This window comes from Manacus vitellinus, unplaced genomic scaffold (genome assembly GCF_001715985.3).
Source record: "Manacus vitellinus isolate BGI_N305 unplaced genomic scaffold, ASM171598v3 scaffold_95_pilon, whole genome shotgun sequence".
In the NCBI taxonomy this organism is placed as follows: Eukaryota; Metazoa; Chordata; class Aves; order Passeriformes; family Pipridae; genus Manacus; species Manacus vitellinus.
The window spans coordinates 441091-671528 of record NW_021940896.1 but is presented as its reverse complement, the minus strand read 5'-3'; the positions used below and the strand labels follow the sequence as shown (position 1 = coordinate 671528).

The window sequence follows — 230438 nt, the reverse complement described above, 5'->3', positions numbered from 1 at the left end:
TCTGCAATCCATACAAATGTGTCCAAGGGGTGCCAGGAGGATGGTGCCAGGCTCTTGCCAGTGGTACCCAGTGACAGGGTGAGAGCAGCTATAAACTAAAACACAACAAGTTCCACCTCAACATGAGGAAGAACACCCATGATGGTGGCAGAACACTGGAACAGAGAAGATGTGGAGTCTCCCTCTATGGAGACATCCCAAGCACACCTGGAGACATTCCTGTGTCACCTGCTCCAGGTGACCCTGCCTTGGCAGGGGCTTGGACTGGGTGATCTCCAACCCCAGCCATCCCAGGACTTAGTGAATGGCTGGCTGTGTGACTGCACCGGGCTGTGCAGCCTGGGCACACAAGGAGGTGTGCCTGGGGATACCCAAAAAACTCCTGGAAGGACCAAGGTTTCAGTTGCATGAACGTTACAGCGCTTAAGAAATAAATTTTTTATTGCTCGAGGTGGATATGTTTGGTGTGGGAAGGGAGGAAATGCCAGTCTATCCAGGGGGGCAGCACAAGGCAAGGACACAACCTCAGTGCCGTGGTTGGAGCTGGTTATGGTATGAACACAAGACAAACCACACACACTCACCGTGTCCTTATGGGGGTCCAGGACAACCAGGTACATCAGTGCCAGCCCTCCTTATGGCTCTGTTTCCTTTCCAAAAGGAAACCTCAACAAATGAGTGTGAAGGCCGATACTGCTCACCCATCCTGATGGACTGTGCGATAGAAATCATGTAAAATCATCATTTATTGGCTCATAACTGAGCGAGAAGGCCAACACTGCTCACCCTCCTGACGGATTGTGTGGTAGAAATCATGTAAAATCACCATTTATTGCTTTGGCTTTAGGAGCACCGAGAAGTCTCATTCAGATTTGAGATCTCATTGTGTTAATTATAAAGCCTCTAGATACCCCTATACCCCTATTCCAGATAGTGTCCTCTGCAAGTCACAATGTTAAAATATTAAGGCAGTTTAATACTGTGCAATGCTTTAATCAGAACCCTTGGTAAATATTTCTGCAGGACTGAAATAAAAGAATTGCTGCTGGTTCTTTGTGGGCAGGGAGGAGAAAACAGCTCAGTGCCTATGTTTATTTTAAAATTACAGCAAGTTATTTACATTGTTTAACAATTTTAACACTGACTTCTGAACTAGTGGGTGGCATCCCCCAGCTGGGTTGGATTAGACACAGTATGAAATACCTGAATTTAGTAATAGGATCTTAGGGATAGTCCAGGTACTTAAACCCTGAATCTTCTATTGTGTTGCTTCATTTCCTTGCTATATCCTCTTCCTCTGTGTGCCATCAACACTCTGCCTGTAAAAATTACACAGAGCAACCATAAAACCTCTAGACCACCACTTTGGAATCAGCTGTGGGATGATTCCTGAGAAATTTGGTGTGTTTTCTTCTCACTCCCATTCTGGGGCTTGGGAAACAGAACAGGTGAGACAGTCTCTCTAAAATCCATTGAAAAAGATACAGTGGGGTTTGATAAAATACAGCTTGTTAAACTCCTTTAAAATGTTGAATATTAGAAAGTAATATTTTAAGGGCTCTAATTTGATTAACAGTGGCCTCACAGGTGCTTTTTCTATAGTTTTTATCAAAAAACTCATAGAATTATTCATAAAGGAGACACGAGCTGTGTATTTAAGTTGTCAAAGAAACCAGCATGCAGACTTGGTGCCACAAAAAAGAGTTATAGATCACTATATGGTACTTTACAATATAAAAGTGTAAACTCAACATACAGGTTAAAAAAGCTGCTGCTGTTTGCAGCAGAGGAGTGCCCAGCTCCAGAAAGAACTTCATGTTATTTATTTCCCTCCTTGGTGTCACCTCTCAATGAGACAAACCTTCAGAAAAAAACTATGGCAGGATGAAATAAACCAAATATTCTTCTTATTGCCACCAGCTCCACATGCTACCTCCTTCATTAATAACAGATGTAAATGAACAGGGGCTGGCAAATTGGTGCAGTGGTTTAAACAGTAGCCCGGGACATGAAAGGAGTCCTTCCACGGGGGAATTGGCATCAAAGAGAGACTCTCTGATGGAGCTGCTTTGTATGAGCTCATTAAACTCATTAGCTCAGCTTACTCTTGGTTACTTGGCTGGGTCTGGGTTCCTGTCTCTGCGTGTCTGAGCTGTGTGCGTGGCTTCCCGAGCGCTGGGTGTGGGTATTCCCTGCTGGAACAGGGGCAGGGAGGAGGGCAGAAGCTCTAATTTGTATTCCACAGTCAGGAACCCAACTGTAAAATCACACAATTCTTTTCAGCCCTCCATCCACCTTTCCCTTTTCCAGCAGTTCATACAGTTTCGGACTTTTAACAGATCATGCAGGTAAGAGAAGTCTCTGTAAGGATTCCCCAGAATTCCCAGAGGTGGATTGGAAGCTGGTGTGTGACCCTTGGGCCATGAACCTGAACAGCTTTGGCCACACAGTTTGGAGCACTGGCTGCTATTTCCATTTCTTGGCTTTCTGCTGAGTCTAGAAAACACTGCAGGGAGCCCACGAGACAAACCCAACCCACCTCACCGAACCCTTGCTCAGGACAGCGTTACTCAGCTCGTGATCCCATTATTTGGGTGATGCTTTAAAGGATGTAGCTCTAAACCAGCCCTGGGAGTGATCTGACAGAGCCAGTGACCTTTCAAGAAGGGGTGAAAACAGGGTGGAAAGGAGCCTGATAATGTTCCACCTGCAATTTTGTATTTTGAATTCTGGATCTCTAATGAGTAATTTGCCTATTAAACTGCTCCAGGGCATTAAATCTTGTAGCTACACAGCATCAACCACAAAGGGACCTGAACTGAATCTGTCCCCTTGTCCCCAAAGTGTCGAACTTGCACTTGGGAAAATGTGTGGAGAATCCAGTGTAGAAAAGCCTGAAGTTAATCAGGTGCTCGACCATCCTCCCTTTGGGGAATTTTGCTGTCATTCATCCTGAATCTTTGACAAACCCTCAGAAGAGATTTATTAAACTTCAGACTCAGGACTGACCACAGGAAAATCCCACAGGTCCTTTCATTTTGTTGCAAAACTGTGATACCAGTTTTGTGAGAAGCTCCTCAGCCAGTGCTGAGCTTTGTCTCCTCAGTTTCACCACAAGAACACTGTGTCTGCCCGTTCCAAAAGCCTTGCTGAAGTCAAGATTTGTAACATTTCCTGCTTTGTGTCTCTACAAGGCTTGCTATTCCACCACAGGGGAAAGTTAGATTGGTTTGACATGATTTATTCTTGTAAAATCCCAGTTTTTTCCATCAAAATGTGTATTTCCTTCTTTTTGTATTGACGCTATTGACTTTGCAGGGGTAGAATTTACCTCCAAAAAGCCCTTTGTTTAAGTACCTGCTGTTTCACAGGTTTCCTGCTCACTGAACACCCAAAATGGCAACAGTGATATTCATTTTACAGAAATATTGTGAGGACACACTAAAGGCTGGGAGGCCCAAGGGTGTAGTTAAAGATCCACTGAATCCAGAGGTTCTGTGTGAAACAGTGATGGAGAAAGGATCAGTGTGTAAACCTCAGGAAAAATGTTAATATGGCAAATTCCGTGCAGCACATTTTCTGCATCTAAAAGCACAGCCAGACTTAGTGCTCTTACAAGATTTACAAACTTTCTGTCTTCTTTGAACTTGGTTTTGCCCCATTAATTAAAATTAGTGGTTAATCCTCACCCAGTGCATAAACAAAGCTCCCATAAACTGAATCTGCAAATATGTCCCTTCTGCTGGTATGCAAAAAACAGCTGGTGCTGGTGGGAAAAAATGCAAAAGAGTCTGGCTGGCCAGATATTTTAAGAATTTGTTCCACTTTTTTATTTATTGAGATATTTTTATGAAAATCAAAAAGTGCTGTTTCCTTTTATTTTTATTGCCTTTGATAATTTTTCATACAGTGAGCAGGGAAAATTATGGACTTGAGGAACATATAAAAATGCAATACACTAGCAGTAAACCCAAAAAAAAAAAAGGAGGGAGATAATTTTTGCATATTTTTTCCCACCCATTAATATTCCTAGTATAGAGTGTTTTGTAGTACAAAGAAAAAGTTAAATTATTTTTAAAATAAGAATAAAACCAGTAAAGATAGGAGGAAGCAAAGAACCAGGGAGGGGACCCATTATTTTTTCCCTAAAAAATCTATATATCCCCTCTTTTGGTAATTTGTTGTCCCCTGTAAGCCCCAGTTCCATTGGTAAAGTGATTCACCTAAAGGTAATGCACCAGCAGTTCTTATTTCCCATGTTTTTTTGGAAATGCAACCGAGAAAATGTTGAGTTGGACTTTTCAAAGCATTTATGAGATTGGTCAGTACTTTCCTTCTCTTTGACTTATCTTTCTCCGGAGTTAAGAAGGTTTTCCCATCTGCTCAGGTGTCCCACAAGCACACATCCCTCTGCTCCTTCATTTCTAACTGGGGCCACACTTTATTCCATGTCCACCAAAGCTCATCCCCCTTCTTAGCAGCTCCTCACCTTTTTCCAGTACCCCTGACTGGCCTGAAAGGATCTGAAAAGTGGGGTTTTTTAATCTTTAAAAGCAGGATAAGCACAATGGCTGTCCCAAGTCCTTGGGAGTAAAGGAAATAGCCATCATCCACCAGTTTGTTCTAGTGTTTCTCAGTTTCTTTTATCTTTGATTTAGGCAAGGTAATTTTTCTCCCCAGTCACAGCAAGCCAAAGTAAGGGAAATGAAGATAGTGTAGGTTTAATTCTAAACAATGCAGCATCATTAAAACAAAGATGAATATAAAAACTGTGAGATCAAGAATACAAATAAAATAGAGGTACAGAGCACCTGGTGTTCCTCAATAGCTCCACATTCACCTTGAAGAAGAAGGGGGAAAATCTGAAGGATTCAGAGGATATTCATTGATGTGGAAGAGCTAAAATTATCCATGAGCAGTTCCTGAAAGGAAAACATGGAACTGCCAAAACAATGTAAAGCCCACTATGAGCCCTGTGGACCTCTTACTAAAACCATGGCCTTCATATGACATTCATGTGTTTCTAAAAGTACAGGATCAGCTAAAATTGCCAGTTCTGGCACTACCAAATCTAAGCAGGGAAGGAAATCCATGAGATGGCAGCAAGGATTTGGGGATTTTATTGTTTCGTGTTGGTGTTTTTCATGCTGGTCTGTAGTAAAAGACATTTTCATCTTTAACTATTTCACAAAAATAAATTTCTTGTGACTTTTTCTAAAAGCACAGCATGATTCCCGAGGTTTGGGGAGACCAAGTGCATCAAGTGAAGTGTCCTCCTTGGGAAAGAGCCATTGTGTTTTGTAGATAAAATACCACATTTATTTTACAGTGAGACTTCGTAAACTTAAATCTTATCACGAACTGCTGTCACTCATTAGAAAATTATCCTATTAAAAACTATGTTTACAAAGTAATCTTCCATCTTTGACTTTGAGATAACAATAAAAGTGAAGTATTGATGTTTTGCTGCCAAATGTTTTTCCTTTTATAGTACCCCTGTCATTTTATTTCATCTGCCTACAGAAGAATTTGTTTAAATGCAAATGACTTCTTTCATGGGAGAAGACAGCTTTTGTATTAATCCCTATTTGTTTAAGCAATTTCTTTAAATTAGATTTTGGTTATGGTAGGACTACGTTATTGTTTCCAGGTTGTTTTATTCCTCCATAAACGTAATCTTGTTTAATCTCAGCCCAGATTAAGAGGAATGATGTAACATTAGAGGGAAGATTTTGTGAGAGGAGGGGGAGGTTGTACAGTTTTTCCAATCTCTGCATCTGCTGTTGTACTGTTGGGTTCCTGATGGAAGCTTCTTCTCCAACAACCCTATCTAGGAAATGCCTTTTATCTGCTCTGAGCTAAGACAAGGATGCCAAGTCCAGTTTAGATACAGATCCAGCCACTGTCACCCAGCCTGTTATCAGGAGGCAGAGCTGCTGGGGTGAGGCCCTGAGAGCAGCTTTTGGTGCAGAAATACAGTTGTCTTCTTTTTAATGCAAGATAAGAGCACAGGAACTCAGGACTAATGGGTTGGGTCGTATTAAAAGCCTTTTTAGTCCTGGCTGACAGGGGCTGATGATGGTTTGTGGTGAAGAGCTGGAGTAACTCACACACAGACTGACCCACACAGTTGGGTTCCAGTTTTAGACTACAGAAATGCTGCATTTATCCTGTTTTAGTACACCAATGTGGGAATTTGAGCTTCCTCACAGTATCAATGTATTGGTGACCAGGGAATTTCCACTTATGAATCCTTAATTAACTTTACTCATCAGCATTCATCAGTATCAATAACTAATTTTGATCTCTTTATCTTCCAAAGAAAATATACATTTCATACATTTCATTATAAAATAATAATATATTTTACACTCGCCTGGACATTTTGATTAATTTTATCCCCACATTCTTCTGTCTTAGGAACACTGTTGCTTCATCCAATACAATTTTTCATCAGTCCTTCTCATTCCACTTTATTTTTTTTTTCCTTCTAGGAAACAGAATTGAAGATCAGAAAAGCACTGGTGAACTTTAAACCATGTCCCCATTGAAGGGTTCACATTTCAATAATCTCATTAATATTTACTTTCTAATTATCAGGTATGTTTTAGTAGAATATTTTGTGTTGTTAAGTAAAAGTGAGCACCATAACATTAGTGGGTATGTCAGTGTCAGCAACAGTGTGAGTTGTGCTTTAATTCCACAGTGAGTAAAATCAGGACAGCTCTGCACTGCTTTAAAGGGAGGCATATTTACCACATTCTTTGTTATGAAAAGCCACTTTTCCCAAATAAATGCCAAACTGCAAAAAGCACAGTAGCACATACAGATGGTGATATGCAGAGGATGGTGTGTAATTGGTGTACACTGTGACACAGAGGGTCAGACCACTATTTAAATTCAGCTGAGACCTGCATTTTGGAGTGTGTTGCCTTTCCAGCATATGTTCAAATGCACCAGTTCTGTGTCACAGTAAGGTCTGCACCACCAACATTCAGGATCTCCTGCTGGTTCATCAGCTTGTCACTTGGCTCCCTCTAAAAATACCAATAAAACACTCCAAACAAAAGTGTATTTGTAATTAAACACCCAACAAGTTGGTTAGTTGAGTCCAGATCTGGATAGCACCGATTTATCAGTGTCTCAGCTCACGTGGAATGACTCAAAAATCATTTAAATCAACAATTTGAATTGGAAAAGGTGCAGAGGCATCTGGAAAGAGCAGACACTCACATACTCTTGGCTTTCTGATGTCTTTCTTCTGCAGCCCCATAGCCCAGGACCCCCTGCCAGCCCCCTGGGCCACCTCAGCCCTGGCTCTGACCCTGCCCCGTGGGAAGCACCCACTGCTCCTGGCTCCCTGGAAGGACCTGGCCCACTGTGCTCTCACACATCACATTAAAAAAGCTTTTTGACATAATATGGGGGACAACCTGGTAGCTGTCAGCAGTCTGTTCCAGTAAAACTCCAAAAGCAGCAGCAGCCTGTCACGTAGGGAGCTGCTGGGTTGGCTTGGCAGCCCTAAATCACTGTGTTTATCTTGGATCCACAGCTAATGAAAGGGTGCATGTGCTGCAAGCCATGGAGCTTAAGCTCCATTAACTAATCAATGGCTAACTCTGGGAATTAAAAAAATGGAGAGCAGAGCTGTGGTCAACACAACATCCCACTCATACAGTTCCAGAGGAGCAGGGTTTTAACAGCAGCCCAAAAACTGGGCGACAAAGGAGATGCCAGAGATCCCTTTGTTTGCTGAGGGGGATGAGGGTCTTGGAGAACTAACGTGCTTTGGAAGTATAAGGCATGGAAAGAAATAAATTAGTAATTATCAATCAGTTGTGGTAGGTACAGGCCAGCAAGCAGAGTGTCTCTGATGCTTTGCAGCAGGAGTAACATCCTTTGTAGGGCTTCAAAAAGGGGAGAAAAAGGTGGCTTTGGGCCATTCCACAAATATGTTTTTCCCTGAGCTGCTCGGGGCATCTTCAGACACGGGGTTGTTATGCAGGTGTGTCACAGGAGTTTGCAAAGCAGCAGCACAGCCCCTGTGCCCTTCAGCGAGGATTAGGGAAGATTTGAAAGCATCTAAAGCCAGGGAGGATTCAAGAAAAGCAAATAGCCCGACTCCAGGGCACAGTCTATTGCCAGGGATTCCACTTAATCGGGATCTCTGTCAGCTGCCTTGATAGGCCCCCGTGCAAGTCATTTTATTTTAGGTAAACATTTGCAAATGAACTTTTTGTATGTTGTGAAAAGGGAGGGGGGAAAGGAACATCTCACCAGCAGTGTTGGTATCTGAACTCTACAGAAACATTTAGACCTTTCAAACTAAATGTCAAGTTGCTCCCATTGAGTCAAATTCTTGCAAATTTAAGCTAATTAACATAACTACTTTCCAAGTCAAAGCAGGTCCTTATGCTGTGCTTAAGTGCTTTAGTACATGAATACATTCTGATTGCCACAGCTCTCACTTTTATGGCTGGAGGAAGAAAGAGGGAAGTTATGAGTCCAAAGAGTTTTTTTACTCCAAGCAACAAAATTCTTCCTGGACGTAAATGTGACTTTACTATGAATGGTATTATTTTCCTGAGCCAACTTGGAAACGTGATCCAGCTGAAATTTCTGGGACCCAGAAGGGACACAACTGACAGGGAAGGAAAACTCCAAGCATCACAATTGGTTTTTAACCATAAGACTGACCCAACAGGACCATAAAGGGTGATGAGCTGAGCTGCAGAAAATAGGAATTCAGTTCTGTATTGCTTTCTAATATCAATCCTCTCCCTGTCACATCCAGGTGCTGGTGCAAGGCCATGAAATCTCACCCTGATTCTGTAGCACTTTCCAGGTGCTGCACTGGCAAAGCAGTGCAGAGAAATGGAGATTAAAATCAAGTCATATTTTAAAGCTATTAATGCGATACAGCTAAAATTGTACAAAGGGGAACGCTTATTTTCAGCATAAAAAATTTATTTGCCTGGGGGACGTTTTAGTGCCCAAGACATACATTTGTGATAAGTGTAAACATTTGAAAATGCTCTTTCAACCAACAGGGTCACAGCCTGCAAGCAGCAACCTAAAACTGGAAAGACAGGAAAAATGGGAGTCACAATTCCTGAAAAATTTTGGTACCAGTGGTACCTTAACACCAAAAGAATTAACTTTTGCATGCTACTATGTATACTAGAATTCTAACCAGGACAGTGTTCTACCAGAAAAGTTCATCTAAGATATGTTAGCAAACAGTGTACAAGGCTCTTTGCAAGAAATTAATATATTTCAAAATTAATCCTTTTTTTCTGGTACTTTTTCACAGCTAATGATGCATATTTTTGTTTAAGTGTGAAATCATGTGATTTATAATTCTAGGGGAAAAAGCTTTCAACAAAGTTTTCAGCCTAAGCTATTTTTAATCCTAACATTTTCTGTGAATAAGTAGAAATAAGAAAATGAATTGTGCTGTGAAAAAAAGCACTAAAACAGTTTTTCCACCAGGAGATTATAAATATCTGTATATATGGGCAGAACGTTCAATTAATCTGAGGAATGTTCTGCTGAGTTTCATGATGATGTACTGTGAGAAAGCAGCAATACAACAAAACTGGTGAGCTGTACAAAGGGAGTCCGAACTTTCCTAGCAAGATACATGATGGTAGAAATTAGACATTTATTAAAATGATGTGATGCAGAAATGCAGCAAACGTGGCACTTCATCAGGAAAATGGGCAGGCAGCATTAAACATAAGTGACGGTGTGGGGTTCACTTTGGAATGCAAAATGAATTTATAAATAATAGATGGAGATAATTGAATAGTTTTACAGAGAGATGAATGAAATCCGTGTCTTTTCTAACTCTCTCAAATTAATTTAAGGAGCTGCACAGTTACACCCCCTTCCCCAAAGAGTTAGGAAGATGTTAAATGGGCAACTCATATGATAGAAAGTTATTATCCTGAGATTAGCCCTGGAGGAATTATGAGGAAGAGGGAGATAATATTGGAATATATGACTTGGATTTTTATTTTAACATTATGACTTGAAACAGTGATTAAAATCACTGAGCTCTTCCAGGCAGGAGACACAGGGCCTTCTCTCCAGGGGACTGGGAAATAAAGAGTCAAGTTCTTAACAGGTTTCTCACCTGTCTCACCTTTTCACAGCACTGGCTCACAGTGGGACCACCTGCTGAGGGGCTTCGTAGCCAAAAATTGCTGCTGCTGCTCCTGCACTGAACCGAAAAATTAAACCACAGCAGCTCGAACTGCAGGAGGGGTTTTCCTGGAGAGAAAACCTCTGTCCTGGAGCTGGTGGGAAACCAACTGCAGCTTGAAGAACAAAACTAGGAAAATGTGGGGAATTGCTGGTGGACATGCAGGGGGACTCCAAGGGCAAGGCTCGGTCATGGCCACAGTTGCGTTAAAAGCCTGGGCTCCTTTTTTTAGGGTTGGGTATTTTGATCCTGATCATTCTCACAGGCAAAACAAGCCCCAGTATGAGAAGAGCTAAAAATGCAGGTTTGTCTCACTGTGAAGAGACTGAAAAAGAGAAGGTGGACTCTTCATGGAGACCTGAGAAGAAAACAGCTGCTGTAAGGCTTGGAGGGCACCGGCCCTGAGGAAACCACCCGTGGGTTGGACATATCAGAAATTAGGGAGCATTTATGGAATTGCAATAGGTGAAGATCCCTGAAACAAGAAAAGATGAAAGGATATTCTCGGATTTTAATGGCAGGGCTGTTCTCTGGTGGCTGAAGAACAGACTGTCCTGCTCTCAGAGGGGACAGAAGGACCATGTGTGGCTGCAGAGCTGGGGGCACACCCGGCAGAAGGAAGGAAATGCTGTGGGTTGGGAGGAGGAAGGAGAGCAGGAGCTGCAGATGGCTCAGGGTTCTGACAGCTCCTGCTATAAACAAGGCTTCTGGATGGCAGACCTTTATTTTGGAGCTGAGCTTGTGCAATTTGTGACTACAAGGGAGGAAGAGAGAAATGAAAGCTGGCTCTGAAAACAGCTACAGAGCTTGCCAGCTCGGGGTAATTAGTTTATACCTACCTTGGCTTGATCAGAGCACGTCTTGTCACCATCTAACACGGGTACAGGTTGTCCAAAAGGAAAACATGATGTTATTTGCTTCCCAAGCTCCTTAAAAATAAAGCTACCATTGCATGTGAAGAGAGAGCAGAGCTGTGTGGAAGGGAAAGAGCAAAGGAAGAGTCCTGAGCAATTAATTCCATGAGGGAAGCTGGATGCTGCTGCAAAGGCTCCTGGTTAAGAGCAAAGGCCACGCTGCTGGGATGCAGAGGAGAACACGACAGGACACATCACCATCATCTTCCTGGTCTCTAAACAGCAAATCAAGTTAATTTGGGGAGACAGGCTGAAGGGAAGAGACCTTTCTATTCTGCATCTTTTGTATCTGTGTTTAACTTGTGCCAGTGTGTTACTACAGAGAGGATCAGAAACTCCCAGCTCTGCATTAAAACCCAATTTCACCATTCACAGACACATCAGGGGCAGGATGGGGAGCTCCAGATATTAAATTCTCTGAAGTGAACATGGAGAAGGCTGCAGTGGATGTTTTGATGTCAGGTGAGTCTGGCAGGGATTCACAGCCTACATGAATTTTCTCTTTCTAGCTTTCAGGTTATTATCTCTCTTTCTGCTCCCAGTTTTAAGGCAACACAAACTTTGGCTCCAGTCACACACCAGGAATCTCTCTGTAGTCACTGCAGAGCCAGTTCCCCAAGCAAATATTGAGTCTAACTAAACATGGGGAATGAAGAGGCTACTGGACTATAAAGTAGGAGCATAATCTCTGAGGTTTTAACCAAGGCATTAGAAAGACCTAATAATAGCAGGGCTTTGCAGAGATGCTAAGATAAAGAAAAAGCCATCTTGAGAATGCCTTGAAGAAAAGCTTTGCCTGTCACCAGTCACTTGGCAACATGAAAGACAAGCTTGGACTGAAAATCCCATGGAAAAATGAAGAAGGCATAATAATAATTGTCATAATTTTATGGATCTGACATTCTACTTGTCAGGACATCCTGGGTGACCCCATCAGACATCTCTGCAAGGCAAAATGACTCTTTTAATATTTAAGCCCGTGTTCAAATATTTCCATAGGGCAGATTTTGCCACAGGATGATGGAGAAGAAAATAATGACGGGACACAAAAGAATAAAGTATTTTTTCTCAGTGGAATAGTTCTCCCCACCATTGCCTGGATTGCACCCCATGCTCTCCTGAACACTTGAATATGAGCTTGTCCCTTCTCTCCCACCAGACAGAGGGTCCCTTGAGGGCAAAACAAGTCCCTTTGCAACATTGCTGGATGTTTCCTTCAGATTGTCAATGTTACGCAGAATATCCAGACCAGGTTCCCTGAACACATTAGGAAAATCAATGGGCGGTTTTGCTTCAAAGCCAACTTTCCAGCCAGCAAATAATGAATAACAAGGGAATCTGGTATCAATAGTTTGGAAGTTTTATTACTCTTGTCAAGTTTTCCATTATTACTGTTTTTTTTTCCCAAAGTAATATGGTTTACCTAATGTAGTGAGAAGCAGATGGTTTATTGCTTATAAGCTGTTCTGTGATTCTTGCAGAGGAAGTGTATTGAACATTTCTTGTGTTTCTGTCAAATAAATATTTTCAATTTATTTACTAGAAGAAGGAGAAATGTAAATATAAATGATATGATATATAAATGAATATGGAGATATTGACAGGAAAGTGAACATATTGTAGTAATAAATATTCAAATATTTTGTTTCCTGTAAAGAAGAGAAACTGGAGTTAGTAGCACTTGAATTTTAAAATTCAGTAATGTAAAGATTTTAGGGCCAGAAAGAAGAGTTCTGACAATGTAATTTGATCTACATAACACCTACATTGGTCCATGTGTGATACACTGATGATTTTGGTTGAGCTGGAGCATATTTTGGGAAGAGATTGTCTGGTTTTGCCCTCAGAAATTCTCATGTTGGCCCTATGACTGTCAATACTTTAAACTCTGTGTTATGGAAAATTGAGTGAAGGGAGTGAATCCATTCTGAGCCTGGAATTGCCTGCCCAGTGCTCCAGGATCCCCTCTGAAGTTGCATGTGAGACTCAAACAGACTTGCTGCAAAATATTTTCCTGTTCCTCTCCAGTCAATTCTGAATTTAGCAGAACTTTATAGTTATTCCCTGGGGAGTTCTGAGCAGAGAAATGATCACAAAAGACCTTTCTGCAGTTTGTACCAAACTAATGATGGCAAACTGAAGAGATAAATTCAGCAGATGAGGCCCCTGCATTACCAATCCCGTGTTTCCCAGCAGCTCAAAGTTCAGATTTTCCCAAATGTCTGTGACCTCATGAAGTTTATTCAGGGAGGAAGCTGGGACTGGTTGTGGTGGCACAAATCTCCATATGAAAACATCCCTTTCCTTGGCAAGATGGGAGCCTATTTCCCTGGCACTTCTTCAAGAGTCTTTCTTCTTGTATTTCAGCTTTGAAGATTCACAGATTGGAGCTCTCCCTCTTATTTGGAGCTGTTGGGAGCTTGTAAACATGTTGGTGATGTTGGCAAGCAGACTAAAAGCAATGACCTGTTTCCCTTAATTTTAAAATATTTCAGTATTCTCTGCTCAGAAAAACGTTTGTTTTCTGAGTCAAAGAACTCAGAGTTCGTCGTCTCTGGGAAGAATTTATCCCAGTTGTAACTTCACAGTCTCTTCACTGAAGTCAATGCATTTATATTAGAAAAGAATTAAATTATTCAGGTTAATTTTTTGACAATAACACACATAAGTTGCATTTAAAACTCTGAATGTGGCTGCAAAAAGTGTTCTTTTCTTCCCAGAGATATGTAACCTAGAGAATTTGTTTTATATAAATTTCTATTGATTGCAAGATACCTGGAGGGCAACTTCTGAAATAATAGATGATATCAGGAAGAGAGTGATGCAGGACAGGATAAAATTTGCAGTATCTGTCCATGGTATACATGTTTTGTGGCTTCATAAAGGACTTCAGTCTCAAGAGATGGCAGAGTAGGACCTTATATGAACACTAAAATATACTAAGAAAAAAGCACAAAAAACATCTCAGTGATGTGAAGACATATTTTTTAGCAAGTAATTATGATACAATTTCTCTACAGTTCTGAAAAAACTGAGCATTTCTTGCATTGTTGTAATGTTAGCCCAGATTTCCAAACCATTTGTCAAGGGTGTTTTAATACCAAATTAATGTAAAGTATCATGAATTATGACTAACACACATTAATAAAACAGTTATATCACCTAATGGAGCGTGAAAAATATAAATTTCTAATGAGGCTCCATGTAAAACAACCTGGAATATTAATACCTGTGACTGAAGAGCAGAGACTGCAGTCCTGGGGAAGAAATACTGTGAGTCGTCGTGACAATAAACACGATTTTCAGCAGTGAAAATCAGATTTATTTATTTAATTGATTAATTAATTGCTGTTTATTAAGAAGGAGGCTCCTGAGTGCCCACGGAGAGCGTCTCGGGGCTCGGTGGAGGCTGAGCACGGGTGCGGTGCCAGTAGATGGCACTCCAGAATGTGGAACTCCATCCTCATCCTCTCCCGGCCCCGCGGGCTGGGGGTGCTGCCCGCGGCATCGGGAGCCCCTCGCCGAGGGGTCACAGCCCGGGGACTTCCAGAGAGGACAACAAGGGCTGATACCTCCACTGGGCAAAAATCTCCGGCAGCAGAATCAGGGAGTTATGGAATGGTTTGGGTTGGAGGGGATCGTAAAGCCCATCCCATTCCTTGGCAGAGACACCTTCCACCAGAGCAGGCTGCTCCAAGCCCTGCCCAGCCTGGCCTGGAACACTTCAGGGATGGGGCAGCCACAGCTGCTCTGGACACAGCAATGGAATATCCACCTGAAGGACTGATGGATCATGTAGAGGACTGATGGATCACGTAGCACCTTCTCGTTGATCCTTTTTGGAAGCTGGGAGTGATCCTACCTTCCCATTCCTTCCAGCCCCTGTACAGGATGCTCCAAGCACAGGATCATCCTCCAGCTCTTCTGACAGTCAAACCCCAGCCACTAAACCCGGGGTTAAGTAAGGCAAAGGTTTATCATTAAATAGGAAGATCTGTTGATCCCTATCACAGCCTAAGCTGGGGGTTTGTTCCTCCCAGCACAGGCTTTATTTCTCTCATACAGATCCACCAAAGGCTATTTTCTTGCCCTCCATCTTTGAAACAAGGGTTTCAGGGTTATGAGGAAAAGAAGAGGGTAGGTGGAGGCAGCACCTGGCAGAACCTGGCTTAGAACAGAACTCAGCAAAACTAGTAATTTAACTTCGTCCTTTTTTTAAAATTCTTCCACAAAAAGCAGCTGTATAATATATGAATGTTACATGATAAAAAACTTTAAAGATAACCAAGAGTCCAACAGTCATTTCCTTAGAGATTTTGCTTACATTTCCATTAATAATATAAATTATAGATGTCCTAAGTTACAACATTACATACCACTTTCCCAGGGCATTCATGACTTATTTAATCTGGAACTGCATGCTCCTGTTTTTCCATAATGGACATCAAATGCCATGTCAAGATTTTATTGAACTAACTTGCTGATAAAGGACTTATTTCACAACATATGGGCTATTTCTTCATCAAAGAATATGAGAATAATTGTCAGCAAATGAAAACTGCCAGAAATATATGATTGTTCTAAGTGTTGGACTGACTTTGTTACCAGATTTGAGCTTAATCCTTAATTGGAAAGTTATCACTGGCTATGAAACACACAAGAACATTTAAGTGCCTCCCACAGTGACCATGAAAATCCAGAGAATGATGGTTTAATTAGCAATCCCAGAGATACCAGGCAGTGCTCAAAACCTAAAGCACTACCAGCGTTATTGCTGGGAAGAAGGAGGGACTCAAACATTTCCACCAGCCTGTTGGGCCTCAGGCCTTTGCTGTCAAGGAGGATAGTGATGATTATGGCCTGCAATCACCAGATTATTTTACAGAGGCCTTTGACAACAAGGTTGCAGGGTTTGGTGAAGGCTCCGTTTCCTTTCTCTGTCGCAAACCTGACTTCTCTCTGATGCTTATGCAGACTTCAGTCAGAAAGTACTGCTCATTTACATGACCTAGATAGAATAATAGTGAGAAAGATGTTCCTTGATCTTTTTTCTCTTGATTTGCTACATTCAGCCTGGAAGAAAAACACAGTCATGGGAATGCATTGTTGCTTTTATGTCGGCATTAGGAAGCGGTGCTGGGGAGACTGGGGGATAGATCTGAGCAGAAGCCTTGCAATAAACGGGCAGAAAAACACATGGAATAGCTTCAGGGATTACAGATTACAGAGCTTTGCTTATTTTTTTTAAAAAAGTTCCCTGTTTGGTGACTTTTGAAACCTGATTTCACTACAGTGGCCCATGGCTGACAAGAACTGTGAGGGAGGTGGTTTCACTCCAGCACGGCTTTGTTTGGAACCTGTCAGGAATGAGGGCAGTGTCTCAGTGCAATTGGTGGCACATTCCATGGTTACTCATTTCAAAGTCCTTACCTCAGCTGGCACAATGTATTAAAAAGGGCTCTGAACTGCCTTGAACCGTGGTTCAGGAATAGTCTGAACACATCTCGCCTCTGTTTGGCCTCAGCTCTTGCACAGGTGGATCCATTCCTGAGTCCCGTGGTCCATCACAGGCTCCTTTTCTGATCCAGACAAGGCTTCTCATGTTCTGTGGCATTCTCGTGGGTGGGAGGAATAAATCTTTCTTGAAACAACAAAACAAGAAGCAGAGGAAATGCCCAGGTACAACCATCCATGGGCTGCCACGGTTACAATGCCATGGGAGGAGTTGAAGGAACATTTCTCTGGGGTTGGAGGAACATTTCTCTGGGGTTGGGGTTGGTGACAAAGCAGGGCCATGTGCACTGATCTCTGCAATGGAGAATGAAGCTGAATTAATCATCTGCTCAGGAAAGAGAGAAACAGAGTTACTGTTTTTAACAGCTGTAAATATTTTATTCCATTTAGAACAAAAAATAGACAGTTGTCCTGAAGGTTGCAGAAACCCCAAATACAGACAAACCATGACTAGTACTACTAATAAAGAAATCACAGATTATCTGATAGCCAAGTTCTTTCAGATAAATTATAGTTACTACCTGAACTAAAACCATAGCAGCCTGAATAAAGGAAGATGCAAACCATCCTTGTCAGGAGGAGCTTCAGTAACAGGACACAAAAGACTTAGAAAGTTCTCATCCTGGAAAGAGAAGTCCTGATTCCAAAATAATAATTTTGGACCTCTTTTGTCATCCAAGGACAATTCAAATGAGTGGAAGTATGCTCACTGACACTGATGGGCTTTAAATTCAGGCTCCATCCTCTTTCAAAAATATGTCAGAATATATAAAAAAGTCTGCCTAGTCCAGCCCGGGTAGGAAATGTGAGACAAAAGGGCATTGACATAATGTCTGTCAAATGACAGGAATCAGGGAAATAGTCCAAACAATCATGAATGAAGATTTTTTCGTGTCATGGCTAGGCTTTGTGAACAAAGATTTGGGATTTTTTTTTCATGTAATTGTGTCTAAATACCAAGCTCACAGCCAGCATAGCTTCTCTCAAATTCTTCCATGCTTGTATTGAACTTAAATTAAGAATTTTAAGAAAGGATAGCCCCAAAACAACTTGTACAATTTCCAGTAGCTAATAGAAATATTTATTCTCAATTCTGGCCCACTATTACCTAAAAAGAGAAATATTGTGCCTTTGAAAGCTTTGTCATTATTATGTCCATTGTAAACAGCTATTTGGACAGAACTAAAGCTACTGAAAGTGGTCTCCCAAAACTCAGAGAGGAAGCTGACATGCTGTTCAGTCTTCTTGGAGAATTGATGTGAATCCTTTTGTAAAGGAGATCTGTGCTCTGAGCACTCCAACTGCATCACAGAATACTAATCACACTATTTCCCAAAGCAAAAGAAAAATAAAAAAGGTTAGAGTGCATCAGTGAGCTGAGAATTGTACAGCTCTTTTGAGACATTATGGAGCGGGGAAGAGGAGGCCTGTCTGCATCCTTAACTGTATAAACAAGAATCCTGAAGGGCAGAGCATACACTGCCAGAGGGCAGGGTTAGATGGGATACTGGGAAGGAATTCTTGGCTGTGAGGGTGATGAAGCCCTGGCACAGGCTGCCCAGAGAAGCTGTGGCTGTCCCTGGATCCCTGGAAGTGTCCAAGGCCAGGTAGGACAGGGTTTGGAGCAACCTGGGATAGTGGAAGATGCCCCTGCCCATGGCAGGGGGATGGAACTGGATGATTTTAAGGTCCCTCCCAACCCAAACCATCCTGTGAATATCTGTTAAATATTCATTTGTATTTCATGTTCTCCCATATGGATGGGAAACAGAGGACAGATCTCAACCTGTGTACTTTGACCCAGCCCCAGTGGAGGGGAGCAGACATAGGAACAGCATCATCCTCTTCCCCTGATGTGCTGGGGGAACTGGGAGCAGCGTGGGAAGAAAAGGGCACAGAGGAAAGATCACTGAAGAGAAAGGTGGAACTGCTTTGTTCTACCTTTTTTTTCTGGAATCCGAGTTTTCTCCCCTGACATAAAAGGGTAGGGCTGCAGATCTCAGACAATGGTTCAGAGTCAGAATGCACCTCCTGAACCACAGGATGCAAAACTTGTGCTGCAGGAGGTGCAGAGAGTCACAAATGGGGCCGAAAAAACGCTGCTTGGCACATCTCAGTAAAAGGTTTCACCTTCATCTGTCAGAAAGGTACTAAACTTCAGGATTAGGAATATTTAAAACATTTCTTCCTTCATAACAAAAGGGAGAGATTGGCTAGTGGTCCCAGTGCTAAGAGTCAAAATACATGCTCTACTTGTCTATCTAAAGTGCTGTAGGAGTACAAATTGACTCCTCAGTGCTGTCATTCTTTCACTACACAATGAGCAGCTCATAGGAGGAAATATCCTGGCTCTGAATGTGGCCAGAAAAAAAGAGTTTTTTTCTTGGGTAAGACTTTTCATACTGTGTTTGACATTCTGAATTGCCTGATTATATAGTGCAAGACTCCAGCAACATTTCGCATTGTGAGGATGGAGCTACTCAGCATTTTGCCAGATGCCAAGCGATATTCTGATGTTTCTGTCTTCACTTTGAGCTGAGTGACAGTCAGCATATCCACAATGAAGCCAAGACAATCTGCTATCAAGTTACAGTAGTGACATTTTCCCTGATGAAGATCCCAGAGCTCGTTGGAATAAAGCTCCTTAAAACTCGGTGTCTGGAGTGGCTCCAGCGTGGCTCGCGCTCGGTGTAATATGCTGATATATTTGTGCCAGAGCAATAAGTGGATCAGTGGGTAGAGCTTTGGTAAGTGAGTCCATTCGTACTGCACCATTTCCTGGCTCGCAGCTCCGGGTGTTGCAGGCTGTGTGCAGTGGGGGAGGTGCCAGAGCTGATCAAGCGGTGTAATTTTATACATTACTGAATCAGTGCAGGAGAAACCTGGAGGGACAAAGCATCATCTTCTCTTTGAACTGCACTGTAAAATCCGACAGCCCTCTTAGCCCAGCCATGCTCTGATACGTTTTTCCTCTCCTTTTTTCCCTGATTTTGGTGTGAATGATAAAGTGATCTGATGATGGCTCTCGTTATGGAACCTATTAGCAAGTGGACGCCCAAGCAAGTAGTGGATTGGATGAAAGGTAGGATCATTTATTACCGTGTATTGTCTCTACTTTGGATCCTTGCAATTTCCATATCTGCTCTGGCATTCTTTGTTTTGGGAAGAGTTTATTCAGTTGTGATAATCCGTGTGCTGCCTTGCTCAGTAGTTGTTACAGACAGGCTGAGCAAGGCTGGTTAAGCTGTGCAGCACGTTGTTGGAATCGCTGCCGAGAGCGGAGTGGGATCAGATGCGTTTGTTGGGGAATGCAGACAGAAAGTGTTTGTGTCTCAGGGCTCCATCACTGCCTCTCACAGAGGAACGTCGTGATGTTTGGCTGCTTTAAATTTGCCCTGATTAGGTCTGGTTTGCTCATATCAGGTGATCTGATGCAGTGGCTGTGCAGCACTCGGCTGTAGTTTCGGGTACCACAAGGAGCGTGAGGTGCCCGTGGCTGGACCGAGGGGTCCTGCTCCTTTAGTGACACGTCCTGATGTGTCCAGCCTTCCCAGCCGGGTACCCAAGGCTCCCGTGTGCCCCTGTGCCGCGGGCACCGTGGGCAGAGCAGGGCTGAGCTCGGGGAAACTCGTCGGGATAAGTTGGCAGGAAGGATGATTTCCCTGCACATTCGCAGTTTCCCAACACAGCCGTCAGCTCTGACATGTTGTGCCTGACAATGCTCGGCTGTGCTGCAAACACACCGGGATGGATGGGAGGGGGAAGGGGGGATTGCTCCTGATGATGAGTGGTTTGAATTTCTCCGGCGTGGGGGGGGATGTATTCCCACGGTGGGATGCATTAGTGTTGTCTTACAGAGCTTCTGATGAGCTGTCTGTCTTGGAGACAATTCCTGCCACGGGGGATCTCTGTTACATAAGGACAAGAGGTGCAAATTTGGGGGGCGTGTTACCCGTGCAAATGATTTCTGTAATGTGATTACTAACTTATCGGGGGGCTGAATTGGATGCCCACTGTAATGTCCTTAAAGCTTTCAGAGTGCTGTCATGAATAAGGGAAGGGTTCTGATCTCATTTTGCTGAGCTACATTCCCATACTTCCCTGAAATTGGGCTGTTTGGGTGCTCATCAGACACGTTACCAGTATGAGCTAATTATTTTTTTACAGGCACAGAGTATTGGGAAGCAAATGGGATCGAGGGGAATGTATGTACTTTGTTTCTCAGGTGTTTGGGAACTCAGGGTAATTGGGAGGGCTTAAGCAGGTCATTGGGATGGATCCTGAAACCTTTAGATGCAGGATTGATTCCCAGGCTCCGGGGTCATTACCTGATAGCAGATCCTAATGTATGCACAGAGGAGAGCTTTCTGATCCACACCTTTATTTTCAGCACATAAAAGAGTTAAAAAGTTGACAGATCCTTCTGCTTTTTAACTCATTACTTGAATTGTAATGTAAATTAAATGTCAAAGTGTGTAGAATACTTGTTGCTACGTTTAAAAATACTTCCTGCTACTTTTTTATCCTTTTTATTGCCAACTGGTTACATCCTGGGCAACACTAATCCATGATGTGCAGTGCATGCCATGGGAAGCAAGAAGGTCACACAAACACAAGGTTTGAAGTGTCTGGAGGTGCCTGACAGTAGGATTTCTCTACCAGACTGCATCTCACATCCATAGGGACGTCTGGAGTAGGCAGGATTGCCAGTGCTCTGCCTCTGGGCTTAGGCATAAATAAGGATAATGCAACGAACATTGGAGTATTTAAAACATCAATATTTTCCTTGGTGACATGAGCTGCAGACCCACAAACAGGGCAGCTGCCCTTTAGTCCATTTTCCCCACATTACTATTACAAGCCCCTTTTTTATCCCACTATTTGCCTTTTCCAGTGCATAGTTCAGTTGCAGCCAAAGAAAAGACCCGACCCACACAAATGGCAGTGGACCAGAATTAGTTTAAAACTACTTGTAAACACCTTGCATGGCAAAAAATTTGCCCAATTGTGGCCCATTTTCCTGTATTTCCCCATGTTCTGTAGCTCAGCTCCATCGGGTACAGTCATCCTGCTCAATCCATGTGTCAGAGAGGTCCAAATTTCAGTGATAAGGTAATTTTTTCTTCTATTCTGAAAGGTACAATTCTTTGACAGCAATAAAGAATACATTGAAGACATTTTAAAAAAAATCACCACTTTATGAATGAGCAATATTATCTTTACTATTGATAGCAACATGTTAATAATCAATATAAAAAATATTGCAAGTGTAATATGCCTTTTGGGGGGCTTAAAATACATATTCAATATTTTTTTATCTGTACAGACTGTAAATTATAATCTATTTCAGAGGGAAATGAGAGCAAGGCGCTTTTTAAACTTGTACTTGGCATAATTATTTAAGCTACTGTAACTTACTTCTAAAATCTCCCAGCAAAGTACACGTTTGAAAGTAGCTAGCAGTGAGTACCAGCAACATCAAATAATTATAGAGAAGATGGAAGAAAGCCACAAAAATGATGTTAATGGTTTGAGACCTGGGGACCCAGAATGTGTCCTGGTTACAGTTTGAAATCAGAGCCCGAGCTCCCCCCACAAGAGGAGACACCCTTCTGTTCTTTTCCTTAAGGAAATGTTACTTGCCAAAAAAGTAAAAATGGGTAGGCTTAAAGGAACATTATTATGACAAGTTGGCATCTTGTATTTATCCACAGTTGCTCTCTGGGGAGAGCATTCAACTGGAATTCAATTAGGGAACTGCAGCTGATGGTGTGGACAACCTGAAAAGGCCATGCAAGTCTTGAGCAATTGATTCCTGAGGCTCACAGAGGATCTAGAAGTTAAAGCTCTGGGTGCTTTTGTGTTAAAGATATTGCCCTTGCACAAAAACACGTTGTCAAGTTTAGCAGTTACACAGCAGAAGGCACTGTGGTCAAAAAGAATATTTTTGAAGGAGCTGAAAACGTTAATTTTGAAGGGATTTTTAACAGTAGTTTTCAGTCACTATTCTTTTCTCCCCCAAATTTTCCAAAGTTTTACTTCAGAAAATGAACAAGCATTTCCCCTGGTACACATTCATTTCTTACATAACTTACATGTTTTCCTAGGGTTATGTACTAAGGACCCAAAAGGTACTTTAAGAAAAACCTTTGCCTTGCTCAAATTCCATTGTGGCCCTGTTGGAAAACAAATATTGACCACAGAACTTGCAAGTGCAGTGAGGATCAGAGTAGTTTCTAATTTGGCCAGTTTTAACTTTAACATATTAATGTGAGTAAATGACAAACTAGACTTTAATGTGTACGTTTGGAATGTTTTATCTGGAGACTTTGGTTGCTTTTTGGCCCAGGAACTCAGTGTGAGACTCAGTGACACTTTGCAGGTTTTCAGTGACCCTCAAAAACCAAAGCCCATCTCTTTTACCAGGCACTGGGAGTCCTGCACAGAATTTGGGGGCTTGGGGCACAGAGAGGAGGTCTGATGTGCTGCTGAATTAATAAAAACATGTTAGATTGTGTCTCCATTGTAGCTAGAGTCTAAAAGGTACTCTCTGTACTTTTACAACTGAGAGTATTGAAGATGCTGTGCTTCCTAAGGGAAGCAGTTTACAAGTAGGTCATTTAAAATGTGAACTCATTTATGGGGAAGTGACACCTCTGTTTAAATAAATACTCACTTTTCAGAGCAGCCCAATGTAATGAAATGAAACACAATGCAGTGAAATACAGCTGTGACTTTCAGAGAATGGAATCTTATTGAACAGCTGAAAATTAAAATAGGAAACCAGCTATTTCTTAAGTACCTGTAAGTAATAACTCCACATGGAGTCTGGGATTCAAAGTCTTGGGGACTGACAGGTTTGTCTGCCCCAAACAGCCTTCAGTGGAGGTTTCTCATCATGAATGCTCTGCTTTAGACACTCATTTCACAACTGCAAGCCATTTTTTCATCTTTATGTCTAGAATTTCTCCGCTCCCAACAGGAGATGCAGACATGAAAAAATAAAAATTAATTCAGTTGGTAAACTGATTAACTGTGCTGCACTGATCCTGTGCAGAATAATTATATGTTTAGCTGAAGGGTTTTCCTTAGCATGTAATTCCCTGATTTCAGGCTGGCTCATAAAAGAGAAAGGAAGGGAGGGAGGGGGAGCAGGGAAGCTGATGACGTGAGTGGACTTGTTAACATTCCCATCACGCAGGGCTCCGGCAAAGCCCTCTCAGTCTTCCTTTGCTTTTCATTAGATCACTACCTGTTCTGGAGCAATGTGTCATAGCCAGGGAGTCTCCTCTGCTTGCAGGACATAATATTGGTAAAAGCTCAGAATGTACTGGAAACACAGCTAAATATTATGATCTGCTGCAAAAGCAGCCCTGTGGGTGCTGAGCCGGGTGACACCTGGCTGCCCTGACCCCCTTGCTGACCTCAGAATCCCATAATGCAAAAACACAATTCCACAAGATACAATTTGGAACTGGAGTGGATAAGCGAGGTCATACCTTATTTAGAAAAATGCAGGGTTTATAACATCTTTTCAGCTCTTCCCAAAGACAAATGGGTTTGGAAGAGACCTGAGCCACCAACGCAGGCGCCCTCAGAATTACCGTTGAATTTCCAAGCAGTTCTAAAGTGAAGGTTTCGTCGTTTTCCTTCTGCTCTCACCAGTTTTACAACTGAAACAAACAATTTACTGTTGTGGCTCCCCCCTGGATTCCTGTGTTCCACTGGCACCACGTTTCCAGTTGTCACTAGGAAGTCACTGAAGCAGAACTGGCTGCAATTCCCCTCCGATTCCTCTTACAAGTTTTGGACTTTTATACTTTTTAGTAATTAATTTGGGGAACAACTGTTGAGTGTTGTAAACTATTCACTTTAAAAGGGTCAGCAGAGCACAGCTCAGAGTTGACTACTTTGCAATGTCAGTGGTTAAGATCAGGTTTCAGGGAACAGGTTTTTAATGTTCAGGACATTTAAGGGTTGGAATGAACTGTCTGGGCAGGTTTGGCCATTCTGTGTAGGCGGTTTTGAGTACAATTAAGAAGAGCTCCAACATCCCTCTGGAAGAGCTTCTGTACCCAGCCTGTCCACAGCAGAGTGTCCTAAGGTCTTCTCAGGGCTTCTACCACCTCAGCAAGATTTTGAGATGGTTTCTCGCATGGGAATGACCCTTGTCTTTGACACGTGAAAACATTCCCGAAGAGATTCCAGCTCTGCCTTCCTCCTGGATATTTCATGGCTTATATCTCCCAGAATACCTGTGGGACAATATGTCTAAAGCTCAAAAATCTTAGTGCTGTGTTTTATGAGGAGCAAACAGCACAGCCTCCTGAGAGCAGACTTTCAGAGTGTTCATCAGGGTTTCAGCCCCAGCAGCAAACACAGACCTGTCCTACTTTTACTGACACTTTACAAACAGCCCATTCCTTTCAGCCTGAGAGGTTAAAATATCATACAGAGCTCAGAGGCCTGGCAGGATAACTAAGAGCCAGTGCCCCCAAGGCTTTGGCTGTTATCAGTTTGAATTCAACCTGTGCACCACTGGCAGCCTGGAGGGACAAGGAAACCCTTTGCTGAGTCTGTGACTCCAATTTGTGCCTTCCCAGTAGCTGTGCAGTCATGGCTGGGGTCGTGGCCTGCACACTGGGTGTTGTACAAAGACCTCCCCAGTACTTGTCATACTGCATGGGAATTATTTGGCTGAGGTCTTTCTGCATCCCTATCACTGTTACCTCATTTTTACTACCATCTTTTTGAGGACCAATTAAAGACTGGTCTATATATCTTCTAAGAACCAACTGGATTAGCACTATCTCCATAAAAGATTTCAGCAACATTTAGCAGTTTAATGGTCTGTATTTGTTATCAGGTTATTTAGGAATATATTCTGAAATTTCCCTATCTATAAAGCAGATATATTCAGACCTTTTAAGAAAGGTAATTCTGCTCACAGGGAGAAGTCTGAGCTGAATGAAAGTCTCTCAAGTCACGTTTATCAAGCGTAACTAATCTTCCAGGTCATTATGTAAAGAAATTTGCTTTATTGTCTTGCAGCTTAATATCAGCAGTCAGACACCATTGTCATGCACTGCTGTGTCTTGTAACCTTTACCATGTGTTAAGACACATTATGCAAAATCCCAACTTTCTCCCAGTTCTGACCATTGCAGGGAGGACAGAGTGGACCAGAGGGGATCAAACTTCTCCAGCTCTCCATTATTTCACAATGTCTCATATCATGAAGCAAAATTCAGAATAAACTGGCTCCTGTGGATGACAATTTCAGACCACCTTAATGAGGTGCTGTGTGTCAAGACACTGCAAAGCACTGGATCCTGCTGAGCAATAGGAGACTTTCATGGTCTCTCCCCAGACTTTCTTGCCCTGCTAAACCCAATTTCTAAATTTTTCCTTGCTTTGGCAGGAATGACACCACCCCATGTACCATACCATTGAGAACTCTGTGTGGAACACTTTTACCAGTTTGTGAAACATGTATTTCCTATAAAAAGAACAGAACATCTCAGTGTTACAGGATTCCTGTAGGAAAGCAGTTTGAGAAACATTAAACTTTGCAGAAAAATACATTCCAACTACCATTTTAGTGCATGCTGGAAAAACACTGCCTAGATGGTGGAGTGTCAGGCAAAGTTCTGTTCCAGCTCCTGTCTCTTGGAAGGCAGCTCCAGGACTCTTGGGACTGTCCTCAAGGTAATCTTCTAACTGGACACTGGACTTGAGTAAAGAAATGTTCCTCCCTAATGACATTTCCATACATCTCATTCCAATGGGTTGAATTCCTGCATTCCTGTTTGCAGTGAAGAAAAGGATGCAAGAGGCACAGCAAATATTACAACCCTTGCACATGTCAGGAAAGCAAAAATTTGCTACATTTTGTCTTTTGCACAGTTCTTTTAACACCTACAAGGGTTTAAAAGCTAAAAAAGAGAATTTATCTGCAAACATGTCCTGCCATGCTGACAGAAATGGAGGTTATGGTTCTGCTGGTGGAATTAGTGACATTGTTGATATTAAATGAAGCGTTTTACTTAATAAACTACAAGAGCATCAAATATTACTGGGCAATAAAATACATTCATCCCCCCCACCCAGAATAATTTTGTAGATATCTTCTAAATGCTACTTTTGTAGTTCAGGTATTTTAGCAAACATGACCTTCTCTTCCCTAATGCCATAGTAGTGATGGCAGGAGCTGCAAAGTGGAGGTTCAGGAGTTATATTACAGGATTTAGAGGGAGGAAAAAATTATGAGGTTGTATTTGTGAAGAGCTCTAGTGAGGAATCAAAGTGAAATTATTTCTGATTAACTAACACTCCAACAGCTCCAACAGGTGCCCTCGTTGACCCCCTGGAGCAACAAGCTCAGGAGAATTCAAGGCCAATGCAGTGTTTGGGTTTTCCTACTCAAATCCTCTGCCAACTGCTTTCCAGAAAAGATGATTGTAAAAGACTGTGGTGCCTTTTTAGTTCTAACGTAGGTGGTATGTTTAAAATAAAAATGTAGCAGCCTGTAATTTTCTGAAATACGTTCAGCTTTATTCCCTACAAACGTGTCCACCTCTTTCACTCTAAAAATCGTACAAAGCCAAGAAAAACTCCACGGGTTTCAGGAGTTCTTAAGGCAGGAACTGTGTTTTCTGTGAGTGTACTGAAACTGCTACAGCTGTAGAAAGGATTCATTGGGTTCCTCTGCTCTCCAGTTTACATGGAAATCTCTGAGTTCAGGCAGGCAGTGGTGTCATCTGACAGCTCAGACTGTCAGTGATCCAATGATCCCTGGAATTAAGGTCTGACTCCTCCAGCTTCCCCTGTTCCCTTTTTGTCTCTCTCCTGTTTATTCCTATTCCCCTCTAGCAGCATTTTCTGGCCTGTTTTCACAAGGAGGTGGGGAGTAACCATCAGGTTGCGAGGGAATTCATTAATTTAACATTAAAAATTTCTAGCCTTGCATACCTTGGAGAGATCTCCATGATTTGGAATTGAACTGCATCCAAAATCCGGGAGAAGGTGGGAAACCACCTGCCTCAAGAAGCCAGGCAGAGCTTCTGGGAGCTTTGAGGTGCAAATGCTGATGTTCCACTGGTTCTCCATGAAAACCTCCTGTGAATATCCAGGGTGCTTCTCATTGCTCTTTCAGGCTGGGAACTGTTGCTTCCCTGGGGGTGTGGGGGGGTAGTTCAACATCTATTTATGAAATCTTTTCCAGTGGATAGGAACACATCTTACAGTAGCCAGCAATGTGCTGCAGTGGGCACATTCCTAAATCCAGGAAAGACAGATGGAGGAATCTGTTATTGATCACTCAGCATCAAAAATGAGCTCCTAATGAAAATGCCCTAAATTACAGAGCACTGAGGAGAGGTTTTAATTGCCCATTGCCAAGAGATTTGGATTGTTCATTGCCAAGTCACACTGAGAATTTTCCTTAGCTGTACAAAACACGACTTTATGGTTTCCAGAGGAAAAAGACATTTAAAGCAGAGAAAAATCACCTTGAAATTTGCATTTGTGTCATGCAGTTAGAGGGAACAGGCAGAGTAATGTAAGAGAAGTTCAGAACTAATAGAGTTTGAATGTCATATAAAAAAATGGATCCACTGTGGGCAGTAGCTCAGCAATGCTGTTCTTCCAGAAATAAATTTTGGAGGATGAAGAGAGTTAGTGAATAACCCATTTAGAACAACAAATAATTATCTAAGTAATAAAACAGATAAATTATAATAATAAATAGACAGGAAATTTTCACACAGGAAATAAAATACAAAGACAGATAAAGTTAAAAAAATTGTAATTTTCTTAGAAAAATGGAGGCAAACCTTTCTCAAGACTTTCATAAGTGGACTGAAAAACATTAGGAAATGTGGTAAGGAAACCATCACCTGCTGAAAGAAAGCTGCACTGGGGCATCATGTGAGCTGTTTCTTGTTTCTCTGACAATTCTCAGGACAAGTTATCAATGACTTTTGTGGCAGCACAGAAATCATTATTTGCATCTCAGCAATGAGAAGATGCTTTAACCAGGAGCCAAATTGCTCAAATGATCGTTCAATGGAAGTGTTTTAGTTCAACCTCTGCATCATTCCCAAAGCCATCAATATCATGGAGAATGTGGAAAGAAGCTTTTCTGTTCCCTGTTTTCTGGGGGCTGCTCTTTGACTCTTAAGTTCCACACATTTTATGTCTCTAAAGGTGGTTCTGTAGTTACTTCATCAGTAAGGTCTCTTTTCTGGTGTCAAAATAACACCATTTATTCTTGAAACATTTTGGATATTCCCATTTTCTTTTCTAAACAACTTTTTCAATAGTAGGATGTTGATATTTGAGGAATCCTGGCATTTGGAACGAGTTAATGCCACATAACCCCTGTGCTTTTATCCAAGGCCTTGTTTTTCAAAGGTGTTTAAATATCCAATTAATGTGTTTGATGGATCTCCAGCTTCCATGTCATAGATCCAGGCAGAAATTCCAAATGAAGCCAAGCTGTCTGACTCTTCTGTGTGATGTCAGACTGCCTTGATTCACCCCAGAGCTCTTTGCTTTTCTCTCACCATCTGATGTCACACTTGATTTGAATTGCTGAAAGTCTCATGAAATTATTCTTTCAAATCTCATTAATATCCCATCTTTTGAGGGGTTAATGATAGACAATATTTCAATTTTTGCTTGCAAACTGGCAAGCTATCACATAAAAGGACAAGATTAAACCTTACAGCAAACTGTGAAGCCGTGTTAGTGCCACCCTGGAACAGTCTCTACTTGTTCTCATAATGAAGTAACCAACAACAGTGAAAGGGCAGAAGAAAATAAATTGCATCTCTGATTAACCCTAGTAGGCATCCATGCCTGCTAACATAATTATTATAATTTTATAGCAGTTCAAGATATACCAGAATAAATTATATGTGTCTCTCAGATCTTCACTAATTCTTCTGGAACCAGTGGCTTTCTTTACTCCACAGCTACGAGCCCCAAAACATGGTAATGAAGCTCCATGACTAAGCATTCCTTAAATGAAAACAGAATTGGCATATTTTGGGTTTGGGGTAGAGAAAAACCACAAATTTCTCAGGGAAAAAAAAAAAAGGACCATATGGTGAATATGTTAAAACATTGGCCAGCTTACTCTAAGAAAATACATTTTGAAACAGGAACTGCTTCAAAATTCTTCAGAGAGTTAAAAATAAACAAGGTTTCTAAATTGCATCCGAGAGGACAAGGGGGAATGGTCATAAGATGTAGGAAGGCAGGTTTAAATGGGATATTAGAATGGAATTTTTCTCTGTGAGGGTGGTGAGGCCCTGGCACAGGTTGCCCAGAGAAGCTGTGACTGCCTCTGGATCCCTGGAAGTGTCCAAGGCCAGGTTGGACAGGGCTTGGAGCAACCTGGGCTAGTGGAAGGTGTCCCTGCCCATGGCAGGGGGTGGAACTGAATGGTCTTTAAGGTCCCTTCCCACCCAAACCATTCTGGGACTCTGTGATTCCATGACACAAAAAGCAATGTTTATAAACAGATGCACTGGCACCGGTTTGCAGAACATCAGACTGGGAGTGCATACACTGAGGGGAAGGTAAATATGGTATTTGTGGTTTTTCTAGATTTTTCTAGATCTGTATTAAACCAAGTCATCATGGTGGCATTTGCATTTTTACCCTGGTGACAGGGTAAAATGTAAACAGGGTACATGTTCACGTGATCTAAACAGAGCCCAACAGACTGAGGTGATAGAAAGCAGTCAAAAGGCTTTGAAAGGCGATGTTAAAACCTGTTCCTCCTCCCCTCCTGCAGACAGGGGCAGGTGGATGGCACTGCCTGTTCTCCCTGCACTGAGTGCTTCATTTCTGTTCTAATGGACAATCACATTTCAGTCCTTGCTGGCATTTCAGTGCAGGATGACATTGTCCCTGTGCAGCTTTTACAAGGCAGTTCAGAGCTGCTGAGATCAGAGGCCCTGGGGAAAGGCAGGATCATTATCAGCATCCTGCTGCTGGGAGGTTCTGCTCTTTATCAGATCAGGTAACCTGGGACAAAGCAATATTTGCTATCAAAGGCTAGTGACAACCTTATCTACCTTGTGGACTATTAACTCTTTTTGTGGCTCTGGTGTCTCCCATATAGCAATATTTAAACATAAAGCTCCAGTGTTCCGTGGTTCAGGGCATTTTTGGACTGCTAAAGTGGCAGGCAGAGTTGGTAGGGACTGCAAGAGATACAAGAACTTCAAGTACAACACAGATAAAGGCTCTGAGTTTTACAGGTGATAAGTATTTCAAGAGCAACGACTCTTAATAATGACAGAGAGACACGGTGAAATGCAGAGAGATGGTAATTAATACCATTAGCATCTGTAGCAAAAAGTTTCATTGTGGCTGTTTGCATTTTAGAATTCCAGTCATTGTTCCACAGCACAGGGAAACTGCTCCAGGAAAGATCTGGCTTCACTGGGGAAATCACATCTTCAAGGCTGAAGTGGTTTTGTGCACACATATAGCCCATTAATCAAGGGGGAAAATCGAGGCATGTTATTCATCATATTTGCTGTGTTTGGATTTGAAGTGATGAGAATTATAATAATGATCCTGAGCATTATTATTAAGTAATATGAAGTGGTTCGTCTGCAGGAATAAAAACGATTTGGCCTGCGAAGGTTCAGACATCTGGTGCAAGCATATGGGTTGGGAATCATTAGATAATTGTTACAAAAATACAAGAAAAATGTCTTTTTGATGAGAGAATCAAGGCCTTCCGGACGGCTCCATGTGCTTCCCTCTTGAGTGGGAGCTCCTTCCTGCCTGTTGTGCCTCACAGCATTCCCAGAGCACATGTGATGCCTGTCAGGTTACTGGGGTTGCTTGGTTTGAAACATGCTCAGAGTAGCAAACAGCTTTCAGGACTCATTTTCGGAAAATGTTTTATGTTGCACTGATTTTAGGGTGGTAAATTGTCCTGTCTCCTAAACGTGTGTTGCTGGGGGTTCCCGTTGCCCTGCGGTGACTTGGTGTGGGTTCCCTGAGTGTGGATGTTCTGAGCACAGAATCACAACATGGTTTGGGTTGGAAGGGACAATAAAACTCATCCCATCCCATCCCCTCCATGGGCAGGGACACCTTCCACTAGCCCAGGTTGCTCCAAGCCCCGTCCAACCTGGCCTTGGACACTTCCAGGGATGGGGCAGCCACAGCTTCTCTGGGCAACCTGTGCCAGGGCCTCCCCACCCTCACAGCCAAGACTTTCAGGTCATGTTGGAGAACCTTCTCCTTGTCTAAATCCAAGCCACTCTTACAGATATCTTTGCTAGTTCACATCCTAACTCGTGCCCAAGTATTAACCAGGAATCACTTATGGATCTGGTCATCATAAGCCAACTACTTCCCCACAGGAAAATATCGTATTAACTCTCCATTCCTTTCTGTGTGTATTTTGATTTCATCTCTGATTCCGTTAAGCTAAAATATCTTCACAATTTATTCAACAAATATGACTTGCTGCAATCTTCTTTATGCTAAGAATTTAAGAAAAAAGGCCTTGGGCTGCCTGCCATTATTAACATTGAGAATTCCTGCTGTTTCTCAGGTAGCTGTCAGTCCAGCATAAGGAAAAAAGCTAATTATTTTAAGCAGGTCAGTCAGGAAGAAAACTGAAATTCTACATAAAGTCATGTGCCCATTGACTTTAGCTGAAATTTGCTGTTGCAGAAATATGTGGCTGAAAAGGAATCCACTGGTAAAAATACACAGTGCAAATATTTAACAATGTAATCTTATCAGGCTTGAAATTAAAGTGTTGCATGCAAATTAGCTCCTTGATTTGCATCAGGATGAGGCTGAGAAGGATGATGAGGAAAACAAGAAGATGTGAATAAGAGAAAATGAATCAACAGTAAGAGGGTAGGCGTCCTTTTTTTTTGATATAACAACATTTTTCTACAGAAAAAGTGGATAAGAATTATAGAAAACTTCTCAGACACCGGGCAAGACATCCTGAGTATTTTTACTGTGATGTATTCTGTATTTTTATAAAATATTTATTACTTTTAAGAGGCTGAAATTACACTTGGGAGTGTCAAATCCCTTGGAATTTAAAGGCATTTAAATACTACAGTGTATTTACTTATGTTGAAGAAACACTGCTGGATTAAAAACTCAGTAAATTCTATAAAAACATTAATTTCCTGTATCATGTGGTGCCAAAAAAATTGTATTAAAGGAAAATATTTTACTACCCAGACTACTCTTTCTAGTGTTGAATGTTTTGATATTTCATTTATTTTGAAGGATGCAACAGGTTAGAAAATTTGACTTTGCTACAGTAACAATGGAATTTTTAGTTAGGATGTGCCATCCCTGGAAGTGTCCAAGGCCAGGTGGGAGGGGGTTTGGAGCAACCTGGGATAGTGAAAGGTGTCCCTGCCCGTGGCAGAGGGTGGGACTGGATGAGTTTTAAGGTGGGACTGGATGGGCTTTGAGGTCCCTTCCAACCCAAACCATTCTATAATTCTATAATATATTGGAAAAATATATTATAGAATATCCCCACATTCAGGAATATGATGCCTCAAACTGCTACAAATCCAAACTGGTTTAGAAAGGAAAGGAGTACGGTGTTATTTCATAAATTGTTGTGTCTGTGAACAAACAAACTCAACAAATCCGTGGTGCTTGGTGGAACTGATGTGCCCCAATGGCAAAGGCCCTTTTGTACCTTCCTGAACAGAATTAATGTCAAATTTGTTGACTTGCTGAGCCAAACCCAGCGCTGGCTCAGTGAACCTAAAGAGCTCTTGCAGTGATCATTTGTCTGTTCCTGTGTCTCTCCAGACACCTGTGGGCTGAGCTTGGCTCTAATCCCATCACTGAGCTGAGCAGAAATTCCTCCAGCAAACTCTGTATAAGAGAAGTTTTACCATTTTTTCAGTAAATTTTGCTTTCGGTGGTGTTAGTTTACATTTTCACTGCTTCAAGAGCCAGGTCCTCAAAGCTAAACCCACGTGGTAAACTATACATTAGACATGGTTTTGTTATTTAAATATGTGCTACCCGTATGTTCTTCTTAGAAAAAAATCACCTCATTTTTTCTTTTGAGAGTATAAAAGGAGTTTTCCCAAAGTTTTCTGAACATCACATGGGCTCCAGCCTCAAAACAGATGCAGATACCCAAAAAAAAAAAAAAAAAAAAAAAAAAAAAAAAAAAAAAAAAAAGAAAAGAAAAAAGAAAAGCTAATTCAGTTAATAAAGATGATGAACTGTGCTGCATTGATTGCGGCCAGACTGATTGCAGACTCGGTTTAAGGTTTTCCTGAGCACGCAGTTCCCTGAGTTCCAGTTGGCTTGGAAAAGGAGGGAGAAGAGAAAGTACAGCTGGGAAGCTGCTGACAGGAACGGGCTCCTCGGAATTCCCGGACACGGGGCTCCGGCAAAGCCCTTTCGGTCGCGGTGCTTTTCCTTAAATCACTCCCTGCTTTGGCGCTGCCTCTCTCGGGCAGAGATTCTCTGCCATTTACATAACACAGACCCCGGCGGTGTTCGAAGTGGGACGGGCACAGCCTGCTTTGATGTTATCCCTGAAAACAACTCCACTCCAAATCGAGAACGGAGGAGCAGCAGGCTGAGGAAGGCATCAAATAAGACAGACGGACAATTCTGGAACACCGTGTTTGAAGAGCCAGCTCTTTTGGAAAGAGATAGCTGGGTCTTTGCAATATTCTTTGCAGGAAGTGTTGGCCTAGAATGTTGATCATTTGTGAAAAGACCAAACAAACATCAAAACAAACAAAAATATTTCTTCGTGTACTCTAAGCCAATAAATGTAGGCACAGCCAAGGAGAATTGCAGCAAAATGGAGAATCTTCTGCCACAGAACTCCCTGGAAAAGCTCTGACTGTCATCTGTGTCAAAACTCTTTAGTCTTCCTTTTTGATGTTCCTTTTTTGCAAGAAAATACTGAATTTTAGGCAGAAAATTATTCTACTAGAACAGCACATCTCAGCTGAACTTCCAGCACCCCTTTGCACGCTGAGCATCTGACACCTCATGGCAAATTCCAACCTTGAACTCTGAAACCTGAGCAGGTATTTAATGACAGGCTTTCCTGGGCTTTGCCTGGGTGCCACTCTGGGGTCTCAGCAGCAGCTGGAACCCCTGGGCCACGTGTGTGTGGGAGAGGAGCCATGTGAGGTCTGTGTGCCCTTTTTGGAGAGACACAGTGACTCTGGAGGTAAAACAGAGCCAGGAGACACCGTTCTCAGGGCAAGGAGAGCAGGGTATTTTCATATTTCCTCTGAGCTGATGAAAATTAGGGTTTCTTTGTGCATTAATTCCAGGTGTGGAACTCCCAGAACTAAAGCCGTGGGTAATGTCCAAAACCATAATGATTTCAGGAGGGCATTGCTTCATAGTACCAAGAACCTTGGCAATTTTCCCATTCTCCTATTTCCTCTCTTAAAACTCTCTCTTCATGCCCAGTCCTACACTCAGAAAATTTGCTTTAGCAACCTAATGGAGTAAAACTCCTGTGCTTAATTTCCTTTCACTACACAGACTTTAAGATGAAAAATTACACTCAGTGTTTGACATTAACAGAATATGTAAAATGTGCTCATTTCTCTCTTGGTACTCCCTGCATTATAGATTTTAATTAGTTCATGAATCTGGAGAAGGCACTGGTTTTGTGTCTCAGTTCAAAACAGGCTATCAGCCTATCTCTTTTTAACTTGGAGACATGCATATAGTATTTTTTCCCTTTCCTTGTAATAAATATACCAGATAAGATTGTCACTTCACAGACTCCAGCTGTCTGCCCTGCCATGTGCTGATGCCTCTTTGTCAAAAGAAAACTCCAGGCAATCCCCTGTGTTTCTTCATACACTTTATGATACCTCTAATCAGAGAATAGATTTTATAGGAATTTCCATCACATCTCTCCCTCTTGATTCTATTTTTTCCTGGCTGATGTAATCTCACAGGCTCCCTTTTCTCTTTGTAGGTAGCAGGGAAAAAGAAAAGAGAGGAGCGAGAAATTATTCTGACACCTTTTTTAGGGTTTCTACCATTTGTCAGCCCTGCCACTAATGGTTGTTACAAAATTAAAAGGCATAGTTAGAATGCGGAAAACTAACACGTACATCTGAGTTACACAATTTTCACTTCAAGTTTCGAATTTCTAACCAACCTCTCCATTTTAAGTGTTCCAGCAGGAGAAAATGGAAGTAAGCAATTAAAGGGGGGGTGGGAGGGGGAAGAAGGAATAAAGTTGTGTCAAATCTGATTCCATAAGACATTTTTTTTTTGTTTATTTTACATAGATAGAGTTGCAAGGGCTCGTTCCTCAGTACATTTTGTCTCAGAAGACTGAGCGCTTCAAGCACAGGAAACAGCATCCCAGAATACTCCTAAACACAGACTGATGTGCATGTTCTTTTCCTAAAATGCCTGATCTTGCTCATCCTGAGTTCAGCAGCTGAATTCAGGCTTCCTCAGGGTGTAGCTGAAGCTGAATCAACTCCTGCCATCCCCAGTTCACGAAGGTCTTCAGAAACACTCCAAAGTCCAGTCAAAGTTGATTTGCTTGGACCAAGAACTGCCTCAAAGGCAAAGCTGGCACGAGAACCCTGTGAAAACACGTGGTTGTTCTGATAGGCAAATACACATCAATTATAGATGGGACCTCCACTTTGCAGGAGAGCATTGCTGTTATGAGCATCACAAAAGTGGTAACACAAAGCTCTGGGGAGAGGCTCCAGCACGGATCGATACGAGCAGCAAGTGGGCTTTTATGAGGGAAGAAGAAACGACAGAAGGATCTTGAGGGGAGCCAGGGATAAACAATTGATGTACAAAATAACTTACCTGTGCTGAGAATCAGGAAAAAGTGGATTTCAAATAGCAGAGGACACTGCTCAGAAATAGGACAGGCACTGGCATATTGGGGTTGGATTTCTCTGGCAGTCCCCTCGGACACTCGTGGTTGTCCCTCGTGATAGATGACAACTACAGGGAAGGTCAGCTCAGAAAAAACAGGATGAAATGTACTTTTCTCTGTAGGTTTTAGAGACAAGTCTTTTCCTGTATCTTAAATGCATATAATTTATCAATTCCAGAAGAAAAAAAAAACAACAGATTTAAAGGCAACCTTCAGTACAGTTATAATCTGGTTGGATGCTTTTCTGGGAAGCACTGGCTGGGAAAACAGTATTGTTTACTTCAGATACATCTGGTGCACTGTTGTGGTCAGCAGCTCTCACTGTGTGCCTACAACATCTTCACTGTGGTGCTTTCTTGAATTAATTGGGCTCAATTAGGAACGTTTACCATTCACATTTAATTTCACAAGTATGATTTAGTCAATTTTCAGGATATGGGCTGTATCTCTTTGCATCAGAAATTACCTTTCTCACCAAAAGGACTTTGCTCCAAAGAAATACCTCTGATTTAATACTCTCCTGTAACATTTGGCTCATCTGCCTGAAAAATTAAGATTGGTTTTGCTTACAACTTAAATTCCCAATCATCACGTTACCACTTTGGCAGTTATGATAATTTTTACTGAATTAATTTCCATCTCAAAAAAAGGCCTTTTTTTTCCCCTGACTTTTTAAGTTCTTTTTGGCTGCTGGCAAGAATTCAGTAATGCTTCAGATATTAATGTTTATTTTTTAAATAAGTTTGTCCTTTAGGAAAAAAATGGAAGGTACATCTGACTCCTTAAACACTGTAGGTCTAAATGTTAAGTATGACAGCTGAGAGACCTCTCTTTTTAGTTTTACCCAGTTTAAATTTGAGTTTGTTCAGATGGGTTTTGACCAGTTAATTTGTCTTGACAGCTCTCAGGGTCACATTTAGTTTATCCCCATAGGTGCCTTGTTCTGTAGGAGAATAAAATGCATTTGTCTCATCCACTTGCCTTTGATTTTCATATTTGTGTGAATGACTTTGAAATCACAAGAATCAAAAGAATTAAATTGAATAAAATGGAAAACAGATTAAATAAAATGTTTTTAGCTCCCCGAAGTGTTGCCTGAAAGATCCCTGGATGGACAAAATGACCACAGAATATACCAAGTGCTGAAAACTTCTGATGTGATTGCACCCATAAAGAAGGAGCATTTCTTCCTTTACTTCATAACCAGTCTCAAATATTTTCATAGGAGTATTTGCATTATGGTTATTGGAACTTCTGTGTGTGGGAGGAGGCTCAGTTTGCCTGAAATGATGATATTCCAGCATTGAGGACATCAAGTTACTATAAAGGAAGCAAATCAGGAAAAGCACATGAACTAATAGCAGCTCATTTTAAATTTGTGTGGGCAGAAAGTGTTGTGCTTGCTCTCTAAAAATATACTGAAACCCAAACTAAGCTCTGAGGGCAGAGAAGATCTTTGAGAAAGAGGTGCATGAAGAGAATGCCTTCCAATGTCACAGCTGTTTTTAAAACAAAGCAAATAATAAGTTGTTTCCTGAACCCGGGCGTCTCATGAAGGTTGTGACAACAGAATGGACTGGGCCACACATTAACTTTGTAGAAGTAAATCCAGGTATTGATTAAAATCAAACCAAAGCAAACAGAAGCTGATTGACCTTTCCAAATGTCAGGGGATTTTTCACGCCGTGTGTGTGGGAGTCATTCAGCCACTGCAGCCTTGGCTGGTACTTTCAGCTGTGTTCTTCCACACACAAAGGAGCCTCATTTCCCATGACAGCAAAGTGCACATCAGCACATGCCATGCAAATCACAGCCTCTTCAAACCCTCTCTCTATACAGAGGAATATTCAGCAAATCATCTCTCCTAATAACAGGAGACTCCAGCTGCTGAGGGGTCTGTTATTGTACCACACTTAAAGAATTCACGGTGTCTGCACGTGAGTGTCGGTGACACTGGGAAATACAGTCAGGCTGGAACATAAATTTGAAATACATGACAAAACCCAGCCTTTATCTCATAGCCTTTCCAACAGTTTTCTTTAAAACACTTCTACTCCAAGAGCCCGGACACTTAGAGGGTGTTTCCATCAGGAGGTAAGTGAAGATATAAATGGGTTTATGATGTACAAGTCCCCTGGAACTTAGTGGAGTTCAGGGTCTTGCTCACACAGAAAACATGAACTTCAAGTCAGGTTCCCACTGGCCTGAATCCCACACAAAGTGAACACCTTTCACTTTGAAGCTGGAAGCAAGAGTCAGTGTACTTAATGAAGGACAATCAGTTCAGATCAAGATCACCACAGCAAGCAAACCTTGCAGACTGTGTGTCTGCATGTTTTAAAGGGCAAAAAAAGACCATACAGAGGATAGAAATGACTGGCATTTTTCCAGAATAAATAAGATAGTAAACCCAGTTATATTTGAAAAAAAATAAATAAATAAAAAAGAGAGCATAAGTATTAAGAATATTAAAAGAGAAGCAGATGCATAATGCATGACTGTGAAAGGTGGTAGGCTCCAACAGTGGCACAGTAATCAATAAGATACTGAAAGAGTTGGCTGGGAAGGACAGAAAAAGCAAGATTACATCATGAGGACGAGATCTTGGCAGTACCTGTGGGGGATTCAACAGGATCATGTTTGCAACTGGAAAAGAACAGACATAAGGTTATGCCTAAATTTATACTTTTGCATTCAGTCCTCAGCCTCTGAATTGGGAAAAGAATGATTTACCTAATACTGAGGGCAATCAGAGACAACTGCATCAAACAAAGCAATAATAACAGCTGACCACATCGGCCTGCAGAGATCAGGAACTTCTGTCAAGACAGAATTTACAGAAACAACTTTCCGGAATTCAGTCCACTGGTTCTAAGAATGATCCCAGGACAAGCTTTCCTAACTCAGAAACTCCCAGGGATGAACTGAAGAACTGAAGCTCACTCACTAAAAATGGTCTTGATGTATTTATTTCCAGCAGGCACAGTGATTAACATCACAACTTTAAAATGAGAGGCAGCCTGTTAAAACCCACATGAACCCTTCAGGGATCTACGTGCCTCCAGCTGTAAAAACCTGCTGGTTTCCACCAGCTGAAGAGGACCCAATGATCTTGGAGGTCTTTTCCAACCTCAGTGATTCTGTGATTCTGTGACTACAGTTTTGGTAAGCAGCTGCATCTCTGGAACATCAGTTCTGAAAATTCTCTGTATGGGTTTGAACTTTTAATGGTAGGGCTTCTACCCTGGAGGTTTTTGACAGCCTAGTAATAAAACAGCATGTGTATGCTTCTACCCAGAGATGTGGTGGGGGAAGGATGAATAACCTCTGGAAGAGGACAAAGACACACGATGGAAACCTGATGATCCACCTGTTGGTGCCTCCTAACGTGCCACTGAAATGCCAGGAATTCCACATCCATTTCTGGACTCAGATCCTAACTCATTTAGATGATCCTGGATTTTTGCTTTGCTCTTCTAATGAAGGCCATTCCCAAGCTTTCCAGTATCCACACGAACACCGAGAGTACCCGAATTGGTGATGGAAGCTTGGAATCTGACAGGGGTGGTCCCTTTTGGTTGGTTTGTCTGAGACAGGGAATTATGGCAAGCACTGACACAAGAGAGAGCTTTTACACCCAACTGTAATATTTACATAAAATACCAAAGGGAGGAGTGGAAACCCACAGAGGGAGGAAGAGAGGAGGGGGAGCTGAGGGAGGCTGTGCTGATGCTTTTGTTGGCATTCCAGGTAGAGGCAGTGAATGAATCCTGAGCAGTCTCAGGCTCAGCAATGACTCACTGTTCTGCCTTCTCTTCAGGAAGAGCAGTGTGCAGGCTGCCTTTCCAGATGTATTTCCCTGGGAGAGGCTCTGCAGGAATCCTGTGAAGACATACCCACTAAACTTCACTGGGATCCTCCAGTCTGACAGATAAAGTGCATGTTTAGATGGCTTTCACAGCTGATTTCAGTCCAGTCCAGTGGGTTACACAGGAAAATTGCTTTCAGCAGCCCTGTCACATCCCGTGGCTCAGCAGCCACTCTCCCAGGGAGGTGATGCCATGCAATCAGTGCCTTGATCAGGGCTGGAACCCTGGAAAGTGTCCCACAGGTTGTGCTGCCATTCTCATGCAGCTCTACCAACAGATCCACATGATTTATCCAATTAGCAGGTTACTCAAATTAACTTTTTAAAATTAAGTCTGCTGAAAATAAATGGGTCAGTTCTTTCCTTTCACACCTTGTTGGCTTCAACCATGTCCCTCTTGGTTTTTGAGGCAGTGAATGAAGAGAGTAATGTGGGTGCTATGAAATGCAAATTCATGGGCATATGTGGATAATTTGCACCAACTCTTTTTGCAAAGCTGAGGTGTAAAACCAAAAGAACAATTTGGTTTCATCAAGATGTCACAAAAGTATGGGAAAACTATTTATTTAATAATTTAAAAGTCCATTGTCTTCTCTACCTATGAAATCCAGAAATATAGACAAGCAGCCTGTAAAATAAACTCTCATTGACAAAACAGAGTTTTCAAAATAAACAGTTTGTTCCTTTCCTTTTGTAGCAACAAAACTACCTACATGTTTATATTAGTTTTGGGCCTAAATCCCCAATATTGCCTTTGAACAGATCTTTTTACCTAACAGAGCTTAAAGTGGCAGCATTTGTAGGATCTTAATTATTACAGGCTATTGCAACAGTGTTATTTCCCATATCCTAATGAGTTATCCTAAAAAGTTAGGAATAAATGATGATCAACATGTGCAAAAAAGACAGGGGGCTCGATGTAAAAGGAGACCTTGAGGTAAGAAGAGAAAAGCAAAATAAAATACTGAATGGCAATTTTTCAGTAATTGTTTATAAGCACTTTAATACTGAATCTCATAAAAAAACCCCAATGCTGTAACTTGATAATAAGGCCAATATCCTTTAGTGAACAATTTCTTAAATTTACAGCTATATATCAGCAACTCCCTTGAATAATGCTGAAGTTAGAAGACCTTCTCTGAGTTAAATCATCTTTATGGAATAGGGTAGAGAAAACAATGAAAATTATGTCTATAACTCGTTATTCCGAGTCAAATAATGTTTGCTTCTGCTAAATGCAGACAAAGTAGTATTTTTGCTTTGATATGCATTCAAATAATGAACTAGATCACATTGACATAAAAAAGAAGTTAAAGTTTTGTGGGTTTAACATGAGGCTAAAAGTATACAGCAATGGAAGCATAAATTATGTGAGGTCAGTTTTCAGACAGTAGACTTACTTTCTTCAGTTGCAATATATATATTTACATGTGAAATTGTCTTGCTCCTTGGCAGATACAATTATCCTGAACTCCAGTGCTTTCTGCAAAGTTCTTGGCCATGGAAAAACTACCAAAATTATTTAGCAGACGGTGTCTTTTTTTTCCTCATAAACCTAGAAAAGAAAGATTAAGTGTGTCTTTACTATTTTTGATAATGTCAGTTCCTATTCCATCTTGTTACTCCTGACAGCATGTAAATATTTAATAGCACTCAAAAGGTAACTTGTCTGGAAAGAAGGAACAACATAAATATGTAAGTGAGAGTTGAGTACTGAGCTACTCAGCCTTTGGAAAAAGTCTTACAGTGAACCTCAGTCAGTCCAATACTGTGGCCCTTCCTTATTGAAAACTGCACAGTCACATCCATATCAGAAAGTGAATTAATGCCCTTGGAGTTGCACACAAAAGGACTGTTCCTTGGATTCCTGCAAAGATACATACATACAGACATATATATACATATATTATATATAGAGAGAGATATATGTGCATCCTTATTTCTCTATATTGCCATACATATTTTTGTTGGCAGAGATTAATACACGTGTTCCTGTGATTTGATAAGGTCAAAACTTTTATCTGCTCGCTTTTAAATGAGGCAGATTCAATTATAGACATGCCAGCACGACCTGACTGATCCTCAGGCAAATACATTTGGGTTTGTCTAAGTTTCCCACCATTTTAGCATGAGGATTTGCAGTTTTTACCTCTCTCCAGTGCAGTTCTTCCACATGAGATGGGATCTTCCTGTCTTTTCCCATTCTATTTGATCAATTCCTTTCTCCTGAGCTTCTTTCTCCCAAAATAATCTGAAAGCAAAGGAAAGCAGAGCAAGTGAAATGTGAAAACAGCGTGTAGTCTCTGTCTTATTTGCCTAGCACTGGTTTCTATCGTGTTCATTTTTAAGTTTTTAGGCAGTATTTAAAAAATCCAAGGGAAAGAAAGCCCATTACAAGAGTCTGACAGTGTTTCTGCACCAGGCTGAAGTAGACTGATGAATGGTACTCATCTATTAACCATTAAATGTCCATAAATCTGCCCATAGTATCTAACCAGTATATTGTAAATGTTGACACTGGACAAATTGTAATTAAAAAGACTTGCTTATTTATTTGGTGTTTGTTATCTTCTTAATTATAGTTTAGTAGGCTTTTGAAAAAGGTATGTCTATTTTAAATATACTACCAAAATTGCTTGGCTCCAAGAAACCAATATTTTAATGATTATGTTGCACAATAGGTCCCAGACTAACACTGAGCTGCACTCAGAAAATACAATCAGTCAGCTCAGAGGTGTTCATGCCTTAAACATCCAATATCCTGAGCATATAGAAACATTTCAGAGCAGAAAAGAGCAAAAGATTGTGATCCAGCTCTCCCTGCAGCCTCCAGAAAGCTGCTCTGAAAAAGACTCAAGAGTCTCTTTGATCTCCAACACACGGAGTAAGGTGTGAGAGGTTCTGTAAAACTTGCATTTTTCATTACCACCTCCAGCTATTTTAGCAAAAGCTGCAGCACTTGTCACTGATTAAATAACACACTTGGACATTTAGTTAATTGCCTGAGTCTCCAAGATAAACAAAATTGCTCAAGTAAAACTTGCTCCTGATTTTTATATGGGTGTCAGGTATACGATATGGATTTTTTGGTGTGAATTTAAAACATAATTTTCATTAAATAATTTACATTTCAAAAATTATCACAGTGCACACTAAATAACGCATGTTATGCTTACAGCACCAAGATGATGTCAAGAAAAGACACTTTGAGTAGATAAATCTAATATGAACACTTCTTAAATAACCAATAAATGTGAACAACCTCTCTGCATTTTGCTGTGCTAAAATATATTGCATAGGATATGGAAAATACAATAGAGACTGCACTTCCAAAACATGATGCTGTTCAGAAACTGGATCACTCTGTCAGCATTTCCTGCCTTCTGGATTTTGTGTTCCTATTTAGATGGGATATTGGGAAGGAATTGTTCCCTGTGAGGGTGGGGAGGCCCTGGCACAGGTTGCCCAGAGAAGCTGTGGCTGCCCCATCCCTGGAAGTGTCCAAGGCCAGGTTGGACGGGGCTTGGAGCAACCTGGGCTAGTGGAAGGTGTCCCTGCCCATAGCAGGGGGTGGGACTGGATGAGTTTTAATGTTCCTTCAACCCAAACCATTCCATGATTCCAATAAACACAGTGATATTCCTGTGCCATGTCCATCCCATGGCATGGGAGTGGAGCCCATTGCAGGGCGAGCCCAGGGCTCCATCAGCTCCAAGCCTTCCTCAAGGGAGCCTCCCAGGAGCAATACAGATGGTCCCAGTCACTGAGGTGTCAGAGGGACGTGGAGAGGAGCATCCCTGTCTGAGAGGGCATGTTTTGGGCAGCAGCTCTGCTCTCCGTGAGGAAGAGGGAGGATGAGGAGGGGATTCCCCTCTGGGCAGCCTGCAGGACCCTCACCCCAGGGACCACCACCCGCTCCTCAGAAAATGGTGCTGTGATGAGGGGTCACAGCTGCTGTGAGGTGGGCTCGGGGGGCCAGGAATGCCCAGAGGGTGAGGTGGGAACGTGAGGGGGCAGGACTGGGGAAGCATGGCTGTGACTCTGGAGGGAAGGCTGTGGGACGGGCACAGGGTGCTGAGGGGGCAGTGGACATCATGTGGTGCTCCAGGGGCTGGAATGTTTCTGGAGGGGCGTCCAGGAGAATGGGAATGTGAGAAAAAACGGGATGTCAGGACCTGGGGCCAGTGAGCCGGGGGGGCTCCTGCTGCCTTCGCGAGTGCTTCCTCCTCAGGGTCTGGGGTGAGGGCTGAGGGGGAAAGTTCCAGTTTGTGTCTGAGGACAATGATGTGTATACTTATCTATACATATGCACATATCTACCTACCTATCTATCTATACATTAGCAGAAAGAATGCCAACAAAGTGCGAGGGCCCAAACCGTGCCCGAAATGAGCGGGAAGAGCGTCGTCATGAAGGGTTGTGTGGAGGGGACCTGGATGTGGCCCTGGAGCAGAGGGACAAGCCACTGCTGCAGCCATGCGTACATCAGTGCCTGTCTCTCTGCGTGCTCTCTGTGTGCCCTCTGTACACTGTGTGTATCCACAGCTATATGATGGATATAGCTGTGGATATGATGGATATAGGTGTGATTTCACTCGGGATGCACTGATTGCAGTGAGTGTTCCTGTGGGATGAACACTCGCTGGCATGCGTGGGAGCGAGCAGGACAAACAGATGCCATGTGGGGAGACAGAGCAAATATGTGTGAAGGAGATGCTGCTGTTGTTTTCCAAATATTGATGAGGAGCTGTTAAAATCAGAGTAGTCAGTCACACGGCTTTGTCTGTTTAGTTTCTTAAACTGAGCACGGGTTGAGTAAGCACTGGCTGTTAAACAAAAACACCAACCCCACACTCACTTCTAACCTCATCCACACCTTTATTTCCTGCTCTGATCTTCTTCCCAACAGTTTTATGTGCCTTCTGCCAAAAGGAACAGCTCACTGAAGTACTTGCAATTTCTCCCTAGGACATTATTGACTAAAAAAATACCTGTATTCAGCCTCAGTGTGTTTGGCGTGTGCCTTTTTGTTAATACATCAAATACAAATAACTATCATTATCTAATGCCCTTAGAGAATGTGATGGAATAAAATTCCAAATCACATTTGAAATTCCACATTTGCTGCAAGTTTTTTGTGTGTATAATTTTCTAGGAAGTGGTGAGGTATATTCCAGTTGAAATCACATTACTTTAAGCTGTTGAGGGAAGCACTGGTCCATTATTTCCCGCTCCTTCCCTAGTCCATTACAACCCATATGCACCGCAGTCAGGCTTTTGTGATAAATAGCTCTGCAGAAGGTAAAAGCTGCTCATTTTCTTTGATTCCATCTGCAATCACCTCTCAGTTATTGAGGCTGCAGGTGCAGCTCCATGGAGCTGCTTCCCTTGGAGCTGCGTGGGTGTGGAAGCGGAGGAGCCGCGATCCGGGACTGCTGGGACCAGGGTCAGTGCTCCCTGTGGGATCTCTGCTCTCCCAGCCCTCAACCTGCCTGGTGCTTCCCTGCTCTCTGCAGTTTATTGTGCCTGTGTTTGTGTAACCACTGGTTTCTTCCTTAATTTGTGTTACCAGAACTCTCAATTACTTCAGGTAATTGAAAGGCGGTTGTGTTTGGGGTTCTGGCAACTTGGTGCGATTTCAGAACAGATTTTACAGTCATTTTCCACTGGAAAACTAATGACAGTTCTTGCAAATACAGCAGCTGTTGGAGAAGGTGTGGGGGAATTGAGCTAAAACCTCTGTCAGAAACAGGTTGGCAGCTTAGTTTGAGCCAATATTTCAATTTTACTGTTTAGCTCAGATAAATCTGAATCGGGTTCAGTCAGCGCATGTCGCTGTTTTTGCTTCACAAATAGGCTCTTGCTTCCAAGACGGTACCTTTTCCTTAAAAAGAAATTAAATATACTTTAAACATCAGAATTTAAGAAACGGTCATGCAGAAAACCAATTTTTAAAAGTGAGTTGGGTATTAATAGTCAGACCTGAATCTCTTTTTAACTGTAAGCAGTAGTATAAATGTTCCAGGACTGACTCATACTTTGAGTGCTTGCCAAGAATGACGTGAGTAAATATCTCCCAAAGCCAGCTCTTTTGTAGCAGACTATTGTTAACTGGCATTTGATATATTATAGCAGCATTCATCACAGCTCTTCAGATAAGGTTCACTCAGGAGAACAGTTGCATTTGTTATTTTCCTTTTTCCTCCCCTTTTCTTTTCAGACAGTCTCATTCAGCTTTGTTTACAAACCGGAGCACTTGACCCAAAATGAAATAGTGCCACAAAAATTTCAGGAAAATGGTGTTGTTATAGATACCCACTTTAAGTGTAGATGTTTTAGCATTTTTCAGCCTGTATCTCTCAATGGTAGGGAGTGTTTGACGCTGTGGATGCCACAGAGATTGAAAACAAGTTTCCGTCACATTTAATCTGGAAGGTAATTCAGGAGCACTTGTACTACCATTTCCAGGAGCTACTCTTGGGTTAGGATTTAAACACAGTCTGAGTATCAACTTAGGCTACTCCTTCACAGTGGCTTTTGGAGCAAAATGGCAGAAGTTGCCTATTTTGAGTTTTATTCATTATGTGGCAGTGAAACCAAAGGCATGTACCTGAAAACCTTTATTGTTGGAGAATTTCTCAAAGATTTTCTAAATTCAGAATTTCAGTTACATCTTCAATACTCCTTGAATATTGTAGGCAATATAGTCCTCTATTAATTTTTTTAGGTATTGTTACAATATCACCACAATGAAAGCAATGTCACAAAATGAAAGCAAGAATTTAGGTTCATAATCATAACATGTAATATAGTGGTTGAAAACAAGGTGTTTTTTAATTTCAAGCAATTAATAAACTGGCAGCAGAAAGCCAATATGTGAAAATAGAGTGTTTAAATCTTCTAGGTGATTCTTGTAAAATTCTGTTGCTTTTTCATAAGAGAATGAGGGTATATCCTGCCAAGTGCTGCAAACCATGATGTCAAGTTTCTGAATCCTCCAGTTACTACAGCAGGTTTTCAGATCTTTGGGCACCAGACAAGGAGCTCTTCTTTGAATCTCCAGAGAGATAACTTTACAGCAGAGATGTGCCTTCAAGCTGGAACATTTATTCATGGATCAATGGGTGGCATTGCTTGAGAGGAGCTCAGCAGCCTTGCAGTCTTATTCCTGTCAGTATGTTTTGATGTTAGACTGGAGGAGATTTGTCTAACACTTGAAAGGAGGATTGGGATGGAGAAAAAAAAAAAAATGAGATCAAACAAAGGCCTGATTATATAGTGTTTAAAGAGGAGCTTCCGGGGCATATTCAGCAGGTTTTAAATATTAATCTTATGCCCCTTAATTTTACATGTCAGTAAAAAGACTACACTTCTAAACAAAAAAGTCATGGTCAAAATGTGTAAGGTGGAGACCTTATAGGTGAGATATTAATTACATATTCATGGGAGGAAAAAAGGGTTATTTTACCCTATGCCTTGGAATGTCAAAGGAACCTGTTACGCTGGCCCAGTTTGCATCCTGGATAAAGCTCCAATTATCCCTTTTTATAGGGAGAACATTATCTGGATGCAATGTTTTGTTATTCTACCATAGTGTGAGCACTCCTACAAGGAAATAACCTGCTCAGGAGTTTGTAGCAGCAGAAATGTTTCCAGGACAAAATCCTGCTTATTTGCTCAGATTGGTCCATCAGCACCAAAGCTGTTCCTGTGTGGGAACACGTGCCGGGAATCCTGCCAGGAATTTCGAGTGGGATATTTGTCATTGGACAAAGGGCATAACAAATAGCTGGGCAGCTTTTGTCTGCAAACACTCACTGATAACAGAGGGAGGGTTATAAAGGATTGAAATGTTGCTCCCAAAGTGTTTCCAGATTTTGCTGTGGAGAAAATCTTCCAAATGCAACCTAAGGCCGAACTCTTTTACTGCCCCTCTAACTGTGCTGCTCAGAGAAACACTCCTACAAATCAATCTTGAATCCAGGAGAAACTGTAAAGATAAAATAGACAAATTTAACACTTTAAACCACTATAAATAGTGTTGTTGACAGCATCTCCTTTTGATCATGCACATCTTGTTTTTCTGAGACCAGTCTTGGCATTAGGGATTGCTTCGGTCTGTTTTTTTTAGTTAATTTAAAAATGTTCTTGTTTTGGTTTGAGCATTCAGGAAGGAATCAGGATAATGTAAATAAATGGAGTGTCTGCAGTGAGAACATGCCCTCAAATCCAACTCCAGATAAATCCACAGCCAGCAAAAGTGAACCAACCCACAACAACCAGGTTGGATCTCTGGTCCCAGACAGCTTTTGAGCTCACTCACTTTATTTCAAGAATCTATTGCAGACACTAGAGCAACAATTTCCAGAAATACATTACTCATGAACCTACAGATGCAGGGAATTGAGTGCAGCCTTCATTTCTTTAGTCCTGAAGTTCTCTATCACTTAAAGTAGAGGAAAGTTTTATTTGCTTATGGTGTAATTTTAGTAATTTTACATCTTCCCTACAAATTGATCTCTTGGGAATAATTCCACTTTTTATGATCAGAAAGCCCCTGCATTCCTCCCAGGCAACTTCTCCCCTCAATCCTAAGGAATGATTACCAGACCAGAGTCCTGGTAGTAGAGTTGTTCCAGTCTTGCTGGTGTGAAACAAGAAGGTATCTCATGTGGAATGAAAAACTAATTTGAACAGCATGATTGTAACAAGTTTCTCTTTATTTGCTTGGCATCTCATTCTTATGTTTTTGCAGTCATATCTCACAATCCAAAAATATTTTAGTTATTCAAGAGGTTCAGTGAACATTGAGAGACTCAATCAAAACTACAATTGAAAGCCTCTTTTTTTTTGTTATTAATAACTGAATTTATCCAACTGTTGACATTCAGTGAAACTTCCTAGTTTTACACCAGAAGCAGTTGTGTCCAATTTATTCACAGTAAATAAGGATCACCACATTGGCCCAGGAATTAAATACATAAAACTGAGCAAACCTCAGTCCCAACCAGCGCTCTGTATTCCTGCTGATTTTTGCATGAGGGATTTTTTGGGGGGGAAAGGAAGAAGGGGAATAATCTGCAATGTGTTTAGTGAGTCGAGTGTAAACATTTTGTGCTGTTTGGTCCCCCAGCACCAGGCCCTGCTGACAAACCTGGCTTCCAACATTCCCTGGGAGAAGCTGTGTCAAGTGGGGCTCTGAGTGACAGATGCTGACCTATATATTTGCTGAAAGATCTCTAAAACTTGCTCCCAGTTAGGAGATGGTGGTGATGCCTTAATGGCTTTGTGATTCAGGAGTTATTCATGCTCCAGTTTTTCCCTCTGTGTTGATGCCAGCACGAGTGTGCTCTGAAGGGGGTTGGAACAACAAAATTGGTAGAAATGTAGGTGTGTTTGTGGCACAGCCCTGCTACAAGACTTTCAACAAGAAGAAATATATATATATTTTATATCTAATTTTTTTTTTCATTTCTGAATCAGGAATTCAAAATTCAGCTTCTGATTTCATGGATTACAGTATTTTCTCTGTAAATGTATCAAACCAACAAGGGAAAGGGTGGAGTTTTCATTAGTTATGCAATTGGTCCCACTGGTATTTTAATAGACTTAATTGCAGAGAAATTCTAAATGAAACATAACTTTTCCCTGTTACCTTTTTAACTTTTAGCTGCTTATTTGGGTAAATTTTTGGTTTACCTTTAAAGTGGCTTGAAACCAGACAACAAAATGTAGATTTTAAAGCAGTTGCAGATAAGTGTTGGCTTCAGTCTGAAGGGCTGCAAAGAGGAATGAGCAGATATTTGCTCATTTTAATGCATTTTCTGAATGCAGACTTATCCAGAACATAAAATATGACTTAAAAATTTGCTAAGATATGCACAGTATCAGCTAGAATAGTTCTACTCCTCTATATTTGTTTAATTCAAGCCATTTCTGGCAAAGCTGAGTTTTATTAAGGAAAGCAAATTACTTGGCCAGTTGTCGAAGGAAAAACAAACAGCGATTAATGCTGTTTATAAGCAGTTTTTATGGTGTTAAAATTCAAAAATCAGTCTTGCTGAAAATATTACTGGCTGAATAAAACTCTTATTTTGTTAGATAAGAGGGATTCATATATTTTCATTACTATCTGAGTTCTTGAACAGCATGTGGAATCAGAAGAAAGGAAAATAAACATGGCCCCCATTCTATGTTTTATAGAAGTTGGGATAAAAACCTTCTCAATCTATAAATAGAAGAGTTTTTGAGCTGCATGTGGATTTATTTACTACATGTCTTCATTTTAAAATGATATTCTAGGATATAAAATACAGTTTTATGATTGGCCTGGTAAATGGAAATTATTAAGTACCCTGTGAAAATAGAAACATTAAACGTTTACATTTTTGGTGTGAATCATCTGCTTTGACCTAAAAGCAGAATAGAATGGTTCTAAAAATGGATTCCCTTAAGGAAAACTCCTTTCAGTTTTTTGTAATGTGCCAGTGACACAATGCTATATTTGCACATAACAAAATACTTTAATTATTTAATTATTAATTAATAAAGACCAGTGTTTGGCATTTACAGTCCATACATTCCCTTGGGTTTGATCAAGGTGTGAGAATTGGAACGGTGAATATTCTTAAAAAATGCCAATCCTAAGATGATGTATGCATTTATATTTAATTCTATATAAATGCAGCAAATTTTAATCATTACTAGAATAATTGCCAACTTATTGGGCTCCTTTTGAAGGGGTCTGTGGACAGGCTGACTCCAGCATCTCCTTTTTAAAGCATATTGTTTTCAATACACTTAAATTTGTCCTGGCTTTGGAATTTATTAGAGTGTAGAAAAGAGATTCAAATTGTTGCCATGATGTGAAGATTCTGATTATTCCAGAGGCTTCGTGGGATCCACACACATGAAGGCAGAAGTAAGGATTTGGAGTCAGATATAATAAAAACTTTCAGGAATAAATAGCTTTTTGCAAGGCTAATGGGAATTTATGAGTGAAAATAACACCAGTACAGGAAGCTTTGGCATCTTTTCAGGAGCAGAGGAGGACAGGGATCCTGTGTAATTGATTTTTCAGGGCTGCATTAAATCCCATTTTGGCTGTGCCTGATTGCATGGCCAGCAAACATCTGCAGACAATTTGGGCAAATTCGACTGACATTTTGTTCCATAGCTGCAGGATTCTGCTGGACATTATTTCTAATGCACAAGCTGTGCAACGTCATCCTTTGGAGAATTCCATGTTTCTGTTTATGCCACATTTCCCTCCAAAATAAGGAGCACTCTGTGTAATTTGCCAAGTGCCTCATTAGATGTTATATTGCTCTTTGCTGGGCTTATTCAGACACGGGGCTGAGCCTTGATTTGTTTTGAACACAGCAAGTGTTTTCCTTTCCCTGCCCAGTTATTGGCTGTGGATTTGGGGGTTATTGGCTCTGTATTTGGGGGGCTTTGGGGGTTTTTTTGATGTGTTTTAGAGGTGGTATGAACTCAGCTTTAGGGATGTGGCTCCAAGTATTTCAGCTGAATGCAAAAAGCCACTTTTAGATCTCTGCTAACAAGGAAATGTATTCAGGAAGTGTAAATAATGAGCTTGCTAATGATAGAAAGAGGCTGATTCTCAGGGTGATGAACCCACTTCTATGCAAAGTTTGCCTATGATTGTTGAATTCCTGTTTAATTATGAAAGATGATGTGCTAATGATAAACCCCTCCTATCAGATCAGCTGGAGAAATCATCTGAGAAGTGAAGGCTTGACCTTTCTCAGGTGCAGACTTTTGTCTCCATTATGGGATTGCCTGATTTCCTTTTGGGAGGGGATAAATTCAGGCAGCCTTTCCTTAGAGCTGTGCTCAGCTTTTGGTAGTTGCTGGGATTACTCCCACAGAACTAGACCAGAGTTTTTATGGCTTTGCAGTACTGTGCCCTAAACATTTATGTTAAAGAAATTTTCATTTTTAAGCCCAAAGCTACTTCTGGTTTTAAAAAGGATACTGGGAAAGCAGTTCTAGAATATATATTTTTTAAGTAATGCTTTTTAAAAAGCCCAGTTTCATTCCCAGTAGAGCACTACATGTGTGTGACCATAACAATTGGGCCAGTGAGTTTGAGACCCCTGAGGAGTGAATTTTGTTTGCTGTGGTTGCTCAGATGGGTTCAAAACCAGAAGACCTTTGCTACATGTTCTCTCAAGAGAAGCATATTTGGTTTCCATGGTGTTTAAAGAAGAAAGCAGGTATGTCATGTTAAATTTTTCCCTTTCAAATGCTTTCAGGTATGTTTGATAGCCCCAGCTATTCCAGGTATAGGGTAAAGTAACCCTTAGAAATATTTGGGAAAAACTGAAAATATCAGTTTATTTTTTGGTTACAACATGATGGTTGACTTCTATAAAGCCTGGATGGATTTCAGTCATTTTAATGCATACAAACGATACATAATTTGTTCTTCATCTTTACAATTTTTTTTTATATCTCTTCAGTGTAGAAAGTCTTTTTTTACTGTACCTAATTTTGCATATCTCTGCCATAGGATATGCTGCTGTAGATGATTCTGTGCCTAATTTTGCATATCTCTGCCATAAGATATGCTGCTGTAGATGATTCTGTGCCTAATTTTGCATATCTCTGCCATAGGATATGCTGCTGTAGATGATTCTGTGCCATGATTTTTGAGGTGTGAAATGGATAAATGCTCCTGATCACTGTGGTTTAGGCATGTGCATGTTAGTTATCCTCAAGTAAGAAACAAACCTTAACTTAAATAGATAAAATCATCCAGTATTGCAACTCAAAAAGCTCCTAAACTTTCAGTTCTGTGTCTAAAGAAAGTTCTCTGGTGCTTTGTCAGTGCCAGGGTGATGCATTGATGAGCTTTCACTCCTCAGTGCTGAGTGTGGGTTCGTGAGCTCTCTTGATCACACACAACAACTCTTTGATGCTCCTAAGGTGGTTTTAGGGAAGATATTTTAAATAACAACTTAGAAACACGAGTTGCATTGAAAATGCCACTTTTCTGACAGAGTGACTGCTGATTTAATGAGAAATAGAGGGTTTTTACCCTGGGCTCTGTCACTGCTCCAGAACACCCTTCCCAGCCCAGTAACCTGTTCAGCCCCCAATTCTGGGGTAGGGCATGTGTTTGGTTTGGGGTTTGGTTTTCCTTTGAGTCACTTCCTGGGGAAGTTTTCTGGTTCATATCAGGGTTAGTAATAAGAAAAGGGTTAGTAAATCTTAGTTGAAATATAAAATACTTGGCTATTGCCCTTCTCAGATGTTTGCCTTTATCGGTTTAGATTCCATGACAGAAGTTTCATTGCAACTCTCTTTTAATATTTTGGATTAATCTTGGGTGTTGTGTGTGCGTGGGTGAAAGGGGATTAAAGCTGTGATTTATTGCTGTGCTTGATGGTGCTTGTGAAAGGTCAGTCCTAAATATCCCAGTAATCTATTGCAGTCTTCTGGCTGGTGGAGGGTCCCTCTGGAAAACCACAGCTCTTTCATGCATTTCATTATTTGGGGAAAGCCCTTCTGAAGATCTGGATCTCAATATTGGTGTCACTGTAGCATGTGCTGAATATCTTTGTCCAAAATGACCTTCTGCTGATTCCTGAGGCATCTGACTGTGTTAGTGTGCAGCTGGTCTGACTGGTTCTGCTGGTATTCCATGAAAACTTAGTCTTTACCTATGATTATCCTGAGTAAGATATCTGAAATTCTCAGCTACTTTAGAGCTTGTTTTAGTGGGGAAATTTTCCTTCTATACTCAGTGGGGCCAAATACAGCAAGTGGAGATGTTAGATGCTGTATTTTTGTGGTTTTCCTGTTCACTTTTGTGTTTTTATCTTGTTGGTAAATATGAACATTTGATGCTTTTAGCACCAAGACCCTGCATTTGAAATTAGGGTACAAAGAAGGTGTAGCAATGAGACCTTGAGACTGGAGTTATAACTGGGGATGGCCAAGAATTCATTGAAAGAGAATAAAAAAAGCACTTTTTCCAGTTTTTTATCTCTTATCTAGAGAATATGGGTTTATTTCAAGTAATTTCTGCCTGTGAAATTTGGATTTGGGTTGGTTTTATCTTCTTTTTTTTTCTTTTGTATTACAGCCTAAATAATGCCAGAGCTGCTTGATTTTATGCTTTTCTGCATCTTAGTTGTGACATAGGGGTGACTTTTAGAGATGACAAGATTTCAGGTGGAGATTATGATTATTGATGCTTTAATTAAGGAGCTTGGGCAGCAACTGATTTTCTCACACACAGAACCTTAGTGGCTTTCACACGATAGTGAACTTAATAGGTGTTACTTAATTCCACTGAATAATTAACTCCATAATTCAAACTCAAACTGTAGCTGTTGGACAGAAGTGCAGCTATATTCCATTTCTGTCAGTTTAGTACTTACTGTAATACAGAGATTTTTAGCACCTACATGAAGGAATCTCTGCCGAGGAGCAAAGATTATCATTTTACTGCTCAACGAACACAGTTTAATATAGGTTTAGATAAATCTAATCTAAGTGAGATTAATCAAATTCAGCCTAATCCAATTCAATGGGTCCCCATCTCCTGCCTGTGCAAGTACCAGCCATATGTAGGGTTGGCTGGGAAATAAATCACTGGGCTAAAAATGCCTCTTTCCCCTCCTTTTCTTGCTCCAGGGTCAATTTTAAGCGAGATCATGTAATTAATCCTGTTTATAACATGGTTCTGTGCAGCCTCTCAGCAGCTCAGCAGATGGGTCAGGGATCCTGCAAAGAGGGCAGAGACCTTTCCCAGTGGTTTTGCTGATGGAGGGGAGAAAGTTGTGCAGAATCTCTTCTGGCAGTGATGTGACTTGCCTTGCACAGCTCTGCTTGATTTCTGCAGAATACCTGCAGCCCTAATTACAGCACAGCCAAAATGCTCTTAAGGACTCTGAATTCTGTAACGTTTTGTGCTGTGTCAGCAAATGGCAATTCAAGTTACAGTCTGGTTTTAAAAGTCAAGCTCCAGTCGTCAGCTGGGAGAAAAATCTTTTCAGAGGGCTCTAAAACTGTGTAACTCTAAGCAAATACTGAGTGTATAGTGAAAGAGAAAATATCAACAAAGCAAACCCAGAAACATAACAAACAAAAGTAAAGACACAACAAAAGCAAACAAAAGCTTAAACAAAAGCCAACTCCTTCCCCCCAGAAAAACTTGTTTCCCCATTCTGGATTCTTGAAACAGCTGTTAATCATACCTATCTCAAGGGATTCTTGTTTAGGTGGAGAAAAATATGTCCCAAGGATCTTAGAATAAATCCAGATCACACTGGAAAGCAAGGAAGAGCGTTACTGCTGTAAATCTAAGAGAATCTTAACTCCACACACACACTTTGGCACTATGATGATTTCTGAAATCTTGTTCTGTTGTTATTTTTCCATCCCTCCCTCTTCCATTTGTTTCCTCAAAAATAAGCCCCAGAGAGATACCGAAGAGCTTGTTCATCTCTTTATCCACATAATCTTTTAAAATATTTAAGTGGGAGCACATCTACGCCAAACCCCCCAGTCTGGCTGAATGGAGACAGCCCGAACACATTGCTCAGAGCCCAAATTCCTGCTCTGGGATTTGGCAAACTGTCTGAATGGGTAGTGATAAATAAATATGATGCACTAATACAGTCCCTCTAATGTTCCCCTTTTCAGCCAGAAAGCTGCTTTTTGACATTCAAGGCTCCTGCAAGGTTTCTCTAACGACCTTCGAGTGCTGTTTTTTCACTCTTCAGAACCTGCTGCCCAGGGCAAGACTTTATTTACATGGAAGAGCATTCCTGGAAGTGTAGATTAGGATCAATAAAAAGATTGAATCCAAGTCAAGGTGGGGGGAAAAATGAGGATTCTTGACTGAGCCAGGTGATGTTCATAAAAATAAAACAGAACCCCACAGAACCCATAGAGCAGCAGTGAGAACTCTTTGGCTCTTTTCTTATGTGCCTGATATATTCTCCATCTTGCCTTAGTTTTTTCTCATTTTTGGTTTCCCAAAGTTTTTTCCTAAGGCTTCCAGCTGTTGATTTGAGCTTCTTGAAGGTCTGCAATGAGAGGAACTGAAACTGGCAGCTACACATAGTATTTAAATATAGTAATTTGGCAATTAATTAACAGTTATGTGAGCAGTAAGTTATGACAAGTAGAGCTGATGGAATAACAACTCTAAGAGAATCAGGAAGGTTTGTGTGCTACCATTTGCAAAGCACTGCTAACTTGTTACTAGAGCAGAATTTTCCAGAGAGGTACACTTTCAAATGTTAAAACCCAGAATTCCCACCCCTTCTCCAGGGTGCTTGTTCTTCTGCTTAATAACATTCACTGACCCTTTTTCAGCGTTCTGTTGTTTGTTTGTTTGTTTTTTGAAGCAGCTCGTTCCCATCTCTTTGTCTACCTTTAATCTCCAGCCAGTCTTTCACTGCTGAAATTAAAGTGCTTCAGTTCCTGGTATCTCCTTTCTTTGAACAGATACAAATAAATTGGGGCTGTATCACTCAGGTCTTAGTTTCTATAAATTAAATAAATTGAGGAGATGAACTGAGGATGTTCTTCTAAATCCTGCACCACTTTTATGAGTCCTCTCTGGGTTTTATTTTATTAACATCCTAAAACTCTAGGTATCAGACTGGGTGCAGTATTTAAGTACCACTTCAGCTGTGGTAAAATCCCTCCCCTATTTCTCTCAGTACATTCTTACATATTTATCTAAGCTCAAGTCGTGTCTTTCACCGTGGAATTATACCCTGGGGCTCAGATTAACTTACTGGACCATCTCAAGTCTTTCCCAGAGTATCTGATTTCCCTGATGTGCCCCATTCTGAGAGTGTGTCCTTCCTGAACATGTAAAATGGACTTGGCCAGCTAAAAAATTTACTTTAAGGGGATCAAACTCGTTGAATGATCCACATTGTGTTGTACAATTGCCCCAATGTCATAATTCTTTACGTTTTTATCCATCTCTCTGAGATCTGTCCATTTTATTTGCAGTGGTCTAATATTTAATACCAGCAGAAACTTTTAATGAAGGGCAGAAGGAAATTGTGGTAATTGCATGTCAAAAATGAATCACCTGCCAATGGATGGGAATAATGAAGAGACATTAAAAACTTGGTTCAAAGGAAGGAATGGAAAAAAAAGATTGGCATGATTATAATTATGCACAAAAGGAATTAAATGAGGTTAAAGAATGACTTGCAATGTGAAAATGAGGATTTTTACTGTGATGGAGAAGCAGACAAGGTGCAAATACTGTAAATTTGCTATCCAGTTCCAACATCCTGTTGGAATTGGATAGGAAGGGTAGAAAGGACTACAGTGTCTTATATAATTAAGAGAGCAAAAAAATATAAGACAAATAACTGAAATTAGACATCTTTTTGCCCCTCTCTCTCTTTTCAAGTGTCCCATTAGGATGTTTTTTCAAATAAATTTAAAGTACATTGGAAAAAAAAAACAACCCAAAGCATTCTCCATGGATCAAAATTTGGGGATTTCTCAGTTGCTTTTTTCAGTCCTGCCATTTCCATGATGTGTTGTAAGTTATGTAAGATTTTTTGGTTCTTTTCCCCTCTGTCCAAGGAGGAAGCTGTTGGTGATGGGCAACCTCAGCAATGCTGAGTGTGAAACCACTGACTTCTTATTTTGATCCCTGAATATTGTATAGATTCTGAACTTGTAGGATCCAGTTTTAACTATCATTTTTTTGGGTGTGCTTTCACTTCAAAAGCAAAAAAAGCCACCGACTCTTCCCTTACTCTGCTCAGAGATTGATTTCATTCTCTTCCTGACCAAATTAGAAAGCTTTCTGCTTGGCTGCTGCAATCAGGGTAGACAGGATCGTTTCCTAGAGGTGAAGTTTTGCATAATGTCTCCACAGCGTTATTACTCCAACAGGAATCCCCTGGCTTTCCTTGGGAAGTTAATTAGAGTCTGTGCAGGGAGTGAGTCAGACGGAGTTGTGTGGCTGGGAGTGTGTGTTGATTACAGAACTGAAATCATCCTAATGGCTTCTCCCAGTCTGTTGGTAAAAGCAATTACTGGCTGGTAAATTTTAAAGCTGTGAAATGCAATTTTAAGAAATCCTTTGCTTAAAATAAATTTGTGAAAATAACACACCCAAAGGAAGTGGCCTCCATGCTCTGCCGTGTTTTCGACCGTGCGTTTTATGGGGACGGGGACTTTAGGACCTGTGTTTGGGAGAGACTTTTTGTGAAAATATAAAAATAATGTCAGTGCATTGAAAAAGCTGTGAAGCTGTAAATGCTTCCTAATACTACAGATGACAGAAATCGGTTCAAAATATTTGTAAAAATTAAGGATATGCCTTTTAAAGATCTGCACATGAAGGTGGTCGCTCCCTCTCCTGCTGAGTCAAGCACTGCCTTTTGTCTCATGTATTTTGCCTTTCAGGAAAATGAGAAAATTCAGGGTTGAAGTGAACCAGGCATAAAAAGATCGTGTTTTTTTGGTTTTTTTTGGTTTTTTTTTGCTATACCCTTTGTTGCCATCTAAAAAACCCCAAGCCAAAGCCTTTTCCACCTCCTGGGTGGCTGGCTTGCAGAAGTTATCAGTAGGAGATTGTGATGGAAAGCTGAGCATGGAAAAATTTTGGTGCTTTTCTCCCAAAGCACCATGGATTTCACAGGCAGATAAGGATAATCTTCCTAGGAAGATTTCCCTCACATTAATAATACTTTGAATAATGGTGTGATGACTCCAGAGCTTTCCCAGATGCTGTCAGAGGGATTATTATCCCATTGATACCTGTATATTTTACTTTCCACTGTGTGGTGATTACCTTTCAACTTTTCAGTTCCCTCCTTTCACATATCAGCTGTGGTTCAACAAAGTGCTGTTTGTATCTATTAGTATATCATCAGAAATATGATTTCATGATCACTGTTGATGGACTCTGCTACCTGCAGCCAGTTCTGCCCATTGCATTTGGGTGCTGGGCTCACACCCTGTCTGTGCTGGTGTCACCCTTGGCTCCCAGCTCACCTTTCCTTAGGGAGAAATCAGCTCTCCCTGATGCCAGGAAAGGGAAGAGCCCCACTGGAGTACAGATGTGAGGCAGGAGGGAGCTGCAGTCTCACAGCACTCCTGTAGCTCCAGTTCAAAACCCAAAGATTACAGAATGACTGATGGTTCAGATGAGCCATTTTAGAGTCATCACAACAGAGCAGAAAAGTAATGAATGTAACAGACAAATCCATGTTTTCTTCACAGTGCTGTGATTCATATAAATGCCAGTCAAGAAGTAAGAGGTGCTTTCTCATTTTTAGAAAAGCATTTTTTTTTAACCCAGCGTTTTAAGGCTTATCCCAGTTCCTGTCAGCAGCAGATTGTTCCCTCAGGAGTTTCCCTTTGCTTTGCTGTGTGATGCTGCTTCTATCTAATGTCCTTTATTTCTCAAGTGTTAACTGGGCTAGCAGCAAAGTTCCAAAACTCTGAGGCCTCTTTGCTGTGATTGTGTCCCACCTTCACCCTTGGACTTTATATGATATATTACAGAATATCACTTGTAAAACCTCTGAGAGCCACTGAGCAAGAAACCTCAGCACTCTGGTTTGCAAAATTCCTATTCAAAAGTAGGATTCTCTCCTTGCTTGCTGGAGAACTCCAATTCCAAGAGAGTGCTGCAAGGCAGGACCCTGTTAGTGCAGCACTGCTGTCTGTGTTCCCTGGCCTGCTCTCTCAGGGATTGCTGTGACATGAACAGGTCTCTTGGTATTTAAAGCAAAACTTGGGCACCTTTGCACAGCTGAGATTGGTGACATGGAGACCCTGTGTGCTGTTGTTTCAGTCCCTCTGTCTCCTTCCTCTCTCTCGTCCTGTCTTTGGAACAAATTATTTCAGAATAAGCTCAGCGTAGAGGTGGGAGGGTCATGACTGAATTGTAGACTCTTCTGCCCATCATTTCATGATCAAACACTGAAGGACTTTTCTTACTGCTTTCCAAGAAGGTTCCCAACTTCCCTCTTTCCCTCTCTTCTTTTCCTTCAGCTTATTACTCTGCTGTCCCATTCCCTGGAAACCACTAATTCAGGAATTAAGTTGCATAGCTGAACCCTGAAATGACTCTAGAGAGAGAAAAACAAATGCAGGCACAAAATAATTGGCGAGAGTGTGTTCCTATGAATTAAGAGCTGTGGCAGGAGATGCCGGGTGGCAGATGAGCTGTTATTAGATTTTCATTTGATCCACTCATTTTTCAACTGTTAACAATGGAGTTGCATTTGGATAACAAGTTTAATTTGTCTGCTAATGACTCATTTCTGTGCTTGCATATCTACATCTATTAGGAAGCTGTGGCCTGTACACAGTAGAGGAAAAATATCGAAAAAAGAACATGATTTAGTTTAAGTGCAATATTCATCACGACTGTTTTACAAGTAATTGCCTAATTTGAGCATTATATGCTCCTCTTAAACTTTATTACACATAACACCATTTCTCTTTTGTCTGTTGACTTGAAGATATAATGTTAAATAAATAACTCTTTGCTAGAGAAGGTCAGGAGGATGTTTTTTACAGGAAATGTGTCTGGAGCTTTGTCTCAAATGGAGGTGTTAGCAGCCAGTTTATGTAATAAACTGGTGGACAACAAGGAGTTGGTACATGCTGTCCTACTAAAGTGATTCTAAAAGTTCTACCAAAACAAACTGCAACAAACCTTCAAATTGTGGGATAATGGATATATAACCTTTTGTTCAAATCAGTCCTAGTACCAGTGGGGCAGAAGGTTGCAAATGAAACATAAATCTTGAAAAGGAATTATCACGTGACCATGGTATAGTGGAGAAATAAATCTGATTTCCCTGCTAGGCAAGTTTGGTAGGAATTGCTGTTAAGAATTAAGATTTACATGAAAAAATACAATACACTGAGAAGAATCAATAAGGGTTTTAGAAATGAACTTGTGCCTTTATATCTGCCAGAGTTCTTGGTGGGAGCTGGTGAACATGCAGATGGAGACATCCTTGATCTAGTTGATGGTATCTCACATCTGTGTATGATGTAACAGGCAATTCTTGTCTTCTTAGCATTTAAGATCCCCTTAATTTTATAGACCAAGTTTAATTGCAGCTGAATGCTGTTAGAATTCACTAAATAAGGGCATATTTCTTCCCCTGCCTTATTCATGAGAAGAGCAAAAGGAGGCTCTTTCCCTTGAAAACAGTGTTTTAATATTTAAAATATTAATTTTGTGTTTCCCATTTTTTACTGCTCGCAGGGGGAGGAGTTGTAAGCCTTCCATTAAACATTTCAAACATGCATATACTTCAAGGAGTGAAGTTTGAATATAAGTTTTAATGTGCAACCTCCTGGCTGCAAATTGTGTGCATTGAGGGCAGACATACAGAGTAGTGCCAATGTTGAATTTGACAACATTGACTCCTGCAGCTGCAGTGACCGTGCTGGGAAGCCATTTCTGGGGCTTGATTTGGTTTTAAAAATATTTAAAATCAAAATCTGCTTGCTTCTGGGACACCTCCTTGCTCAGATCTGCCACTTGATTTACTGTTGATACCATGAATGACTTTGGGAGATTTTAGAAGAAAGTTAAAGAATTTGGATGTGTTTAGAAAAAGAACATTTTGGCATCTCTGACACCTCTGATGGGAGGTTGCTCTGAAGGTGTTGTAAGGAATGCCATAATAACAGATCAGCATTAATCAATATTTCCTCTGCAACAGTAGAACATATTTCCTGTATAATGGTTGGGTCTCTACAAGTAGAACTTTATAATCTCCTCAGCATAGTCCTTTGATTCACTGTTTCCAAAACTCCTCTGGGCATTGTGCCTTAATATGAGTTATTAATATCAACTATGACTTTAACTCATCACTAAAGGGGGCAAAAAACACTGCAAGCATCCAAGATGGAATAATACTGCAGCCAATTCCTACAAGTGTTTGTGTACTGATTATTTTTTAATGTGTAAGACCAGAGGATCAAACGGTTTTTGAAGAAAAAAAAAAATTCAAACTAAATTTTAAAATAACTTTAAAATAGCTTTTTTTTTTTTTTTTTTTTTTTTTTTTTTTTTTTTTAGACAACAGCAAACCCCAACCCCTTCTAATTAATGGTTATTTCCTCCAGTTCTGGTTCTTTACACTGGGAAACCTTGCTGTGTTTATCCCTCCATGGCAAGACTTGCACACCTGAGCAGATGAATTTTACATTCAGGTCTACTCTTGTTAATGCATTTGTGATATATTTATAGTCTTGATAGTTGTGCACAAAGTTTCACAGGCCTGAAAAAAATGACATGGAAGTTAAATAAAGTCTGGGGGAGCAGCAGGTCGTTTGGTGTCATGTAACAAGCACTGCAAAGGTGCTAGAAAAATGTGATAACTCTGGTAATCTGATAAATTGATAAATGTGACAATACCCAATTTTACACTGTATTAATGTAATGTGATGTGAAAAAGTGCCTGGTTAACCCAGAAATTATGCTGGCAACTTACACTGGTGGTTGCATACATGCTGAATTCAGTGGCAGTGAATTAAATATCTCCTAAGGCACTCGAAACCTGACAAGGCAAAGGATAATTCTTGTGAAAGCTTGTAGGAGCAGATGTAGCAGGAAAAGAGAACTGTCCCTATGGGATCCCTCTCTTGCTCTGTACAACTCCACTTTATTATTTTTCTTGTGTATGGGTCTGTCATAAAGGAAACTCTGTTGATCAGTCACACTCGGGGTTCTGTCACCACGTGGGTGCTGCTGTTCCTCCTCCTTGGTTTTTTTCCAGGGAAGTTTCTTAGACATAAACCAGGCGACTTATGATAAATCTGGAAATCAGAATTACACCGAGTAGAGCAGAAAATAAGAACACCCTAAATGTGATGATCTAAATTTTGTGATTTACCTTTTTTTTTTTTTTTTCCCCCCCTGGAAAATGAGGGTTTGAAAAATGCTGATGGAGCAGGATGCATGGCAGAGAACACCTGGAAGCGAGAACTAATTTTTCTGAGTGGTGCTGTGAGAAAGCTGCTCTGCTGATTTGATTGTGACCTTTTCAATCTTGTTTGAAATTTTGCGTCCTCTTCTAAAAATTAATTAAGCAAGATGATTCTTCAGCTAAGTCTTGTGTCAGTGGGTGGGAGAGGAAGATGCATCTCTCTGTCTCCCTGTTTTGGCCACGCTGGATGATAGTGGCTTTTAGGGAAAGAAGAGCTAGAATATGGAAAAGAAATGTGGACAGGTAACACACCTTGTAGGCTCTGCATTTGAAGAGAATCCAGTATGGCTTTCCTGACTTAATTATTTTATATTTGCTCTTTTTAATAAGACAGCCTTTAGAATGTGCTTCAAGTCATTTCTATTTGTGGCAAAATCTGAGCAGCATGTTTTTGCTTCGCAGCAATAAAGCTGATTATTAAGGAAACTTTGACAGATTTACAATAGAAAAGGAGGAAATCTCCACAGAACTTCGATTAATTTTATTATGAGCAAATTAAAACACTAAAAATCTATCTCAAAGCTCAAGGGAATTGGATTTCCCTTCCTCACAGCTCCATCTTAGTGCTGTTGGTCACTGGAAGGCTCAGGTTCTTTCCTTTTTTTTCTTTCTTTATCTTTTTCCCTTGAGCTGGTGCCTCTCCTCACAGTAGCAGTAATCTGTTAATAGTCCCCAGATGGCACGACCTGTTGTGTTACTGTATTTCATTCCCTTCCTACTGGTCTAGTTCTCAAAGCCCCACGGTTCTCTTCAGACAGTATTTCAGTCTTTTTATTGATGCAGCCTTTTAAGTTTATTGTTAATGTGCTTCCTGAGCACACTCTGCCTGCTCTGACTATGAAAATGAAAGGGAGCAGTTTTGATGGAATGTGAAAAAAACCCAATTTTTAAAAGGCAGGAGAAAGGGAATGTGTGCAGGAAAAAGAAAATACACCATGAGTCTTGGAAGGTGAAGTGGTGGAGGAGCTATAAAGAGTTTGGAGGTGGATTCCCAGAGAGACATGAAGTTTTTACAAGAAAGAGAGAAGGAAAGGTTGCTTAAGATGAAACAGGGCAAAGTAATTAAAGGATAAGGAGAGTGAGACTCAAAGAGGAAAGGTATTTGTGTGAGTGTGAGAATTCACAAAATAGATCTGGGCAATGAGTGGAAACTTGAGGGAACCTTGAATCATTTTCTACCTGTAAGTTCAAGGTATGGCAGCAAATCCAGCAGCACACAAATAAAATTAGTTTCAGAAGTTCCAAGCAGACCTTACTCACACTTTGAGTATTTGATGTCTGTGAGGTGAACAGAGTGAAATCACACAAGTTTTCCTGGAGGGTGACCCTGGAATGAAGAGTCTTTCAGCTGAGGTCTGATGCTCTGGAGCACATTAGAGTGATATTGCACATCAACAGTCATGTTCTTGCTTGACTTTCTGAGAAGACAGAATTTGCACCACAGCTGGGTGTGAAAATTTGAGAATGAGCTCCCCCTCACCCAGGTGGAGGGCCAAGAGCTGCTGCCACGGCAGAAGCACCTTAGACCCATTCTAGAATTATTTCTGTTAGAATTTACTCATATTATAGTCCAGGATGGCTCTCAGCTGTGGAAACAATGGTGAACTGCTTCATGTATTTGAGGGGTTATAGTTGTACACCCTCCTGAAATTCCCCCAAGATTTTTTCCTGCAGTTGGAAGTTGACTCTTCAATGGACCCATTGAGTGATCAGAGGTTGAGACCATGAAGAGATGCAGAGAACTGGGGATGTACTGCAGTGAGAGAGGGGCTTGTGGGAGAGTTCTGAGAACACTTTGGGCTAAAATAATTGAAGATCAAGGAGGAAGAATTTTTATGTTAGTATAGTACACAACTAAATTTTGAAGAAATATAGAATTTATTTTTGGTTTTGTTAACTTATTAAAAAAGCCTTTGTAGGGGATGAATTTGGACATAACATTGGCACGCTGTTTTAGGGGGGAGAAAAAAGGGAGTGCCACGTACTAAGAGTGGAATTAAAATTGTTTAGGAGGGGATGGAGTGGATTGCACGGAGGGGTGGACTGCAAATTGTAATATATCTGCATCATTACTGTGCTCTCAGCAGCCACTCAGCTGCACATTAGGAGAGATGGCAACACAAATTGCAGGGTAGGAAATGGGGGTTGGAGCTGACATTGCAGGACGCAAATGGGATAAACAGAAGGGCTGTCTGAAAACTGAGGCACCGAGATAAAGAAATGGGAGTACAGAGGACTGAACCAAAAAGGGCAAGACAACATTTGCAAAATGAACAAGAGATGTGTGGGAAAACAAGGCGAGTTAAAGAGCGAGCGACAGAATGTGTGAATACATAATACACAGTAATTTGAATTTTCTGGCATGAAGAATGTGATAAAGATGGGGCAGACCGAGTGGATGTAATTTTCCGTGTCTCATTTGCAGTACTTGGAATTTATTTTGATTATGAACACTTGGGAACTAAAATGCATTAGAGGAAAATGTGGCTTGAACGGGGCTTATTGCGAATATTGAAAGATTCTTTTAAAAAACCAAAGGGTGAAGTGTATGCCATCAATTTTCCTTTATTCTCTAAGACCATGAATATTTTGGTGGATGATCAGATAGTATGTGTGCTTCCTTTCACTCCTGGCTGGAGAAGATTCTAATTTTTCCCAGTTAATTAAGCCCATGCCTGAAATCTGTGAGCAGACATGGGGTCTCTTTCTAGTTCTCTCACTGCTCTTTGATGTGATTTGATGAAAATTGCTTCACATTTCTTCAGTTCAGTTTTCCTACCTGTGAAATAGGGAATTATAATGAGATCTGAGCTTTGCCAGCAAAGAAAGTGCATCAGAATGTGCAGGAAAGGCAGGAGCCCATCACCACCACCCTGTGCAGCAGGAGGGTGATTGCACCTGTGGAAGTGCTCCAGTCTGGAAAATATCCCTTTTTTTTTTTCTTTAGGTGATTTTTAGCTCTCCTGTTGCATTTTGTATATTGAACAGGCTTCAATGAAGAGAGTTGTCACTTTTGTGAGGTTTAAAAAGATTATCAGTCCTTCTTCCTGTCTCTGACACATCAGAAGGGTTTTGTCAGAACTGACTCGAAAAAATGGTGAAGTTATGGGAGTGTTTTCATCAATATTATACTTTGAACAGGCACAGCTTTCTGAGAAGCTTGTGGAGCTCCATGTTTAGTTGGCTGAAAGCTCATGTCACATCCACGTTCCTTGTGAGAACTGAGATCCTTTCCAAGGGTGGAACTCTGAGTTCTGACTGTGCCTTCTTCGTGCATTTTTAACAGAAATTCTAAAATGTTCTCTCAAATGCATTTCTATATTCTCAAAGGGACTTCAGTCTGAAAACACTTCTCAGGCTGGCAGGCTTGGATGTCTGCAGCAGCAGCTGATGGTTGGCAGCAGCTGTGAAACCTGTGCCCGAGCACAGAGGCCAGTCCCCCCCACTCCTGTCACCCCAGAGGTGCCACCTCCCTGCTGTCACCTGTCCCTGCTCCTTGCAGGTGGAATTACCTTTCTCCACGTGTAAAGTGCCATTTCACACAGATCTTTGTCTGGCACTGAGACAAATGCAGCTTTAAGTACAAGAGGAGATCCGCTGACTGTGTTTTTTTCCTTCAGAAGCAACAGCTAAATTCAGCTCTTTGGGTTAAAAAAGAGGAGTGTGAGAACATGGCATATGGCTGCTCGCCTGAGAGCTGGGGCTTGTGTTTACTGAAAGAAATTGTAATGTGTTGTTGGCATTCTTTGTAATTTAGCTTAACTGGGAGCCTGCCAGAACCCAATCAAAATGTGTTCACAGTATATCCAAAATACAGCACTACTGCCAACTTTGTAGTAGCAAGATGTAACAACCTGTTTGGGAAAGAAACATGAAAATTTCCTAACATGAAAAATAAACCCATTACGTGTTGTTGTCAGCCTTGTTATCATCCTTTTTTTTTTTTAAAGTATGTTTTTTTTAATAGAACTGAAGAGGCACATAGTCCTGCCAAGGCCATCTCAACAAAATGTACAATTTGATTGGGCATTTACAGATGCAAAGAGGGGGGAAAAAATGCCCTGACTTGTCCCCTGATGAGCTCCACCACTGGATTTGTTGTTCAAACCTGGGTGATCACTTCAGTGGATCTGCCAGGTCCCAAGGATTCATTTAGGTACCATCTGTTATCAATGGGGCCTCCAAGGCTTTGGGTTTTTTTTTCCCTTCAATCCTTGAAAAAGAAACTTGTTTTGACCTTTTGTCTTCCCATAAATAGAACCAAATCTTTGGTGTCAGTTCAGACTCATGGTATGCACCGTTCTGACCTTGACAAGAGGGACTTGTCTGGGGAAAATGGAACTGGGAGTTTCTTTCATCCCTGTATCTCACACTCATGTGCCTTGGCTGAAAAGTGCCCAGCAGGACACTCCCACCTCTCTTGGCTCCCCACTGGCTCCAGGTCTTCAGCACTGACCCAACCATCAGTCATGGTCTGGAGGAACTTTCTTCTCATCATCATTTTGTGATCAGTAACTTCACTTTGTTGAATGTGACCACTGTTCTCATTTCCATCCCCTGATTTATTTTTTTCCCCCTCAGTCAACTGAAAAACCATGACTTTCAGTCCCTAAAAGGTTATATAGTATTTTCTTGATTGAACTAATATTTATGTACAATTTTAAAGGGTTTTATAACAAATTTCTCAGAGTACTATCCAAAGGTTATGACAGAGGATGTTAATGTATAGATTATGAGATAGAATAAGAAATTTTATTTAATGTTTCTCTTTCTTGAATCAGCACCCTCCTAGTATTGTGAGGAATGTAACCTCTTTACAAGCAGGTGTTAAATCACATCACTGCCCATCCTGGAGTGGAAGAGCCACCAGGAGTGGTGCAACAGTCAGTACTGGAAAATGTAAATATACCACCAAAAAACATCTTTACTGAGGAAATTAGCACTCATGTAACCAGGAAATATCATGGGAGATGTTAATTCCTGCAGAGGGCTTTTCAAAATGGAGGAGGCTTTAAGTGAGGTATAAATTTTCTGTGGGTTGTCCTTCCAGAGACACCAATTTCGATCTGTGAGATGGAATGGGACCATCTCCAAACCTTTGCCCAGCGTGGGCTCAGTCATGCAATGCTCAGAGCACTCTGGCTCTGCTCCAGCAATGCACTTAAGTCTGATTTGAATGGTGAATATTCCTGTGAAAATCAATTGGAGGATTAGCAACAGGCAGAGAAGTGAGGCAGGCACTTCAGTTCTGTGTTGAATCAAGGCCACACTCACAAATCATCACTGTAGTGCTTCCTGTATTAAATCATGAGTAGTACCAAGGATGAGACCCTCCAGGATCACACCAGAATTCATAAAAAAGTGTCCAGTAATGTTTTTTGTGGAAGGGGGGATCTTCTTCTGGGAACTGTAGTGCTCTTATTTCCACATACTGCAAGTATCTGACAAACATCAAACTAGAGATAAATCTAATTAGACTACAATTTAAAAGAGAATGTTTTATTTATAGAGTTGTACAAGTTGGCAGCTGTTTCAGTTATGAATTTAAACACAAGACACATCTTAAGAAGGTTTCCTGTAACTGTCAATGATTTAACTGATGGTTTCTTAATTCCTAGTGCAAGATCTCAAAATTACTTTTCTAGTTTCGTTGACATAGTTTTCAGTTTCCTGCTCCTTCCCTACATCACATTTCTATAAAAAGGACCATCAGTCCCACCAGAGACACTTGGGACTGAAACACTTTGTGCCTGCTGGAAAAGGACTCGTTTGTTGTGCTCTGGAATATATTTTTTAAATCTTGCTGTAATAAGTAGGGACAGTCTGGTACATCAGAATCATTTTTCCTTTCCAAGCTTTTTCAGAGATATAGTTGATCAAACAACTTGGTTCCTGGCAACCTTGGTTTCAGGATGTAGCTCCATCCCCATGCTCCTCATGTCCCTGCAGCTCCTCCTCACCCCTGTCTCTGGTTTCTGTGTCTGCATTGCAAACTGGCTTGGAGAACATTCATCTGCTAAAAAATAACCTGTTTTCCTTCCTTTTTTTGGGCTATTGCTCAGATGGATCAGTTCCCCAGTTCAATGAACACGCAGCTACAAAGGCATTGGGAGGGAGCAGCAAGTGAGGCGGAGAAGATAAAAAATGAGAGTTTTAGCTGCTGAATTTTCAAAGCAAAGTTATTTCAGAGGTTGCTGACAAGAAAGGCTGAGCTTCCCTTCACCTTCCTTTTGCTGAGCTGATTCCCTGTGCTGCTGTGAAATTCTTAACACCAACACAAGAGAAGAGGGGAGTAAAATTGTTGCCTCTTTTGGCAGTGGTGTGGTCTGAAATTGGCTTAGCCCCATTCTGGAACTGCACCCTTAGGGGTATTTTTATATCTGAAAAGATAAGAGATATATCCTATTTAGAAGTGTGGTTTACACATCAGATACCTGAAAAGTAAGAGCTGCTGAGAGGCAGTGAATAACACGGTGGCTCAGGAGTAAAGTAGACATAGAAAGTACAAGTTTTGCACAAAAATAGAGAAAAATGATAGAATGTAGATTATCTTGGCTGATTGAGCCTAGGATTTCTGGAGGAAACATGGAAACATTGAGTGATTAAATTTGAAGTTCCAAACTTTGGTAAAATTTTCTATTAGTACACAAATTCTTTGACTCAGGAGCTTGGTTAGCGAGATTATCACAACACAGACAAAAATTTTAAAACTACTAATAAATAATACTTTATTTAGTGTATGAGTTTCATATACACATTGGTTTAGATAGTTTTGTTTAAAATCTAAATTCATATTAACATAGTACTAAAATAGTCTTTAAGGAAAGAACTGGGTCTCATAAGGAACAATATTCCAGGGAAACATAAAATGAAAATTGATTAACTTCAGCATCTCTAATACAAATTATCATACAACCATCTCAATTCTGGTTTCTGGCAGTGGTGTTGGGAAGTTAGGACACCAGCCATGGCAGGATCACAGGGGCTTCTCTTGCACTTAATTAATTGTGATTATTTTTTTCCCCAAGCAGGAGCAATCAGAACAGCAAAGAGCCTTTCTGACCCTCACTAGTGCAGCCACTTCGTGCAATATAACTTGGGTGACTTGGGAAATAATGCAGAGCCTGAAGCCCTCTAGAGGAAATACTAATTTTTCAGCCTGCCCCTGAAAATGCCTAAAGTAAGTCAAGGACATTCCAGTTTTGTAAATCACTTTTAGCATTTTTTGCAGGTACCTGATTTTTATTTTTTTTTTAAACTAGAATTTTCAAATTGCTCACAGGGTTAGATGTGTGTTAAAAGTTACCAATGTTTGAATTTTTCCAGTTCCATTTATACATTTTTAGGGAAAAGAAACACTGTTAATGGTGTTGTCAGTTCATTCAGGTTATCAGCTTACTCAAACTACATTTGAGAATGTAACTTATCTGACAAAAGGATAGTAAGGGAAAAATCTAAATTCAATTTTAAACAGCTCCTGTGTTTGAGATCAAAAAGACACCTTTTTGTTTCTGAAGATCTTTAAATTCTTAACTGCAGAGGCCTTGAACTAGGGAGGGATATGATGATAGAAATGCCTTATGTAAAGTAGATCTCAAAGCTTTCAAAATGAAGGATCACAACACATGTAGAATACATAAAACGATTAAGTTCATTTTCAAATGTAAAATGATCAGTGCTTTGTTTGCTTTGGGGAAGTAATACACTTGGCACTTAATTTTTAGAAGATAAAAATTAAGATTGCACAATGCAATTAATGGAACCTGAGATGATTTCACAGGACTGACTCAGTTTCCAAAATTCCTTGTGCTGGTTTTGCATTTCAGGCTGGGGTTTGGGAAGGCTGGAGCTCAGGCTTAGCCTTGGGAGGATGGTTTTGGGGGTCGTATGAGCGGAGGGGGAGTTTGGGTTTTAGAGCTACAGTGGGGTCATCTGGAACACCACACAACTACAGCCCAGCAGTAACAAACTCCTGATCAAACCCTCTAATGCCATAAAAACACTTCCCTGCCCCTGGCTGAGGGAAGCTGGAGGTTCCCCCCTTTACCTGCCCAATCCTCTTAGTGCAGGTGTCCCGTGATCCCATTCCCGGCGAGGGAAGCACAGGCTGCGACTCCCTGTCTGCTAAATCCTCTTAGTGCTGAAGCAGCCTGAAATTCTACTGGGCTCTGGGGAATTAGCACCCAAGTTACATTTGCTCTTTGCCTGCTCTTTTGATGGGATACACCACGGGTCAGCTCTGGAATGAATCCCCGGGAACAGCTCTGCTCATCCAGCACTTTTCCCAGTCTGCAGCACCTCAGCCCGTTTGGAATCACTGAACCAGTGGTCGTGGCTGGAGCACTTTGTTATAAATGGCAACATTTCCTTTAGAAGTCAGGTGTTATAATCACAAAAAAAACCACAAACTCCTCAGGTTTTCTTTTTGCTTTTACTAATATGTAAAAGTTGGAAAGAAAATCTCGTGGGTACAGGATGCCCTGAGCTTTTTCCATATGTACTGAGGGAGGTTGGAGCCATCAGATTTACCTGTTAATATTACAGGAAGAAACAATTGCAGTGATGGGTAACAAAATGAATTGTCTTGGAGAATTGAATAATATTTTAATTTCTTAGGATGAAGTTGTCTTTGTTTTGTGTCATGTTTCTGGAAGTTCAGGAAAATGGCAATTGGGAAGAAGCTAATCACGTAATGATTTAAAGACAAAATGTTTCATAAATGTGAAGGCCACATCTAGTTCTCTCTTCTGACCTTTTTGAATTATCTCAATCTTAATTTTCCTGCCCTTTTTTTTTTTTATAGCAGCTCTCTTATACAGAAACCTGGAGTTCTTTAATTGATTTGTGCACCCCTTTTTTTCCAGTATTTTCTTGTTTCTGTTACACTTTGCTTGATCCTGTTTGAGCAAACCATTTCCTAAATGTTCTTAAGGAGCTGACCAGCCTCTAATACCCTTCCATGTTCTGTTCTCTGGCACATGTGACAAATAAACCAGAAGATAATTTTCTTTTCTGAGGCTTTCCTGAGAATGGCTGCAAGGGCAGTGCAGAAGAAGCCATGAGGAATGTCCCCACAAACATTATTTCATATTGTGCTCCTTTTGCTGACACAGAATTAATTTATCCTGCTCACTCCAGTGCATTGCTCCGGGCTGTGGGCTCTGTATTTTTAGAGTTATTGCATTTACCTTTTCACAGAGAGTTATTACATTTACCTTTCCACCAGCAGCTCTATTTCGAGGTTTTATGGACAGTGCTTACTGCTGACATGTTATTATTGGGGATCTCTTACTCCTTGTCTGACGACTTGAGAAAAAAAACTTTATTTCCTTATGAAGAGCATAAAAATAGCTCAGAATGGTAGAAGGGAACTCTGCAGTTCTTCCAGTCTGATGCTTCCTTGTCAGAGAGATGGAAATTCAAGCACCAGTCCTGCCCTATGTCCCTTTTTTGCCTGCTGCCATGTAAAAGATTTAATCATCTTAGGCATATTAAAAAGTCTTATTTCAAACATGAGTGAGTGGCATCCTATGGCTTTGAAATGTTTTGTAATCACTCGGGGTTTAATTTTTTTTTGGTACTGAATTACCAACAAATTTATTGCTTTGCTGAATGGATTAAAATTTTCTTTACATTGAGCTGTAATCATACTTTATTCATGGACTTTTGGATATACAGTTCTTTAGATATGATAAGATTCTTGCCTGTTTCATGTTACTTCACAGAAGTATTTAATATTGGATAAGCTATGTCTAGATCAAGTAGCAAAACATTTAGAATTCAGAATTTAAAACACAAAGTAATAGTGATTTAAGATGTAGTAATACTTTCCATCGTGTAGCTGAAGCCAGAGATTTAATCTATCTTAAGCTGGTACTCCACAAAAAGTGGTAGTGAATAAAAATTTCTACCTCTCATTTTGTTCAATAACAATCATAATAAATTTCTGGCATCACCATGTAATAGAAATGGAGAATGAAAATGGGTAAATGTAAGAAAAGAGAAAAACTTCATTTTCCAGTAGGATTTACAGTTTGATTTTTATTTCTTCTGTGATTTTTTTTTTTCTTCCCATTTGCCTACTTTTGTTGGTTTCCTATAGTTTGTATTGATAAAAATATGGATTCCTAGTTCAGGATTTTCCTGACAGTGAATTGACAATTCCTGCTAATGAGTTGACTTTAAACTGAGCTAAGCACTGCCTGCTGGAACCAATCCCTCCAAACTGTGTAAGGAAAGAACCTGATTTGAGATCATCCAGATTTACAGTCACCAGGATGACCAGGAATGCTGCAGGAGGCTTCCTCAGGGTTTCCTTGAAATAAAAGGAAAGAGAGGGATGTGTGTGAAACCCCAGAACAACTGACCCCCAGCCTTGCCCAAATATTGGCCTTTACAGATGCCTTCACCAAAGCTTCTGAGTATCCCTGAGAAAAAAAGGGAATCCTACCCCTTTTCTTTATTTCTTGCAGCAATCTGATTTTTGGCATCGATGTGGAGAACTGTGTGAGGAGTTGCCAAGGCTCCCTTCTACTCCTGGGATTGTTTCTTGCAGGGGTCTAAACCATTACACATGAATTAGGTCGTGGATTTGTAGCTGCTGAAGAAATTGGGTTGAGCAGAACTCTGATTCGTTTGGGCTTTTCACTCCCAAAGCCTACAGTGAATTTGGCTGTTCTTTTGATATCCAGGATTTTTAGCAAAATATGTCAGTGAAGTCGGTACAAGAATTGCTGTATTTTGGCACTGAAACATCTGTAGCACTTTCTGTTGGACTCTCCTCTGTCAGCTCTTTGTCCTCACTCAGCTTTGCATCAGCTTTGCATCGTTGGCACTCGCTGAGGGAGGACATGATCAGGGATCCTGCTGTCCTGGATGAGTTTGGGGAGTTGATAACATTCCACAGCTGTCCTTGTGCCTCAGAAAACTGCAGTCTCTTTATATATATTTTGTGTAGTCACCATTCTGAGGCGTCTGCGCCTGTGTGGGTTGTGATATGATTATGAATTGAATTAATGTGGAGCCCTATTACAAGGTGATCAGAGATACTTTTAGGGCAGGATTCATCTCACCCAACTTTGTCTGCCTTGCTATTACATGAGTTTTTGTCTGGCAAGTCACTGTCTCTCTATTGATTAGCTGAAGCAGACTCGTTATCTCTCTCTTCAGGGTTTCTTTTTCTTCACTCTTAAGACAGGGACAAGTGGGGCACATCCCTGTAGTACTTGTACAAGAACTTGCTTGGTGTGATAGTTTTCTTTGGGTTTGTATGATATCAAACTAGCTTTTAGCAGGTCAGTCTGTGATTAAGACTTTCCTGTGGAGAGTGCAAGGAGGATAAATCCTCAGAAGCCAGAGAAGGGAGATTTCAGTTATATTTATTTTTTCTAGTACTTTTGCTTTTAAGATCAGTCCTGGTAGATGAGATGTGGTTAATGCTGTTCCTTCCTTATTAGACTTCCTGACCTTTCTGAAATGGAAACTATAGGGGTCTGAAAGAGCTCCCTTCAATGTGCTCAGGCTCTAGTGAAGGAAATGATACGGATTTCCTGGTTTTCTTTCCACCTAAGAATCATTCCTTTTTCTTGGTGGCTTTGGGGTGTTGTGGTTTCTTTGTAGTTTTTATTACATTAAGAGTTGTTTCCCCCCCATCATCTTTGGCAGCAAGCTGATGGTTACTGCAAAAACATCCTCTTGGGAACAGGGAACTGGAACAGGCTCTTGGAGTCACCTCTCACTGCCCTCCAGCCCTGGGAGGTGTGAAGACAACCTTTGGTACTTAGTGCAAAAAGGAGGAATATGAACCCTAATCACACCAGCTCTCCACTTCTAAGAACATGTGTGCAGGGTGGATGTTATTTTGTTATTACTGATCCTAGAGATGATTGTTCCTCACCAGAATCATTCCAACACCAAGATCTTTGCTCCTTTGTTATTGGGCGAAGTGATTTGAGAATTTAAGTTGTGCTGGTTCTGCATTTTGGTTTGAGCACAAATCAAGAAGATTCTTCTAAATATGAATCTATTTTTGGCCTTGTGAATCTATTTTCTTTTATTGTCTTTTTAGCTGATTCTAAAAGTTATTTAAAATTTTTGATATGGGTTCCAGGATGTCTGGAATAGAGGGTGGGATGATGATCATCAGTTTGTCATCTCAGCAGTTCAGAGAGAAAACTAAGGATTATCAAATGCAGATTTCTTAGGGTATAGGAAGTACAGGAGTGCTTGGAATGCTTTGGCCAAATGCAAGGCACTTTTAAAGTCAATGTAACAAGGCAAATTCAGGGAACAAGTATCCTCAGCTTGGTCACTCTGGAATGTGGAAGCATCTCATCAAACAAATGGGAGGTGTGAACATGGGGCTTTAGAGCACTTCCAGGTCATCCTTCAGCCTTGCTGCTTCAGAAATGACTGGAGGCTGTTGTTATACATCCTCATCGAGGAGAGAAGTAATGAGGCTAAGGAAAGATGTAAATTTGCATTGGCACAAAGAGCTAATTAAAACATCTCTGTTTTTTATCACTTTTATGAGAAATTCATCAGTAACAACATTAGTGACACGTCTCAAGGTTAAGACTGTTGTGGAATGTGACAGCCAGGAACATGGACTTGTGCCTGAAAATGTGATCCATTCTCTCTGTGAGACCCTTTTCTTCCAGAAACCTCTTTAAGGTCAGGACTAATTTCCACCAAGCTTCTAGAAAATGCTGTTTATTACTTCAGTGGTGATACCACAGCTCAACATCTGTCAAAAGTCGAGGACAAAGTTAGAATGTCCTCACTTCCTATTATTCAGTCACAGGTAATGAAGGCAGAACTATATTAAGTCATTTACTTCATATATATGAATGTCAATTTAGGGGGGATGGCATATCATTAAATCAAATTTTATTAGTTCAGCAACTTGTTCATTTGTTATTAATATTGCTTGACACATTCCCTTACAAAACCTTCTTGGCTGCTGTGAACTCTTAAAATATTCATAATTTCAGCAGAGCTTTTGTCTTGATAATATAGTTATCTTGGAAAATTGCTACTGAAAAGAGCTTGGAGTTAGAGACTGAGGTTATGGGAAAGCCCCTTGCTTTAGCCATACTAAAAATACAATACTGAAGTTACAGTGATGATGTGGTATTCCCACTGGATTTGCATATGGGATAGAATCTAGGAGGTTTGTGTCTCAGAATAGGATCTGGTTTTGTCTCAGACATGCACTGTGGTGGAGTGGCAGTGATGTTTGTCCTGATTCAGAGGAGGACAGTTGGGAGTGAGATAAAAAGGGTGTTTGGATGCTCAGGGACCTGCTTTGGGTTGTGTCCCTTTTCCAAAAGGTGTTTGTGGCTGAGGAGATCTGTCAGTGCAAGTGAAGCTCTGACCTGTTCTGGGGAGAGAAGAGGAATGAGGTTGGAAGCTTTCATCTCCCAACACTGCTTCCCTGCTGGCTACGGAGGAGACAAAGCCACCAAGTCCACATAGAGAAAATAAAAGAGTAGAGACAGCATGGAAGGAGAAAAAATGTGATATTGGGAAATAGAAGCTGGCAGTCAATGAAAGGAGTTGAAGATATAGAGGATTTTGTTAAGGGAGAAAAACCTGAGAGTTTTGTGATGAGAGGATACCTGTGGCAGGGACTGTTGGGCCAGTGCCAGTGGCTGGGTGTGGCATGGAGCTGCAGGCTGGGGATGGAGAGGATGAGGAGCAGAGAGCCCTCTGAATGAAGGGCTCTGGCTGCCAAGAGCCCAACTGGATCCTGGGGTTTGAGTGTGTCTGCAGAGGGCTTGGATGGGACAGATGTGGATCCTGGCACCCTCAGGAGAGAAAAGTGGGAGCGAGGGAAGTACTTTGTGGACCTGCACAGCCTTAGCCAGAGGTCTGACACAAGTGGAAGGGTTTATGTCCAGTAAGTTCAATCCGCTTTGAAGCCTGGAATGGCAGCCAACATTTTTGGTGTCAATTGGTGCCTGGGAAACATTAATTCCAAGTGCTCATCCCGCCCCAGTTCCTGTTCATGCAGATGATGATCTGTAAATGCAAGCAGCAGAGTCTGCCTGTATTTGCATGTCAAACATCCATCTGTATCCCTGTGAATGTTGGAGTGACGCAGAGGAAGCTCAGCCGGGAAGCAACATTTAAACCCATTCTACTTGCACAGCCAAGCATTTAAAGGTCAGATAATGCCAGAGCTGAGGGATTAATTTTTTTCAGAATAATCTGAATTCTCTCCTTTTTGTGTGTTTGTGCCTTCCTGCTGTGCCTGGCGGTTTTTAATGGAGTTTTTGTAGGAAATTTTGTAATCTAGCTGCAATATTGCTGAAGATCAGATTTGTGACATGTAGGCTTAAAGATGCAAAGATAATCTTCAGTTTTCAGATAGAACTCTAAACTTCAGGCAAGTTTAGGCTGTATGGAGCTCTGAGCAACCTGGTCTAGTGAAAGGTATCCCTGAACACAACAGGGGGTTGGAATTAGATGATCTTTAAGGTCCCTTTCAACCCAAGGCATTCTCTGATTTTATGAAATGCTCTGAATTTGGTGTTTTAGCATGTCCTCAAACACATCCCCTCTGTCTCTCTCTGAATTGTGAGTGTGTGAAGATCCTTTTCTTCAGGCACTCTAAACACTTTTTTTTTTTTTAATTTCTCCTGAAGGGCTTAAGAACCAATATCTGGTGTTTGAGAGTCAGCTTAGTGTGAACAGGCCTCGAGGATTATTCCTTTTCTTTATTTGGACTGAATAATTCTTAAAAAGCTTTTTAATGTCATTGGCAAAAATACCCACCTGATGATTGTCCTTGTCACAAGTTATATAAGAACTGGAAAAAGATCCAGTGAGACTGAGCCCAGTGTAATAAATCAGAGAGGTTTTTGATGGAGAACATGGATGAATTGATGTGTGTATTGAATAAAATCACATTTAGGAAAAGGCATGGATTCTCTACCTCCTTCTCTCTGTCAGCCAACCAGTCAACTTCTTCCAGATCTTTCTGCTAAATATTGCTTTAGATGGAAAATACCTCGTGTTTCTTTGAAAAAACAAACCCAAACTTCTTTGGTTTCTGTAACAACCATCACTTGGACTGAGGCTGTGGATGCTGTTAAACACTGGATGTGTTTAAGCAGATCTGCATATGTAACCTGAAGGTTGTGACAGGAGCAGAAGTTCGTGCTGCCTTCCCCAATTAATCAGAGAATTTCCACAGAGAAATGAGTTCTCATTTCACCTAATAGTGAACATCTAATTTTCTGGCCTTGCAAGTTGCTCTGCCTGGGAAGAGAAGCCCTTGGTGGTTCAGATGAGGTGTCTCAGGTGCAGCCCTCTCTGTTTGGAAGGTCGTGTGTGAGTTCACCTGCAAAAACCTCCAGGAGTCAAACAATGTTTCCTTACTCAAGGCTCCAAACCTACTTGAGCAGTTTTTGTCTATGCCCTTGCTCAAAGCACACATGATTTCTGGTTGTCTTTTGCCTTCTCTTTGCCCTTCCTTGCAGTGTTTCTGTCCTTTTTTTTAGCCTTATATGTCACACAAGACATCAGCTCTCGCTGAGCACAGTCACTGCTGGCATTTATCTCCACTGAAAGGCACAGAAAATTTAGTGGGTTCCTTTCAACATCCAGCACAGCAACATTTGAAAATTGGTATTTATCCCTGCCTCACTTTGATATATTGATTTTTCTTTTTTTTTCACAAGTCACCATTCTGCAACAGAGATATGAATGTTGTATAGGTTTTACTAGTCAAATGAGGTACATTAAAAGGTTATTAATTTGTCTTGGCAGCCCAATTCTTTTGAGCAATCAGATTGTTCCACTGACTTTGAGGTTTTGTCCTTTAGATCCAGATTCCACGGACATTTGTACCTCAGATTTGCTGTTGTGTATAAGCTGCTGTGCAACTCTGAGTTTAGTATTCTATGTGCTTTTAATTTTAAGGATAATTTTAATTAGGAAAAACATTCACTACTTTCTCAGGCCCTGAATCAAAGTGATTTTGCCCAGCTGGCTGTCAGTGGGCTCCAACACATCAGTGCTGAGCTGCCCAAGTCAGGAGTGGTCAAAGCATTTCCACTGAGCTGCTTTCCTGCTTGTTCATCCCTAAAGCAGAACGAGCAAGGCTGCATTTTCCTCACAGAGGGGCTCGTTTTGCACGTCCTCATCTGTCAGGAGAGTGACCTGGGGAGAGCAGTGGTGTTTGTGACAGGCTGGACTGGCAGGGCCCTCCCCATGACCCCTCCTTTCCCAGCCAGGGTCCTGCTGCTCCAGCCAGATGCCCTGGATTTTCCCCTGGGAATGGTGATGCAGCAGCATCAAGCCCATCATCTAGTCAGTAATAAAAAGCATATTAAAATATATGAAAAAGGAGAAGTGAGTAAATGTAGCTTAGGGAGAGGTTTATGAAAAATTGGAAATTACAGACTTTTAAATCAGAAGTCACTTTTTTGATGGATAGCACTTGACAAAGTTATTGTCCCTCCAGTTCTCCCTGTGAGAGCTGCCCTGTCTGCATCATTCCTGCATAAAGGGCAAAAACTTGTGCCTTCCCTCCATTTATTCCATAGTAATTTTTTCATTAATGGTAATATTTTCCAGTATCTCTGGCCAATGGCAGAGGAAGGGACAGATCTTTATGTAACATGGCACCAAGTTTGTGCTTTAATGTGAACCAAACCTGGCATTTGTTGACACCGATGGAAAGACTCATTTAACCTCAGTGGACCTTTATTTGTCACAGTATGGAGCATCCCTTTTGTAATGTTTGCTCTGACTTAATTCCTAAATCTGATTTTAGCCAGTGTTACAGAGAATTTTTTTTAAGATGTTGGTTTGCTTTTCTATTTCAATGACTCTTTTTTGTCCCAGTTATGCATTTCTGAAAATAAATATTTTCAAGCTAACTGACTTTTTTTTTCCTGCCCTTTCTCTCTAATTTTTTCTGCCTCCTTTCTCTTTCACATTTACATGATTTAGACAATGTCTGATTTGCAAAATCATCAGCATGGTGAGTCAACATATCAGAGTTGCTTACTTTTCCTCTGCTCAGAGAGAGAGAGAGAGTTTTCCTGGTCCATGTGGATTTATTAAACTTTCCTTTACTTAAAAATGGAAAGAGACAGGACGGAATCACAGAATTTTTTAGGTTGGAAAAGACCTTTAAGATCATCAAGTCCAACCGTCGGGGTTTTCAGGTGAATGTGGTTTATGGGGTGTTTTACCCAATTTCTTTCTACAAGGCCATTTTCTGAGCGTGTGGGTTCATGTTCAGCCAGTGCTGCTTCCTAACTGATTCAGTCAGCACTGAATGGAGAACTCTTTTGTTGGGTTGTGCTCTGTTAAATAATACTGAAAGACTAGGAAATGTCTTCAACTCTCACTGATTCCCTGTTAAAGTGAGCTAAGTCCTTTAGCCAAGTTGGGTCGGAAAAATAAAAATTCTTCCACCACCCACCATAATTTTCTTGTTGTGGGTGTTAAGCCTTGGCTTTCAAAATAAAAAATATATATGTTTAAACACTTCTAGTTGAATCAATTTATTGCATTCTGAAGGACATATAGTTTAGTTATAAGCTGTACCCAAGTAAAGAATGTGCAGCAACAGAACTGTAAGTTTGTGACACTGATAACAGTGTAACTTGGGAATAGGGGTTTAATTTTATTTACCTACATCTGAGCAGAGCTAATGCCCTTTACTTCTTTGTAGTTGTGAATCTTAACTACTTTAAGACTTACCTGTAAACAGAAATTATGTCAGGAATTGCATAAAGAGCACTAATGAGGCCTGAGTGGCTTGAGGAAATAAATATTTCATTTGGGTTTGGCGAGTCAACACGATCTCATCCTGTACCCTCCTAATTGCATCCTCGATATTTTCCTGCTAAAAACAATTAGAGCCGTGACAACGAAGAGCAAAGCTCCTGAAGGCTGAAATTTTGCTGGGTAACCTCTCACACTGCAGTACCTGGCTCCCAGAGAGACAGAAAAAAAAAACCCAGATGGACAAATGTCTCTCTTTGTGGATGTTTATTGGGTGCTGTCAGGCCCTGAGCCAGCCTGGCCCTTTAATGACACATCCCTGGATCCTGGTGTCAGCTGCCTCACTCTTTGCACCAGTAAGTAAAGCCTTCTAAAGGTGCCCTGGGGAGCTATTACAGAGCAGGACCAATAATACAAATTTCATATTTTTGCTCTGCTGTCAGACATCCTCTCTGGCACAAGGGCAGGTTTAATACTTCTCACTGTGCAGTTTTCATGGCATGCCACGTTCATTTGGGTTTTTCTAAATCTCTCTTAATACTACAAATGCTTATTTGCGGCCACTGATTCTAATTTTTTTAATTAATTTGCTTTACTTCAAAATAATTTATTACCTAGTAGCAGTCTCAGTGATTTCTTCTGAGTTTTAGGGAAATGTTCACTAAAAGCAAATTTGGAATATGTAGGGTTTGGAATTTTTACTCTAAGAATTGTTCTTGGGCAGGCAGGGAAGAGAAATGTGTAATGGCTTGGAATTTAAATGTGAAATATTAATTGCAGAATTTTCAGTGAACAGCCTTCAACCAATCCAAAATGAAATACACTTATGTAAAATCATTCATGAGGTTATTTGAAATAATGAGCAGATGCAGAGAAATAGTGTTCTACTTGCAAACCATTCCAGAGCAGAGAAAAGGTTTAGGTATTAGTTGCAAACAGATTGCTGAGTTGAGCTTTAAAAAACACAAACACCCCCAACCCCCCCCCAAATTACCTCATGCTTACGAATTACAACATGAAATATATATTTTTAACACTGATCTAATTTTGCATGGGGTATAAGTGCCTATAAAGCTGTGAACACGACTTGGTAAATGATAAATGAGCTCTACCTATACCATAACTTAGGACTTTCACTTTACAGAGTAAGTAATTGGATCATGCTGAAAGAGAAGTTAATTAAATGAAACTGAAATATATCCCCTTGTATTTATGAACAGAAGACAAACACACACTGTTGTGTTTTATTCAGTTCTTGTGTCTCAACTGAATTATGTTGTGTTAATTGAGACTCACAGTGGTGATACCCAACATGCCAAATACAAGGTGTCAGATCTCTCTTTCTCCAATATTCTGGAGAATGTGGCCAATATCAACTATTTTTGCCTACAGGATAGTTTTAAATTTCATATATTTTACATTTTCTGACTTGAATGTCCACAAGCTGGTTTGGTTATTCTGATAACTTCTCATACAACATTTACAAATTCATCTCTGGGCACTAATCCCAGCATTCAGTCAGGCCAAGGTCTTCCATGTCAGTAATGTGTTAATGCTTTCTATGACAATTAAATTAACCAGTTTTAATAGATTGAACTTAATCACTTCATATTATCTAAGAAGGTGTGTTTAGAAATGGAGTAATAGATAGTAATGTAATTTTCTAATCTGTCTTTGGTGAAATTCCTACACTGTCTTGTTTAACTCATTTAGCATTCCTTTGCTAATTTAGAGGAATATAATTCTGTTCATCATTGCCAAACTGTACCATCTGGTTAAGTAAAAGGACCTTTGTGGCTCAAAAAATGTAAAAACAACTACAAAGTTCTCTTTAAAAACATACTGAGGCACATGACAGAATTATCTGCTTCTTTAGATTAACAACCCAGGAAATGAAGACAACATCAACTTTTGCTTTATTTCTGTTTATATTGCATTTGTGAGAACTTTTAAACAGACAAATGAGAACAATATTGTTCATGTGCCTGTTGCTTTCCTTTCCTTTAGATACATCGTGGCCTTTTAGAGCTTGGCTGCACATTTTCTCCCTAATTGAGCCCCACTGGTAACTTGCTGTGTGCAGAAAATATATTTCAAAGCTCTGTCTTCCTTAAGTGCCCAAGCTGGTTATTTCTGTGCTTTCTGGATATCTGTAGTTTTATGGATCTTGGGTTTACTTGCACCAAATAACTGAGGATCAAAGTGTTTTACTCACTCTGCTTGGTAGATGAAGTTATTGAGGGTGAATTTTGTAGGTCTCCAGGAAACCGTGTGCATATCAGGCTATGGTTGATCTGACAGAGTCCTTGAGGGAGCTCTGAGTAACCTCACATAGCTTTTAGTACTTTTAGCTTTTAGTACTAGAGCCTGGTGTTCAACTAATTGTTCTGGAAGCTCAGAGCATGTGTGGTGCAGAAACAGGTTTGGAGGAATGAGAAGTGTTTCAGCTGATGTTGTTCATCAGCCCCTTCTCTGGTCTGAGAAATGGAATAATGCAGTTTTTCCACCTGATCAATTCTCAGGGAGAAACAGAACAATTCTTTGTGTGTGGGCAAAGTTGGATTATTAATTGAAGGTGTTGGAACAAAACGATTTGTATGTTGTTGAGACTCAGAAAACTGGAAAATTTGACTTTGGGGGGAGAATTGGCAGTGGGTGTAGCAGAGTTAGTGCAGGTAGTAACTGAGCCTAAAAACACTCTTCCCAATCAGTGATAGCCACACTATCTGATTTGATGAGTCCTGGAAGACTAAGTTCCAGGAAGAATAAGTTCCCAATCATAAGATAAACTTATATTTAGGTCTTTGTGACATCAGGAGAAAAAGCTTTTCTATAATGTCACTCTCTGTGCTGTTTCATCCTTCCCTGGTCTCCTTATTAAGTACCATGAAGGTGTAAAATCAGTACTAAAATGTTTAAAAATGTTGTAAATAACATCAGTAATATAAACTTTCCTCTTTAGCAGCATGTGCTGTATTATGTAAGTTAAATTACCACTTTTTTGCACATTTTCCATAATAGCTCCAAACAAGGAAGTACACTTGTATTTCCAAGAAATTTCTCTATTCATGAGTTACACAACTGGTGTTCTTTTTTTTCCCTTTACTCTCTGAATATGCATTGTTGGCTTTTCCATACAGGCCTGGATGATTGCCTCCAACAATACATCAAAAATTTTGAAAGGGAGAAGATCAATGGGGAGCAGCTGCTGCACATCACTCACCAGGAGCTGGAGGAGCTGGGAGTCACTCGCATCGGCCACCAGGAGCTGATCCTGGAAGCAGTTGATCTGCTCTGTGCTTTGGTAAGTGATTTCTTGCATCACTCACCTCAATCATCTGGGTTTATAAATCTCCAAACTACATAAAAGTAATGTGGAATGTTCTCTCCAGCTACAGTGGCTTTGCTTCACTGAAGGACAGGCATGTCCTGGCTTCTCTCAGCTGTAGAGGAACTATAATTTAATGATTTTATGGTTGTGTGTTATAGTCTTTTATTGCTTTTTCCTCTGAATTTCTTGCTTCTGCATTCAAATTCTGTTGACTATCACTGCTGGCATCCATATGGTCCTGTAATTATATGCCATATGCCCTGGTATTTCACGGACATTTGCCACACTATACTGAACCAAGCAGACCTGAGTGCTTTAACCATGCCAGCCTTCAAAAGGATGGTACTACAGAGCCAGGAGGTAATGCTAATTAGACTGGAAGATTGTTTAAAATGAGCTTTAAGACAAGACTGGAATGGTAAAATTGACTTTATCTAAACTACAGACATGTGTGTCAATTAAAAGTTAGGTTTGGGGTTTTTTTTAGCAACCTGCAAGCATTTGGAAGAACACTGTTTTTTCATATTATTAATCATTAGGTTATTAATTCAGTTAGCCTCTTAACAAAGTATTTGATATCAAAGAAAATCTTTTTTCCTCTGCTGTTTAATTCCTGCCAGCTAATAAAATGTAATGTATTGACTCTAAAGAAAAAATAACTCTCTTCTGTTTGTGTAGGTGAATGGGTGAAAAAATATAGTAAAAATCAACAGTAAATTTATGTGGGTAAATTGTATATGACAGTCCCAGTATTTTATTTCTTTATCAGGAGTTCTGCTTTTGCATAACTAAGTTATCCTGTGGGATTTTGATAAGATAAATTGCCTCCAAGACGGAAATTGGCACTTTAAAGTAAGACAGAAAACAAACGAGGTAAAATGCACTTGATCTGAGGGAGAAAAAAACCCAAACAACCCAGTTTGAAGTACCTCTTATTAGTCTTCTTCTTGAATGACAAAACCCACTCAGTGTAGCTCGAGATCTGTCCTTACAAGCTCCAGAACACATCTGTCAGAGCAGGGGATGCTCGGCCTCACCACAGCTGTACCTGTGGCTGGGCTCTGCTGCACCACCAACCACCGGCTGTGCTTTGGAAACATCTGAGCTCCAGCTCCAGAGCTTTCCCTCTGAGACATTGTGTCCCACACGAAAAGAGCCCCAACACCCCTGGTGTCACGTTATGCCACCTCAAGAGCAGTGTCACCGTGCCCTGACAGCGGGCAGGAGCAGCAGAGCCAGGAAGTTTCCCCTGGACAAAGCTCCCCTTCAGTCGCTGTGCCCTTTGGGAGGACCCTTGCTGGGCTTTTTTATGAGGATTTTTTTTCTCTTTTAAGTAAAGAAAAATGTACCTCTTGCTGCTGGTCAATAGTGCAGCTCTTACTGTGCTGTCTGTGACCTTCCTCTTTCTTTTGAAGCAGGATGGGGATTTTCCAGCTCCTGGTATCATTTATTCAGCCTCCTGCCTTTAAGCCCTTACCCTCCCTTTCTCACTCTGCTCTAAAACGCCTTTTTCTTTTTTTCTCCTGCTTCTAAATTTTTCTTTCCCTGCCTGTTCTGTGTGCTTTCTGCTGAGTGAGTCTGGAGCCTGGGGCTCTGCTCTTGGGCTATTCTCTTGCTTCTGACATTTCTGCCTTGCTGCCATGCACAGCATATCCTTCAGTTCTTGCAGGATCACAAGGAAAAGTTTCACCAGACTAAGTATAATAGCTATTTTAAAACTATAATAATTTAGAAGAATTTGAATCCATCCAACCAAAAAGCATTATTAAGAATTTCTCTTCAATCCTTTCAAAGGATGGCAATTATTGGATGGTAGAAGATCTGATGCTGCCTTTAATAATTGAAATACACTTCTAAAATATCACAATTGTATTCCTATTTCGTACTAAATCTTGAAACATTAATATATTATTATAATGATACCTGACTGCTGGTGACAAGTGAAAATTGTGAACTGGAGCTCTCCACTGCTATAGATTTTTAGATTAGTTAGTCTAAAAAAAACAGAGGAAATACCTTATTTTAAAAGTACTTTTTAAAGGGGGTATAGCAGTATCTGGCTTTTGTTTATGCCACTAAACAGAAATTAACATACAAGAAATTATTAGAACCAGAAGGTCTTAAGGAACGTGTCATTTTACCCCCGATTCCCTGAGGCACGTTGTATTAATGCAGTTTATGAGCAGCTAAAATAGAGCCCCAGTCAATCCTTTAAAGCACCATGTGTATGGGCAGAATGCAGTGAATGGCAGAATGCAGTGTATTTGTAGATTCATAAATATATATACTTTAAATTTTTTTTTTCAAAGCTTCTTATCAAAAAAAAAAAATAAAAGAGGGGAAAGAGCAACTCCAACAACGTGTCCAAAATCCCAGCTGTGGGGAGTGGGTGCCAGCAGGAGCAGAGTTTGCTCTGTCCCTCTGCCTGTTCAGCACAGCCTGAGCTCCCAGTCCCCTGCTGGCAGAGCATCCCCTGTGTTTTGTCCCAGTCTGGATCATGGATAGCCCTGTTCCTGTTCGTATCCACACCCACCAGCCCTGCTCTGAGCTCTGCCTGTCCCCCCTCGCTGGGGCCACGTCGATGAGCAGCCATTTATTTGATTTTTTTTCCAGGTATGGATTTCTCCATGGATTCCTGGTTGGCAGCTGGCAGTGCCAGGCTCCATGACCTCTTTCTCCCAGGCAGTGCCAGCAGGATGTCAGGGAGCTGGGTTGTGCAAGGCTTGGAGCAGGAGCAGCTCCAAAGCTCTGGAGGAATCTCCCAGGCAGGCTCAGGCTCGGTGAGGATCAGGAATTGTGGGCATGATGCTGTGCCATGTTTTCCACTTGTCTTTTCTGAGGGTCTAGGATTTTTTGGGAGTGGGGATTTGGTGGGGTTACACACCAGGGAGCAAGGCTGCTCTTCTGGCACAGAGATGCAAACCCCTGTGCAACACACACAGATCCAAGTGCTGACCCACAGGGAGGGTTCTGAGGGCAAGAGGAAACAAAAAGAAAGGAGGCACCTCCTGTGTTTTTTATTCCCTGTCCCAAACCACCTATTAACCAGACTCCAAGTGCAAATTATTAAACACAAACTATTACACACCTGCCCTTGCAATGATTTTATGCCCACTTTTCCCCAAAAAACCCCTATGAGAAACAGAGACTAATATTATGTCTTTGTTAATTGATTCAACCATCATATTATTTTGGAATAAAATCAGGAGAGATACTACTAATATGTAAAATCACAGATCATCATTTTTCTTTTGAAATAAAACTGAGTTCAGAGCTTAGTGAGAGATGGAGAGATATTCCATCTCCTCAGTGTAATGAGGAACCAGGCATTACACATGAGAATCTTATGCAGGAAAGATTCCACACTGGAAGACAACCTGCAGTAGGAAAGAAGGAAATACAAGAAATGTAAATAAGGAATAATAAGAGTATTTGATACACCCATAATAAGAGAAGTGGCTGTATAGGGATATAGAAGCATATGGATTTTACCTTAAAACTCAAAAATAATTTAAAATGTTCAAATAATCTCATTTATGAAAGGGTAAAATCAAAGTGCAAAAGTTGAGAGCAATTTTCTCTGTAGGAAAGAAAGTACAGTCACTTTCTTGGGATTGCTCAGGGCTGAATTTATGTGCTATGAAAGGGAAAGTCATAGGTAAGCCTTACTTTCAGCTTCAGTTCTTTGACTGTTCTGGAAAGACACTTTTGAGTTGGGTTTTAATTAGGAAGAAAATTGGGAATGATGGCTGTGGGGGGGAAAATCCTACCTTGAACATCAAAGTCCTTTCTTGCTGGTGTGGTCAGGAACTACAATTATTTATTTGAAGTGACCTAAATAACATCTATGGACCAAAAAGTGTGGGCCACTTTGGATTTGGACTGTAACTTTATTAAAGTTGAAATATTAATTGGGATATGTATTGGAGGACTTGTTGCACAGAGGCTGAATCTGAAGAAGCAGTAGGGCCTGTGGAAAATCACTTTTTGCTAGAGAGTAAAGGATACTGGAAACAAGAGGAGGAATGTTTTTGAGGTCAACATGGGTTGCTGTTCAAACCTGTGCAAGTAAATTTAATTTAATTAGGGCAGTATTGGAGTCAGTATATTGGTAAGGTCTGCACGAATTAAAACATAAACACTCCAGTGGGAAGGAAGACTTTGATAACGAAAGGAAGAAAAATGAATGGGAAATGAAATGAATGCTCCAATGGAGATTGTATCTCCAGTAATTAAAAGTACTCTTAATTCCCAGGCATTCAAGTAGTGCAATTGGGCCCTGTATTGTGGAGAGATTTCAAGGGTAAAGACTGGAAACTTTCTCTTCAGATCCTTCACAGCTACAATCCAGGCAGGGTGGATTTTCCAACAGAAGGAACAACAAAGTCACCTGTGGGTCAACATGTTTGTGACAACTGGCAGGAGTAGAATTTATTTGCGTGCTTACTATTTTTTAAAAAAATAATGTATAGGGCATAGCTACCAAAAAAAAATCTTTTTCCTATCATTTTTCTGACGTATTTCTTTACTAGGCATCTCTCTAACAAAATTACAACAGCAATGGGAATTTGTTGGTCAGCTGGGAAGCAGCTTGCAGGGGTGTATTTTGGAGCATTCCATCCTGGAGATGGAGCAGCCAGTCTTTCATAGGTGTCTCTGTATCTATTGATGAGGTTGTTTCTTCTGAATTAAAATTATTCAAGTTTTTTTTACTTTAATACTGCCTTTTAGTGGCCATACCTACAATGATCTCTCTTGACATCCTTTTAATATTTCATTCTGCTAATGCACTTTTTGATTTATCAATTCTGGGAGTATATTGGGAAGTATTTTTTCTTACTTTACCTGATTTGTAATCAGATTTCATTTTTAACAAGTCATTCAATATGTCAAATACTTATTTTCCACCCATATTTCAGAGATTATTCAAAGGTGATTATACTAGACTAAAATCTTCATTTTATGTATATATTGATGCTTGAGTATATGGACATAAATCTTCTTTCTTTGGAGTGGAATGCCATCCCTCTTAGTGAGAGATGGAGAGATATTCCATCTCCTCAGTGTAATGAGGAACCTGGCACATCCATTATTTTTGGCTGTACAAACATCTATGCATCCAGAGAGCTTTATTAATCTCAATTGGAGAAGAAGTTCAGCTTTTGGCAGTCCAGTGCTATTTATTGTGTGGTGCCAAAACATTGAATTAATACTATTGAATTGAGTTAGTTAATTATTGCACATATTAGAAAATTGTGGATCATCTTTTGCTTAGTCTAATTAGCAGCTTCATTCTTTCAAATCATGCAGTTTGGAAAAATAACTTATTTTAAGGGTTCTCGGTTGTTTTTTTTCTTTTTAAAATTTGTCAACAATTTTGGCATTTTCAAATATCTCTTAGGATGAGGGCAGGGAAGGAAGGTGATTGCACAAACAGAGTAGCCTGAAGTACTGCTGTTCACAGGTATTTTGCACATGTTTGTGCATAATAGTTTTGTCTTACTGGGAAGAGGCAAGAATTCCATGGTTTTGCTAATCTGGTGTGCTGGAAAAGGAGAAGTTTGGATGTAATTCAATATCATTTATCTTGACTACCTACACGAGTGAAATCCTTCCTCTCTGAAATCCCCCAGTGCTCCCTCACCAGAAGTTAACAAATGAGAGGAAAGAGTGTTCTGTTTTTCCTGTCTTTGGGCGTAGCTGAGAGATGTCTTCTTGTCACGCAGTAATTCCATTTCAGAAAACAGGGAGAAACATGTTCTATTCAAAGTGTTAAACCTGTTCCAAGGCCTGTAATTTCCTTCTGCAAATGTATCTGTTTAAGCACCAGTGAGAATGAGGATCCTGAGCCCTTGCAGGCTGGGCTGGTGAATGGGCTGCTCCAGGAGCTCCTGCATGCTTCTGAGAAATAAATGTGCTTATTTCCATTTATAAATGTATAAAAGAATCCCTTTACAATAACCCAGTGCTGTATTTTATGCTGGTTGTGTGTCTGGGTAAACTCAGTGGTTTTCAGTCACTGAGCACTGGACCCCTTTGCCTGTTCTGAGTCCCTGTCCCTCCCTGGTGGGGAACAGCACACCTTGACATGTCCAGTTAAATTGCTTTGCTGCTTATTAGGCCAATGCAGCTGCAGACATTTATGCAAATGAGTAGGTAGGTAATGACAGGATGTTAAAACCCACACGTGTCTGACACTGTAGACAAGGGCAGCAGGGAAAACACTGGCTCAAATTCTCCAGATAGTGTCAGAATACATCATAATTTGTGTATATCTTTGCACCCCTGGTTTAGGGGACGTGAAGTGAACATTCCTTTCTGACAAGATTTCAATTTCTCTCGAGGTTTAGAGCTGGGAGACAGTGACTGTGTCTGTAATTTCAGCCCTTTTGGATGTCTGGTTTCTCCAAGGCTGATCACAGTCACTCCTGGGGATAAAGGAATGGGCATTTTCCCTGCACAGGGATAAAAGAAAAACCTATAAAGCAACACCATGTTCCACTCCATGGTTGTTTCTGCTGGAACCAGCTGCTGGGACGTTGCAGGGTGCAGTGTTAAGTGACTGTTTATTGCTTCTTTTGCTTTGATTTCTCTGAGTTTCACAGGAATCCTTTCCAGCACAGTTGTCCAGTTTGCCAAAACCAGTGGAGACAGAAAGCAGGACAGCAAACTTTCGTGTTCTAACCTTAATTTTAACCTAAATTGCTCTCTCCGAGCTCTCAGACTCAGACTAACCAAAATTTGGATATTGATTTGTGTGCAGAAATGTGGGCATACCCTGTGGTCTCCCAAGGATGCTCACCTGGCCTTTGTGGAACAATCAGAATTGACAGATCCAATTAATGTATATGAATTACTGCTTTCCCTGGAATCTCAATGTGAAGAGCATGGAATAGCCTGCCAGTGACACATGAACACATTGTGCAGCAGAGCATTCACACCCCCTTTTCCATCTTTTTCTTTCTACACTAAAGGAGTCAGAGAGAAGGATGCTTGTAATATTTGCATCCTGTCTCATCTACTCATGATAAAATGTGTTGCTGGATTCCTACATTACTTTTAATCAAACACATGCTAATGTTACCAAATCTTTCCACAAAATGAAATCTTGTGAGAGATTCTCATCACTGCTCCCACAAACAATCTCTAGGAGATAAAATAGTCCTTTACACTTTTTATTTTTTCCATTTCTGGATGATGTTTGTGGGGCACTTTGAGGTGAGAATGCGTTTATCTTTCAACAGGGGCCTTCAGAAAATGGTCATTTAATTTAATTTATCCTTCCTGTTTGAATTCTTGATCATGAAGGGGAAAATTATCAGTGGTGAGAGTTGCATTTCAGTACTGGCAACTTTTCAGTTCTGTGTTCTGTTGTCTTGCATTTTATTGCTTATTAGATTATTACAGATATATGAGTCATATATATGTGACTCATATATATGCTAATTCTTATATATAACAATTCTTATTACTGACTTCACATCACTGTCACAGTGAACAGGGCTGGGAATTGTTGGCCTGTTCTCATTTTGAGATTTTGAGATGCCAGTGCTCCGTTCAGTAAAGCCTAAAAATCCAGATCTTGTAGTTTGCTGTGGTTTCATAAAAATGCCACTAAACCACCATCCTTTTGTACAGGAGTTAAACAGAGTAATTTTAAGTTCTGATTTCTGGAGTGCTCAGTGGTAACATTTCCACTCTGATTCTTCTATTGCAAACACAGAAATCAGACTTCAACCAGGGTGTATGAAAGGAAAACATTGCTTTTCCAAAGCCATGGCTTGCAGCTCAGAGGGCTTTGTGTTTTCTGTCAGAAACCTGTGTAGGGTTTGGGTCTATTGCTGCATAACAACACTTAATTGAATGTCATTGCATTAAATATATAATTTATATCCATTAGCCAACTGAGGTTGATAATTTTGACTTGGTGTGCTTTATTAGAAGTCTTTACCAAAGCTGTTTGAACTCCCACACTTATGTGGGTGTGCCAACCATCCAAATGGGAGTCATTCCCAAAGCAGATGAGGTTTGCTGAGGTTGTGTTGGATGGATAAATATCTGTACATGGCTCCTGGTATTCCAGTCACTCCTGCTCGGGTTGTGCCAGGACTGAATCCCTGAGAACTGGATGGATACAGGCACTGAGAGACACTCCATTGACTGGATCCAGCTAATGGGATATTGATTCAGTCCTAGGTAATCATGTTAAATAGGAGGGGGAAGGTACATTAGATTAAAGAGGATAGAGGATTCTATTTTTGGAACAAAAAGGAAGAATAATACACACTATTGTAGGAAGAGATTAACTTCTCCCCTTTCAATGAAAAAAAGATATTCCACTTATAGTAGATCTAAATTCCACTGATAGTGGATTTAAATTTCTTTAAAATAACCCCAAAGCTCAGTGATACACAGAAATTATTTTGGTTTGTTCATGGATTCAAAATCCTAAACATCAAAGAAATTATTGTCTCCAGTGATCCACATGAAGTGCGTTGGTAATTTTTTAGACTTTTAATAATTGCACTGTTACTTATACAGTATTTCAAATAATTAGCTATAAACAATATTATGAACAACTAAAATTAGCATCTAATTTTTTTTCCTAAGATTTAAATTTTGTTTTCTGCTGGAAATGATTATATTGTATTTATGGCTCCTGTGTTTCATTTGCAAAATCTTCTTTCCCTTGCAGAAAGAAATAGAGCACTTTTTCTTTAAGATCCTGATTTGAAATCTGCACTAATAATAACACTAATAACATATAATATGCAATGAGTGTTTTATATTATGTTATTTGTTGCTACAATGCAATACCATGGAGATTCTCTGTGCCAAGGACATACAGGGAGTGGGTTAGTGTAAGCTAAAAACTATGACATCTTCACCACAAAAAAATTGCTTTTCTAATTTGCAAGGAGCAATTTCCTTCATAAATTCCCAGTGAGATATTTTTCATGCTGCTGTGTTACTTCATCAATGGCTGTGAGGTGCCTGAATTCCTGAGTAATTATCTGTGATCAGTTATTGTCAGAGATAAATTCATATGCATGCCAATAGATATGCATGCACATGCATATTCATCTCACTGGTGTTGACTGAGTTGCTTGAGCAGCAAATTCACGACAAAAATTGATAAATGAACTTTTTCGTACACTCATTAATGCCCATTCAGAAGAATCCTGTTACTAATTTGATTTCTAGATGCTTCTCTGAATTGTTATGAATACATGGAACATTTCTCCTGAATGACAGATTTTTTTTTATGTGCAACTAACATTTCTGTAGGAATCTGAGTTAAATGTCTCGCCCAGGTGAAATGGTCAGTGTTGACATTATATTTCCAAGACAAGCCTATCACTTATTCTCTGAACTTTGAATAATTCAGCACTGTTTAAAATTCTAATTTTGTGTTATGTACTGAATCTCTTCTCCTCTGTAATCTTGCATTTCTGCCTCATAATTCATTTCGAGAGGTACTTAAAAACATTGAGAAAATCAGACTTCCTATGATTAGATGGTTGGTTCTTACAAAAAACTGTGATTATTATGGAGGCAAAGTTGAACTGGATACAAGGTTTTAGTAACAAACAATGAAATTTTGTGGTTGTTTAACAGCACATTACACATGTACAGCTTCCTTAGATACTGAGGAGAAAGGTGCAGCATATGCATAAGGATCAAAGAGTACTGGAAGGATGTATATTTTAGAAACATTTTATCCTTGAAATAAAGCCAGTGGAGTTCCCTGGATTGGCAGCAGGGAATCTAAAGAAGAATTTGGGTGTAATTTAGGTGTTCCTAAGAGAGACATATCAGCAGGAGCACACTGGGGGACAACACCACCAGGCTTGGTAATGACTAATGCAGACAGGAATTGCTAATGACTTTGAACAGTCAGCAGAGCACAGCCAATCTGGGTTTTTGGAGGCAATATCTCCTAGTCATCCTTTGCTCTTGTTTGTTTATCCTGGTATCCCCAGTCAGCACATTGCTCAGAGCTTGTTTTCCCACACATATGGAAGAGGTCAAGCCACCAGGCTGCCTGGCTTGCACATGTTCTTTAATTGCAGCCATATGCAGATCAGGCCTTCCTTAATGCTGAAATAAAATCATTGGAAACAACTCATCTTGGGATGTGAAAAGAAGCCACAAAACAACCCAACTCCCTTTATCCTCTTGGATAGGAAGAAAGGAAGTGCTGCCACAGCTTGATTTTCCTACTGGTGTTTTTGCTGCGAGTTGACATTGAGGCTGTTAAACATGCCCAGATGTCAGGTTGGCAGAGGCCAAATGCTGAGTGGATGGTGCAATGCATTCACCACTTTGCCAGCATGGTTGTGAGAAGGTTATTATGGTTATGAAATGGTTATTGTGGTTCTGAGAAGGTTATTATGGTTGTGAGAAGGTTTTGTTATTTCATGCTCCTGTAATATTAAGGTTTTGCTCAAAAAAAAAAACCCATGAGGAAGCATTGAATGCATTTTGAAATGGAGACATTTTTTAAAATGCAAATTCACTTCCTGGGAGTTTAGATCTAAACTCTTTATGAAGCCAGAGCTGAGGAGAAAATGTGAATTAGAAGCAGAGTGGGAGAGCACTCAGGAACAGATCCAAGGGATGCTACTGAGGTTCACAGGAAAACAGGAAGAGGGCTTTCTCAGATAAATTAAAGCACTATTCCAAGCACAGGTTTGGGTCAATCTCTCCTGTTTCTGAACCTGATGGTTCAATGCCTCCACAGAAATAACTGTTAGTGGTTCAGGTGTGGAAATGATGCTGCTCCACTTTACAACTGAGGTGAGACACGAGCTCTCCTTTCAGAGGGAATCTCTTCTCTTAAAAGTTTCTTTTCTTAAAGCTTTTGAGCATGGGCACTGCATAGACAAATATCTGGTTAATGTTCAGGTATTTAGGCTGTTTACAAAGAGAATAAAATTCAAGGACTTGCTGAATGGGTAATCTAAAACGGTGAAAAATATAAGAAAGTTTCAGATGTTGAAAGAACTAATAAAATCTCTTGAAGGGGTGGGGAGGAAAAGGAAGAAAACAAAAAATATATGGAAAAAAAAAGTAATTAAGGTATTCCTTAGACATGGTCAACTACTCAGAGCAGCGTAGTCTTGAAAAATGTATTTGTATTTATCATAAAGTGAACCTTGGTTATGTTGAAAGTCTCTCAGAGCAGCGGCCCAAGTCATCTGGGATCAGATACAGTGATCACAGCATTTTTATTTGCATCAAACTACACTGTCTTTCTATTTTATGTCATTATGGCAGTCAGCAGTTGTGCATAAGTGAGTAGCAGACTCTATGTTTTTACAGGTCTAAACCCAAAATGCCATCGATGACGTGTCAGGATGTGCTGGATTGCACTGTGAGGGAGAACTTGAAGTGCATTTCCTTAAAATGCACACTTTTCACACAAGTATCTTCATGAAATCAGTGGTTTTGATTGGTTAATGTCTGTGCTTTGTGTAAGGGTTTTAAATCTCCTCACACCTTTTTAGGTTTAGATCCTTGTCCCCCAGTAATCTGTTCTCTCTCTCCATAGACCTACATAAACAAAACACTGGGATGTTCCAGTTTATTCAAGCTCACCCAATGAGGGAGAGTGTTTGGCTATTACACAATTTAAATCATGTTGCTTCATTAGGATTAAGCAGACCAAGAAGGCTTTATGCAGTTTGTTTGGAGATCTGTAGCAAGAGCTGCAATGTAAAAGCTACTTATAAAATGTTTAGGCAGGAGATAAGAAATCTGGTTAATTCTTGATCATCCTAATCATTCCCTGACAGAAACTGGTGCACTGGGCAGCTTTAGGCTGGCCTAGAGTGGGGCAAGTCTTGTGTAATCAGTGATCCTTCTCCTGAGACCCATGAACAACAAATCTGCTTCTATGTCTATAAATTTAAAAATTTAAATACCATTTTCTAAAAAAAGAAACAAAAAAAAAACAAACAAAAAAAAAACCAAACCATATTTCAGATGTTGCTCTTACAGCCTGAGTCTGATTTCTAAAGGAAAGACTATCCTGTTCTAGTTCTGTTCCGAAATAAACCTCACATTTTTAAATAAAACACTTTCCAGGGCACCTTAATTATGCTTGATGACATTTATATGTATTGATTACAATGCAAAGGCTAAAGCTCCTTCAGGAGGCAAAAACTACAATGCAAATGTTAATTTTTTAGTAGGTTACAATATTTAATCTTAATTCTAGATCTATTTAATTTATCTATTTACAAGGTAATGGGAAGGTATGTGAAGTGTTAGAAGCACTGTGACAAGTTCCAAATTATAGACTCAGGAGACAAAGAATTGTGACACAATTGGCTCCTGCAAGGTGGGATAATTATAATGGAAAGGGAGAACAAGGGGGAGGAAAGCTACACATAAAAAAGCATTGAGGTGTTTCAGATAATAGACTCTGATTTGTAGTATGATGTTGCATATTTGCATAGAATTACCATAGTTATTAATGAATTCCAGACTTTTATTTTTATGAAACATCACCTTCTGTGCACATAAACCACGTTATAATACTGCAATTTAACTGAAATGATAGGCAAATGTTATTAAAGATGGGGAGAAGGATTGGTTTTATTGTATGGTGTTGCTAATTTACCGATTTAGAAGGAGAAGAGCTTTTAAAGAAAAAACTGAAGCACATTTGGGCCATATTTTAGGGCAACTGCAGTTCTCAGCCATTAAGAGGAAAAACATTTTCATAATACTTTTATAAGTTTCAAAACAACAGTGCTAGGATTTTATATAGACATAAATTATTGAATATATTAGTGTATAAAGTGTGTGAACTGCATCTGACACGGAGTCTCTTTAATACAACTTACACTGCTTCTTTGATGTGTTTTGTTTAACTTTTCAAGTGTTGTCAAAACATGCATCTGATTATAATCATTGTCCCATTTTTTTTTTTTTTACCCTTCAGGAAATGTCAAGTTTTAGATTCCAGTCTCTAGACCTGAACTTCTTTAGGACATGAACTTGTGTACTGATTCATAGGATCACTAATGAAAAATTTATTTTGCCTACTTCTTCAAACTGCTATTCATATAAAGGACAGTCAGCCTGTAAATTCTTTTTAGAGAGGAAAAACTACCACACCTTAAGGAAATGCACTGCCTCACATACTTTAACTTCATACTGGTTTGATACCTTAAATTTAAAGTTGCATCAGAAAAACATCACCACAAAATTGTAATGGATCTCTGATGAAGTCAAAGAAATGTTTAGAGAGACAAGTGTTTTAGAATCAGGTTTGCACTGTGTTATCCGTTAGGCCCTTAACCTTTCAAAACATACCTCCAGGAAGGAAGTTTTATTTTAAAAGTGTGTTTTGATGGTTTTCATTCTAGTTAAGTGTCAGGACTCTTTATGCTAAAATCATAGTCCATGATTGTTTGGGATTTTCAGTTTTGTTATTATTTTTATTATTTTATTATTAAACAGGCTGTGTTTGCCTGGTTTTATGAAGTGCTGGATGGCTCCATGATACCCCAAACACTGTCACTTCCATGGCAAAGAGAAGGAGCAGCAGCCACAGCAGTGTACACAGAAGGGAGGGGTGGGATCCCATCTGGCACGCTGTGTTTTCCCAAAGGGGATTCCAAAATCCCAGACCTCCTTTGGGGATTTCTTTCCAAGTGGTCTGAGAGCCCCAGGGAGGCAGGTGGGAGAGGTGATGTGCTGTGGGACCTGTCCCTGTGAGTGCAGGGCTCTGGGGACCAGGAGGGAGCCTGGAAGGACCAGGGATGAGCTGGAGCATCCCTGCAGAGCTGCTTCAGCTGTGCAGGTCCACAGCAACTCTAAGTCAAGTATGGGTGATTTCCAGTGGGTTGAAAACCAGGCTGAAGAGGGGAAGATGTGCCTGAAGACGGAACTTTTAAATTAATTTCCTGACCCTGCTCATTGCACGGTGGTGCCAGGCCTTGGGAAGAGGGCACAGCACACAGTTCTGGGGCAGTTCACAGGTAAATCAACTTAAAGCAAGTGGGAAATGAGCCCTGAGGGGGAGTGGAGCATGCCAGGGGGCAGATGTGCTGCTTTCAGGGTGGGGAGAAGCACTTTGGGGTGTTGGGGCAGGATGGGACTTATGGGGGTAAAGGCTGGGTGGGCACACAAAGGGTCCAGAGCTGTTTGGGACTGGACCCGTAAATGGAGGGGATTCCAGCTTGTGCATCAAACATACAAATGGGAGTGTGGCACATGATTTAGGTTGTGGTGTTTGAAATGCCTTGAACATGGTGAATTTTATGTAAGATGCCTGAATTTCAGTCAGGGTTGTTTCCTTTAATCTCCTTGCTCAGATCTCCTGCTCTGCGCTTTTATTTCAGTTGAGTGAAAATTTTAAGTCTCAAAGCATCACCTACTGAAAAACTGTATATGCATCCACATGTTTATACATATTTATACATGTATTTATACATATATTACTCTGACTATTTACACGAATGACAACATAAAGAAAAATTACTATAATTAAAAAGAAATCTGTTTTTAAGATAAGTTAAAGTCATTACTTACGCAACATAAACTGTTTAGCTAAAATTATATCCTGTGTCTATTAAACTTCGATGTGCATACATTATTTTTATCTCTGTATGTCACACTACAGCAAAACAATTTGAGTACCTGTAAGAGAAGATGCTGGGGGGGTTTTCCACAAAAGAAATAAGTTCTTCTTATATTGCAGGGATCTCTTGCTCCACTTTTGGTCTTCGGGTGTTGCTGTCTACAAAAACATTGATTAGCACTTAACTTTTTTCCCCCATTATACTTGTTATTTTTTATCTTGATGTTTGCTACAATAATTTGACCTATTTTTGTCTTGGTAGCTAAAATTTTCCTGGATTGCTTTATTAGCATAAAATCCTAATTTGTGATGTTACTGCACACCTGCAGTAAGGTATGAAAACACCTGAAGCTATTGCTGAAGACTTTATTCATTCCATTTCTTTGAATGTAAAAAACCTCATATCTTATATTGTTAGATGGATTAAAAAAATTGGCTTAATTTTCTCACTGTCTTTTAAAAATGGAATTTCAAACCTGGATGTCTGTACAAAACAGGCAGAGTGTTTAGCTGGAATTGTGACACAGACACAAGGTGGGAGGGTTCATGACCACTGTGCATTTAGCTATTTCTGCATTTTTGATTTTATGACATAAAAAGGAAGAACTATCTGTCTGGAGGCAGATTTCCTATTTTTCAGTTTCCAGTATGCATTTTTAATTCTATGGAATATTCAACAACTTATCCCTTACACCACATCTTCTACTCTGCACTAATAAAAATAACAGCCTGCTTCAGGTTGCTTAGAAAAAAAAAAAAAGGCATTTTCCCCTGTCTCCTGAATTCTACCATTTCTGACAACAGCCACCTGTTTTCTGTACTTCAGAAAAGCTGATCAAGTGTGAAAGCCCTGGAGGGGACCTGTCCTGTCTGTTCCCTCACCACCTACAACAACCCCAGTCACCAGGAACAGCAAAACAGCAGCTCAGCCTGAGTAGGAGAGGGGAACCAGGGCATGGTAGGGATATGCTCCCTGATAGCCTGGAAATGGGAGCATTAGGGAATGGAGTTGCTGGACTGAAAGCTGTGGTTTACAGGCTGCAAGCAGAGTTATCCCTCCACCCAAATCAGCTGTGTATCTCACTGAGAGGTGTCACTGCAAGCACAGCTTCAGCTTGGCATTTTGCTAATGATATTCCTCTATAATAAGCTTGTCTGCCTCTGATCTCACACTTTCTGCCTCTCCAAATCCTCCTTTCCAAGTCCTGTCATTGAACGGGGCGTCAGGAATTGCTGAGCTCCAACCTGAAACACGGAATCAATCTGTCACTGAGCAAATCAGATAATCTGTGTGGAGCTCTTTGGAGTGTGTGCAGGTAATAATGCTGTCATATATTAGACTTAGTGGATGTACAGAATTGCTTATTGTTTGAACTGTGCTTTTATGGGAAGAAGCTTAAGTAAATATTTAACAGCTTTACCAGTCATGTCTTTCTGTGTTCAGGGTGGGCTGTTATTCAGCCCTTCCTTCCAACAGTTGCCCTTCTGCAATGTCCCTGTCCAGGCCCCTTTCACTGAAAAGGAGTGTAGTTGACTTTCTATTCCCACTAAGCAGTTTCTGATCCAGAAATCATGAGAATTTGACAAACTGCTTGGCTGTGTGGTTCTAGACAGACAGCATCTGGAGTTGCTTTAACAGTCAGGATTCATTCCCTAAACCTGTTTATCCATTTCCATTAATTCAGTCATTTGATAAAAACAATGATGCAACAACCTTGAAGCATCATGAAAAAAAAACAGGGAATGTAACAAATCCTGCTTGTTTTTTTTTTCCTGCTCTTGGATGAAAAATAACCCTGCTTATGCTAATGGCACCCTCTTGTCCCTTTTAGAGGTTTTATCTTTTATTTTTCTGTCTTTTTAACCCAGAAATTCTATCTAGGATTTACTGTGCAAGACAGAAATCACCTGCCAGGAGACAGAATTTTCCAGGCTCGGGAGCATCGTTTCGGTGGCGTGGCCCACAATAACAGCACGTATTTAACACGGGGAGGGCAGAGTGTGTGGCTCTGAAAACTGAAGCCTGCTCTGACAGTGATTTAGTCTGGCAGGCTGGAGACTCTCTCAGCTGGCAACACGTAGATGAGATGCCTCCAGGAGTTAGAGGAGATCTGGGGACTGGCAGTGCCACGTACACACAACAAGGCTCCTCACCTACTCATTGTCAACCACAGCTCTTCGTTTCCAAAGGTGTCCACTGAATAATAATCCATGCACTTCAAACTTAGGGCTGTATCCACTCTCTTGCTCTTTTCTCCTTTGGAACAATTTCCTCTCTCTACCATCACTTTGATTGCTGACAATGGAATAGGGCTCGTGAGGCTTGGTGGCCTCAGAGCATCAGGATGAGGTGCTTGGAGGGGATGCTTTCAAGGGCTATTTTTAACCCCCTTTTTCCCATGTGGTAGTTTGTTATAATTGTTTAAATCAAAAATTAAAAGCTTGGATTTGAGGCAAGCTGAAATCAAGAGCAATCCAATGCCTCAGTCTTCTCCAAAGGTATTGATTCACTGTCATTTTTGTCATATCTTTATCTTTTTCCATTTATTGTACCTCGTTCAGTCTCAGCTAAACCACCAACTTGCATCAGCACTTTTACTGTGCTGAAAAATTTCCTTTCATGTCCTGATTATCTTTATGGACACATTTTATCTATGCTTTGCTGTATTTTATATTGACATTGAGGTTGCCAGTGGTGTGCAATTAATAAACCTGAAGATAAAACAAAGAATTTGTTCACTGGGTGGATTTCCTCAAACACATTTCCTGTTCAATTCTCTGTGTTTTCCAATGACTTGAGAAATTGCTCTGGTTGATTACACTTGCTGGTATCTCACATACTCTCTGGTTTTTATACATTTAGTGGTCAAACTGTTTTCTTTCCTGCTTAGCTTTTCTTAAAAGCAAAGTGACAGGTTTCCAGAGCTTTTATACGATAATGAATTATTGGGAAAAATGTTTTCTGCTTGTTTCCACAGGAATAAGTAATGTTGGACTTGGAAACAGAACCAGGAGGATCTAGTTTATCATTCTTGTAACGTGTTCCTGAGTGTGCAAAATGAAACTCTTTCTGAGGGAAAACCAAACCCTGTTGAGCTGGTTGTTGCTGGAAAAGCCATCCCAGTACATCCACTTAGTGATCACCTTGGCAGGAGTGGAAGCTGAGAGGAAAATAGAGTAGGGGAGGGAATTCCTTCGGTGCTTTAATTAGATTACCCACAGTATTAAACAGATGACATACTAATATCAAATAGAACTTGTCTTTGAAGCTTAAACTTTTCCAAAATAGAATGACTGTGGCTAATTGTCCAGAATTTGTTCTGAAAAAAAAGATGAATTTTTCTCATTTGCAGTGATTTATTTTGTGTCACTCTTCAGTCTTGATCTGGATCTTCCAGCCCACACTCATCATGATGCTTTAGGCATGATATGTGTACAACAACAACAGCATTAATTCTGTCTCTAATGTTCAAAATCATTTTTAAGTCTGAGTTTACAGTGAGCTCACTAAGATAACAAAGTGCTTCATTCCCTGTAGGTCGCCCTCCAAGCTGGAGGCAAGGGCTTGATTTATTTCTGAGTGAACTTTGACAGGGAGAATGTCTGGCAGAGAAGGCATCGTGCTCAGTGCCAGCTGTAAGTGGTCCAAAGCACTTCACCAAGTGTTTGTTTTTACTTTGCTTGACTTCCACAAAATCCCATTTCACAAGCTGGTTATTGGTCACTATGTTTTCCTTTTTGGAGTTGCAAATTGTTATTTCTAGTACAAATATCTATGTTAGCATCCCTCAGGATAGTATATTCTTTGCAGTTCTTTATTCTCAGTTTAGCCAAAAAAATTGACATGTGATTTTCATAGTCAGTCATCCTCTGTAACACAAGCATAGTTGGAATTAATAGTGGGCAATCAGTTCAAACTCTGAGAGTTGGTTTTGTTTTAATGCTCCTTAAATTCTTTCATGTGCTACATCCTGTTGGGACTGCAAGAAATCTGGGTCCAATTCAGCATGTTTGACATTTTCTGTGTGAATTTGAATTATTTAATGTCTTTAAACTGAGAAATCTTTGTGCTTGTTACCTGGTCTAAGTAGGGAATTGGCTTGGTGATTAAAGGACTGAAACACGGATGAAGGAATGTGGACAAAGGTTTGGAAACCTTTAATTAGATTCAACCCTTCTCCCTCCTTCGGAATTAGAACAATGGATGAAAATCCAGTCAGAACTGTTAAATACAAAGCACTGTTGCTGGCTGGAGTCTCTGAACCAGGACAGCTGTTCCTACATGCCTGCTCTCTTCTCAGGTTCCTCCCTAAGCAACCACTGAGAGCAGGAGCACCACGTCTCTGCTCTGACCTGGTTCAACTCTTCCCATGTGACATTCCATGTGGGACAGCTGCTCTCCAACAATAGCAGGGGTCAGGAAGGAACGTTCCTGCAAAAGCACACCATGTTCCCAGCCCAGGTGAAAGGGGAGTTCTGCTCAGGGGAAGGGATTCCAGGCAGGTAGGGAGGCTCACACAGACCTGGAGCAGTGGGACTGCCATGGACAGGCACGAGGAGGGGACGGGGCACTGACTCCCTGACAGACCTTGGCACTCAGCACATGGGGATGGTGTTTGCCTTTCCCTCAGGGACTCAGTCAGACCCAGGTGGTTGTGGGTGCCCCCTGTGTGTTCTGGACAAAGCACCCTGTTGTTCAGTGTCCAACCAGGTGCCCACAACCACCCTGTCCCTTCAGGCAGTGCCACTCAGGCTGTGTGACCTCACGGTTGCGTTTGCAGAGCTGACAGCACGTGACATCACTTCATCTTCTTCTTTCCCCTCAGAATTATGGGTTGGAGACTGAAAACCTGAGGACTCTGTCTCACAAGCTGAATGCCTCAGCCAAAAACCTCCAGAACTTTATCACGGGTAGGAGGAGGAGCGGCCACTACGACGGCAGAGCCTCCAGACGGCTGCCAAATGATTTCCTTACCTCTGTAGTTGACCTGATTGGTGCTGCCAAGAACTTGCTCGCCTGGCTGGACAGGTAATTAACTGTTCCTCGACCCCTTACGCGTGGGAATAGTTCTTTGGGGAGTTCTGCATTTGTTCTTTCTTTGTCTCTTATGCACTTTTATTCTAATATTCAAATGGCGGGGCTGGAATTTCGGCTCTAAATTTTATTTTACAGATTTCTCAAATATCAGAGGCAAAATTTAGTCCCCTTGTCTTTCAGGCAGGTGTTAATGTTTGCTCTTTCAGCTGGATTTTGTGTGAAATGAATACTTCTGTGCCATTCCAAGGTGACATCTCACTGCTGCAAGTGGCAATGCCACTGGAAATTTCAGAGTGAAGGGCAAGGAAGAAAAGCTTGTAGAGTCTGAACTATCTTTCAACCATGGAAAAGACACAAAAACCTGGAGCTAAGCAAGCCAATTAAGAATATTCAAAATAAATTACAGTACTTGCTTAGTCTGAAAATTAAATTTTCTTATTAGAGTTTTTGTCAAGAGTAGGCTTGATGTGTTAGATACAGTTATGTTGGTTAATGTTCAGCAATCAGGCACTGTTTTTTTTAAATTTGGGAATTGAGAATTTGATGAAAAGTATCTCTCTGACTGTGGCAAGACAGAAAGCAAAACATAAAATAGCATCAGAACATTTAAGGTTTGTTTTTCTTTGAAGTTATAGCAGCGAATAGCTTTATCTTGAATCTGAATGCTCTGGAACTTATAAATGGCACCTTAAAAATCACAGTGAGAGTGAATCACCCTCCTTTACAGGATTTGTATAATCCTGGTGACATCTTCCTAACCTAATGCCAGCAGTCATATTCTCTCAGGCTATGACCTTGTCAGTTCTTGTGAATTCAAATGGGGTCAGATTCAGCTGGAGTTTGGAAAGCCTGAAGAAAATCCGAGCGTGCAGGAAGCTGTTGGTGACTAAGTAAGCATTGCTTTGCTCCCTGAAAGAAGGTGCTGATTGCTGCTGAAGAGTGATGTCATGCTGCAAAAGCCATGTTTTAATGAGCAGTACAAAGGGAATCTGGGCTGCTTAGAGTTATTTGAAAAATCCTGTTTCTACTCTCCATAAGAATGAAAACTTCTGGTGTTCTGGCCAAAATCCAGTTTGCATCCTGCCTACGTTTGTCATATTTCAAAGGCATATATTACAAAAGTTGTGTAACTTGCTGCTGGAGATTATAATTTGGTGTTCCATATTTCTGTGGTGTAAAACTGATCTCTGTGTGAAATATATCTGCTTATGCTGTAATCAGGAGTTAAGCTCCCTAATGCTGTACCAACCTGTCCTTCCCCTGTCACAGGTCTCCGTTTGTCAGCGTGACAGAATATTCACTGCTGAAAAACAACATTGTCCAACTGTGCCTGGAACTCACAACCATTGTGCAACAGGTAGGAGGAGTTGTCTTCTGCTCTGAGTCCTCTTCACAACTCTGCTGAAAAACTGCAATAGCAAAAACAGCTGAGCTTTTACATCCCCAGAAAAGCTGTTATAGCATATATTCACATTTCCTGGGAGTGACAGGAATAATTTTGGTGATCCTCATACACCTGGAGAGATTGAAGGACAGTGTGAAGTTAATCCACTTTGCTGTTGAGTAGACAATTTAGTGTCAGGTTATCTCCCACCATGCAGTGTTACACAAAAAGCTACAGTGGGAAATGGCTTAACTGCTGCTAACAGGTTATTGCAGATTAAAATATGAATGATCCAGAATCTTTCAGGGACAAAGTCTTTAAATACATACAAATATATCCTGAACCTGTACTGTGGCTTCTTCACTGAAAGGAGAGCCAGTTACATGGAAGTTGTTTAGTGATGAACGTTAAATATTCATAACATTAAACAACCCAAATAAGGAACAAATAAGTAGTATTATCATCACTGGCATTAATTAATTGTGATATGGCACAGCCCACAGGCACATGAAATTAATTTATCTGGTCTGTAGTTCTATATGGTATATAAATAACAATAGCCTCTAACAGTGTCTGCCCCTGCAGTAAGACAAGGGGTGACACACAGGTACAGAAAGACTGAGTGTAAATTAGTTTTACAAATATTTACAGTGAGCTTCTCCCCCTGTGAGTGAATACAAATATCAGTGAGACAGAACAGTGTTACTGGAATACGTGGAGAGAACAGGAATGGGCTGTCCTGGAATGAAGTAAAAGAGACAGATGAAAGAGTTGTAGGGGGGCAAACAAGAATCAAGCTTAGCTAAAGCTCAGCTCTGTGAGGACCTTAAGCTGACCCTGCCTCCTGCCCAGAGGACTCTGCCTCTGTCCTGTGCTGGCACAGTTTTCCATGTAACCTCACAGCAGACCAACCATAGAATTCATTTCATTTCAGAAGCTTTTTGGAGTAGGAACATTCTGAAAACTTTTTTTCCCCTCCTCTTCAAATTTATTTCAGTTCTTGGAGAAAAAGAACTAAGGCTGATAAATATGCCATTGTACTTTGCACAACTATCCTTAATTTATAGTATTCAGCTTTATTCCTTTTGGAAATTGTGTCCTTTATGCATTTTTGCAGTGCAAGACAATGATTTTTTGATTTACAGACTAAGCAAAAAGACCTTCTCTACAGCATAAAAAGTTTGGATTGTGATTCCACCCTTCAGCTGATATTGCACTTTGTTTGTGTGAGTTTGATTTTTCCCTGTGGTCTGGGTGAAAAAAAAGTGTAATTTTGGATTGCTGTCTCCATTTCTGTCGTTCATGCCCCTGCTTTTGGCAGATGAAATTCTGTTCTCCTCTGCCAGCAATAGTTTGGTTCTCTATTTTTTCCAGTTCTTCAGCTCCAGTTCCAAAGCTGTCCTTCTTTTGACAACTTAAAACCAATCTTTTAGCACAAACTCCAAGATCTTCCAAGATGAAAAATGCTTAGTTAGTACTTCAGGTTGGCTACAAATCAGGTTTTGTCTTTGCCTTATCTTCTTGTCAGATCTGGGTTGTTTGATGGATGTCTATTAAGACCTTTTTACAGTGTATTAAACTTAGCATCAGGCAGAGCTGATAAAACCAACTCAGTCATAGAGAGACAGTTTTGCTGTTACTAAATCTGAAGAAAATTGATCTTAATGTGTGAAAGCAGAAATGTGTCACCTAAGCCAGAATTGCAGTCTCAACTGTAGGCTGAAATATGAACTGAAAGGCATAACTAATACAAACCTAGGTCTCAGATCCTTTCAGATAATCCTTGTTTTGTGAATTATATGCATTTTAAACACCTGATTCAGCCAGTGTGAAAGCAGCAGTCGAGGCTACCCATTTGGCACATTAAGTGAGGAATGTCTTCAACATGTAGAGTTGTTTTGTGTAAAATGAACAGGCTTTGTGTGCATAACTCACAGCTGCCACTCCAGGTGAACTTCCTTCTGAACTGGGGACATGACTCTGGAACCTTAGTTTAACATAGATATCGCTTATGAATCTTCATGTACTGAATGATGTGAGTGACATACCCTTAGATCTAAGCAGACAGTAGCTTTTTTTGGCTTTCTAGGTCATATTCTTTCTCTGTGTGAGTGTGAAGATGAGATCATTCAAAAATTTTATTTTTATGTATTATTATTATTATTTACATACCGTGTAAATGTTATGATGAATAGTCACTTATTTATCTGTAAACAGCATCTTCTCCTACTGGTTATGAGAAAATTGATCTTTATTCTCTTATTTTAGGGGAGTTTTATAGCTCCTTTAAGTACTCCATTTATGCTTGGAAATGTAATTTATTCTACTCAGTTTTCCCAACCTTTTTGATCAGCTCCCCTAAACTACTATAGAAGAATAGCACCATGCAGAAAACTGCAGAGACATCCTGATTTTGAGGTGCAATGTCCCATCAAAATGTGTTTATATTAGTATGCAAAAAAGCATGTTAGAACAGAGTCTTGAAAATTTTCAGCTCTCAGTTGGATTAATTTTGAAATATAGCTCTAGTTTAAAGGTACACTTTTTGCTCTGGAAAGGAATCCACCAGACTAACTTCCCTGAATTTGGATTTGCTCCTGCTTTAGCACCAAGACTTCCCTGAGGGAAAGTCAACTGGAATAACTGGGACAAAATAGGTTTCCACTTTTGTTCATAAAATGTAGCCATTGGTTAATGTTTTGTTGAGTAGAAAGAGTTCAGCAGTTCTAGTGAAAGTTGGGTTTCTAACCATTTTCTCCTGATCTTGTCAATGATGTTTAAACCTGAGATAGATGCTTTTGATACACCATTAACCTGCCTGAACAACCATCCTCTCAACAAAAAGTGTGTTTCCAAAGGATGTCAGCACAACTCAGCCGAACTTTTTTCCAACAAAAGCCAAACAAAATTTGACCTGTTCTTTATTAATATTTAATTAACCTCACTGAGATAAATTCAGAGATCATATCATGAATTTTTACCCAGTTTTTAGTCAAATACAGTGTGTTTGGGATGAAGGTTTTTTTAGAGCTATCTTGTTTGCACTGCAACTGATAGAAATTGTTGTTTCTTAGTAGTTTCCTGTACGTGGTGCAACTTTTAAATTAGCCTCCCCTGAGCAGGCACTTGGACCAGATAACCTCCAGAGGTCTCTTCCACCCGAATTATCCTGTGATTCAGCAACTGCCATGAAAAATGTGGGTGCTATTTTCAGGTTGAACTTTGCAGACTTCAGCTTTCAGCCCCTCGATCTTATTTTGCTTGCATTTGCTAAAGAACATGTTGTTATCCAACATCTGTTCACTCTTTTCTAAATATAGATTATGATCAAGTCTCTACTTTAATTAATTCAGGTAAAATAAGTTGCTTTGGTGCATTTACCATTGTTATCTTTGCCTAATTTCGGAGTAACCTCTTTCTTTTTAATGGGAGAATTTCAGAAGTGTTTCATTTTATGTGTGTAAGCAATATATCTTTAAATATCACTCTGTCATATCCACCCCTCCAAGGCTGATGTAGGACTTCACTGCAGTGTTATCTTGGGAAATGCCAGTCAACTGGCAAACACCACAAAGTTTTAAGTTCCCTTCCAAGCTGCTGCTTTATAGGGTCTCTGTTTCTTTTTAGTAGTCGACTTAACTCACGCTGCTTTATTGTACTAAGTTAATGAACTAAGTATTTTACATATTTTTATGTGTAGTTAACTGTCCTCAGGACTCGCCATAAAACATTCTTTATGACATCTGCAAATTTCTGTAGTACTTGCAGTTTTTTCTTTCGGAATTAGAAATTGTAATTTCGAACACAGCGTGGGTGAGCACGAGTCCTCCTGACCTTTTCTCTTCATGAATATTCAAAAAGAGCCGTTTCACTTTATCAGAGTGATGAAGGTGTACTGTACCTTTGAAAGGTAGGCTGTTCAGGACAGACCAGAACTTGGCTTCTTTGCAGTACTGCTGCTGTGACTGGTTTTGTAATTCCTGTATTTTTTTCCTTTTGCAGAGGGGAAACAGAACACAGCTTCTGATTTTTTTACGATTATTTTAAAGCTCTGAGAAGAAATATTTTTCTCGTATCATCTTGTCACTGGAGGATGTAGAAAGAATACGACCATAAATGTTATTTATTTTCTAAGAAAAATAGATCAACATTCTATAAATGGTAGCCCTGGAAGATTATTTTTTAATGAGATCCCTAGTGCATTGCTATGTATCAGAGAGAAATAAATCAGAAGAATATTGTGACCTACATATCTTAATGTTTTAGTATATTATTGCAAGTGCTTTTAACCTCTCAGTTAAACTAGTCTGATGTATTTAAAAGAAAAAAAGTCAATATGCATCTATTTTGGAAGGAATCCCAAAGCCATTAACATTTTTCATGCTAATGTAATCTTGAATGTGCAACATAAGTACAGCTAACATTAATTCTGCTCTACAAAACAGTAAAATTTCAGTTTGACTATACATAAGTCTTCTATTCTTTGACCTGAAGTAATTAAGTTTGTTCAGAATGAAACTCATATTGTATTTTTAGTGCAGAAATTAAAGGAATAATTTAGAAAGGAACATTAGCTCTGAAGTCAAGCTGGAAGCCCTGCTGTGATCATTTTGTTCTCTTGGTGCAGGGAGGGTTAAAAGGAGATGGTGGATGTGCTGTTTGAAGTGTGTAAAACTTGTAGGAAAAACTGCCTTGGGCATTGTCAACCAAACTGAGTAATTGAATTCTTTTTTGTGCTCTAGAAAATAACAGTATGAATACAGAAGAAACATCAAAGGGATACTTGACCATGAAATGCTAATATAAATTCTTCTGTGTTCCTTGGTGCTCACAATCTTCTGATTTTAACTTTCTTGTTCCATAGCAATTTTTTTAAGTGGCACTCACTTAGAAATTAATTTCTCCACAGAAGCACCAAAACAAAAATTGACTTTAGAGCTGAGGGTGTGACAGTTCCCTGTGCCAGGGCTGAGGGCTTGGATAGACTGGAGCTGCTCTGCAGCGGCCTCAGATGGGATCAGGGACGACATCCTCAAAGTGTGGCACCCAAGGGAGAAGGTTTGGGAGCTGGATAGGGATTTGGGATGCTGAACAAGGGGAGCAGAGAACTGCCAGGCAGCTCCCATTTCTTTGGCAGAGTGTCTCCAGCCCCAAATGACCATACACTGACCTGCTCCTGGAGTGCACGGAGTGAGGATGTTGGAATTGTGTCATAGGAAGGTGAAGCAATTAACTGTTATTGCCAACATATTAAAATCCAGGAAAGAGGAAATCTTGAGAACTAGGGAGTCTTAAGTTACTTGAAGGGATCTTTCAGGTATACCACAGTTAAATTTTACTTGAAAACTTATTCAGGGAAATAAAACCAAATAAACGAGACAGATTTCTTGACTCGTCATATCCTCATCCTTAAAAACACGTCCCGAAATCCATATCTGGCTTTGTACAAAGCTTTTTTCAACGTGGCATAGCTCTTGGAGAAGCATTTAACAATTCCCCAGCATAATTTGTGCTTTTAGCCATTAATTCACTTAAATGTAAATAATCTGTGCCAGCATAGCATTACAAACAAGATCCCTCTGCCAAACACGACCCCGGTGGGATGAGGCTCCTGCCCTCAGAGCATTGCTCCTTCCCTCCCTCCCAGGGTCTGGGACTCCCACCAACCACTGGGATGGGGGTCAGCCTTTCTGGGATACCTTGGGAACGTTTTCTCCTCGGATTTTGTGACAGAAATTCCCTCTTTGCTGACAGATGGGAGCTGCTGGTGCTCCCTGGGTAGGGCAGAGGGAGCCTGGCCAGGGCTGGGGCTGCTCTCAGAGGGCACCAAGATTCTGAGGGGCTCTATCCTCATCTCACCTGGAAGATGCCTGGAAGAGTTATTTTCCATATTTCCCTTTTTATTTTCCATTTTACTAAAGTATAGCTTGAGATTTGAAATGTTGACTGGCAGGAGGAGGTGGGGGCAGAGCTGCCTCAGTTTATCTGGGCTCTCTCTTGCCACCATGCCATGGCTGTGCCCTGTTTTCCAGAGGGCTGTACTGAGGGACTTTTCAAACATTAATAAGCAATAGAGGCAGCAGATCTCTTTTAACAATTTGTGTGGTTGTTTGATGAAGGAAAATCAACATTCTAGCCCCTGTAATATCACTATATCAAAAGCCAAGGTAAGGGTATGGTGATGCTGCAGTTATGGACTGGTAAGATTGATTATTCTTAAAATGATAGCTAAAAAAGGAAAATGATTATTTCAAGCTAACTAAGAGGTTCATCAGGGTTATTTAAGAAATAGTTAACAGCATAAAGCCTTCTTTTATTTCTTAGCAGGAAATTTAATGTGATGTTCATTAATTGGTTTTGTTCTGTTTTACCACAGGATTGTACAGTGTATGAAACAGAAAATAAAATTCTTCATGTGGTAAGTAATTCTGCTCTGGTATTCTCTAATCTTACCCTGCATGCTTTAATGATTAAAAAAGAAAAAAGGCTAGTCTAGGAAAATGAAATTCCTTATTATTTGACTTAATTTCTGACAAATTGTGTCAGTGGCTAAAAGCCAAAGTTCCCTGCAGTATTGCTGTCTGTTATCCCTACAGTTAATTGTATACATAATCATTGTTCTTAGGTTGCTTTGGAAGCTTCACAGTATTCTTACCAGTGTTATAGTCTTACTGGGGTTGCTGGTGTGGAATTCCAGCCCTCAGAGCCACAGACCTGGTGAATCACTGCTTGTCAGACTGAGCATTTCGTGCCTTCAACGCTCAAAAAATCTGGTGACAAAGGGGAATGGAAGAATCTTATTCAAGATTATTGATTAGATATTAGCCTTTAACTTCAAATACTTCATGTATTCCTGATACCAGCACTGAAAACCTGTCCTGACACTGAGATAGAGTTAAAGCCTGTGGTGAAAGGGAACTCTCAAAGGATTTACAAGTTCAGATAAGCTTTTGACAAGCTCTGCCCAAGTGCCTGACTTGTTTTTTTTTTAGTCTTTTACACATACTCTGCTTCCAGCAGGGATTAAAATTTTTCATAAAACATTGATGTGCTGCTAAATTCAGAAAGCATGCAGTGACTTTCAGGGGGAAAAAAAAAGCTTACTATTGCAAACCTGGGTCTGCAAAGAACTTTTAAAAGCACCTGATATCTTCTGGAATTTGGAATGCATATATATACATACACACACACATATAGATCTTTTAGTCCACAATTCTAACTGAGTAGGACTTCTAGAAATAAACCTTTAACAGGAATGTTACTTTTGACTTTTCTGCCTGTTCTGAATGGAAGCCTACAGAGATAGAAAAGAGAAAAGTTTCCATTTTTAAGTATTCCATAGACTCAGCAGTGAAAGAGTGATGAACCTTGGGGAACCTGGATCCCAAGGCAGTAGAATTCCTTTTAACCTGAGCAAAATCACCTGAAACAACCTGAACATCTCAGAGAACCCAGGCTCTGAGAATCAACCCCTTTAGCATTGAACTCTTGGTGAAATGAGAAGAATCACTATTTTTCTCACACCATCTTAAAAGCAAAAAATTACTTAAAGGATACTGAATTCAAGAATAAGATTTGTGAATTGTTCTTTTTTCTTTTTTATGGTCACTTTATTCCTAAAAATCAAACCCAGAGTTATAAAAAATACTCAAGGAAAATAATTGTGATGTTTTAAAGTAAAATTTTACAGTTGTAAGAGATAGAATCTCTGACTTTTAAACACCACATGGCATTTTGTTTTATTTCTGAAAGATATTGAGAAAGATACACTTAGAATTCAAAAGAGATTTGTAAGGTTATGATCCACAACTGATTTTCTTCATTGGTTATTGGAGAGATTCACAGAGGTGCAGATTTGCCTGGCAGGATGTGCTCAGGAGATGTGATTGCAGGTGCATTCCCTCACTAATCCCATGATTAGACTGTGTCTGCTCTGCAACCCAGGCATTATGGGGAAAGCTGAATTATGCAGGAGTGATCACTTTGGGATCCCTTGAACTGCATGTCTCAGAGCCAGGTTTCCTTTTTTTGGAATACCTGTTCGGATCCCTGTGCAGCCAAATGTGGTTATCAGGACTGCATCAGTTCTTTAGGCTACTATAATATACCTGGGATAATTAAAAACTACAACCTGCCAGTTGTTCTTTCTCTCAGCAGTAAATACAGATTATTCACTTAATCCATTGCACCACCCCAGCATTAGTTTTGAGCAGCACTCAAAACTGATGAGTTCTGATGTAGAAGTTTACATAACTTGTTCAAGACTTAGTGGTTTCCTAAAGATTCTATTCTTGTCATGGCCCATGGAAAGAAATGTAATAAATGGGTTTAGGTGTTGGATGGCCTGTAAAACGTGTGGGAAGTTCCTCTGCAACTGAACTTTCTGAAGGAACCATTTTTGTTTGAGATGTTCCTAAGTTCACTTGGCATCTCCATGGGTTTGGAACTAGTACACAAGACTTTGGTCCCTTCTGGTATTTTTATGCCAAAAATATTTCAGCGTATGCTAATGTATCCTCTGGTGTTGCCAGTGCCACACCAAACAGTGCTTCCTGAGCCTGGGGTTTATTCATGAATTCTGCTCTGTTGCTCCCATTTATACAGTCTCAGCATTATTTGCATTATTTACAGCTGGTTTCAGGCCTCTATTGAACTACTTTACCAGCAAACTGGTATTTTTAATTAGTCTAATACAATTTTTTAAAATATTTTCCTACATAGATTTTTGTTGACTTTTGGAATCATGAGGAGATCTCAAAGATTCCCAGAATTAATTTCATAGAATCATATGATCATAAATGGTTTGGGCAGGAAGGGACCTTAAAGATCATCTCATTCCAGCCCCCTGCCCTGTGCAGGGACACTTTCCATCAGACCAGGCTGCTTTGATTGAAAAGTTCTTTGTTGTTTCTTTCCTGAAAAAGTATTTGCATGAGACAACTCTGAAGTTTTATAACATTGCATCAGAAAATAGAAAGTGTTCTCTCTGGGATTTATTCTGCATCTAGTCTGTACATATGCCCTTGAATTTTAAGGCATAAGAGAAGTTTCAGTTGAAAATCACAGTAATATTTTGATAGAGCAATAATCCAAAAGCTGGGTGAAAGGCTGTGCTCACAGACAGGGGCAGCCACCAGTTCCTCTGTGGAAGGGCAACACTGTCCATTTTTTGACTCAACCAGTTTCTCCATCCCAGGTGGGAGAAAACAGGACCTAAAGTTTTGTTTCAGGGCTCTGACCCAAAGCTGAACTGTTTGAAATAATTCTGTTCCTGGTGACCTTTAGCTGCAGCCACACACACACACCTGACTGGGATGCTTTGCATCCTGCAGCTGCTGCAAAATGCAGATGCCACATCCAGCACTCCAGAGCTGCCCTTGGATTTCCACATGAGTAACTGCACAGTGAATGGAAACAGGGCCTATAAATTCAGGCAGTTAACTTATTCGTTGTGACAACTTTATTTGTTTAACTTATATGTATAGTGTCAAATGAGATATTAGAAAGCCTCATGCTTTTGCAAATGCCTGAAATAAAACTTCCCTTAAGGGATTTTCCTAGACTTTGCTATAATTAGGAAAAAATGAGAGTATAATCCCCAAAGGAAAATAGATGCACAGCTTCAACTGGAAACCCACTCTGAAATTCATCTAAACGAATGCTTTCCTATCAGGTTCAAGCATTTTTAGGTATAGTCGTTTGGAAGGAATGCTTTAAGCAACACGTGGAAATTTGGGAATAAATCTTTACATGTGAATGTTCTCTGGAACAGCTCAACTCCTCTCTGATCCTTGGACTTTGCCTTTGATGGATGGGTTTAATCTGTCAGACCCACTGTCACCATCTATGCAATGGGCCATGCAAGGTGTTTGTGTGGATTGGCATTTAGATTTTGAGGTCTTTAGCTGGAAGGCAGGATAAAATAAAATTATTGCATAGTTGGAGTGATCTGGAATATCAGTTAAAGGATGTGTTCAAAGATGCATAAGAATTTTACTTCAGGAAATGGATTAACTAAGGCACTTCTCTGTCAGTGTAATTTTTAACAAAGGAAAAATTTTCCAAGTTGTAGAGCAGAATTCACTTAATTTTCACAGTCGGTAGGGATGATCTCATCATTTGGGAGCCAAAATAGGTTATTCAGTTGGTGCATAAGACATTTCTTATTACATATTTCACTTGAATTCCATTGTATTCTGAATCATACATTACAAACACAGATAAAATAAAGCTCATTGGATTTGGGGTTTTTTTTTGGAGTGGAGTTGGAGTGGAGAAGATATTTTAGAGATGTTCTCAGTGCACAGTGAAACCTTTTCAGCAGAACTGTACATACATGTACATTTGCTTGACATTTATGGATGTTTTCTGTTCCCTTTACCTCTTGTTCTTGACTTTCATACCCTTGTAGTTTTTAGGGTGCTAAGAATTAAAATGGTCTGTTTATTCTCAATTAGGATAAGAATCTTGCTGGTAGTTTCCAGTTTAATACAAGGAATTACATTGACTTGTTTTTCTTCGTAGTGTAAAACCTTGTCTGGGATTTGTGACCACATCATTTCGCTCTCATCTGATTCTCTGGTGTCACAGTCAGCACATCTTGAGGTAGTTCATCTCACCAGCATCATGCCCAGTGAGGGGCTGGTAAGTAGCAAAGCAGTTTAAAGTTTAACTCTTAGAATACACCACACAAACCTCAGTTCCTCAGGGTGGTTTGTTTTTTTGAATTTATCAAGAAATCAAAATGTATTTTTAAGCAGTGTTCTTTTTTAGTAAGCTGAATCAAATTTCTAAAGGTAATTTAATCGACATTTAGCTGGATAAAGGGATTGTATTTTACATTTTTTTAATTAAAACCTGTTTTATCCAGGGCTTCATATGCAACTGGTGACTGTGTGAGCAGCTAAAGAAAAGTTCTGGTCCTTTGATAGCCCTATTGCAGCTTTTGGAATGTACTGAAATAATCCCCAAATACAAAGATATACAAATAAAATTAACTAAATGTCCTTAACGAAATTAATGATATTTAACCATTTGAATGACATCTGATCATTTGAAAATGACCAGGGGAAGGTTTGTTTCTCGGACTTGCATAAAAACAGTTCCGTGATCAGTTGAAACAAACTTTCAGAAGTAGCAGCCCAGAAGCAAAATAAATCCCTTTAGTTTGTAAATTGTTCACTGAGCAGCCTGGTCAGGTGTCCCCTGCAGAGATGAGTTTCGGAATTATTTGGCTACAGCTTTTGAATATTCATGGAACTGTATTTTTTTTTTTTGGACAATGGATTTTTGTGAAGTTTTAGTGCTCAGTTGGCAAAGGTTTCTGTCTCCCCTCGATAGTCCCTCATGTTACAACCATTCATTCTGATGTTGGTGGGCTGTAGGAGGATAAGGATTGTGCTTGGGAACCTAAGATCCCAATGAAAGCTGGAATTTAAGGTGACACTGCAGGCACTGGGATGTTCTTGCATGTTCCCCTCAAGAGCCAGGCTGCTTTTCCCAGTACAGCCTCTTAGACTGTCTTCAACTGCCTTCTCAGAAGTTTTTTAATTTCTTCCTTTTCCCTGCAAGAGGATGTTCATTCTGGAGGAAGCAGTTGGAGGAGCAAAAAAGGGAGAAGGGGGTAGAAAAATTGGCATCTATAAGGCTTATCTGCAGAAAATTCCATAACTGACAAATTCAAATCCATTTGAGTGCCACTGCACACAGTGTGGCACATTTCCTGCTTGTAATTCAGCGTGATTTACAGATTTATTTTAAATTTCTGCCAGTTGAGACGTTTTGTATTATTTCAACATCTTCCTCTTTGTTCTGACATTGAATAGTGACGAACATCACATGCAAATCCTGTCAAAGTTACAAGGGCATAATTATTCTGAGGTATGCATATTAATTTGGGAATGATGTATTTTAATAACATGCGGGTGAGGGTTGTGTGACTGCACAAGTTTACTTTATCCTTAGACTGATTTAGTCAATAAAGAACATTCCCAGGCATGAAGCACATTTCATTTTCATTCTGTGCCATCGCAGATGCTCAGCCCAGTGTGTAATCCTGAACATGGACATAATTTGCTTGCTGTGCTGCTGCATCTTAATGGACAGATATGTTCCATTTGTGGCTCAGTTTCCCCTCTACCCCGATTTCTGGGTTAGTGCAGGGGTATCCAGGAACTACAGGTCGGTGTATTTGCAGCTCCTGAAGTAAATCTCAGTGGTTTTGACTTGCATTAAGAGTCCCACACCCAGCAGTCTGCTTCTCTAGATGGCTTTCCTTTCTGTGCACAGATGTGATGTATTTCTGCTGGACTAATTAGAGGAAAGTTCATTATCAGTGCTGAAGAGAACATGAGCACAGAGTGGATGTATTTTCCTCAGAGATGATGGAGCACAACAAGCAGGGCTTGGTGCTTCCCATCCAGTGGTGGCTCTAGATCTAGGGCAGAGTGGAGGCTGGGGAAGGACAGAAGGAGTGGAACCAACTCCAAAAATAACATGTCCTATGGGGAACTGAAAATGTAATGGTGTGCAGGCTGAGACAGGGGTCTGCCAGGAGTCCTTGGGTGTGACAGGTTTATGTTCTAATGAACTGACCATAAAGTGTTGGAGTGTGATTTAAACCTTTAAGGCAGGAGTGACCACGGTGAGAGATGTTGACTGTGCTGGTGTGGCCTGTTGTGTGGTTCACATTTTTCCTAAATCCCCCTTTTCTCTGGCAGAACATCCCCTGTGCTGTGCTGATGGTGAGGGCTGGATGGACTCTCTCTGGGTGGAAGAACCACTGTGTAGTTCTCCATCCTCAGTGAGCCAACAACAGGGCAGTGAGTGGGCACTGCTGACAGAGGACACGAGACAAATACTGCAATCAAAATTGCCTGACAATTTATCTTTTTTTCCCCCCCTTTTTTCCCTTAGATGAAGTGAAATCACAGTGAATGAGTGAGTTTTCTGTGCCTAATTGTGAAGGCTCTATAACGTGTTAGGTTGGAAAGTTCCTTGTACTCAGTTTTGCTGACGCTGTGTTCTGTTTAGAAGAAAATATGAAAAAGGACTATAAATGGGAATAAAAGAAAAATCATGTGAAAAGGAAAAGAAAACATTAATCAGAATCAAATATAGAACACAGTAATGAATTACAAATGGCTTTCTCATGATTGTATAGCAGATTTTTTCCACAGGATCTCTGCTCCATTCAAGAGAAAAATGAGCACTATTCAGTGAATGGAAAGTATTCAGAGTTCCATTTTTATCCTTATCATTCAGTGTAGGGGTTGAGGCCTGATTTACCACACTTCAGCTAAGCTCTGCATTCCCTGGAGTTACTAATTTCATCGTGAGTTGGTTTATCTACTTTTTATATGGCCTTACTGAGTGCTTCACAGGCACTAATTAATTCATCCTCCCAACACGCTTGTGAAAGGGATACTGTAATTTGAGTTTTACAGGTAGGAATCTAACACAGCAATTTGTGTCAAGATCACCAAAAATCTGCTTTTCAAGAGCAGCTTAGTGTACAATTTTTCAGAACATTTGTTACCTTCATAGCGTGGTTTAAAACAGTCTCTCTTGGGTTTAAGGGTAGCTAAGATTTCCACAGCTCCTGAGAGCAGGGTTCACACAGGGTTGGCACCTAGAAAATGAACACAATTGTTCACCACTGGTGAAAAATGGGTTGTAAATGACTGAGATTTATGCAAATTCGGTTATCTGGGGTGATATTCAGTTGACTTAATTACGAGTCTTTCACTGTTTTCAAAACTCCATTTGCAAAATTTTTATTATGTGCCTTTTAATTCTACACCAAACGAGCCAGGAATCCTATGGACATTGTACAAGCTCCCACATAAAGGGAATTAATTTCCAGGTCCAAGTCCATGCGGTTCCTGCACAGAGTCAGGACTCCTGTGGAGCAGTGTCTGTGTGTTTAATTGTGTAAATAAATTCGGGATCACAGAGCATTTTCACAAAGGGACTTTAAGTCTTTGGAATGTGTATCTTCAGTTTGAGCATTTCTGACTTTCTGTTTGTGCTTTTACGACCTTAAAGTCAATTTTTCCCCTCCCCTCTAAAATACCTTCCTTTCCAGTTTGCTTTACTAAAACACAACCTTGTCTCCTGCCTTGCCCCTCTCTGCTGGCATTTTCATGGCAGTTTGCTGGGCAAAAGGATCTGCACTGGGGAACACAGGCTGTAGGTTCCGTTCCAAGCCCTGATGGCTGTGTTTGCATCCTGATCTCTGCAGGCATTTGTTGGCCTCCAGGAACACACTGGGTTTTTTTTTTTCCTCTGTCTTCCCATCCCTCCCCAAACTGTACCAGTTCCTCCTTTTCCCCCTTTAGCCACTGAATCGTCCGTGGCGAATAATTTTCTGTTTCATTTTAAAGTAACTTTAAAGACTGTAAACCACTTTTTCTCCTGGACTGAAGTAGTGGGTATGGTAATACCATTCATATCCGAAGTGATCAGCCTGAATAAGGTGTCTGGAAGGCAAAGCTTTGTTTCAAACTGTCAGTTTGACAAATTTCAAGTAAATTCCTGTACTAAAAAGGTGTTAGATTGTGAGAACCACTGTTAGCTCCGACAGAGCATGCACACTTAAATTTGTAGGAAATAGAATAAAATAATGATCTATGAAAATTCCTTTCCCACTTCAAATTTCTTGGCATCATGGGTCCACATTAAGAAACAAGCCCTTGAGTCAGGAGTTTGTGTTACTGTTGGCAGCTCCTGAGCTTGCTGCTAAATTGGAGGGTGAGAGGAGGTGAAAAAGGCTGTGAGAACCTCACCATCAATCACCTCAGACCAAGACCAGAACCAGCTGTGGAGCACTTTTAACATTAGATAAACAGGCAGTGTTTTGTTTGAGATGGTGGATCTAGAGATTTTCCATAGCATGAGGTCACTGAATGCTTTTTGAGGTTTGGGGCTTTTTTCCCCTCCTGCTCTTGGATGATCAGGGATTGTGTGGAGTGGGAGATTATTTATTTTTTTTTTGTACCACAGCCAGTATTATTTTGGACTAAACTTTTTTTTTTAATCTTCTGAACTTGATGTGCTGTCCATATATTTAAAGACACTTCTGTGTAACATGCAGCTTTAATCTGCTTTGATGAGATTAATGATTCCTCTTACGCAGGAGATTCTAAACAGGGGGGCAGTTGGGGTTTTATGGTTTGGGTTTGTATCTTCTGATGTCTGAGGAATGTTTTGCTTCTTTCCTTCTGGAATGCAGGAGCACTTTTATTCCTCTTCCTTTCACTTTCTTAGTTGTTCTCTCTTGTGTCTGAGCTTCCTACTGCTGATAGAAACAGCGTAATCTGGCACAATTTAATTAAGATGTACATTTATATCCACGGCTTTGTTAACTTTTCTGCAGAGGAAACTTTTCCTGTTTCATTTTTAGGAACTTAAGGAAAGCAAAGATTGTGGGAATGAACATTTTCATAAAACCAGCTGTGTATCATTGGGAAAAAATCCAACAAACATATTTTTAATGTGGTGTTTTGTCATATTCCAACAAATAAGTAGTATGCAAACCTGAATCATCTGATAATAGTTCGTTGATACCCAAGAATGAGTAATGGCCAACAGTTGGAAGTGTTGGAAGAACTAGCCAGAAGTGCTCATCCTAGGAGAGTTTATTCTTGCTAAATTCAGAACTGTTCAAGTGTTGTCTGAAATATCCACAAATTAACCTGGGAATAAATGCTGTCACTTAAAAATACACTGCTGTCATTATATCCTGGTTAATTAACCAGATGACTCTGCAAGAAATTTTTCAAGGAAAGTCCCCTGACAAATGGAATGTTTTCTGGGGAAAAGTCTCTTCAAAATGGGATTTTGAATGGCTGATGCCTCCCCATATGCTTTCAAAGGTCAGATTTTAATTAAAAACTTTTAATTCACTTTGTCACTAGGGGACAGACTTACTCAGGAACAGTGAGGTTCTTGATGTGATGCCTGTGAAACACTTCCTTATTCTGTAATACCTTTCATAGATCAGCATCATTCTTCAGAGTTTCCTGTCTGAGGACTACCATAATTATTGTTAAAGAGCAACTGTTTATTTCTACCCCACTAATTGTTGATGAATCTGAGCCACCTTCCCAGTGTGAGGGATAATCCTCCACCCTTGCCCAGAGATAAGGGGTCTGGCTTGTCATTGTTCTGTGCTCTGAGACCACCAGTGGAATTCCAGAAGAAACCAGAGGGAATAAAAAAAGGGGAGATGAGTAATTTTGAAAAAGGACTCCAGTAAAAGTCCCCTTCTAAGGGCAGAAAATAGACCAGTATGTTATGGGGACAGAAGGGGCAAAAGGACTTAATTGAGAGGGGGGACGTGGAGGGATGTGGGAGACAACAGGAAAAAACCTCATTTCCCACTGAAGATCTCCCACAGCCTAATGGATTCCAAGATTCCAGAAGTTCCTCTGTTTATGTGTTTTTTGTCTGTGAAAACCACTGACAAAAGGTTCTTCTTGTTTAGTCTTAGCCCAGTGTTTTTGCTATCTTATGACTGAAACCCATGAAATAGTTTGCAAGCAGTTTGTGTAAAAAGTTATATGAGAATAATTAGTTTACAAGAGAATATCTCAATTTCCATCAGACTTTATAACAGAAATGATTAGGATCAAAATAGCAGATATGGGGATGCTCTTTTAATTAATTACCATACCAGTTAATTAAAGGTTCTGCTTATGTAAAAATAGTGGAATCACAGACAGGTTTGGGTTGGAAGGGACCTTAAAGCTCATCTCATTCCAACCCCCTGCCATGGGCAGGGACACCTCCCACTAGCCCAGGGTACTCAGCCTGACCTCAAACACCTCCAAATTACAGAATGTGACTCTCTTGAATTTGCTGCATCAATGTGAGTGCTTTGAGCCACAGGTAAAAGAGAAAATCATCTTAAACCAAAGAAATGCCCCCAACAGTCCCAGCTGTGTCAGCAGTTGTCACAACAGGATCTGGGCTTGGGAAAAAGAGGGTTATGGTTCAATTCCTCAGCTGCAGCATTACATCAGAATTTGCCCAGAACTTATATTAGCTGACAAAATTTTTCAAACCTTTTTTTTTTTTTTAGGTTTATTAACCTTAAAAAATGCTTACATAAGTGGAAACAGAATGAAACCATGATGAACATAAAGACAGCCAATAGCCCATTAAATGGAAAGAAAGGTCCAGCTCTTTTGCCTAATGTAGCCCACGAATATTTGCCTGCTTTTTCAGGGGTCACAGAATTAACAGCTCGTTAAATGACTAATTTTTGCAGTTTTGGCTGTTCCTTATAAGCCAGAACAGATAATTTTGATTTTTCACAGAAAATTTGATGAAAGCAATCCACTTAAAGCCTTTTGTTTATATCCACAAACTACTTTGTGTATATATATATATGAGCAAATTAAATTTTTGAAGTGTAAAATATGTAGGTGTAATATATATCTATTTTATATAAAGTACCTTGCATTCTCAACTACATGAAGTAAAAAAAAAAATACAACAATTTTTTATTTTTTTACACAGAATAATCTTTCCAGGTTTTCAGGTAACAGAGATGTCAAGGGGATACTCTGCTCCTATAATGGTCAAAAAGAAACAAGCTCATTATCTTTCTTTTGGGAAAATAAGGATGAAAGCTCTGTCTAAGATAATTTGCAGGCTATGAGTCATTCACTGAAATTGTTTATTTCTTTATATATTCTTAAATTTTAATAGCTGAGATGAAAGAGCAGATAGCAAAAATGTAGGGTAATTCTTAGTCATTAGTCAGGTTTTATGCCTCTCAGATGGCATATGTTAAGAGATAAAATTGTAATTTGATTTTTTCCAAAAATACACTGAGATTAACAAGAGGCTAAGAACTTCAGGAAGAAATAGGGGGTCAAATTTAGTGAAAAGTTTAGCACTGTGTCCTCTTTTGGCCTCAAAAATCTTACTGTGTTGGTTTGTTGAGTGGGAAATGCATCTTGTCAAAGCAAGTAGGATGTCAGAGCTGTGATATCAAATTTGCTATTAAAAGTGTGGCTGGAAATGTGCTATTGAGGTCTCCCAAGTGCTAAAAGAACAGCCTCCCTTGGTGTGGGCAGCAATGTTGTGTAACAGTCCAGCTAAAAGTTCACTCTGGAAATCCAGCATAACACAAACTGGAGGGATTAAATATCTATTTATGGCTTGTATGGAGACTCCACATCCCATTCTCCATGAGAACCTTCCCAGTTTTTCAGGATCTGGTGCTCTTGTTTCTGTCTTCGAGATGGCAAAGAGAAAGAACCAGGTGTTTGTCAGTGACTGCTGAAGGTACCACAGAGACACTGGAATGGCAAACAATGATAAAATTAAACCATCTCTGGAGCAGAATATCCTGGAAGACTCACCACAAATTGTTTCTTCCAAATAATCATATTTTATGAAAGTGATTTAAAGACTTGCTAGATTTAATTTGGACGTCTCTGGTTTTTACAAATGAAGTAGTTTATAAAGCAGTCTCATTAAAGAAAATATCTTGTCATGAGGAGTAAAATCTAAAATGGAGTTTCTTATGCAGCAGAGTTAAGCAGCCTTATCAGGTTTAGTCAGTCTTTATTTTAAAGATTTAAATAAATTTAAAACTTGCTGAAGTGGAATCAGTTTACGTTAAGGCAGAAGTCACTTTTACTGATGATGAAAAATCCAAACAGATGCAATGAGAGCAGGTTTCTCAAACCTTGTCCAGTCAAGACCTGACCTTCTCCAAGTCAGTGATTCCACAGCCTTGCCAGCCTGTTCCAGTGTTTTATCATCCTCATGGTGAAACTGAAAAGTAAAAATTCTTTAACTCAGTTCCAACTTGTGTCCCTTGCTTCTCATCCTCCCACTTTTAGGAAGAGTTTGGCTCCATCTCCTCTTTAGTCCTCCAGTTCAGGTAGATGTAGAGAGCAATATAATCTGAACTTCATAGTTTTTTAACTTTGGGGTTTTGGGGGGAGGACTGGGGGTGGTGTTTGTGTGAACACCTCACCCCAAGTTCTTCATTAGCATTCAGGAATCTTGGAGCTGATTTCTCTGGACAAAACGTTCTGCCTTGTTGCTGGGGGCTCTAAACTTGGGTTTTGACAGCGCAAGGTGAGGCAGAATTACTGGAAGGGCAATAAATCAGCAGTACAATGTACCAATTAGATTAATTAGACTGCAAGATGTGATGGAATAACCACGGTACACGGAGCTGTGAAGCTCTGACCTCCCTCCTGAGACACAGGCACAGCAGCAATTGAGGCTCCTGACACTGAAGGCTCTGTGTGTGTGCACAGCTCCCCAGATCCCCACCCTGCTTGCCTCTCTTTATCTTGTCAGTCACCTCCTCGAAGCAGAATTCTTGCTGGACTAATTACAAAGTTCCTGTTAGTTCACCAAGCTCGTTTTTCTCCCTAAATTGGCAATATGAGCCCTGGCTTGTGTCTTTTCTGAGTTAGGCTCTGGCTTGGTTTTTATTGGATCAGGAGCTGGCTGAAAATGGGGCATTTAAGTCTAAAAGCTCCTCCCGTTCATGCTCTCAGTTTCAACTTTTCTTTCGTGTCACTGGGACTAAAAAGAGGTGCTGTTAAATATTTCAGGTACTGAATAGGCACCCTTTATGCTGATGCTCAGTGTTCAATTCTGTCCACAAACTCTGGAACAAAATAAAAGCATTAAGGGAGAAAACAATGCTGTGTATAATGGCTTTCATATATATATTTGTTCAACTTAGATTTGCAAATGTTAATTGACCACTGCTCCTTCCAGTCTGTTCAAATGTTATGGGCCTCAGACTGGAGTAAACCTATTTGAATTATCATGCAAATGTCATGTATTTGTTTCCCACAAACATTAATTACCCTTTCTGCTCTTTTTTCCAGGGAATGTATATCAAATCAACATATGATGGACTCCATGTAATCACAGGAACAACTGAAAATGTAAGAGTCTTTATTGTAAAATACTTTCATCATGCATACAATTATTTTCTGGGTATATGCAGTGCATTTTGTAACATGAAGACTTGCTTTTAATCAAACCAGTTTTTATTAATAATTTTTTTAATGTATATATATTACTTTTGTAAAAACTGTAACCCTTGAAAACAGATATAGAAAAGTGTCTACGTTGAAATTACCTATAAACAACAATATAATAATATTAAATTCTTGAACTTCTCTCCTCAAGGGTTCTTCAAATCCACCTCTCCATCCGTATTCATGCCCACGTTCTCCCTGGCACAAATGGTTTCTGTTATATGAAATAAATTGTATTTTATATTTGCCATCATTTGTAGTAAAAATGCGGGCACGATCCAGAAAAATGTATTAATGATCATTTTTATTGTGAGACAAGTCTGAACCAAAAGCAGCCATAGATCAGTGTGAGTGATCACAGCAAAACTGAACAGTGTGACAAGAGGAGCGACGGAGCTTCTAAACATCCTCCCCGTTACTTAATGTGCAATTCATAATTAGAAATGTGAAAAAAATAAATTGACTTCAACTGCTGCAATCTAATTACTGTGACAGGCTTCATAACAAGGCCCTTCTGGTTTTCATCTAAGCTTTTAGTCACACTGTTCTCGTTCAGGCTCGGGGCTGTTTAACAGGGGAGAGCCGGGGAAACGACAAGTTTAGGTTTTAGAAAGCTAATATTGAAATTTTGAACTGCTGACGCTCAGGGAATGTGAAATGGGCACTGGGCAGGTGGGCACTGATGGAAATCCTGGCTAGCCCATGTGGGTGAGCTTCATGTGTCATATTTTGTCCTCTTTGACTTCTGTATATTGAACAATATTGCATCATGTGGGCTTTGGCAGTGCAAACCCATGGGAAGCCTCATGATTTGTATGTCACAATTTGGAAAGACCATTCTAATGCAAATCAAACTTAAAATTTGTTTGCTTGTTTGTATTGTCACCACTGGCAACATTTAGAAGTCTTTAAATAACTGCATGTGTACCATGAGTCCTGGAAATTATGAATGATCCATCTTGATTATGTTGGACAGATTATTTTCATAGAGTGAATTACTCATGCTGTAATTAATCCAGTTTTTTACTGTAATTCTAATTAATTTCAGAAATATAATGCAGTTGGTAGAGAAAATATTTATATATTTATAATTGAAATTCACAGAAAGAGTTACTAAATTGGCAGCCACTAAAATTTTTATTTTTATTTTGACTACCAAAACTTTTTGACAGGACACCACCAGCAGAAGTTGCTTTTTTGTTTTTGCTGGAAGTGTAATCACATGTGCAGATAAACCAGCTTCAAAGACCTTTAATTTCTGGTGTTTCAGCAAATTGATTTTTCATTCCTTTTGAAGGGATAATTGACCTCAGAGCCAGTGTTTAATTAGCTCAGCCTCATCCAAGTCAGGAAAGGAGCTAAAAAGAGAAAGAGCCAGGCCTTTGCTTTTCTACCTCACGTCAGCTGAAGTTAAACAGCAGGAATGGTGGTGTTCACTGCAGTTGGTATTGATGTTGAATTCTAGAAATATTTCTGTTACATGTTTAGTCCCGTGTAAAAGAGCAGTCAGCCAAAATTCTGCCACTGAAAGGAGAAGGGGACTGTGAGCCGGGTGGTTCTTCACATCATCCTGTAAAATGTGCAGGTGAAATCCTGTTTCCTTTAGTGCAGAAGGACTCAGGTGGCAGGAGGTGACTCCAATGACCAGGGCTTAGCTCCAGGCTGGAAGGACCAAAGCCCTTCTGAAAGCCAAGCTGGTGAGGAGTTGGAATGCAGCTGGTGTTGGGCACAGGGAGGTTAGGAATGGCAAACGAGCAGCAGGGCAAAGGAAAAAGCTGTGCTGGGAACAGCACCTGGGACACCCTTGGAATCGCTGTGTCAGCCACTGGCTCTTTGCCCTGTTGGCTGGGGTTTTCCTGGGTGAACAATGCCTGAGGTTTCCTGCTCTCCACAGCTGTGCTCTCTGCAGTGCCTGTTCACCAGGCAGCAGGTGCCACTGTCCCCGAGCTCTCTGACCCCCTCAGAGAGGAGTCTCTTTGTGTTTAATTCAGAAATCACTGCAGTCATTTTCTTCCCGGTGGTAATTTGGGGGTTTTGTTGTACTGTCTCCTCTTGTCTTTGTTCCTTTTATTTGTTTATTTTACGTTTTTAATCTGCATCCACAAAAGGGAGGGGTGGGATTTTGGATGGAAGGCAGTGCAGCTGAAGAGCTCTTGCCTGTTTCCTGGAAGTCAGGGTTGGTACACACCGAGCGTCGACACATCACATTTACTTCAGATAAATCTTTCCTTCCTTGGCATTGACACCTGGCTCTTGTGCTTATTGTGTTTAACAATTTATGTTATATGCTGGCTCCAAAAGACATCCAGGCACTCAACTAAATTTTGGTAGCATAACTCCTTTCTTTGAGTGACAAGTTCGACAGCATTAGAACCAGGCCATTCTCTGTAGCCACAAGTGACTCTTTTTCTGCTTTTCTTCTTTACCTGGACAGAGAATTTGATCTGTTATTCAAAGAGCATTTTGCTTTAAATGTTTCTGCACTGTTTGAGAAGGGACAGTGTGTCCTCTCCTCTCTCTGACCCCATATCTAGCAAGTAAACATTCAACCTTTCTACTGGTCTACTTCATTAGGAGCTAATTTCCAGTGGGATTTATCTCTCAAGGTGATGTCTCAGCTCTTTAATTCTTTCCTGGTTGTTTTCTCTTGACTGCCAAGTTGTGTACTCTGTGTCAGTAGAACACTCTTGTGAGCTCATCACAGTGCCAGCAAATTACCTTAAATTCTCAGCTCTCTGCTCCCAAGTGTCCCTGCTGATCCCCTGCACACCCTGGCTGCTCCTCTCCTGAATGCCCTACGGATTTGTCCTACACATTTAAGAGCTGGTTTCATTAAAGCATCTAAAAATTAGTTGTTAAATAGCAGTTGGCCATGTTTGAGTGCTCTTTGATGGCTTTTAATCCGCTTTAATGTGATCAGAAGAAGCTATATTTAGAATAAGGGAGTTTTGTCAGCTCAGTGATCCCCAAATTATGTGAATTGTGTATATGGTATAGTGTGTGTGTGTACATCAAATCTTTTGAAGAGCAAGTCTATTGCTGACATTATCCATCTGTGTCCAAATGGTGAATCTGCTGTCCTGGTAGTGCTGGAGCTGTGTTTGAAGGTACAAATACTCTGCACTTGCTGAGTACCCTCAGTGCACCCCAGCAGTAAAACTGCTCTATAAAGGACAGACCTGCTTTTCTGTTCCACCACGGCTGGTCCAGCCCTGTGATTGTTGACTTTAAAGATTTCCTTCTCTGGAATGTAAATTCACCCAGTGTATCCCCAGCAAGACTGGGACTGCTGAGGTAAACGAGATGGAATAGTTCCACCAGTCAAAAATGGCAGTGGAATTCTAGATTACTTCATTGAATGTGACCAGGAAAAACACTGTTCCTTAGAAATACAGTTTTCATAAATATGATCAATTATTTCATAGCAATAAGGCTTTCAGCACAGCTTTCTTGCCTTCAGCATTCATTGTTTTAATTCTTACTCTTTTACTTCCCCCTCCACGCTCTCCATGTAAAGTTACTTATTCTCTCTTGTCCTTAGTCTCCTGCTGACCAGTGTAAGAAAATCCATGCTGGTGATGAGGTGATCCAGGTCAACCATCAGACTGTGGTAAGTATTTTGGAAATTCTGTCCTGCAGGCTTTGCCTATTCCCACTGCTGAAAAGGTAATAATTCTTCTTGGAAGGTAACTTTGCCCAACTATATTATTATTTATGTCTTTTAAAACCTGTGCTTAAAGGCATGAGTTGAGTCTATTACCAGCCTGGAAGGATTAAGCCAAATTTCCATTTTGCACAGCTGCTGTTCAACATCTTACTCTTTATATAAGGAGATCCCAGAATATTTCCTTGAATGTCTTAGGCTTCTCATTATGCATATGCCAGCTGGTTTAACTTTTCCTCTTAATCAGAATTTTGCATTCTGTTTAATGCAGGAGTCAGATAAATAATGCAGAAGTGCTGTAACCGCCGTGTATTCGAATCTGTTGGGGGGAAAATGTAAAAATTATTAAAGTGTTGATAGAAATCTGTCAGTTTTAGGTCTGTGAATTCTTGCCAGAGGATTTATTTTTAAGATGCACATAAGCACATGTATACAGAAGTGTATGCTGAGCCTCAGGTATTGCAATATAATATTTCAATACGTTTAAACATGTCCACTGTTGCATTCCTTCCACAACCGTGAGCTGTATTGTGTACAGCAGGTAAGGAAAAATATATTTATTAATTTAATAATAATTTATTATTTGTATAGATTGAATTATTTTTAATTGAGCTCTAAAGGCTTCTCAGAGTGCCTCTCTAAGAGTCTCACCCAAGGCTGAATGATTGTATTTTTTTTCCTGTTTTGTGGTGACACAAGCTGCTCCTTATAACTGATGTTGGTTCCAAAGTTGATGATTACTGGAAAAAAATGCAGTCAAATTTTGTCCTGTGCTGTCTGAAGTCATAGAGACTGTGCCTTTTAAAACAAATAACTCTGTGTGGCAGAAGAATGGGAGCAGTGCTGCTGGAGCTACAGGTGAAAGGAACACTGGCATTTATGACTTCTTAGGCACGAGCAGCATTGTGACAATGACCACGATAACTTCCTAATAAACTTCTAATTGAGCCATTTAGCTTTGTCCTGCTGAACCCCATCTCCAGACAGAGCTGCTGCAAAATTAAGAAATCTCTTTCTGTCTGTCACTTGTGTGAAGTGGGAATATGAAAGGCTGACTATTAAAATCTTATGATTAGAGAGCAAATATTTTCCCTTGAAAAGAAGTATAACTTATTCATTTATACTTTAAATGTTAATGCAACACACAGCTCTTATCTGTATGAAAGAGGTTCTAGGAGTTGTCATAGTTACAAGTTGAAATATGTATTAGACTGACTTTCTCCATTAAACACACTCTTCAAGAGACAGATCTGATTTAATCTTTACTCCCATAGGTGAAATCCCCACATTCAGCTACTCAGGAATTGAGTTTTTGGACAGTGACTCTTTCCATGGCTGTTATTACAACAGGTTCAAAGTGGTGGATACTTGTAATCCCTTTCCAGATAAGGACACAGGAGCAACAGCTGAGTCAAGTGGCATAAAATACTCTTTTTTCTAAAAGCCCTAGAATATATTAATTATTCATTCTGAAGTTTATAACAGGCTATGGAAGAGATAAATGGCACTGTGTTTCTTTTGGAAATTTATTCTTCCTTTGACATGGCTGGAAAAGCCTCATTCTGTCTGCCCTGGGACTTTGGAAAGACAGACTAATACTGAGTGTTTGCATGTTTCAGAGGTGTCTGTCCAATCCTCTTTCCCTCATGGATTAGAATTGTTAATATTTTAAATACCCCTTAGATCTTCATGTGTGCCCTTTAAGTCACTTCTGGGACACCTTGCTGCAAACTCCACTTAGCTGCATTCCTCCTTCACCCAAGTTATCCCCTTGTGATGATCAATATTATGCTTATAATTAGCATTATTTCCATTAGTGGACTGGGATAATTCAAAGGCAGCAGCTCATTAAATTCCCACATAATCAATATTTTAATATTAGCAAGACCAGCTTATAAAAAGAGGTGAAAGCCAATTGTAATTAATGACTGGGGGCTCAGCTGAGTAAGAGAGCTTACAGAAATTCCAGAGAAGATTTTATCTTCGTTATCCTAACAAAGACCTTTTTATAATACTGGTGTTTCTTTGGCATCTTGGTAGTCTATCAGATATAAATCTCATTCAACACAGCATGTATTGAAAGAACCTGTTCTGAAGATGATTATATAGAGTAATTTTTCTATTGCCACTAGTGAAAACACTTACCCGAGTAGAGAAAGTTTGGAACCCCTTTTAATAGGTTCCAATCTTATAGCTGATTATTGGCATCATTTAATCTGATTTTGACTGAACCAGGCCAACGTATTTTCTAGATAAATTCATATTCACTCATTTAATATGATCATTCGAGTTTTAAAACTTTCATTGATGTTCCCACAACCTGTGATAAATTGTTCCGGTAGTTAATTATTCTCATTGCTGGGGGAAAAAAAGTCATTTTATTTGTAGTCTATATTTGTCTGGCACAAGCTTCCAGTCCTTTGATCTTGATATATTTTTATCTATTAAATTACAGGAGAGCAGGTTTCTCTTTTAGGTATTTTCAGGATGCAATCAAATTAGTTCATCACTTTTTTTAGTAGGCTGGATAATTTGAGCACTTCCAGTTTGTCATCCTAATGCATGACCCTCCTCAGCAACCTCTTTAAATTACCAACTCTAAAACCCTGCATTTTTAACACAGAGTTATGGAGCTCCATGGAAGGGCTCATTCCCAGGTAGAGCAGAACTTGGTGCTGAAACAGCTCCTGAAATATGTTCCTTTTATATAAAGCATTCTCTTTATTAAGAAAGATCAGATAGTTAGGAGGTAGCTATATTTATACTCTTTTTTCTGTTATATTAACAAAATATTAACAAAACCGAGACTTTTATAAGTTTTGCTTTACTTTTCAAGTAGCTTTTCAATGGAGTTGAGAGTTAAAAAGAGTTCAGAAAGTATCAAAGGGAAGCTGCTTCCAAATTATATAATGCAACAATTGAAAGAGTTAGAAATAAAAGACTTACTACGTGGAATCTGGTCTAACCAAGGAACACTCTGTAATATAATTATAAAGATCAAAGAAAAAATAATAGTACTTAAAGCAAGAAATTAATTAAATCAAGCGATTCACCACTGGTTGTTAAGATCATTTAATCATTATCCAATTTCCTTATTTGCTTTTCTGCTTGTTCTTCTTGCTTCTAAGATTTTAATAAAAAAAGCATAAGAAACTTTAAAAATAAGTTATACATTCTAAATTGCTGCCACCCTGACTCTTTATTTTTCCCTGCAATAACAACAGGCACTACTTCTGCCTGTGCATTGTGGATTTTTATTTCCTCTCTCATAAAAATTATACAGAAGTGCTGAAGATGCCACTGTGGCATTTCTTTGTTTGCAAAGTTCACAATTACAACTCAGGTTCCTTGGATGGGATATTTTCTACTGCTGGGTTGAAATAGTAAATTTGATTATTTTTCAGCATAAATTTATGAAAATTTAGTTGTGTTGATGTTCCACTTTTGGTAATTTGTCAGACAACAGAAACATTGGAGATCCAAACAAGTGTTGATTTAGCCACCTGACCATCTGTAGAATGGTTTCTTCTTTAGAAAGATCTTCTATACTCCTGTGTAGAAAAGTGCTTGGTAAAGTAGGGAAAACTGACTTTTCTCTATCTTTTTTTCTTCTTTTTTCTTTTTTTTTTTTTCTGAGGGTTGGGATTTGAAGGTTATTTCATAGAACAGAGAGCAATAATAATGCTTTTAGTAATTCCTGTTGAAAGGTAGATGTTACTTAGGAGCAACTGGCAAGAGTCCAGGAGCCAGAATGTATTAATTAATCCCAAACCAGCTGAGCACCAGAGAGCTGATGGGACTGAAAATGGCAAAGATGAACTTGGAATTAATCAGGAACAGGTTTCCAGGAGAAACTGAGTTTTGATACCATTGTCTTGACATTAGTAATATCTGGTCTGAAATACTGTGTGATCTGCAGGTCATTTACAGCCCTCAAAGGTGTTAAGTTAGATATGAGCACTACAAAAATGTAATGGGTAAAAGAGCAAATGTGTCATCTGTCTCATAGGAAGAGAAATTATTTAAGGATTTCAGTTTGAATAACCCAACCAGTGAGGTCTGAGACAGAATTACTTGCTCTTAACAGACAGAGACTATAAAGACCAGAAAGAGAAATAACTCTTTATGGTATAAAACACTGTGCAAGAGCAAACAGCCATAGAAATCTCTCTAGTAAATGTGTTGTGTTACATGTTTCTTATGTTTTCTTTAAACAGCTAAAGAGAACAGTTTAAGTAAAACAGTTGCATTTTCTCACTGGACGAGGTTGTTCCCTGAACTGATGGATGTTGAGTTTTCAGTGCTTGAAGAAAGATGGGGACAGGTTTTTTAGAAGGGGCTGTTGTAGTGGGACAAGATGCAAAGGCTTTATGCTGAAAAGGGGGAGATTCAGACCATATATAAGGAAGGAATTCTTGGCTGTGAGGGTGGGGAGGCCCTGGCACAGGTTGCCCAGAGAAGCTGTGGCTGCCCCATCCCTGGAAGTGTCCAAGGCCAGGCTGGATGGGACTTGGAGCAACCTGGGCTAGTGGAAGGTGTCCCTGCCCATGGAGGGGATGGGACTGGATGACCTTTACATGTCCCAACCTAGAATATTCTGTGATTCTAAACACATGACCCAGCAGCCCTTTTATACCATTCATTGTCAAATTACATCCTTGAAATTAAGTGTGTCGAGAGCTGATCACAATGAAATAATTTCAGCACTAATTTATTGGAGTTAAGATAGTTGTTGAATCAATACCCTCAGTGTATGGTTGAATTGTAAATTTGAGTCCTAATGAGAGCTCATTTTAGGTGGAGGTAAATCTGTAAATGCGGTGCCAGGTCACACCATCTGTGTTTCAGCACACTGGGTGTTGTGAAATACAAACAGGAAAAAAAAAAAAGGACAAAAGATGTCATGAGAATTACAGCTTCTTTCCCCAAAAGATGTCCTTCTGTTTCCAAACAAAGTGCCACATGTTACTTATTCTCCAGATTCTGCCTTTCAAAAAGGCTTAGTAAAGCAAGTCTTCCACTGGTACATCTTGCTGCTGCTTGGATTCTCGCCGTGTTGCTCCATTAGTTAATGAAAATAACTATGTAAGATAATGGGAGAACATTTGGTTTTCCACCATCAATTATTGTTGGGAACAGACAGAATATTAATAAGGGTGAATCAGCTACAGGTGTTAATGACGAGCTTCCCCTTCAGTGACAGAAAAGTCTTATGATCTTCCAGCACATTTTTGGCTAATAATAATTTCTGATTTCCATGTTAATCAAACCAGTTCCCTTGATTAATTCCCTAAAGATACAAAGTGAATTACAGACTTAAAATAAGAAAGGATGATAGTCTGCTTCCTTAACAAAAAAGTTGAGTGTACGCAAGTTGCTGTTTTGAGGTTTTTTTAATGCAAACAAGAAAAGAGGTCAAATTTTGGAGGTTTGAGTAAACATCCAGATGGCTTTGCTTATGTGTTTGAAGAGTCTTGAGGGGAAACATCTGTCCTGGTTCATGGAAGGGGTTACTGCAGTCAGAGCAGAATTCCTTGTTTTCAGGTGCTGTGCAATACCATACGAGCTAAATATTTAGGAAATATTCTGCACAATTGATTTCCAGACCAAATGCCTAACGAGGGAGCTTTTAAATTCCTGTTAGTTTAAATCCCTCTGTCTCTCTCCACCCCAGGTAAGATCAAAACTGGCAGGTAATACAGTGAACAGAACAGGCACAAGTCTCCCAAACAAATGAAGGTGTAACCTGCCTTCCCCCTGGGAGTGCTCTGAGTGAACCTTTGCATTCTTCAGAGTCCTCAGAGGGTTGGATAAGGCACTGAAGGAACTGAGGAACCACATCCCTGCCTTGTCCCCAGGATTCTGAGGGCAAGCAGAGGCAGGAACAGATGTCCTCTATCCACTCTGCACCCCTGGTTCCACTACCTGAGCTAAATTTCCCTTCTAAATTTGTTCCCTAGCAAATATGCACAAGGTATTTTGGAATTGGTGTGGAGGTGAGTAAGTGCTGGGGTGGTTTAGAGCCCTGGAATCCTGCGATAAACATCACCACATTCACCAGTTCAGCTGCTTTTTCAGTTCCTTTTAGTAGATAAGTGTATCATGCACTTCATGCCTCTGCAGTCACCCCCAAATGCACCAGCCTGTGTTTTCTTCAGGCTTTTTTTTTGTGTGTCTGTAACATCAGGAATTTTTGGCATTAGTTTGTTTTTCATACAAATCCTCAGTGAGTCATCACTGGCCAGGTAGACTTCATTTCTAAAAAGGAAAAAAGGTGCTTGCCCAGCATGAACAGAGTTTGGATTTATAAAAATGCTGAAATCCCTATTGCTGGTAAGATGCATCCCAAATCCCATCCATGCAAATCCAGATCTTCTGAATGAGAAGGAACAAAGTCATTATAGAGAGAATCTAAAGAAGATATTGGAGAACTAGAAAAAATTCTTTTACTGTTGGTTAATGAAAGTGAGTTATGTTTTTCTGAACATAATAGTTATGCAGTCCCAGCTACAAAATTATCGGGTTTAGGAACACAAAATTATCAGGTGTAGGTATAGAAAATTATCAGGTTTAGTTCTACAAAATTACCACAGCATTTTGGACTTTTCTGGTAAAGAAATTTACTGTTGGAGGGATTAATATTTTTGAAACTATCATTTTTGAAGTTCCACTTTATTTCTATGAGAAAACTAACAAATTCTTTAATATAGATAAAAGTACACAGGTGTTTTTTTTTTTTTCCTAGAGCCCTTCTTTCCACATTGAGGATGTACAAACAAATTAAAATGAATGATTAGAGCAATTCTAAGAGTAAACCAGCAAAATTTTAAACTTCTGCCTGTCTGATGATTTTCAGTGAGTTCTTTGACATTCTTCTGGGTTTATTCCATATTTAGCATCTAAATTAGCATCCGATTTCATTTAGGCAGGAAAATAAAAAAGAAAGTATCATATTAGCCTTTTTTTCATTAGTCAAATTTTAATTTAACTTTCATTGCTGAAATATTTTAACTCATGTTGTAGCATCTGATTGACTGAATGTTTGTGCCAAAAATCTCAAAGGAGCAAAATACCCTTTTAGTGAATCCATCTCACCATAGCTGGAAGTTGGTAATTGCTTTAAAGACTGATTCTTCAAGAGCAAATGTCAAAATCTGTCTCAAGGACTGGTTTTTGACTGAGATTTTTAATCCACTGTAATGGCTTCTTTTTTTCCAAAGGTATTTTTAGTAATACAATTTATAGTAACATGTCCAAATTCCTAAGAGCATTTTATCATCACCCAGTAGTAATGACTGCAGACTCTTCTCTAATAGATCTTGGGATTTAATGGTTTTGTCATTAAGGTTCTCATTGGAATAATTTATCGTTAACTTAATTATTTATCACTCTTTTCTAAAAGGAGCTCATGGAACTGTAAAGATTTCAGCAATCTGAAAATTACAGCAATCTATAAAAATCAAAAGGAGTTCCTTTTCATTTCTAGAATTGAGTAAAAGGAAAAAAAATATAGAGAGCCTCTGTCCTGTTAAAACACAGCACAGATTGGAGGAGTGTTTGGGATCCAAGCTGACAGCCCTGATTTGTTTGGCTCTTACCTGTCTATAATTACTGCTGGTTTCTGGTTTCCTGTGGCCAGTGCATTTTTAGAAAGTTTTCAATAGAGCAGCAGCATCAAAAATAGAATAGAACTTTAAAAAGCTGTTAAAATCCTTCTTAGAATGGTGACAGATCTTGCAGTTCTGCCCAGGGTGGATGTTCCCAGTTGGGATCCTGGCTCTGGCCAGGTCAGAACCCTGCAGTCTGTGTCCCAACTGCTCTTCAGCCCTTACAAGAGAATTTTAATTAAAATCCCTTCGGGGTTGTCTGTATTATTTTCCCTCCACCTTTATGTGTAATCAGATATTATCTTCCATTAAGAGGAAGTAATTATAAACTATACCTATATAATTATGAACTATACCTATATATAGCTATATCTATATATATATAGCATGGAGATATACATAGACTACTCTGTTTCTGAGCACCTAAATATTTTATTTTCTTGGCTTTTAATAGCAGTGGGAATACATATTTTAGTCAGGAGAATAAATTTATGACTGACTCGTTAATTTTAGCAAAAAAAAAAGAAAAAAGAGGTTCCAGTGAACTCTGAGAGGTCAAACACAGCCAAAAAGCACAGCAGATACAACAGCACTGACTGGCATGAATTTGTATAGTTCCTGCTCTTGGATTTCCAAAGATTTTTGTTCTGGAATCTTCACTTTAAGGCAGCTGTAATTGGCCTCAGGAAAGTTGTGTCTGGAAAACTGCTGTGTGGATGCTGCATTCCCATTCCTGCTCAACACCAGGACTTGTGATGGCCATAACATTTATGGCAGGTTCTTTACTGTGGCCATTTATTACCACTGTAAAAATCTGCCATGTCTGGGACAGAAAAGGGAGGGGGGAAAAAAAGGAAAACCCTAAAAATATTTTTTTCTGTTTTCATGTGTAAATAATTCATGGTAAATTAATATTTGAGTAATCAAGAAGATTAAGAAATGTCTCTAAGTAGTTTTTTTTCCCTTTCAGTACCAGTGATGTCCTTTTTTATGGTTCTGTTTGCATTTAATAGTAAGTTGGTGACTCAGCTGTGTCCAGGGGCTGTATAGATAAATCTATAAATGACTATTTATCTCCATTTAGGGTCTTACAGCTGTTACATACATGTTACATATGTTGTTGTAACATGACTTCTAATCCTCATCTTATGATTTAAAATGCTCAGTGATCTCACAGATCATCAAAAGGGAAACAGTGTTCACTTCTGCCTTATTTTGCTGAGAAACAGAACTAAAAAAATTATAAAAACCCAGCTTCAGCAGCATCATTTCAGTCCAACAGGAGGAATCAGACAGAATTTATAAAAACTGCTAATGTTTGCAAAGACAGGCTCTAACAGGCCTTTTTGGTTAACATATTTTCTTCACATTTCAGGTTAAACAGAAAGTTTTCAAAATTCAGTTATGGAATTTTTCCTTAGGTTGGCTGGCAGTTAAAGAACCTGGTAAATGCACTGTGGGAAGACCCAAATGGAGTGATTTTAACCTTGAAAAAACGTCCTCAGAACACCCTGGTCTCTGCTCCTGCCCTTCTGAAGAATGTCAGGTGGAAACCTCTTGCACTGCAGGTAAGGCAGCTGTTGGAACTCTGGTGTCGTGGTAAATCCTTTATTCCTGAGAAAACACTGGAATTTTTCCTTCCAGCGAAAGGAATAAGAGCCTGTCTCAGATTCCTTTGAAACAGGGTGCTGAGATAAGTGTGTGTGACAACCCCCTGTGTGTCATAAGGTTGTTTTCTCCATGTTTTGGTGGCATTGGGAGCCACAGGAATTCGTAGAAGGAAAGAATATTTACAGCTGGTGTTCTGAGGAACAAGGTTCAGCAGCTGCTTTGGCAGAGGCAGCAGTGCCTCCCTGTTTCCATTATTTTAATCTGTCAAAGCTACTTGTTTTATAATCAAGTGTGTCAGATCTATTAAATTTCAGGAGAATTCTGCTTCTGTTCCACACCCATCAACAAGCTGAGATTTTGGTAGCAGTGCTAATAGAACCTCTGGTATTTCCTGTGTGCTCCTTGAAAACCTGTAGGAACCAAAAAAAAAAGATAATTGTGAACTTCATAGCTGGTTTTTCCTGCAGCATCAACGATATGTAGGAGAAACTGGGTGAAACCCTGAACTAAAAATGTCAGTGTTAAAGGAAAGGTTTTTCAGTAAGTCAGTAACTCTTTGTGGTTGTCATTAATGCCATGAAACACTTACATATTGTGGAAGTTTCTCGGAGCTGTTTTGTTTGGAATAAACAATACATGAACGTGCTTCTAAATGATTTCTCAATTAATGAAAAAAACCAAACCCCTCAAGCCTATCCAGGCAGATTTCCTCCCTGCCTGGCACTTCCTAAATCTTTCATTCCTCAAAGTGCCTAAATCCTACACGGTGGCTTCACTTAAGGAGTTCTGTGTAATCCTTGCAGGAATTCTCAGGAATGCTGACACTGGGATTTAGGGCCACCTCTCCTCTCTCTGTGCCTGCCTCTGGGGGAGAGGAACAGGGCCCTGTGACACCCAGGGGGTTTTGTCTGTCACAACACTGCAGCAGTGACATCCTTTGCTCTGCCAAGATCAGGATGTATCTACTTGGGAACCTCGTATGGTGCCTCGAGGGGCAGCAAAGTGGTAATTGCATTTGCACAGGGCTTCCATGGAGATCCTCCCTTTATATTCATATATTAAAGAGCCATAATTCCCAAGCAGAACTAGTTCTGGAAGCTTTGTCAGTGTGAGAACAGTCTGTACTGTAAAGATGGTACAGCATTGTTCACAAAGCATGCCAGCCTTTGGCGTGGTAGCCAGAAAAGTGGAAGTGCACCAAGCTGTTCATGTGGAATTACCAACAGTTCTGGTTTTGTGATGTGTCCTCTCCTGATCACCCAGATTGCAAAAGCCCCTGAGGATCAAAGAGTGCTTTCAGTGTCCTCCCTACTGGGATATATTTCTTCTATACCAGACAGTAGTGTGGGGAGGGATTTAAATAAAAATATAAATCACTTTGGAAAATAAAAAGAGCATTGTTAGTGTTACTTCTTAACAGTAGATTTTGTAATTAGATGCTGTAAGCCAACTTTAGGTCTTTTTTAGCATCTTCAGGTCTTTTATTCCTCCTGCCACGGAGACAAGCTCGAGTGCTCAGACCTGGATCCGTTTCAGGACTCAGGTTTTGGGTTTGCCTGTTTCCTACAGCTCTCACCTGGATCTGGTGTTGGTTATTATTGTCAGTAATGACTTGGAACTAGCAGGATTAAATTTCAAGATGGTTCTAAAGCCTGTGCTTCCTGGACAGCTGACACAACAGCTTGTTGCTGCTGGAAGCAGTGATCTCACTTCCCTCTCCTGTTGGCTCAGAGTGCCCTCGCCTTTGCTCGACTTTGGCATTTTTTTAGACCCCCTAGATCAGCTTAATTTGTTCAATTGGTAGGAAGGTTTGTGGTTTTTTGTTTTTTGCTTTTTTTCTGGAGTTTTCTACCACTGATGGATTAAATTGGCTCTCAGGGAACAGGCGCTGTCGGAGGTTGTTGACAGACTTTGGGGAATAAGCAGAATTCCCTCAGCACAGACAGGAGGTTTGTCCCAACACAAAAGTAGCATGTGCAATCACCAGTGAAGCAAATCTGTAGAAAAATATCTCAGTGAAAGTAGACCAAAACTGCAAACAATTCAGTGAATATCAGACTCTCCCAGAAAAGGATAATGTTATATTTCATGGTGTGTCACATGTATGGATCTACAGATATTGCTCTGCACTGTTATTTCATGGTGCACTCCATTTCTCTGTGTATCCACATGCAGAGAAATGTTTCCATTCTGGTGTAGTGCTGGCACAAAACAAACCAAAAGCAATACATAACTAGGGAAGGCAGAAAGGAAACAGGATTTAGGAACTTGAAATTCAGAGGCCAGGAATAATGTTTGCTACCTTAGGTTGATGCACAGCAGGAATTTTTAAATTAAAGATATCATGTTTTCTATTGTTGCTTAAGGCACTTGGAGATGTTATTAATATTTCCTCCACAATAATTATGTTTAAAATTACACCACGTAGTTAATTTATGAATTATTGATGACACAGAATCTGTGAATCCTTATAAAATGTATTTCTTGATCTTGTTGTAGTATTCCTTTGCTGTGTAGTTTCCCTTGATGCTTAATTACCAACAGCAGGGCAGTAACAATTGCCAAAGTTTTGTGCTGCATTATCTTTCAGTGACACACATCAGTGACACCACTTTCTCCTTTTGTCTCTAGTTGTCATTATGTGATGTTAGAAGACTATTTGAATTTTTAACCTCTGTGATTATCTTCCCACTCAAGAAAAAATGGTTCTTTCATCTGCAACAACAAATTGTTCTCTGTGTTTTTGAGTGAGCACACCAGCAACTGCATTCCAATAAAATACAACGTTTCTTGGATTTTTTTCTTTTCATTTGCAGAAAGTTTCCAATTGGAATAATCCTTCCTGTCACAACTACTTGACCCAGAACGTTACACTGTTTATGATTCAGTTTGAGACACAGCATCTGGCAGATATGAGTATAAAAGCTTATGTCAATGGGGACAGTTCTATAATTCTTCTGACATGTTAGAAAATACATGTCATGCTCTGCAACTTCCTAAGTAGCTTCAGAATAAGTTTTGTTTAAGTAGCTCATTTCAGATTTTGGAAATTATGTGATAAAGTTTGATTTTTAAAAATCTATTGGTTATCTCACCGTTGGGGGTGAGATTAGACAGTTGTAGTATTACACAAAACTAATTTCAGTATTTATTTGTAGAAGATTGAAAGCCTTGTAGTTAAAAATGTTGTAACTGGTCTTTACAGCTTTCATCCAAATTTTAGGTCACTGTGTTTTCCTTCCACCTGTAGAAAAGTGGTTGTATCTATTAAAGCACAATTTTGTAAATAAAAATATTTTCTGTTTCTTGAATATCAACACAGGCTGCACCTTGGTTGAAAAATATTCTTTTTTCCACCTTTGTATCCTGCACAGAATATTTGGTTGTAGTCCTTCTAGTCCTTGTCAACCATGGCCTTGAGCTTCCCTAGGACATTTGAATGAAAAAATGATGTTTAATGTCATGTAAAAGTTTAAAAAATAAAAATCTGAAAGGACCCTCACACTTTATTATTACTTTTAGTATTTATGATGCTCACATTTGTTGCTTAGGTTAATTTATATTTCTTTCCTAGTTTCCATAGAACCTGTATTTGTATCCCTGTGGTACAATGATCATGGCTGTGGAAACCAAATTAATAGGAATTCTGTTTCCTTTAAAAAATCAAGGTGTTCTTCCTTGTTAACAATAAGTCTCCCACTGAAACCAACATTATAATTTCATTCAGTACAAGTTTTCCAGAGTTCTTTAATTAATTTTTGTATTAATGGCATCTAACAGAGTATGTTCTTCCTCCCTATATAATTGATTTTCTGCTTTGGTTAAAAATCGTATTTTGATTGAGTCTCAGATTTTCCCATGAGATGGCTTTTAAATTGATTTAATGGTCTTTTATCAGTTTCTTTCATAACTAGTCTTGAGGTCTCTGGTACAACAGCGTTTCAACAAACATCTTTTTAGAGGAAACTCTGGAAATTCAAGAAATGTCTAATCAAAAAAAAAGAGGTTGAGATTCCTAAAACTCTACAGATTGACTCTGTCGTTACTTGTAGCACAGAAAACATTAATTTATCCTTGTTTTTTTTCCAGCCTGTGATTCCAACCAGCCCAACAAGCAGCTCTACAACACCCACGAGCACGATGGGCATGTCCTCAAAGATGGATAACTCGGCACTCCAGGATGTTTTCATCCTCTCTCCTATGTCAGGACTTTATGGCCCCAGGTATTTATGGCCTGATTCATTTCAGGTTTTGAAAAATAAAATGTTATATTTTTGTTTTATTCAATTAATAAAAGCAAAACAAACCAAACAGCCCCACAATCAAACTAAATATTTAGTAAAATTAAAGGACTGTAAATACATTAAGCATCATATCATTGTTTTGAGTGACTTAATTTTCACTTAGTTAGATACAAGCCAAGTAGAACCTGCTTTTAGTCCTAAACAAAATATTTATAGAAGTCTTTAATCAGTTTTATTTACTTTCTTGTGTCCACTTGTATTTCATTCTCGAGCATTTCTGCAAAGGAAACTCTTGTCTGCTCAACTTTTAAGGAATAACAATTCCTTATGTTCCCTAGAAAATTCCTGAATACCTATGTTTATCTTACAGTTAAAATGGAGCTTAATGATTATTTAATTCATACACATTTTTTGAATTATGTCACTTCTATGAAAGTTCTCACATAGAGCATTTCAGTTATGGGATGTTTTATTTGCAGTGTTTGGGAGAAACAGTTGTATGTGTGCACTTTATCCTAAAATGGTTAATTTCTCCATCATCTTCTGGTTTGCTCTTTTTAGGGATGAAGTTGGAATAATGTCTTGTGATGACATCAGCAAATTTGGAAAGTCTGGGATGAAAGGCTCTGAGTCTCCAAACTATTTTCTGGAGCACGACAGTGGGAAATACTACACCTTGCTGGAAGGGGAAGGCCACCCCGGGGACTCTGAGTACGAGAGAAGCAGAGCTGCAGGAGTGAGGAGAAGGGAGAAAACCCCCACCCATGGTGAGCTGCATTTCCTGACCCCTCTTTGACTGGCTGAATTCACAAACTGTGCTGTTAGCGCTGCAACACCCCCAAATTTGTCCTTCTTTGTCAGGCCTGTTGGCTCTGAATACCAGACAAAAGCTCATGTGAAGGAATAATCAGTATAATTACACTCTAACACTCAAGATCAGGAGTAAGTTTTTTATGCATTTATTCTGCAGTACATAATTCAGTGTTGACTGATAATTAAGTTCCTATCATTTGGATAGCCAGCATCTTGATTTACTCATTGTCCCTCCCCAGCTCTTGGAGATGTTTCTCATTGCAATGTTCTGGGCTGTTAAACTTCAATGAAGGGCCTGCAAAGACTCGTGGTATGAAAGTGTCTCTAAGTTGTCAGGCCCTCCAAAATTCAGTGCTGCATTAAATGCAGGAGGAGTTTCCTGCAGTGCATTTATTAGTACTAGAACCATCTTCCAATATCTTAGAATGGGGACTGCTTGAATATATATAAAAAACTATTAAAACAATCATTAACTCTGGTTTATATTGAAATGTCAAGTATGTGTAAATCCATATCCAGTGTACAGGTATATAAATATGGAAGGTATAGAGGTATATCAATTCCATCAATATGTTTGTGTATGAGTATATGGATCTATATAAAAGCTACTCTTAAAAGTGAATTGACAAGTTTTGGTTTTGCTTATCTGTTTAAACTGATTTAGTGTTTGGTGAGTTTGAGAAAAATACTACTGGAATACAGCAGTGTATTTATTCTCCATGTATTTTCAGTGGCTTCATTTTCAAGGCAGCAAGATATTTTCATAAAGCTTGAAGGGTTCAGATAAGAGATGTCTTTTAAAAACTGTAATTATATCTGATTTTGAAAATGTCATTATTTCTGAACCTCGGAGAAAGCAATCATCATAGAATTCCCTATAGGCAGCTGTTATTTTTTTTACATATATATAGGAAGCCTACTCTGAGACAAAGGGTTTTTTGACTTTCTCTCATTTTCTAAAAAAAAAAAAAAGTTCCTAAATTTTTGTCTTTGAAATCTAGGAAAGGGAAAACCTCTCACAGGCTCAGAGTAGTAAAGGGAGATGTGCCTGTGAAGAACACAGGTAATAAACTGGTGCTGCAGTCCAATGAAGCAAATCCCAAAGGCAGTTCCTGGTTTTGTATTTTGCTGGATTTATGGTAAAAAATGGCAGAATATCAATTGTAAATTGGGCTTGGTAATGTGTATATACACAGAACCTTTTCAGAATTGGGGAATTTTAATAACTCTTTGTTATATACAGGATATTTTAGTGACTTCTTCAGGCATTTACTTGATGTTGTGGCACTGGAGAGTAGGATTCCATCTTAAGACTAGTACTATTCAGACTTTATCTCCCTGTTAAGTGACATTATTTTATAATAAAATTAGAATGAAAGATAAAGATAAACCTTAACTGTGATTAAAATTGGAGCCAGATGGAGGTATTTGGCTCGCTTTCATGAATTCTTGCTGCATGATGACTTCAAATGTTGGGCGCTCTGCCTGATCCCAGGAATACACAAGAGTTTGCTTTTGTTTGTGATGGACAGCTCTGATTTTCTGGAACTTTGAAAATCCAGAAGGAATTTGATTTTAAAATATGAACCAAAGTATAATATGGGAAAGTCTCAGTAGTCTACATGTTATCCCTTCAATTTTCAGAAAATCATGTTTATCCAGAGGAATAATTGTCATATATACCTGTTCTTAAATCCCCCTAATATTTTAGTAACTAAAAAGCTGTATTTTGGAAGAATGGTGACTCAAAAATTATATTAGCATACAAATAATCCACAAGAAATACCCTGACACTGTAATAAACCTGGTGAAACTGATAATGAGAATGAAAACGTTATTCACATTTAAATTCTATAATTATCCAAGAAACAAAACGGTTAAAAACTCATTTAAAAAAATTTGCTTGAGTGTTAAAATAACAGACTAAATTTCCCTGGCTTCATAAGTCAGAAGGAATTTAACCCACGGTCTGGAGGGTGTTTCTCTGTGATGCTGATGCTTTCTGGGCAGTTTTGGGGTGCTCCTGATTTGCTGCCATCAGTGCTCTCCTGATACTCCACTAGGGAATGACAAAGTCCCATTAGGATCTTACAGCTGTAGTGCCCTAAAATCCTATTAATTAAAACCCTAATGGCTGAATCTTCTTTGTTGTGGTTGTTGTTACCAAACTATGCTCCATGTTTTCTTTTCAAGCCAGTTGAAATTAATGTTCCTCGAAATGAGATCCCCTCATTACTCACCATGTGATTTTCCGGGTCATGTTTTTCTGTTTCACTGATAGATCTGTGATGTTTTATCTACATTAACAGCCTTTCTAGTTTTCCTAAAGGATATCAGTCCATTTAAAAACTGCTTCTCTCTTTATTCCAAAAAAACTCCCTTTTAATGAGTGAGCAATAAAAGACATTATTAAATTATTAAAAATAAATTTGCAATCTGTTTACATTCACAACTAATTTCACCAAAGTCCTTCCCCTCAGGTCAGAGTGATGAAGAGGAGAACCCAGCACACGTGAGGTTTAACTGACCCTGGATGCTGAAGCTCCAGAATGGATTCCTCTGGAGGGTCATGCCATGCTTGGAATTTACTGGCATTACTGGCTCCACAGCCTTCTCTTTCTAGTCTTTAAAAATTATATTGTTTTTCTTGACTTGTTTCCAGGAGATTTAAGGCCTGTTTCAATGCCCACTGAGTACAGCTGGATAGGGGAGTCCAAAGAACAGAACATGTACAAGAGGGGGAGCAGAGGTGAGTATTTTTATTTTCTCTGCTGTTCTCTGACATTATTTTTCTTTTTTAACATAAAGAGCACCACAGGAACCAAATCTGTTTTTCTGAGTGCCCCCAAGAATATGAAAGAGCCTGTTTAGTGTTTGTGCCTTTGTGTTTCCATTTTTGAAAATTAAAAAGTTTATATTAGTAAGAGGAATTTAATTCTAATATAAAGAATGACAAACATCAAGGAAAAAAGACTTAGAAGACTCTAAGGAAGGAGATATGTTGATTGTAATCAGTTTTAAGTCTTCACAGTTCTAGAAAACAATAAGTGATGTCACAGATATAGCATCCTTTGAAGACACATTTTGATTAGTGTGAATGAAAATTTGGAACAAGAATCAGCAATTGTACTGTCAGTGTTCAGACCAGCAGTTCTAGTCACATAAACCTCTACTGATTCCAGTGGGAATTATCAACTTTGCAAGAACCATGGTGATAGCAAAGTGCCTTTTTCCCTTTATTTCTTCTGATAGAAAACAATTAGGTAAATCAAAAGAATATTCATCAAGTATACAAACATTTATTGTGATGCCAAGTGCTAAAGATTCTTAAATACTATTTTTTTGGAACCTTTAAGGCCCAGTCTGGTAGTTGAGAGTTCAACTTGACTCCTTTAAATGTGATAAAAACAATATTCTTGATAATCAAGACAGAATTTTAAACTACTTTTTCAGTAATCTTCCATTCCAAGAGGAAATAAATTTCATTTAAGGCACAAGCCTTTTCTGATTTATTCCAAATCCGTTGATTTACATTTAGTTTCTATTTCACTGTTACAGATTCCTTTCCTCAGGCTTCCTGCCTGGTCGGGTCCCATTTTGAAACTGTGCCCAAGTACACTGCACATCTCCCTAAGACCATTATTCCAGTTTGTCAAGTTCCCTGACATGACAATCCTGGTCTCTGGAGTGGTGCCAGAGATGGTCCCTGCACGCCACAGTTAAGGAATCCTGTCTGTGTGCACTGCCTGTCCCCTCAGATGGCAGGGGATGGTGTCAGCACATGTGGGACCCAGTCCAGGGCAGTCCCCCCAAAATTCCCTTGGTTCTTTCCATGTTTAAAAGCACCAAGTGATGGTGCTTGGCCAACCAAAAGGCTTCTCTGTTTGTTTCCTCTTCCTAATCTTCCTTTTCTCTGGTTTTCTCCCCTCCGACAACTGACTCTGAGAATTCCCTGCTGCGGTACCTGAGCGACGACAAGATCCTGGTGATCCAAGAGGAGCCTTTGACACAGAAAGACAACAAAAGGGACACGGGGCGCAGGTCAAGGAAAAAGGGCAAACCCCCAGGCAACCCCAGCTACCCCCTCAGTCCCTCCCTGCTCACCTCCACCATGAACGTGAGGCTGGAGCCTGCCCAGCAGGACGTCCTCAACTTCTCCCTGGCAGAGAACAACACGGTTCCACTTTATCATGTGAGTGCCTCAGCAGACCTCTGTTCCATAAACTTCGTGGAAAACACTCCATTTTTAGGATTGATACAGCTGTGCATTCTCCTTTGTCTTTCAATGCTGTACTTTGTAGTCCAAGGAAGTTGCTCAGTGCCGGTGTCGTGACTTTCTCTTAAGAAGAGTCAAGACAAAACAGAAAAATACAAGGCAAGGATCATTTGTTATCAGATGCTTTAATAAAATAGTGCTCTTAATTACTCAGTCCCACTGATTTAGTTTAATTTGACTCTATTATCTCTGAAGGTTCATAACGATCCTGTACTGAGCCTCTGATAATAATTTATTATAGATTAGTTTAGAAGCTTTATATTTCCACTTCGATTACTATGTCTTATAAAAACAGATGAGCTTAATGGAGTTACTGTTTATTTAAATTTATTTATATAAATCGTGGAGATTTAAATCTCTTGCAGAGATTATCAGTACCACAAAGTCAAAGCAAAGGATTTCAAACCCAGAGAGAAAAGCAGTAGCTTATTTACTAGGATAAATGAGAAAATTATTAGACAAGTCTGCAACAAAACCCAACAATATTTCATAACTTGGCAGATGTATCAGCTGGCTTTAGTCAATTTTTGGAAGACTCTGGATTATCTGTTGATTCCCCTAACTTCTGAAGAAAGGGAAATGGGTCTTGTGGGGTAAAATGCTAATTACACCCTGGATTTCAGAATTGAAGTTGTATTTTCTTGCATGATTTCCACACCATCATGCAACTAGTTGAAATAGCCATGATAAATTAGAAATATGATATTGTCTGATAGCATAATAAATATTAAAAAAATACCCCAATGAAATAATATGTCAACTCTAAAAGGTGTGAAGGAAGTGCAGGAAACTGGAAAACAGGTGTTGTTATGGGAAGAGACAACTTTACATGTGGTGGTTGGTGCACCCTACATGTCAGTGTAGTTCCTGTCCCATAAAATCTGCTGTAATGGGCAGCAACTGTGGAGGAGGGCACATGGAAAATGATTATACATGGACTGACAGAGTGGGATTAATTCCTTTATCACCATAAATTTCCCAACAACATTAGAACAGACCCTTGCAGCCCTTCAGGAGATAATCACAGGAATCAGAATATCTCAGGCACTTCGTCAACTGCCTTTTAAATGCTCAAGAGGAACTGAGTCGACAAACACACCAGAGTTGCTGACACAGATTTTTTGGGCTCTTGCCAGCACAGAATCATCCACATTAACGTCTTTCCACTTGCAACACTGAAAGAATTCTGAAAAGCAAAGCAAAAAAATTGGCATATCTATCCTGAAAGAGAGCTGCCCAGAGTGAAAATGGGAAATATCACAGAACATTTCATGGCAGCTTGGTATCAAAAAGGAAAAGTATCAGAGATGTTGTGTCCTTAGGTAGCAATTTAGGTTTTAAGTAGGTCAGCTCACTTCCTTAATATCTAAAGGTGTTGTCAGGATTTTCATAAGCACTTTAATATGTTTGCTTATTTGGATAAGGAGATTTTATTCTGTCAAGAATCCATTTTACAACAAGACTAAGGTTAATCAAAACAAGATACCTCTAAACATTACCCAACCAAATCACCTTAAAACACCTTTTGCTACATTTGTATTAGAAAACTTGGCAAAACTGGTTTAGGGGTTTTTTTGCATTTGTTCTGGGTTTTTTAATGGAAGTCAAAATTGCAAAACTGTTAGAATCACATTTCCATGAATTCCTCTCCACTTAACAGATGCCCAGTACAACTTCTGGGTGTAGATCAACATGTCTTGTCAGCAAACAAAGATGGGTTGATGGCAGGAGACAGTGAGCATCCCTTAGCCATGGCTTCATTTTCTAAGCACTTACACAAATATGTAACAAAAACAAAAAAAAGGCACTTATTTAACAGTAGTTTAAATTACCAGACTTAAGAAGTTTTGCAAAATTGGTAATTGCAGAGATTCACCACTAGATTAATGCTTTGCAAGGAATGTTGATTTGGAACCTAAAATTAAACAATTAGCCTGATTTCATAAGTTGCTGTGAGGATGCAGAGTTCCTATATAAAATGGATATTTAGGTAATGCAATATTGGCAGTATGCCCAGGATACAAACTGATGCATGAAGCCACGTTGCAGTAAAATATTCCTGTCAAGAAACACTGCCCCCTTTCAGGATGTATTTCTAACTCTAATTGAATTGATATGCAGCCCTGTGATGCATGTCCCAGAACCTGAGCAAGAGTCAATTACAATTAGCAAGGCTGTTATAAATAATTAATAATTAATAGAGTGTTTCTTAGAACAGGACTTTCTGTGTTTACTAATGCTTCACTTCTGGGGTGACAGAGCTCACCAGGTTCAGCCTAAATAGTGAGGTACCCATGAAGATCACAAAAGTATATCCACTATAGCTTTGTTGAAGTGCACTATTGGAACAAACTCTGGGCCTAAAAGAGTGGAGTTAAAATCTGAACTTTTTTTTTTATTTTTTATTACCAGAGCTCATTCTGAAGAAAATTAACTTACCACGTACGACTTCTGCACATTAGACCAGATGTACGTGAGGAATTTTTCATTTTTCATTGCTCCCCGTGAAACAAAACACAGAAAGTCTTGAAAAAGTCTCTATGGTTTTAAAAAAAAATATAAAAAATCGTGCACTTTCTGCTGCTTGGTTCCATTTTGCACTGTGGGAACCAACTTCCATCTAAAAAAACTATTCAATTTCTTATTCCAGATCCAGGCTGGAAATCCACTTGGTGTTCAAATTTGTGGTTTTGCCTTAGATTTGCACGAGTTTCTGAAGTCCTGAAGTTCAATTTGCTGGTTCCTACATTAAATTTTCCAACAAGATAATGACCTCTCATCTGGTTTTACTTGGCAATAAATGTTCTGGGCCTGTTATCTACAAAGTAATTGGATATTTTGCTTTGTAGTATCATATATTAAGACACTGGAATATGGATTGGAATCTCCTAATTTTATTTTATTTTTTTGTGAGTTAGAATTCACTGTGTAGAAAGACTTAATTATTAAGGAATTTTAAGATCAGTTCTTTCATTCCAATGTTCCCTACATAGTAAAAGAGAAATAATGGCTGCTTTAGGGTAGTGCTGTGCCAGTAGTCACTTTTTATTGCAAAGGTAATTTGAAACATTATAGTAGTTTAGGGTTAGTCATTGTTACACAGCACTGGCTTAACTTGCTTTTTATTTCCTTCTTGCTGCTGACAGGAAGCTGGAAATGCATCCCTTTAGCACGGGGTGATGGAAATGCTCTTTAACTGCTCCTGGAGCTGCAGAGGCAGCTTTGACAAATGATATAAAGTTTAATGGCACATGCTGAGAACTAAAACGTGTGCAAAACCAATGCAGAGCTGGTTTTCCTGCAGTGTGGGCATGCTGGGATGTGCCAGATGTTCCAGATGCTTTTTTGGGAGATAGGCAGTCTGAGTGCTAGTGTGATAAGTATATTAATTCAGATAGTCTGGGAGAATCATGTATTCAGCTCCTCTGACTGAAGGAGGAGTCTTTTATTGCCAATTTTGCAGGAAAAATGCTCATGTTTTATTTATTCCTTCCTGCTTTTCCAGGAGGAAACAAAACTGTGCTGTCAGGGATGAGAACTACCTTCTTCAGAGTTTTATTTCCTTTCTGAACTGCTGAATAAATTTTACCTTGGCTTTCTGTTTAAGTACCTGTAACATGGAAAACCTTCTTTCCCTGCCTTGCACTTCCACAGGGGAATCACTCTGAGGATGATTGTCTGGATTCTGGCTGCTCAGAGAAACTAATGGAAGTATTTCTGGCTTCTGTAGCTGCAAACTGATCCTATCCAGCTGTATTGATTGTGAAATGCTATTATTTTGCATTTGTACTGCACCAGAACAGTCACAGGAAAGCCTGAGCTGACAAGTATCTCTCTTAGACTGTGAGGAGCATCATCCAGTAATATATTTCCTTACAGTCCTGTTCAGACATGATTCTCTAAACTGCACTCCTCATTAATCTATAAATGGTTCAAAAGGAAAAAGGTATTTTATGGGACATTTCCCAAATGTTTAAGTTCCCTTGCTGGCTTAGAATTCTCTAAATTGTTAGTTATATTAGGACACTTTACAGCAAAGCAAATATGAGCTGTCTTTATCCAAACATATGCAATGTTTTCATAAGTAATTTTGCTGTATTAGAGCATTCTTAAATTATGATATTCTGCAGTCTCCAAACAAACTACTACAAACAACTAATGAAGGTCAGCAAACAAAGCATTTATTAACCTACTGTACCTTCATGTGTAAATTGCCATTTGTAAAATATTCTCGAGTTCTTGACTCCAGAAGTCACAACAGAACTAAATTTCACTGTCTTGTATTATCGTAGCAAATGAATTTATGGCTTGTTTTTATTATATCACCAGGATTCAAAAAAAAAAAGAAGTGGTTTGTGGGATATGTAGCCTGAAGCTAAACTTAACAGCCACTCAGATTGATACAATTCTGCATTTGTTGATAAACATTGGCTACAAGTGATATTACTGCTGTGATAATTGCAATATTTGTCATCCAGAAGATGCACCAAATACAAATATCTCCGTTATCACCCAAATATCTCCTGGTGCTGCTGCTGCTGAAAGGATCAGTGTGCAGGGAGCCAGCTGGAACTCTCTGGGGACTCTCCTCTGAGTTTTCCCTGCAGTCCCTGGTCAGTCCGTGGTCCCCTTCCTTTCCCCCTTCCCCTCTCAGGCTTCCCCAGCGGGAGGTGGGGTTTTGTAGGACCAAAGCGTCGCACGGCAGAAAAGGAAAGTGAGAGAAGGACGGGGAGGGAACTGACTGGTTTTCCCTGGTCTGTGTAACTTCTGGAGCTTCACTACATCCTCTCAACCCCAGCAAACTCCGCTCTTCCACTTCCCTCCCCTCTTGCTGCCTCCTCTCTTACCTACGGGGCTGCCACAACGTTCAGAATTACCACGTAATTACAGGTTCCGAGTGGAGCATTTTCCTCTGCCTCCAGTTCATTTTCTCACCTGCCCTTTCTGTTTCTTCAGCCCGAATTTGAGTCCCTCTGAACCGTACACAGATGCAGATTACATTAGATGATTTCCTGTCTCTATTATCTCTCCCCTCAGCAAGAGGGAGGCGAATGAAACCCTCAAAGGCCACTTTTATTTTTAGCTGAGCATAATAACTTTGAAAGTATATTCAGTGGCTGAAGCATCAGCCCGCTGAGGTGGAGAGATAAGTAAAGCTCCTGACAACAAAGCCACTTTTGAGCAGACATCATGTAAAGAAATGTTTAGGATATTGAATGTGTGAGTTAAGGAAGCAGAAGATGAAACATTTTTTACTTTTTTTTTTACTTTTATTAATAATAATCCAGTATCTGAGTACAGAAGAATGGAAGAACAGTGTTTAGAATAAAGAATCTTTTATGCATCTGGATAAATGACATATCCAGATGGAATGATTAGATTGCATTTGACAATTGAGATTAGTGACACACATTATCAAACAGTTCTAATCTCATTAACAACTATTCTAATGTCTTCCTCTAGTAAACAATGACTTTTTCCAAGTTATCGCTGCAAATCAGGGGTCTTTTGTTTTCTGTGGTTTGTGTGATTTCTCTATTTCTTAGAAGAAGAAGAAATTCTGATTCAAGGGAAGCGATTTTTTGTTATAAGTTATTTATAGAAGTTCCAGGATTTCCTCTGGGAGAGGACCCTCAGATCTGTCCGTGAGACCATAACAGGCTTTTTGTCCTTTCATTTCTACTCGTGCAAGGCAGCAGCAGATCCCTGGGAATCCCCAGAGCCCCCTAAATGTGGAGCTGACTAAAGAAGGCTGAGAGGTGCCAGTGACCTGAATTTCACAGAATTTGTGCTTTATAGTCTCTGACAGCACGACAAGACTTGTGCCTCCTGAGCCTCCCACATGTCTGCAAGTCAGGAAAGTGGCCTTTTAGAAAGATGAAGTTTCAGTTTGGGAACAGGAATAAGACAATTTGTTCTCAAGTATCACAAGCTGCTCAAAAATTACGTATAAGGTTGCTGAAATTGCAGGTAGGAGTCTCCCATGTGGAAGTCATTGTCAGTATTGTATCTGCATGTAATTACAATTACACAAGGAAGTTAATTATATCTGTATGTAGACATTTATAGAAATGTCAATGTGGGGGTGTTTCCATAAATACCCTCAGAAATCCTTTTTAAAGGTTGGTAGTAACTAGATTGTACTCCCATGGTAGCCTCTTTGGGGGAAAAAAATCAGTCAAATAAAAGGTCATAAATATGTGATAAAGGGCTGTAGTAAACTTCAGTGTCCATACTGGTAATAATCTGTATGTTAGTAATGCACTGGTCAGGAACAGAGATTTTTCTCTTAATAAATTAAGTAGTGATAAAAACTTAAAAGGTCATAAATAGGTTTTCTGCCTTTCAAGTACTCATATCAACTATTTTCTCCCTCTCTGTGTTTATGTAGATGCTCTTCTTTCCTCTTTTCTAAATTACAGTGAACTAATAAACAGTTAAAATTTACATAATCTATGAATAGTTCAATGCTTAACTCATATTTTTCTTTTTCCCATGTTATAGAAACATTTTACACTTCCCTACTACAAACCCTGCTTTAGTTGATTCCATTATATTATTCAATATCTTTGAAAATTAGTGCTTGGTAATGCAGAAAATTAGTGGTGTTGAAAGGCTGACCTCTAGAAAGATGTGCTTTATTAACAGGAGCACATTTCACTCTAGCATGGCTTTTTTTCAGCCTAATATATGCAGGTTCACATCACCCTCGTGAAAGTTTACAGCTGCTGGAATATCTCTGATCAAAAGGAACCTGGGAACCACGATCCAAGGTGATCACCTGTGATGTGGGTGTTCTTTGTGCATTGATTTGGAAGGAAATAAGCCAGTTCTGCAGTAGCAGTGAAAATGTGTAACACATTTTGTTTGAGCTTTATCAGAGAAGGGAGTGTGGGATGAGTCCCATCGGGGAGAGAAGGTGGATAAACCCTGATACAGAACCATTTGCTTTTATTTTGGGAGCAGTTTCGAAAAAGAAAATGAAGAAATGGAATGGGCAACCCTGTCTGAATCAGTAATCCCACTTTTAGTTGCTAAAATTAGAAACTCTAGAAGTCAGAGGGATAAGAGAAGCTTTGAGCCTTCTGGTATGAATAAGTTCTATTTTTATAACAGCAGGATGGGGAGTGCTGCTGTCAAAGTGCTTTTGCTTGGTTGGCCACACAATCTTTTCCTGGGCTGCCCACAGTAATTCCAGGGATGATCAGACTGGTTCATTGGTATTTAGCAGTGCATTGGCAGCACCAAAATAACACCTCTTCAAGCAGGTATTTTGCTTTAGGTGTGTGCTGTTACCTCTTACAGTCTGCTTCGAGAAAATGAGAATATTTGTAGATGGTATTTCATTTTTATAAGTTCTCTAAGCTGGGTTTCAGTGTCCTCTAAGGAGAATTGAGGTATTTATGGCACTTGGGAAAGCCTGTTAGAGTTTTGTGTACCCTCTCCCTCAATGGGGAGTTTCTACTCTGCCTGATTTCAACAAGGTGTGTCAGAGAACTCCCTGCTTTTAACTCTAAGGGCACTATTTCATTATTTTTCATCAGGTAAGGTCTCTTATTTACATGGTTCCATCTTTGATACTCACACTGGCTGGAATATTTTAGCTGAGGCAACCAGCAGGACAAGTAAAAGGCTGGTATTTAATGTGGCAACAGGAGGAAATGAAGGTAGTTATAAAATTTTTAGCATCCTGATTTTTGTGGAAGGTAAAAGCATGTTCCCAGTTCTCCTTTGGATCTGAGGAAAGCTTTGAATATCAGGAATGCTTAAAGAAGGAAAGTAGTTATGTGGATCTACAATGGAAATGTCTTTCTGCCCTTAGTCTTACTGGGTGCAAGCAGGGCATGAACTCAGCTCCTGAGGTATTCTAATATCACTGTGGGATCATCGATCCCTTCAAACTTATTGGTTATTTTTGGGATTACTTGACCACCTTGGGGTTTTTTGCCTGCTCCAGGAGGCAGTTCTGCTCTTCCTGCAGCAGAAACAGCCCAGTAAAAGCTGGGAACTGATTCTGTAGGTGGGTCCCCCAGTGGGGCTTGAGAAGAAGGAGGTGGCAAAAAGTGTCCTTGTCCCCTGCACTTCTAAGGGTTTCTTAGAAAATATGAAAAAATATCCCTGTGCGGGCCCTGTGGTCAAACAGCCCAAGCAAACTTCCTGCCTCTTACATTTTGGTTTTGTAGCTGTGCCCTGAAGCCATGAGTGATTAAATACCTCCTGTAGGCCTAAGTAGTGACATTAAAACACGAACATTGTACCTACAAAAATTATCTGTTTGCTGTTTGGTTATTCAGAGAAGTGTATTGTCAAAGATTTTGCAAGTAAAATACATTTGTAAAAAAATACACATTAATTTTAAAAAATGCTCTTTTTTTTTGTAATTTCAGGTTTTGTAAATTTAATCTTTTAGCTGTGGGAAAACTTCTCCCACGTAAAGTTTGGTTTAAAGTAACATAAACAGCCTGAAGATTTTATTTCTAATCCTAAATCAGTTACTACTTAGCACTAAAAGACATGTTCACTTCCAAACCTCAGAGAAGTAATCAGTGTAGTAAAATCAAGTTCTGTAAAGCTGTGTAAGAATGTCATAAAAGAAACTTTGGATGACAGTTTGTCCTTCTGATATTCTGTATTCTATACTGTAGCACTTGCCCTTTACACTTCAACTCCCTTTCAAATGTTAACATTTTTGCAAACACTGACATTCTAACAAATTTCTTCTTTTGAAGAGCTTTACTCACACTTGTACAGTGGTTAAACTAATTTACAAGTGCACATGCAAGTTGGTTTAAATATGATCTTCATTTTAAAATAACATTTAGCTAGAAATTGAACTAAATGTTCCACTTCCTTTGCCTTAGAGTTACAGAATGACTGTGGTTTACCTCTGTGACTTGTTTCCCTGCAGACACTGATGTGCTCAGAGCACCAAGGAAGTCTGGTTTATAGTCATGCTTAATACTATTTATTTTTCTTCTACAGAGAGCAGGGGACACAGTCACTGGAGATACTGAAAGGTAATGCTTCTCTTATTCTCTATTGAGATATATACACAATATATTTATGAATTGTACTTGCTGGTTTACTTTTAGAAACTTTGCTGCAGCATTTGAGCAATAAATTTTCGGGGACTAGAGATATCAGCATTAATATCATTCAGTAACTGTCAGAACTTTCATTTGCTAACATCTGATGTAAACATAGATTACAAAGGTGCAAATATAAGTTCATAAAATATTACTAGGAGGCGGAAATTATACTTCTACAAAGTAGTACACATTTTGCCCCATCTTTTATTTTTACTTTTGAAATGCACTATTTCAGACTTGCTCTGAGGATGAGAACCACAATGTGTGTCTAACATGATTTTTGAAACCAACAGGTAGAATGTTTCTACATGCTAATTCAGTCAGTAAAAAATTACAGGTTACCTTTGTGACTCGTATTTGATAAATACTAAGAATGGGGTCTTTAATTTGGCCTTTATATTCCAAGTGAATCAATTAATTATAACAAAGAAAATAGCAGTTTTCTTTTGTTCCTTTACAGTTTGTCTGATGATGTCTGTTCATATTCATATTCTATCCAATAAGTCACACTAAAAGAATAAGTTTGAAATAAAAGATACTTTGGCATCATCATACATCCTAATTAAGCTTAATTGGAATCTGTTCACACAGATACTGGTTCTTTTTTTTACACTTTTTCACCCTGTATATGGACTAAACCTCTTTAAGAAGCTGAACCATGCACTGGATATAAAATAATTAATCACATTTCGAGTGCTTTGGCCAGTCTAAAGGATTTACAGTTGCTGCTGATTTCCTTCAGTGCCACAAACACCTCTGCATTACAGCTGAAATCTGAGCTACAACAGGATCAGTTGTTGATCACCAAACACACTCCACTTCATGCCTGATTTTTCAGGACTGGCAGCATTTTTGCCTCTTTATATGAGTAGTAAACACAGCAGTTCAGTTGACAGGCAGTTCTACTGGTAAGAATGTGCTGGTGTTTCTCAGGTGTAGGTGCTGTTCATGGTTAAAATGGCATTTAATTAATCAAACAGCACTGGTATCAGAGAGGAAAGTGAGGGACACCTTATAAAAGCCAGTCTTGTCTCTCCATTATCACCAGGGCATATTCTGTTATCTCACCATCACTACCTCAGCTAAACGGAGGGGTATTTTTGCAGTAAGTTAAATATAGGCCTGCTCAGTATTTTGTTCCATTTCCAACCCAGAGCATTCCCCATCCTGTGCAGGGCAGGGTTACCTGGGGGAAAGTGTCACTCTCTGTCTCTTTTTAAGTAACAGTTGGATTTCACCTTTTGCTCTTATCTCTTACACTTGAGTTTTTGACACCTACTGCTGTCTGTAAATCCAAATTATTTACTGGTTTTACTTAGTCTCTCAGCTCCTTCCCGGGTGCTGTTGTCCTGTTCTTCCCTCACTCTTGCTTCTCCTTGTGTTTAGTCACTCCCTTTTCTCCCCTTTCTTCTGGCTGTGCCCTCCTGGGGTACCAGAAAGAAACCACAGACCCTTCACAAAACCACAGTCCCACGTCTCATCCCTTTTTTATTTCCTTCTCCAAGCCACAGTTTTGTGCAGCCACAAGGAAGAGATGCAAAGGAATTTTGTTCTTCACAGAGCAAAGGGTGTCTAATTATTCTGAGGGTTGCACATGCTCAGTTTGGCAGGGACATCACAATCCAGATGGAACATCCCTGGTGGACAGGACACACGTCTCCACAGGACATCTGCCAACAGACAGTTTCCAGGGACATATGACTTGATGAAATTTTGGCAAACTTTCATAGCAAAAGGCTATTCTTTTATATTCTTTTATAGAATGACTCTCCCTTTCCTGATCCTTCTCCCACACAGATTTCAGGCTCAAAACACAACCATCTTATATCATTTCAATATGCTGAAAAATAATTTAAGAGGCAGAATTATATCGTCTTCCCCCTAATAACCTTCTTTTAAGTGATTTGAACAGCTTAAGCCAAAATAAACCCAATTTTTCAGGTATTTATCCCATAGAGTTAGGCTTTGGGGAATGGGAGACAAACTGTGTGGAGAGATTGATATATTTGGATGAAATAACATTATCTCCAATAACTGAAAGAGGAGAAATCTAGGTTGGGTATTAGGAGGGAGCTCTTCCCTGTGAGGGTGGGGAGGCCCTGGCACAGGTTGTCCAGAGGAGCTGTGGCTGCCCCATCCCTGGAAGTGTCCAAGGCCAGATTGGATGGGGCTTGGAGCAACCTGGGCTAGTGGAAGGTGTCCCTGCCCATGGCTGGGGTGGGACTGGATGGGCTTTAAGGTCCCTTCCAACCCAAACCAGTCTGGGATTCTGGGATTTTAACTGTTCAGGGACCTATTTGAGTTTCTGTGATATTATCGTATCCTTTGCTTTAAAAAAAGCCAGAAACAAAACCAAAAGCCAAACAACATGTACATAGCAGAACATGCCACAGGCTGCAGGGAACACGTGCTGAAAGCCCCAGGAGCTGTGTGAGGAACACGAGACTGCAGAGTGGCACTGGGAACAGGGAGCTTCTTAAACCCCTCGGATGAGTGGAATGTAGGGCAAGCCTCCAACAGAATAAAAGTGAGATATCTCTGCCTGACACCTCTGCTTTCACCAAACTCTTCTGGCACATCCACATCACACTGGGCTGGACCTCCACCACCCCCTGGGTGTAGGACACTGTCCAGTCACACTCAAACCCTACTTGAGTCTTCCCTACTACTTAATTTGACTGGTTTGACAGCAAACATTCTGTTTACTTACCTGAATCAGGACTTGGTACATCACTTTATATCACTGAATTGAAATGCATTTCTACAAGGGAGGTAGTTTAGCTCCTCTCATATATTTGCAAGTCCCTTTGGGAAATTCAGTCTTCCCCATCTTTGGGGCCTCATTTTAGCCCATAGTTCTTAGCAACGATACAAAATAAAACTGGTTACTACCTCAGCTGAGCAGCTTCACTATTATTCCTCCTCCATTATTATGTTTCCCCTTTCAGCATAGCCTTCTTTTAGTACTCAATGTGGTGCTTTAAGCCATTCATCAAATCTATTTCTAATTCTTACACTAATACCAATTTTTAAATTACCTAACGGGTAATTTTCTGTAAATATAACATGCTTTACCTCAAGCCTCTTCCTGGTCTCCAACTATGATGTTCAGACACTTCTCTTACTATGAGATGCTATTGCTTTCTGCAGGAGACACTGCAGAACCCAAACCACAATGTGCAGGTGGTTTCCTGCACACTAAGATTTCTCAAGAAGCTCTTCTGGTAAATGATACAGGGGAGTTGTGACTCCACTTCTGAGCAGGTGTTGTGATTTAGGAAATGACAGTCTGCAACTGGAGGTGGAATCACTACATGTGGGAGTGTTCTGAGGTTTAGGAAGGCAAGTTGAACTAGATGTTCCTGGAGCAGCAGCCACTTTGTTTTCCTGTTTACCAGGAGCCTTTGCCCTGCTGGGTGTTCACAGGGGGAGAAAGGAATAATGGGTGCACACACTGGAGTCACTGTTGCAGCTTTTTTTATAAAACTCTGTGCTTAGCAGGGTTCTCTGTGTTCTTTCAACCTTATTTTACTTTAGGAGACTTTTTTTAGTTGATGACAGGAAACCTTGACATCTTCCACAAGCGCGTAATGTAACCGTGCCATCCCCCGGAGCCCTGGGCTGTGCAGAGCTCCCTGCAAGGGAAACACAGGCACAATTTTAAGGCTTCTCCTTCTCCTTGCTTTTGAGAGCATGAGTGGAAAATGTGTTTAAGAATTTGTGTCAGATTTGACCCTGATTCAGTGTCCTATTTCCTTCGATGGCCAACACTTTGCACCGTACAAGGAAAGGCCTCTGGTGATGTTGCCCTGCTTTGTTCTCCATTCTCCAGAGAACTCCAGGAGAAAGCTCAGATATACCAGAGAGAGTATTTTTGCATTTTGAAGTATAAAATCTTTTGTGTTTGTGGCATCCTGTAGCAAAATGTTACAAACTCTGTGCTGCAGGATGTCGTGGGTAGATTTGGGAACGCACAGTGTATATGCACCACATATTCGGATTATTATTTTCTCCTGTGGTTATTTGACATCTTTCTTCTCTCTGTCCTAGATATGCAAGTTCTGCCATTGAGCATCCAGGAAACACATCCATGAGGAAGGTAATGATTTATAAATGTACTTTAAATGAACGAAAAAATCCTCAATTGTTTAATTCGTTGTCATATTTTTAAAAGATATTTAAGATATCCCAAACCTTGACATTTGTCTGTTATGAAACAGCTGAAAACAAAAATCTAGACATAATTTCCGTGTTCAGAAAACTGGCTGCTGCAACCACAGCAGGTCAGTGTGTCTGCAGTACTAATTAAGTTTAGGAACCTTAGTGTAAATTCTGAATTATGTGCTAGTTTGGGGTGAAGAATCACACACAATCTCTAGGTTAGAAGATGCCTCTGGAGGAAGGGTTGCCCTGAAGGTAAAGAAAGTTTTAAAAATAATTTTAAAAAATATTTACACAGTATAAATACAGTGATAGGGAGGGATGGGATTAAGTTTTTCAAGTATTTTCGCTGTACCAATTTTGAGGTACCCCATTGTTCGATGGAAAATAGCCAGACACTGTTTTATTTTTTAGTATTTTGCAAATACTTCATACAAAGGACAAAACCCAGAACTTTCATTTGTAGGATGTCAGTTCTTCACTTTGACTTGGCACTTTTTACAGTAATTTGGTTGGACAGGGCTAGAAGCAACCTGGTCTAGTGGAAGGTGTCCCTGCCCATGGCAGGAGGTGGAACTGGATGTGCTTTCAGGTCTCTTCCAACCCAAACCATTCTGTGGTTGTGATAACTCTCTGATCAATAGTTTTTAAGAAAAACTCCTAAGGTCCAAACTAGTTGAGGTACAAGGAGCCAGCTTTGCTTTTCATTTGGTGTTTAGGTGACAGCACTTCTCCTCCCTCTGATTACAGTGAGATCTCATGAATTCACCTTCATGGGGCACAGATTTAGCTCTGCCACTTTGGTTTTTTCCCTTCCCCCCCTGTGCTGCTCTGGGCTGGGGTGGCAGGGTGTGCATTCTGTGACATTTGCTCTGTGGTGTGGTTTTGAGATAAGGATTGAAACGCTGTCAGCCCGGGTGAGCTCTCCCCTCATCTGCCTGTCTCCCATGGCAACTCTGAGTCACTCAGAGCTGTGAGTTCTGACTGGTTTTTTACAGTGTTTGCCACCAAGTTAATTATATTATAGTGGTTCCTTTATCTCTCAGAATATGGAGCTTGAATTTTGTACATTAGCAGTGCTAATTAACTACAGATTCCCAAGGTATTGCAAACCTTTCACTTTCTCTGGTTTTCTTGCTTTGAATGTGCTGTGTGTGAGCAGAAACAAAACAGAGTAAGACTAATTAACTTAGCTCTTTAGAAGAACTAATATTTTCAGCTCTCCTTGGTTTGTTGTGCTTGTATTTTCATTATTTTTCAAATTTTTTTTATTAAATGATGGCACACCAGTTTCTGGTGAGTATCCCAGTGTGTATCTCCTCCAGATGTGCCATTTGACTGGCAGTTCTTTAACTTCAATCACCTATGAAAACTGTCATTTAATTATAGGGTTTTATTCCATCACTGTATTTCTTTAATCTAAATTGTGGCAAAATTTGGTGGTGTCCTTTTCAGAAAGGTATCTGCTTTGCCCTCATGCATTTTTCTGGAGGCAGGAACGTTGAACAGATTGTTTCAGTCCCAGCCACCACAGACCTGCAGCTGCCACAAATGACTGACCAATGCTGCTGCTGTGATTGGAAGTACATCAGTAAAACCCCCAGTGTTGTTGTGCACATTTAATGCTTTCTCACAGACTTTTGCCTTTTGGTTTTGTGGCTGTATTTTACCCCATTTCCTCCAGCACAGGAGCAATATTAACCTTTGTCTCCTCTAGTGCTCAGGAACTGCTGATTTCTGCAAGTTGCTAGAAAATGTTCAAAGCTGTGAACGGGCTAAATTACAAATAGGCCTGTAAATGTCCAGAACCACTTCTCCTTCCTCTATTATTTAAAATCAAACTTGGTCTCTCCAGTAGCTGGAGCCTTGTTTTCAGCTGTTTATTTTATAGAGTGCCTAAACATTTACATCTTTGAGGTAAATTCTTACCAGTTTTGAGTACTAACCCTGTTTTTAGAAGGTCTAAATAGTGAGATGCCTTTAGGGTATTCTTCAGAATCTGTAAAAATTTTCTAATTCAGCCACAAAAGAAAGAGAGAATTATTTGGTTTCTCCTCAGTTATTCTGTCAACCTACCAACCCAACAAACTTCATTGTTTCTGTGGCTGGAAACAATTAAAGAACCTGACTTCAACATGTCATTGAGCACGTGACTTTCCACATTAGCTATCTAATGTTTGGGGTGGATATTTCTTTTTGAACAAATATTTGTATGACTATTTCACTGATACTTACAATAAACTTCAAGTATCAGTCATTTATGCATCATTCATGTGAGTTTGTATCCTTAGTTTTCAAACTAGTTCATAGCTGTTCATGTAAATAATCCTTAATGATTTGATTGCAATAGTAACAAATAATTTTACTGTTACTTGCACTGATGTTCCATAATTATTTCTTTTTTTCCTTACAGTCATTCCATTACGCTTCCCTCAGGGTAAAGAGCAGGAAATGGTCAAAAGGTAACTGGTTTCAGTTAACATTTTGAAATTAGAAATTGGGGCTCCTTCTCTGATAACAACTGAGCTCAGTCAAGTGCCAAAGTTCAACTTAAGTATTTCTAAATGTGATGGCAAACACCAAAGTAAAATACCGAATTAAAATACCAAAATAAATGTGTTATAGGGTATAATATTGCTTGGCTGAGTGGTACAATTTCCTCTGACTGAGGAAGAAGACAGGTAGTATTTGTATATTTTGCTATTTCCTCCTTTATTTATGGCCTATTTGAGACATCAAACAATAAACAGAAAAATAATTATAACCTAATAAATTCATATGAAAATACGTGGCTCTAATTCAGTTTGTTGGTTTAATCTCCTTAAAATGTTCCTTTTATTGTACTACATGCTTTTGGAACATCTAAACCTGCCCAGGACACAGCTCAGATAGTTACTCTAAATGAGAAAATCATTGAGAACTTGGTTGTGGAACATTGCAGAACAAGAGAGACAATGATTTAATGTTCTCTAAATTTCTTCCCTGTTTCACAGCTGCAGGTCAAATATAATTCTTGTATCTTTATAAACTTGATTTTTCACAGAAAAAAAAAGACTAATATCTTAAGGAAATTTCCTACAAAGTTTTTCTTCAGGAAAAAATGGTATTATAATTTAAACTCCGTGGTTTATAATATTTACAAGGCACAACTAAAGTTCTAAGCCTCTCCATTAGGATTTACTGAAATAACACCAAGGGAAAAACCTTTTCCTGGTGCTCTGCCTTTAACAGAATGTTGTGAAGTTAAAATATTGCTGTTCACTTAAACTCAGCATAAAAGACAGGTAAGCATTGCATTGTTATGGAAATGAACAATCTTTCTTTTTTATTGACCATAAAAATTGGGTTTAAAAATTCCCAGAATTAGACAGGCCTTCTGCTGCTAAGAGGAAAAAGTAATATTTACATTTTTGTACAGATTGTGTCATACTCTGAGTTTCTGACTGAGGCTAAATAAGTACATAATTTAATACAAATAAATAAATACAAATTTTTAGTTTGGAATGATGCTGCTCCTCTTAATCAGACAAAAGTGCAGCCCTAAGAGGAATGAACCTCAAGGGATTAAATAAACCATTGCACAGACCAGGCCCTTTTTATTTCGTGTTCGCTCTGGAACCAAAATTGCAGAGCATTGAGGAATTTGGAAATTGTTCCTTCCACCTCCTCTCCCAGAAGCTTGGAGAGGGTTTGGTTTGGAGGGTTTTGAGTTGAACCATCATTAAAAATGAGTGGTGTGTTTATACTGAGCAGGGTTTTCCTGGCTGTGTTCTCAGGGAGTTCCCTGTCCAGCGTGAGCAGGAGACGCATCTCCTGCAAAGACCTGGGGCACGGCGACTGTGAGGGCTGGCTCTGGAAGAAAAAGGATGCCAAAGGTTATTTCACACAGAAATGGAAAAAATACTGGTTTATTCTCAAGGATTCCTCCTTGTACTGGTACACAAACCAGAATGTAAGTATTGCAGAAAGTAAAACTGAAACCTTCGGCTTTACAATTCTTTTGGCTAAAGTCTGTTTTTACTGCGTGGTTGGTTAGGTTCCTGAACTGCCACTTTAATTGCCAGGTCTGGGTTGCTCTAGCTGGAAATATTTCATCTGAAATTCTTTTTTAAGGTCTGTAAGTCCATGCTCAAGCTTAATAAAACAGCAGATGTTCCTGATGCTCACAAAGAAATGAATATGTCAGTGGTTAATACTTTTCCACAGCTCGTGTTTATTTGGACTAACACAGTGTTCACACTCAGCTCTCCTCAGTTCCAGTTGTGTGAGGGAATGTATAAAATGTAATATGCATAAAGTGTATTTGTCTTAGTCAAGCATTGTGTGAAGCAGATGTGAAAATCTGAATGTGTAGATCTCTTTCTCTAAAAGTTATTTTTGTGTAGATGCTCCTCTTGCTTTTTGCTGAATTAGTTTGGAGTTTGCAGTTTCTCATGTGTAAAATGCTGCTCTTGGTGAAATTTTACTGAAAACCACTGGCACAATCTGCAGAAATGTAGGGGAAAACAACAGAGGGAGAAGCCCCAAATGGTTCAGTGCTGTTTTCCATTTGTTTGCAGGGAGCCCCAGTGTGCAGGTGCAGTGATTGTTGGATATTCTACTCCATATCTCCCATTTTCTTCAGGAGAACAATTTTAGCAGCACGATTACCCTTAGTTTTCGTGGTTTTCTGTCAGCCCAAGCAGTGTGGGTGATGAAGGCCCTCGGGCTCTGTGCTGTACATGTTGGTGACAGTGCCACACTCGGGGTGGTGGCACTGGGGGTCCCACTGAGGATCAGGCTGTCGGTACATCCAAGCCAGACTTCATCGTGCACTTGTTAATACTCTTCAAAAATCTGACAGGTGTTAATACATCTCCTTGCTTTTCCTGCTGAATTACTTCAAAAGAAGCAAAAAAAGTGACAAGATGCACTTCCCAGTTATTACCTCTCCATTTAATCACAGTGAGGTCCCTGCAGGAGCCTCCTCAGTTACTGTCAGCAGGGCAGATGGGCTGATAATTGCGCCTTTAATGGGAGACATCCACCAAACACCTGTAAAATGCAGATATATCATGAAGAAACTGAGAATTCTTCTCTGTTGAGGCCTTAAATGCAATTTTAGGTGCTGTGTTTGTGGCTGGAAGGTTTTCTGTGATCTTCAGCAAAGGGGGATTAGAATGGCTGGGCCTCCTTTGAGAAACTGTCGGTTGAGTTACTTCACAAAGTTATTGACATTGTGTGATGAATTAAACACATTTCAGAGTAAAAAGAGTATGAGGAAAATATGTTCAGTACTTTGATTGATTGGGTGGTTGTTCTGTGTATAAAACCCAAATGGCTGGTGCTCATTTCTCACTTCTTTAATTTTACGCTTTTCCTCACCAACACTTTTTCCTCCTCTTTTGGCAGGATGAGAAAGCAGAAGGATTCATTAGTTTACCCGAGTTCAGGATAGACAGAGCAATTGAATGCAGACGAAAACAGTGAGTAAAGTGTCAGTTTTGTTTGTAAACCGAAGGATTGCTCTTGAAAGTTTACTGTGCACAGTAATAAGCATTTGCAAAGTCCACCAAAGGAAGCTACTCAGAAAACTTTGACATCTGTAAATGATGCAGCACAGATCCCCTTAAGCTTTAGTATTTCTCTTTATTATAAAAGATATAATGTAATGTAAACTTCATAGCTGGATTACAGTGAATTGAGTCTCTTTGCTCAGTTTGCCACATAGCCCAGTTACAACTTCACCTAAGTAAGTAAAGTAAAACACAGATAACACTTTACTCAAGAGATAAAACTTTCTCAGGTTCACAACAACCACATTGGTAAGAATTGAGTGTGCAATAAATGCCCGTAGGAAACAGCATTAAAAATGTCATAGCAATGGATGGTAAATATAATCTTAATTTTCTCCTTTATGGAGAAAGCTTTACATACCCAATATTGTGTTGTTCTCAACTGCTAAAATATTTAGGTTCCATATGCAAAATGAGCATTGCATTATTGCTTATGTGCAGATTGCTACTTTTACATTCTGCTCCCAGTAAAAAGTACATTATAAGCTTTTCCATAATTAAGGCATATTTAATAACAGACACTCACTGGAAATTACTTCCAAGCAGTGTTGGGATGGAATTAACATGTTTAACAGAATAATTCCAATGCTTTCAGACAAGCACTTTGCTGGTATCTCCTCAGTTACTTGCATTTGTTTTCTTTATGCTTTCCTAATTTAACTAAGAATCCTGGATTTTTGGTGTGCTTTTCCAATGACTGAATGCAGTTTTGGTCTGAGGAACACAAGCCCTATGACTATGAACACATGTGCAATGGAAATATTGAAGATATGAATTACAAGAGTCTGCTCATCAGAAAATCAAACCTCTTCAATGCCTGTTCTTTCAGGGAGATGTTATTACTGTGTCTGAGAAGTACAAGATACTGTAATTTATACTTCTGTTCCTCCTTTCAGCTGAGGGTATCACTGTAGAAATTACACATGAACTGAGCACTATAAATACCTCAGAGCAATGAGTAGATATTAATAATGATATTGAACAAAAATACAGGAAAAATAATACCCTTTTGTTAGAATATAAAGCACTTAACAGATTTCAGTGAATTAAGCAAGATCAAACAGAAGGTCGTTGTGCATAGCTAGAAATAGCTTCCAGAGCTTTCCTCTAAGCATGAGAGCACAATCCCTCAGAACTCTGCTCAGAGAAGCACTTCTGGAGGGTGTGTGCTCAGGAAAAAGTCCGATTAACTGAAACTTTGCACGTGGCTGAAAGCTCAGAACCTTCAGGCTTTGAATTGTTTCAGAAAGAGGCAGGTCCAGAGGTAAAAGTATAATGAAGATGTTCATAGTATATTCCCTTTATTCCTGAGCTGAATTTCCCTTTGATTTCTTCCTTCATGGACTATCATTTATATATTTCCCTCACCATAAAACCCACACTTTACATTTGCCGTTGTTTTATGTGCTCCTCTGAAACTGCAGAGGATGTAAGTGCAGTGTCAGGCTCACTTAAATTTGGTATATCCAGCATGTGGGAGTGGAGGGTCCTGCTTGTATCCAGCCAACTCCAACCCACAGCCCCTGGGAGCACACATGGAAAGCATTCCCTGTCCTGTGCTGTCTTACCAAGGACAGGAGCCTGATTCCATTGCCTGATTCCACTGAAAAGCTAAAATCCCACTGTCACTTCTTCAGCTCTCTCAAAGCAAAGCTAAGAACATTTTGGGACTCAGCCTGGATTTCCCCTCAGATTTCTGTTATTTTCAGAGCCACTGATGTGAAATGTTCAAACCCCTTTGAACAAAAGGATTTGAAGTCTTACTGGGATAATTAATGGGTTTCTCTTTCCCACTCTTCTGCTGGATGGAGAGTTCTGTTTCATAGCTTCACTGCTCCTGATGTCCACAGCACACAGGGAATGGAATAGCCTCAAGAAAGCTTTCACAAGAATATACAGTAATTGCATTATTCTGTATGGTTAGATGATTTGCCTCAGTAATGCATTTAATGAAGGTACACTGATGGTTATCTCAGACTGGTTCAGCTCTCCAGGCTATATCTGGACCTAGAATGACCTCATCCCTGTGAAAGGAGGCTTTTTGCATTGACACTGAAAACCTTTCCACTGCTTTTAGGCAACACCTGCATCTTCCTGATTAAAAATGGTCATCCTGTATGAGGAATCATAGTTATTTCAGTCTGCACGCTGTGGCATGACATGAACATCTTATTTTCAAAGACACTGGTAATTATAATGCCCCATGATGAAGCTGATCCCCAGATATAAAGACTAATTGAACTAGTAATATAATTAATCATTATTAACTAGTGCTTTGCCTGAACCTTCAACAATTTCCACACAGTGAAAACTTTCATTGCCTGGTTAATGCAAATTTAGGTCTTGAGTTTGTCAAGGATAAATTGGCACTTTGTATTGAGCCTGTGCAGTTGCTCTACACAAATGTCATTGATGTGGTGCAAGTAGACATGAAGTTTTAAATAACATAGAGATGGAGTTCTAGCTTAAGTGTTACTACAGTTTTAGTAATTTTTATTACTTCTGCAAAGAACTTAACAGGCTTGCAGACAGCAAACCCCACTTGAGCAACTACTGGGTCCCCACAGGGAAGAAGCTTCCTGGGCTATATTAGAAGTGATTATTCCCTTATCCTTGGCATTCATTACACCACATCTACATAATTGCATCCAGTTTGGGGCCCTCCAAAACTAGCAAAATGTAAAATATATAGATATCATTCTTTTGCATTATTCATATTTATGCATCTCGAATTGTTTCCCTGGAGAATTTTCTTCTGTTCCAAATGCTGGTGTATCTAAATGTTTCCCTAATAATAATCCTGGTGACACTGCTGGAAGATGAAGATGGATTTATTGTCATGTTTTGCAGCCCTGACACAGAACTGCAAAACATTTCAATGAAGAGTTTGCACAGAATTAGGATCTCCATGTCATAACAATAAAGGGCTGTTTTCTGAGTCTGTAAACATGTAACAGTGCAATCCATTATTGCAGCTGGAATTGTCACCATCTCAGGAAATCAACAGAATATCAGGCAAAAAGATCTTAAGGAACATTCACGTAGTAACCAATTAAGTCTGCTGGGACCTGGCATGTGAGAACTCCTCTGCAGGAAGACCTGCAGCATTTAACTGATCTACCCTTGACAAAATTCTTGCTGTTTCTGCATTTTATGACACATTCACAAATTCTTTACCAACTGAGACAGGAGCCTGTGGTGCCTTATTTGTTGCATAGTCCTGATTTCACCTCCCTGTCCCTTAATGAGGTGGAGTTACTGTGAGAATGTAACAGTCAAATAAATAATCACAGAATCACAGACTGGTGTGGATTGGAAGGGACCTCAAAGATCATTTAAAAATCACTTTATTCCAACCCCCTGCCCACAGTCAAGGACTCCTTCCCCTAGAAAATGATCCACTGATCACAGATTGGATGATATTACAAGAGCACAGTGGAGCCAAATTAAATTGTGTTTATCACACTAACTCTGACATTTTCTAACTTTTAAAAGGTTCATTTGAAACCCCAATATTGGCATTTTAATGCCTTTATGTATGTAAATGTCCTGTCTAGGAAAATAATCCTATTTACAAGCAGCCAGTCCATCATGTGATATTCTCTCCGGATTAGCCAAGAGGATTAGGATCTTTAGATCCACCACATAATCCTCCCCAATTCCAGCCAATCCTTACACCTCAGCACTGGGAGATGTTGGGCAAATGGAACAGGAGAAGGTGTAGATGTTGCACAGAGTTCAGACCAAAAATATCACTACGCAGGAGTGTTTGTTCAGTCATGATTTTCTATTTTGAGCATTAAAACTTTAGCCCTGTGAGGGATTTCTGTGAGGAGGTGCAGTATTTGCTAATTACTGTGTAATTAATGATGTGTAATGTCCTGCTCTAATTCACGTGGGCATAAAGGCTTGCACAAAACTATTCCACTTTTCTTATCCACAGACAGACAGCAGCTGTTTTCACAGAATCCCTTGGAGCTGCTGGTACTTGGTGGGCACAGGGGAGTAAAAAAGTTCTGCAACAAGAAGCAGGACACTAATAGTGAGAATTCTTGACATGAAAATCATGTTATACCAACTGGGTAAAAGAAATCATCAGTTTGATCAGAGCACCCTTAAAACTACATTTATATAATGATCCCAAGTAGGTATAATTAACAGGCCTATGCCATCTAGTGGGCAGCAGAAAGGTTCTACCCTGTGTGGGATCTCACATTTAGTCACTGCTTTTATTCACAAAACAGAAGTAGCCAGGGGGATGAAGCTTTGCAGTTGGAATTATCACTGTCCAGATACCAAAACAATACTGAAATACCTCTCCAGTCTTCTTTATGGAGTTTAGATGTTTTATGATGACCTTCTGTGCAAAGATAACCTTACCCTTTTATACCTCTGATCTCATGAAAAAGGAAACTGCACACAAATACAACTCTGCTGTAGGAGTTATGTTAAGAAAGCCTGTTACTGGATGCATTTTAATTAATACAATATATAGGAAAATCAGTGTGACCAAGGGAAGGTTCCTCAGCTTTCATTTTGTCTCTGAAAACTGAAAGAAATTGTAGTAATTAATAAAACACTCATTTGCATTTAAGCTATTAATAGTGGAAACATTGCATCACAGGTTCTTCATAATTACACGTGTAATGATTCCTAATCTGGTTCTTACATCTGGCAATTACTACCTAAATGTCAGTATTTTAACATAAATGTTATGAATGATAGCGTGGCATTTTTTTAACATTTGCCACCTAATCAAATTAATAGTCTTTAAAGCTGGGAGTTTGTGGTTTCCTTGATAGCAATGCTCATTTTCATTATACCCATACAAAAAAATTTGTAAAAATATGACTATTGTTCTTAGCTAAGGGAGAGCCCAGGGATTAGATCACATAAAAGCATTAATAAAAAGCATTTTATGTGAACTATAATCACCCATGCTGTCAGACTGATTATTATCTAGTATTCCAGTGATTTCTAATTTAACAGAACTTGGCAGCCCTCTATATTTCTTTCTGTAGGACACAAAAAAATCCAAATATATGAGCAGAGGTGGGGGGATCAAACCCTTATTCCTCTAGCTGATCTTTGGAATACAACTAAGATGTACTTCAATATTCTCAATACGATTTTCAAGAATTTATTAGATGTGAAACATCAGTGGTTATTGAAAGGATTTATATTTCTAAGTCCTTCAAGGGCTTTTGGAATTTTTACAAAGCATGAGGTTCACAAATGGAGATGTAACCAGAGCAGGAGGAATCCAGCTGTAAATCTGTGCAGCAAGATTCAGCCTGAAGGTCACAAATGCCTGTGAAACCTGTCCCATGATGAGGAATCACCGAGCAGGGCAGTCCTGTGTATTTGTAGACAAGCTGAAAAAAAGGTGGGGTTTATTCTTTGTGCTCTTTTTATAGTGCCTTCAAAGCATGTCACCCCAAAATAAAGAGCTTCTACTTTGCAACCGACTGCCTTGAAGAAATGAACAGGTGAGTTGTGTCTCCTCTGGATCGTGGGATGTTCTTTATCCTGGTGCTTCAGCATTTCATCTCCACAGGAATATACTCTTGGAGATCATGCTGGCTGACGGTGTTCTCAGGACTTAGTCCACTCAGGCTTCCATTAATTTTAGTAAGCACATCACATTCTGTGGCTCACTTTGCTGAAATTTTCTGCAAAGGAAAGTCAGTTGTGTTGGTCTCATCTACATTAATTAGAAAATTGGGTTTGTTAAAGGGTTTATCACACTTGTGATTTTTTCTGTTAATCCAGGTTGGAAGTCTCAGTGGCATCAATGTTTCTGTCATATAAAAACAATGCAAGCACACCAAGGTTCATGCAGAGTATGCCCAGTGATGGGACAAGGTATTTTAAAGTTAGCTCTGGTGACAATCCACAGTAACATGACATGACCTAAAAACAGAGAAAAACAATTTGGAGTAATTTTTGTGACAGGAATGGGATTGAAATTGAGATGCATTAATTTTTTGTGCCAGAATTAATATATATATATGTATGTATAAAAAGAAATAAGAATCAACTTCCTCCCCACCCCCAAGAAAAAAACTCAACATTGAAACTCAGAAGTAACTAATTTTGTTCACCACAGCACTGTCCCAGCACAGAGCAGAGGCCAGCAAAGTTCCATTTTGGGGGCTGCAGTGTGCTTTTAGATGTCCTTGGGTGAGCTGGGAGGACATTCCAAACTTCTGACTGGACAAGGCCCTGGACAACCTGATCCCACATTAAAGCTGATCCTGCTTTAATGTGGGCAGGTGTGGGAACAGACACCTCCTGAGAGCTCTTCTAACCCAAATTACTCTGTGCTTCTCTTGTGATTCAGTGATGAAAGCAGAGCTCAGGAAAAGGTGGGACGGTGCTTTTGATTCCAAAAGGCACAGTCAAATGTCCTACCCCCTCCTGTTACACCAGGAGTTTGTGCATTCCCAGCTGAGGTGAAAAGCAAGGACACGTGGGACAATGTCACCACACTGGGAAGTCTGAAATCTTTCCTGTCACAGTTGTCTAAAACTTTGAGATTTAGTTTGTTATTACTTGGAAAGACAGAGCTACATCAGGATACAGCTGGATTTTTCTTTGGAATACTAATGCCTAAAAATTCCTATTGAATTGAACATTTCTATTCCAAGGTTTTCAGGACACTGTGTTGGTGTAGGAGACTGGCTGGGTTGAAGCAGCTCAGGCCAGTTTATTGTCCACTGAGGAGGATGATGAGGTTCAGTCACCAGGATACTTTCAGGGGATAAACTTGCTGAAACGTATTTTTTCCCTGTTGTTAATGTTCCACTGTTCAGTTCTGTTGTGTGGCTCAGATTTGTTCAGACTAAACCAAAGTCAGGGTGTTCTGTTGTTTAACTCAGCGTGGTCTCTGCCTTGGCTTTAGTTACTGTGGGAGCTCTCACCCGCTGAAGTGCCATCGATCATATTTATCTATTATACATAAAGGGTTCTGACTCAAGGAAAACCTGCAAGTCTTGACATAGTTCAATAACCTGCTTTTATAATATCCATTGATTTTTCCATGGGGAGCCAAAGGAGCTGCCTTTATGGCAGTGTACAGCCTTTGAGCAGAGGAACAGCTGGAAAGGTGCCAGCACATCTTTTCATATCATACCACCACTTCACATCCTTTACTTTGGAATTTACAAGACCCTTTTTCCTGATTTTTTTGGGTCTGATTCCCACGGGAGAAGGCAAAGGGTGAACTTCTGCTTGAAGTATTTTGTGCAGCATTTTCCCTTCAGCAACGCTGTTCCTGTGGAACACTTGTAATTCTCTCCTCCCCCAAATGATGGATGACTCTGCCACCTCTGTGAAATCCCTGGGCATCCCCTGCAGCTTTTCCATGCTTCCTGGAACTCCTTCTCCCACACGCCCCGTGTGAAATTCAAAGTGAGGAAGGAAGATTCATAGATGAGAAGTGCATTTAAAATACTAATTTCACAAATCTCTCTCTTCCCAGCAAACTGCTGACCATGTAATGTGAGGAAATAGGGCAAATGCTTTGCATGGTATCTCCCTTTCCTGCTGTCACCACAAAATTTAACTGGATTTTCCATGCTGACAGAAGGGTAGATCCTTCATGCTGAAAAGGAAAGGAGTTCTAACGTGGAGAGGAACATTCTTTATTCACTGTGTGGGGAATCTTTGCTCTTTCTTCAACTGCCTTTGCCACCAGCTCTTGTTTTAACAGCTCTTTTTAGACTTTCTTACATCAGGTTCGCTGGTTAATAGTTTTTCCCACTCCAGAATATTTTCATCTGCCTTTGACCCAGCATTGCTGGTGGGGGGGTTGTACCCAACAGGCAGGAATTGATTTGTCTGTACAGATCGAGGTGCTCAGCTGGGGCTGAGCTTTTCCTGCTGTGCTTTCCAGTGCAGACACACTTGGCTCTGCAAAATTAATGCTCGTGCTGTTTTGTCAGGTCTTACACGAGCACAGTCATGTTCTTGGAAATGAATTAATAATGGAATTGATGAGCTCATCTTTTGCTTGCTACTCCAGGCTTGTTAAAGGCCTTATTTCCCAGAAGTGCTTCATCTATTACCACCCCACACATAACCTGTTTATGGCTTTAATTAGCACTGAGTTTAATATTCGGTTGTTTTACAATATCTACTTTATTTAAAAGTTCCATGTCATTGAAGTCTGCAGAGCAGTGCATTTACAACCTCCTCATGGGCTCCAAATATTAAATTTAAAAAAGTTTCTATTTTAAGCTGAATAATTTGATCACATTTGATTTGAATAACTGGGTTAACTTTGCAATTTTAATAACTCCCATAAATCTTTTGTGTTCATTCAAAACACATAACAAATATCTGCTACTGAAACAGAATATTGATTGATTTTTATGGAGGTTACCCAATATTTTTCGAGGAAAGACCTGAAATATTATAGCTCAATATTTCTTTTCAAATGAAACTGCTTGAAAATTGAAGTATTGTGAATTAAGTCTCTATTGTTTACAAGCAAATGTTATGGTGTCTCCCATCTACTTTTATGTATGGAGCATAACTGAGTTACTCCAGACTTCCCCTAAATCATCCTGTTTGTTACTAAAGTTTGTTCAAATGTCTCCCTTAAATTTGGGGTGGTTTAGTGTCCTTGAGAGGTCTTGGCCAAATCAGATGGTGAGCCAGGATTGACACAGCTTTTACAGTTTCAATGTACATTGTCTTTGCTTTAAAGAAACCAACACCTCAGAAAAGGCCTTGGCAACTAAAACTTTCATACACGAAAGTTTTAGACATTATTATAGACTATTAGACATTTTCCCCCTAAAACAAGAGCTCCTGGAGAAGTGTCACATCTGCCTGGCCTAATTTAACAGTTCTTTAACAATAGAGCTAAATTATTGCAGGGCTCTTACTCCATGAAAAGGAAGGAGAGAATTCTGCAGAACAGGAAAGGTGTTTTTCAAACAGAAATCCCTGAAATGGAAGTTCCCAGTGGTGCTGTAAGTAGACATAAAGAGCAGATTTTCCCCTTCCTCCTTTATGTTCCCATAAACTTGTTTCAAACCCGTGCCCGAGGCCATGTCAGCCCTCTAATTTATTGTTCTCACATAAAAGCTCAGAATTTCCAGCACAAATAGAACAATTTTGTGATCAGAATGAGCTGCAGGCCCAGGGACAAGGTGAAATCACAACATTTATGGGAGTGAGCAGGGCAATAGTGGAGGAGAACACCAGGAATTCCTAAGAGTGAACTGTAAGTCTTCCAAATTTCCTTTCCTTGGCTTGTCACCCAGCTCCTCATTTCTAGGATTTATGGATGACTTACTATAGAGCCATGAATTACCATTTCCCCCTTAATTCAGTTTGAGACCCTCTGGTTTATAGCATTGCACTAAAGGAGTTTGCAATCCACAATTGCAATTATCCACTCAAATTAGCATTCAGGTGTGAATTCCTCCCTGGTGCAGGAGCAGGATCTGCATTGGCTTTCTGCACTAATTTAAATTACAAAATTAACTTAATCATATTCTGCTGTAAATAATACCACTGTGAGTTGATCCAGTTCTTCTGGGAGCCAAAGAGTTCAGCTGCATTTAATATTGCAGGTTTAGTGATTCCAGCTCTGCATGTGTCTCAGTCCAAACTGGGGTGTGAGACACTGAGCTAACACTGCCAAACCTGAAGATTTAGTAAGAGAAATAAGTAATATCATAATTAAATAGTCGGGCACTTAAGAGGATTGTTTGATCTGTTTGATCTGATTCCTTTAAGACTATGTATGTGAAAGTAGAATTATATAATTTCTTTAGTAAAGCATCCCATTTCTTAAAAAAAAAATCCCCTCTAAATCCCCAAAAAACCCCACCCAAACTTCAGGCCATGCTAAACTCAGTTCTGTTGCTTATAAGGAATGTTTCCTTTCTCCAGAGCTTTCTTTTGGCTCAATCATTTGGTGAAAGCTGGGGCAAAGACTTGAATAAATTACTAAAGAGAAGTTCCAGCTGAGTGAATTTTTGTGACTGTTTTGGTAGATTTTCTTAGGGATTATTATTGGTTTTATGTGAAATTATAGTCTCTCAGTTACTGTGTGCATATTCTCAGTGCTACATGACTATATTTATACAGTAACTGCTATTTTATTACCAGAAGGGTAATTTATTTGCTACAGAAATAATAAACTTCCTTTGTCTGTTACCCACTGGGGAAAACCAAAACCAAACAAACAAAGAAACCCACGCCAAACCAGACTTCTGAGTAGAGAGGCATAATTGTGCCTCTGTTTGACAGGGTGAAGCTCAAAAAAAATTGCAAATAAAAATAAATATCCCATTAAGTGCACGAAGTAGATGCACATGCGAAGAGGGCACGAATTGCCACGGTTCACTTGTCAGCTCTGGAGCTGTCTGGGGCTTTTTTTCCTGTTTTTCCAGGCTGACAAATCTAAGAAGACAATGCATGAAACAAGATCAACAGTCATGTCAAATTATCAAATCAGGGAGTACTTACAGTTTATCCCATGAATGATTTTACTTAACAAATCCCAGCAAGTGTGACAAATAAGAGAGTGGAAACAGGGGCTGCTGAGAGTTGATACACTGGGAGGGATGAGCTCATTGAGAACGCTCTGCTCTGGGTTATATTTCACTGGGAGACATTTTCAGGCTTCTTTTGTGCTGAGGAAAATCAAGGCATCGTTTCAACCATCCCTACCACAGGAAGCTTTATCCTGTTAAATGGACGTGTTACCTGCACAGCCTTAGGAAACAGTGAAAATAATGTGCCTCAGGAACCCAAATGGGAAATGTATTGATTTTTTAGGTGTCCAGCAGGAAAGAATGGCCAGGGAGAAGCAGCATAACAAGTACAAAATCAATTTTGAAATCTAATTCTGTATTGCAGGGAATTTTGCGGTGAATTCTGAAATATGGTTATCCCACTGATGTAAAAAAAATATAATACAAAGCTTTTGATTAGAAATTAAATATAAACTGCACTGAATAAATTCTGTGTATCAAATAAATGGTTCAAGGGAATCTCTGTTTTCATAGACTTAACGGTAACTCGATGCAAGTGAAATTTAACTTCTACTTTAGTTCTAGTTTTTCATTTTAACCAAAAAATCTCAAGTGTAGAGGCAATCTCAAAAGTGAAGAAAGATATTCCTGCACTGAAACATGTATAACTCAAACCTGAGGTGACAAAGGAGTGCAAGTATTATTGATGAAAAGAAGCAAGAAAGCAGTTCTTGAATTCAAGTTATATTTATTTATTTATATGTATATATATGAAATATGTAACTATTTATTTATTCTATCCTTTAATACCTCAGGATCTCATTGATTTAATTTTTAAAGGAACATTTAACAGAAAGAAGTAGTAAAAGTGAGTGGACTTTTTCTTGAATTTACACCTTCTCAGGACATGTTCTTTATTTACTTTTTCACTTGAATTAAACAGTTTCTTCTCTAAACCAGCCATCTGGTATGTGCAATAAGTGTATGCAGAGGATATTAGCAAATAAAACTTATCTGAGCCTCAGCAACCCACTTCTTCCTGACCTGTTCTCTGTGAGTCTATGAAACAGTTTTAACTATAACCCTAAAAATAACAGCCCTGCACTTCTTTTTTTAAAAAAAAAAAAAGTTTTCCCTCTTGCCTTTGGTTTTTATTCTTCTACACTAAAGGTATTAGTTCTCTCTAATTTATGATGACTGAGATTGTCAAGTTGTTTTATTTTTTTAATTGTGCTTTTTTTTGTTAGAAAGGAACAGAGTGGAAAAGGGGGTGAATGTGACACCACTATGAAAAGCATAGTTGCCTTTAGTGCCAGAACCTCCCACTGACCTTGGGCTGGCTCAGCCCCCCGTTCAGCAGGAGTAAATTCCAGCAGCCAGGAACCAGAAATTATTGCATTTGTACACTGAGGGATGGCATATTCTTGTTTTTAACACAGTGTGTTGAAGAGCAAGGCATTGTGAAATAGTTTCCTGGTTGTTTGGCCCACTTTAGCATTTTCCAGTGTTTCTGTTGGGTGATCAGAAAGCAAATGTGCTCCTGACAACTGGGGGCAGTTCAGGCATGATTCACTCTGCAGTCCCAAGCTTTGATTATTGCAGCAGCTCGTCAGTCCCTCTCTGCCCTGGGTGCCTTCATGCTCATCACTGTCCAGCCTGGGGGACACTCAGACTCTTGGAGGCCCTGGGCTGTAACCCCTCATTCTAACCAGAATTATCTCAGTAAATTTAACTTAACATCCTACCAGGCAGCTCTGTTTTATCCCAAAGCGATGACAACAGTGCCTGTTTGTTACCAACAGAATTAATTAAAGCCAAGTCTGATTTATGTAGAATTTAATTGAGACAAAGCATAAAACTTATTTATGCATTTTGATGACTTTACTTGAGGCTCACCTTTCTCTGCCTTTGGTTCACCAGGGCAATAAAAGATAATTAACCCATTTCTTGGTGCCCTGTAGGTTGTTACAACGTGCCTGGGTAAGACAGAGATTATATATCCATGGGGATGTTGTACAATATTGAAGGTGAAATGTTGAGGCAAAGGATCCCTGGGCTATTTAGTGCCTCTCCATGTCATCACAATTTCTCTCTGGAATGCAAACCCCGTGCTCTGTTGGGTGGCCTAGAGTCAAACTTAGTGAAACGTGCTGGTTAAGTTGTTTGTTTATCAAAAGAAAAGAGGTTTGAAATTACCAAAGAAAAAGGGTGTGGTTTGGTGGTGGAGAGAGAGGAGTCCAGCTGAGGTACAGTGGGATTGCAAATGACACCTGCCAGAACATGTGTGGCTGCTTGTGCCCATGGGGCAGTCAAAGAACTATTGGGGTACAGCTTAGAAACCAAATTAGACCAACCCCAAACTGGGGTTTTGCTGTAGCTGCTTGTAAGGTGTGGCACACACAGCCTGGCATTGCCTGACCTTCACTCAGACGTGCCCTCAGCCATCCCTGAGGAGCCCAGCTCCCATGGGTGCTCCCCATCCATCCCTGGGGAGCCCAGAGCTCCCACGGGTGCTCCCCATCCATCCCTGAGGAGCCCAGCTCCCATGGGTGCCCCCCATCCATCCCTGGGGAGCCCAGAGCTCACAGAGGCTCTCTATCCATCCCTGGGGAGCCCAGAGCTCATGGGGGCTCCCCATCCATCCCTGGGGAGCCCAGAGCTCACGGGGGCTCCCCATCCATCCCTGGGGAGCTCAGAGCTCCCAGAGGTTCTCCCCATCCATCCCTGGGGAGCTCAGAGCTCACAGGGGCACCCCATCCATCCCTGGGGAGCCCAGAGCTCATGGATGCTCCCATTGCCTTCCTGGGACCTGCCCTTTTCCCCCAAGGCTTTCAGTGCACAGTTCAGAACCAAATGCCCAAGTTTCCAAGCTCCCCATAAAGAACTTTTGATAACCTTGGCTGCCAGTTTTCCTAAAAAATGAGAGTGGTTTGCTCATCAAGGAAATTCATCAAGTTTATGCAGCGTTCCTTTTGAACTGAGTTTGCATTTCCTCGGGGAAAAAAAAATGTTAACCGTAAGAAAATGATCTGTAATCTCAGCACTTGTATAACTCCTGATTAACCTCAAAAACATTCACTCATGCTTTTTTTAAAAAACACAAAGCCTAAAATGGAGATTCTCCTTCTTTTCTCAGAAGAGATTTTATCATTATAAGCCGCTGAATGTCATCAGATAACCCATTATGTCGGCTTGACAAAGAGCTGACTCTGAACTGGGGTAAATGAGGTAAGAAAGTCCTTGTAACTAGAGCTGGGGATCATCTTGGCCTTTGAAAGAGAAAAGTCTGAGCAGCCTTAGAGAAGGAAGATTATCTTCAGCTAATTCCAGCTTTGGCCATGTGTAAAGCTGATACTCTGTGTATCCTAAGGATATCCATGTGCTCTGGGAGATCAATATTGACACTTTGGTTTCTATGTGTGCTTCCAAGATCTGAAACTTTCAAATTAACAATGAGTAACAAGAGAAATTTGGCGAGACATTTAAGACAATCTGAATTTCCATCCACTGCCCACCCAAATGGCTGAGTCTGTTTTAACTTGGAAAATGGTAATTAGTCCTAATTTATCATTGGTGCTTAAGCAGAACCTCAGTTGAAGGCACTGAGCCATCCTGCTTAATTGCCAGAGGCATATGGCAAAGTATGACTAAAAGTATTTTGCTCCAATACTAATGAGTATAGAAATTCGGGAACTGTTGAAAAACTAGTGAATACAAACCCTTAATAATGCCCAGGGAATGATGTCATTCCATTCCTGCCATAAAGAATCTGCCTTGCAGGAGCAGCAAATGCCAAATGATCATTTGCAGAGTGAAATGCTGCTGGTGAGCACTGTGGAAAAGCTGCTCTGCAAACCTGTTAATCCATTTTAAATGTACTTCCTTGGTGATAAAGATGAGTTATTGATGTGCTGATACAAACAATGTCTGTAAGCAGCGCTAAAACCCTGCAGTTGGTATTTGTAAAAACTAATCTTCATTCCCAGTTTCATTTCCAATTTGCTCGCTTCTGTTTTCCTGAAAGGCAAAGCAATGTGATTGCACAATCCTTTATATTTTCATAGTTCTGCAAGTAAATTAAGCCCTCTCACAATTCCCTGTGAGGAGGAAATGTTGCTGTTCCCTTTGGCTCCTTAGGAAAGCCGTGAGATCCGTGGAGGGCTTTGCTGAAGGCTGCAGTGAGTCAGTGCTGTATCCAATATTACAGATTAAGATCGTGGCTCTGGGCTCTGCAGAGCCTCCACCAGGAGATCAATACTGCTGAACTGGGGGCTATTTTTAGTGGAGAGTTCACTCTTCCTTCATTTTCTGCCTCCTTGCTGTGCCTACCACCTTCCACACACCCCTCATAGAGAATAATAATCACACACCTCCTCAGAAGCTTTTTTTTTCTCTTCTACTACCAGTGGGAAAGAATTAAGCTGGATATTTTCCTTGTTTTAACCTGCAAAGCAACTTGTCCTCATAATACTGCACAGGTTGCTCACTAATGTCTTTCTTAAAGTCTCTAAAAGATGTTTTTGTCATTATTCATTAACCAAGAACATAATTATTAACAAATTTGATGTTGCAATGTTAAAAAAGAAAAAAGAGCTGCTCCTAGAAAACCTTCATGTTCAATATATTGGGAAATTAATGACATGGTAAATAATTTAGTCACTGAGTAAGGGGATGCTTTAGAAAACATCTCAGCCATTACAGATGGCATTAAAGGGCTTTTTCTTTGGTTATGTTTCCTTTTTGACAAAAATAAGCTAATTCTTGATTTTCCAGTTGCTGAAGATTAAGAAGTAACTTTCCCCTCTGTGCATTCATTTCCCTTTTTTCTAGTTTTTCAATTATATATTGTATGAATATCCAGCAATCTTACATGAAGAAAACTCTGAACCTAAAATAAACTATAATACTTTCCCAGTGAAGCAGAAAATCTTATCTTTGATCAGACTAATTAATTTTGGGATAAAGAAAGAAACCAGAACATCTGATGTCAAATGTAAATTTTGCTTTCAATTTACCAAGTTTTGGTTTAGAAACCTAAGATTCCATTAAAGAAAACAAAAGGAAAATTAAATTAATATCACAGCTCAACAAGACTAAACATTTATATCACCAGTATTGTGAATCCAAACTAGCAAATAGACAGTGGATTCTGCCATAGGCTGTTTTAGCTTTCTGAGGACACAAATTTAATACAAGCTATTCCCTAATACAGGCTTTCATAAAATAATTATCATCATTCTATTTTCTAGTATTTTGGAAATTCAGGCAAGTTCTTGAAATTAATAGCAATCAGAATAAATGTGATGTGCTCCTGCACACCGTGTCTCTGGAAACCATTCCTCACAAATTTGCAGAAGCAGCTCAGAGAGGGTTTGGTTCTGCTTAGAGGGTTTGGTTCTGCTTAAGGGGACATTCTCTGCTCTCCACAGTCGATAAAAATCCCACTTATTCTTTGCTGAAGTTGGCACGTTTGTATGTGAGCTCCACACTTCCCTGATGACAGAATGTCCTGGTCCTTCAGGGTTCCAGGCAGCAGAATAAAATGCCAAGGTCTGATCCTGCATGAGGTAAATACCTCCAGCAGATGTGACCATGAGTCCAGAAGAACTTCTGCAGTGGCCTGAAGTGGGATGTCCTTCACTCCCAGTTATTCACCTCTGAACACGCCTGGATTGGGCTTTTAACACCCTGAACAGTGCTCAGGTTTTGCAGTAACCATTGTCTCTGACTTTTCCAGACGTTAGGAATGTGTGTGACCTCAGATTTACATGAGATGTGCCTTTTAAATATCTCTTCCTCATTTTTTTGTCATTCTATCAGATGGATGAATCGTTTGGGTCTCGCAGCAATTGGTTACACACCTGATGACAAGGACATTCATCCAGATGAAGGTAATGCTTCAGTGATTATAATTAGGAGAGGAGAGCAGACAGCAGAGATCTGTTCAGTGTCTCAACAAACTTGGAGATGTCATAACTGACTCCTTTATTAACACTTGGCTGTATCTTTTCAAATACCAACTTTTATAAGAATCCTTACCCTTGAAGAACTCCAGTTACTGGTGCCACCACCAAAGAAAATAAAATCCTGAGTAATAATTTTAAGAAATATTTAAAAGAAGTGATAAAGAGAATTCAGGGTTCAGGTTGAGGTGTGATCTCCCAAATCCCAGCCCTAAGGGATGCCCCCTAAAGCAAGTAAAGACACCACAAACCCAGGCAACATGTGCTTTTTGTGCTTTCTGAGCTCAGGTTCCAGCCTTGCCTTTTCCCATCACCCACAGTGGAATTAATGCTGACATAATAAAGTGTTGAGGCATCTGGAATGAAGTTTCTCTTTGACAGCCTGTGACCTGAAGTTGGGGTTTAGGTGCCCAACCTGCTTTCTGTGACGCTGCCCTAAAGCATTTGGAGATTCACGTGCAGATCTGTGTATCTCAGTGCCAGACATTCCCACAAGCCTGTTCCTTCTGGCTGCCAAGCCCTGTGGGTGACTGGGGAATGTTTACCTGGCCTTGCTAACGATGTTTTTAAAATGTGGGACCTGCTGGGTTGTGGAAAAGCACAGGAGTGAAACCGGGAATGCTTTGTTAGCAGATTACTGGAGCGAGAGTGACCAGGACGACGTCGATGGCTCGCTCACTCTGAAGCAGGAGGGCTCCTCAACACTGTGTGACACCTACCATCGAACACCCTCAGTGAGTCCCAAATGTTGCATTTGACAGTAGGTCACCAAACAATCTCTGTGTGCCTTGAGCTGCACTTTCCCCGTTTCGGAACATTTAATTGCTGTAAAGGTGGAATAAAGCCGGATCTGATTGTAAGAGTGAAATTATTGCTGTTCCTCATGAGCCAGGACCTGGAGGTTTCCATAGCAAGTCAGTTACAAAGGAAGGAGAGGTAAATATCTCCTGACACAGATCTGTCATCGCACTGTAAATGTGACTTTTTTTTTTTAGGGTTGGTGAGACTACACCTGATAATAGGAACAAATATTCAAATGTTGACTTCACTGCAGAGCATGAAAAGAATGTGGTGGATGGGATAGTTTGGATTAAATGAGACTGTTTTTCAAGTATGAGTATTGGATAGTGGGGGATGGAGATTAAGGTCAGCTCACAGTCACGCAGTAATCATGTTTTAGTTGTTCTTCTCAGAACAAATCTTTCTAGGCAGGGGGTTTTTGTTACAATATTGTGCACAATACCATAGTATTGATAGTATTGCAAATAGAACATTTCTATTAGACAAAACACAGACAGGCTGTGATAATTATTCTATGTTTCTAAACACAGATAGGACTGTTCTCTATTTTTCTTTCAGATTTTTCTTCAGCGTGAATGACATGATCCTCACACAGCCAGAACTAAAGAAAGAGTGACTGAGACAACAGCATCACATGGGTGAAGTTCAGACTGATTTTCACCCCTGTGATGCTGTTTTATCAACTGGGATACAGGTTAAGCCCCTCCCTTTCTGTTTTTCCACATTTTTGCCTTTCTCTTTGTTTTTGAATTAAATTTATACACAGACCCAGCAGAATTAATTCAAATAATTCCAGAAGTTCAGCAGTCCCCCAGTCAAAAATCTCCCTGGGTGCTGAAATTTTTGTTCTTTGGGTTTAGTTTTTGGTTTTTCTCCTTTGGCTGAATACATATCCCCTATAAAGAGAAAGTAAATCCAATTATGGTTTCTTTTTGGAGACTCCCATGTCTTCAAGGCATACTGCTGGACTGAGTGTAAGCTGGGCAAGTCTTCAGGAAACCTGCATCAGTGTTATACTGTTCTTTCCATCAGGAGTTGAGTGTGGGCAGAGAATGTGCAAAACAAGAATAGGGAGTGGTTAAAATATAGCGCATAAAAGTTCTCACTGCTAATTATCTTCTGTTTCCTCTAATTATCTTCTGTTTCCAGAGGTTCATGTTATGACATATCAAGCACATCAGTCCATTGATTACTATATATCTCATCATTTTCTACACCACAGTCCCTTTCTTGGCTCTGTTCAAAGCCTTGTCTCACGATTAGGTGTTTCTGTGTCTTCCCAGGTGAATTCCTCCAGCCCCTTCCCCGAAGCCAAACAAGGCCGACACTTTTCGAGCGAATCGACGTACTCCCATTCCTCTGCCGAGGATTCCCGGCAGGATGCAGCAGGCAGCACACACTCCTCGGGATGCAGACCCCCCTACCGAGAGCGGCGCTCGTGGCAGGACCTCATCGAGACCCCCCTGACCAGCTCAGGGCTGCACTTCCTGCAGACTGTTCCTCCCGAAGCCGAGTACTCCAGCGGCCGGCCCGGAATGTCCCCGGACAAACGAAGACAAGCCACGCTGCCAGTCCAGAGGAGACATAATTTTGAGCAGGACGGGCCTTTCCCTCTGGTGGAGTGTCCCAGGGGACACAGCTCCCATGGCAGGCCCCAGAAACAACGCAGCCAGAGCCTCCCTCGGAACAGAGACGTCAGGGGCAAGGGCCGGGTAAAGTCCATCGAAGGGATGGATGACAGTCTGGAAGAGAAAGTTCCCATTAGGAGGCATAACAGTTTCTGTGCAGAAGGTGAGCTCTGGGAGATGTTCTGATCCTCCTGGCTGCCATCAAAAGCCAGGGCAGTATTGCCATCATTCCCAGCAAGTTTTCTGTGGTTGAACCGCTGGATGTTGGCAAATCCATCCGTCACTACACAGGAATTCATATTTGAAATTCCAGGAGGTAACACTAAGAATAGAGCTTTGGGATGATCCAAAAGTTCTTGTTTTATCAAAACAAACACCGGGGAACTGTGTAATAGGGTTAATTTATTCATGAAGCTGCAGTATTGCTGGGTTTAGAGACTTGGTCGAAGCAATTGGATTTGTTGTCAGGTTTCTTCATTTTCTTTCAGAAAACATAAAAGAGATTGAAGAAATCACAGATGGTCTGCAGGAGCTGTACAAAACCCTGGAAGAAGCCAGTCTGTCAGCTTTTGGGGAGCAGCGTCCTTCCACCAAGCAGGAGTTCCGCAAGTCCTTCGTGAAACGATGCAACGACCCCGTTATCAATGAAAAGCTGCACCACATCAGAGTTCTCAAGAGCACTTTAAAAGTAAGGCTTTAGCACTGACTTTGGGATAAGGAGCATAACCTTGTAAAAGTATAATCATAGAGTCACAGAATGGTTTGGGTTGAAGGGACATTAAAGCCCACACAGTCCCACCCTCTGCCATGGGCAGGGTCACCTCCCACCAGCCCAGGTTGCTCCAAGCCCTGTCCAACCTGGCCTTGGACACCTCCAGGGATGGGGCAGCCACAGCTCCTCTGGGCAACCTGTGCCAGGGCCTCCCCACCCTCACAGTCAGGAATTTCTTCCCAATATTCCATCTAAACCTGCTCTCTGGCAGTGGGAAGCCATTCCCCCTTGTCATGTCACTCCATTCCCTAAATCTCTTAATGTTTTCCATGGACGAGGCTTTCTTTGTAGCTTTAAAATTAAGTTGCAAATAAACTAAAACTCCTTGAAAGCAAACATGTTCCAACTTAAGGGAAAAAAAGAATGATTATTTGGCACTCTGTATAGGCATGTTGTGGCGAGTGCCATGGACTGAGTTGTCAAATAGTTTAAGCTGTAATGGTTCCTGAACTTAGGTAAAATATTAAACTGTTCCTGGCACTTTGCATTAAAGTAAAAGAAGAAATAAAGTGCTGAAATATAAGATTTCATTTTGACATGTCTTTCTGGAATTTGCCAGGCAAAGGAAGGGGACCTCACAGTAATCAACAGCCTTCTGGATGATCCCAACTTAACATCAAAGAAGTTCAAAGATTGGAAACTAAAGAACTATGAGTTTTTCCTGGACATTTGTGAGTACAGTGGTGCTGGGAAATCCCAAAATGGAGCCTCTGAACTGGGAAGCTCAGCCCCAATGCTGACACACACACACTCCTTCATCGAGACCCACGTGTGACAGGACTCAGCCTGAGTAGCTGCTGGGTGCCCTGAAAAGCGAGTCAAACACTGGCATATTTATTGATAACACACTCAGCAGTACTGTAAATACTTGGGTAAGAGAATAGTGCCACAGGATGCCTCCTACATTGCATGAGAAGACAATAATATTTTAAATGGATTTTTTTTGTTTGCTGTTATCAACCAATGTCCGTATCAAGCTCTGCATTAGGAAGAAGTGGTGCAGAAGTGTAACTGAATATAAATACCAGTATATTTAAAGTACTGTACTAAAATTAAGCTTATAGTATGAGCTCCTACAATCATTTTATATATTTAGATATATATAAACACATATCTATGTATATAAAATGTAACATGATAGTTGACATTTCCTTTTAAAATGCCCTAAAGTTCACATTTTCACACACTGTTCCTTGAGGAAAAAAAAAATATAAAAATGAAGGCATAAATCCATTGGCCGCTCTCAGAGATGACCATTTATTTTTGCAACATTTCCAGGTAGTGACCATCTTTGCAAATAAAAGGACAGAGTTAGCAAAATGTAAACTCAATCCCTATAGTGTGCCTTAAAATGTACACTGTACATCTAACAAATAGACCCCAGTCTGGCCCTATGGGCACTCTGTACATGCCATTAGATACTGTGTTTTTAACATGCTGTGCCTGCCTTTCCAACGAGGGAACAGGAGCAAGCAGGTGAGGCACAGAGGTAGAACAATGTTGGTTGTTCACTAATGCTGCAACTTCAACTGGTTTTAATAGAATTTGAAGTATTTCATGGTGAAAGGAAAAAAACCATCTGCGCTGAGTAAGGTACCTACTGCAGGTTTTCATCCTTTCTTCACTGTGAATTTAAGTGACACATGACTGTGAGTCACAAAATTCAAAAGGAGAATGAGAAGGAAGTTTAAAAAACTCCTGAGCTAATCAATTCCATTCTGTGACATCTATAGCTGAGTAAATTATTCAAAGTTATATAATGTCTGGCAATAATTTTTAACTGGTAGCAGTACTTTTAGCACGTGGGTGAAGTGATTCAAAGCATCATTTGAAAGTCAATCTGTATGGATTGGTTTGGGAAGACACACAAGTCACACGGGGTATTTCACTTCCTTGCCTGGGTGAAGAATGGTTTCTAAGAATCAGATTTTGGAGAAAATACTTGTATTCTTGGGGGGGGGGGGAAGATTGTTCTGAATGTTAGTGAACATGAAGTTCAAACACAGTCACAGTTTTCTTTGACTCTGCTTACCAGAATATTTCTGAAAGGCAGAAGGAAGGGGATGTGACTAAAACTGATGTCATTTCACTGAAACACAGACATTCACTGAGAATTTTTTCACAAGATAAACATAGTTGTCTCCCATACGTCAAGGTGGATAAAATCCATGCCATTCAATATAATACTGAACTTAGTTTAAAATGTTATCTCAGTGAGGTCCCAGTATCCAGGGAGAGATTTAATTTTTCCCAAATCCAGAACCAGGTGAAGGTGTCCTGTGTGTTTAGCTCTGTCTCCACAGAGCAGCTGGGGGGCCTGACCTTGGCTGGCCATCTGCCCTCACTCCCCCTCCTCAACAGGGCAGGGGGAGAAAACGTCGTGGAAAAGCTCCTGGGTTGAGATAAAGACAAGGAGATCACCTACTAATGGTTATCATGGGCAAAACAACCCTGACTTGGGAAAAAATTCATTTACTGGCAATTTAAAATAGAGTTGCATGGTGAGAAAAAAAAAAAGACAAATTAAAAACACCTTTCCCTTGCCTCCTCCCTTCTTTCCAGGTTCAATTTCATCCCTTTATTCCCAGCAAGCAGCAGTATAAATTATAGAATCTATTTAGAAAGCAACTCATACTTACATGCAAGCACTGATGGATGCTCACAGAATTAGTTAAATAGATGAAACTTTCAATATTCCTAAAGAAATTTAAATTTGCCTTTTGTTTCAAACCCAAAAGATGGTTTGTGCTTTCATAATAAAAAGATCTATATTATTTTAAAATAGCTTTCCACTGTATAGTCACTCAAGAGAGAAATTACAATTGTCCACTGAGCCTATTCAGTGAAGTCTGAGTAAACAGGGAAATAAGGTATTTCTCTTCTAAAATGCTACTTATAGATGCAGCTGAAAATGATATACATAATTTGGAAGATATATTTCTCAGAACTAACACAAATAGGAAGGAAAGTAGATTATCTCAATTTTAAGTTAAAATAGATTTCTGAAGTACGAGTAGAAGATATAAATAGTTGTGAATTCATACTTTTGCTCAGCTTATCTTTCAAATCTTGCAGTGTCATGAGATGATTGTTCTGAAATTCTCAGAATCTGAGTCTGCCTTTTGCTCCTGGAGAGCAGCTCTCAGCAAACGTGATTTGCACTGAACAGGCCAGATGAATTATCCAGGACATTCATAAGGTGAAATGAGATACACTGGAGAAATTTCCTGTAACGGGCTTAAGATTAATTAGGAGAAAAGTCTGAAAGATTTATCTGGCGTTGCTTGTGCCTTAGAGCAAGCAAAATCTAATTGCTAAATTAAGCAATACAAAGACTTTATTCTTTCCCAAATGTCAGCTGGCTTTTGGGAGTCATTTCAGAAGAACTTGTCATACTTCTTGCATATGAACTCAGCTCCGACCTGCAGCCCTGCCCTCCCCACCACGAGTTTCTTCCTCCTGGCTGTAGGTACCAATTTGGTACAGAAAGTAATGTCCAAAGTCAGGGTAGCACAGTTATCCAGAATCTCACCACCTTTGAAATCACTGGAAAGCAAAGTGCAATACAGACACTGTACTTAAAAACCCATGCACCAAATCCTGCTTCTGTATTAAAATATGTTAAATTTTCCTAGACCAACAGGTATTTAAACACACTGTACAAAGCAGCTGGAATTGTTGTGGTAGTTTGGATCCCATGTTTTTCAATAAGAAAAAAACAAGTCTTGGCTGTTGAGCTCATCAAGGGAAATAAACAGTCCCAGTACAATACATTTATTAATTTACAAGATTTCCTGCCTGAATGCTCAGGTAAAACTTGGTTCTTAACATGCACAGCTACACAAAGAGACTGTTTGGATGTGTTTTATTGATCTGGATCTTATTAAAGTTAGTGTCTTCATTGAGAATTCTTGCAGGTAAAATGTCTCAGCCCACAGACTCTCCTGAGACTCCATAAGCTGAGTCTTTTTGTAACTGGCTATTTTTCATTACAACTGATTTAATGTTCCCCCGGAGCTACTGATTCCTCTCTTGTTTTAATACTGTTCTATATTCAAGTGATATCTCAGATCTCTGAAAGTATCTTGGTAGCTCTTTCTCAGCATCACTTCCTGAGAAAACTGAGACATTTTTCTTGGTTTCAATAATTTAAGTGAAAATTTCCCTGAGCTTGCTCTAATTGATATGAACAAGAACCAATGGAGGAGCAGCAGTTTCTCACCAGTCTGTATTTTCAGCTCCAGGCTGCTGCCTTTTGAGCTGGAAATTGTGGTGCTCCACTGGCTTTTTCCAAGGAAAATGAAAGGAGTGTTGCAGAGCATTGCTCTCTGTACATGGCCCTTAACTCTGTTCTTACTCTTCAGCAGTCACAGCCCTTCGGGCCAGAACACTCCCTCTGGTCCAAGGTCTTGTGAAGGACAGGGCAGGGACCTTGGAGGGAGTTACTTTACTGGGAAGGGCTCAGCCTCCTCAAAAATTGTGGAATTCCACTGCTGACCTTTAAAAGGCTTCGCTTTAAATATTAATGGGACTTCTGGGAGAAAAATGAAGAATCTGGTAGGAATTGTTTAACTTAGCACAAATCTGAGGAGAATGAAGAAAATTCTTATATTTGTCTCAACAAAACCAGCCCCATCTGCCATAGCTGGCAGCTGCCCCCAAACCAGAACACAAAGAGATCCTGACTCTGAATCTGGATCCAGTCCTGGGGAGATTCCCTAAGGAAGAGAGCACAGGCCTGTCTGATTTACTGGGCTTCAGCCTGAACACCCCATTTATGGGACACCCAGGGTCCTGTAGGGAAATTTTAGAGAAATAAATGGTGACTTGATCTCATAAAGGATTTTAATTTCTCCTTAGTTTTCACAGAAGGGAAATGATGCTTTTCCAGGGAAGACTGAAGGGCACAGGTTTTCCATGGTAGATTTCCCACGTACCACATGCCTTAGGCCACTGAGCTAAAATCTCATTAGAGACAACACAGCGTCTTCCCTGCTGCCAAATGATGTTTATTTACCACTAGGACAAAATGGGTAATAGCAGAAAATACTGAAGAAGCAATATTAGCCCATTAATTTATATTCAGTGATAAAAAGCTCTTTTTCTTCTGGAATGTTTCCCTCATTAAAACTAAGGCTCAGGGTAGGTTTTCCAGGCAAAATGCTGTGAGGAAAGGTCCCCCATGTCCCATCCCAGAGGAATTCACATTGCGTGGCTGAGGCTCTCAGTGGGTTAAGTGGGCACAGATCTGAAAATCACATCTGAAAATCCCCCCTGAGCTCTATCAGCTGATGTATGGAAAACACATGGCTATTTAAACCAAAACTAGTAAGTTGTATTCTCTTAGTTGATGTTTATAATTATTTTCTTTACTCCCATTACATACAAGCATGATAATGTGTTTCTCATCAGGTCCACTCACTAATATGTAGGCAGGGGACTCTCTACTCTTGATATAACTAATTGACAAAGAAACAGGTTTTTAAAGCTTAGTTTCTGCATTTTACGGGTTATACCACACTTGCACATTCGGGAGGAGGATTAGAGATAATATTGTTTAAGCTTTTATCAGGTTTTGAGATAGGTGATACACTGCTGGGAGCTCCTCTTAATTTATATAATTTATATAATTCAGACAGATACTGCCTTCAGGAAAAGAACCATATTCACTTTTAATGCAGGCCAGGCAGGTCTGTCTTTATTTTCATTGAGCACACATGTGTGTTAGAAGTGACTTTATGCATTAATGCCACTGTATGAGCAGTATTTGAAAAGAAGCAATGCTGTAAAAATGACAAAATACGTCGACAACCTGCTGTTTGAGCAGCTAAGCCCTCTAGCTTCTGTCCTCACATTTCTAGAATATTGTTCATCCTCAGGCGTTGGTGAGGGTATCAATACAGACCTTTTTACTGACAGTAAGTGCATCTGTCTGAATGCTGCAGATTAACTAAGGATGTCCCATTAAACATATTAACTACTGCATTTTTTCACTAGCAACCACGAAGAAAATACGTCTTAACAAACCGTGTTCACTGGCCAAAACACCAGTAAGACCCTGTTACCAGTTAAGACTTCTGTTTTACTGAGAAACAAGGACTTCAGCTTAAAAATCCGATGAGAAAACAGGTTAGGATATAAGAGAAATGCACTAGTACTAATAAACTTTTTACATTTGACACATACTGTATTACAAAGACAATATCCTTGTAAGACCATTAATTGCTGGGCCATAGGTGACTTCTGTCTAGGTTACTAACTAGCTAATAAACCTTGTATAGAGCCTTTTTTAGATAACGCTTCCATGTATGAAAATATAGGACACCCTTGTACTATGGCTTGCACTTTACTTGCATTAAACTGTGAAGTAGGCTGTAGTAATGTCTTTGTATATTCAGGGGTTGAAATGCCAAAGCACTGGAGTATCGTACTGCTGGTGTTCAACCTGTCCCACGTGTGTTCTGCAAACCCCACCAACTCAAACCTTTAGCAAATAATGCTCTGGGGTCTCCATGGTCTTTGTTTCTTTGTAAATAGAAACATTCTTACTGTTTCTGTAGCAATAGGAGGTTATAAACCAAACTTTCACTAGGACTGTTTTCAATAACAAAAAATAAAAAAAAAAATAAAATAAATAAAAAGAATAAATCTATAGCGCCTTGTATAAAAATCATGGAGACTCCATGACCTGTGGGCATTTTTGTTTACAAGCAGTATGTATATATGTATTAGAGGCAGAACTGTTATTTATCACAAAGTTATGTTGTGGATGACTCTTTCTTAAATAAAAATATGTTCTCTGTCATTAAGAAAAATTAAGTATTTTAGAGCCATCTCGAGACGTTTGAAGTGTCAAGCTTCAAATACGAGCAATCTTCCATGTTTCAGCCTTGTTTTTCTAATCAGAACTGAGAGGTAATGGCAAACCCCCTGTCCATGCCAGGGAAAACGTCGGAGTTGTAAGTTTTTGAGCATTCTGCAACTTTTCTATAATGCCCATCTTGCTTAAGCGCTTTTCTGAGCAGATACTCCACAGTAAATCCTCAGCTCACAGATGCTACAGAGACAAAATTAACTGCTTAGACTAATACAGGTCAAACAAGGTTTCAACCCCTGGATAATACAGTATTTCTTCAGTTTCCCAACAGTATTTTTAATTTTATACTTGTCTATGTTGAGAGATGACCCAATAGTTTCTATAGGCAACGAAAATTAGGTTTCTTTTCTTCCCTCTTTCCAGATGGGTTCTGTGTGAATTACTGTAACCGGCTGCGTTTTTTCTATCACAGATTATTAACTTGTTAACTTTTTGTGTGTCTACAATGAAAATTTATGAATGGAAAACTTCACTGTGTGTTGCTCACTGGGCATATACCTCATGGTACATTGCACAGACGTGTAAGTTGTAAGTTGCACTGCAACATTAAAAAAAAAAGGAACATATTGCTCTTTTTTCAAAGATATTAACTTATTTAAGAGATATAGTCTGTACATTATTAAAAAAGAAAAGGAAAAAAAAAACATTTATTCTTCCTAAACTCAAACAAAGCTTTTGTTTTGGGAGGGTTAAAAAAAAAAAAGTTGTAAACTTCAGTTGTAAATTTGGACTTCAATAAACGAATTATCTGCACTTAGATTGCGTGTTTAAGGATGTTTGTGGGGGTTTATATGTGATCCCGGCTGACGGAGATCCCGCCGCGGCTGAGAGCGATCCCTGCCCGCTCTAAGGTTGATCCCTGTCCTCCTGAGGGCCATCCCGGCTGAGGGCGATCCCTGTTCCCCTCAGGGCGATCCTTGTTTCCCTGAGGGCGATCCCTGTTCCCCTCAGGGCGATCATGGCTGAGGGTGATCCCTGTTCCCCTCAGGGCGATCCTTGTTTCCCTGAGGGCGATCCCTGTCCTCCTGGGGGCGATCCCGACTGAGGGCGATCCCTGTCTGCCTGAGGGCGATCATGGCTGAGGGCGATCCCTGTTCCCCTGAGGGTGACCCTGGCTGAGAGCGATCCCTGTTTCCTTGACGGTGACCCTGGCTGAAGGCGATCCCTGTCTGCCTGAGGGCGACCCCGGCCGAGGGCGATCCCAGTCGCCCCGAAGGCGATTCTCTGCCAGCGACCCCAGCCCCGCCTGAGGGCGACCCCGGCCGAGAGCGATCCCCGTCCCCCTGGGGCGACCCCGGCCCGAGAGCGATCCCCGTCCCCCTGAGGGCGACCCGGCCAGGCGATCCCCGTCCCCCTGAGGGCTCCCGCCCCGCTGCCCGCGCTCGCCGGCCGCTCGCCGAGCCCCGCCCGGCGCGGCCCTTCCCGCCCGCCGTACGCGGCGCTGCCCAACATGGCGGCCAAGGTGAGTGTCCCGCCGCCTCAGCCCGGCTCTGGCTCCCGCGGCCCCGCCGGCCGCCTCCCTCACGGGCTCCCGGGCTCCCGGGCTCGGGGCAGCCGGGAACGCTCCGCGGGGCCGCTCAGAACCGCCCGGCCCCGCCGGTGCGGCCGGGAAGGAGCCCCGGGTGCCTCGGAACGCGGGGTCAGGTGAAGGAGTTGGGCAGTGACAGGGCTCTGTAGGTGGAAGGAGCTGGTTCAAGAGGGTGGTTAAACTGTGCAGCAGGGAATAAAATAAGTATTTCTCTCCTGGTTGCTCTCCGTCTACTTGCAGCTCCTGAAACACTTGCAGCTCCTTGCCGGAGAGATGAATATCGGGGCGGTAGTTCGGTAGTAACGTTATGAAGTGTTGGTGGTGCTGTGCATCACTGAAACAAGGCTACGAAATCTCGCTGTTACAGACTAACAGGGGCGCGAGTTTCTAAATACCTTTAGTTGTAAAGATAATGCAGTGTCTTTAAACAGAGAAGAACGTGCATGTAAGGACCTAGGCTTTTACTCGAGTGTTTAGACAGGTTTTGCAGTTAAATTGATGAATAGGTTGTTCTCACATGAATCTTCATATTTACTTTTCAAGAGTATTTAAAATGTGTTTATATCACAAGTGAGGACAGCCAGAGAAATGAAAATGAAGCACTTTACTTTAGTGTATTATGGGAAAAGGACCTGTTTTGGCTTTGCTGTTTGGCTGGGTGATCTTGTACTGTTGTAGATCAGTACATAAATCTGAATGTTTCGGTACCTTTAGTGAGGTGACCTAACTTTATGCATGTTTTTTATTATTTACTATAAAAAATTAATAGCACTTCATTCTATGGGTCCCCATGTGGCACACAAAAATTAAAACCAAATCCCTGGGGTGTCAGTGAGTTGAGTTGAAGGAGGATGCTCTGCCGCCCTTGTGTGTGGTTTTCTCGTAGTTGTCATTAGAGATTTATAAGTACAAACCCAAATGAGGATACTGGACTTGGCATAGAAGCTTCTGGCAATCCTCATGTCTCCTGTAACTGCTGGGAAAAATAAGGCAAAAACATGTGAGACCTTTCTGTGATCTACCTCAAGACATCTGAGTGGTAGGAGAAAGCCATAAACCCATGATATTATTCTTTAATTAATATTTCCATGGAAAATATGAGGTACCTGTTAAGTGTTAATCTTTCTTTAATCTGGCTAGTAGGTTCCAATTTGTGATAGAGAACTTTTTGTATATAAATGCATCAGAATTTTGCATATACTCCACTCTTTGATTACCTTGATTGTTTTGAGGCAGTTCCTGCCTTCAGGACAAGTTTCCTGACTCCTACTCCAGTTCTTGAAGCAAGCACACAGAATTTACAGTTTCAGTGAGAAACAATGTCTTGAAGATTAGCATAAATTAAATATATGGATTTCTTATGGTTTAGTTTGTAGTCTGCATCTTTTGAGTGGAAGATAGTGAATACTTTGTGGTGATGCAGCTTTTAAACTTCTTTTTTAATAGAATCTGTATTTTTGATACTTGATAAGATTCCAGCACTTTAAAGCAGATTGTTTGAAATGCAAAGACTTAAAGCCAAAGTTATCCAGGTACATTTGACAGTTTTATTATTCTATTTTGATTAGTTTTACTCTGGTTCTACCGTTAAGAGGCGTAGCTGTAACAATTTCCTGCTGGGAGAGCCTGTAATACATTTCTTCAGCAAATAATTGCAGTTCAGCCTTCTCATCAAAAATAACACCATGTCTGTTTTTCTTTGGTGTGCTTTTCATGCCTGGGGAAAATAAACCTGCTGGTTCTAAGTGTTGCAGTGGCAGGAGCATGGCAGTGGTGATACAGAGAATATTTGAACTCTTGTCATTGACCTTCCCTCCCTCCAGAACATTCAGGCTGGTAATTCTTAGTGCCTGTAATTCTGGTGGTGTTTGGGTCTGTGTCCAGACAGAATCCAGAGACATCAGCTGGGCTGTTGTAGCTGCAGCTGTTTCCTGAATTCATGAAAAGGAAGATTTTTGATTTCTTTAGCTAAACAGTATATGAATTTTCTTGTTTCATTCATAGGGCCTTTTAAGTAGTTTTTAATAAAATAATTTTAATAAATGGATACTACAAACAACTTAAATAATCGAGGTCTTTTTAATGCATCCCATCATTAGGTAAGGAACAGGATAAACAAATACAATTTCTTCATGCTTTCTCACTTTCAAATTTAGTTTTTCTTCTTGTAGCTCCAGAAAATTGATTTTGTCCTGGTGGCATTTTGTACTGAAATAAGCAATCTGAATTATGATAGGTTTTAGACAGTTTTTTTCAATAAATCTTCAAAAATACAGACTTATTATGATGGACATCCCTTCCTAGATTCTTTACAGAGACTCTTCTGTAGCTCAGACTGTGGCATTTTGCTCCAAGGAACACTGTCAGAAAGACAGTTTTTGTGTTAATTGGGACTTATTTTGATTATCCCCCTCCTCTCTCACCTGTTCTCTGTTGGGTGCTGGGAGAGTTGCCTTGAGGTACCTCTGTGCTGAATGGATTAGAACTTAATTTTCCTTAAGGGGTGATGGAAGCATCAGCTTGGTTTTGAACACAGAATTCTTCCCGGTATTTTAGACAGAACTGTTGTCAGTGGTCTCCAACTTTTTCTTTACCGCTGTAATTTGAGAAAATCATTGTATAAGTCAGAAGAGGTTCCTAAAAGGCATAAGGTTTATAAAAGGTTTTAAAAGTGCCTTGTTTAATCCAATATTTGATCAAGCCCAAGGGGAATGTTTATCTCTGCATTAAGACTTCCTTTTTTCCTCTGTCTGTCCCAGGTGGCAAAGCTGGCAGCTGTTTCTTCTGGGCTGCCTTTTATATGTATTACTGTCTATGCAGCAACAGAAAAGGGATCAAAAAGTCAGCTGGTGAAGCCAGATCAGGTACAGATCTTACTGTTTGTTCATCTTTAAACAATGCTAGAAAAACCTGCAGAATTCCAGCTCTTTCCATTGGATTCTGTTACCCAGTAAATCAAACACACAGCAAAGAAACACGTGATAATAAAGTAACTGTCCACTGTAGCTCAAATCATAGAATCATATCATAGAATCAACCAGGTTGGAAAAGACCTCTGAGATCATCAAGTGTTTGTTTGTTAAAAAAAAACCCTCAAGTATGTTTATTTTGGTACACAGTTTAAAAATATACTAATACATTAAATATCAGGGATCGTTAAAGCCACTTTTTTAAACCATATCTAGGTGTGCATTATTATTTTCAGGGGAGATGGGAACCAAACCACCACATTATATATTTAATTTGACAGTGCAAACAAATGAGAAACTGTTTAGACCAAGAATTCACTGGGTTAGACAGCAACAACAACAACAATAAAACGTGAAGTGTTGCAATACTAAATTAGTGAAGTTTTATCTCATTTTCTTTGTTACAATATATCCAGGCTGACGCCAGAAAAGTCTTTTTCTGTTGTGCAGTTTCTAGTAATACACACATCCATCTTCCAACTGTTCTTGCTCATGCCTTTGCTGAACAAAAGATCTTTTGTCATGCTCAGTAGTTGTGTTTCTTAGATCCTGTACAACAGTTTCAATTTTAATTTCTGAAGAATGACGTGAGGTCACCCTTGTGCGGAGTCAGTTCGTACTCCTGGGCGGGGGCTTTCTTTGCTGTACTGGGAACACTGAGGGTTTGCAGGCTTGAAAACCCCTCTTCAGTGTCCCCAGTGTGAGAATACAGAACCATCTCCTTCTTTTGCAGCTCCCAATTTACAGTGCCCCCCCTTTGACATCGAGGTACGTCGAGGAGCAGCCGGGGCAGCTGCAGAGACACCTCTCGACAGTGCGACAGACAACCGGCCGCTACCTGGGCTGGTGCCAGGTCAGGAACACCCACACAGCTCCCTGCACTGCTGACAGCACTGCCCACACCTCTGAAAAACAGCTCTGTTCACCCTGCAGGGTTCTCTACAGTGCCTTGTCTTAGCATACACTGATGATTTAGGATGGGAAAACAGACCATTTTTCTACGGCAGGAGTAGGTCAATTCTTGGCAGAACTTGGTAGCATTTGGGAGTCTGGAATTCCAGTCTGTGGAGTGAGCTGCTTCCAAAGGGCAGGTTAAAAGACCTGATTTAGGTACTTAGGGAGGGCAAACTGCATCCCATGTACCTGTTAAAATAGGCTGTCACTAACTAGTCATCCAACCTCCCTGCATGTTCGAGGTGTAGAACTGGGATACCTGTCACTGTTCTCTTACCTGCTGGTAAACAACACCTTTACCCTGGCTTTTGTGAATAGATTTTCTGCTTATATTTTGCTCTTACAAACAAATTAGACCCTAATATTTGAAAAAGGCAAAAAAAAAGTCTTCCTGTATTTTCTTGAAATCGTGATTCCATTGGTTTGTGAAAATCTTGTCAGTGACTGCATGGCTGAAATGATCTGGTTATAAATCTGTATCAGCCTTCTACATGCCCTTAATCATTGAGAGTTCCTGACATTGAGTAGCAGTGACCTCTGGTGGTACAAATTCCCTGTTGCTTTTACAAACTAAAAGGCAAAGTCAGTTCTCCTGGGAAAGTCTCTCTAGGGAAGAGAAGATTGTATTTTATAACTGAGTTTTCTTAGCTTATGCAGTCAGTGTCCAGGTGTTTTCCTACTCTACAGTTTTGTTCCTGAGATGTCAATTTTGAAAGTGAGCTTACATTAAAGAGCTTTTTTTTTTACTTGTCACTGAAAGTTTTATAAGTATAAATATGTTTGTCACAAAGGGGGTAGATCTCTGCACAGCCTCTGTAGAAGGTCACTGATCTGTTTTTGTTTTTTTTTAAAGTTACACAAGATTTCTTTGTCTCATTGTGCTAAGCCATATATAAACATCTACTTTTGCAGAGATTTTAATCTTTGTTTGGTTGTTTTTTTTTAGACTGCTTATGTCTTTGTTAAAAATGGAATAACAGGTTCAATTCAATTTGGAAAAGGTAAGCAAGTCACATGTCTCTCCTTTCATCTATATTAACTCACAGTACAATCAAAACTTAGAACTAAGCTTTCCTTTTTCTTTATTAGAAACTAACATTTTGCAAACCACAAAAAAAAGTACTTATGGAGAAAAATTGTGAACTTTGCTGTGTTTTGAGGGCTGTGCTTCTGGTTCTGATAACACATCTGGAAAATGCACATTCCCATTCATTAAAAATATCCAGTCGTGGACTGTTTGCAGTTCTGGATATTCATAATTTTGCTTCCATCTTTATTCCTTAAGTAGGAAAGGAAAGGATTTAAATTTAATTGCTGTATTTCTTTATTTTTTTTTTAATTCTAAGATGCTTACATTTACCTGAAGAACCCCCCACCCGAATTTCTTCCCAAGGTCGGTGTCATTACGGTCTCAGGCTTGGCTGGAGTGGCCCTGGCAAGACAAGGTAGGAGTTTGCTTATTTTCATTATTGGTGTGATGAATGTGTAGCATGTAGGAGTTTCAATGGTTAGAAGACTTTTCTGAAACATTGCCAAAAGCCTGTGTAACTTGTATTAAAACCCTCCTTCCTGGTAAATTGAAGGGACATTATTCAGTACTACTTTTAGAAGCTGGCTAAGAGCTCACAGAGCAGGATTAGCCAGATTAATGACACAGTTGTTCTTCTCATTTTTCACAATATTGGAAAGCCTAGTTCAGAATATCAGTATCTCCTTGCACATGTGTCTGTAGCAATAGTTGTGTTTAACTGCTGCAATTACTTAGCTTTACATTTCATTATTATTGTCTAATTATTCAAAATATTTGGCTTTATACAGGTTCTAGATTTAAGAAAATTGCTTATCCATTGGGACTTACCAGTGTAGGGTTTTCTGTGTGTTACCCAGCTCAGTCAGTGGTCATTGCTAAGGTAAGTTTACTTGCATTTGAATATTGAATTAACAGTGAATTTGGTCATAGCATTCCCATTTCATTTGAATTTAGCATTCTGGGATTGGGAGTCAGAATCCACATGCATCTTCATTAAAACATATAGTGCATCACAGGTGTTGATTGCATGGCTATAAAAATCAATAAAAGAACTGAATTTAAAAGTACAGTCTCTTGATTTTTAACTGTCATTTCTTAAGTATTAAATTGATGAGACAGGAAAATTTAGTTGGTTGTGTTTGATTTTAGAACTTACCAATCTTTTAGTTAAATGGTGAGGCTTAAATTTTGACAAAAAGATTTGTGAAACATTATCCTGAAGTCTGACTGGGGAAAAAACTGGGCCAGGGCATCTCCTGGGCCTTTTTCCTTTCCTGTTTCTGTGTTTGATCATTTCCAACTTAGTGAGAGAAGTTTGGATCCTTTCAAACTGGCATTCAGCCTATTGTGCCAACACTGTACACTGTTGGCAACAAAACAATGTTGATTTCATTTGGAGTTGAAATTTGAAGGTGAATTTAGCATGGGAATGTTACCTGTGGATTTCTAATACCAATTTAAGCATTATTTGGGATTTGCTTGATGTAAGAGAAACAGGCAGTAGATCTTGAAAAGTAGATGATTCAAATGTCTTGGTGTGGGGCCAAACGTGTTCTCATGCAAATGTGATGAATTGCATTGGAATGACCTGTGTATCTTTGTATTTTCAGAGCTGTTGTAAAATTGTTTTTCTAAAAAAATAGGTAACAGGGAAGAAGTTACTTTGTTGGAGTCGTCAGACCTATGAGGCTGTGAGATCACTGTGGGCAGAAAAGGAACCTGTCACCAAGGTAGGACTTGTGAAGTGCTGGCAACTCCTACATTCAGAGGGAGAAAAAACCTCTTTATATTGACCTATTGCATATGGAAAATTTATCCTGGGTTTTGACATTCTCTTCTCCAGGATAACCTTTCCTTACAGAGGACACTTTCTAACCATGACATAACTCTTGTTCTCCTCTGAATTTTCTCTGGTTTCTCTGCTTCTTCTCTGTCTTTAGGGAATTCTGTGTGGTGTTTGTGGTTTTTAAGTGAAGTGGTCAAAATAGGTCATAGTAAACCAGCTGAGGCCTTGCCAACAGTGAGTAGAGGGGAATATTAACCCCCTGTAAATCACATCTGGAACTTGGGTTAATGATCCCACAATTAAATGTGTTTCTTTCTGTAACCTGAAAGGGTTTTTTCTCAAGTGGAAACTTAAAAACCCTTGACAAAAGTAGCACTTCCCTGAGTAAAATTTCAGCTTTGCACATTAATTTTTTTTGCTCTTTTCAAAGAAAATGAAAGTTTCTCAGTTATATTAGCATTTAGAAGAATTTTGCTTTAAATTTACAGTGCTTATTGTTATGTAGCCCTCACCTTTTATTTCCTCTGAGGAGCCCAAATGGAATCCTGGGGTTTGAAAATGACATTCAGATAACTGGCATTAAACTGAGAGTGAAACAAGAATTGATGTGGTACAGACAGTTTCTGTTAACTTCATCTTTTTTCCCTGAGTGAACCCTGTTCCCAAAACATATTATTTTTCATTACTAGGGTGTTATTATGATTTATTTTTACTTCTGCTAACTAGGGGTAGTAAGTGTTCTGTAAAAACTCGATGCTATTTCAACCCTGTGTAAGGCTTGAGGTTCCTGGGCTGTAAATGAACTTGTGAAGTACTTTTAGAGCCTCAGGTGAAAACACAGTATCAGACTTAAATATATACTCATGACAAATTCCTTTTCACGTGATAATAAAGTTATTCTGTCTGATCTGTGGGGTTCTTCCATGCATTTCATTTTTTCCAGCTGGGTTCCTTGTGTGCAGCTGACTAGCTGAATATCACTGGATGATGTCATATCTGAAAATAATTTCATAAAAGAGAAGCTTCCAGGTTGAAAGTTTGATTTGATAATAATGCATTAAGCATATCCCCATGTGCTTTCTGTTATTAATGTTTGGTTCACAGCTGCAGCCAGAGTCAAAACCAATTACACAAGAAGATAAGAAGAAAGGAATTTCTAGTAACAAACCTGGGTCTGCTGTTGAGTCAAGATCATTGAACAGAACAGAATCTTCTCCAGTAGAGTCTTGGAGTAACAAAGATCCAGTGCCTTCATCAGGTGAATTAAATGTTTCAAGTGTAATCTCAGGGCAACTTGCAAATCCAATTAGTTGACTTAATTTTGTAGTTACTCTTGCTCTAAAATGGAGCAGACTGTCACTGCATATTATTCTTGAGAGTATATTCTACACCCTCTCATTTAATACATATTTCAGAGCCTCAGGGAGGAGATGATTTTCTCACTGTGGACCCTGTCACAGTACCAGAATTTTTATATATTTGCTGTTCACTCAATAATGTCTGAGAACTGACATTAATGAAAACCAGCTTCTTTTGTAGGCCAAAATAAGGAATAATTCCAATGCAAAACACACAGAAAGGTTTTAATTTGGATCATAATTAGAAGGTTGAAGTCTCAAATGGGGTTCTTGACTTATAGCCTTTGCCAGCAGTCCAGAGATGACACATAGTGGAATGAAAAAGAGGAATGTGTAATTGAGAAATGAAGCACTGGATTTTATTTTGCAGGTTTTCTGCAGGGGTTCTTTGTGCATCTCAAGTGGTTGAGATAATCAGCTAGATCATGTGACAACCTATTTACATACAAATATTTGATAGTCCAATTGGTTACAGAAAATAGTGGAATTGCCTATTAAAGGAGAACTAAATTTGTTTTAAAATACTGTTACCTTTGTAAGGGCAGTGTCTGAATTTTGTTACTGAAACCTGTTACTTCTCTTTATTGTGTTCTTTACCAGAGCTTTTTTTTTTCCTGGAAAAGAAGCAGAATGTATTTGAATGGGGGTTTTAATATTTTTTTTTCCACTTAGTTACATTCACATCTTTCCTTTGCACCTGTATTTTTTCTGATTTAGTTTGTGGAATGCTTTGATGCATTTTTACATTTGCTTCAGGCCAGACTGTCTTTAATGGTTTTGTGTATGTAGATCTCTTCTGTCTCTGCTTTCACAGGTGGAATTAGTTCATGTCCCTAATATAGCCAGAAATATCCATGCCCTAAATTAATCTGTGTTGTCAGAGATGTTTATTTTCTCTAGTCCAAATGGGGCAAAGCTTTCAGGAGAACACAGCACCCTTTGTTAAACCAGGGGATGTAGCTGAAAAAGAAGCAGCCCAGGAGCAGGAGGCACAGCCCTGGAAAACCTGCCTTTATATTCCCTTCAGTTCTGGAATTACAGTGTCATTAAACCTGTCAGTCTGTGCCTTATCATTCAGGGTGAGTGTGAGGGCTCAATGTTTAAAAAAACTTAGTTCAAGGCTTTTGGAAGTGATGAAGTGAAAGTAGGTAAGAGTGTTTGTCTTCATCTGGAATTCTTACCATCTGGCAGCAGCTCCAGGGAAGATCCTGATTGGGCTGGTTTTGGGAGACAGCTCTGCTCCTGGGAGCAGTGGGGCAAGAAAGACTGGAGATATTTTCCATGCCTCAAACTTCCCTTCCTTTCCATGTGTAGGGCAAAGCATCACTATTTCTTCTCTCACTCTGCTGTATTCAGGAAGTGGTGTTGGAGAGAGTGGAAGTCCTGCTCTCCATCCACTGCTGTATGCTCATAATTCCAACCCCTTGGCCTTGTCCAGAGTTTGAACTAGAACAGACAGATTTTGATCTTTTGCAAGTGTTTGTTAATACAGAAATTCCCAAAACGTGTCATTAAGCTTTTTTCCCCTACAGCTCAAATACATGTCTATTTTTAATTATTTTTTTTAACATCTCTAACAGGAACAGTGAAGACACCAAAATTTAAGCCTGATCCCAAACTTATGGACCACGGACAGGCCAGCCCAGAAGATGTGGATATGTACAGTACTAGAAGCTAAGCCAAGCCTGCTTACAAACTGCAAAATGGCACAGATAAGGGGGAGGGAAGAAGGGAAGGAATAATCCTTACAATACATACTCTGTGAGGTATAATTTAATCAGACATTTTCCTATCTCAGTTTGCATTATTGACTTCCATGATTCTGTTTAGTGCATATTTTATTTCTGACTGAGAATTCACTCAGTGTCAGTGCCATTAGGGAGACACCGAGAAAATGAGGTTTGTCAGTGTCTTCTCCCAGCGAGGTTTCTCTGTGCCAAACTTGTTAATAAATGTCACTTCACAAAGGATATTTGGAAATGTAAACATATCTCTGCTTCGGCTCAGATGTTCATTGATCTGAAAGAGGAATGTGAGGGATGGGGTTTGCACAAAGGCTTCTTTGCCTTTTTTCCTTCAGCTCTGGAATGAAGTGCAACTTCTTACTGGTCTGAGTACCCCTGAAAGCTTGTGGTTATGTTGTATGAACAGCATTGTTTTTAATGCTTCTGTAAACTTTTTTTCCATTGCAAAATAATTTGATGTTGTTTGCCTCTTTCACAAAGGTGAATGGAAACAGCTCCTTGTCCTGCTTCTGATGTTTTTAAGTGTCACTGAAGGTGGGAAAAACACACAACTGATCTCTGAACATCCTTTATAGACCGTGAATCACTTTTCACCTGCTTCTAATACTTTGAAGAACTGTGTGTAAATTGCTCAATCCATGAAAGTGATACTGAGATTATATAAAATCCATTAGCAACTTTTAGGATGTTGGAGACCTGTAATTTCAAGGTGTTAAGTGCTGACAGATATTAAAAATGCAGAAGTAAGAGACAGCCAACTTTTTCTCCCCAGAACTTTGTATGCAATACGCATTGACCTTGGGAGGATTTCTGTGATGTTCTTTTTCCATAAGAATGAGATTAGAAATTCATTAAGTTTCCTTAATGATGAAACTATCAAACATTACATTTATCATTGTGTTTATTGCTCTAGTTCTGTTCATCCTCCATTTCTCTTCATTCTTTTTTCTGCCAATTCATGAAATTATGGGCTTTGCTATAAAGTAGAGGTGGAAGCAAGAACAAACTATACAAGCAGATAGGATAAAACCTGAAATGCTGCTTCATATGGATGTGTTCTCAGCACTGGGATGTGAAGGGATGTTTGCTCCTGTTCTCCATGAGAAGTGATTTTACAACCTGATTTCTTCTTCCAAGGCTGCTGATGCCAAGGCAAATGACTGGTGACATACAGGGAAACAGAATTCCCAGTGTCCCTGTGGAACCAGCAGGAGTTGTGAGGAGGTGCTGCAAGGATGGAATGTGCACAAGGCACAAGTGGTGAATGAGGAAAAGAAGTACTAAAGCTTTTGTGATGGTTCAGAAACAGATAAGTATTGGTATTTTAAAATCCAAATTTCAGGCAGAGTGTCAGACTTTATTACACAGGGTCCACTGGAAGGTGAAGTCAGTAAATGTGAAGTTTAAAGAAGAGGAATTCTATTAGTTCAACTTGCTTGGGACAGCTGACTTAGGATTTGATGTGTTTTGTTTCTTTAATCATCTCTTAAGGCCCAGGAATTCATGCAGCAATCAGAGGATATTAAATCAGTCTTCAGAGAGCTCCTGGACAAGACACATTTAGTGTTTCATCACAGAGAAAGGAGTAGAAAAATTAGATGGCTGGGCTTCATATACCATTTCCAGGGAAACAGGTGAAGACATAAGGCAGGAAGTGGAAATGGTGGAGAAATTATCATTTTCAAGTGCAAGACCAGATGGCAGAAATTGTATTATGTCTCCCTGTGATCAGGTTCTGGTTAAAAAACATAAAGGAAAACCCATCTCCTCTACTCCTCGATTCTGTTAAATTCTAACTGCCCTTTGATGATGTGCTACCACAAGTCAGCTGGAAAGGTAAGGGGATGCAGATTTGGTTGGATTTTGTAGGAGTTTACTGTGGTGAGATTTTTCAGGATATAGTGAAAAACTATGACTAAGGGTAATAGTAATAATATAACTAGGACTCCTGGGAGCAGGGAGAGAAGCCACCTTGGATAGCTGTTAGGGAACCAGCATGTCTGCCCTTTCCAGGCAAAGAGAAGTGCCAAAAGCTGCTTTGGGCCTTCCCAGACTTTGAGGGCATTTCCATTCCAGCCTTGTGACACCAGTGCAGTGTCTGGTCTGCACGAGGTCCTTTGGCTCCTGGGTGGTTGGGCAGGCAAGACTCAAGTGTTCTATGCAAACAGCTTGTGTTACACCCCCTGATTCTGCAGGTTGTTCATGCTGTGCATGGCCATGGTACACAAAGCTGTCCTCAGGCTGTATTTCAGTCTCAAATTACTGCTCAGGGCAAAACTGTAATAGACCTACACCTCAGAGTTAAATCAGCATTCTGAAGTTTTACAGACATCTTCTGGGACATAACCTGAAATTGTAGTTCCTGCCCCCTGTGATGAATGAGCAGGATGAGGGATGCAGTCCTAGAGCCCACAGAATGGTGTGCCTGTGCTGAGTCATTTCTTGGTGGGTGAGAGCCCTAAGCCAGCAGGGGTTATTCCAGCCTGGGGTTTCCCAGGTGGCTGCCCCATCCCTGGAGGTGTCCAAGGCCAGGTTCTTTGGGGCCTTCAACAACCTGGTCTAGTGGAAGGTGTCCCTGCCCCTGGCAAGGGATGGAACAAGATGGTCTCTAAGGTCCCTTCCAACCCAAACCATCATTATCATCATGATAAAGATGATGTTAGTGTCACTTCTTAGTTTTTTCATCAGCTGAGATTTCTCCTTCTCATCCTTCTCTACAAGGCAGGGTAATTTTCTGTTTGTTTCATTTGTATCAACAGTTTTTGTTTAATATCCCTCCCCAGCTGAAAAGCTGGGCTAAGATTAGAGGCTTGGGTTTTAGGACTGACACACATCCAGCTGAAGAAAACTGTTCCCTTCTGTGCAGCCAGAGAAAGAGGGACAAAAGTGTGGAAGGTTTTGTATTCTGTGTGGTGTGTTCTGTGCTTTCAGGTCAGGCATCTGAGCCTCCAGGGTTTATATAATACTCTACAGGTGACTTGTTCCAGGTAACTGCAAGCAACTGTAGCCACATGTCTGTATTAGTAATTTCTAGTAAAGGTGCTATGCAATGGCTTTAAAAAAGCAAATTCAGATCTCCATGATGCCATGGCTTGTGAGTCTTCAGTGTAAATATGTGCCTGACTTGATCTCCTTAAGACTTCAGACCCAATAGGCAAATCTGTTACAATGAAAAATTAGCATAAGACAGGGGAAAAAGTTGCATTGCGAGACATGGTTTTATTAATATATAGTGAAACACTTTGAAATGTCTCTCAAATGTATCACTTAAAGTCTATTTCAAAAATGCAATAATACAGTAACATAAAAGTAAGAACATATAGAGTAATTTTTATATGTTATATATTTGTGAAAAATTCATTGTCTTAAAGAACTGGGTCACGTGTATTTTATAACACAGAAGCAGCTTTAATGCATTTTTTTTATTTATGACTGATTGTATTCGATATAGGGAGATTTGGAACTTGTTGATAGTAATTTTTTTATTTACATAAAACTGATTGTGATACTTTATTTTGTCATATCACTGTGAAGCACCTGGAAATAAAGGGTGATAAGACACTTTTTAAAAATTAAGTTGAACTTCTGTCTGTTGTCTCATCTGTAGGACAAATTGTCAGTTCTTTTCCTCTTTAAGAATTAATTTGATAAATGTAACTAAGTCACACCTGGGGACACAACTTCACCCTGAAGTACTGAAACATTCCTGGAAGAAACCACTGAAATAACAGACAGGACATATTAATGCTGAATGTCTTACATTTTGAGAAGTGCTTCCATTTTCTTTCCTTGGTGATTTCTTCTAAAGAATTCTGTAGCCCAGGACTTGGAAAAACGAAGGCTTTTATCCATGCTGGAGGAATGGCTCTTACTGTTAAAGACTGAGGCAGATAAATGTATTTATCTCAGTGTGGCTCTGTGCTAATCTTCCAGGTAAAGTCATTTGCCAGGCCAATGGTGTAACCAGTGTGAACTACTCAAAAGAAGACAAACTGTGTGAGTAAGAAACGTGGCTGTTTTAATGGCACATTGTCATTGTGATTCTTCAATAACTTAGGAAAGAATTCCTGTGAAGGTATTTTAATGCATCAGTGTAGTTACATTGTAGTGAAAGTTTGGAGTGTTTTTGAATCACACTGAAATACTGAAAATGTATTTTAAATCCAAAAAGAAATTGGGGTCCTACAAAGCCTTTACTTTTTATAAAGGAGTATCAGTATGCACTAGACTGTGTGTAGTTTTTATTTTAAATTGCAGGGATTCCACAAAGCAAAGCTCAGCCCTGTGCTGATGGTAAACTGCAGTCAAGAAGGGTTGTGATTGAACACATTGCAGAAATCAGCCTTTTATTTACCCTACCACAGCACTGCTGTGCTCTTCCTGTAGCCCAGAGCCAGAGTCCAGACCAGAGTGGGGTCCTGAGGCCCCTGTGGGGCAGAGTCCCACCACCCTTGTCCAGGGTGCAGTTCTTTGCCCTTTTGTGAACGGCTTTGAGAGATGGATTTTTGCTGCAACAACTGAAAGGAATTGCTTGTGTTTCCCTTGCTGTGAGCAGGGAGTAGGTCTGAACTGAGCCTGTGCTTGTTCTAAGTGTTGGGAATCCTTCCTGTGCTGTATCTGTAGCACTCCCAATACCAATATTTGAGGACTCTGTAGCTTGTGTTCTGTTTGCACCACCCTCAGAACCCCTGCAGGAGTGGAGGGTGTTCTCCAAAGCCATCTTGAACCACATCTAAAATTAATTAAGAGTAAAGCTAATGAGCAGTTGACCCTCTTTCACCATTAATTTTGGACAGTAATTTTGCTTTAGTTATAGCTCTGTATTTGAGGAAGTGAGATCAGTCTTGATTAGTGTACCTAGTCTAGTCAGAGAATGCATAACTTGGCACTAGGTTCTGCTGTGTTCCAGAAACTCAGACAAGAGGAGGAAGTGGGTGTGCTGTGAAATAAAAAGCTCACAGCTGTGTAGGTCTGTTGGCACTGGGTTTATTTGTTGTTACCCAAGTGAGCACTAAAAAGAGAAACCTGATGGGCTCTGCAGCCCTTCTGTGGGACCATCTCCAAACCCGCTGTGTTCATAAATGCCAAAGGTGTAACAAAGTCACGAGTTTGGGGTTTGTGATCTGCTCCATTAAAACATCTCACCCGAGTACAAACTGCAAATTGCATTTCTGCATCTTTGAATGAAATCTCAAAGCCCCAGGTCAAGGTGTTTGTTCCTCACCCAGCCTGAAGCACCGGCACTCAGCAGCTGTGAGCTGGAGCCAGAGCAGAATTCCCTGTGAGCCACAAGAACAAAGCATCTGTATGAACTGGTTCTTCACACTCCTGCCTTCATCTGAAGAAGGATCATGCAATTTCTTTTACTGAGGTCTGTGTAATTTCTCTGTTCCTGGGTGTTGGACAGCAATCTTCTGGCAGAGCTGAGAATCTCTTATCCCCTGCTGTAAAATTAAGTGCTGTTGGGCTTTCAGCCAGAGCATTATTCTTTAAAGAGTTTTCTAGGCATTGATTTTCAGAGATCATTATTTATCCCCTGAAAGGTAAAGGTTAAAGTTTACCTTTTGCTGTTAATGTAACTGTGGTTGGCATGTTTGCATAAGCAGCCAGCTCCTGTCAAATTAGGAAATCCACATCGGGATTTTATCAGTGGTGGAAAAACTTGGAGGGCACCATCCTTAAAACACTTGTGCCAACTGAAACTGCAACACAGTTCCCCTCCCACAAGCTCTGGGCTGTCCTGTATCGTGTTCAGGAGGACAAATCATTCACATAGAAGTGACCACATATTGAAGTCCTCGTGCAGTGAATGTTGAGAATATTAGAGAGACAATCTTTAAATAATAAAAAGGCCAGATGACAGTCTGAGGGTGTGCTAAGGTATCAGTTTCTGTTGTCATTCGTCCTTGCTAGAGGGGGATTTTCCATTCTTTTCTCATAAAAGTGAAAAATTAACCAATAAAACTTAATGGTAGATGCATACAATGACAGGATTCCCTCCTGGCTCCTGTCTCATCCCTGTTAGTTGGCTTCAGGATCATGGCTTTGGCATGTCTTTAAAAACAATATCTGTTCCAGGAACTTTGTCTTCAAATACATTCCAAGTGTGTTATCTGTAAAAGGTAACATAACCCTAAAAGGAGAGTAGATAAATGCTCCTGACAGATACCTCTGTCTGTTGAAACTTATGTCCTTAAATGAATACTTTACATTATGTATTCAAAAATTCAGAGGTAGCAAGATTAATGAGACATTTTTATGGGACTACCCAGTTTTTGTAAAAGAAAATATGCTGGATAAGTTATCAGGAAGTTTCTATCAGCTTTAAGTTAATTAGTAATTCTTCATAGAGAAGGATGCTGTAAAACAAGCTCAAAATCCATGATCCTTGACTCTGCTACAGGAGCAGAAAGGAGAGCTCATTCTGCTGCTGGCAGAGTCTGGAAGAATCAGTGTTTTATCCCAGTTGGCTCCAGGATGTCCTTTCTGGAAGTCTTGCTCTGTGTCCTGTTCCTGGCCAGCGGATCCCTGGGTGAAAAAGGAGCTCTAAAACGTAAGACATGGTGGGATTTGATTTGATTGTCAGGACAGGGGTGTGTCCATGTCCATCCACTGTGGGAGTGCTGCTGTGGCACTGCAGTCCCAGTGGGAATTCTCCTTGTGCCTTAAGTGGAGTTTATTTTAAATAACAGGAAAACAATGTAAATGGGGAGACCTTTGACAGCTGCCTTCCTGTGCGGTGTCATAATTCTTGAGTTCTGTGCTGCCAAGGGCATATTCTATAGAGACCTAGATGTGCTCTGGCTTTCACCTGTTACTCTGTCCTTCTGCACATCAAAAAGGTCCCGACCATATGAGTTACAACTGAAATACTCAGGGTCCTGGTGGCTTTGAATAATTTTGAGTCAGTCTCTCCGTGTCAAAAGGATGTTTTTAAATGAGTTGAATGCCTTGGTTCTTTTTCAGTAGGAGTACTTTGTATAGAGGTTAAAGAATTACACATTCTCTTGAGAACAAGTATTCTTAGATTTTTTGATACTAACAGAGAAAATCATCAGTAATTAAGAGCATGACAACAAGAATGCATTGAAAGCAAAGTAGTTTTAAATAAGAAGCTAATTAATATGGAATTATCTCTGATTCTCTTATAGTATAAGGTATTGGTCAGGTATTTTTTTAATGGGAGGATTTTCTACTGATTGATTTTATACATTTATTTATTTTATCATCACTGTTCTTTACCTGGTAGCTACCAGTTACTAGTAACCAGGTATCACTAACCTGACAGTGATGGAAACCAGCTGCAGGTACTATTGTCTAGTTACTAGTTTTGGTTTGCGATCTGGGGAATTTTTTTCTGCTGCTTTAGCCTTTCAATCACCAAAAAAAGTTCCCACTTGAAGGCTAACTTTGCATTTATATAGACTCGAGTCCTGTGAAGGGCTCAGCAGTGAGTTCCTCAATGACATGGAATATTAGAGCATTAGTGTCCAAGGGCACACACTCCCTCTCTCCCCAGCACAGTCACAGCTGGTTATTTTCTGCTCCCTTAGTATTTTTTTGAAACATTGCTAAAAGAATTGTGATTATGTTACTGTTGCTTATCTCCTAAGCCATGCCAAATGCTACTTGAGACTTCATTGTTCTGTGCTTTATAGGCGGAACATGGGATCTGTATTGAGGTTGTCTTGGAAAATGCTTCAGTGCTTGATGCCCTTTTGAGAGAAAGGCCTGCAGTACCTGAAAATAGATTTGTGCAAATGCAAGCCTTGATTCACTGTGTAATCATTTAGATTTATCTCTGGTTAGCAGGAAATGTTGGATTAGATTGCCTTGGAGACTGGGGAGGAAGGAGGCTCCCACCTCTTTTTGAAATCAAGACTGCTCAGAGCAGAGTTTCTCTAGCTAATAATGCTTTAGTCAGGAGTTTGTAGTGCCCCTGTTCATGGTGTGAAATCCCTCTCACAAAAGCAGCAACATTAGGGATGCTCTGATACTCCTTGCTTCCAGTCAGTTCTCTGGGGGGCTCAGAAGGATCTGCCCAGAGATCTTTCAGTTCTGACTCTCTGGCTTCATTCTAACTGTGTATCCTCTCACTGGGAACAGTTATGACAAATTATACTCAGCTGTGTTGGCTCTTTGGGGCTTTTTTTGAGTATTCAGGTTGTTGTTTGGTGTTGAGTCCAAGTCCTACCAAGCAGGTAGCAAAGAGTGCAGGGTGTGAGGGACAAACCTGGTGATGTTTGATGTCTGCCTAAGGCTGCTGAGGAAGGTGTTTTAGCCAGTCACACACCTGTGGATATGTAAACACTCAGCTTCTGGATCATGATTTACAGCCCACAATGTTTACACAGCAAAGGAGACAGATGAGAATTGAATTAACACAAACCAGATCCTTTTGTAGGCCAAAATAAGGAATAATCCCAATGCAAAACACACACAAAGGTTTTAATTGGGATTATAATTAGAAAGTTGGAATCTCAAATTGATTTCATGACTTTCAGCCTTTGCCAGCAATCCAGAGGTAATACACAGTGGAATTTAGATACAACCACACTTAAATGATGTGATAAAAATCATCATAACACACAATTTACTGGACAACTGGGAGATGGGTGCACATAGAGGGTAAAGTAATTTAAGCAGGTAAATCTTCATTTCTCAAATAATTTCAAAAATTTCCAGGGGCAAGGCACTGAAGATTTAGTATCATCTAGAGTATGTCATGAAGCTTAAATTTCTGGTGCCATTAGCAATCCAGCCCAGTGACAGTATGTTACTGGATAATTGCATTAAGTACTTGATTTGTTTTAATTCACAGCCAACTGCAGTGGAGTTGAGGACTTTGAGGCCTGCCTGGGTAACACAACTCAATTCTGTCCTAGTCATTTTCCTTGTCTGTGTAAAAATGGAGAACCTTTCTGCAGGTAGGGTGTGGGGTTGGTTTGTTTAAATATACACCATGTAAATGTCAAATATATTCTTGAGGATGAACTAAATTTAGACCCTGCAATGTGATCCACGAAAGTAGATGTTGATCTTCATTCACAATCTGCATAAGTTTATAACTCTGGTACAAAGCATCTGGGCTCAGAGTTTTCTTTTTAAAAACAAGAAATTCCCAATGTAAGTAATCACTATAATCCTTAATTTTCACATGCTCCTTCTTGTCTCAGATATTTTACTTTAGAACTGCATTATCTGTGTAATGGCACGTTCATTTTTTTCCCCAGGTTGATCAAATTTTCTTTAGAGTTAAAAAACCCCAAATAGGATATCTTAAATGTTCTATTCTCCATTACACAGTTGTTTTTTTCCTTTTAAAAAATCAGTGTCGTAATGACAGATATCACTGTCACGTTTCACTTACATCTGCAGAGTCTGGAAATTCAGCACCTTTGTCATGCTTAGAGCTGGCACAGGGATCTTTGCCCTCAGTCATGCCATGACTTGGGTGCTGCACCCTGTTCCCAGAAAAGCTTATTATCTCCTCCTGAAATGCCAACCTGGACTTGTTGTCCCAGAATCTGGCAAAGTGCTTTTGCATCAAATCTGGAAAAAGATGTGTGTTACTAAGAAAAGTGACACCTTCAGGCAAACTGGAAAAGTAGTGAATCTCTTGGCCCCTGCACTATTCAGTAATAAAAAATTATATAGCAAAATATTTTACCTTTTTTGGGTATTACTTACTTTTGAATTAAAATGGTGTTGCTGAAAATGAGTATTTTTATTTGCAGATGTGATTACTTCAGAGTGGGCTGGAAGGACTACTGGTACATGGGCCCCAAATGTAACCACCTTTGGAACACTCTAGATTTCATTTTAGTGGCTACTGTTCCTGCAGTAACACTGGTTATCATAGTGACTGTAATATTTTCCTGTTTCTACTGCTGTAAAAGTGAAAAACCTGGGTAAGTGACTTTGGGTGCAGATAGAAGGAGTTTTATATGGAAGGAAAGCAAAAGCAGTCTGGTATTCTGGTTAATTTTTAACCTCTGGATATTTAAATGGACAAGGTTGCCCTGGAGCATCCTCTGCCAAAATAAATGTTTGTACAATTTAAAACTAAATCAAAGCGTCTTCCCTGAGCACTCAACACTTACTCAGCATTTTACTACTACGTGTAGAACTTCACTCTGAGTCATTGCCTTTTTTCTTTAGGGCTTACCAGACAAGCTTTAAAGATTGATACGTCCATTTGCTACTTAAACTCGAGACTACCAGATGTGTCTTTGTGATTTATTTGCTCTTAAGGATTGGCTTGCCTTCCACAAGTTTAGTAAAAAAGGAACAAGGCCAAAACATTGGCAAGAGTTTGGGCGATTAAACTCAATTCCTCCCGTTCTTTGGTCTCCGACTTTGGCAATTGGAGCTGCTTTTTCCTTCCAACACTTTTCTTTTCCCCACTGATACCTCTCCCAAGTACATAGACAATATGGGTTTTTTCCTTTCACTGAGCCCCAGTGTCATAGAAAAGCTGTAATAATACATAGCTCCTGTACAGCCACTGCCACGGGTCATCTGAAGCTGTGCCACAGCTGTTGAACCAATCTGCAGGACAAAAAGATTTGTCAAGACCCTCAGCACTGCTCATGCTCTAAATTCCCACTGTTCCCCCCTGCAGGAAGCAGCCAAACTCTCCTTACCTTGAGGCCCAGCACAACCCTGCCTTCAGTGCTGACACACCCACCCACCTGGGGCACAGGTACCCACAGCCACCCAGGGTAAGAGAGAGGGGGCACACCACGTGTTCCTGGGGCTGGGGGAGCCAGGCAGGGGGGTGTGATTCAGAAGAATAGTATATGAATAGCAAAAAGAAAAGGTCATCTGGTAAAATTAAAGGTACTCCAGGTTTAAAATCTCCCCAATATTTGATTTCCAAGATCAGCTGAATGCACATGAGAAGGTGAAACTCTTCAAGATTCCTGTGAGACAGAGTAGAGTGTTTTATAGGACCACCTTTTTGTAGTCTGTGATGGAGCTGGGATTTGAGTTTTGGTCCCCAGAGGACCAGCTGCTGCCTTTTGGGCCAGGGTCACCCTCTGCTGGGCCAGTTTTCTCCATTAGACAAGATGTAGTAGAGATCATTGCTTGAACTAATGGAAAAGATAGATAAATGCAGTTAAAAACCAACATGAAATAAAAAGAAACACGAAAGGGAGTATATTTGTGTGTGTTCATTTGCTCATTCAGTAGTTCAGGTGATTATTTTACATATTAAGGAGTGTACAGGGTGTGACAAGAATACATTGTGGGCTGCCTGAGAAAAGAAAGGAATCTATTCTGATCCATTATTTTCTGTTAAATCTATCTATAAAGCATCATTATCTTGGCAATGCAGCAGCCTTATCCTGCCTTCACCAGGAGATGGTGCTGTTTAATTTTGAACTAGTTCAGAATTTGGTTCAGCTAATGCTGTTTTCGAGGTTAATAACTGGTTTACTTAATTGTGCAAAGACTTACCTGGGTGGGTGTTCCTCTGTTATATCTATATAGACTATATAATATATAGTCTATAAAGACTTCTCTACTGAGTCTTTTAGATAAATTGAATTTATATATTTGAAAATGTGAATATAACGCACTGTGTTTATAACTTCCAACACACTGTACCTGCTGAGCTGGGGTTTGTCATTTGTTGTCGTTTTGCTCTCCATCAGGATCAGGATGGCTGGGGTGGACAAATTCCGAAAACTTCACTGAGAAGACAAGATTTTGATGAAATCTCAATCCCAAGCCAAAGAGGGAATTACAGGTATGCTGCTCTTTTTCTGTATTTTTTGCTCATTTTCACTTTATATTTTGGCTTGGAGACTCAGAATGACTTTGTAGCTTTGCCAGTGGCACAGCAACCAACAAAGGTCCAGAAAATGGCAAAGCTTTTGACTGGACTATTCACATACACTCCCATACATAAATCCTAAAGTACTGATTTAGCCAGGGGCTTCTATGGTTTTCCTCTAATAATTCCAAACATATTCCTTTTCATTACTTTTAGAAACACACTTTCCTTGGTTGTGCTTCCTCACTTTGACCCTCCCCATTATCCAGCCAGCTGTTGCAGCTCCTACCTGCAAGTTTTGCAGAGGTGTTGCCTCAATGCAGTAGTGAGCTTTAATATTTTTACATTTCAGTTTAAAGGAACACTTTGTGCAATTTGCAGGGTATTATAACACAGGTTTTTAATAACCTTTTTCTCTTTTGCACAGTTCCATGTATTCTCAGCCCCCGAGGAGACCAGATCCAACCACAGACCGCTTCTCTCTGCCCAGGCCCCAGTGGGAAGGATTTGACTATCCCAGCAGGAATTTGCCTCCTGCAGATTATGCAGGGGGCAGACAATATCAGGTACATATTAATTACATACCTATGCATACTAATTACATATCTATGTATATAGATTATTTATCTATATGGTGCTAAATAGAAATCAAAGCCACCTTTTTCCTATGCGGGTGTTTTCTTCAGGAATTGCACAGGAACTGCCCCTGCTGAAATGTTTTTAAATATTTCAAAACCTGTTTCAGTTTGTGTGGACACAGTCCTAATACATTCAGTTATTTGCATGAAAAACACCTCCCAAAGCTCCTGGTGAGTGCACACTCAGGAGCAGCACATACTGACAAAAGAAATACATATAAATGCAGTTTAATTAGATCAGTTATTTTAATAGCAAGCAGGAGGGTGTGTCATGCTACTAATTTAATTCTAATCTCTTTACAGAGATACTAAGAACAAGTGCTCTCTATATCAGAAATATCTTGGAATGCTGCTGATCACTGGGTAATCCAGATGCTGAGAGAGCAGTGAGACCCTGTGGATTGGGACACAGAGGAATTGGCCATCACTATTAGAGAGCACTAAAAGTTATTGCAAAGAAAAGGTACAGAAGATAATTATAAACCAAAACATGATAGTACATGATCTTAGCACCTGATTGTTTACTCTGTAATTGGTGACAACTCTTTGTGAACACCTGACATTACAGTTCCCAGAGCTGCTGCTCAGTCTTGCTGAGGTGGTTGCACATCTGTTGGGACACAGTTCTTTGGGATTAACCTTGTGCCCTGTGCCTAAATGATGAGAAGCCCCTGTCACAAGAAGCTGCCTCAGAAGACACTCATGCTGTTTACAGGGCCATGAATTTCTCTTAGCTCTAACTTTGAAGATTCTTCAGGGCATTGTAGCAAGTAGAGCCTGCTGTACCCTGACTGACGTTGCTTTGCTTTTCCCCTTAAAGGCCAATATTTAAAGAAAGAAAACAAAAAATTACATATAATTCTGAGCTAGAATAGTTTGCCTTTAAAACTGCCATGGCTTTCTTTGTAACTTTTTCTGTAAATGATGAAAATAAATGAAGCTGTGGAAGATTGACTACCTTGCCACTAACAAATTAAAGAGGCTGAAGTCCTGGATTTATTTCCCATTTTCCAAAAAGTCTGAAGCACAATATATTGAGATTTATATTAGAACACTTTTCCTTAGTGCTAGGTAATATGTGAAAGTATATGATAAAACCAGAATCATAAGGTTTTTAGAAAGGTTGGGGTTTTTTTTTTGTTTGGTTTGGTTTTTGTTTTTCCCCCAAAGTCACAAATACCCAAAGTAGGCAAGTTTCACTGGCTTTCACAACAGTCTGAAACTACTGAGGGCAGATTTGCCAACTGTTAAATCACTAGTGCTGTCAGAGGAACTTCTCATGGATAGTTGAAATCACAGGCACAAAAATTCATCAAAAAGAATCCAAAGATTTTCTGGACATGGACTGCTTGCCAACCTGCATTGCAATGTCTTCTGAGAGTGCAGCCAGCTTAAAGTAACGCTTGTGCTTATAAGTGTTGAGAATTTAGCTGCAGGTTAAAGCACAAAGAAGCTGAATGTTCATAGTGGTAACACCTGCAGAGCCAGCTTGAAGCAGCATCTTGTGCTGGAGTCACTAGAGGAGGAAGAGGGAAGGATGGCCCTGCTTTTCCTTGTCTCACCCACTGTCCTTTAACAGGCGTGTTCAGTAACAGCATCCTCCTGTCATCCAGCTGGTTTTCAATTTCTATCAGAAATAAGAGAAGTGAGAATGGTTGCCTCTCTGCTATCTTCAGAAACACTCAGAAATGGTGTTGGCACATCTGTTTAGATCCCAGGCAATCAGTTTAAGCCCTTTTGACCTCAGAAATTTAGATCTGAGGGTGTCAGAGAATTGTGTCAGTGAATTGCCTTTCTCTGTCCCTTCTCAGCCTCGGGAAGTGCCACAATCTGACAAACTGTGGTTGTTGTTGACCTCGATCCAGCTGTTTTACCAACCTCAGAGTGACCACAGGATTCAATTTGATATTCCACCACTGCTTTGAAAAGGAATAGGAGGAAGAGATAAGGCAGTGCTGTCACATATCCATGGTGCTGGTATGGGACCCCTCAGCTCCCACTGCCGTGCTGGGTCCGTGACGGGGGCTCAGGTGATCCCACCCACACGGCTCTGCCCCCGTGGAGACCCCTGGACATGGTGGGGCACCCAAGTCACAGAATAGTTGGGGTTGGAAGGGACCTGTGGAGATCATCCAGTCCAACCCCCTGCCAAGACAGGGTCACCCAGAGCAGGTGACACAGGAACATGTCCAGGTGGGTTTGGAATGTCTCCAGAGAGGGAGACTTGACACCCTCCCTGGGCAGCTGTTCCAGTGCTCTGCCACCCTCATGGAAAGAAGTTCTACCTCATGTTGAGGTGGAACTTATTGTGGTTTAGTTTATGGCCATTGCTCCTCATGCTGTTGCTGGGCACTGAAAAGAGTCTGGCACCATCCTCCTGGCACCTGCCTTGGAGATATTTGTCTGGATTGATGAGATCCTATCTCAGTCTCCTCCAGACTGACCAGACCCAGCTCCCACGGTCTCTCCTTGTAAGAGAGATGCTCCAGACCCCAAATAATCTTTGTGGCCCCTGCTGGACCCTCTCCAGTAGCTCCTTGTCTCTCTTGTGCTGAGGAGCCCAGAACTGGACGCAGCTCTCCAGATGTGCCTCACCAGGGCCGAGCAGAGGGGCAGGATCTCGATGCCCCCCAGGATCCCGTTGTCCCTCCTGGTCTCTGGGCACAGTGCCAGCTCGTGGTGTGGTCACCCCATACTGCCCCAGTGTGTCTAAGCAATCCCCTACTCAACACCCGAAGGTTTGAGGTCACATTTCTCAGGGATCCACTTCTGCCTTTACACTGCAAACTACCTGGAAACGCAGCTCTGGAGTCTGGATTTCTCCCTGGCTGCCAATGAATAAAAGGTGTTGCAAGCCTTGCCCAAGTCCTCCTTTGCTCATATTTGTACAGCAGGCTCTGAATCTTGTGACAAACAGGAATACAAAGTTCCCAAAACAAGTTCTTATGCTTGTTCCCAAAACAAGTTCTTATGCTTGTCATGAAAAGGTTCATGTCTGTATCCTAACTACTTTTATATATTAAAATACTATTGTTTCAACCTCATATAGAATCTCACATTTAACAAAAAAAGTAGGGGTTTCATGCTGATAAAAGAGCTCCACAGAACCAAAACCATGCTCCGGGCTATTTAAAGGTTGGGTGTTTTATTCAGGAGATTATTTCACTGCCCTCCAAGGAACAGGTCTGGGGGGTGGGTCCCCGTCATGCTCTCACTGTGCCCCAGGGGGTGTGTTCGGAGTCACCTCTCGGTCCGGCCCGGTCCCCCCGGGGTGTGTGCGGGGTCACCCCGCGGTCCCCTTCGGGGGTGTGCTGTGCGGGGTACCCGGCGGTCCCGCCCGCCGTCCCCCCGGGGTGTGTGCGGGGTACCCCGCGGTCCCCCCGGGGGTGTCGTGGCGGTGTCCCGCCCGGTCCCCCCCCGCTGCCCCTCACGGCGCCGGGGGCGCGGGGGGGTCTTTTTTTTTTGCGGCAGGGCGGCGGCGCTGCGCCACTGCTCGAGCGCGCGGTAGGCGCGCTACGTTGCGCGGGGAGCGGAGCGGGGGCCGCGCGCGCTCGGCGGCCGCCGCCCGGCCCAGGCTGCGGGCGGAGCATTGGGCCCAGCCGGCCCGGCCCCAGCGCCGAGTCCGCGGGCCGGCGCCACCCCGCAGGCCTTTGGGCCCCCCCCCCCCAAACCAGCGTGAGCCGGGCACGGGCGCAGGGGACGGCGGGGCCGGCCGGCCGCGTTCCAGCGCCCCCCGCCCGGGCGCGCGGGCCGCGGCGGTCCCTGGGCGGGCGGGCGGCGCGAGCCCCGGGCGGGCCGGCGTTGCCGCGGCGGAGCGGGCGGTGCGGGCGGGCCGCGGCCGGAGGAGCCGCGCGGGCGGGCAGAAAAATGGTCGGAACACAAGCATGTCGGCCGGCCGGGCCGGGCCGGGCCCGCGGGCGGGCTGAGGCCGCGCTCCCGCGCCGGGGCACGGGCGATCCCGCCGGACGCAGGCTATTTCCCGCCGGGACGGGGCTCTCCCGCGCCATCCCCGCGACCTCGGCCCGCGCGGCCGCGGGACTCCCGCCTCCTTTGTCCCGCGCTCGCCTCGCCGCCTCCCCCGCCCCGCGACACCGCGGGCAGGCGCCCGCGCCGGCAGCGCGCGGGAGGGAGGAGGGAGGGAAGGAGGAAGGAGGAGGGATGCGCCGGGGATCCGCTCGTGCCGTCGGGGACCGGCAGCCCCGGCCCTCCAACAGCCGCCTCCGTCACTGTGGTTTTATTTACCAGGGGAAGTTTTGTTGCTGCCGCGGATGTACATTTTTTTTTCCTGTTTTATTTATTGTTTTTTGTTACGAGCGTTTAGCGCGTTTTAGGCAGCGAGACAAAATCTCGCTCGCTGGTTTTGTCTGTATCGTTTTAAACGGTTTTAGAGTGTAAGTTCTCCTGGGTGCCTTGTAGGTGGACACAATAAAGGATTTTTAAATGGATATGTTGGTTTTTCATAGCCTTTCTGCGGAGGGTCTGTGTTAACCTGCACCGTGTTTTATTAATTGGGTTTTCTGCTTAAGGTTTTCTCGCTGCGTTTCTGTTGGTTGCTGCATTAAAAATTAGGGGGAAAATCCCCAAACCATGAAGTGTCATAGGAGGAAGATTAGTCTCTTTTTCAAGTTAAATATTATTTAAGAAATAAGATGACTACAAAACATCTGGTTTGTGTTTTTCAACTGCGTATAAGTTTATTTATTGTTACATTGGTTTATTTATTGTTCCGTTGCTCTGTATCTGAGCCCGGTCCTTTTGGTTTAATCAAAATCTTACGCAGCTTGTGAATATCCAAAACACCAACAAAGCACGGTGATGTGTTTTCCTTTAGAACATGTAAACAAGACCTAAATATTATTTAGCAGAAATAATAATATGATTTAGAGGAAATAATATTATATATTCTAAATAATAATATTATTTAGAAGAAATCTACTCCTTTAAAGGAGAGATTAAGGGCTGACCATGCAGTTAGGCTTTATGTGAAAACGCATCACCTGAACATACTGGGAATAATCACATGTGTAAACTGGGGAGATGCTTAACATTTGCAGGACCACACTGTTTAGGGTATAACAAAATGTATTCATAACTCTACATAAATAAGAGCCTGTATTTAAGTAGCAAGTGGCATTTTGCAGAAATGTTGTTCGTGTTATATATGTTTTAATTAGGGCAGCAATGCCTGGAAGCCAGTGTAGGAACTGGGAGCTTCCTTGCACCCTTGGGGACACAAATGACACCCCAGGTGTCCTGAAGCAATGGTTTTTATCCCTCCTCCTTAAAATGCTTTGCTGAAGATCTCTCCATTTAGGGTGTTTTCTTAAACTTTCTCAAAAATTAAAATATTAATGGTTATGATATTTTTATAGGAAGGGTAGGCTAAGAATAGATCAGTGTGTTTGCTGGGAACTTCTGTCAGCTTTTCAGTTGAGTGTTGCTGTTGTGTGTTCTTAGGTCATCCCAAACTGCCAGCCATTGTCTTTAATTTTTAAAAATGCCATATGCAGGAGTAATTTACAGTGGTGTTCCTGTCTGTAGACAGAGAGGTCAGATGTCCCTTCCCTTTCTTCTGCTTTCAAATTCGTTGCTTGTCTCAGCTGAGCTCTGTCCTAAGCAAGAGCTTTGGCATAAAGAGTGAAATAGGTTGAAATCAGCTCAAGCTCATTAGAAAGAGAACTGTTGTTTTTAAGAAAAGCAAAACCACTTTAGATAGAGACATATTTTAAAAAAATTAACATTGAGACACTGCTTTGGCAGTCTCAGTGTAGGTTTCATGAAATACTTCATTTTGGGATCTGGTGGGAACGTGCTCCTTCCCGGGCCAGGATAACATGCTGTAATTAAAAAAATCAATGCAAATATTAATGGAAGGTTGTAAAGTGAATATTTTATTGACTGATGCTAATCAAGTGTTTTCACTGTCTTAAATACCCAGAGGAGAAGGGGAATTGAGAGGAAAAGCTTGAGATGTTACTAGTTAGAGGCGAGAGAGGAATGGATAAGTTTGGATTATGTATGGAATTGTGGCTTTGTGCCTGATTTCTCTGCTGGAAACCCACAATTGGATCCGTCTGGGATTGTGTGGGTGTGTAACATGGTGTACTACAGGAGGAAGCTGTGAAGAACCACAGTTAATCACTGCTCTGCATTTTTTTGCTCTTTCCAATAACAAGGTTTCCCTGCATATGTGGCTGTGAAACTGCATCTCCTGCACTGCTGCAACCTGGCAGCAAACCCACCCTCCTGGGGGGGAATCTTGGGCCTTATCCATGGGGGATTCTTCCAGCTTTAGCAGGAAGGGCTCTTCCTGTTGTCACTGCATTCCTGCAAAACCCCAAAGTGGATATACCAAATACATTTGTGGTTGTATGGTTGATGCAACTCCATCCTTTGTCTGCAGTGAGGGTTTAGAAGATCAGACTTCAGTAGGGTTGGTACAGCTTCAGTTTTGTTGTTGCCACTGTGTCATCCTCCTCTCTGGTTTTAGGGGAAGGCTAAAGGATTCGTAGTACTCCATCCACAGAAGGTGCCATCCCATGACTTTGGGAATTTTTCTAGTCCTGCTAACTACTGGGAAAATGATTATGTTAATGATATTGCTTTCCGTGCAGAAATTTAAATTTAAATTATAGTCTTACTTTGTATTGAATGTTGTCATGTAGCACAATATGTAATTTGGTTGTGCATCTAACTATTTAACTGAAAATAAGGAAGAAAAAAAAGGAAGAAGAGTCTGGCATATTCTTCCTGTAATCTCAGGTTGATATAATTTAAGATAATTTTTCATATCCATTTACATTAAAAAAGAAGGATTAACTGAGTGTAAAGGCTGTGGTCAGGAAATGCTAGAGCATTGCATTAATTCTGGGATAGTTACATTAAATTAGCCATTTATGTTCTAGAACTGTATCATATTTTGTACTAGCAGGTATTCATTTGCTACTGTAGGAATTTCAGATGGCTGTGACCATAATTTGGGAGTGATGGAGCATTGCACTGAGGTTCTGAAAATGCTTTGTAATCCTTAAAATGGTGAAAGAATTTGATTTTGGAGCAGAATTGAGTTAGTAAAATCCTTGACAACTTTCCTTATTGATAACGTTTCACATTTGTGTTTATGTTATTATCTGATCTGTGGACCTGACTTACTCCGTTATGGCACCATCAGGGAATTCCACTGGGGAATTGTTGTAGTTCTGCAGGAAGGATTGTTACCTCATCATCCCCAAAGTTAGTGCTGGAGCTTTAAAGCCAATTTGAGAGAAGCAGGTTTGGTAAATGATTTAGGGAGGAAGTGTTGAAAGGCTGACAGCACACGGTCAGGGGATGCAAGTTCTTTGCTCTTTTGTGTTCTCAGTCTCATATTCTGGGGTGGATCAGTGGCTTCCCCTTGAAATTACCATCTCTGGGCACCACTTGCTGCTCCCTTTGCTGGAAGAGTTCAGGGGGGTCCCATGATTCTGCCTTAGAGGTATCTCAGGTTTTGGGCCTTTATTCTTACAGCCTGGCTTATTTTATTGTCCACCTTCCTTGGCCGGTGTTGGCTCTGGGCTCCTGGGGTGGATCTCATTGCAGTGGGGCTGTCAGATGTGTTCTACCCCAAAGTCAGTGGAGTTTCCATCATGGTTTGGATTTCGATGCTTAGACTTAATCAACTCTTGTGCTAGGGTAATGGTAATTTTTTTTATGAGATTCAGAAGAGCAAAGTCAAGGTTGATGCTACAACAGTGAAAGGACTATACTTTTGAGACTCACAAAAGCACTTGCACTCCCCGTTCCTCTCTGCACCACCCAGTTCATGTGGTTCTGAGTTCAGCTCTTACTCTCTGTTCACTTCCAACAGCTCCTAAAACTGTCTTCAGTGTGATACTGTCACTTTTTCCTGACTCTTGGATACAAGAGGGCAGGAAAGTACAAGATTTTAATCTTATGCAGCAGAGAATTTTTTTGGCCACAGGTTTTTCACCTGGGAAAGCCTTGAGTTCTGTGTGACCTGGAGCCACTTCATCTGCACTTGGAACTTGGGTAAAAACCCAACTTATTGGGTTGCAGCAAATTGCAAAATAACTTCAGTATTTAGGAGCAATGCAAATAGCATGTTGGAATGCTGATTTATCCTGCTGTCTTGTGGAAACACTCTGTCAAAGAAAGGTAACATGCTTTCTCCTGCTCTGGACGTGACTTTGTGTAGTTGTGCCTCAACAAAGAGATTCAGCATCCTCAAGACAGACAGACAGGCAGAGCAAAGGTGACTTCTTTGTGCACAGTAGCTAATATATATTATTATGCTTAAGATAGAAAGCAAAATAATAAAGCAAACTGGATTGTACAAAGTATTGCTTATGTTTTTCTTGCATTCTTGGGTAAATACTTCTCTGTGTGTGTCAGTGTGACACATTAATCCAGTAAAGCCGATAACACAATAACGTTGCTGACCATAAATTCTCCTTTTTGTTTTATTGCAGTTATTTGTGAATGCACTTAGCTGAATATGGATCCAGGTGGCGGAAGTTTGGGATTGCAAACACAAGAATCCAAAATGCCTCACACTATGATTATGCAGGATTTTGGTAAACATTTTAACTATTAAAAATAATGAGTAAAATCCAGGAGATGACCTTCTCAGGAAGGACCATGTCTTTGTTCTAACATGAATTAATACCCCTCAGAGTGTACCAAGATAATTGCATTTGCAGTACAATACTGAATAATGCCAGGGTTTTTTTTTATTCTGATAAGAATCATTTTCTTGAGTGTTTTGTTCATTAAGATTAAAATTGCTATTTATGTGTGTGTTAAAATAATTCACTGTACATTCTTTGTTATGTCTAGAAAAGTAGTCAGCCAGTCAAGTCTGTTAATGAAAACCAGGTTTCTACCTCCGGCCATTCCTTGTGATGTGGCAACTTGTGGGAAACTGTACTATAAATATTGGATACAACTGAGCATTTATTTTTCTCAAGGCCCATGCAATCTAAAGGATGAAGAGTCCTTTTATTGTAGCAGCAATTAATGGTTTGTCACCACACTTCCATCCTCATGCAAGAATTCTGTGAATGTTCAAATTGCTGCTGTAATGAAATGTTTTCTAACTGGAATAAAAAAAAAAAAGTCTAAATTATAAACTGGCCTGTAGTTTTTAACAGATCAGTATTAAAAGACCTAAATTTGGGGAAAACTCCACATTATATCTTGAAGTGGTATGTTTTGTTTTTCTTAATTTAAAGGATACGGGCTGCTTTGGATAATGTGGATGTTGAGAAGTAACAGATTCTTCTGTCTGTGTGTAACTTGTCTCTGATAACTCCATTCCTTACATAAAGCAGTTCCCAGTGCAATGATTGTAACGTGTTTCTCCTGGCTCGTCCTTGTCCCGCAGTGGCTGGAATGGCTGGCACTGCCCACATCGATGGAGACCACATTGTGGTGTCCGTGCCCGAAGCCGTCCTGGTGTCCGACGTCGTCACGGATGACGGGATCACTCTGGATCACGGCCTGGCAGCCGAGGTTGTCCAGGGGCCCGACATCATCACGGAGACCGACGTTGTCACGGAGGGGGTCATCGTGCCCGACTCCGTGCTGGAGGCTGACGTGGCCATCGAAGAGGCTTTGGACACCACTGACCACGTGTTGACCTCTGACCTCATCACGGAAACCGTCCGGGTGCCCGACCAGGTGTTCGTGGCCGACCTCGTCACGGGTCCCGAGGGACACTTGGAGCACGTGGTGCAGGACTCGGTGTCCGGAGCCACCTCCCCGACCATGGTGTCGGAGGAGGTCCTGGTGACCAACTCGGACTCGGAAGCGGTCATCCAGGCGGCTGGGACTGTGCCTGGCTCCACAGTGACCATCAAAACAGAGGATGACGATGATGGCAAGAGCACATCTGAAGACTACTTAATGATCTCTTGTAAGTTCACCAGAGGTACATACAAACAGGCAGTAGCTGGAGTAGAAGTGTCTGGTGGGGAGAAGTTTTTGTATCTGGACTCTTGCTTCACTCCATCCTGGAATGCTCACTTTGGCTGGTTCATTCTTGGGGTATTTTGGTGCAAAATCCCTTATTGGTGATACAGCAAGAAAGAGAAGGACATTCATGCTGTCGAGTGAGTGTGTGTGTATGTTTGTGTTTCTGAAACTAGATATTCCAGGAAATGAAGGAAAACACCTCAGAAAGCTAAACATTCTGCTTATTTTGAGTATGTGGATTTAAAAAAAAATCCACAGGTATGTTACAATGTTATGCAGGTTCCTGTAAAAATAGCATGTTGGGTTTAATCAGGAGAATCCACAAAGAAATAGGGTTTTAAGATCTCTGACTCTCAAAAGTTTTCTCGGTGTGTCCACAAAATACAGTTTGTTTAGTGTATTAAAAATTATAGTTGGCATTTCATCGTCTGTTGTGCTGTTTTGGGCTGAACCTGGCAGTAGGGAGTCATGTGCATTAATTGATTGGCTCATTAACACTGGGAAGTGGCTTCCCATTGCAGTTCCCACACAGCATTAAATCCAGGAAGTTGTATGGTCCTCTCCTACCTGTTGAGTGCAAGCTGCTGAAAGGACCTTGAGTGTATTGTGTTTCCTCGGTGGTTAAATTATACCCAAGGTACCAGTTGTTACTGTTACACAAATTTGATAAAATGTATGATAGTTAATTTTATAATTTTTGACTTCTCCAAATCAGTTGTTGAAATGTGAGTAGGTCAAAACAGATTTTAGTCAGAAGCAATATGTTGGAAAAAGTCAATGCCAAGTGTGTCAAAGTGTCAGTCTGTTCACAACGAGCTGCATTTATTAAAAATTTCATGACAGAGGACACAACTGATTCATGATTATGATTTCAATCTTTCATAGCATTTATGTCCCTTATACAAAATACTTATTCAGTATGGGATGAACAGCAATGATTTTTAAAGCACTGTATCATTACTGTAATACCATCACTAGTAGAAGGTGGGTTTTTTTGAAAAAGAACTAAAAAATGAACCTCAAAAACCATTTAGACCTACAACAAAAAAATCCTGTGTGTTTTTGTAACTAAAGGAGCACCATATTCGCAGTCAGTTGTTTCACTGAACAAATTCCTCCTTTCTGACAGAGTACTTGCTGACTTGTTATTCTGTAACTGCGCTATTTCCACTGCACCCTTGTAATTGTAAGTACAGCCCTCTTTGGAATTCCTTCTGAGACAGGGAAAGTGTCATTGATGCTGGTGATCACTGCACTGCAAACAGAGCATCCTAAACTTCCAGTTACCTGATGGCCTCAGGTGTGTCTGACACATTGCTGGTGTCAGGTGTTCCCAGACTCACCCCTGGTGTTTGCAATGTGTCAAAGCCACTTTGAGACCTGGTTTTCAGCAAATTATTTAATATTTATAATCGTGATGTGCCTGAACAATCACAGTTGGAAGCTACGTTATTCATCTGGGATTTTGTTTCAAGTAATCATTTAAATAAATTAAGGCAGTCATAGAATTGTTTAGGTTGGGAAAGACCTTTAAGATCAAGTCCAGGCATTACCCCAGCACTGCCAAGGCCACTGCTAATGATGTCCCCAAGTGCCACATCCTCATGGCTTTGAAATCCCTCCAGGGATGGGGACTCCACCTCTGCCCTGGGCAGCTGTGCCAGGGCTGGACAGCCCTTTCAGGCAAGGAATTTTTTCCAATATCCAACGTAAATCTCCCCTGGCACAGCTTGAGGCCATTTCCCCTTATCCTGTCCCTTGTTCCCTGGGAGCAGAGCCCGACCCCCCCCCGGCTCCCCCCTCCTGTCAGGGAGTTGCAGAGCCAGAAGGTCCCCCCTGAGCCTCCCTCTCTCCAGGCTGAGCCCCCCCAGCTCCATCAGCAACTCCTGGTGCTCCAGACCCTTCCCCAGCTCCGTTCCCTTCCCTGGACACGCTCCAGCCCCTCCATGTCTCTCTTGTCCTGAGGGTCCCAGAAGTGCCCCCAGCACTGCAGGTTCCTCAGCAGTGCCAGCACAGGGACAGGCACTGCCTTGGGGCTGTGACACACCATGGCTGGGACAGCCCAGGTGCCCTTGGCCTTCTTGGCTGGCTGGGCTCATGTTCAGCCCCTGCTGACCAGCACCCCCAGCTCATTTCCAGCCACTCTGCCCCAGCCTGTGGCTTTCCATGGGGTTGTTGTGACCCAAGTGCAGGACCTGGTGCTTGGTCTGGTTGACCCTCAGCCCATGGATCCAGCCTGTCCAGATCCCTCTGCAGAGCCTTCCTGCCCTCCAGCACATCAAGACTCCCCCACCTTGGTATCATCTGCAAACTTGATCCCCTGGGCCACACTGGGTACAGATGAGGTCTGTTGTCCCTGCTGGTCTGAGGCTGTGTTGTGCTGGGTATGGCAGCCTGACCCCACAAAGTATCTACTACTGTATTTTTGTCAGCAAAAATGAATCATTCTTATGCAGTTGTACTTTGGGGGGATTTCTTTAAGTTTTTTTTAATTAGCCTTGAATATGTTTTTTATATGAATATAATCTGTTGTGTAGAATAGATAGACCTCAAAAAAAATCAAGCAGGTCAAAACCCTTTTTATTTACTTATATTTTTAATTTGTCAAATGTTCAGTAAATACTGTAGAAAGTGAACATAATGGTATTTCCTTTGGGACATATAGGGCTGTTGAACTATTTCATTATGTAAATCACATCAAAGTGATAGCTTTAAAGAATCTCAAAATACTTAGCTGTCTCTTAATGAAATTTAGCACCTGAAAAGGGGAGACTTAAAATGCCAGATAATATCCTTAGGGAATACCATGAGCTGTTCTGTGGAACAGAAATTAGTTTATTTGTATAATTTGGAGAATGTGTATCATTTGGAGAATTCCTTGTTTGGGAACTTCCACAATGCTTCATTTTAGGGTACGGAGCCGAGCTGAGTGTGGAATTTTAACTTGTTGGGAGTTACAGTTTAAATTATAGAACCTTGGGTTGGAAGGGACCTTGCTGAAAGGTGATTTTTCACCATTTTGAGGTGACATTCCCTTGTAGGTACTTTATACACTTTTGATAATGATATTTTTTATTTGGAGAACAGTAAGTTTGTCTTGATAGTTGTGTGACCAGCTGCATATGACTTTGTGACTGGAAATGTTCAGAAAGTTATCACCTCTCTGCTGTGTCTCAGTGCAGATGAATTCAGCTTTTTTTAAACCAGCGTTATAAGCATAAAGTAAAAATCTTCATTTGATACCTTCACAACATCTCTCTGCGTGAATACCACGGGGTATATTCACAATCCCTCGTTTTAAATCATCAGAATAGCTTGATGGAGAGGAAATGAGTGCAGTAGTGGGCTCTTGAGCCAGCCCATCTGTGGTGAGGCAGGAGGCTGTGACACCCCCTGTGTGCAGGGGGCAGTGGGCAGGCTGTGACAGCCCCTGTGTGCAGGGGGCAGTGGGCAGGCTGTGACACCCCCTCTGTGTGCAGGGGGCAGTGGGCAGGCTGTGACACCTCCTCTGTGTGCAGGGGGCAGTGGGCAGGCTGTGACACCCCCTGTGTGCAGGGGGCAGTGGGCAGGCTGTG

The 230438-nt window shown here is 40.3% G+C and overlaps 4 protein-coding genes across 6 annotated transcripts in view; all 4 read left to right on the top strand.

The window, feature by feature from the left end:
• Positions 1-19429: 19429 nt before the first annotated feature.
• Positions 19430-188182, top strand: LOC103756197 (connector enhancer of kinase suppressor of ras 2). The gene is made up of 24 exons (XM_018086464.3): positions 19430-19717; positions 84309-84472; positions 103922-104124; positions 105403-105490; positions 111894-111935; positions 116042-116161; positions 125389-125448; positions 129086-129154; positions 138237-138383; positions 142516-142649; positions 143232-143437; positions 146146-146232; positions 147422-147675; positions 156742-156776; positions 160899-160947; positions 163423-163471; positions 164786-164961; positions 166401-166474; positions 171982-172053; positions 182881-182951; positions 183657-183757; positions 185108-185615; positions 185941-186140; positions 186784-188182. Exons 1-24 carry the CDS (start codon positions 19651-19653, stop codon positions 186997-186999), a joined length of 3192 nt encoding a protein of 1063 aa, XP_017941953.2. The 5' UTR covers positions 19430-19650; the 3' UTR covers positions 187000-188182.
• Positions 188183-194521: 6339 nt separating this feature from the next.
• On the top strand, positions 194522-208053 carry APOOL (apolipoprotein O like). Of its 2 annotated transcripts, none has more exons than XM_018086462.2 (9): positions 194522-194563; positions 197389-197493; positions 198332-198451; positions 199499-199553; positions 199899-199997; positions 200371-200462; positions 201226-201312; positions 202473-202626; positions 204307-208053. In XM_018086462.2, exons 1-9 carry the CDS (start codon positions 194552-194554, stop codon positions 204402-204404), a joined length of 822 nt encoding a protein of 273 aa, XP_017941951.1. In that variant the 5' UTR covers positions 194522-194551; the 3' UTR covers positions 204405-208053. The 2 variants fall into 2 exon arrangements, with proteins under 2 accessions (XP_017941951.1, XP_017941950.1); XM_018086461.2 differs by lacking the exon at positions 194522-194563 and adding an exon at positions 196088-196161.
• On the top strand, positions 207378-217919 carry LOC108642050. Its single transcript, XM_029965283.1, has 10 exons — positions 207378-207458; positions 208405-208467; positions 209700-209842; positions 210875-211024; positions 213293-213398; positions 214209-214382; positions 215096-215195; positions 216132-216226; positions 216681-216819; positions 217195-217919. Exons 4-10 carry the CDS (start codon positions 210949-210951, stop codon positions 217201-217203), a joined length of 699 nt encoding a protein of 232 aa, XP_029821143.1. The 5' UTR covers positions 207378-207458; positions 208405-208467; positions 209700-209842; positions 210875-210948; the 3' UTR covers positions 217204-217919.
• Positions 217920-225191: 7272 nt separating this feature from the next.
• The window catches only part of ZNF711 (zinc finger protein 711), a 16555-nt gene continuing 11308 nt past the window's right edge, over positions 225192-230438 (top strand). Inside the window, exons 1-2 of one of the 2 annotated variants that reach the window (XM_008922209.2) lie at positions 225192-225464; positions 226274-226804. In XM_008922209.2, the coding sequence (XP_008920457.2) occupies positions 225386-225464; positions 226274-226804 (610 nt within the window). In that variant the 5' untranslated portion in view covers positions 225192-225385. The remainder of the gene's footprint in view (positions 225465-226273; positions 226805-230438) is intronic. The other variant, XM_018086456.1, reaches the window with a different exon arrangement.

Bases quoted from the DNA above. Each gene is read 5' to 3' on its own strand.
- LOC108642050 (XM_029965283.1), top strand. From the start codon at position 210,949: ATGTCCTTTCTGGAAGTCTTGCTCTGTGTCCTGTTCCTGGCCAGCGGA. The intron at 213,399-214,208 runs GTAGGGTGTGGG...TTTTATTTGCAG, and splicing joins AATGGAGAACCTTTCTGCAG to ATGTGATTACTTCAGAGTGG. The intron at 216,227-216,680 runs GTATGCTGCTCT...TCTTTTGCACAG, and splicing joins AGCCAAAGAGGGAATTACAG to TTCCATGTATTCTCAGCCCC.
- APOOL (XM_018086461.2), top strand. From the start codon at position 196,132: ATGCAAAGACTTAAAGCCAAAGTTATCCAG. The intron at 196,162-197,388 runs GTACATTTGACA...TGTCTGTCCCAG, and splicing joins TTAAAGCCAAAGTTATCCAG to GTGGCAAAGCTGGCAGCTGT. The intron at 200,463-201,225 runs GTAAGTTTACTT...CTAAAAAAATAG, and splicing joins AGTCAGTGGTCATTGCTAAG to GTAACAGGGAAGAAGTTACT.
- LOC103756197 (XM_018086464.3), top strand. From the start codon at position 19,651: ATGATGGCTCTCGTTATGGAACCTATTAGCAAGTGGACGCCCAAGCAA. The intron at 129,155-138,236 runs GTAAGTATTTTG...ATTTTTCCTTAG, and splicing joins AGGTCAACCATCAGACTGTG to GTTGGCTGGCAGTTAAAGAA. The intron at 138,384-142,515 runs GTAAGGCAGCTG...TTTTTTTTCCAG, and splicing joins GGAAACCTCTTGCACTGCAG to CCTGTGATTCCAACCAGCCC.